This window comes from Fringilla coelebs (genome assembly GCF_963513975.1).
Source record: "Fringilla coelebs genome assembly, chromosome: 7".
Lineage (NCBI taxonomy): Eukaryota > Metazoa > Chordata > Aves > Passeriformes > Fringillidae > Fringilla > Fringilla coelebs.
Window position 1 is genome coordinate 28,364,726 of NC_140035.1, and position 288,358 is coordinate 28,653,083.

Genomic DNA, 288,358 nt, shown 5'->3' on the forward strand with positions numbered 1-288,358 from the left:
AGAGTTACTGAATCAGAGGAAAATCAGGCTGAATAAAACATTGACTCTTGCTGAAGTCTGTAGTGTTTACTGGCTGAGCTTATAAGGACAGATTTTTTTGTCCATAATATTTTGTAATCAGGATTCATAACTATGTACACCAAAAGTGTATAATGTGCTGCAATCGGCATTTTCAAGGTAATCACTATTCTTTATGGAATTTGTGGCCCGAGCTCTGACCATGTGCTCTGATGTGCTGTGTAAAATGTCTCAGAAGTGATTCTGTCATAATTCATTCTGCTATAGGGCAGAAGGATGGACTAGACTGATATGAGTAAATCAAAAGCCCACAGACCATGGGAACATCCTAAAGAAGAGATGGTGTCCCCATCAAAAACATCATACGTTTTTATGTGAGTTAGAAGCTGTATGCCATTGACTTTTGACAGACTAAGTCAGAAATTAGGCCATATTATTATTGTATTTTTAATGGCTATTTTAAATGAAAAAGATACATATGGTAACATTTAAATTCATAAACTTTGGTTGCCTAAATGCTAAATATTTATCACATGCCTTCTTACCAAGAAAAAGAGTACAACATTTTCCACAGATTTTTTTTCCTGAAGTACTGTCTGGTCCTTGGATTCTAAAAAGGGTTTGGAAAAAATGTTCTAGATGAACTCTCTCTATTTCTTCCAATACTTTCCAAACAAAACAACAAAAAGGTAAGATCTGAAAATACACAGTACAAACAGACTGAAGAAAGAACACGGTGTTCTAGCTGAGAATCTGATAGCTGAAGTTTTGGGTTCCAGCTAAGGTGCTGCTTTGGGAGTAACTCCAGATAAATGACTTCTCTCTTCATTTGCCCCTGGGCATGCACATAGCTAGGGATCCTGTCCATCTCCTACTGCTTTACCAGTGTAGAAAGGCAGTGTTTTGCCCAAGGAATTGAAGCTTCTTTATTGACCTATACTCTGCGTGTAAAATAATTATGATAAAAACACTCAATGCCAGAGTGCAGGCAAGTTTTATTTTATAATAGAGTCTCTCTGCTAAGGTAATAAAGCTTGCATTAATCTGTTGAATCAAGAAATAAGATCTTCCCTGATCAAAGGGTTTGGTGGAGCACATAGGAAAAGTGATGAAAGTAGAACAGCCATGATTTGCAATGCACCAGTGTGGTTCTTTGTGGACACATGAAAATATACTTTTTTTCTATAGTGCTGCTAGTAAATTTACAGTGGAAGCTACTTTTAATAATGTTCTTCATTCCATCTTTATACTCTCCATATTAGAAGTTATTTACTATTCCATGTGGTTTCAGGGGTGACTTAGTTACAGCCTCCCTGTACCTGAAGGGAGCCTACAAGAAACATGGAGAAAGACTTTACAAGAGTATGTAGCAATAGGACAAGGGGGAATAGCTTCAAACTGATAAGAGTGTAGGTTTAGATTAGATATTAGGGGAAGGATCTTTCCTGTGAGGGTGGTGAGGCCCTGGAACACATGGCCCAGAGAAACTGTGGCTGTCCCATCCTTGGAAATGTTCAAGGCCTGGTTGAATGAGGCTCTGAGCACCCTGGTCTAGTGAAAGGTGTCCCTCCCTGCCCATGGCAGGGCATTGAATGAGATGATCTTTAATGTCTCTTCCAATCTAAACTATTCTACAAAAAGCAGGACTACAGAGATGTCTTATAGCATTATTATGGCAGAATATTCCAACCTTTATGAAAAATTGCAATGATGAGGTCACACTTACAAAAAGGAAAAACAAATAAACAAAAACCTACAAAAGTAATTGAACCCTTCAATTACATTTTTCCCCTCATCATAAAAAAATCAACAGGGAAAGGTTAATCCCTTTGTAGCAATAGTGGCAGTGGAATCAGCTGCTACATTTGAAATGGCAATTGCGAAGGAATTAAGCCTTGTGGTTTAGAATACTGCAAATTATATTTGCAGCTCTTTTTTCAGTGAATTGAATAGATGCACTCAAGTACATTTATTATAAACAAGCAAAGAAAAAACCCTACCATCTGTCTATAAAACCAGAATTTAACCACAGAGTCTCACATGGAATTTAAAATTAAGCTTTTACAATTCAACGTAACAGCTTTATGTTTGACTGACTTCATTATTGCCAAATTTTGAGTTAGGATTTTTACTCTAAACAACTTTCTTGTGACATTTCTATGGCCTCCAATAATCTGATGGGAAAAAATAATGACCTAATTCTGTCTAATATTGTATCTGTTTTTTACATTCATTTTCATTCATTCATTATCAAATGAATGAAATATACATCTTGAATGAAAAAAATCACATCTTTTTCTATGCAGCTGTGCCATTTTATGTTCCAGATCTTAATATTCTTTCCAATACTCACTTAGATAAAATTCTGACTGGGTTCATTTGAAAGTTCTTATTTCTCAATCCATTCTTAACACTTTTAGGCTTGAAGTCATGGACTTGTCTATTGTTCAGGAATTTAGTGCTGCCCTTGGGTGTGATGAAAATGTATTTACAAAGCAGACAGCTGAAAGCAGAAGCCAAGCATCCAGAGAGTAGAAGAGAGTTAATATTTAGATTCAAAGTCAAAATAACAGCATTGTGCTCTCAGACATTCTCATACTTTTTTCCTTGCTGTCTGTTCCCAAACATGGGATCACCTGTCTGTCACATGGGATCCTGTGCCACTTGGATTGCACAGTGAACCCATTCCGTTTGCTAACTTGGCAAGAAACCACACACACTTTTACTGCGTGGGTGTTCTGTCATTTCAGTGAATACAATATCCTTTGCCATGCAGTTTGGTGGCTGCTAAAGCAGATGAAAAGTAAGAGATGGGACTGTTTGAGGAGAATTGGTAAGAGTTTGGACCTCACCTTTTTGATGGTAGTGGGATGTTGACTTGGCTAAAGCTGTAACATCAAACTGCCATTTTGTAGCTTTTATAGAACTGTTATATTTTAATTCTAAAATCTAGAAATGCCCCCACCAAAAGGACATGACATTTTTCTAATTTCATTCTAACATTTAAAAGTGTGGGGTATTGTGTGTGAGTCAATAAAATTGTTCAGTTCTAGTCCTCTGGTTCAAAGATTTGAGAAAATAGTGAGTTCTGGACACATTCCAATTGGGGACTGATAAATCTTTGCTTAATTGAGCGTCAACCATATGGTCCAGCTCAAAGGTCTGAGGAAAAATGTGCTGCTGTTGCTGCTTAATTTTTAAGCTTTACATTAGTGTGCTTGCTGCGGGAGAAACAGTATTTCTTTTTCTGCCACTTTCTATTCATGTGTCAACCTGGCACTTCTCAGAAAAAAACAGCCCTAATACATTAAATAAATATGAGCTTCAGAAAGCTTCTCCAAATCATGTACACTTTGAGGCAAATTAAGAGGTTTAACAAATGCACAGTAAGGGTGTTTTCCAAAATGCACCAAGTTGTAATCATGATAGTTTTAAAATAGTTACATTACCCTGGAGTATTTTGTTTTTCTCATTATGTCATACCTGCTTTTGGGGAAGTAATGTTACAGCTTTGTGTGAAAGCAGTAGCTTGATGTCTAAATAGCATTTGTTATTCGTAGGACTATTATGTGGAGATTTATGGGGTTTTTTTGCAGTAAGATATTCTAGAACTCCACTGAAGTTATTCAGGCACCTTTGATAATAGTAAAGTACCTGAATTAGCCAACAAGAGTAAGCTAAGTAACCTTTACTGCCTTTTTTCCCCTGCTACATTCAGCATTTTGCTAGGAAATTAATTCCACTCATGCTCATTGAGATGTGTTAATTTAGAATTAAGTGTGCTATTCAAATTTAATTAGAACAGTCTTTGCAGAATTTAGAGCCTTTTTTCCTATTCACTGGTAAAATGCAGGTGCAAATATCCACCTTGCAGAATACTCACCTTGCAGTAATCTGGTCACATAGTTGCCTAACTCACATCATCTCCAGTCTCTGCTGTTAAGTAATGGCATCTTTGTCTCCTGAACCAGAGCCCTTAGAGTGAGGTATGTTTTTGCTTGTATAGACTGCACTCCATAGCTGCAGGACTGCTCACAGAATACTGAAAGCAATCTCTGGAGTCGTGCTTTAAAAATCTGTGTTTATGATCTTTACCACACTCAGACTTCATTGAATCTGGGAGCTGGTGTTTCATACAAGATATAAGGCAGTGGAGAACAGCTCCTATAGGCTGCAAGTGGGTGATGCTGTGAGACTGCCTGCAGGCAAGCCCTTGCTCTGGAAATCTGGATATCTGTCAGTGTAGCACACAGGGGGAGTGTTATGTCCATACTTTCAACATGTAAACCCAAGTTTCATAATACACAGTCTTTATTATAAAGAAGTTTGTAAAATAGTATAAGCAAAGTCTCAAAAGTTGCCTTGTATAACAACTGTTGTAGTAAAACACAAAATTAAGGCTTACATCTATCAACCAAAACCAGCAGCAGGCTGTTGACATGGCAAAATTCTTTGTTCTGTGAATTGTACCACAGAATAAGGAAGACAGAAAACGTTTTGGTTTTTATATAAAGCAAAGTAGGCAAAGACACAACTGTAGAACATTTGTGCTGCCTACCTCAACTTAGTAATGTTGCTATAAAAACAAACCCACATTCCTCAGTGAGAGGAACACTTCTATGTGGTTTCCGTCCTCCTGGAATGACTGCCATGTGATTTTTGCTCTGAAATCACATACCAGCCCAAAAACATGTATGGAATTTAAATGGTTGCCTAATAGAGTGATGTGAGCTTAGCTGAAAACTGACAGGTATTCCTGATCCAGCTATGCCAGGATAAGAGTGACTTTGATGTGTTCCAACTGCACTCCAGATATCCTAAGCAGTGTGTCATCTGCTTATCAGAACATCTAAAACTGTGAGTGCTTGCAGAAATTTGTTTTGTCCATGCAGAAGTTTTTAGAGAACTTCTGCAGCCATATTCCAGACAGGTCTTATTCTACCTATTTTTCCTATCCTTTGAGGTCGTAATGTTTCAAGGATTCTGTTCTTGACTCTGCTCTTCTAAAGCATCTTCAGGACTTCATATTTAGTTTCCAGTATGGAGATGACATGAACAAGAGTTCACACTCAGCAGTATTGAGCAGTGTATACCACTTCTCTTTTCTGCAGCTAACACAGCCAGACAGAGATTTGGGTAGAAAACTCAGCAGTTGCCTGTACTGTTCATCACTCTGGGGTTCTAATTTGGGCCTAATTTTTTATACTCTCTTTTTATTTACTCTGTGAATCCAAATACTAGTTTGTTGTTCTTTTTTTAGTGGGAAGAATTAAAATATCGTTACTTCTTCTAATCTTCTTTACTACTGTCAATTCTCCTCTGTCATCATTCTCTTCTCCTGAGCAATTTGTGAATTTGAATGTGATTTCATGCAATGGTTTTGCTTGTTGATGTTTGGCTTAATTTGAGGTACACATCCAAATGTGTCCCTTTTCAGTTAAGGAGTTAAGTTTGTATTTGAATTTAGGTGCATGGTTAATCTAAAGCATAGTCATAGGATCTTAGAATGGCCTGGGTTGGAAAGAACTTAAGAGATCATCCAATCCAGCCCCCTGCCATGGACAGGGACAAGTTCCACCAGACAAGGTTGCTCAGATTTTGTGGCATGTTAATGTGTGCCATTGTGGCTTTAGTTTGAGCGCTTATTTTTAGGTATTGTTCACATTTCAAGGTGGTCAGGTAGCTTACACTTCATTAAATAAATAGAATAACGTACAGATATCTTCTTGTGGAATGAATGCTGCCATTATTGCAAACTGATAGTTTATCACTGCTGTTGTTTTCCACGTGATACCAAGGAAGAAATGCCACGTGGAAACTAACACTAAAGTTGTATAACACTTTGCAGTAAGAACAAGGTAAAAATATAAAAATCAAGCTCTTCCTTTCACTTTGAGCCTGAGCAGGGAGTGAGATTATATTTGTGCCTGTTAGGATTTTGTAATTATTTTGTAATTATGCTGGATATGGTATGGTGACACATCTACACAGAAATCTGGCTGAATGCTGGCTTTAAAGTCACCATCGTTTGTATATTTTACACCCACTGAATATCTTCTTTCTCTTGATATGACATATCTTCTCTCTCTTGATATGACAAAAATGTTTGGGAAGGTAAAGCCCTATTAATTTCCACCATTCTGAATTGAACTCTTAGCCAAAATAATTGTTTCAGCATCTGTACTTTAGATGACTCTGTGGATTCTTAAATATAAACTTAGTCTTTTCATAAATGGAAAAGGATAGAATGTGTAAGAAAGCTATTGTGGATGGAAATCATGTCAAGTGTCTGTTTTGAATGAGACTATAAGAAGGTTTAGCTGGATTAGGCACAGGCAAAAAGCTTCTTTGTTGATTCCTCAGGCTTTCAGAGTGGCTTTATTTTTCTGGCATTAATGTTTATTTGTTCTGTGGCAGGATGAATGTGGCTCAAGTGTTTGATAGTTCTCTCTCAGTTCATGATAAGTTGAGTTTCCATTGCTGATCATGGCTGTTAGTGAAATGTATAGTCATGTTACCCTGTCTTGATAAAGAGTATTGAAGCTCAAGCGTCTCCTGAAGAGAAGCCTCAATTTACAGTGAGAAGTAAATTATTTCTGCCTGAGCTGCAGGGGCATTTTCAAGCTCTGTTAATTCCACATTCAATCCTATGTGGGATGCAGAAGGAATTAATGTCACTAGGGTAACCTGCTGCTTAGTTGCCAAAGAAGTTGCTGCTTCCTTCCAATCATTTAAAGAGAACTCATTCGCAGGGTAGCTTGCTCACCTACTATCTGCTGTGTCTGCTTACCAAATGTGTTTACATGGTAGGTGTTGCTGGTGTGGTAAACTTTAAGATTCCTAAAGAGATCATTTGAAGATTTTAGTCAAATTATTGACTAAATGTGTAATTCAAATAACCATTGCCTAGAGGTGTAAACGAACACGAAGAGGGGCACCAGAAAAATATTCTGAGATTTGAGTCTTAGTGATATTAATGATGTAGCAGCTCTGCACCACCTGCTCGAGCCTTTTCTGCTCTCCCTTCACTGGGTAAAACCAAGAATTGTTCCACTACTGTCAGTACAGATCTTTACATTCTCTGGGGTTCTGATACAGATTTGCGATTCTCTTTTCAACCTCACTAATGTCTTGATGACTTCACAGTCTTTATGTCATTTCTCTCATGATGTTGGACTGTTTCCCCACAGACTCTATTTACTTGTTTCAGCAAGAATACTGTAAAGAAACAATGCAGTTATTTTCTTCAGTTATGGAAGATTTCTGATTTTACAGACACATGATCCATTGATATTACCTCACTAGAGCTTAGTGCAGGCTTTCTCTGCAGGTCTGACTGACACATTATAAGTCAAATAGCAAGATCATGAAAGTGTGTTTTACAAGTGACATTTCAGTATTATTTTTTGATGCAGTGTCTATGGGTCTAATGCTATATTACTTGCCTGAGGGTACAGTTCTAAAATTAAATCTCTGCAAGTGCCAACGGAAACTGACAATTGCTTTTATCATCATGACTTCAAATCCAATTCAGTGATATTTATGCACATTTCAGTAACTATTTGGAAGCATTAGGAACTGCACCAGATTTCATGTCTGTACTCAAGAACTATTCCAATAATTTCATAAATTGCTATTGGTAGGATATTGCTTTAATATTGGCAATTAATATACTTTTTATGGAAGGTTTAAATGTTTCTAAATCAAAACTCAGCCATGTGTTTCTTTCCTCTCTGTATTAATATTCCTCTCAGTCCAAGGCCAGAAGACCAACTCAGGTATGGGCTCAAAGGTACCCATGGGGGTTTTGCTGGACTGGGGACTGCAGATTTGAGCTCTAACCAGATTAGCCCAGATGGCTTGGTGCAGTGGGTTCCCTCCCTGTATTCCAGAGGAGAGGTGAGCTCTTGTGGAGCCCCTCGAGTCTCTGGCTGGATGAATGCCTGCCCTGGCACTGATAGTACCAGATGGCGACAGCTCTTGAGGGCCCATGGACCAGCTGAAGGTGGCAGGAGCAAACCCCAGGAATGCTTTCCCTCACAGTGCTCTCCCCTCTCTCTGCTCAGATTGTAGGGGAGTGTGGCCTCCCATGGGCTGGACAACTCCACAGTCACTCAGCGACTCTTTTATATCACAAAAAACCTGCTGGGGAGCTGCAGATGGTTTTCACTCTCATTAAGTCTTTTGTGCAGCACAAAAGAGGTGGGACAGGAGAGGGAATATGTCCTGCAGATTTTGGCACCTAGGGCGATTCTTTCAATTAATACTTTCACCCGCTGAACAGTAATCTGTCCAGAAATCTTGTGAAAGATTACATTTTCATCTCACCCAAATGTCTTTCTGGTTGATCCTTTAAGCCTTTTCATGTTTGGCTTTTTAATAGCCATGGCAAAGAAGCTTATATTTTGGACATTCAACTTGGCCCATTGCCTTGTAGAGAGCTGATTAGCTGAGAAAATATGAAATCTTTGTGTAATATAGAAGAGTGTTTCTTGTCTTTTAACACTTCTTGCTGTGGTATAGGCAAGTTACCCCTTCAAAGGGTGTGTTTTTCGTAGCCTGCTGCTGATCCCATGGTGGTAAATGGTGACCTTCAGTAATGATTCATCAAGTCCTTTTTGTTTCTAAATGATAATGAAATGAAAAAGAAGGCAGATGGGAAATACTGGAATATTGTTTTATTTTCTTTGTACATGGTTTGCCAAAAGGTTATATTTTGCTTTTTCTGTACTTGTCTCCTTAGTATTTGTGTGAAAGTAATTAATAGGGCTAAGTGAAATGTATATTTCTTTTTAATATGAACGTCTTATGAATTACATTAATTATATGTCCTCCTTTGTTAAGTTACCAATGTCTAAGGTTAGAGCAGCTGAAAATGTTGCAAGGGGTGCATCCTTATGTCAGTATGTCATAGCTTCTTGTCAGGATATTAAGGACATTAGAAATTTTGGATCTAATTTATCATTAGAGTAAAAGGTTTCTACAGTCAATAGCGTTTTGCATTTTCATTACTAAATAATTTTTGAGGCTGACCGAAAATTGTTTTTTCTTCAGTGAAACTTTTACCAAGGACATAACAAAACATTTTTTGGAAGCTTTCATATTCTAGTATTATTTCAGCTATTTTTATGTCCTCATCTCAAGGTGAGAGCAATTATAATTTTTCCAACTTTCACCCAATAGTAGCTTTGCCTCAAATGCATTGTAACTTAATTTTGAAAAGACATTTGTCAGTCTGGAAATGTATTGTCATGTGTTGTGCACTTCCCATCTCTGTTACAGAAGGTTAGAGAAGGCAGTAGGAGTTTCTGTTTTTTTCACATGAACTTTTTGGCAAAGGAGAGATAAGAAGGATCAGGGAGGTCTGGGTGAGAGCAATAGTTGTTGGAAATAGGAGAAAAGACATCTGTCTGCTCCAGAAAAGCAGGCTGGTTTCCTGTGGTTTTGAGTCTGTTGAAGGTAAACTACCCATTGACTCAGTGCACAGTTCTGAAAAGTTATCCTCTTGCTTGGTAGCACAGTGTGTGAGCCCCCATGAAGACTGAAGTAGCAATTCCTCTGTGGAATGTGTTTATTTTCTAGCGTGCACCCCGCTCTATTCAGGCACAGCCAGAGTTACATCTGAGGAAAACAGGAAAGAATCCTAACTCACCCCAAAGACATCGGAACTCTTAATAAATGACTGCATGTAGCATCACATATAATGTGAATATGTCTAGAAAGCATGCATAGAAATCAATGTTTGTAACCACTGGAAAGCAGTAGTGCTGAATTTCTACAAATACATTAGATTTTACTAGTGTGACCGCTGCCTTTATGTTGGGGGAAGTCAAGAGGATTCATATGAATTAATGTTTTTTCTTAGTGGCCAAGAACATTTTCAATATCTATTTTGAGGGAGAGAAGCATGAAAATTCAATGCATTGGATTTATGTACTTTTTAATTTGACAGATGAAAAGTCTTAACTTATGGAAAGTCTTCACTTATGTCATACAGTCAAAGGGCTTTAATAGCTTGCAAATCCACTGAGAATAATTCATTAGCTAAAAGTTTTCATCTTCTGGGTTTCTCATCTTAACATCAAAAAAGTCACGATAACCAAAAACAAAGCACAAATAATCATAAATGTTATGAAACTCTTGGCACTGCACATCTTTTTCTTTTTTTCCTATTTTCATCTTGTTTCAGAGAGTAAAATAAGTGTTACATTACTGGAGCCAAGCCAAGGTACTGCTGAAAAGACTGATGTGTCTACAATGTCCAAATAATCACTAACCTATATATGATCATCCAAATCTGATCCTTTAATGTAAATCCAATCTTCTACTGCAATTGTACATCACAGTAGTACACTCCTCAGTATAAGGAATGAGGGAAAATTTGTATAAGACTAATCAGTTGCACACTGATCATTTGTACATTAAGCTTTTTTAAACTACTTTGGACCAATATGCCAAAAGTTGTGCAAGTCACAGAAAATAAACAAACCAAGGTTTTAAAGCTTTAGGTAGGTGGAAGAGTGTCAATGACTTCTATAGCTTGACCTACTTTGGAATACAGCTGCATACACTCCTATCTGGAGCAGTTCCTCTGGTAGAGAAGGGCTGAAGAGCAAATTCCCTCCTCCTATTGAAGCCCAAGCCCACAGTGCCATGGGCTTTGGTACAGAAAGGGTTTGCAGCCCAGGGCTTTGAGAATGCACTGTATTTACTTTTTATTTTGACATGCATTAATTTAATATAGTTGCCATCTGGTTATTCTGAAGAAACTGTGTCTACAGAAACCCATGTAATTTCCAATATATATATGTTAAAAAACAGATGTGGACTACAAAGGAGCAATGACTGATATGCTCCTTGTTTGTGGGAAGATTTTCTCTTAATATGATTTAGAAAACAAAGCATGAGGTGTTGTCTCATAATAATAACCATAACCTTGATAGCGTAAGAATATGTCCATTTTTTCCTGCTACTGATATTACCGTGTTTTTGTTGGGCTGTGATTCTGCAGTGTTTCACATCTCTCTTCCTCTAGATTACTGTATTTTGTACATGTTAATGTACTTAAAGTTTTCATTTCATTGATGGGTTTTTTTGTAAGCACATTTTCCCATGAAAACAATCCTGAATTCATTGTGGAATGCAAAGCAGAAGTGAAATTGCCGAAAAAGTAGAGAATGTAGAGCTGTCGGCACTCAACTGCTTTGAAATAGACGGGTTATTGGCACGGAGGGGACGGTGAAGGCTGGCTCATACTCACGGCTGATGACACCGATAGCCGTCAGTGCAGATAACTGTGTGTGACTTAAAAAAACCCCGGCGTTTCACAGCACCACCTCAGTGGCGCTTGCTCGTCAATAGCGGTAACAATGTAGCAGCCGCAGGAGCCTTTCCCCCGCTCCGCACGGGGATAGCTGCTCACCCGCCCGCCCCCTTTCTCATTCCTGGGGGTGCGGATCGGGGTCTGGGCCGGGGTCCCTTGCAACGCGCTGGGCGCTGCACCCGGGGCCTGGGCGGCATCCCCGCATCCCCCTGCCTGGCGGGCGGCTTTGTTACCGGCTGCCCGCCCCCGGCGCCGCCCAGGCCCGCGGGGCTGCGGCCTCGGCCTCGGCCCCGGCCCGGCCGCCCCCACCCACGGCCGTGCCCGATCGCGGGGAAGATGCCGGAGCGGAGGCGGGGGCTGGCGGAGGGGCGGGGGGCGCGGCCCCGCCGCTGAGACGGCGCGGGGGCGGAGGGCGGCGCGGGCGCCCCTGCGCGGGAGGCGCTCGCCCCGCCGTGGGCGCGGAGGGGCCGCCGCCACCGGCGGGAGCCGCGTGCCGCAAGGACGGGGTGACTCCGGCCGCCGCCCGGCTCCGCAGCGGGAGCCGCCCTCGCCCGGAGCCCGCCGCGGGCGCGGAGCCGCAGTGCGCGCCTCGGCCAGGTGAGTGGGCGCCGGTGCCCGCGGGAGCCCCCGCGGGGCCGGGGACGCGGCGGGGCCGGCGCGGGGCTCTCCGCGGGCCGCGGCAGGTGCGGCCCCCGGCGCGGCACCCCCGGGGCTCCGCTCCTCGCCTCGGCGCCCGCCGCGGCGGCCCCGTCATGCGGGAGGCTCGGGCGCCGCGCTGCCGCGGAGCCCCGCAGGATTCCGCTCGGCTTAATTTAAATCGGTTTTGGCCATTAAATTATAACTGGTTTCCTGCCCGGGGAAGGCGTTCAGCACTTTGTGTTCAGCTGCGTTTATTTCCTCTGGGCTGTCCCCCTTCGCCGTTTAGTGTATTTATTTATTTATGTATAAGGCTGTTCTCCAGATTCTACATAGCACTGTCCGTGGTGGGGAAGAAAGATCACCGCAGTTTTTCAAGCATGTTGTTTTCAAAACTGGGGGTCTTAATGTGTTTTCTATTGCTGTATGTACGAAATACAGCGCAATGACTATATGTGTGTGGGGAAAATAGGTTTATATTCGTCTCCTCACTGTTCTGTGGATTGTTTGTTGATGTGGAGATCTTTTTCCTTTCTTAGTATGTTTTTGGGTTTTTTTCTCTTTAACCTTTTCGGTGCACATTACTACAAACCAGGATATTTGAGGAAAATAAAATTCTCTTTTGGCCTTTATGATGCCAGAATAAAGGAGAGTGTGGTATATGTAGTCAGTAATAGTGTTACATAATTTATTATCGCTTATTTTGTTCCTGGATGTATGTCAGGAACACGGAGAGAGTATTTATAACATTTTTTTTTTCTCCTTCTTTTTCTGGGGTGCTGTGTGACAGTCTTTGCACTACACTACATTGTGCTAGAATATTTGCAAGAGATTTGGCCCTGGATCACTCCTGTACCTGAAATACCATCAGGGGCCTTACCGTGCTTCACTTTGTTGATGTCCAGGGCTATTTCCTGTGTGCTCCAAAATTTCTTTTGTAGATTTTTTTTTTTTCTGCCCCAACACTTTTTTATTATTTTCTTTTTTAAAAAAAGTAAGTCAAACCTCTATAAATATTTCAGTAGTAGTTATTGACAGTGCTAAGGTACAGAAGGAAATCTGTGTCATGGATGAATTGAAAAAGCCTTCTTCCTATATGCAGGTGAGCTTTTTGGTCATGTCTTCGACATATTTAGAAAAAAATGTCTTTATGAGATGATAATGTATGGTTGCTGCATCAGGCCATAAGGCATGATGTCATTATTAGCATATGAAAGGAACAATCCTAATGGTGCCTTTCAATCAACACTGCTGTTCAGGCTCTAGATTTCCAAAAATGTGGTTGTTGCTTTTGTGTCAGCTGGAGCTACCACAATGGATGTTAGATGTTAGTCCGCCTGTGTGTATCTATCTTTCTGTCCTTATTTGTATCACCTTAAAATGGGCTCTGAGATTCCATGGAGCTCATATGGTTGACTGGAAACCACTTTTAAACTTCTGCTTGGTAGTAGTTTAACTTGACAGAATTGTAGTTGAAAAGCCTCCCTTCTGTCCATCTGTCTTTATAAAAACAGCCTTCTGGTGATGCCAGAGGAAAGTCGTGGTTTGTTAGCACTATGGATTTAGTTTGGCTTGGAGTGTTTGCCAGCCTCTGCAAGGACCCTCTGTCTTCCTTAAAGACCTATACTGCTTTCTTGCTGTTTGTTTTTGGAGTGAATTTAGCTAATGGTAATTTCTATTTGTTTTATGCTTCCAATATTTTTTCAAACCTGGTAGAATGCAGTGTTGCACCTTTAAGAAACTCTATGATAGTACAGTGGCTGCCAGCCAGAAACAATATACTGTTTTGTCAGATTTCCTGAGAAGAAATTGAATGAATTTTGTGTTTTCCCCTTTATAAGATTAAGTAGTAATGCCTAATGGAAAAGAAATTAACTTTTTCCTTTATGTGCCAACATGCTTTAAACTGCAGCTAAAGCTTCAATATGCTACAAAATAAGGGGGATTTCTATGTATGAGACTCAATCTGCAGATTAAATTCTTGAATAATTATGTGTAATTCCTGTTTTTTTTTTTTTTTTTTTAAGTCTTAACTTAGCATTTTGTTTGTTCAAAAACTCATTCAGTTGGACAGTGGCAGAATGCTTAGGATATTGCATTTACTGCATTGGCTAATGAAGCACCTGTTTGGGTAATGTTACTGAATCATTGAAAACGAGATATAAATAATGTGCTTAAAATTTAGTAGCATGTTGAAAATCCTTTCTTTGAGACTGTATCCAAAATACTGCCCTACCATAGCATGGAGGGCTCTGAGTGGCTGAGCCTGATTTTGTTTGATCCTGCTGTCATTATGCATGGCATGGTCATAACCTTTGTCTTCATGTTGTCCCTTGCTGATCAGAGGGGGAGAGGCTGCAGTGTAGCAACCACCAGAAGGAAGTGTACTAATATCATTACCAACAGATGGAACAGAATTGACTGTTTCATGTAGAAGTTCTCTAACGTAATAGGAAAGAAGATGTACTCCGGCAACCTTGTGAGCGTATGTTTAGCACTTTGAAGCTACTTGGTGGTATGTGAGGTGTTTCTCTAATGATATCAGAGCTCCTTGCCATTTGAGAGTGACATGATCTAATATTTTGATATTTGAGTTTAGTATCTGAGAAAAGTTCCTTGTAATTTCCATTGAAATTGAGCTAAATTGCATGGTTTATACAGACAATGATGCAGGGCATCTGTGATGTGCCTCCACAACAGCTTGTTTGTGGTCTGTTGGAATATCAGTGAGGAAAAGGCTGACAATTCCCATATCTTTGGCAATAGGATAGAAAATGATGCAGCTTTGTGTAGCATGGGTGTGTGTTCCAAGGACACATCTTTGTGGGAAGTAAGATATGATGCTAAAATACTGTAGTACTTATAGAAGAGTTCAAGTACCAGTTTTTGGTTTTATATTTTTACAGAAACATAGACATCAGTGCTTGAAATGTGTCTTAAAATTAGTTGCATACGTGAAGAAAGTAGTGCAGCAGTTGCATGCTGTCTTCTGAGTAGTTGTGTTAAATGACTGCAGTTGGATTGTGAATTCTTGTTGGAAGTACAAGCTCTGACTGTTGATTGGAGATGGTCACTCACATTACAGGTGGATGTGTGTCATTCACCCATTCCAGCACCTAGGAATCCTGTTACTTGGTTTGATAATAAAGTTGGTGTTAGGTTTCCAAGTTCTGCTGACAGGATGAACACATTTAGCTTTTGAAGCAAACGGGTAGTCACAGCCTTCATTTCACTCCGTGTTCTCTTAGTGAGCTGTTCCTTCTTCTCATGGTACCTGCTGGTGCTGGGAGAAAATGACAAGTGACCCAGGCTAAGTCTGGTTTGGATGTAGTCTGCGTTGGATTGTGCCACTGTTTGAATTTTGTTACATTTGCACAGTTTTGTGTTACAACTGTTACTTTCTTATGATTGTGGAGGACTAGAATGCTGTTAGCAGTTCTTTAATGAACAATAATACTTGTGTTTCATAATTTGTTTCATAAATTTGTCATAAAGTAGGCAGTTTTGAAAAAATAGGCAATAATTATGTTTGAAAGAAAGAGAGGTTTGAAAGAGGATCTTTTCTTTGAAGTGTACTTATCTATGTTTGTACATGGCACAGTTGTAGCTTCTGTGTGTGAAGCAGTAATAATGGAAATGAGTTTGAAATTGAAGCGCGAGTCCATCATCATTTGGCCAAAAGACCCAACTAGTACAGTCAAACCAAATCTAATAGCTCAAATTATTTGTACTTTAGAACTAAGGAAATACCCAGTAGTGGATGATTGATGGGTCATCTGAATTGTTTGCTTTTGGAGAAGTCATTCTGACATAATAAATCATTTGGGGCTTTGTTCATGGTATTAGCACTGGAAATGAAAAGAGTGCTCAAAATAAAGACTAGGATGTTGAAATAAAATTTAAAATAACTATTGTTGAGTTGGTGTTTCTTGATGTTGCAGCATGTGATCAGCAGACAAACTGGGGAGTTGTTCATACAGTGTTTTGGTTCAGATTTCTCAAAGTCTGTGCCTCCTTTTATTTGTGAAGTTGTATATACATACACATAATTTGATTTGTGGACTTTCAGTCATAAAGACTTTAATAGCATTGTCAATATCCCTATATACCTTGTATTGACCACCAGCAAAAGATATTAGGTAACAAAAATTAACATTTTGATAAGAAGCCCACCTAAATATTGTATGGAGGACAGTCAAATGTGTTTTAAGTGCTATGGTGGCCAGGATCCATTGGCTACGATCCACTTGAAAAATCAGATTAAAAGTTTTTGTGCTTGACAAATCCAATGGCATTAGTTTAAAAATTCCCTGAAGGCTAGTATTGTAATTAGATGATCCCAAAGCATACAGCAGTAAATTTCATTTTCTTCCAGGAATGACCAGCAGCATCTTTTAAAAAATTAAACATTGACTGATCCTTGTCAGATAGAGTAGCCACAGGAGGAAAGAAGAGTTTTCCAGGAATAAACGTGACACTGAAGCCGCAGCACCTCATGGTGAGTGGAGTGGATCAGCCGTAGCCTGGTGGGAAGTGGTATGGTCTGTAAGGATTCTGCTGAAAAAATGCTCAAAAGTGATAATTCACTAGGTGCCTCATATCAAGGGCATTAGATATTACATGCTGAGCAAAATAGTGTTAAAAAAATTACAAAACCAGCAACTCCCTTTGCATCCTGGTTGTCACAAAAGTCCACCTTACTCTCACAAGAGCATGTAAACTTCATAGTGCTAGGCTACAGCATTCTAGCTTCAGAAGTACTTGTTCAATGGTGTGTTTTCTTTAAGAGGCTTTTGTAAAAGGCCCCTCTGCTTGGCTGATCTTATTATTATCCTGTATGATTATTGATTTGAGTCTGTTTTGAGCTGGTAGTTTGATAAAAGAGATTTCTCCTGCTAAAAATATGGAGTACAGATTGTAAATATATCATCTCTAAAATGTAGCCATAACTACATAAACCCATATTTTATGTTTCTTGCTTCATTGCTCTAATAAAAATGTCTACATTGTCTTCACCAACATAAATATTAGAGTCATGGAAATAATTTCCTAAATATTTATACTGTAAGGGAAAATAAGAAAAATACAGCTGTCGTGCTCTCTGAGTCTTGCAGAACTTCCCCTGGGGAAGGTAAGGTAAGGTAAGGTAAGGCTGGTGCTGTACCTTCTGAACCTGAGTGCTGTCACAGGGTTGTGGCACTGTGCAGGTGTCAGAAGCTCCCCAGCCTGCCTTGGGCCAGTGTCAGCAGCCTTAACAGAGCACTGCTAAGGGAAAGCCATGGGCTAGGGACTATCCCAAAATGGATTAGGGACAAGGCAGGCCTATTCCATGAGACCAGGAGCATTTAGCATGTGCTGTCTCCTGCATGGCTTCAGCACCTGGCCTGTTTTCTTTCGGGTACAGGTATCGCCACAGAGATGCTGCTGCATGTGTGTGGATTAGATAAAGCTCCCATTGAATGCTCTTTATCTAGAGAAAAACAACAGGCCACTGTCACTCAGGGGAAAACAACACTTAAGGAAGTTTAGTGCATGTTGTTGTTTCATATCTGTGTGTCTGTATAAAAAAAAGAAATGCATATACACACACATTGTTTCATATAACAGCTGTCTTCATATGTTTTGAATAATGCCATGTTGAACAATGCCCAGACTTTCCCAAAATGCTGCTAGGATCTTGTAAGTGTGTGTACCCAAGTGTCGTAATTTGAGTAAATGTCACAGTTTTTTATTGCCTTACATGGTGTTTTTGTGTCAAATGCTCTCCTAATAATATCTCTGTGTGTACAAATGACATCACTTCTCTGTTTCATTTCCTAAAATGTGTTTAGACTTCCTTGTACTGAAATAACTTTCAGCAAAATACAACTTTGACCTAGCTCAATTTTATAAACAAGTCTTATTAACTTGAGTGTGTGCTGTGAACTTACTCTAAGCTTTGGTAATATGTTTTATGTTGGGCTGTTAAGTTGACAGGCTGATATTTTTAATTATGAAGCTATAGGTTAGTGTAGAGAGCTATCTGTATATTAAACAAAGACTTTGTTATCTGAAATATGCATTGATTAGCCACATGTGAAACGTTGTGTGTTGACTTAGTGTCTTACCTGGTTATGTGTCATTTGGAAAAGAAAAAGCAGGATTGAAGGATCAACGGATTTAAGCTTTCTACAGGATGTGCTTCACGACTTGTGGCTCTAAGTCAGCTGCAAGCAAACTGTGTCAAATAAATATTTTCATCTTAATTTGCAACCCTAAGATAAATTGATAAATGTTTAGTCATGTAAGTAACCCCATGAAAAATCAATATTGGAATCACTCCTTGTGGGTACAGAGCAGGTTGTGAAGCCTCTCCCTGCCCCTGCAGTCTGGAGAGCAGCAGAGCCAGGACAATTAGAAGCCAGGGAGTATCACAGCAGAGTCTGCTTGTGTGTCTTCCTGCTGCTGAGGATGGCTTGTCCTTTTGATCCTCCTCTATCCAAAATACGTTTGGAATGTAAATCTCATTTGTTGCCTCTTGGGAAACCAATAATGAAATCTTCTTTCAGACTGACGACTGAAGGCCAGTGTGGATTGTTGAAAGCTAGAAATTGTCTTTTAAGGGAGGAGAAATTAAGGGACAAAAAATGAGTCTTCTCAACTGAGTTCTGTGCTTAATGATTTGTATAAGAGAAAATGGTCTTGTATATAATAACATTGTTGTTGTTTTTCTTACTGTTTTAGACTTGCTGAGGTTTACTGAAAAAGGAGATGCTTGTATGCCTGGTTCCAACTAATCTAGATGGATATAATGCTTAATTGAGCTACTGTGATTTACACTTCTTAGACGAGGCCAAGTACAGCTTAAATTGTTAAATGGATTAACAGGATTTAATCTGCTTTGATTGATGTATCTGATCAGTTTTCCCTCATTCTGTGTAATGTGCTAAGCAACTACTTGAAAAATTTGGTAAAATGTAGTTTGCTGTAGAAAACCAGCAGAAGTATTGCATGATACATTCACATTTCCTGTATATGGGGAGAAGGTTTTCTCCTATGAATTTTCTACTTTCTAACTCATTGGGTATCTGTGTTACTTCTTGTGCTCTCTGATCTTTGTAAAATGTTAGATAGAATTCAGTGAAGACATTTTATCTCACTTAAATGTAAATAGATGTAGTAATATTTTTGTAGATCTTTACTTAAAAGTTCAGTTCTTCTTGTTGTTACTCACCTGAAATTAAAAACAGTCCGTGTGTGATCTCTTAGAGCATGAATGTTCCAAGATGTTGTTAGGTGCTGTAGCCATCTTTTCATCTGCAAGTGGTATTTCACTTATCTATAGTTTGTAGTAAGAAGCATGGCTAGAATTCTGAGGTGAATAGAATATAATCTGTTTTATGTTTAGCAGGAAGTGAATTTTAAGTTCTCAACTGATTGAAGTTTTTATCCATTATTTGCACATGGAAAAGTCCCAAGGAATAAAGAGCTAGAAGTGTTTAAAGCCCTGTTCCTCCTGGATTGCGCAGGAAAATGTTTTGTATAGGTTTTATAGTGGAAAGATTGAGTTGGACTGTGAAGTGTCCCATGGGTGTGTGGGTCTGGCACAATGCAGTTAGCAAAGCCCAGGATTAATGCTCAAAGAACTGGGGATAAAATGCCCTTGGTTGTAAGGATTCATCTGTAGAACAGTCTGCCAGGTCAGATCATTGAAATCTGAACTGCTGCAAATGCTTCCAGATTTTGAGTTTTGAGGAAGCCCTTTCATGACAAATGATGTCTCAATGTGAAAAGCTTCCTCTTGCTGCCCTTATCATAGAATGACAGAATGTTAAGGGGCTGGAATGGAATTTAAAGACAATCTAGTCCCAATCCCCAAATGTATCTCACTTCCAAAAAAGCATGTAGTAAAATAAACAGTGCTTTTGTTCCTTAAATGTGCCAACCTCCATTAAACCTGTTTAGGAATCCACTATTGCTTTTGATTTACAAATACTGTAATATTGGTCTTGGGGGTGACATAAAACCCAAAGCCAGAACCCATCTTCCTGTTGAAACTTAGGAGAGGAATGTAATTGATCCCCCCAAAATCAAGCTTCATAAGTATCATACCTTCCTTGAAATAGTGTTCTAGAAAAAGTTATGCCTGGCTTACCCTCCAATTTTGAGTGATAGTTCAACCAATATGGAACTGATTATTTTAAATTCAGCCTCCTTGCTGTAAGAGTCCAAGTGATTTTATGTAATATTACATTGTGAGATTCTTTTCCTCCTAATTATAGTTGGTGTGTGTTTAAGGTGGTATTTTAATTGGAAAACCACAGAACTCTAATCAATTTAACCACAGAACAGGAACAATTAGTGGTTTAAGACTATGTGTTCTGAAATGTCATGTACCCATTATCTTTTAAATTATTCTTTTGATTACTTTCTTTGAAGTTTTCCTATCTTATCATCTAATATGTCCCAAAGTGCTTTCTCTTCTGATTTCCTTCCTCTGCCACTCTCTCTCTCTGTTTTGTCTTCAGGCATCTCTGCAATTATCTTGTCATTCTCATCCCTCCTCAGACCTCCAGTAAGTTGGGATTTCTGCAGTTCTCTGCATACACATTCATACTCATGGCTTTTTTCATCCTTTTCTTGTCCTGTTTGGTTTAGTAAAGATGGGAGCTTGGTAAGTGGAGTTTTGATTACCCTTGCATAGCGTAATAGAAAAAAAAAGTTAATTAGAAAGAAATATTTGAGTTGTTGGGATCATGTCTGACGACAGCCATGCTGGCCAGCCATGGGACTGTCAAAATGTGAGCTAAAATGAGGGTTGTATTCGCAAAGCAGGGGATGTGATTAGAATTTAGCTCCATCTCCCTTTTTCCTGGTCTGTAGCAGATGCCTTGGGTCACCTTTTTCATCAGCAGCTGAACTCTGCTGGTGCGGTAACATTTTTTTAAGATACTGCATCTGAGAGACTGAAAGTCCTTGATGTCAGATTTTCTCCTGTTTGTCAGGAAAGGGTGGCACATGGGAGCTTTTGCTTTCACCTCCAGCAGCTTCTGTGCATTAGCAATGAGGAGGAACATTCACTTGAGATTTTTTACCTATCTTCCTTGAGGGAAGAGTGGGATGCTGCTTTCCAAAACAAGCAAATGGAGCAAGGACTGATCAGGATCTATCTGCAAACTCATTTGCTTCAGCTATGCTTATGGCTTTTTTTAGCAGTTGGAGTGAGTTTTACTGTTTTTTTATAGAACTTAGCCATAAAAGATTAAGGTTAGTACCAGGACTTTTTTTAGTCTCTTCAAAAAATTAAAAATACAGTGGTATGCCCACACATAGAATACTAATTTTAGTTAAGATTTTTTTAGGAAAATCATGAAATTGTTAGAGCCATTTCTGAGCTGAGAACACATTTGTAAATTTTTTAAAATGTTTTCTGCATATGGTTATTTTAAGCATGGTCTAGAATGGTCCACGACGCTTTATTAGGTTTTGGTAAGTAATTTTATCAGAAGCCAGGAGTGTGAGTAATAAGCAAATGTAAGTGATTTATATGTACTTTAGGCAGACATAAGTGTTGCAGAAATAGAAGCACCACTAACATGAAGCAACTGAATAATGAAAATATTTATTGGTTTCTTTTAGGACAATGATACTTTATTGCATCTTCCCTTTGAACTCTTTGACACAAACCAATGTGTTTGAAATAATTCTTGTGGCACTTAAGATGTCCAGAAACCTTTTGTATTCCCTTTTGCTTTGTTATCTTTGAGAATGATGATTTGCATCAGCACTTAGAAACTCTGCAGTCTAACTTCACTGTCATGATTGATCTCACTGAAATGTGTTCATGTCTCAAATTCTGCATTTTGATGCTTTTGGCTTTCCTATCTAATATTCTTTTTGGAATAATCTGCTCACAGCAGAGAATTTAAAAAGCAGCTGTACGAAGGTTCCCAGTCATTAACTTTTATCAGTGTTCTCTGTTCCTCTAGTGTGTCTGAGTTCATATGTTGCACTTGGACTGTGGTTGTCTCATTTGAGGCACAGAATTATAGGCTGTGCTCCTGACTTGCTGTTGTACTTGATAGGAATTTAGCATTGGGTAATGCTTAAAGAGCAGCAACAGAGTTGCAAAATAACATACTGGGTGTATAATTCATACCAAGAAGATCAGCCAGTAAATTTAGAGTAGTGTTTCTTTTGGGAGTCTGTGGAGGCAAACAAGCAGTTTCAAAGGAGATGAACCACTTCTGCAAAATCTCAATTTCATCGTAGACATTTGGTATAGCCTGGCGCTTAACACTGGGTTGCTCTGCGGTTATACTTGATTGTCAATCAACAGCTTTGCACTGGGAGATAGAAAAGTAGAAAGAATAGAAAGACGGGAATTTTGAAAAGGTAGTTTAACAAAATGGATTGGATCGTGAAGATTAAAGAATAGCACAACGAAGCATCATGCTTATCGAACAGGGGAGCAATTTAAGCAAGATTAATTTGTTGCCAGCCTTAACAAATCCATACATTTTCATTTGTTTCATTAAAAGCCTGGGGTGTAAGCTGACTTACTGTTTAACTACTTAGGAAGTGGAAACTGCAATTATGGATGGAAGGTTTGTCAGCTTTTCAGGTTCAAAAGGAGCCTCTCAGATAAGTATCTTGAAACTCTTTAAGTCAGAACAAATAAGACAATATATGCAATATTTTATAGTTATTGTATTTCCAGTTGCATGACTGTCACCTTGTTCTTCTCTGTGCAGTTTTTGTGAGGAAAATTAAATATCCTGATGTTTTGAAAAATTCCAAGGAAGATGAGTAACAGCTCACATGTAGAAGACACCCATGATGTTTTTCCTATTTGCATGCAGTAGCCCCTACTCTCCCTAGGGCTACAGGAATGTATTAAACTTTTCATAATGGCTGTGTTCAAAGCCAGTCCTTATTACAAGGGTGAGAGAAAGGACTTGGAGGAAAAAAGAAGAGATAGAATTTGACTGGAAGTAGTGCAACTATTGGTTCCCCAAAGTTACCTTTGAAAACAAACCCAAATTGTTTGCTGTTGTGGTGAGAACCTTTTATTCTGTCTATGCTTTGCTTTCAGCGTGGAGGTGAAATGATACTTGACTTTGGAAATACTGTTTTATGTCAATGCATCCATGCAGTAATTCTGTGTAAGGGAAGACTTCTCCTCCTAGAGGAAAGCTTAGGATAACTTAATCACATTTCAGCCTCCTGACAAGTTGCAGGTGGTGCTCTGGCTGCTCTTCCAGAGAGCAGTGACTCATCATGACCTACAGCACGGTTAAGGTGCAGGTTAACTCACATTGTGCTGAGTTCTAGATGAACTAAGACATACACTTGAGGTTTTTTTCCACAAAGTTTTCTGATCAGTTAAATGCACTCAGTGGTGATTCAATAAATGTTGTTCTTTTTTTTGACCAAAATGCCAAGCTTGTTAAAATGCTTCTGGATTCTTGAGGAGAGGTTTTTAAAATACTTTATATAATTTACTATAATTATTTTATGAGGTGTTTCAGAATAAAGAAAATTGTGAGATAGAACTTGGAGTGGGGGAAGAGGAAGAGAGGGACTGAGAGCAAAAGAATAAATAGCTACTATGCTTGAAAGGAAATATAAGTATGGATAATTTTGCAGTTTTGAATGTTACTAAAGACTGTTCACTTTACAGTACTTTTGTGACATGCAAAAATTTGCTGTAGATGTGGGTGATTTTTTTTTTGTATTTCAAATTATCTTCTCTGAAAAACTCTTGCTTTTTTTCTTCTTCACAGGATGCTTCTAGTAATTTGGTGTGAAACAAAGTTTGTGTCGCTGGCTATGATTGAACAAGGCATTTAGCCTTAGTAGGAGTATGGAAAAAGAATGTTGGAGTTCATCTAGAATGTGGTTGTAATGCATGTTTTTATGTTGCTTCTGTAGTGTGCACAGTACAAACCATACCTGTTTTTCAAAAATTCATTTCTTATTTTAACTTCTTAGGATTATCTGCTGCAGAGCCCAAGTTAATGTGATATTGTTGGCTCCAAGTCAGGATGATCGTGGTCATCTTTTTTTCAGGGAACACTTTAAGTACTATCAGATACATGTTTGTATTTAATATATATGTAGCATTTATGTTAATAATACTTTTCAGAACAAGAATTTGTGTAAGGGAATTTATGTAAGTTTTAAAATACAGTTCTGTTATAATTGATCTTCAGACATGTGAGAGGAACTGAAAAGCAAAAATTAAATTTCATGTCAGACACTGAGATGGTATTGCAGGGCTAATTTTGCACTCTCTCAGACTTTCTTCCTCATTTTCATATGGACCTTACAGGCAGAGGCTTAGTGCAGGACTGGAATTCTGCACAATATAATTTATTAGAAAGTGTGTTTATCACCCTTCAAGAGGTGGCTACTTCTGTGGTAGAAATGTGGGACTGAAAGTTTGGGTGTTACACAAACTCAGCTCAGAAGGAAAGAAGGTACTGTCCTTGTCTTGAAAAAAGTTGCCAAAGAATTGTTGGCCAAAATTGAACACTAAGCAATAAATTTGTGTTTTATAATGGAGAGTATTTAATACCTGAACTGTTTTGAAGGTGAAATCCCAAATCATCAAAGCATACTTGTCAGTCCAGTTTGGCAGAATGCTGAACTGCCTACTTAATTTCCATAGATGCTTAATCAGATGCCTGGGGGAGAGCTGCAGTTGCAGATGTTGAGAAGTTTAAGTCAGGCTCCTTCCTCTTTTGAAAATCAGCTCTATTTTTACAAAACAGAATCCCTCGATTATCTTTTAAAAGCAGGTTCTTGTGAGGATTTTTCCCCCTAGAGAAAAGGTTTAAAAAACAAAAAAAGACAGAATTTCCTTTTGAAATGGAAAAATATGAGTGTGGATGACATGAATACTTGAGCTTCCCATCTTTGAAATTACTTTTGAAAACAAGCACAGAGAAGTTTAAGGGTGTTATTGCTCAGAATATTCTTCTGTTATTTTCTTGTTGATTGCTGTAGATGCCTGTGTATTAAAATGCTAATTTTTTTTCCAGGTTAGCCTTTATTTATGATGTACAGTTTTTGCCTGACTCATTCCTTGTGTGATGGGCCTTACGTGAAATGCAAGTGGATGTTCTTTTTTGTGATTTTTATAGTGCTTGGGGTTTAATAGGATTACTGGGGCTTTAGCCTGAGGTCCTGCAAGTGAGTAAGGCAGTGTCAGCTTGGTGCCAGGCAGGTACAATGCTGACCACAGAGGCATTATGGTGAGCACTTGTGTGCTTAGGAACCAGCAGCAAAGTGTGGTCAGTAATGCTCAGGACCTGGCTCTTCCTAGGGGTGATATCCTCCGACAGTCTGTGTAGCAGAGAAAAGCAAAATAATCCTTTATTCCACTTCCTGCTCCCTAGCCAAAACACAAGCTGAAATGCAAACCAAAGATTGAACAGTGTGAGTGAAATAATCTGTTCCTACACTAGATCTGAACATTACCAGTCAGGTGGATCCCTGTTCATTTATGTTTGTTAAAAGTGTTCTGCAGATCATCTGGGAACTTTTGTCTAAGAAACATGGTTTGGGTATTAAAAGGAACCATTTTCTCCCTGTGATTCACAAGAATAAGTGAAGAAACAAGTTTGTAGATCAAAAGATGGAGACTCCAGAAAGAAGTGCTGTTCACTTCACAACCTTTATATAAGTTCTTCCAGAGATAAACTGAAGCCTTCTCTTTATGAACACATCATATGACGGGGATTCGCCCTCTGTCTTTCCCAGTAAACAGTTTCAAGGTTCAGCTGCATTACTGCTAGGAAATTGCAGAGTGTTTCAAGGTTGAATTGATGCAGCTTTAATTGTTGGCTGCTGGATCCTATTGCATTACTATCAGCAAGCTTGAAAATGTCTTGCTACCAGATCTGCTTCTCAGAGAGTAAGTGCCTATTTCTGGTAATCAAATGACCCACGAGTCTTCTCTTCATTTAGCTGACATGGACAGGGCTCCCTGAGACTTCAAAAATGGAAAAAAGTAGATAGTAGAGGAAAATAAATGGCATATAATGATTAGAAGCATAGGATGTGAAGCAAATAAGATGATATTTCTGAAACATGTCCCACTGCAGAGACAGAAACATTGAGAAAATCAAGAAGACCTTCAGGTCCTTTCCCAAGCCCTTGAAGTCTTCCATGTGAAATGGTGCCTGGCATGGATGGTGGCGGTGCCAATGTGGATCTCAGCCAAGCACTGCATTGCAATTTTCCATGATTGCCTTTGAAGCAAAGACCATAAAACAGGAAGGTGTTAATACAAACTTACAGCTTGGCTGAGACACTGGGAATGATGCTGCATGGAATTAGTACTTAGGATATTAATCCATGTATTTTGTTAAGAAAAACAGAAGAATTGTATGGTGTATAAAAATGTTTAAGTACTTTTTTCCATCCAACAGTACTGACTTCCCATATACATCTGTATCCAGTGTTGATTTAAGCTCTAATTTTGGGGCCATTTCTGTACAAATTTCCATTACATGCATTATGGATGCACAAAGTCTGCTTGCACAAAAAGAGCTGTAGTGTGTTGTAATCCTCTAAATTTAAGGATTTGTAAGGTAGCAGAGGAAGGACTAAGAATAGCTCTAGAAAAATAGTGATTGAAGGTTGCTACTACCAGAACCATTCATCCAGCCTGCAGCCCACTCTCTGTGTGCTCTGCAGCTGTGCCAGAAAACATGCTGTATGAACAATTTGGACAGTTGTGGCCTGTTCCTGTTTTTTGGCTCAGCTTCAGAGTGAATCAGGAGGTGTGCACATGCTTTCTGGCAAAATACCCTTTTCAGAAGTGCTGGGACAGGGCATGTCACCCAGTATTTATGTCTGGACAGACTTGCTGCACACATGCCAGTTCAGGGGACAGAGAGGAAATCCAGGATTTGGTCTTCCACTGGTACTGGAAGCATCTCAGGTGTCTTGCCTGGTCAGGAAGAGTGGGTGTACTGCATTTTCATCCTGAGTACAGATCAAAACTTTGTCTAGCCTTGCTAGATGAGATAATACTGAATCTCACCTCTGCAGGAGCTGTGTATTTAATGGGTGCATTCTCCAGCCTGTATCGTGTAGAGAGGCAGAACGATTGAACTGAATTCTGTCCTCAGGACCCAATTCTGTGGAAGTTGCTAGATCCTTCAGGATCAGGACCTCTGAATGAACTTTGTACAGTTTTCAGGTGTCATTTGTCTTTTTCACCATATCTTAAAATTTATATATTTACTGCATTCCTCTTGTCTTTCTGTCTACCAGCTTTCCTTGTATGTCCTTTTAGCTTTTCCCAGTAATTACTAGGTCTGATCCCACTGGTGTAGCATTTTTTTTTATTTGAAAAATATGCAACTTGGTTGATGATACCTGGAAGCAAGCCAGTAAAGGCTAAAGAATGAGTGGAAACAAAGTCTGCCCAAGTTTCCTCATTTGGAAATGAAATACCTGACTAGGATCTCATCGGTTTGAGTTTGTCTTTGTTTTTTCTTCGGATAGAAGCTGGATTTTGACTGTCAGGTTATATTGGTGAGGATGTCCATATAACACAGGCCTCTCCAATACCTGTTTTTCCTTGGCCTGTGGAGTTAATGGCGCACCATTTGATGGTGAAGTCCAACCATTAACCCAGCGCTGCCAAGCTCACCGCTAAACTGTGTCCCACTGTGTACCATCTTCTTAGCACCTTCAGGGATGGTGACTCAACCATTTCCCTGGGCAGAGGGTTTCTGTGTTTGACAACTCTTTTGGTGAAGAAATTTTTCCAAATATCCAATCTAAACCTCCCGTGGGGCACCTTGGGGGCATTTCTTCTTGCCTATTCCTTGTAACTTGGGAGAAGAGACTGACACCTATCTGACTACAACCTCCTTTCTGGAAGTTGTAAAGAGCAGTAAGGTACCCCTGAGCCTCCTTTTCTCCAGGATAAACTCCCTCAGCCACTCCTTATCAGATTTGTGCTCTTCACCAGCTCCAGTGACCTTCTCTGGACCTGCTCCAGCCTCTCAATGCCCTTCTGTAGGAAAAGCCTGGAACTGAGCAAAGGATTTGAGCCTCACCTATGCTAACTGTTTAAATAAATTCATACTGCCTTCACTCATGTTGGGTGTTTTGTCTTCATCTGTGTCATCCTAAGAAAACAAAAAACATGTTGCAGACCATTGAAAGGAAGAAAAAGCCTTACTGTTTTTTTCTGTGTGGTTCTGTGGTGTGAATAGTATGGCAGTGCAGCACTGTTGAAATTAGGAGTTGGTTGCTAATTAGTTAAATATGCCCTAAGCTAATTACAGTTCAAGTCCCAAAGTATGCATGTGTTTGGTGTAGAGCTGTTAGGGAGGGGAAGGTGAGTGTGTTGGGAAGAAGACAGGCCAGGGAGCTGCCAAGTTTCTCCCTTGCTCCTTAACAACCCCTATCACAGAGTGGAGGCAAACTGTTGGATGGGTGTCTTTGCCTCAGGGAGGGGAGTAGAGTACTGGAAGCAAACATTGTTAATAACATTAACTTTGTATTTTGTGCTGGTACTGTTTGTACATACTGTACAAAATTAGGGTCTCCATGTTTTTAGGAAACCCTAAAAGTACGATGAAATTTGATGCACATATAGCTCAATGAAGCTTTGTTAGCTGAAAACCAATTTTTGTTGGTTTTCAGTGTTTCTAAGTCTTGTGAATTTTCTCTTTTTACTTGTATATCTGTAGGAAAAATGGACATGCTTCAAAGTAGTGTAATAGCTAATTCAGCTCAGAGAATCTCTTACTGCTTTGTTTTCAGTGAAATGCAAATTGGCTTTCTGGTTGATGGTAATACCATAGACACATTGCAAATAGGAGATTATATAATAAAGACTGAGTATGTGTTATTTGATAGACTTAAAGCTTTGGTCCAGAAGGAATTCTGAATTAAACTATATAAGTTTTACAATGAAATGCAGGTGAATGTGAGATATAACTCAGGGTTAAGCTTCAGAAACATTTAACTTGGATTAAGAATTGAGTGATTTTAAAGGTTGAGAGAAAAAGTGTAACTTTGGTTAATGAACTGTTTAATCAACATGTCAGAGTTCCCTTTACTTTCTTCTGGAATCCTAGTTTGTCAGGTTTCTTTTCTTGTTTGGAGAAATTCAGGACCAGTGTCTAAGATTTGACAGAAGTTGTGGATAATTCATTGGTCTGATAAGAGCGTGCTGCAGGATTTGGCAATTGATTTAATTTCTTCTTGAAATTAGTATGTTGGGAGGTAACAGACTAATATGTTTGGTATTATTGTCAAGATAAACTAAAACTATGATGAGCTTTGAACTTTGGTATAAGAAGATACAGTTGTATTGAACTGAGGGAAGGTTCTCTTTTAAAACTCCCACTAAAACTACTTTTACTGCACAATTGGTCCTATTGGAGATTCTGAATCTGGGATTAATGATTATTGACATGGCTTAACTAAATAAAGGTCTTTTTGGGCCTGAAAATGGCAGAAAGAAATTGGTGAGGGTTTTTTTTTTTTCTGTGTGTGTGTTTTTGGTTTTTTTTGTAGGTGACGAATCACATTTAACTGTATGGTCCTAATTGCAGTCTGTAGTAAATTCATGTGAGAGTTTCACAGTAACAAGATCAGACAGTGAATCAATCAAAGATGTTCTTTTATTGGGTTTGGCTTTTGCTGGTGCCAGTGATGTGGCTTCTGATCCGTCAGAAGAGATGAGCTCTGCTTCTTTATCACTGAGATACCAGATAATTGTTTCTGTCAGGATCTCTTGATCTGTGTGCTTCCCATCATTGAATGAAAGTCTGTATTAACTCTCACTGCATGTTATGTTAATTTTTATTTGATGTTGGGTTTTGATTTTGTAGATGTCTGAAATTCTGTGGCATTGCTCTGATTTTTCAGCATTTTATGTCATTATTTGTTGAGGCTAATGGATAATGGTAGCCTTGCAAGTGCCACTTCAGAGCCTATGCAACATAAAGTGAATTAGAGCTTGACCCAGAATGATACCCTTTGTCCTGGGGATTTAAAATCATAGAATGGTCTGGATTGGAAGGCACCTTAAAGGCACCCCATTGCCATTGGCAGGGACTGCTTCCACTAGACCGGGTTGCTCAGAGCTGCTCCTACCTGGCTGTAAATACATCCAGGCATGGGGAGATCACAGCCTCCCCGGGCAACCTGTTCCAGTGCTGCACCACCCTCACAGTAAGGAAGTTCTCCCCTATATCTAAGCTAAATCCATCCTCCTTTGGCTTAAGGCTGCTGCCCTTGTCTGGTCACTACTCAGCCCCGTGAAAAGCCGCTCTCCAGCTCTCTTGCGGGCCCCCTTTAGGGACTGGAGGGCCTCCCCAGAGCCTTCTCTTCTCCAGACTGAAGAGCTCCAGCTCTCTCATCTTGTCTTTATACTTGTTTGTGGAGCTGAGAGTACTCTATCTGAATCCAAATTTTCTGACTGATGTTGTCTACCACTCTCTACCTTCCTGCCAGTTCAAATTTTAGGTTTAGTGATATATATCCTAATTTGGGTACCTACTGATCAATCTTTCTTTCTATATGTGGATGATTCCTGAATCATTTGCCATTAAAGTTTTGTTCTCTGTTCCAAGCAGGGAAATTTTAAGCCCACACTTCATTTTTCTGGAAGTCTGTGGATCATTTCATTCTTTCACGGCTGGTGTAAACCCTTCACTGTGCCACGCAGATCCTGCCCCACTGCAGTTCATGGGGCAGGGTCACCATAAACAGTCCCAGTTTCCTTGTTTGCTAGCATGAGGTGTTTCTTTTGTGGAGTACTGTTTGTATAGTGCTTTTAGTAGCATAAGTGCTTCTTGGTGTAAGACTTTATTCCTCTAATACTGGATAAGCTTCTAAGAGTTATTATTAATCCTTAAACAAAGAGGAAACTACAGGATTAAAAATTTTAAAATGTATGCCTGCATCCTTCTTGGAAATGAGTTTCATCTTGCCTGACAACAAGAATTATGTCTTCAAGTCCTTCTTAGCCTGGATTGTGCTGCGATTCTGTTAGGGATGCAGAAAAATAAGTTTTCCATAAATAAAATTTAGAAAAGGCATCGGGGGCTGGCTTTTGCAGTATCTGTGAGTAGCCTAGCACTTGTGTCTCTAGGGTGGCTTTATTTGTGAATCTTCACACATCCACTTCTGTGTAAAACTGGGCTGCACAACTGGCATTTAGTATTGCATGGCTGATGTATTAAATAAGGAAACAGTACTTCAGACTCTTATGTATAACAATATTTTGTTAAAGGGAGAAAAGACAAGAAAATAAGAAGATAGGTCCTAAGTCTGGAGAAATAGAAAGGTAGAAGGCAGGAGGGAGAAGGAGGGTATTAATGGATTCTACAAGTAATAACTTCTAAGGTTTTTATAAAAACAAGCATATTTTTTCAGCTTCTAAGATGCTCTTGGTCTTTTGGAAGCTTTCTGAACACTAGGGGAGCTGCTGAACAGCTCAAGATTTAAGAAGGCTTGGTACAGAGGTAAAGTTTCCACAATGCTAAGTTAGCCTTTCATCTGTATTTTTGACTGTCAGGTGAGAGCAGGATAGTTAGAGCCATTCCTCAGGCACACATAGGACTCTGCAGAGCTGTGCAGAAAATATGGCAAGTCCTACCCTGAATCAATATAACAGTTCCCACTGACTTTTAGAGAGCCCAATGCTTTCTAAAATGCAGGCTCTAGCAAACTAGACATTATTTTGAGATTTTTCTGTGCTGTTGGCCTGCCAGATGCTTTTTATTTTGATACTCATTTATCTGTTTAATTTTTTTTTTGTTTATATTCTTTGGGGCAGGAATTAATTCTCACTCTGTGAGATAGAGCACCTTGTTTGATTCCTGCTTGGGGATATTTCTTAGTGTCTTAATACATGAATATTCCCTGGACAAGAGGGTATTTTTTTTCCTAATTCCAATAAAGTTGGATAGGGCAATCTAAATCAAGCCTTACATGATGAAATCCAAGTTGGAAGCTTCTCAAAGATCATGCTTAGGGGGGTCCAGTCAATAATGATTTTGTTTGGTAAGAGATTTTTTGATAGTGCAGACTGTTTCATCCAAAACATCCAGGTTATCCAGGTTTTCACTTTTACCTGGTAGAGAACGTGGTTGGGTTTTTCTAAATTTAAAAATTCTTAGTATATTTTTTCCTAGAGTTGGCTCCCACTGCCCAGATGGCTGCCATCATACCTCTTTTACCACAAGGAATGTCAAAGTGAGGGATCTCCCACATGTTTTTTGTGGCTCCAGGCTAAGTGAAACCTTGTGTGCAGCCCCACACTTCTGTGATGTTTGTGCTACTTGCAGGGTGGGTGTAGGATAGCAAATTCTTCCAGGGAAGTGGTCACAGCCCTAAGCCCAGCAGAGTTCAAGAAGCATTTGGATGACGCCCTCAGGTACATGGTGGGATTCTTTGGGATGGTGCTGGGCAGGCCTAGGAGCTGGACTCAATGGGTGCCTTCCAATCCAGCACATTCTATGATTCTGTGAAATTTTGGCATTGCTTTGACATCAGAATAGAAATTAAAACTTGAGGCTTGGATTTTTTGCTACATTTTTAGGCTACATTTTTGGCTACAGCAAGTGAAGCTTAAGACATGCAAAGAGCAAAGTCCACCATGACAGCTCCATTTAAACAAGTTCACCTTCACAATCATGGAAAAATAATGAGATTATGTTATTGAAAAATCAACCTCCCCCCCCCAGCATTTCTAAAAGATTGATGAATTTAACCAGTGCTGAAAAAGCATCATGCACTTGTATAGTATGTGTATCATCTGCATTTTTTGTCCTTTCTAGTCTAGGCAGTTTAGGATGCCATAAGTGACGTTTCCATGTCAGTTGTTTGAGAGTGCTGGGATATTGTGGAAAGAATGTGAATGAAGAGCAGGGGTCATTTCTCAAACAAAACCTGACAGCTTCCTTGTGACCCCCATTGTTTGTGGATTTCATGCTGAGCAGTTCTAGTGATGAATTCTGACATGCACTAAACTATGGTGCATCCAGGCACTAGAAAAAGTCATTCACACAGAGGTAAAAGGTGAAGTACCAGGTGCTATCATGTAGTAACTGGCACAGCTCCTTGAAAAATCAGTTAAGCTGATCTTGTTTTATGCCAGCCTCAAGTATACTCTTAATGTAGCTAAGACATGTTCTTACAAATAAATATATATAATAATAATTTTCAAAGTGAATGGGAAGTTACTGCACTTTATACATATTAATCTACTTACCACTCTTCAAGATTACAGTTATCTCCATTGTTTTCTCATACAGTTTGATCATTAGTAATTGTGAATATCACACAAATTATATACATCTAATTTTAAATTATGAATCTTACTGGGTTGATATATGTGATGTTGGTGAGCGTAATGTTTTTTCTTTATAGGTCTGTATTTTTAATATATGAAGGAAAACAATCAGAATCATAGTAGTAGTGTTTCTGTTTCATGTTCTTAGAGGACTTAGTACTGTACCAGTGAGAGAAGCACAAAGAAAATACTACAGAAAATGAAGGGGATGAGTTATAAAATGTAGCATATAAAATAAAACAATAATATGAAGATAAAGGATTGTTACTAGATTGCAGTAGTATTAGCCTGCAACTATTGCTACCAGTTTGTCTTTCTTGTCAGCAGCGTTCTTCAGTTTTGCTTTTTAAATTGGAACATTTTATTTAGACATCTCTCATTCCAGCATATTTTTTTACTTGCATAGAAACAGATTATTGTTTTACTGTATCATATTTTTCTCCAACCATACATCTACAAGGGATATCTGTAATTTTGAGGATCTTTTTTCTTCCATAATGATGATCTGTCCATCTGTTTCCATGTGGGGTTCTTGTGCATTGCCATTGTTATAAATACCAGTGAATGCAGATACTGCAATGACTCACTGATGGTAAATGTCTAATCTTTAACTATCTCTGGAATATTACAGTGTTTCAGGCTTCATAAACACATCACATAGATGTTGTAATGTCTTCTCATGGAGGTCTTCCTCAAAGTAATTATTAGCATGTTGTAAAAATCGAACTGAGTGTGTTCTACAGAATGAAGAGTGATAAAAAGAGTTTTAATATCGTTTCCACTTTGCCAGTAGAACTTCCTGAAAAAAAACATGAGAAGAGTTAAGGAGCAGCTATCAAAAGTATTTATGTATGTCACTCATTGAAAATGGTTTTCCATTTAATCCTAGAAAAAATAGACATGATATATCAAATTTGATGAGTGTACTGGCAATTTAGTGTGATGGCAAATCCCTCCTCAAAAGGAAGAAATGATTTGTTCTCCACAATTGCTTTTAGGAACCTAAACCTTGAGATGAATGACATTAAGTTATATGAACAATTCTCCTGAGCACTATTAAATATTTTTGGAAGCTTAATTTTAACAAATTAGCTGTTACAAGCTTCTTCCTTCATCCTGGCACTAGTGTGTTTAATTTATATATAATATCTAGGAGTCTGTACCTGTGTCCAACTCAATTTGAACACATGCCATGAGTTTTTTTCTAAGTGCTGCATAAGGATTGTACAATTAAACATCATAAGTGCTTTAATAAACACGGATCCATGTAATGTTGGTGGATGAGCTTTGTTAGAGCAAGGGCCTCCACTGCAAATAGAGAGCATCTTAATTTTTTATTTAGTTGAGCTTTTGAGTTTGATATTTTAAAAAAATACAACTTCCATTTGTATAAGTGTCTATATAAAGATGTGTACATGTATGCACACACATCCTTTCCGTTTTCCAGCAGAAACTGAAAATCCCAAATCCAGGCACATCAGAATGGAGCTGCATGGCAGCTCTCCTTGCCTTGGTTACAGGGTGTACGTTTTTTAGGACTATTGAATCAGTGTTTAATATTTAAGTAGGAAACACGCATATTTTCATAACAGTTCTGCTCACATTGTTATGAGGCACCAGAGCACACTGTAGCCAGTAATTCACTGCAGGTTCCCTAATGCTGAATTTAGGAATGATTTACTCTGCACAGCAGCAGGAGCGGCGCAAGTTAGGAGCAGTGTAAGGGCGCTTTGTGCTCATTGCGTTACAAAGCAGCGCCAAAAACAGCTTCAGTGTCACGCTATTGTTTTTCCCATGCTCAGGAAATACCTTTCAGAAGTGTCAGTACGACGAGGAGGGAGTGAGGGGTGCCGGAGCCAAGCATTCCCTCCTGAAACCCGTGGTGCCCGCAGTTTTCAGCCCAGTTTAGGGGAAGGGAGAGCCTCCGGCAGCCCCAGGGCACAGGAGGAGGGAGAAGTCTGGGCTTCTACACTGAAGTACTGGGCTCTGAAAGGAATTAGCAAAACATCGCGTGAGGAAAGCTACTTGGAAGGAAATATGAATATATCTTTTTATGGAGCTTAAACACCCTTGGGATTTCCTATCCGTTCCGTGTCCTATCTGAAACCTCCTGAAATCAGCAGCTTCAATCTTTTATACTTTGGTTTGTTTGCTACTCATGACTTACATACTTCTGCTGGAAGCTTGTATAAATTTTTAAAAAATGTAAAACACCGCTTCATTTTATTCATGAGTCTACTAACCTGTTGTGAATACAAATTTCCTTGTGTGTTTGGGACTATTTCAGTGTCATAGTATGACCTGAGAGACATTCCTTTGTGGAATTCATTCAGATTACAGAGAGCTTACATCCATTGCAATCCAGGATGATTTAACTGGCTAATGTGAGCATAAACAGCTTTTATTGAACTGTGGCAATAGTGTTTTATTGTATAGTATTCTAGATTTGACAGCTTATGCAACATTTTGGTCTTAACCGTACAATGTAAAAAAAAGATAGTAATTGAGTTTAGCTCTTTGAAGGCAGGTTTTTTAGACAGCTTGCCATAGCAGTGATACATAGAGATGCAAACAATATGGTATGCATTAAATGAGGTACTGTAATTCTTACTCTAAGATGTTTATTATAAAAAGTCTAATGAAGGTGTTACCATACTGTGTTTGTTTTCTGTTCAAAGGCAATGCATGTATCTACTGACCCAGCAATGGGTGATGCTGTAAGTGACCTTAAGAAAAGATCAACTGTGTTGAAAACACGTGATGGAAGTTCTGATTTCCATGTGTGATCTGTGATGAATTAATGAATTGTTAGTGTTTTACTGTCTTCCTCTTTCTCCTGCCCTCTTTAAATACATTTAGGAAACTAGTGTTTCCCTAAAGTCAGATTCATTACTAAGGAAAGGACTAAGGCAAAAAAAACCCCAACACTTGAGATAAGAGCCAAATGACTGCTGTACATAGTGCTTCTCTCCTACCACCCACAGATACCTTGATGCAGGATAAAATTAAATTACTGTTGATTTTTTGCTGATTACATTCAGTTGTTCTCTTAGGTTATGGTTGTTGAGTTCATTACATTATGCATTTACCAGAAACAGAAAGGAGTTTTCTTAAATCCCAGCTACAATATAGCAGTATTTTGATTACATTGAAAAATTCTGTGGCAATTCACAATGAATATTTTGAGGAGGTTATAAAGCATTATTTCTTTTTAAGTAGTAATTTATCTGAGGTCAAACCAATTAATTTACTCCTTGAGAATACTATGTCTGCATAATTTTCTGGGTTTTTGGGTCCCTTTCTCAGAAGGATGGCAGGGGGTGGCTTTGATGGAGGGGTAAAGGAAAGCAGAAGGATGCTCAGCCCCTCTGGGGAGCTGCCTGACAGCTGTGCCAGGGCCCTGAGAGAGCAGTGCTGTGAAGGGTTCTCCGTCCCAGGTCTGTGGTGACAGAAAACAATCTGCCAGAGAGTGAAGCAGAGGAAAGGAAGGCAGAGACAGGCTGAGTGGGAGAGGCAGAGATGGCTGATAGTCCCCTTAGAGTTTAGTTTTTTGGCATAAATTGTACTAATCTTTTTTATTTGTGTTACTCCAAAAACATGGATGTGTTCAGAATGAAAGACACATTGCTTATGAAGCAATACAGTGCACTACAGATACTGACTACTGCTTTAATAAAGTCAGTGTAGCAATTGTTGGGGAAAAGCTGAAAAATATTTTGACACAAAAATAGACAATGTCAGCCACTTATAGTGGGGGGTTTGGCAGTCTTTCCAAATTAGGGAATTTGGACTACTCTTCCATTATTTTTGGCTAACTTTTCTGGCACTGGTTTATCAAAAACATTACAAATAATTTTCTGAAAGTGAATTCATTTGGAGAAATAAGATGGAATACTTTTCTTTGCATGGGAGCAGATCTTATATGTAAAAGACTGACCTGTGATAAAACAAGTCTTTACTTACTTCACTGTGTTCAGATGATCTATACTGAGTGCAGGAAGATCAAACTTACACATTTTATAGTGCATCAAAGGGCCTTAGGAACATGCACTTGATCACTGCAATAAATTTTGGTAACTAGAGCCATGGAAAAATGCTGTTCCTAAAAAGTGAATATAAAGAGTTGAGACTGTTATCTTTAGGAGGAGAAGGAAATCAAGGGAATGCTGAAAGCATGCCAGATTGTGAGTGTGTTTAGTGCCTGTAGTTGTAAACTCTAAAACTCATAATGCACTGTGAGATTAAGATTTTGGGCAAAATACTGATGTGGTCAGGCTAGACCCAGGTCCTTGACCAACAGAAGCTGGAATACCTGCCCCTTTTGTTTAAGCTTTTCTCACAAGAAGGGTAGCACAAGAAAGATTATTGTTAGATAAGAAAGTATTGTAAAAAGTGTAGGTTTCTCCTGATAAATAAATTGGGTTTTATCAAAAGCACCACAATATTTGAGAGCAGTCCAGTTTAAGTATTTAATTTAAAAAGAATTTTGGTACTGTTGTTATCTTAGAGAATCATTGCCGAAATAAACTTCAGTCTCTCTAATCAAATGCTAAGTTTCAAACTATTATGCTTCTACATCCTGCAGGGCACAGACGAATATTTTCCATGAGTCAAAAGAGAATGGTGAGAGTATGGGCAAGATTTGCGTGGTTTTTTTCCAACTACACCTTGGCAATCAAAACATGCATTTTCTTATGTTACAGTTTCTGGCTTGCAGATGTAAGATTAGATCAAGTGAAATCCACGCTGAGGATAAAAATTTCAGGAAAACAGAAAAACTGGTAGTAAAAAGCATTACAAAATGTTTTAGTAAAGGGATCTCTTTAGCTATGTGCAAGAAGACTTCTCCCTTTTTCCTTTGGTTTTCAGGACATGACTTATCTTTTGACACAGCTGGTTCTTACCATGCTGGCTATGGTAAACAGAACATGTTGGCTGTGTGTTCCAGGTTGGCATATTTGCTTCTTTTTGTTGATTTTTGTCTCCTTGGAGAAGACATCACCTTGTTTTGTTTAGTAACTCAATTAACTTGCTTGTGCATATAGCTCTAAAAAGTCATACTTGGAGTCTAGTGATTTTTTTCTTTCTTTTTTTGTTCCCTGACATGCTTCCTTTGTTAGACAATGAGTCACAAGCTGTCTCATCCTATTAATAGCTTATTAATTTTTAATTTCAAAGTCTCCTTTTGTAAATGTACTGTATTGAGTAAATCATTAGGAGTTCTCTGCTTCTCTAAATAATTATGCATTTCAAGGTAGTTCTATCAGTTTAATTCATTGATTATACACAGATTGTATGAATTAACAAACAACATGCTAATGAAATCCTCTGTTTATTGAAGGGTGGCAGTTCTTCTCTCAAGTAAAACATGGCTCTGGAAAACTGTTCTGGCAGTGTAGCTTTTTCATAATGTTTTGCCATTTGTTTTTTCAAATCCTAATTCCTAGTGGTAGGTATTAAAAATAAGTAATTGGAAACAAGATCAAAAAAAATGAATTCTGACAATATTTTTCAGGTTTTTTATAAATATTTTAAAAGTAATTTAAAATATTCACATAGTTCATGGCAATACAGTGCTAACATCTCTTAGGATCTCTTAGGTGTCAACTACAGAAGGTGTCAGGGATACTGTGAAAGAGAATTGAGGAGAGCTTTATATAGAAATTCTCAGTTGAATGTGTCAGGAGGGTTTAAACCATTTTCTTAGTGTATCATACTTCAAAAGGTGTTTCAGGGACGGTTAAGATGATGGTGACAAATTCTGATGAAGAACCTTGAAGCAAGTGGAGGAGGAAGAGCCCCAAATCTACAAGTAATGAAAAATATTCTTTAAAGTAACAGTCATTTCTGTGATTTTCTTACTGATTTTGTAGAATAACACTGGGACCAGAGATTTAGTCCTGGGCATCTCCTTATTTAAGAAGCTTTATTACCCATACTCCTCTGACCAGTTCATGCCTCTTCACTCTGCCTTTTCTATTCCCTAGTAAAACCTGAACTATGTGAACTTCAATTCTCTTAAAAATAAGTGCAACTATGATTATGTGAGGTTGATGTTAGCTGTAAAATAGATCTTGTATTTCTAGTATCTCACCTACTTCTAGTTTCATCTTTAGCAAAAAGAATGGCATGTTATGAAATGCAGGGTGTCTACACTGTGGTTTTGACTAATTGGAAATCATAATGCTTAAAAAACCCCACCAACCAAACACAAAAAGAAAAAAAATAAGCAACCCCCCAAAAAAGCTCTAAAAACACCCACAGAGCAACTGTTTAATGCCCATGAGAGAGTTGATTGTGTTAAGATGAATATTCCACTGTCAATCTGTTAATAATGGAAGAGTTTAGTCATAACTGAAGTCCAACTGTGGATTAATAATGGAATCACTGCATATTCTAGGTAAGAAGAAATGACCACCTTAGCTCTGGCTCTCATGCCTGTTATGAGCTTAGAGTTAGTGGTGCTTACAGGAAATGTCATCTTCACCTTGAAAATTTGAAGTGAGTAAAATCATATTTGCTACATGAAATGTGTTTCTGAGCTTGTTTCGTTTGAGGATTAAAACAAAGCGATATCTCCGTTTTGTTAGAGCTTTTTGTCATGAGAATGCTCTTTTATTTGCAAGACCTCAGGCACAATGCATATTAGGCTTTACCCTGGTGCTGGATAAGCCTTCCCACCTGCTGCTGCTCCCAAGCACTCCAGTGTGGAGGAGGGGTCCTGTTAGCTTCAGCAGGTATGGAGCTTGCCTTTAGCTGGTCAGCAGATGTTTGTGTGTGTGCTTGAGTTGACTCAGTAAGTGTTGGGGGGAAACATCCTCTGGCTGCACTGGAACTGCAGGAATGATGTTTCGCTGGCCACACTGTTTCTTGATAATGCTGAGTTGCATTTTACTGTGTGCTTCACCAAATATAACTGGAAGACATATTTGTGCCTTAGTACAGAAAAGTTTCCTCAGTCTGTATGTAGATTGTAAGAGCTCTTGTTATATGTAGATCTGTTTGGTTATTGCTCACTAAATATAGACAATATCCAAAATTATACTTTTTAGCATTAAGGAGTCATGTATTTTTCACTAGTTGCTTTTCTGGTCTCATATGCTTAAATCACTTTATTTCTGTTGCCTGGCTGTATGACACCCTGTGACACCCTCTGCAGCATTCTATAATCTCCACGAATTTCAGTGCCTGTTATATCATACATACTTAATTAAATCCTCCCAGTAGCCTGTAGGTAGCAGAAGGTACTGCCCCTGTGGCTTAAATTTCCAGTCGGCATGCCTGCTAAAAAAACAAACACGAACAAAGCAAGAAAAAACCCCCTCAGACATTTCTCAGTGTATCTATCATAGCTGCATGCTGGCTCAGATGTGGTGCCCATGGCATAACGCTTTTCCAAGGATGTGGTTAGAGCACAAAGCCCCCAGTACCTTTCAGCCCCTGGGGCCTGGAGACACCCTGCATTCCCTGTGCACACAAGAGAAGTGGAACTCTTAGAAGAGTGAAATGTAAGAATTGCAGGTTCTGATTAGCTCTGAAAGGCTGGTGCATGACATGGAAACTGTTTAATTTGCTGACCCTCATGGAAGTTCCCCGATGGATCTGTGGCAGTATTTTCTGATCTTTTAATTACCACATCTCTCCCCCTGCAGAATAGTCTGTCCAACCACTAAGTGTGCTATTAACACTTTTAACAGCCCATCGATTTGCTTTTGTGTGGCCGCTGCTCTCTGAGCATCCGTGGGCAGAGGAGGCAGAGCTGAACTCCAGCAGATCAGCACCAGCTCCCCTCGCCTTGATGGCCAGGGCCTCGGGAGAGATGAAGACAGTTCCAGACTGAGCACAGCTTGTCTTGACATACCCTGGCACGTGCAGCCTCTGGCTGCTCCTGGATGTAGTTCAGGACCTGAGAGGTTTGCTGCATCTCTGAGGTTCATAGCAGAGAAAGTAAATTTTAATATTTCATCTTGTGTGGTTTTGCCATCCTTCGGTTTTGAAACTTCTTATTGTTGTATGTGCCTGTCCTTTGTGTTTATTCTAAAATAAGTATTTGCCAGTTTGCATTGAAGTTTGGAGTGTTTTCCTAGGGTTTTCCCTTGCACCAGAAGTATCAGTGGCATATCTTAACTCTTGTATGCCACAAACATGCTGTGCCACTCTAGCTGTACCTTTGCTAGGTCTTCTGTTGCTGTTTGCTTCAGGAGCTGAAGCTCTGAATTAAGGTATTTAGGAAGACACACAATTACAGGGACGATCCAAATTTATACTGCCAATCCACTGCAGTACAGATGGGGGTTGATAACTGAGCACTTTTGGTGGTAATTATGTAGAAAATGCCAAGAAGTGAAGTAATAGGTTTAAGAAGTTATTTTTATGGAAAGCTGTTGGCATGAATGTATGCTCAGAGTTGGTCATGACTACATGCTCAGAGTTGGTCAGCTGCAGTGGCAGCCACTTTTACCTCCCTGTTAGGTTGGATAGAGTTGTAAAGTAGTTTTTCTTCTTATAAGAAATAGTAGAAATTAAGTTTGAGAATAGCATGTGCTATAATTGAAACACTTTTTTTTTTAAACAAGATGCAGCATCTGATGGGATGTCAGCAACAATGGTATATGTGTTCCTCTGTGGTCAAGGAGAAATGGAGTTGAAGTAATTGTGTGAAGGACTTCAAAAACATTCTGCTTTGTTTCCTACAGTCAGTACTAGTGGAAGATAACAAACTAGTGGCTCAATATTGTAACACTTGGATGAAACACTTTTGCCATGTGAATGCTGGCTGTTAATTTGAAGTTAACTAATACAGGCTATGTTACATTAGTATTAGAGGCTTGCTGAGCTGTTTCCAGCAGTTGCTGCTTTTCCAACTGCAGTTGGCATCACTGATGTGTACTGGGGGTATTCCAGTGAAGCCTTTGGAATGAATGGATGATCTGCTTTCTCAGGGCCCATAAAACTGCTGCCCTTCAACAGCAGACCTGTGTTGTCACCCAGACGTTGGTTGTGACCAATTAGCAAGAGTACCTAAATGCTGCCTTGTATGGTGTTTGATTTTTCTGAAGGGTTCACCTTCTGGGTTCAGCATTATTTTAAAATGTGTTTTTCTGTTGTAACACTGCTTTCTCTAAAAGCTGGTATTCTTTTGCAGTTCTAGCATGCTCCATGAGTTTTTGGTGTTGGCAACTGTGAAACTTGTTTGTGTGTTAATCCGAGGTTTGTGTTTGCATTACAGAGTGGTGGAGGTGTAGGATTGTTAGTGAAGTACAACATCCTCTGCTTTTTTGGGCTGCTGCTGCAGTTCAGGAAAAAGAGCTTAAAAGTGCTGGTATGAAAGCTGGTGGTAGTTGCCTAAACCTGAAATGTTTTGTTACCGACCTACTGGACTTACATCACAGCGATAAAACAATTTAATGGTAATAAACACTAATTTGTCTGTAATCGTATTGCCATGTAATTTATTTGGCCAACAATTTTAAAAAATCAAAGTCTCAAACTACGTAGAAATCCACCAGCTAGCCAGCAGTGGTGACAGGAGACTTCATTCATATCTTTTAAAATAATGACATTGTAATTTTGGCAAACTATCAAGTCCAGTCAGTATGTGGGTATTTGTTTTGAATGATTTCTCTTTAATTCTGCTTAGTAATAACCTACAACAGAGATTGGCAGTGGTAATTTGGCACAAGTGGAGGGCTGACACAGAGGCAGTGACATTATCTAACTAGGAAACTGCATTGCATCTTGTTTTTTGGGAAGGTGACCCTGTGAAGTCAACTCCCAAATGCAGGACAATGCAGGGACATTTCCATTAATGAGGAAAAAACCAACCAACCAGTATGTCTTTTTTACTTTTCCCCCCAATTTTCTTCATATTTTATTTTGTTTATGTTGTTGGGTTTTGATCATATTGTATATAGCTATTTTCAGTCTTTTTTTTGGACATAAAGTCCAGAAGGGAATATTGAGCAAACGGATCCTGGATGGCAGGGGAGGGAGGACAGTGTGTTTGAAGCCCAAAATGCATTTGTGAATAGTAAGGACACCAAAAATCACAAAAGATGTCAATTTCTTTTTTTTTTTTGATTCTGTAGTGAAAGGCTGATTGTTTCTGAAAAATTTGAAAAAATTGGGATTTCTGATTATTATAAGTACAATGCATCATAAGAAAAGCAAGGATAAATCTTGAGTGTTTACTAGGCCGAATGTGGAGAAGGGGGAAAGAAATATAATATTCTGGGTTTCCAATAAATTGTGTGAATTTTACTCTGAATTATCAGTTTTAAGTAGCTGTATGTCTATGCAAAGCTCAGATCCTAAATTGTCTTCATAAAGAGCAAGCCAAGAACATTTCATTGAAAATCATTACCATGTTATTGCACCTGTTTTACTGTTCCACCTGAAAAAATATTAAAATGGTAATAGGTATGTGATTTAAAACTTCATCCATAAAATGCTGGAAGTTACCTCCGCTGTAATGTGGTTTGGTTTTGCTTTTTAATTAGGAATATATCTGATGTGGATTAAATTACATTTTACAGTTGCACATTGAGAAATAGATTACATTCAAAATCAAACAGAATTAATTTTAAAATACAGATTTCAGAGTAATGCAAGATGGTACTAGGATGCAGGGTGCTATGATTTCTTTGTTTGCTTTTGTCACACAGCAATTAGCAAGTCTTTATTCAGCTCAATCAAAGCAAGTCCTTTGGTTTAAACACACCAAGGTCACTTTAAAAACATGAAGGCACAACACAACATGTAAAAATAAAAATAAATTCCCCAACATAAATAAGTGTAGGAAATTTAGGCCTCCAGATGAGATTGTCTGAAGTTCTGTTTATATATTTGGTGGTATGTGTGCTGGGATTTCTTGGCTGTATTTATAAACACTGATTTCAATCTTCTTCCTTTTCCTGGGGCTGTAGCACCTACGCCCTGGGGTGGATGTATATAGGATTGTGGCGTGTTCCTGAATGTGTACACCCTCCTCCAGAACTACTGCAGTCTTTATTAAAATCCTTTGTTCATCTGTAACATGACTTGATGTCAAAAATGAATGTTAAAATCCAGTCAGAAAATTTGATGCATTTGGCACATTTTTAGGCTTCCTTTCTTGGTGGGGGGCCAAAGTAATGAGGAGAACATATTTATTCTGAAAATGAAATATTAAGATGAAAAGATAAGGATTTAAGTAGTTACTTTAGGGTTTTTAGGTAAGTCTAGTGGCTACAAGTGCTGCTGGTTGCTGTTTGTTAACCAATGCAGGAGTCTTCTTACTAGTGGATTCTTTCTAAGCACACAAATTGCAGATGGGGACTGGGCTGCGAGAGACCTGTGCCTGCTGGGATATGGATGAGCAAACTTTGCTGCACATTCCTGCAAGCCTTATGGCAGAGGGTGGAGCTGTTCAGAATCTTTTATGCTGGGAATTTTTGTGGATTGATGAGGGCCAGTGATAGCAAAGTAAAAATGTGCAGTGAGAATCCTTTCAGCAATGGTCCATTTCTTCACAGGATGAAGATGAATGAAGATTGTACAGCCTGGAGAAATCCTGTGATACACGGCTCTATTTTTAGCTCTACTTATTAAAAACTCATGCATATTTAATAGGAAAAGTATTAATTCATAATAAGCCTCATCTTTATATAGCCCACTTTATATTGTTGTCTTTTCATTAATTGTTCATTTAACTTCTGAAAGATTTCTGCTTCATTTACTGCAGAAACTGAGGAAAGCAGCAAATGCAGCAGTAATCCTGCAAGGAGAAAAAATTACAGCACGTGCTCGTTGAACTAAATAATGAATTGTAAGGTGTACTCAGAAGGAGAGAGGCACGGCTGGTGATGGCTTTGTTGTCTCTAACTCCTCAGTGGTCTGTGCTCTAGCACAAACAATTTCTTCATCTCAAAAGCACAGACCAGACACAGCCAAGTGTGCCCTGGGATACATTTGCGAGTGATGAGGGCATGTTCCACTTACCCCAGGAGAATCTTTGTTGTCAAAGTGATGCTCCTTAGGACTCTTAACTGGTTTTCTCCTCTCTTGAGTGTGGTTACTGATTGTAAACTGGAAATCAACAAGCTTTTAAGTAGGGGAAGTTTTTTCAGTCCATCTCTCTCTTCCTTTCTAGTTGAGATTTAGTGTGTGTCTGGCTCTGAGGCTGTTCCCTGGCATAGCCTGAATTTCGTCGGAGCTCTTAGCTTTGAGGAGAGAGGGAATTTGTATGGCATAGAATATGTCAAAATGTCCTACTGATGTCTTGCTGCACCTCAAAAAATGCAGGCATCTTCTCCTAATAACCTGTTGGTGTAAATTAAGTAATCTGACTCACACAGCTGTGGAAGAGATTTTATCCAGAGCACAGTAACTATTTACCAATCTGACTTCTTTTTACTGAAATGATAAAGTGTTCTTTTTCTTGAACTATCCAGCTAAAATGTTTCCTTAAAATTATTTTAGTCTTAAAATAGCAAAGCAGTTGGTGTATAAGAGTTTTGACACAGTGTTTCAAGCATGAAGTTCTGACCTAAAACATACTTTGGAGGAAAATCTGAAGTAGGACATAAGACTGCAAGCTTCATTCCTTAAAACAAGTTATTAGACTTCAAAATGTTGTATGGTACTATTTTGTGGTTTGTAAATGACAAAACTGTTGCTGTTAAGCAACAGAACTGGTTTGGTTTAGAGCTGAAGTGTTTTGAGTATTAAAAGGGATTTATCCTGTAAGCAGAGAGGGTGTTATCATCAACACCTTCATATACAGCCCTGCTGACTTTCTGCCTGGATTTATTTAGGTTGAAGATCAGCATATATGTTTAATACAGACAAACAATTTGGATTTTTTTCCCTTATTCTGGGCTCTCTTTCTGTGGATTATAAGGAAATGATTTAAAGAAGGTAGAGCAGGTGTTTTTTGGAGGAGAAATCTTTAGGGCTTTCAATCTCTGCAGTTTCTGCAAAGATTGCATTCATAGCTATTTGATTCTCTGCAATATTTCTAACTTAATACACTGGACACCTTAAGTTGACCTTGAAAAGCTATAAATGAGAAACATAATATTGGCATGTTTTTGGTAGAGGCACCTCCTCCTTAAGGACATACTTGGAACAGTCAGCAGTCAAAAGCCATTGCTTTTGAGCTGGCATGACCATCAGTTCTTGTCCTCTCAGTGTCAGGGATGCCTTTGGTAGATGTTTGCTTAGTAGAGTTTCATTCATTCAAAAATGTAGACAAGCAAAAATGTTCTCATGTTTTAATTCAGCCAAAGAGTCTCCTCAAATCTTTATGGAAATGCAGGCTTTGTGGGAGGGGGGAAGATTATAAGTGGCAAAATGATCTAAATTGAAATAGCAAAAGGGTAAAAGGGGCAGAAGAATGGAAATTCACATTTATACAGACAGCATTTAAATTCACTCCAGCAAAATTTGTCAGTTCTTAAAAATAATTGTTTCCTGTTTTCCTCATCTACTGATTGTATCTACAGTTTATTTATAAGACTTAGGTACACAAAGCTTTTGGGTTGGTTTTGTTTTTAATTTTCCTTTGTTCTTTAAGGACACCAATTGAGTCTTGTTTAAACATCTTCCACCCCACATTATGATCAGTTTTACCAGGCTGGAACTTGAAAAAATGGAGACTCAAGGAAATTGCTTTGCCATGGACTGATGGGCACTCTTTTTTATTCTACTTTAGTATACCAACATGTTTCAGTTACAGAAGTCTCAAATTTGCAGTCAGTTGATGCATGTTTTGCACAAAGAAATGCCTTTTTTCAAGCTGATAATACCCCTTTGTGACAAAACTGAATAAATAGCATCAGGAATTGAAGCGGGTGCTGCTTTGAGAGAAACAGCATTCCTGTGTTCCCTGGAAATGTGAGGATCTCTGTGTGAGAGATGTACCTGCTCTGTGGTGGTTTGTTACCATTTCAGTGGGTGAAATCAATTTTATGTGGTAGAAAATTGAGCTCAAACAGGCTTGAAAATGGGAATGACTGTATTGGATTTGGACTTGCATGGGTGGAACAATGAATGTTCATTCATATTCATTGTATGTTCCAAGACTTCCATCAGCATAGAATGGATTTCCAGTTAAAAATGGATTTAAAATGAATGTATAGAAATGCTTGTTGCATATCTAAATATAAATGCACCAGGTTTTAATAGCTGCCAAATAAATGCTTAAATCAGGCTCTGATAAGTATCACTAAAATACAGCTGTCATTCAGGGATGTGACACTCATTGAATAGTTTCTGCTTGGGTACTGGTTGCAGAGACTTGGAATGAAACTGCAGAACTACTCTCATAGTAAGCAGTAAATAATTGTACTACTTCTTCTGTTAAATGCATTATTTTATAAATGGCTTTTTGACTTGTGGCTTTTTTGGCCTGGCAGATTTCCTTTCTTTTTTCAAAGGAATACATCTTTTCTGTCAAGCTTTTTGGCATTGTACTCTTTCTTCTGGTTCTGTGTTTATTTCCTTTCCTGAACAGGCAAATGCTAAGTTTTTATTTTCTGCAGAAGTTCTGTATTTTAGTCTTTACTGTCCTTGTGGAATAAGCCTTGGGAGAAAACTTACAATTGGATACCTCTGGGCTGTTGCTGCTGATGTTCTGCAGGTCCTAAAGACAGGAGGGATTTCAAGACAGTTGAACGGGTTACCCTTTTTTTTGGTCATTTATAGGTTCCTGCAGGCTTTCACATATGTAACTATGAGCATATATTATAGTTTGGTCACAGAATAATTGAATTCTAATTTTCTCATCCTCTGACAAAGTAGCTTCTCATAGAGAATAAAATCTGTCTTTCTAGGATGGACATTTGAAGGGCGCTGTGTTTTAGATGGATTGTGTGACCTGGAATCAGAAGTCTAAACTGAGAGCAGCTTCATCAGTACTTGAAAGGAAATTCTTGAATGTAACTATCAACAGCAACTAGCAGCAGACATAGTGGTGTCATGGACACTCAAGGTCAAAGCCTGGCAGTGGGGATTCTGGTTTTAAAGTTTCTGTAGAGTACCCTTGCATTGTGAATTATCCAAGGCCACAGTTCACAATATGCAGGGCTTAATGGCTACATGGCTGTACCTCGAGTCTCTGCCTCAGCTGTGAGCTCCACTCTGAGGAGTGGTGCTGCAGAAAAGATTGCTCAAATACACTTGGTTACAATAGTTGCCACACTAGGAGGAGGTTAAAGAGGACCTATAATACACGTGGGACATGGTCTGTCGGCTGTTAAATTGCCCTACAATCTCCAGTCAAATTTTGTTTCTTTTGTGAGTAGTCCGGAGGATAGGAGCCTATCTGGTATGTTTAAATTACATTTATGTGCAGTTCTTTTATTGCTACTTCAGTGAAAGACAGGAATGAATTTTAGGCAATTGACATCGTCCTGTATGTCTGCAGAGCAATACTAAGGTACATCTGCAGGCCAGATGGATCTCACAGCCTGGCAGCTGCAGCAGAAGGGATTAGATGAACCCTCTGTAACCCCTTCCTTACAATTCCAGACAGGTTATCCAGGCTCTCAGTGTTGAACTCCACAGTTCATGTGGCTGAGTTACCTTGAAATGTTTTAGGGCTTCTTACTTCACTTGAGCTGTGGGGACATTATTGTGGGGACATGGGACATTTGTCTTTCTTGACCACAAAGTACATCAGTAAGTACCCTCCAAAACTGGGATAATTGTAGAGTGCTGGACTGTGCATAGATGTATGGATCTGGACATGCATGTATGACTTTCACTCTTTTGACCAGAGGCCAGTGTGCTGTACACCAGTTTGCTCCATGCTGAAGCTTTTGCCTGGTAGTTAATGCAGTAAGTTATACTGAAAGCCCGGTGCCTGGTGGGCTACTGGGCAGGGTGTGTGTACCTGTCAGAAAAAGGCACAGCTCTTCAGACTTCTGGTCACGACATCAGGCTTGAGCAGGAACTTCTGTCTGCTGTAAGGAAGTTGCCATTGTTGGGTAGAAGATGGAAGCCCTACACCAGCAGCTAAGGTCACATGAGAGTGACATTTGTTTCCAGGTAGGAGTCGCTCTACAAATGAACTGTATGGAAATCTATTAAAATAGATACTCTCTTACATACTGAATGAATTGAGCCATTCTCAGGCCAAATAATGAATGGACTGTTTTCTTAAAGTGTATGTTTATGCTGAACTATATGTTTTTTTCCCTTAGGGTAGATTTTCAGCCAGTCCAAATTATATGGTGGTTTTGTAATCTGAGCTGATGTTTAACATCTGAGCTGAGTCACCAGGTTTGAGTCCAAAGCAGACTGGAGATGCATGCACACGTTCTTTCCTTTTTTCCTCCCTCTCCTGAACAGCAACATCCTTGTCAAATTACAGTGCAGTAATTTTTAGCTTTACTTTAAAACATGAGTCCAGTTTCCAGAAGTTGCTAGTTGTGATTTCCCAGCAGTGAGTTCAGAGGATGAGTTAGCAGACTGAAGGCAGAGTTCTCTCAGCACAGTTTACTCCCCACATGGCTCAGAGTAGGGCAACAAGGCAAAAGGACTTCCCAACAAAATTCTGTCCTCTTTTGCTTGAGTAACTGCAGCTTCCTCCACAGATCAAGAGAGAGAGTGGTTTGGGTCCTCTGAATGATTTTTTGGAGGACCTCTGCCTTTTCCCCTAAGGAGGCCAGCTCCCTGGCACAGCGTCAGGCGTGTCGTTCAGTCTGGCACCCATGCAGGGATCCTTTGAAGGGAAAAGTCAAAACATCTCTCTTGGGAGAAGATCTACAAAGTGCTGTGTCTTTCAAGATGCTTAAGTTGACCTTCTTGGCAATTTTCTTGATTAAAAAGGAAATCTGGTTGAAAGATCATGCACGTATAGGCTTGTTTCTGGAATCTGGGTAATTTATTGAGTTCTTTCATCATCGTTGCTTAAGGCTGAGCTGCTTCTAAGAGTGTCCAGTAGTTGTCCTATTATGATAGTCTGGGGGGCTTTGTTGAAGGAGGAAGTAAGCAGATCAGCAGAAAAATAATTTTTCAGATTTTTACTTGTCTCTGTGCTTCTGGAAAGAACAATTTACATTTCAAGACAGTTACTATCCAATTAATTTAAAGCTAAATTAAAGCAACTTTTAATTTTATTCCATTTACAAAGAGAGATATTAAGAACATTTAGTATTTCAGCTGTATCTAAGTCCTGTGTCAGCTGTGATGGTAGCTTCCAATAATTTTTAATATTTTTCAAGATCTCCCCAAATAAAAGTAATATCCAGAACTGGCTGTTCAGGGGAAAACAGTGAATACCAATTTACTGTCAAATATGTAAAATAGAAGAAATGGAGTGAAAAAAGAGAGATGTCTTCTTTCCCTTTTAATACTTCTGATATATCCTGAGTATCCTTGTAATTAAAAAGAAAAATGGGGTCAGAAGTATAATAATTTGATTTTTCCAGTTTATGACATCTCTCTTTTGATTTTTATCAGATCACAAACTCTCTAGGTTTTCAATGATCACTTTTTGCCCTGGGCTTTTTTGTATCATCTACGTGCATAAATAATTATTTAAAACATGCAGACCTAACGAGCACTCAGACATTCTAGCTAGCAATATTGAACAGTTAGGACTATATTTTAGCTGTAGGATCTCATTACTTTCTGCCTGCTGTTGATGCTCAGAACTGTGCAGTTATGTAATATGATGGTAGTTGTATTTTTGAAATACTGAATTTCATGATCTACTGGAATAAAATTAAATTTCTACAATGAGATACAAGTTTATTAATTAATGAACTAAATAATCTCAAAGACTTAGGATATAATCATGGTCATGTAAGTGAAAAGCTTTATTAGCCTCTCTTTGTTAATCAGTGGAGAAAAATAGAAATCCTAAAGAACTGATTTTTTCCTGGCTCTTGAATACTGTGACAGCTTTTATATTCATCTTTATCTTGGTGATAGAATAGGAAGCATCCAAATGTGTTGGCTTAACTTGGATCTGACAGAATGTTAGCTAATGGAGAAAAATCCTACGAATCAGTGAAATACCTTCTGAGAGAAATTCCATTATGTGGAATGCAGAAAACCTGATGAGTAGAAATTCTTGGAAATGTTCCAGCAGGAATAAAAAGAAAATGACATCTGGGCAGAAGGATGAAGCTTTTCTCTCATTTTTGTCTGCAGAGAAAAGGATGCCTCATGTCAGCTTTATCTGATTTTATTATTTTGTTGTATTTTTATTTTATTTTATTTTTTACTTTTCGTAGACCAAATCTGCTATCTGAATTAGTAGAATACGGGCCTGAAAGGAAGCTATTGAGTTAAAGAGCTATCCAGTTAATCCCTTTGTCTCAGGCCAAATCAGCTCCTGATGATCATGCTGAGTAAGTAGCTGGTGAGTTTTACTGGGAAGGGCCCATCTGTCCTGCTGGCAGAGGTGCACAGCAGCTCTAGAGGAGAGAAAAGCTCTTCAGTGCTGAAGCAGGGTAAGTGCAGAGTGGTGAAGCATATGAGTGAGTCATGGTTAACCATCACCCAGCTGCACAGGCAGGTTTTGCAGCCGACAGTGAATTCTGACTATTCTGCTTTTGCCAGAGTTTCTAGCAGCTTTGAAGGCAGTATGGGGACTGGAGTTCTACCTTATCCCAGAAAATATGCTGGTTTTGAGTTCTGTGCAGAGAATGATCTCCAAATTCTAAATTTATTCAAGAAGCATTTTCTCAGCCACTTTTAGCTCAGACAGATGGTCAGTGTGAACCTTATACTGTAGTGTTTATAAATCTTTGTACTGAACAAAGCAGTGTCACACAGTGTGTAATTGGAAAACCAGCATGTTTTCTGTTCTTTGTATTCTTTATGTGTTCTTCAGCCTGTATAATTATGGGGATTGCTTATCTCAGCATGGGAGAGGCATTTGAGAGATACACACCAACCATGATCTGAACGTGTCGAAAGGGAGAGCAATAGAGCTGGTGAAGGTCCTGTGAGGAGGGGCTGAGGGATCTGGGGGTGTTTAGCCTGGAGTAAAAGAGGCTCGGGGGAACCTTATGGCTCTCCACAACTTCGGGTGTCAGTCTGTTCTCCCAGGTAACAGGCAAAAGGACCAGAGGAAACGGCCTCAAGCTGCCCCTGGGGAGGTTTACATTGAATATTAGGGAAAATGTCTTCAGCAAAGGAGCTGTCAGACATTGACAGTGGTGATCCTGTGTTAGGCTAACGGTTGGGCTGGATGCTGGTAAAGGTCTTTTTCCGCCTAAGTGAGTGATCCCGTGAGTGGGGGACGTTTGGGTGTCAGTCAGGCAGGACAGTGTCTCCTGCCCGTGTGTCACACAGCTGCGGAGCCGCCGTGTGCGGAGCGCCGCCAAGGGCAGGGAGCCTCAGCGAGCAGCGGCGCGGGGACCGAAGGGCGCGGCGGGTTAATGAGCGCGGCCCCGGCAGCGCCCTGAGCCCCGGCCGTGTCCGCAGGGACCGGGGCCAGCCCTGCTCGGGGCCAGCCCTGCGGAGCTGCTTTACTCTGAGTGCTGTGGGAAGAGGCTGGGAGCAGCACCCGTCAGCCACATCAAAGAGCGCTACATAAACAAGAAATGAATCACTGCTAGGAGTAAGATAAACAGGGCAGCATGTGAACTCAGGTTGTTTTGCATGGTGGGGTAGGATTTTTTTTTGGTTATTCCTGTGCTGGAACTCTTGGACTTCCATTCATGGATATTTTTTTAACTGTTGAGTATTTGACTGTGTGAAATGGCCTGATGTTTCTTTTCAATCTCCTTTAGTGAAGAAGGCTGGGCAAGAGGAGTTTTCCTAGCTGTACGTTGTGTATTAAGTGGAACCATTTCCCAGTTCTAGTCTCTATACGATTAGTAATTGGGGGATGTATTTAGATAGAAATAATCCTGAACTTGGGCCACTTAGAGATTAAGAGGAAATCAGTTCTAGTTCTCTCTAAGCTTCTTGTCAAGTACTGAAGAAAATGCTGTGATACGGATAAGAAGCTTTGATACAGGTTTCACTTTTCAACTGAAATAGTTTGCTAAAGTTAGTATCTGCTGGTTTACTGAATGCCTGTATTTTCCTATGGTTTTAATTCAGGTTAAACATTTCAATTTGCCTTCATGAAACAATATGCTATGAAACACATGGCCAACTTGGTGTGATTCTCACTGACCTCACTGCTCTGACCACGTTCAGGCTGATGAGCTGAACTTCCATGGCAGGGCAGGTGCACACAGTTAATCCTGGGCATTGTCTTTACAGCATAGTCTGGGTGCAAATGCTGTTTCAGTGGTGCTTAGCAGGAACTGAAGGTGGGAGGATAATTCTTATTTTCAGTCTACGGTAGGATGTATGTGTTAATGTTCTGTTAGTTATTAGTGACAGACATCAGGAATTGTTAACCCAATGAACTAATTTCTTTTGTAGGCAGGAAGGCACTGTGTAAGGTTTTCATCTCTTTTCCCTGTTGGAAATAATTGAGGTAGTGGCTCTTTTTGCTCTTCTATCACTTCTTATGGATTGGGTTTCATGGCAATCATCTTTTCCCCTTTTACATATGAGTGTTATATATCTCTCTTTAAAAACATTCTTAATTAAAGTCACTGTGAGATACTGCATAGCAGAGTACTATCTGACATGAGGTTTCCTTTGAGGGCCCCTTTACAACCACTTTTAATGATTTAGAAGATGCTGTAAAAACTTACAAGTCCTGAATTGTTGGAGGGTTTGGGTTTTTTTTACCCACAATAGGAGCTCATTTACATGTGAGTTTAACTTGTTGGTTGCAAATTGATTTCAGTGGCTTTATGTGGTTTGTATCACACTTGGAATTATGAATGGGATCAAACCAGTTACCCAGCGTTTAGGTTCGTGGTTTCCTTTACTTTCAGAAGCTAATGTGTTTCACCAGAGTGACAGCCATTGGGACTTAGGAACATGGACTGTTTCCAAGGAGTTAATGTTTTTCTCGGGCTATTTTCATCTCTCAAACTGTGGCATAGTCCTGGCTAGTACAAGTTAATTCTCATGTGTCCTTAACCATAGATGAGTTTGTCCATCTGCCACATATAAATTTTCAATATGTTCCAACAAATGCCAGTTCTGCCCTAGGTACAGTGTAAGACTCTGCAGCTGAAGGAAATTTCTTCATCCCTTCTATTAAAACTTTGTCTTTAAACTGCACAAAACTTATTTTGCAGCGATTTTACTGCCATAAAACCACTGCATACGGTAGTTCAAAAAGACATAAATCTGTGTCTGTGGGACAGAAGACAAACTTCATAGTTCTCTGTCAGCCTTAGTTAATGCTGCCTGGTCTGGTGCTGAGGCTGTGGTTCCCAGGCAGGAGCACAACCTGCTTGCTGTGGTGGGCAGCCTCAGGAGCAAATTGGGACCTCCTGACTCAGGGACAGAACTCTCAGTGTGACATATAACACTTAAATGCAGTGTGTGCTGCCATATCACAGGGCTGATCCCTGTGTGTTTCACTGGCTTGTAGGGAAGGTGGTGGCTGTTTCTTACCCACCTTTCTGGTCTCAAAGCGCTCTGGGGTTTTCAGATCTAGCGAATAAAACTTTGCATAGAGAAATGAGATACTAACTTGCATGATTCTCATTAAAAATGGCCCTTTTTACCAAAGTTTCCCTTTTCTCTCTGACCCTTATGTCAGGGGCAGAATGTGCAGGAGCATGGCAGAGGAGGTAGTGAACCCTGCTGACGTTCAGCACCAGAAATAAAATGTGTATGCAGCCAAAATATTCCTCACATCAGGAAAGACTGTCATGTACTTTGTGAAGTAAATGTGGTTGTCTCTATCACTTCTGTATATATAGAATTATTCAACTGAATTTTTGTTTCCGTCCTTTTCTGCATTATTTAATGCTGAATCATATACAGTGTATGATATACTGCCCACAACTGGATAAGTTGAACTTTATTTTTCCCCTTCATTAGTTCTTAGTGTTTCAAAACATCTTCCATTTAAGAAAAGCTGAAAAACAGCAGAAATTTTTTTGTATGCTTGAAGAGTTAATATGCTGAAATATTATTGAAAAGAAAACTGAAGATGAGTTATGATTTATCGCAAGTTGTGAGTAATGTGAGGGCTTCTTTTCAAATGGCAGTAATTTAGATGTAGTAATGTAGACAGTAATGGATAATGAAACACAAGTGTACTGTGTGATGATATTGGCATGGCCCTTTCAGGGAAGACACTTCAGTGAAGTGTCTCCTCAGGGCTGGAGGAAAACAGTCAATGACAACTCCTTTGCTGAAGAAATTGCCTTGAAATTCTAAGGCCTCTGTTTTGTAATGGATGGAGAAGGACAACAAAAATTTGACTGCACAGATGAATGGACTAATTGGATATATATCTGTCATCTAAAGTACCTCAGTCAATGGTTTGGCATATTTTTGTGTGGCATAGAGGACCTCAGAAGCTAAGCTTTGTATCTTATAAGATGAAATCCTTACAAGATAATTTTATAGTAGCATAAACGTGGGATACGATATTTCTGCTGAAATATATCCAACCTTACGTCCAGTCTTCAACACTTAACTCATGCTGATCACACAGTGCATAGAGTATTGTTGAAACTACCATAAACATTGTGTACTGCTGGGATTTTTATGGTAGAAGGCAAGGTATTTTTAAGGTAGAAGTCTTTGCTCTTAAGGCTACTTCACTCTTAAGTCCACACTTACATTAGCTTTGTTACTGAGTCTGTTCTTCTTTCATAGATTGTCTTGGACGATTTGCTTTCTGCTCTTTTCTGGCTTATAAATGTTATTTCATGGTGTATGGCTAACTCTGAATTTTGTTGTAAGTGAATCATGGGGTTTTTTGTACACTCAGTTCTTTGCAATGGTAGAGCAATGAAGAAAAAGATTGTACTAGGTCTGTTTCAGGCTTCTGTGGGAACATTTTTGCACTAATACTTCTCCATTTAATAACTGACTGAGTCACCTCCTGTCTCACCTAAAACTGTCTTTTTTCCTTCGTTGTGATAGATCTCTGAACAACAACTTTTTTACGTGAGTTGACAGAAGTGGAGAGGAGATGGCCAGCTCAGCCCGAGAGCACCTGCTCTTCGTGCGCCGCCGCAACCCGCAGCTCCGCTACACCCTGAGCCCCGAGAACCTGCAGAGCTTGGCCTCTCAGGGCACCATGCCTGAGAACATGAACTTGCAGCGGGCCAACAGTGACACTGATTTAGTGACCTCGGATAGCAGGTCTAGTTTGACAGCCAGCATGTACGAATACACCTTGGGACAGTCTCAGAACCTCATCATTTTCTGGGATATTAAGGAAGAAGTAGATCCAACTGACTGGATAGGACTTTATCACATAGGTAAGTCAGAATTATGTTGTAATATTTTTGTTCTTCTTGCTGTTTTGTCACTTCATTTTTTCTTTTCTGATTTGTGTTCTGGCATGCTACAAAATTAATCTACAGATAAAGCTGAGGTACAACTGCAGAAAGTTGCCTTGGGTTCCTCTTTGCTTTTCTCCATGCAGTGAGCATGGAGAAGGCGTAATTCTAATTAATGTAGATCTGGTTCAACAGTGATCTTCTAGAAGATGAAATGTGTTATTCTTAAACAATAAATAGGCATACAATTTTCTGGTTCCACCTTTTCTGGTGGCTGGCTTACAGACTGGAAAATTTGAAGTATCACACCTATTATGTAACTTGATGTGCTTACAGTCCAGTGCTTATACATTATCTTGGACAAGTAACCTCTTATCGTTTGTGAAAAGCAACATTATCATTTGTAAAAAAGTCTTTGATTTTGTAGAACTGAAATAGCATCAGTTCTGAAGGAGCAAAAATGTCTGTTTACGAGGAATTCTTGTAGAAGGAAATCCTCTCCAGAGAGTCTTCTGTATGGGTTTCTTTGTGCTGTTCAGGCTATTTCATAGGAGGAGCTGGAACAAGCTCTAGGCTGCCATGCGAAGGCCTGTGGGTTGTGTGTGCATCAGCATATAATGTGACTCCAAAGGGGTGGATCAGGAGGTCAGTTGGTGCTGAGAGCACCAGTAACCTATCTGGGTTGTGATTTTCCTCTGTGGTTGTGTTCAGTCAAGGATGCAAACATCCCTGCTGCGTGTGTGGTTTGGAGCTGGCCAAAGGACAGCCTTTGTGTCCCTGCTAGGGAGGGAGCACAGCTGGTACCTGGAGCAGCGCATGGGCTTTAGTCACCTTCTCAAGAACCACTTCACATGCACTAAATTTAACCAGTGCACTGTTTCTAACCAGTGCTCACTAAGTGGGACTGATGGGTTCACTTGTTCCAAAATTGTGCTGCTTCTCTGGACCTAATAACTCATGTAGAGAGACTGGTCAGTTCAAACTGCCAGAAGCAGCTATAGCAGAAACTGATGGAGATAGTTCTGACCACTGAAGTTATATCTGGCTGGGACTAAGTGTAGTGCAATGAAACTGGCCTCAGTAAGATTTTTCAGAAACACTTGCCATGCCACCTTTGCCCAAGATGTTCCATCTCTGCATCACTTGATGTTACATTCTGTGTAGATGCTGTTTCTAGTTATCTTTTTTTAGTCTGGTATTTTTTTCCAACATTTCTGTAGTTCTACAAAGTGGGCATTATTAACTCGTGCTGTTGCAGTGCATACCTGGCTGTAAAAGCTGTATTGGAGTGCTGCATAAGCTGCAATCTCTCCTGGAACAAACTGTGGATATGCACTAACTTTTAAGTCACCTAAATAAAGTGTCTCCATAATAAACAGGAGTGGATCTTCCCAACAGCATTAGCAGCTGAAGTGTGATCTGTGCTGTAAAATGCACAGACTGCTAAATGAGCTGAAACATTCTAATTTAAATACATCGAGAGCTTCATCTGCATAGAGGTATAACAGTTTTTCTTTTTGTCTTTTTATGGTTCACAGCACTTCATTGATTGATATTCAATAAGCTAAAGTGCAGCATTTCTGTAAAATTCTTATTGGTTCTTATTCTAGGCTGAAAGTGATTTTTATCTTATTTTCATGATTAAAAATATATCTACGTTCAGTCTGTTGAGTCCCTAAAGCACAAAAAATCATTACATTAGCACAGGGTAAGAAACCAATAAGGAGCACCCAAATGTATGCCTTCTTGGGCCTAAACCTCCCATTATACAACCATGAGTATGTGAATGCCGTCTTGTTAATGGTGGAAGGTCCAGAAGCTTTTGTCTCCATTGCCATTTGAAATCCGTGGATGGTGGTGTGAGTTTTGATGGTGGTTTCATCATTCTGAATGATGAAATTGCACATTTTTTAACAACAGTGGTAAGGACGTACTCAGTCTGGTAAGCATGCCTATCTGTCTTTGATGTAAATGTTTTGCTCAACTCTTTCAAATGTTAAAAAACCCTTTTAATTTACATAACTTTTATAGCCACAGTTAAGGTAAGTTAAATTCTGCGGGTATAATCCAAGATTTTCCATCCTTTATGATAATAGCTGTGAAGTACCTCCAGTTTCCACTTATTCCTTTGTAAGCTGAGGACACTTCTTATTTTCTCAGGAGAGGCATGCTAGTTGGTGAAGATTTTTAAGAATAAAAGCTCTATTCTCAAACATGTTATTAAAATTTATTGTAGTTGCTTGAGGTTCTCCATCCTGGTCTTTGTTTAAAATGAAAATTATTTCATTTAAGTCTCCCCTTGGGCACGGGGTCCTGAAGGCACTGGGAATTGCGTGTGGTCACTAACACAAGGCAGCACTGGGGCTCTGCCAGCTTGCTGCTGTACCTCCAGTATTCCCACATGTCTTCTAGTAAAGCACCATTTTTTGAGGAGCTAGGAGCAGAAAAAGGCAAGTATTGTGCTTTTATTTTAAAACCCAAAAGCACAGTTCCCTGACTTTTTTTTTTAAATCTTCCTTGTACAATTAACTGTCATGCAATTTGGATCAGTGTTTCGAGAGGAAAAAGTGGTTGTTAATTCTGTGATGAGAAGGTTAGTATTCTAGAACTGAGCTCAGGAATTTGCACAGAGAGGTTTGGCAAAGGTCTGAAGCAATCCAGGTACATTTTCAGCTCAAGTTAAGTTTTGCAGAGTTACAGCCAGTATCAAAGGAATTTGAAATGGAACACTGGAAGCTGTCTTGCCTCTTCATTCATTAATTTTCTCAATTAGCATGTTCTCATTAGTTTTCTATAATGAGAAGGCAATTCTGTGCTTCTGAGTGTGGTTTTATTGCTCGGTTAGAGCTGCAGTGGCTCATGAGGAATCCCACCAAAGTTCGTAACAGAAGTTTCTTTATAAGAGGCTGAGCAGAACCCACTGCACACATTCACTCAGACATGGACTGATGCAGTTGGTAACAAGACTGTCAGTAATCACTGCCTCTGCTGTTAGTGCTTTGCAGGTGATTGATTGGCTTTCACTAGGGAATAGTAGATGGAGCTTTTCCAAGTACAGTACAACTTTCAGTGAAGTGTTTGGCCTGCTAAATAGTTATGAAAATAAATGTTACCTTTTTAAAATGAGAAAAGCCCAAGGGGAAAAACACAGAATCATCTTATTCTGAAGGAGTGATTTTTAGTTTATTTTTTCTTAAAGTGCATGTGAATATTTTTGGAGGACTTCTGGTTATTTTATTTTTAAAAAAGGAAGGAAGTCATAAATGAACAAATACTTTGTAGAAAAGACTGTGTTTTATGAGACATTAATTCACAGGATGCTCCTGTACAGAAACTATCAGTCTTTCATGTTTAAATGTAAGGAATTGAACCTAACTGAAAAATTCTACATAGCTAAATTCATGCTTGTTTTTTATAGACTTTCACATTTTAAAGAATGTTGTTAAATATATATGTGACTTTGTTCACTTGCCCCATACTTTTATCTTCCTCAGTTTCATCAATGTGCGTGTGAAAACATGGCCAGTTTTCTTGCTGAGGAACAGCTTTGTATGCATGTTCTTTTTCTTTCCCTGTGTATTCCTAAGGATTACCAGAAGAAAACTGTATGTGAGGGACATGGTGTATTCTGTGAAGGCAAACATCCTTTTTCCTGGCTATTTCTGGATTTGTACTGGCTGAACTTTTAAAAGTGTCAGTAGCACTTCTGGAACAGTCTTGTCCATCAAGTTTTGTTGAAGCAGCTTTCTGTCTGCAGAGGAGACGTGTGGGAGTGCAGCTAGCACAGCTGTGAAAGCACAGAGGGGTCCCACCGAGGCTGCAGGCAAGGCAGAAATGCTGTTTGCTCTCTTTGGGTAAATCAGGCAGCGCTGCATGAAACGTGAAATTGTCAAATCTGAAATGCAGGTTTAGCATTTTGGTTTCAGCTTTCAGCTCTGCCTAGAATGGACTTGTTTTTTCTTCAGGACTGGTAATGAGGATTGTCGCTTGAGAGTGACGAGCATGATGAAATTTGAAGAGGGGGCTTTTTAGTACAGATACTGGGCCTGTGCTTCCTTTGAGAAGTAGAGGTAAATTTTCAGTCTTTCTGTCCTAATAAGGAAGGAAGGAAGAAATCCTCTTCTCAAAAATTCTCAATTTTTAATTAGGGTTTAGACTGAAAACCACCATCTTTTGAAGTTGTAGAAGACTACAGAATTTAACACACATCCTCTTAGACCCACAAGGTTTTCTTGTTCAGTAACAATCCAGCTTTTGCTTTATTTTTTAAGAAAAGATTGTGGTTACAAGCAATATTTAATATGGTGGAGGTTGTTTTTTCCTCTATTTGTGAGGAATCTGCATCTTGCTATGACAAGAGTCGTCAAGCTCTGTAATCCTATGGCGAGTCAAGCTGTGCCAAATATTGGCCCTAGTTGGAATCAAAGAAGGTAAATGGATATTCAGTTTGAAGGAGCTATGAGATCCCAGTTTTCTTGCTACTGTGTTGTTACAGCAACAGGCTTCCAGGACTTCCTTGGAAAGTGAGGGCTGCTCAAAAAGATGAGCAGGTGGAGTCTCCACTGCTCATGGAATGCTGAGGGAAGTTGCATCTTGATAAGTGTTATGGGTTGTGATGAAGTCTCATATTAAAAAAACCAGGAAGTACAAAATAAAGAATAAAAAGTCAGCAGAGAGAAGCAAACCCTATTTCTGGTTAAAATAGATTATTTCCCATGGCCAAATTGCACAGGTTGGCCTATTTTTGTCCTAATTTACAGAGCCCTATTTATGAGCTGCATGCCCTCATTCTAGAGATCCTCAGCACATTCAAAATGCTGGCTGTCAAAGGTCATTGTATTTGTTTCCATTAGCTGCTTTACAGAACCTGCTTGGCTTTTTGTTGTACCTACATCATGGATCCAAAATAGAATTATAAAACCAAAGAAAAATAAAAAGAAACAAACTCGCCCCTGATGTGAAGTTATATAGGGCAATTTAGATAGGCTCTGGGTTTATACTAAGCTTCCTAGGGTAATGGAGTTTGGAGTCTCTCCTTTTCAGGTCAGACAGGATTAAAAAGAAAAAGCTTTTGCATAAACTGCCTTTAGTACGCTTAAAATAGAGGCTCACATTAGACAGAGAGATTATGAAATGTTAAAATACTTTATTCCTAGAAGATTTATTTAGTTTGCATTATAGAAAACATACAAAGTAATATCTTCAGTATCTTCCAGAAAATTCTGATTATTCACTTGATTTTTTCCCCTTCCTGTTCTGTTCTTTCCTTTTCTGTACTTTAAAACATGAAAAGTACTGTTCATGTCAGTTGACTAGTTGCTAGGCATAAAATCATTAATTTGTGGTTACTCCTCATTCTGGCTGCTGCTAAGGTCTGTAAACCACTGGTTTCAGTTTCTGTGTGGAAGAGTCTTTCCCCAGCTGGCTCCGTGAGAGTCTCTGGCTTTGACTTCCAGGACACTGGTACTGTGCTCTGTCATCAGCCATAATGCCAGAAAAAGCTGCCTTAATAATTTCATTTGCTGGTGATTTAGTGATATTTAGGGAAAGGCCACCTCTTGAGTGGGATAATGAAAAGTGGAGACAGTCTAATACAACAGCTGTATCCTAAAATGGGGTGAGGCTTCAGTGGTCTAAAAAAACCCCATATAATAAACCAAGGGTCTTCAGAAGCTTTCCCTCCAGGTACTGCATTCCAATTTTATTCTTTCAGTTCTTCCTAGGTCCTGGCCCACATACAAAGCTCTTTTTTCACCAACATGGAATTTCTCTTCTTCAGTTGTGAGCTGGTGAACTTTGTTCAAAAATCAGTATGGGCAGCATAATGCCATTTCTTTCCTGCAGAAAATTAGAAGATGTGGCTAGAAAGTGCTTTCTCTATGTATTTTTCATTGCATGCAGCAGATACCTGAAAAGATACTAGTTACATTAAAATATATACCTTTTTTTTGTTCTTGTAAGAAAATAATTAATTCCCTGCCAAAACTCTCAAAATCTAGGATCTTGCAGAATGATATATAAATTCAAGCTGTGACAGAAAAAGTCTTACCAGAACATCCAAACTTTTCAGTTAATTGTTTTTTTTTTTCAGTTTTTCATATGGCCCTGACCTGAAAACTAGACAAACGTAGCTGCAGGGAGGACATTTTCAGCTCTGTTGTCAGTATCTTTCCACTGCAAGAGGTTTTGGCATGACAACATTTATAATCCTTTGGATAGAAAGTGGTGTTCTCACAACCCTGCCTTTTTGAAGTGACTCTTCTAGCAGATGGGAAGATGGCAAATACAAACACTGGGTAATGAAAAACAATGTAGACCTCTGGATTTGTAATATTCCCTTTTACCATAAAACTGCCTTATGTCAGCTTGTATTTGAATTTGTTTGAAGGAGGTTGGATTTAATTTTTTTAAAAGACATTTCCAGTGCTGTTTTCTATCATTAAATCAGCGTGCTGTACAGTACTTTCAAAATAATTTGGAAAACCAGTTATTCCAAGTCAGTGATAACTGAATTGAAAAAGGAATTGCATAAATTCATCTATTGATTTTTTTTTTCATGTGAGAAATAGATTATGGATTAGTTTTGCATTATGCATAGTGTTAGAATTCCTCCTGTACATTTTTTATGAAGTCCTTGGCTCCTGTGTCTGTACAGATTTATCAATGACTGTAAGAATCTGAATTGAGATGTGTTATAAGCTGAGTGTTAAATGGGATATGTTAAGGATGTGACTGGTGTAGGTAAAGCCAGTGGGACGTGAAAAGATGAGACACAAACATACTAGGACTCTGAAACTAATGCAGATATATTTAATACAGTTTTTAATATAATCTGATATTGGATACACAGGTTCTTAAATTATAACTGGAGGAGATTAACCAAGGTGCCAATACTGATTTTGATAGGCCCCCTTCCCTAGCAAAGCTCATCAATTTATGCTGTTTGAAGGATGGAAAAGACACAGAGAATGGCCAGATCTGAAACTGCTCTGACGTGAAAAACTTTTCAGGTGGGTCAGAGTGGTACCGAATTCTTGTAGGATTTTCCATTTGGCATGAGGGAGGTTCTGGTTTGGGGTGAAGATGCCGGAGCTGTGCAGTTCCACTGACTGCCAGTGCTCACCCTGTGGGCACAGCAGGACCTGGGCACGGCTGCACTGGCAACGTTTCCTGTCTCCGTGCCCAGCAGCAGCCAGGACTCCATCGCCCTCACTGTAATGGGCTGCTGATTTTCAGGCAAGCAAACCCTGTGCTTCTGAGCTTTGTTTCAAGAGATCTGCCTCCTTTGTGCGGCAGTCATTCAGAGTTAGTGTCAAACTGTTCAGTCTTCCATCGTGTTTCAAGTCACTGATCACTAATGTGTCAGTAGTCCTAGAAAGTTCATAAAAATCAGTAGGTTCATTGCCCTTGTCATTCCTACCCTAACCTTGGGAAAAAATGAATCCTTTATATTCCAGTGTGTGGTAATGCAAGAAATGAACCTATAATTTCCATATAAGTAAGATAGTCATTCTGTATGTACTGTAGTAAGGCAAAGAGGAAAGAGACAGATGTCTATTCAGATATGGTATGAGCTCCATTAAATGCATGCTTCCTTGAGAACTTAAACTTCATATGTTGGTCAAAAAGGTAGTTCATGTGACTTAAGTCAGACTTGAGGATAATTTTCAAGAGGGGAGAACTGAAAGCTTGGACCTAATAAGTGTCATTTGTGAAGAGGACTAAGAACTGAATGCATTCCATGCCTTGCAGAATCAGGACCTTAATCAATGTTTTATCTTTGACGTAAAATGTGGAAGCACTTTCTTGTATCTGAAGCTAGTTAAGTCTAAATGGGTTTGACTTTACAAAATTAAATGTGTGTAGAAAAACATTAGTGCAGTAGTAGGCACATTTGGTTGTCACCGAGATAAATATCCAGTAATGACCTCATTAAAAAAGAAAAAAAACTATTTCTATTTTCACTGTTGTTTAATTTGTATCTAGAGTTTCATGCATGAAATAGTTCAGCAGATGGAAGCCTGCAGGGTGGGGGAAAATTCAGTTTGACAAATTTTTCAACATAGATGCATCTCTTAATTTTAATAGACTTCCAGAAAGACACTTGCTTCCCAGATACTGAATAAGGATGCAACAATCTACTGAAGTCAACAATGAGTAAGATTTTTAGGAGTTATTGATGAGGTGGTACTTACTGTGCAGGCAACAACACTTTTTCTGATGTATTCTTAAACTTGTAAATTTGAGCAATAGGGTGAAAAGTGCATTGTCCAGTTCCTTTGAAAACCCCAAACCAAACATACCCCTGCTATGTGTTCAGAAGTGAAATCCCAGCCATCCCAGCTGACATCAGTGCCACTGCCCCAAGGGATGTGAAGAGCTCTGAGTCAATCAGATCAGGAGGGGTTTGGGGTTTGGAAAGCAGTCCTTTTTACAGCATGTTGAACTGAGAGCGCTCCTTCTCTCCTGCTCCAGCAGTTAAATGCAAATCCCTGTGTTTCAGATCCAGGTAGGTGACTGCACTTGGTGCTGCTGGTTGCTGGCTCAGCAGCACCAAGCTGGCAGAGCATTTACTCTCCGAAGAATGCAAACAGCTCTGGGCCAGGTTAGCATCTCCGAGGGGCTGGGGGACAGCAGCAGGGGTTACCTGCAGGAGCGTAGGACCAGGAGTAGGAGGGACACTCTAGGCAGTAATTTGCCACTGGACCTGCTCAGTGCAGCAGTGACCTCAGCAGAGAGGCTGTGATGGGATGTCATTTGTAGGCTGCTATAAAAGGAGTGTGAATCTAATTGTGCTGGTTGCAGTTACATACTTATGTCTGGGTTTACGTGTATTTCTGGGAGTAGCTGAGTTGGTGAGCCTTTGTTTCTAGTTGCATTCAATTCTAGGTTCTGTTTGTTGCCTGATGAGTCCCAGGGAGTTAATGCTTTTTAAAAAATACTCTCTTGGAAATGGAGAAGGAATAATGGAAATATTATATGTAGGTGCTTTCAAGATAATTACACAACTTAATAAAACTTCCTTGCCTTCATTTGTCTACAGTTTTGTGTTCTTTTTGGATGTTGCAAGTTAACACCATGTGAGAAAGCACTTTTTATTTCAGAGATTTTATACTAAAAAGTTAAATAAGCAAAATTGTTATCTCCTTTCTTGACTTCTGATGATGCTTTTTGGCACTGGTTTAAAATGATACTGCTTCTGAAGAACTGCAAAATGACCTTTGTGTTTTTTCTGGCTTGGGTCTCATCCAGTTTAATCTGCACAGCTATTTAGTACTTATCATAAGCAGTGTTTGGCTTCATTTCTCTCATCTTCATGACATCAGCTTAAATATTTGAGATGAGAAATAACTATATTGACATTCTTTTTGTTGAAGAGGTAAATCTTAACTGTTGAAGTAGTTATCCATCTCACTACAGAACTACTAAAGCCTAAATGTGAGAAATATGATCTGGCAATGTATAGGGGGAAAAAAAATCATTCCTATTACTCTGAATATGACAGGATGGTGCTTAAGACAAGTTAGCAGTTTTCCTGGTTATTATTTGAAAACTCTGTTTATGCCATCAGTGCATTCCTCAGAAGTTAATTTATCTTGGAAATTCTAGATTGTCTTCAGCTGAAATAGATTGCAAAAACCATGAGTGATCTTCCAAACTCCTTTTCCCCCTTCTCCATCTGTATACTCCATGTCATGTGATGAAGAATAGATTATAAGATGCTGTTTTTTAGATAATGTCCTTTTGCTTAGGATTGCACTGCAGTTAAACGTAGTAAATCAATACTTTGTCATAAAATTCCATTTAAATTTCCAAAAGAAAACTGTCTTTGGTTTAGCTACAGTGTGAACTCTACCAGTTACTTTGTGGTGGCTTATTTGATACTCAAGAATATTTACTAGCGCCTTGAGACATTGATACATTGCTGGAAACCCCTGAAGGTAATGAGTGTGATGAGGTGATTCAGTGTTGTGTTACTCATGTCACTGAAAAGGCTCTCTTGGATATATGGTTTGACCATGGACTCTGTGCCTCTAGGAGTAAGCACCAGGGTCTGAAAACTCTCATGAGGCACACAGGCAGCACTGTTTTTAATTTAAGTATAGGGGAGATCCACTAAACTGTTTCAGGGAAGTTTTTTTTGTCTTTGCAGGGAGAAAACAAACCTAGGAGAACCACTTCCTGATTAGCCATAGTATGTTGCTTTTAAAGTGGGCGTAAGGAGAGTTACGAGGATGGGAAACAAACATTGCGTTTCACAGAAAATATTTCAGGTTTTTTTAGAACTCCTTCCTGCTCATTTCTTTAGAAATCTAAGGCTGACTTATCTTATTGTGTGTGTATATTGGATGAATTTCTTCCAGGATGTGTTGGCTCATTTCCTTGAGTACCTCTAAATTTTCTGAATTTTTTTCAGTCACAACAGATAGCTCAAAAAGCTTTAAGGAAATGAGTCAACCTCCTGAAATAAATTGCTTACTGAATAGAGGATACTGTGTTCAACATCACAGACGCCCTTGATAGTTCTGTGGATACTAATTAACAGATAGTCTCTGAAAATTTGTTATATCCAGGTTCTAAAAGGATTTGGGAGACAAATATCCACAGCGAGCACTTGAGCTTTCCTGTTAGGAATGTGGGGCATGCTTCTAGACTGACAGCTATTAGTGTGAGAGGTGCAGATGGGGAGGTGACAGGCAGGCTCTTTAATGAAAAATTAAGGATGTTGTTGAACTTAAGTGTAAATAAATAGGAGTAATGTAAAGGTGCTCAGTTGGGTTTTGCATAGGCAAAGTGCTTTGGTCCTTATTTTATTACTCAGAAGCAGTTTGCATTCTGGTTCCAGGAGCCCTTGCTGAGAGTGTCCTGAGTGTCCTGCAGGTGCCCAAAGCAGGTGAGGTTGTTCTGTGAGGAAAGGCCCAGTGACTGGCCACAATCCCTTTGGGTTGCAGGAGTCCCAGCAGGGAGTTTCCTTGCTTGGGGCTTTGCTGAGTCACTGCGCTGGCAACTGACTGCAGTCTTATATAGTTAGATTAAAAATAAGTAAGAGGACACCATTTTAGTAACATATCTTATACAGTAGGTAGGCACAGGATTCAGGATTTTCTTTGCTTCCCAAGGATTACTCAGCGACTCAGGGACAGAAATGAGAAAGCCAGCACCAAACACCATGATCTGGGATTTTCTGTCTGATGAGCCTAACTAAAAGTAAAACCAGATGGCCCTTAATATTTAACAAGTTCGATGTCTGGATCTGGATCTGAACTTTGAACTCTGAGGCAGCAAGTAATAAGCCAGCTTGGCCTGCTTTGGTGCATTACACACAAAGTCCCTGATGCAGGCTGTAAATACCACATCTCTAAATAGAGGTGACGTGCGTCTCCAGACAGGTGATGTGCACTGTCAGGCACTTGAGGGAAATCTGAATACATGCCCACCACAATAGACAGAAGAAAGCCTGGAACATCTGCGACGGAGTTGACCCTCTTGGTGTGTAGTGTCTCAAAACAGTGAGAGTTGCATAAAAGCAGGTCCAAAATACAAATCCAGCTGCCGTGGAAGGAGACAGAATGAGGTGTAGGGCTCTGTCTCTGGTTTTGTGGTTGTTGTCAGTGATTGTTGCCTGTAATTTGCTGTCGTGAACAATTAAATTGCTACATTTCTCTTGTTGGAGCATAAGTGTTGGCCGTGGGAGTTTGGTACTGTGATCTGTGAGCTTTTTGATAAAACCTTTAGGAGTGAAGTAGCAGTGTGTGCAGGCAAAAGGACAGTATAGTCATGGCTTATTAAAAAGTAAACAAAAGCATTGCATCAATAGAAGCATTCCTGCTGAAGAATCTGAAGAAATTATTGATTGATTTGGCAGGAATGCAGGAAAGAAAAACAATGCTTGATGCATGATTGTCTTGCAGGTCCAGCGTACCTACCTGTTTGCAGCTCCAGCTTGAACAAAGGAGATGGTATATCCCAAGTGTGATAGAGAAAATCATCAAAAATAGGTGGCTAAAACCATCAGGACAAATTCCTGGCTCATTGTGACAAAATAGGTTTGGTGGTCTCAGCAAAGAACCAATAAAAATCTTGTGCATGTCTGTCAAACAAGCCCCAGGCTGCAGTCCAAGGGAACCTGAACCAGGTCAGGGACAGTGCAAGAATGCAGGCACTGAGACAGCAGTGAACACATTCTATTTCCTCCATCTGTATACCTTGCAAAAATAGCATCTTTGAAAGTGTATGTGCAAATTTGGAATGTGCTATGCTCCTTATCTATTTCTGGATTATCCTGGGTCTGCTTAAAGATTAATTCAGTTTATAAGCACGCTATACTGTTTGGTGGACAGGACTGAGAAAATCATGATGTGATTCTGTAAAGTGAACTGGGTCAGACTTCAGTCATATGCTTATCCAAAGAACCTGTTCTCCTGGTGACTACAGTGTTTCCCTAATTGTGCTGTTAAATTCTGCAATGTCAGCGTGCTAGTGCCAGATCCCCAAATGGGACAGTCTGTGTTTGCAAGCAATCAGTGACACACAATATAAAATTAAGCAAAAATGTAAGAAACTGTAAGCTGTAGAAACCGCAGCTTGGCTGAGAAATTATGCCCTGGGGACTTGGTTCACAAATATTAGCAAGGTTTGCAGCTCACTCTACAAACCTGTGGCTAGTTAGGTGGGATATAACCAATCTGAATGGATTTTTTTGTTTGCAGTTCTTATATACTTTTATACCCGTAGATACCATTTTTGTTGTTTTGTATATTGCTTGCCCACTTCTTGGATTTACACTACCACATTGAATAGTTCTGACTGTGCTAACTGGAACAAAATATGTGTTTGGAAACACTTGTAGTATTTTACTTCAGGTGCAGCATTAGTAGGAAATGCTTAGACAAGATGTTTGCTTTGTATAGGTTTGTTGGACTTCATAATGAACTCAGATTCTTGGACCATTTATTCTTTTTGTTGGTCGCTTCTACATTTGGGTTAAATTACGGAGACACTGAAGCATGACAAAAGGATATTGTCAAAATATAAACATTTTTCTGTATTCCAAACCAGGAAGCTCTCTGACTTTCTAATAAATTCCCTAAGAAACCTATTACTGCCAAATGACAATAGGCTAGTTTGCATTCCCGCTTAAACAACTCATAATATTGAGGATAAATTTAAAAACAACAGCTGCTAAGGGAATATAAAATCCCACAAGATCCTTAAGAGACGTGTGCTGCAGAGACACAGAATAGAATGGTTTTTGACAAGTTTCAGAAACCAGAAGAATTTCTAAAAGACAGTGAGTAATTGCTTGAAACTGGCAAAGAAAATTTTTTTTCCCTAAAAAAAAAAAGTATTTTGGGGAATGGACTTGAGCACTGAAAGTGAAATGCTGGCTGATATTGTTACTGTCAAAAGGTTGGAACAGGCTAAGAAGAATTTTGATCAATGTCAGAAACTGTAAGCAGTAATCAAGTGCAATTGAAAGTGAAGCTGAGGAATCAAAAGGCAGTCCTTTCTCTCCTTTCAATGATGAGTCAGTTCTCTCCATCCAGTGTTGAAGGATGCCACATTGCTGAAAATTCAGAGATAACTGTACCATCATAATAGGTTCAGGGTTCAAACCATCAACCATTTGAGAATGCAAAACTGAAACTAACCTCCTGGATTCCTAGATGTCAGCTGTTGTGTGTAGGAAGACTCTTTTTTCTGTGGATCTGATCTGTTCTGTGGGTGTACTGCTTCTTGTTTTAGCCCTCGTTCCTAGCAATAAATAGCACTTTCACACAATCACATACCAAAAAAAGAAATAAGTCTAAGTAAACACCAAGTAAAACAACGACTGAAAATGCAAAAGTGATTGAGGGTTAAATGAACTGCACAGGACTCTTGGGGAGTGTGTTTGGCACACTTTGCTCTTTCCTGGTTCATTCCAGGAAAGGAAAGAGAACTGTGGGGAAAGCTGAAGGCGGGACTTAGTATCAAAAGCAAAATGAGAATATCCAACTAGCTGGCCATAAAAGCAGCTGGTGGATCACTGTGTGCAAAGGCTGGGTCAGCTTTTTGGGTGATGCTGGCTCTTTAATTCAAAATGGTTTGTGCTTGGAGTTTAACACCCTTGCTAATGATCAATTAATCTTTTTCTTTTAATATGTCTTACAGAACACTTTCAGTAATTCTGGTAGAAACTTTCACTGGCAAAAGCTACTTGTTAGAACTGCTGGGGGGTGTACATATGTGGGCAGTTAAAAACACTTAATTCGGATTTGTGGTTGCAGTCATTCTCCTTCATGGCCACGAGCGCAGCCAGCCATCTGGCAAGGGAGTGCCTCCTTCTCATCACACATCTGAGAGCTTCCCACAAATGAGATTTCAGCTCATTAGGATACTTTATGGCCTTGTGGGGATTTGAGAAGAAATACATACCTTTAATCTCTTGTACCTTCATCTGACTTGCATGTTTTTGTTCTGTTCTAGAAAAGAAATGTGTTTACTGAACTTAGCCTTTTGATTACATATATACATAAAAGATTTTTTGTGCAGTTTGTTCAGAAGTGTTATAAATACCTAATGAATTATTTGGGCCTGCAGCTCTTTCAATGAAAGTTGTGATATGATTAGAGGGTTAGAAGTGTGAGCCCTTGCTGAATGACACTGCTCTTGAGCTGATGGCTTTCTTTGTTTTGATAGGTAAAGATGATGAAGTTACTTTCTGGGTGTAGCTGCTTATGGTTGGTTGGTGTTCATCTGTATCTCTGAAGCGTCTGGAAGGTCTTGATGATCAAGATGTTGGATGTAGAGACATGACTGAGCTCATCCTTTGAGCTGTACCAATATTTTCTAGCATTTGTAAAATGTAAATATTTCTGCCAGTAATAGAACTGTTAGAATATGAATGGGAAAAGAGCATGTCAGGTGGATAATGCACCAGTGAATTCAGGTCAGTTTTTGTAGAAGGTAATTGCAGAAATTGAGGGATTTGTGTCACTTGAGTAAGCTAGAATGAGGTTTTCAAATTATTGATGTGATGAGTAACTAGTTCTGGCTTTTCACCAATTTTGAGGATCATCCGTCAGGTGAGTTTTTTGAATTGATAAATTTATTAACCTGAAGGCTGTGTAACCTAAATTATAGATGCTTACAACCTCACTTTTAGGACCAGAGGATGAAAAGGGTAAAAAAGCAAGATACTTGTCAAAAAGTGGTTGCAAAACTTATATGAATTTATAAAGTATTCACATGCCATTATTAAGTTGTAGGGCAGGGGAAACAGGATGGCTGCTAATAATTGGACGTGGAATGGCTCCTGTTAATTAGGACAAGAAGTTTTGTAGGTTATTAGATAAGTAGTAACAGGCTTGATACTTCCCTTAGCTACTTGTTAGGGAACCCGTCTTAACACTGGCTGGGTTTCAAATAATAATTTACCATTGCTACCGTAAACTCTGTATAAAACAGGGTACTTTCTTCGGCTGTATGAAAAGCTGGAGGAAAAAAAGGAAAAGGGAGCAGAAGGATGAGCAAAAAAGGAAAGCAGGAAACTAGACAGTGTTCTGTGCAAACCTACAGATCAATAACAGCAAATATGCTTGTAATAAATTTTACTCTGTTTCATGGGTAGCCAATGTGAGACATATTGCAAAATGCTGCCTGGAAATAAAGGTGAGTACTCAATCTGAATGTTTCAGTAATAGACAGTTGCCAAGTACTTGTTTCCTATCTGATTTTAAAATGTCATTAATATAAACAGAACAAATGACACTTGGCAATGGTTTCAAAATACAGATTTAAAATAACATGCATATGTTTTTGAAATCTCTTCTAGCCTGTTGTGCTTTTCCTACATGTACATTGCAGTCATATGTATGGTGTTTAAAGGGCAGATGTACATTTCATAATAATCCAAAATGGTGTTTAGTTTTTAGATTTGCAAATAACAAAAAAGTAAAAATAGAGCACAGTCATCAACTCTATTTGAAGCCCTCTCAGTTATGGCACTTGTGTTTGCTGACAGTTCCACAAGAAAAGCCTCTTTTTGAGGTATAAGTAATTTACAGAAGATCTACATGCGGAATGAAGTGCACTTAAGGTTAGTTTATGAGCTAGTAATGGCTGTCAGATGAGCCCATATTTTACTGAAATTAAACCCAGAAGAGACCATTACATCATTCAGTACAATCTACTATGTATTAAGGCCATTCAGTGTTGTCCAAATTTCTCCTCTCCTGAATATTCAGACTCTCAGGAGATGAAAATGTGACTATTGCCAGAGAGCAGCAGCAGACTGAATGGGAATAATGTTCTGATTGCAGAGCAGGAATTGCTCCAAGTACGTTTTGAGGCTGAGAATGAGGGAGGAGGGATGGCCATAACCATGTGGCCTTTCCTGAAGTCGTTTCCACTGTTTCCACTTAAGAAATGTTTGACCAGAAAAAAATGAGCACCAAGCAAAACTGCCAGTTTCTCTGGGACCTTTCTGCTCTGGGTGTCTGCATACAGGACCAGATGTTTGCTGGTTAATAAATAAACCGGCATGGAGGCCATAGAATAAATGACCCCTTACTTTTTCTGCTGCCTGTAGGATTACATGTGCTGTGTCTGAAGACAGCCACAGCACAGAAAGCTGTAAGTGCAGCTGTGCTAGTAGCAGAACTGTACTTTTGTTGGTAATGTTTATTTACCAACAGAATTTCCTGGGGCAGGGTAGGCTATGTAGACAAGAGCATGGCTTTGCTAGTATCACATCTTCCACAGCAGGAATATTTTGTTATATTTTTGAGTTTTTTCTGGCAAAGATTTGTGATGGGAATGTGGTCACAGATAAAAGTGCATGTCCTTTATCCTTGGAAGCTGCAATCCTCTTCTGTGTGCAGCTAAAGCAAGCTCAGCAGCTTGTGCGCTGCCAGCAAACAAGTGCTTATCTGACACCATATAAGGCTGTGGCTGAGGAGGAAAATTATGAAAAACATTCCACAATAAACTTAGACTGGCAGATTTAATATGGCACAGGAAAAGTTAGATACAGTTTTTGTTGTTTTTCCTTTTTTTTTTCTTTTTTAGTTTAGCTCTGGCAGCATTTAACCCCACAGTAACCTTTAAATGTTAATTAGGAAAAAATCGCTTGTGTTTCTAGATATTTAAACAGTCTTGTCCCAGAATAACAGGATTTTAGGATAATGGTGCACGCAGGGTTTGTTGTTGTGGAGTTTGGGTTTTTTGCCCTTGGACTTGCTACTGTTAAAAGCAAGAAAAACACCTTTAGGATACAGGATTGTGGGAGTGTCAGGTTGTGTTTGGAGACAGGATATAACCGTGAGGAGCGTACTGAGAAGGAATTATGGTTGTGAAGATGAGTTTATCTGAGTTTTAACAAGGTATGAGATGCAATGAAGTGCTTAAAAAAAAAAAAAGGAAATTATGCTACTGGAGAGAGACAGGCTTCTCTTTTCCTTAGTATGTTGCTTTCATCTTTGCTGTCCTGGTATCCTCTCATCTTTATAATACAATAGCTTGCTAAGTGATTGTAGTACCTTAGAGTATCAGCACAGTCCAACTTTGGTAGCCATTGGTGGCCTAAATCTGAATTTCCAAACTGTTCCCTGTCTGGAAGCCGCTGTTTTTGGCAGTCTTCATCTTCTGTAGACATCATTTCCCCTGAACCCTCAGCAGCTGAGATGGTTGTGAGTTGACAGGAGAGGTGGTGCAGCTTTTTCCTCAGCTGTGTGCTGCTTCTTTCAGTAAGAGGTTGAAACACCCCCCGTGCCCTATTTCCCCCCCCACATACAGCTAGCTGGACCTCAAGAATTAAATGGTAGGTGATTTATAAGTGTTTTGCAAAGATATTACTGGGAGTCTTTTGCAATATCATTCAGCCTCTAATAGTCTTTGTGTCTAAGGGTGTGCAGTACCATCTGTCAGAGTTTATTCAGTGTCATTCTCTAGCTTAAATTTTGCTGTAGCATTTATGACTTTCTTGTTGTAGCCAGTCTTTAGTAGTGCAGTGCAGGAACATCCAAGCATTGTGTCCCTGTGCTGTGCAGGATGTGGTTTCCAGGGGGGCCAGGTCAGCTGGAAGGTGGCTCATGATGCACAGGGCACTTGTGCTGTGGGTCTGGCACATGTTCGAAACCTGAACTGTAGGTGGGAATGAAATGCACATCATTTATGAAGGAGGATTAGTAAGATTTTCAGGAAAGATGTTAAGCTTGAGGTCATTTCCTTCCTCTTGTTATGCTTTTGAATTTCTGCCAGTAAGATGGGTGAAAGGGCTTATTTTTATCTTTGAATGCTTTGAATTTCAATGATGCCTTACTTTGAATACAGAGAAGTGGAATTCCACTTTATTCCTGCCATTGTACTGTCGTATGTCTGAAGAAATGACTTGTATTTTTTTTCAGTATCTTTGTGTCTTGCATTCTAGTTAACTAATCCTTTGAGCTGCTGCTGTGCCCTAAAATACCACATTGTGTGAGGATACATGGAGATGCTCTGATCCCCATGCTGAAGTGTTAGTGTACATAAAGAAGGAATCAAAGTGTAGCGGTATAATTCTTGGAAAAGAATGAAATGACCAGTGTCAGAATATAGGCTGTGTATGAAAATGAAAGCAAGGATTTTCCCACTCTGTTATGTTTCAATAGCAAAAAGGTTTCATAGTTCAGTGTTTGGATGGGTTGTATGGTATGGTGTCTGTGCTCGGCTTCTGCAGCTGAAGTAGGAGTGGAGTGTTGGAGAAGTTGCTGTTATTCCTGGCCATCCTGTCAGTCACAACTAGAAAAATTAATAATGGCTCTTGCTGCATAAAGCAATAGAGTGCAATAAAAGTCAGCAACATTTAATGTACATAGTGAGTCATGAGGGGCATAGGAGGGAATGCAAGTAGAGTCTTTCTTCTTCTTGACCACAGCTCAGGGGCAGTCAGTGGAGGTATGTGAACCTTAAATTTGATTGTGCAATAGGAAAAACTGCTGCTGTGCTTTGAGGAGCAAACACCTCTTTGTTTTCTCACCATGGGTCATGATTATAGATGATGATGATTCTTCACTGCGAATATAGCAGGACTGTGGCACCAAAAGGCTGAAATCTGTGTCCAGGCTGGAATTCAGAGTGTTGCCCAGCACCCTCTAGCAGTGCATGATTACCTTCAGGGAGAGCTGCAGCAGCAGCTTCTCTCCTGTGTGAGGCTGTAAGAGCATCTCTTGTACCTTTTTCTGCCTCTTTTCTGCTCTTGCTTTTCTCAGTTGAACACTTGTGTCTTGTATTTCTGTTACTTTCCAAGTTTTTTCCAAAGTCTCCCGAAGAGTAAAGAGAACTGTGATAGCAGGATCTTGTAGCTGCTTAGGGAACTTTAAAGATGGTCCAAGAATTTTGTTCTTAACTTTTTTGGGGTTGCTCTGTTGGGAGAGAGGGAGAAATGTTTCCAGCCATTTAGTACGCAGCGGTGTGTTAAGATTTCTCTTACAGTATTCCAGTTCTGGTGTTCTTTCGCCTTCTGTTCTTTGAAGATACAATTCCTAGAGGTGCTCATGCAAGCACAAAGCAATACATTAGCTTTCATCTCTTTGTTAGCAAAGAATCTATCTTAACTTCTTTGACTGGAAGTGTTTTTGAAAAATCTTCAAGCTGAGTAAGAACAGATACTCCTGTAAGAGGTGGAAGAGGGTTTTTTACTGGGTTTTTTGGTTTTTTTTAATCTGAGTATTACTAGGAAAACCAAGATTTGCTTTGAGAGTCTGAACCTACAGCTCCACAAGTGTGCAATTTCATGAAATGTGTGCTGTGAAAAATTTGATCACAGGCTACAGACCAGATTGCAGATTCCTTTAGGAACCCTTTTTGTTCTTGGGGTGGTGGGACTGCTTTGGCACAGTTTGGGTCCTTGCCACTGGCTGAGTGAATTTTAGGTCAGCTGCAGTTGTTCCACCAGGAGACCACTGAGGAGTTGGAGCATTTGGAGGAATAGAGGCTTGTCCAAGCTCCTGCCCTGAGGTGGCATTTACCACCCTGAAAGAGGAGAGGTAGTAATGGAAGCTCTCTGCCACCTGCTTGTCCTCCTGCCCAGGAGTGCCCTGTGCAGAGTTATCTTGGGGTTAAGGCAGCTCCATGCCAGCCAGACCTCATGGAGCAGTCCCCTCTTCCCTGAAATAACTGGATTTGTGGGGAAGTCATGTGGGAGAGCGAAATCCTGTGTAAACAAAAGCCAGCACTTCCAGCGAGCTCCTGCTGTGCTCGTTGCTGTGGCTGCCTTGCCGTCATTTCTAGGATTTCAGGATCCTCCTGTTTACATCAGCCCGCCCGTGCTGCGGGGCCGTGGCCATGCTGAGGAATCCTCCCATGGACAAGGCAAGGAAGGAAGTGGAGGGAGGATGGGGCTTCGGCATCCTGTACCCTTCGGAGGGGAGTGGCTGCAAATAGTGGAGCCTGAAGGACGTGATACCTTATGTGCTTTAGCACGGGCTGCTTGAACCCAGAGGAACCTTGAATAAAGGAGAAAAGGCAGACGGTGGCGTGGAACTGCTCAGAACTGCCGCGGAGCTGGAGAACATCCTTCTAAAAGCCTTTCCTTCAAGTGACAGGAGGAAGGGAGAGGACAGGCGTGCCTCGTGGAGCTGCGATTGTGCAGCAGTGCTAACACACAGCTAAAGCCTCCAAACTTGAGCTGCATGGGCTTCTGTAGACAGCACTGGTTGTGATTGAGAACAAGGATGCTGTTTTCAATATCCGTCCTCTAAAACGTTACTGGTTTTTATTCTTCAGTTTGTTAATTGGGCTCTGATGGAGGAATGCAGTTTAGGATCCACAGGCATCCTTTGGAATGGCCAGGTAAGGCTAGAAGGTACAACTAAGTGTTCATCTTTAATTTCAGCAATGGTGCTGTCTTTCATGAGAAATATTTCGTTCTACCAGGTAACCTGTGTTCACAGGCTGAGATGGCAAATTCTGAAAATCAGAGAAACAAGCTCTGGCTTAGTGGGTTAATACTTGTTTATGCGGTACTAACTGATGCCTAGTGTATTTTAAATTGGTTGACATAATGTGATTTATTATAGTGATTGCTTGCAGTGGAAACCCTTGAACCTGTTAATTTACTTATTGACTTTCTAGAAAAGGAGTGAGGCCTCAGGTGATAAAATTTATCTTCTCCTTCGGATGTGTCCTAGTTTCCAAGTGCTTTTAAGCATATTTTGGGTATAAGGAAGAAATTTATTTAGTTCATTATATCAGTAAACACAGTGTTGCTTTTTTATTAATAACCCATGGAATTTTATTTCTAATATTTCTAGAATTAAAATTATTAGAGGTTACCAAAGTGAAAATATTGCACCAGAGTTAGCATTGCAGACTTTCCCAGTCATTTGCCCAAAATCCACTGTACGTATTCTTTGGAATGTTCTTGTTAGTCTTATATTTTGGTGACAGTCTGTTTTACTGCTTGGAAGTCTGTGCTCACACTGAAAAGCAGAGTGCAATTGCTGGCATTGAGACAGAGATATTTGGAACTAATGCAGTAAAATGCATGCCAGTTAGTTTTTTGTTTTACATTGGAAATGCCATCCTAGAGATCTCCTGAGGTTGGCTCAAAATCAAGTTCAGAAATATTCTCCAATGCAGATTAACCACAAACCTGTTACTTTAAAAGACTAAGTGAAATGATGGAGTAAAATAGGTAGGGGAGGGACCCTTGTTGGTAGGATGTTTATGAGAGAAGCTGATGGCAGATCCACAGATCTCAGCCTTGGACAAAACTAGATGTAGCCTTGCTATTCTCCAGCCTTCCAGCACTGCTGATCCTCACTGTAAGAGAAGACCTGCCTAGGGAAATAAATGAGAGTGATGCTTTAAGAGCTTGGTACCAATAGTCCTCTTAATAACTGAATGCATTGCACACAGCATCCTCAGTGCCAAAAATGTATTGACATCAGCCTAAAATGTGAAAGAAGTCAGCCTTCTGACAATATGAACTTAATTTAAAATTTTAACTTGAAACTGAACAATAAACACTTCAAAAGATTTTGTGTAAAGCATCTTCCAGAAAGGGATGAAAAATCAGAGACTGGGATGTAAATCCCAAAGGAGGATAAGAGAATTATACAGGGATACAATGGTGTTACCAATGTGATTGATCTTTTCTGAGCTAAGCTGCATGGATTTTTCAAGAGCTGTGAGTTAGCCATATATGGTAGTGAAAGATGAAAATTGTTAAGTTGTATATAATTAAAGTTGACAACCAGAATCTATTAACATCACCTTTGCTCTGGTATGAGCATCTTGATAAATGTGTTAGAGATTGAATGCAGAAGTTTGAACCTCTTAGATTGCTATAGTGACCTTTGCTTATTGCACAGGAAAAAATTTAAATCAATTATGTTTCCACACCAGGAATTTGTGACTTCTATAATGTTTTGGCATATTGAAGAATAAAAATCATTTATGTTGATGGAAGCAACCCTTTAATCACAAAACCTAGCACTACTGTCGACAGAAACTGGGACCAGATGATGAGTGCTGGTTTGCCTGCTCTGTACACTGGGACTGTAAGGCTTGTTTCAGATAATCACTAGCACTTCCTCTTCATCTGTTTTATGAAAGACAGATTATATATCTGTTTGTTGCTTTAATCTATGCAAGATGACTCTGTGAGGTGATGGGTTTCACGTAGTTCGTCATTTTTTCCTAAGACAGAAATAATGAAAGATGTAAGACACAAAGAACAAAATGTGAACTCCTCAGAAGCCTCCTGACCCCCGATGTCAGCCACTGGCTTAGCACGGCTTCCAACACTCCGTAACATCCTTGTGCAAAATTGAGAGTAGCAGATGATAAAACATGATTGTGCAGTCAGACAGGCTGCAGAAATGGGCAAACAGGAGTCACCCCTGACACTGGATGGGCTCGGGGCTGACTCTCTGCAAATCAGTTTTGCAGAAAAAGACCTGGAGGTCCTGGAGGACAAGTTGAGGGAGAGCCAACAGTGTGCCAGTGCAGCTTTTCTTAATGCCAGGTTTGGCTGATTGTTTAGTAGTTAAATAAAGAAAGCACTGTTACTCAGAATGTTTTTGCTTTACAGTGATTTCAAGGAGCATTACTCAGAGTGAAGTTCCACACAGTGATACATTTGTTATTACCCACTTTTTGTTGTAAAACATTATCTCACATACTCTGATTTGTACAGGGGTTGCAGCTCTGAGGAGTTCTGTTCTGTAGTATTTTTTGTCTAAGAATTACTGAAGATAGAGAGAAAGTGTGCATCTTGCATTGTTTTTTTTTCTTTCAGAAGTTTAACCTCACTGGACAAGATACTGATGCAGTAAGACGGTATTTTGTTGCATATTTTATGTTCTGGGAAGGGATATTTATATCTACTCTTTGGCCCAGATTCTGGAACAGCCGCCAGTTTCACAAACAGCCACAATTATGTGCTAAAAGGAGAATGGAACTGCTTAGAATTGAAGTTCCCTATGGAATATATATATATATAGAGAGAGAGAGAGACTGTGTGTGCATGTATGTTTGGGAGAAGAGAAAAAATGAGGGAGTGATAATTCTGATGTTACTCTTTGTGCTCTTAAATGCTTCCTCTTTTTTTTGGTCAAAATTTTAATGATTATTGTGTACTTCAGTGTTTTCATGCCGTGCATTTTTTTCCTTCAGTTTTTAAAATACATGAACTGATGTTTGAAGTTATTTTTCCATATGCATTAGTAATGTTATTTTTCCCCTATGTGAATAGCATCATAAAAGTAAAAAAAACCCATCTGTTTCAGGAGAAAGTCAAAGCTGACCAAAATAAATTCTGTAATTTGAGTCGATTGCTGACAGGCAATGGTCTGTTAGCATTTTCCATCCCTCTGTCTCCACCACCTTCTGTTGCAATGGCAGCATGCCTGTGGGCAGAGTATCAATGATTTAGTCTTCATTGCTGCAGAGGAGTCCGTTCCTTCATGAAAGGGCTGAAAATCCAGGCGCTTCTGTAAATGTGGGATTTTATTAAGTAAAGTGAAAGAAAGCATTCTGCATTCTTGTAACTACCAGCTGGGAATTTGAGACTCAGTTCATGGAGGACCTTTTGTGAAACTTACTAATATCCCTGTAAAAATTGCCATTGACTTTGCTGTGTGACTGGTTTAAAAAAACAAGAACAGTTGCTTGTGCCTTATTGTTGGAAATCTTACCAATAAAGGTGTATTTCATTGCTTCAGGCTTTGTTCATTTGTTGAACAAGATAAGGATAAAAAAACTTATGGTTATAATATGCCAAATATCCATCCTTCTTAGAATCATGAATAGACTCTTCTCTAGTTGATTAAATACAGACATTCAGAACTGGAGCATGTTAGATGAGATGTTTACTGTCAGGAATGTGTCTTCATTTACCTAGATGAAATGAGAATGCTGAATAGCTTTAAACTCTCTGTTTCAGATAACTGTAATTTTTAAAGAATCTGCTCGCTTTTGGTAGTAATGTTTTAGATAACCAAGTTTATATGGTGGACCAGAACAGTCACTAATGTAGTGTTGCTGGAAGTTAAGCTCATGGCTTCCCAGTGTTCTGTGTGGAAGAAAATAGAGGGCCTTAAGATAGGAAGGCACAATAAAAAAAGTAAATAAATTCATCAACAGTTTAATCTTTTGGTTAGTGTGTCATTGCAAACCACATAGAGATTTTTTATAAGGCCTGTGGGATGATTTATAGGCTGTACATTCAGTGCTCCACTTGATACAGCTTTGGAAAAAAACCCCAACAAAACATGGGTGAGATGCAGCTTTGTTTACGCTGAAAATTTTTTACAGTAATGAAGAATTAATACGTGCAGTTTAAGAATTTACTGCCTGTGTGCCTTTCTGCTGCATTCAGTTTGTGTCCTATCATGGTGATTCTGTACGTGAAGTTAAGCCTGAGGGCATTACAAGCTTGAGGATCACAAGTGTTAGGAGAAACCTCCTGTCCCTTCTCCTTGTCATTGAGATAATTGTTAAATTCTCCTGGACTTGTCATGATTTTGAGGTGTTGAGTCATTAGCTTTCTAAAATTCTCACAGTTATCCATGGCTGGAGGCATAAAAATGCCAGTAGCTTGCCATGACCCCTTTTTGGTTCTCAGAGTTCTTCTAGGTTTTGGGCAGTGTGTAAGTCCTCTTGAGCAACCACAGAAGTCCAGTGTGTGGTAGTGTTCTGTATGTTGGTTTGGTGGGATGAGATGTACAGACTGCACTCATCATAATTCATGTACACTGAGATGAGCCATCAGAATGAAAGGGAGGAAGAGAAGCTTTAGTGTGAGTTCATATTTTTAAGGTAAATGTAAGAAAGTTGCATTGTTTATTATTGTTCATAAATAGTATATGGAGATCTAAAATGTAGATGACAGTTCTGTAGTCTTACGTGAGAGTTCATACCAAAGTACAAAGGAATGTACTTGAATGGACATGAGCTTCATTAACAATGCCACAGTAGACTAGGTTCTTAGTGAAGCCTTTTTAAATTTGTAGAATGCACTCAAATGTACAAAATAAAAGAATTCGGATGTTGTATTAAGCATCATAGGTGTAGTTCTTGTCTAGTCTAGTTAACAGCTGCTGAAATGCACTGGTAAAATGTCATAATACATACTTCCAAAGAACTTTCTGTACAAAAGAGTTAAGTTGGATTTATGTCAGCTTTGACCATGTCATCAGAACTAACCTATTTGTACTTTCAAACATTTCTTTCATTCATTTGGTGTTCTGGGTGTCTGAATACAGGCTGGAATATAAAATGGCCCTAAGACTTGTGTTTGTTAGGACAAAAATCTTAATTTGAGATGGGGTAAAACTGATATTGCTAAGCTGCTCTGCAGATACTATTTGCTTTGAATGTTTTCTCTGCATGTATTTTGCTGAATCTCTCCTTTCTAGCTCTGGCTTACTGACAGTTCTGCATTGTGGGCCTCTGACTGTATACCCCTAGTTACAATTCTGCATTTCCCAGCTAGGGAATGAGGGCTAGATTTTCACATCGCAGAGCAGGACCGGTGTATAACATGGTGTGGTAACTCTGGGATGCAGTTTCAATCAGCTATACACTTCCAATAGCCTCTCTGTTGGATTAGGGAAGTTTTGGAATTTAATACTGTACCTTGGCAGGTCACCTTTTACAGGAAGCCATATATTTAACTTGGCTGTGTGTCTGTCTGCTCACTCTGCATAAATTGATCTATCAAGTGTACAAGAGAAGCTATTTATCTTTTGCCAGTTAATTTGATTTCTTTATTTTTTTAATTTAATACAAGTAATTTTTTGTATCTGGGCCTCTTGAAACAGAAAGCCAAGAAAACTTCTGTTTTAAATACTGCTTGCTGAAATTATTTTTTATCTTCCCTCCTTCAGATGAGAACTCTCCAGCCAATTTCTGGGATTCCAAGAATCGGGGAGTGACTGGCACGCAAAAAGGACAAATTGTGTGGCGAATCGAACCGGGCCCCTACTTTATGGAATGTGAGTACCTCTTCATGCAGTGCATATTCCAAGGCAGGTCAACAGGGTGGCATTTGATACCCATTTCATCCGTCTGTCTGATGGATCAGGGGAATTGATTGTATTGCTGATACAATACAACCAATTGTATTGATTGTAGGGAGGAGCATTTTCCAGTGCATTTGCTGATATGATAAAAACGGAGTTGAGCTTAGATGTACATTTGTATTCTAGTGATGTTCTTAGACAGCATATTTCACTTTAAGGGAGGAAAGGGTTGCCTTGTGTGGTGTGATGTAGTATATACACATTGAAAGATTAAGTCCTTTCCCATAGAAGTTCCAAACTTCAGCTCACCAAATATTAAGTGTGTGTGAAGGAAAAGGTAGTAAGCTACTAGTGCTTGCTGATGTTTGTTACTGGGAAGGTTGGATTTGACTCTAGGAAGTGCCAATGTCCTGTTCAGTTGCATCAGAATTTCTCAGCTGAGGATTTGTTGAGCTGGAAAATCTGCTGGGCAGTTTGGAAATACTGAGAGTCTTTATGTGACTGAAATAAAAAGCCTTCAATTGAACTGTGTTGGTAGTCAAACTTCAAATTGAAGAGCTACACCCTCAGATAAGCAGGATTTAGAGGAAGCTGAGCTACTCTGCTGTGGGCTGGGTTTTTTAATTTGTTGGTTTTTTTTTCTTTTTGGTGAAGTTATGCTATCATACCATATGAAGCATATGATCCTAAAGAAACTGAGGTTCTAATCATAGGATGTTGTATCAGAGCTTGCTGGAAACTCTAATCTGCCAAGCATCAAAGTGGCAATCAGTCCCAGAAGAGCTCTGAGTTGCTCTGCCACCTGTTTAGCCTTACAGTAATGAATCCTCTTTCATAAGTTAAAAAAAAAATAAAAATACTCCCACTCCTTACTTCACTGCAGTGAAGTAGAACACTGCAGTGCTGCTTACTGTAGGTCTTGGCAGAAATTTTTATTCTAATTAACTGATAGAACAGTAATACATGTATTTTAAGAGGTGTTGTATACCCTCTACTAAAAATACATATTAAAGCTTCCTATTTCTAGAACTCATCATTGAATCTTGCCAAGTTGCCCTATGTGTTACACAGCATACTTCTCAAAAAAAAAAAAAAAAAAAAAAAAAAAAGAAAAAGGGCCTGAACAGGATAAAATTAAATTCCTTTTTAGGAGCTCATTACATTACAATGATTGAACTGAAGACAATGCACAAGAAAATAATAAAGATAATTAACTTCCCTGGTGCCAAAGACACTGGTATATTAAAGCAAATTAAAATATCCCTTGGTAGAGTTCATTGCCTCATCTTTCATGTACATGAACTCCATCGGTATTGCTGCCAATATGGGCAGTTTGACGTCAGGGATGTTTTTATCTTTTAGCTGTTCTGTGTTGCTCCATAGTGTATTGAGGTGAGGCTCTTGAAAAATATTTCCAGTTCATGTGGGTAACCCAAACTAATGCTTCAAGTTCTACTAGTTTAATCAGCTGCAGCTGACTTTGCACTTTGCAACTGACTGCACATCACAGTCATCTGAAAGGAGGTGCAGGATGTGTGTCCTTCAGTCATGGTGAGCTTCACTAACAAACAGCTCTGCTGCCATACAATGAACAAGAGACAAGCAATTGTGCAGCAGCTGAGAACTGTAAAAGGGAGTGTTTATGAGCATATGTTGGTATAGCACATGGTATGGTAGATAAATATGTCACCAGTGACACTGGTGTTTCTAGTGAGAGGTCAAAACTGCACTGAAATACTTTACCAAATTTCTGATTCCACTTTTTAAATGAGAAGTCTGCACAGATCTGTGACCACGTTTGCTCAGCGAGGCTTTTCCGTGTAACTTATAGGTGGTGAAGCAACACTGATGCAGCTACAGGCAGCTGCTCTTTTCCATTTCTTTTCTATTGCTCAGCTCAGTAAGTCACAACAGGGTCCAACGCAGCAGGTGGCTCCAGGCACCCTCCAGGTAAAACTGCGCTGTCTGTGCCGCAGCGCCAGGCCGGGTGTGGGAAGAGCCGTGCTGTGGGCTTCTTACCACGCCCTGCAGACCTGGCACTGCCCAGCCTGTGCCAAACTTAGCTCCCCTGTTAGCCTCCTCCTTCTGTTGTGGTGCAGATATGATTTGTCTCTCAGTCTAGCACTGCACGTGATGCCACTGTCATAGCAAGAGGGAGAGACAAATGAGGAGTCTAACATTTTCAGTAAACATGTGCCAGATTATTAAATTTAAGGTATTTCTTATACTTTAATCCACCATTGTTTTCCAGATCTGGGAAAGAGCTCTCCAGTTGTATATTTCTAATGTTTAGAAATATATTTGCTGAGAGGTAGAATATATGAGATACAGGTCATGGTACATGAGGTTTATCATATTTGCTCCTCACAGTAATGACATTCAGCAGACTGTTAGCAGTATCCCTGAATTTTTTAAGCAGCAGATGCATAAGGGGGGCAACATCTGGGGGACCAACATGAACCAAATGTATAAATGGATCAATCTAAAGTCAATTGGAGACTAGCCACAGCATAGGAATACTCATTGCATCCAATCTCCTCTCAGCTGGGATCAGTATTTGACCTGCTCAAGTGTGATTTTTATTGGAAGGTTTCAAGGACAAGGATGTTGTGGATGCTGTAGATAACTTGTTCTTGTGCTGCAGTATTGTTCCAGCTAAAAAGATTTCTGTGACATCCAATAAGAATGGCTATAGCTTAAATTTGGGGCTGTTGCCCCTTTTAAAATCTCTGATAGAACTGGAAAGAGTAGAGATAGTAACATTTGTCTTCCCTTTAACTCCTCTTCACCAGATTAAACAGAGCCAGCTCCTTTAGCTTCTCATATGTCACATTTTATCCATCCTAACCACCTTTGTTGCCCTCTGCTCTTCACTCTCCATTTTCTCCATGCTCTTGAACCTAGGGACCCAAAATTAGACACAGTATTCCTCACCAGTACCAAGTAGAGGGGAACAGTATTTAATTGCCACCTATATACTGTGATACCTACATGATTGCAGGTTCCCTGCTGTATACTGTGATACCTACATGATTGCAGGTTCCTGCTCTACCTTTACTCAAGGAGAGGAAGGGAATGTTTTCTGCAAGCCTGGGAAATATTGAACCTGTTCTGGCAATGAGAACTGATGATGCTCATTAACAGAGTTATGCTAAGTAACTACAATAATCCTTTAGGATTTACACTCAAAAGTGACCTAAAGTTGTCATGGATTTTTGGGAAGAAAAGGAATATAAGTTACTAATGTTGGATAATGAGTTGTGCTCATTCAGCATGCACTTAAACCAAAGGCTCTGGATGTGGATTTTCCCTGGCAGTGTCACAGCCTAGGGACATTATGTATCTGTTCACCAGTAACATCTCTGGAGGGTGAAGTGCTGAGAATTATAGCATTGCTAACGAGCCATATGCAAACAAATCTCATGCAGAAGGAGTATTTCCATTTTAATTGCATTAATGTTAGTCAGTGGGAGTCAGCTGGGTTAGGCCTTGGACTCCTTCTGCAAAGAGATTTGTATCTTTTAAGAAAAACATTTTATGCCTTAATTTGGGAAGCTGTTTTTCCATGAACATAATTATAAACTTATTTATAGTTTCACCAAGGTCTCTCAAATTTATGCGTATGTTTAAAGGTAGACTTGGATAAACATTTTTCTGAATTTCACATTACTGTGTGTCTGTAGTCTTGTAGCTCAGTGTTAAGATAATTTAATTTATTCATCTTAAAAAATCCCTCCCTAGGGATTCAATATCTCCTATTTTTCCAAGAAAGTAACATGTAAAGGCATAGTTTTCCATCTGCTCTATTCAGATCAAGCAACCTGCAGAAAAAAGGGAGGGGAGAGTTTCCTCTTCGTACCAAAAACAGACGTTAATTCCCCTCAAAGCATCCAAAATTAGCAAAACAAGGATGATCAAAGAAAACTCTATTTGCCTCGGACAAAAATCAACAGAAGAATTCTGTAGGCTCTGCCCTGGAAGGGAGAATCAAAGGAATCAACAGTGAAATAAAGAGAAATGAACTTAATGTATTCCAGAAAAACAAGCAGCCTCTGAGGGGATTGGCTGAGGAAAGGGAGGGAGGAAATATTATGCAGAGGAGAAGGAAAATATTTGCAAAATACCAAGTCCAACTCACCATCACAAACAGCCAGTGTCTTTAAGATGTCACCTTGAGACAGTGTGAGTGGCTCTGAACTGCAGAGCCAGCCAGTACAGAGGCAGGTGTTCCTCTTGATTTTCCCTGGGGAAGGAGCAAAAGTGCTTTGTAGGCATGAAAGGGAGCTCAGTCATTTTCGACATTCAAGAAGGTGAGTTTGAGGATCAATATGCCTGATATGCTGTTTCCTCACATAGCAGAGGTGGCTTTCAAACATCCTGCTCTGTGGCTTGCTAAAATGTGAGCAAAGGAAAACAATGACTCACTCACTGGATGGCTCCATCAGGTTTTTTTGGTGTGTAAACTACAGAAGGATTGCTAAACCCAGCTCTGCAATTTTCATCCTCCTGTAAAAGGAAACTAGTTCAAGGAGTATTATCCTAAACAGGTAGCAGTAGTGGGAAAGTGCAGCACAGCTTAATGCTTTTGCATTTAGTATGGTCATCTGGTATTTAGCATGGCATCAGGCTATTCAGGTTTCTAAGTACATTGGGCCTTTATTCTCTGGTGCAAGAGAGGTTTCAGTTGCCCCAGAAATTATTTCAGATGGCAAGTGTTTCTCTGGGTATAGCAGTCTGTGAGCTTTGGATGGAAGCAGAGTGGATGGTGATGGTATTCCGTATGGAGAACAGAGGTAACAGAAAGATGGAGTGAAATGATCCAGAGGAAGGCTGGTGATGGAAAAAACACGTGAGAAGAAGCCTGAGATTTATTTGGGACTAGCTGGTAACAGCTGCTGCTCATTCATAATCTGCAGCTTCCAAGTCAGGTTTCTGCAGTACAGAGAAGGACCGGTCATGATGGAGATGCCACGGCAGGGAGATCAGCATAGGACAGGCACTGCCATGCAGCAGGTAACTGGTGCTTATGCACTGCCATGTGCAGTGTGCCCAGAAGTGAAAAGCTGTACATATTCCAGTAGGCAAAGCAGGGGGGTGGTTACAGTTAGCACTATGGATGGCTCACTCTTGATTTTCTGCCATGGCCCTGCCTGGTTTATTAGCATGGGCTTAGGCTGAGAGCCTGCTCTGAGATTGTATTAGCCTTGTATTTATAACTTATAGTTTTGGTCCCATGAGTGCTAATTACTGTGTCCACAAGAAGCACCTTCATCTACTTTACCTGCCTTTGTTGTTATTCATACCATTTGATGTCACAGTCATTACTGTCATTAGAATACAAATACATTGATTTGCATATATTTTCTTTAGCAGTGCTATGGCTTTATGCTGTGAGCAATAATCCATAGTGGCAGCTGTTGGGGTTCATCCTGAGACAGCCAGTCTTGTCACATCAATCATTTCCAAATCCCCCCTGCGATGTTTGTGGTTAAATTACTTCTGGTGCCACATTGTGATACTTGGATGCAGTGACTGCACAGATGCAGTGTGTTTTGAACTAAAATCTCATTTGTGGCATTGAACCACGGAACAGTTTGAGTTGGAAGAGACCTTTAAGGTCTCTAGTCCAACCCCCCTGCAATGAGCAGGGGCATCTTTGATAGGTCAGGTTGCCCAGGTCCCCATCCAACCTGATTTTGAGTGCTTCCAGTGACTGGGCACCTACGACCTCTCTGGGCAACCTATGCCAGCATTTACCACCCTGACTGTGTAAAGTTTCATCCTTATGTCTAGTCTGCCTTTATTTTAGTTTAAAACCATTACTCACTGTCCCTGGTAAAAAATTTTTCCCCATCTTTTTGATAAGCTCCCTTCAAGCACTGAAAGCTGCAGTGAGTTCTCCTCAGAGCTTTTTCTTCTCCTGGCTGAGCAAACCCAACTCTCTCAGACTGTCTTCATAGGAGAGGTTCTCCATTCCTCCAGTCTCTTGTTGGCCTCCTCTGGACTCGCTCCACCAGGTCCCTGTCCCTCCTGTGCTGGCCCCAGAGCTGGATGCAGGGTTCCAGCTGGGATCTCAGAGCAGAGGGGCAGAATCCCCTGCCTTGCCCTGCTGCCCACGGGGCTTTGGATGCAGCCCAGGACAAGTTTGGCTTTCTGGGCTGGGAGTGCCCACTGCTGGGTCATGTCCAGCCTCAGTCAGCTCTCCACCAGCTGCCCCCAAGTCCTTATCAGGGCAGCTCTCGATCTGTTCATCCCCCATGAGTAAGAACATGAGTAATATATTCAGAAGACATGGTAATATATGTGTTTGCATTACACTGGTACCATGTTAAAAGTGAGGTTTTATGTGGAGTTCTTGGTATTCAGTTCCTATTTCCATGAAATTATAACTTTTGCAAAAATAGTGTATTAGGACTGAAATGCCTTACTTTGTAGCTAGCAAAGCAGACTCCCAGCTCTCTTTTTTTGTTAGAAGCTGATAGATATCTAAGGAAAAAAATACCAGTTTAATAATTGAACTTCATATACTTTTAGCTTTTAAGGGTTCCTTGTAACTAGAGGTATGAAGAGGGTTTATTTTTTGTAATGGTTTTGGCCATAATGGTCAGTGTTAATAAATGTTCTATGAATGTAGTTCATTACTTGTATCCAATCTTTATATTTTTACCATTTAAAATTTTACCAGTTAAATTCTGTAAAGGTCATGGTTTTCTCACATGGAATTGTTCTGAGCCTGGAACATTCGTCTGTGCAGTGCTCTGCAACCAGTGCCCTTTCAGTGGTCTGTCTGGGGACTCATGGTTATTGTCCCTACTCTATTTATAGACATATTCACTCAGTTAGAAATACTTCTATTATTCTTCTGCTGTTTTTTTATGTTGTCTTTTAACAGCTATTTTTGAGTATCAAAAATAACTGAAACAGGATCAAGTCTTGTATTTTTTACATTTGTGGTAGGCTTTGTTGACTTCCTTATGTGCATAATACCCCAGTGTTTTGTTTTAAAGGTTAGACTGTAGTTAAATACTTTGCCAAACTGGAGCATAATAGTCAGTGCTCCTAACTGTAAATAAGAATCTCTGATGACAGCAAAGTGAGCAGGGCTGATAGGGATACGGATGCTCTGTTACCTGAGCAAGCATTTGTCCACATTCCCTTTGAAGCAGGTTAGATGGAAAGACTGGTGGGACATAAGCATTTTCTGTTATTGATCCTACTTTAGCTAAAAAGCTTTCTGTAAGTCACTTTGTAGGAGGTCTGCCTAATGTTCCTGTAAAATAAATTCTGTGATATACCTGCTCAGAGGGATGGCAAGTTCCTGGGGGCTGCCAGCTTTGACCCTTGCATTCTGCTGCTGTGTTTGCTGCTGTCCACTAGGAAGTAATCAAAAATGCACATGCTGAAAGTGATGCAGAGAAGAGAATGCTAAATGTCCAAACAGAAATGTTGAGTTCATTGAACTGTCACACTACAGAAAAGTTCAACAGGCAGGACATGTATAGCACTGCTAAATTTCTGCAGTCGTCTGTCAGGTTCAGATGGGAAAAAATAGGATTTAAATCTGTTGCTTTTGCATGGATTGCATCTCCCTTTATAGCTTTGTAAAGCTTGAATGTGAGTGACTTCATTTGTTCTAGTTTTCTTAAATAACTTTTGCAGAACATGCTCTCTCTCATATTTTTCCAATGAGTTACTGTTCTGTCAGCTTTTTCCTCAGTGAATGTTGGAGGACATATGTTTCTGTCTGCAGAGCCATGGATTCAGCCCAAGTACCTTCTGGGCACTCAGCTGCAGTGGCCAGGAAGTTTCAGCTGCTGTGCAGGTTCCATACAGTGAACTGGGAGCACTGTTTGCTCTAGAGACTGTTGTAACCCAGCTTGGATTTGACTTCTTTTTGGAGATGTGTCTGCTTATCCCTTCTCAGTGGAGATGATTCCACCTCTAATATTGGTGTTTTGTTTGACTAGGGTCTGTCTGGAGCAAGCTGTTTTTACAGCAAACACACTTGCTTTCCTGCATTATCTGTCTCCTGGAAAGAATGCATTCTCCAAGGATTATGCTCATGTATTTATGTATTCTTAGTATCTTTAATAAAACATTCTTTTGATGAGCAAAGGTAAAGTATTAAAGGCAGTAAAAAAGTAGTTAGTGAGGAACTTTGGGGAATTAGTGTTGTTTTAAACCCAAGCTATTATTTAGTGTAAGCTGATCCCTTTATTATTGAAGAGGCAAAAGTATATGGTCCATAGAGGTAACAGCACTATAATTTCATGCAGGTGTTCTTTTGAAATTCAAATGTCAATGTTTGAGTCCCAGAAACTTTTATTGATTCCAACATTTTTGTGAAATGGAGCTATAAGTCTATGGTTAGGACATTTTAACAGAGATTAACTTTAAAAGAAGAGGAATATGGTTTCACAGAGTTTTCTGATTAATTAATATATATATCACTTTTTATATGGCCATGTGATAGCTTTGAAAGAATCATAAATTCCCCTAATTTAATTTTTGCCTTATTTTTAATTAAAGAAGGAATTTATTGTGGTCTGTATGTCTGCAGGAATGTCAATTATAAAAGGATGTGTGTAGTATCAAAAGTACATTAATTTTCCCATGAATTAAAATTCTTTTGTGTTCTGAAACATCCTATTTTCTTTAATGATACAGCAAATGGTCCTGTGGTCAGGTACAGATGAATCTCCTTTGCTGGGTTTACTGCTCTTAATGTTTTCATTAGGGATCCCATGCAAAGCAATCTCATTAACCTGTTAAGGAAGAATAAGTAGGAAAGAAGAAAGAGAAGTGCCACTTTCTCCCTGAAGGCAACACGTAAAAACGAGGTGGCAGGAGAAATGAAAGAAACTGGGAAACTCTGTAGATGACACATGCTAATGTGCATTTAGAGCATGGAATAGTTCAGAGGAAACCTGTGTGTTAATATGGTATTGAACTCATTTCTCAAAATACTGAAGTCCTATTTGCAGATAATTGAACTTGCTGCTGCTGAAGAAGTCTGTGTGTTTATGGGGCCTTAGAACACATCTCAGCACACCACCTGTAACTGTCAGAACAGCCACAGATACTTGTTTTCAATAGATCTAGAGGTCAGGAATCCATCAGTTATCAAGAAAAACCTCTTCTAATCAAGATTTTTTTTCTGATAGCACCACACAAGACATGTCAAAAAGTTACATCCTCAGCTGCTTTGAACTTACAGAGTTCCTCTGAGAATTCTTCTTCTGTTAACATTAACTGCAGTTTCTAGCGTTATTAGCCAAGAAAAAAACCACTTGGGTGTCTCTCACCCTATGAGGTGTTTGTATTGCTGCTGTGTATAAGATCCAGTCTTGCAAATCCATGTTCATTTTGCCAACATCTGCATGCATATGGTGGGTAGACCATTTTTCAGTTTTGTGCTGAATTTCAAGCACAGCTTCTCTTGTATTAATCCCACTGACACAGTGCTAACAGCTGATTTGCCATTTCTCTAAATGCATGTGTGAATGCAGTGCTGTATAAAGCCCAAACTGAATCAGTGCTGCTTCTGCTGGCAAGTGGGAGAAGAAGTCTCATTGCCATGTTTTTAAGTGCTCTGCTTTTTCTAATTATTTCTAACAATAAGTCCTGAAGTTTGGTATTTTGTTTGTTAGATTGTGTTTTTTAAAATTTAGTGTACCTGAAAGGGATTGTCAGATCCATTTCTTGAATCAAGCATTTTTCTATCACCAGCCATATACAGGTCTTGAAAAGTACTGTTTGCTCATCGAAGTCATTGAGAGAAAGAAATCTGAGGATGCAAAACTTGTAGTATTGCATTTCAGCCTTTAGATAAATGTACCTGTCAGTGTAGTGAGAGTATTTGTCCCCCATCACATTATGGATTGTCTGTGGATAGAACCAGCAGCTGGTAACCTTTCTGTTGCTAGATTTTGTTTGAAAGTGATGAATTGACAGAAGATAGTCACAACAGACTGGATAAACAGTAGCTCCAGAAACTCTCTGAAAAATTAAGCTTAAGTTGCAATAAAAGTAAGCAATGTAATAAAAGCAGACAATATAGCTGGAAATTGGAAGTCTTGGTTGCAATACTGCATTGTCTTAACCATGCTCTCATGAAGCCATAATATGTTCTCAGTGTGAATAAGAGATACTCAGACTTGAGTTCTTGTTACTTAGTATGTGCATTTTACAATGTGGAGAGCCCAGTACTTGGTATAAATCCTCCCAAATTTTGCAAGTGGTGAACCTCTCATTTTATGTGAGCTAGAAATTCTAGTGAGTCCTGGATATAAGCATTGTTGGTAGGTATGCAGAATTGCTCAGTTCAGGAGGAAACTAGCCCATAGTCCTGCCTGATGAATTTTAAGTCTCATAAACCTTTGTAGGTGATTAGAAATCCTGTCTGCATTTTGAATTTTGTTGTAAAGCTTGTGGTAAATAGAGCATGTTTTGTCTGTGTGTGTGAACTCATCTGTGAGGAGGAGGAGGAAGTGGGCTCAGCAGCTTCTCCACCTCCTGATTCCCTGGAGGCACTGTCAGCCAGACACTTTCCTTTGAAGGGTTGTTCTGAGGTGTCTCCTCTTTGTTCTAGGAGGAAGATAGTAAATAAATGTTGATATGTAACTGCAGCAAATTTTAAAATAAATAATCCTTTTTGGCTGAGCAGGCTTGCAGGGTGGGTTTCTGAGTAGGGGATAAGTGGGTACCTCAACCCTCAAGGAATCATGCCATATATGTCTCAAAATCTTATACCAAACTCTGGGGCTTTGTACTCCAGGACTACTGACATATTGTTTTGCCAAGCAGAGGAATTGAACTGCCAAGACTTTCATATACACATCCTCTGTCTGAACTGGCTGCTGTAATTCCTGCTTGCCTTTGGCCATTGCTGTCTGCCTGTGGCCATCTCTGTACCCAGAGGTAAAACCCTCACAGCCTTACACAGAAGAGTTATCCCAATGGAGAAGGAAAACAGACATTGTTCCAGATAGGGAAAATCCCAGAGGATCGAGGGCAGCCATAATTATAGTTGTTCTGCTTGGTTGGAAGAATGCAGAGGAACTGCAGGGGAGGTCAGGCTTCAGTTAAACATAATACTCTTTTGTTTGCAGCAAATGCAGTATAGCAAACAAAACTTTAATCAGTGGGACCAGAAACATGGTTCAGAGTTTACCTTTCCTGTGTTCTGATATATAAAGTGGTTCTAGCTTCCTTCAGATATGTGTCATGTTCTTCCAAAGTCCTACAAAATCATCCCAATGGCAAATGTCTCATACGCCTTTTTCAGAGCTGATGATATAGTAGCAGAAATACAAGTTGCAGAATTAGGTAAGTTATAATTTTTGTCTGTTAAGTAACAGAATGACCCAACACACAAGAAAGATATAAACAGCAGCTCTATTTTTAATTTCCTGTTAGAGTATTTCTGAAGATAGGTCACTGAACGCTGGACCCTTTTGTTGTGTCTCTTTTGCCTAGGGTCAGTCATGAAGTGTTTAATGTGGGTTTTGTTTTCTTTGCAGCTGAAATAAAGATCTGTTTTAAATACTACCATGGCGTTAGTGGAGCCCTCAGAGCTACTACTCCATGTATCACTGTGAAAAACCCTGCTGTGATGGTGAGTTTAGCCTCTTTGTTCATTGTATTTGTAGATGATTTATTGATGGGTTTTATAAAATGATTGTACTAATGACAGTGTTAACTGTCAGACCAACCTATCAATGTCTCCTGTTTTTACTATTGACAGCAATTATTTAAAAAAAAATGTGCTGCCTTACAAAACTATAAAAACTGGAAAGGGATTTTCATGGTTTTGTATTGCTCATAAAAAAAACCAGTAAAAAGTCACTGGGCTTAACTGAAATCTTTTATGCTAAGAATTTGACTTTGCCTGCATTCCCTTTTTTGCTACTTACAGTTTTCTGTAATTTAACACCATAATAGAAATTTTTCCCACTGATTATATAACTGAAACCACATCCAGACTCTCTGTTTCTTCCTATTTCTTAAATATTTCCCAATATTCAGTATGAAACGGTTGCAGAGATAACAGCTGTTAGTATGAATTAAACTGGACAAAACTCTGCTCTTGCAAAAATAACTGAACTCTTTGAATGTTCATATACCACTGAAATTTAGTAATTCCTTGATTATCAAGAAGTATTGTCTTACTGCATTTGTGGTATGAGGCTTGTTTAAGTTTTAGGGGAGTTTTTTTTGTTGTTTACGTAGCAGTGGAATAGCATTGTTAAGCAGTGGCAGAAAAGGCTTCCAAACTTGAACCGTGGTGCTTTTGCTGCAAGTGATTTATCTATCAGGTTAGTTTTTCAGCTAAGCTTCAGCAAGTTTCACAGTGCATTTGATTTGTTGATGTTAGCTGCCAAATATTTAAGATCACAACTGTCAGGGTGGTGTCCTGACAACTGCAGTGTTGAGGATGTGGTAAAGCAGAAATTACTCAGACTGCATAGCATTTATTCTGAACTTGTGCTTTTTCAGTGTTGTGTATTATATACACAACATGCTATGGTTATCTGACACTAAATGTGCTATACTAGACTTTGTATCTCAATATACCAAATGTGTGTGGGTTTTGTCTTAGAATTACAAACCTAGGTGCTTTAGCATCATTTAATTGTCAGATCTCACTATGAGTAACAGTTTCACAGATGCATACAAACTCGATACTTTAGAGGAGAAAATGTGTCATAGTTAATGAGCCTGCCAGCTACTGTTTTTAATCAATTTATAAACTAAATACAGTCTGATTTTGAGCAAGAGGAAAAATGCATCTCAAAATAACCCTTATAATGGGCTGCTTGCTGCACTATATCATTACTGAGAAGCAGAGTGATTATACTGAGTGGAAAAACCACTTGAACTTTTGTATTTTCTTGATCTTACCATGTTATCCACCCGTAGTTTTGAAATTCACTGAACAAAAGGACATCTGAACTTCTATCATCTAACTATGCATTTAATGACTTGGTAGTTACCTGGAGAGCTGTCTTTGAGAGTCATGGGAATTCTTGAAGGCTTATACCAGCTTTTGCTGTTTAAATTTCTTTCCTTGAAAGGTAATGCAGGGTCCTGGCAATTGCACAGAATTCACACCTGCTAGAAGGGGTAATTTTATATAAACATTTTTGTTTGCGTTAACAGTGCAGACTTCCAGAAATAGTGAGCTGTTAGTTTTCCTGATGAGAATGTTGTATGACAGTTCAGATGATACTTCCTAAAAATGTCATACTGGGTTAGTTATGTGTAAGTAAACCTGTTGTTAAACATTAAAACTTCACTGCATTTCCGTGGTTTGGGTGTTGAGCTGAAGCACTGTGCAGTAGAGATCACTGGGTTCTCTTGGTGCTGGTTCTGTTTTTTCTTAGAGAAATGCTGTTTGAAGAAGTGGTAAGAGAGTCATGGTGTGCTCACTCCCCTTTTTTATGGTGCAATAAATTCCTTGCTTACTGGATTTTTTCATACTGATGGTGTATCACACCAGGTATTTCAGTCCATCATATTTTTGGATAAGCAACTAACATTCTATTGTGTTACTTTGGCTCAGGGGAAATGGAAGGTCTGATGGAGCATTTAGAAACACTGTGTTACGCCAGATGACATGGCCTTTGTGCTGCAAAATTCTGTGTGTGTGCTGGGGTGAAATTTTTCAGTTGGGGCAGAAGAATTGAAACTGCTGTTTAGATCATAATGGAACAGGAAGAGGTTGTATAGAAAAGTCATGGAAGTGCCAGGGAACACTGCCACCATTCGTGTTACTGTAGCTGAATTGTCAGCAAATTCTGTTTTCTATAATGTGAAGTTAGCAATAAAAATGATATTATTTGAATGGAGTCCAACTTGTAGCAGAAAAACAGGTATAGAATGGGGAAGGCCTTTTTGTTGATGAGTAACTTTTTTAACAAGGAAAACAGTGTGTGCTGAAATAAGCCTGAAAGAGGAAAGTGGAATATACAGCATTTCTGTGGCATTGCCTGGACAGCATTGCTATCACAGTGGGATCACTCTCACTGCTTCCATGGTATCTGTCTGTAGACAAGGGGACACTGATCCAGCTGGAATTAACCCATTGCTTTTGATGCCTTCATAATTTTGCTACCACCTGTCAATACTTAGGCATCTGTATAAAATCACGGGCATAATAATGTCATGCTGGGTGAAAAAGGGATAGTTCTGAGTACTCTGGTGAGACCTGTCTTGGCCTGAGAGGTGGGAAGTGCCCATGAAGCCAGCAGTGAGGGAAGGGAATGGACTGGCTGGCGAGTGGCAGGGCTTGCTGGCACGGTGTGTCCCCTGACAAGACCACTGAGACCCATGGGGACGCCAGGCCCCAACATCATGGCTGTTTCTTCATCACTTTGTCTGGAGAAATCCACACGTTTGCTAATTCCAATGAAATTCCAATGTGCTTGCTGATCATTGTGGGCAGTATTTGAAATGATATTATTAAGTAGCTTAAAGCAGTATAAAAAGGAATGACTACATGTTCGATGAATGCAAAGCAGCTTCCCTGTGGCTACTGCATCTCCAGAGTCATTTATCCATCTGGTGACTTCAAACCACTGCTCAGCTGCTCAGGGCTGCCTCCCATTCTTCATCTACACTCACAGGTGTGCCCATTTTTATTCAGCTGATTTGCATCTTTCAATAGATCAGACCCTGTTCTATCACTGGTATTAATCCTCAGCTCTGTGTTTGGCTCAAACTTCTGTGTCACCTCTCCTGCCTGGGAGTGAGTGCAGTGCCTGCCCAGGGAACCATTTGTCTTCAAAGATCTCTCCATTGATGTCTCTGTGGTACACATTATTCGGCTGGATGCACATCTCCTCCGTCTTGAAAGACAAATCCTTCTGCTAGTTGAAAGAGACAGACATTAATACATGAAAAATTTTTATTCTGAAATAGTGCTTTACCTAATGAGGGATTTCAGTAGAAACCAAACCTCAAAAATCTGTGCAGCATAAGCTTTTAGACCACATTTATATTTAGATGTCTGATGCGCTTTTCTGTTTAAAAGGAGCTTTTGTTAATAGAGCTGAAAGCTTTTTTAGTCTCTCTTTGATCTCTTTGCTTTTTTTTTTGTTGCACACTAAATTATCTATTTGTGGAAAGTGACAAAAGTTACATATGCTATCACTGGACAGCTCAGTGCTTTCATGTGTATTACAAATCCATGCTGTTTGTTATTTTACAGAAAGGAAAGCTGTGAAAGATACAGGTTTTCTCTGATTAATATTGTCTGCATGTGTGTTAGCCTATACATGTTCTGTTTGGAAGATTTGGGCTACTGGTATATTAGCACTGTGTGACATAAATAACAGATATTTTGCTGTAAATGAATGCTGTGGCTGAGGCTGTCTGTGGTAACAAGGCAGTATTTGGTCAGATCCTTCCCCAGCATAGTACCTTAAAATTGTGTTGTCATCCTGAGGCATGTACAAAGCAGATGAAAACTTCTGTGGTATATTTCTTTTTTTTTCTCCTCTTCAGATGGGAGTAGAAGGCACAGATGAAGGTGCTTCTGGAGCTCAGCACTCTAGGAAGTTGGTCAGCTTTACCCTATCAGGTAAAAACCAATACTTCTGTGTCTTTTACAAATTATTGTTTAAAAAAAAAGTAAGTTTCTGCTCTAAATAACACCAGAGATGGAATGCTTTTCTTCATTAGCCTCTGTAGGAGCACACTCTAGTGGCTTGAAAGATGTCATTTCTTTAGAACTTCTGTTTGTTGAAAACCAGCCAGAATCATGGATCTCCAAGAGTGAAAGAAATGGATTTGATATATCCCAGCATGAAAAATTTAGGGAAATTTCCAGTTTGCACCAGGGACAGTTCCTCTCTGATTGAAGAGTGGAAAACATAACTTCTAACTAAAATGCAGTCTGGCTCCATCACTTTGAAAAAAGCAATAACTGAATGGTGGTTTAGAAAGGGAGGAAAATTTCACTTGTAACAGAGCTAAGCTGTCGCTACAGTGAAATAGCTGTAGGGGTGCAGTCTACCAGCTTCACTTGTTTTGATTAGCACTTTATTCCAGAGAAATCTTGTGTGAGACAGAAGCATATTCAGTTTGAGCAAAGGCAGATGAAATTCACTTCTGAATCCTGAAGAGCTGACAATAAAATGTGTAGAGATTGTAGAGGTAGAGCAGAAAAAATGCACTGCTTTTTGAAGTAGCCTTTCAGCAGTTACCTGAGATAGAGCTGATAGGTTTATCAGACCACATACTGGACTATACAAGTAATTGCTTTTTGAATTCTGAAAAACCTGTTTTGTTCAATAGACAGTTGTGATTCTGCCTGAGGAGTCCCATGAAGTAATTTTGACCGATCGGCTAGTGACATGTGTCCTGTAATGTTTTTGGGTTTGTCATTTACACGTGACTCTGTTTCATCGTTTTTCTGCTGTATGGCTCAATTCTGAATATTGGGTAGGATTCTTCTTTTTTTTTACCAAATCCACAGGCATGGCATTTAAGTATAAAGCAGTGAATTCTGCTGGACATATAAACTGTATGTGCCAGTTGCATTGCTGCATGCAGCATACTGCTGTACTTAATGGAAAAAGACAAGTCTTGTGCTTCAGCAAACCTACCGAGAAACAGAGAAATATTCTACAGTTAAGTTTAAAATCTAATATTATATAATAAAGTACCTCTTTATTTTTCTTGTTGCTGAAGCTTATACTGTCATTGAAGTCCTTAGTCGTGACAATATGCTCCTGAGGAAATTATTATTTATTGTTGTAATTCATGAGGGTGGCCGTACTGCGGCTTCCCTAGGAAAAAAAGAAGCCTTTTCAGAAGACTTTGCCTCCTTTTATGTGAGGTGGATGATCTGCTCTGTTGGGAGAAAATTGCATCATAGTCCAGAGCAGACTTGGCAAGTTGTATTTTTCAAAAACTGAACTTTTGGAAAGTGTCTTTTCACTGCGTTACCTCCCATACAGTTTTTTATCTCCTCTCCTCACCCAGAAACAAAGCAAGTACTGTGTGATTCATTTTGGGCTGTTTCTGTTGGGGTTTCTTTTTTTACTTTGTGTGGAAATACCTTAGATGCCTTACTGAGAAAAATATTTGTAGGTGAGCTACAAGTTGATGCTTTTTGTTTTACAAATAAGTGGAGGCTCAAATGTAAATGAGGATGTTGATACCTTTCTTCCTTATATTCTTTTGGGAAAACACTTGATTTCCTGCTGTACACTGGATCCAGTTAATGCGTGAGTACTTTTAAGTTGCTTTATTTAGTAATCTATGGTGAATTGATTTCCTGGGTAATATTTTAGGAATACACTACTTTGTGAACTAGCTTTAGTTTACTCAGTTCCTTTTTCCTTCCTTCTTGTTTTGCTTTTTAGATATTAGAGCAGCTGGACTTAAAAAAGGCATGTTCTTCAACCCTGATCCTTATCTAAAGATGTCCATTCAGCCAGGCAAGAAAAGTACATTTCCTACGTTTGCTCACCATGGCCAGGAAAGAAGGTCGACTATCATCAGTAACACAACTAATCCTGTTTGGCACAGAGAGGTAATGTATCCCTTTTGGGAGCTGTCTGCCAGCTGATGCAGCGTACCAGGCTTGCATTTTTCTCCTCATGCATTAGGCCTTACTCTCTGAAAGCTGTGAGCTTATTTTGTAGCTAGTTATTTAAAGTGACACAGAAATTTTAGTAATTTTAGGAACCCTGTTGGTGGATAGAAGCAGTTATCGTCTGCATATTAAAGCTGGGTATTTAAGCTGCTGGAAGTTCATTCCCTTCTCTGCTAAAAAAAAGCTGAACTCACTTTGCCACCCTGTAGATTTCTTCAACTGCAAAAATAAATAAATTAAAGTTGGATTATATGTTGTGAGAAGACTCTTTAAGAGAAGTTACACTACACAAACATTTATGCTCAGTAATTGCAACAACTGTTCATTTGGAAATGGTGTTTTTGTACTGCGTAGCAGGTGACAAATTTTCAGTTTTGTCAGGCTAAGGGATGCTCTTTGATGTAGCCCCTGCAACCTACACCTTGCAGGAAGGAAAACCCAGGAAGGTGTTAGAGCACCACTCAGCAAGGGGGGAAACTGATAGTCTGGCCAGTTTGCCAAATGTGCTTGTATTGGGTAAACTGTGCAGATCCCATGGAAGGAAATCAGTCCCACAGCTGTCACTGAATGCAAGAGAGCCATGTCTGTGCTTTTGAAGATAAATGTTTATGTGGCAAAGTGAAACTGCTGACAGACATCCATAGCCCTTTCAGGACTGCCAAGCCTGTACTGTGGTGAATGTCAATGTATTCTTTGGGAAGATGAAAATTGAGTAGGCTTTGGGAAATGTTTCCACAAATCATAAAGCAAACAAGCAGTAAAGCAGAACTGAGAAGGGCCAACATTAGCACTGCCCTAGGGTGCTTGGTTGTGGGAAAGACTGTAGATGTGAATAAAATCTTTTAAAAAAACAAAGTTCGGGTCTCTACACTGATTCTTCAGCTTTCAGACTGTCTGTCTGTCCATCTATCCAGTAGCTAGAAAGAAAATTTACTCTTTTTATCCTCCCCCCCCCCCGCCCCCCCGCTCCGCTTTTTTTCCTCCTCTAGTTCTCCTTGGCTTTGAAGCTTATTAGAAAAGAGATAATGTTCACTGGTGCACACATTGTATTAGTTTGCTTTAGCTGCTGGATCTTCCCTTTAGCAATGCTATGACAACAGCAGTTATGATCTCATTGCATATTCTGTCCTGGTGGTGCAGGATTGATCCTGTTATACACCAAATACTGTCTGCAAAGTTATTTGCAATATTATAGCAAACTGAGAGGGACACATTTTTAAGTTCTGTTTATCAGAGACACCCAGTTGTGACAGTTTCTCAGCATGAGGAAGGTATTTTATTCCTGACTCATTTTAATTAGTTTTTTTGAAGATGTTTATCTGATGCCTACAGCTGAACTGAAGAGCTGTTTCTCCTATTGCTCATTGTTCAATATATCTTTGGCTACCTAACCCCATGTGAATTACACATTGTGCACAGGTGGTTTGCTCAGAGGTCATAAAGGTGGCAGATAGTAAAAGAATAACCAGATGATCTTGTTTTTTCTGAGTAGGTTATGCTATACTTTGCTTGCTTATTTGGAATATTTTAAAATTTAGATACCAAACACAAATTTTGGGTTCCTAAGCTTGTTTTCCTAAGGGAATTTATCATCACACTTTAGGTATGTGCGTGTGTCTGCCAACATGCTTCCTTAACATTTGCCCTGTACCGCTTTTGAATCTTTTGGCTGTCGTTGGGCAGACTTGACAGAGCAGTACAGATCTAAAAGATTAAGTATTCATAAAATGCATGAAAATGAAAGCTGAAAAGAATAACTGTGTTAATGTTCCCATGTAGGGAAAGGTGGAAAAATTATTTTACCAGACATTAAGAAGTCTTCTGTAAAGTAGCACCATATTGTTTAAAGGCCTCAAGTGCAGGAAAAGGTTCTCTTGGAGTTTGCTGGGAAGATTTGTCAATGTTGGGGCAAAACTCCATAGAAAATTCTCCTTCTGTAGTAATGCTGCTCCTGAATGTACTGTATACACATTGCCCTTTTGACTTCCTGTCATGCATACAAAACATGAATGCCATGCATGCTTTCGGGAGGGAGATTCTTCTGAGCACAGCCTGGAGTGAGACAGTTCCTTGCTCCTGCGTGGACCTGACAGAGTACAGCCAGGATTCCTTCTCTTTTTGCTTTCCCCTATGCAGATGGAAGCAAGCAGTAGGATACAGGGCGTTCTACTCTCTGACATACACCCTGAAAGTGCTTTTATCCAGTGCAGTTTCTTACTGAGCAATTCTTTTCAAGGAACTGTGAAAGGGGATGAGGAACAGTAAAAAGCTAGTTACATATGCAAAAATTCTTTAATAAATGATGTTGACATTATTTTGCCATGTGGAAACTGCTGTCATCAGTCATTACTTTTGGAGTTCGCTGCACATTAGTAGTAATTAAGTACATTCTTTCTGAATAAAGGTGTATTGATATGGTGTCAAATATGTTCTTTCCTTCCAGAAATATTCTTTTGTTGCACTTCTAACAGATGTCCTGGAAATTGAGGTTAAAGACAAATTTGCCAAGAGTCGTCCGATCATCAAGCGCTTCCTTGGGAAGTTAACCATACCCGTTCAGAGACTTTTGGAGAGACATGCAATTGGGTAAATGAATACATTCTTAATGCTGGCTTGTTTTCAGCAGGAGGACTCAGCATCTAGGATACTGAGAGCAAAGAGCAGCCTTTCTAGCTTACTGGTACAGATCAGCAAATTTTTACTACATCTGTACTAAGAAATATATTGTAATTTTAATAGCTTTATTGTCTGACTGGAAAATGGCAATGTTTCTAGCCCTGTCCTGAATACATGTACCCATGTTTCTGTTGATGTGTGTCTTTTTCTTTCAGCTTAATTTCTTTACATAAAAAATGCTATTCACAAGAAACATTACCCTCTGGCTAGCTAGTCAAGAAGCAAGGCATTTTTGTAGTACTACATGGTTGTGTGCAAATCTTTAAGAACAAGCAGGTATAATTGACTGACTTCTTGTACAGCTGGTGTCTTTTTAATTGTCAGTTCACTAATCAGAGATGTAATATCCCTTCAGTGAATTGGCTAGAATTGCAAGGCTATGAGTCCTTATTTTCAGAGTGCTTCTAGTTCTACACAGTTAAAATTGTTGTTAGGAATAGCTCACTGGTGGGACTCAAAATTCACCTGTTGTACATGCCTTTTTTAAAGGCCCTGCCTCAAAGTTTGCTGAAGTTAGTGTCTCCATTGACTTTAAAAAGCCACAGGATTAGGCTCATAAGTAATCATGGTGAAATTAAATGCATATTTTCTGCTTTGAAGCTTAAGGGCAGTGTCATCACACTTATACAAACTGGCCTCCTTTTCCACAGATATTCCCCTCAAAGTAACAGGTAAGGGGAGAAAATCAAATTCAATTTGAAAACAGTTTTCAGCTTTACATTTTCAAAGTGGTGTCTACACTGGTAAGTAAAGGAAGAATAAAATTGTAAGAGTAGCTTAAAATTTTGATGATACCTTCTGACGCAGAATTTTTTTTTAAAGCTTGCCCATGTTTTGTAGTGGTATCCAAGAACAGTGCAGGTATATACACAATAGGACTTTTCTAGGAAGTGCCTCACATTGAGTTTCAACATACTGTGTTTGGGTGAACAAGCAGCTTTTTCTAATAAATTTGCACACCCCTATACAGTCACAAATAGCACCATGATCCAGGCTGGTTTTAAAACCTAGTGCAGGGTGTGTATTTCCTTGCTAATCACCAAAATGTTTTTGTGCTCTGGTATTCCTGGTGCTGTGGTTTGTGGAAATTACCAGTTTGCTGTGTTTGTCAGTTCTCACCTCTGTGTTTTCAAACCATTAATCTGGAAGACATTTCCTGTTTTCTTCTCTGATTTTCAGTTCTGTATATTTGGTATATCAAATCTTTTTAAGAAAGGAGAGGCAGTATAAGAAATATGTATTAAGAATATGGGTATTTGGTTGGTTTGTTGTACTGCTGTTAGAACTGACTTTAAACCTGTTTTGCTTCTTCTGTAGTATACCTGTCCATTTTCAGTTTTTGTGTAAAGACAGACAATATTTCACCAAAGGTTTTGCAAAGAAAAGTAGTGGTTAATGTAGATATGAAGTAGAAATGTACCAAATACCCAATTATAACTGCAAATGCTCTTGCTTTTTTTTTTTTTTTGGTCAAACAAGTATAACATTTTGGTGATGTCAAGGATGATACTTAAGGAATGAAAAGATGAACTCCAGAACTATCCACTTTTAAATAAATTCTGCCCCAGTTTTAGCTGTAGTCAGAGCTCACAAGTTTGTGTAATGAAATGGCCAGTGGCTTTTAATTTCCTGGAAAACATGATAAATGAGCATGAGAATCATCTAGAATGATTCAGCTGAATACAGAGAAGGACTTATGATGTGGCTTCCTCTATTCTTGAATGGTGTGGAGTAATATAAAACTTATGTAAAAACTGGAAAACTCAGATATCTGATGGTGACTTCTACTTGGAGTACAGAGTGAGGAGTCTGTGACACTGGTCCTGGAGACACTACTGCAGAGATTTGGTATCCTGTGGGCTATAGAGCAGTGTGGAGAGGGGAGGCTGCTTGTCCACCCAGGGCTGTTTTTTTCCCCTAAAAGTTAATGCAAACTGCTGCAGCTTATTTCAGTAATAACTGCATTTGTTTTATTTTGCAGTAGGGGTGCTCCCAGTAAAGGAGAGGTGTTTATACCAGTATAAATTTATTTGCATGAATAAAAATAATTTCCTGTGGAGGTCTTTAGTAGCTCACTCATCTTCCTTCAGCTGTCCCAGCTGTGCTGAGGGGAGCTGGGGCTGTGAATTCTGGCTGCGCCTAAATAAAAATGTGTACCTGGGAGCTGATCCGAAGTCTCAAGCTGATACAAGTGTCCAGTCTAGCCTGAGCCCCACTGAATTTAGTAACTCTTAAGAACAAATTTAAAGATAAATTCAAGCATTAATAGTTTTACTAAATCAGAGTGTAGAAGTGCTTTGTTGAATGTGAAAAATTATGAAGTAACTATTTGTGACTTTTGTAGATAGTAAAAACCACAAGGGGGCAGAAAGGTTTTGTTAATTATAAAACACTGTGTTGGGGAAAGCAGGAGATTAAGAAAAAGGGACCTTTGCAGTTTGATTTCTTTAGAACTTAAGATATTTAGACATGTATAAGAATTGGTGGGGCACAATCCGTATTTGGAATTGATCAAACAGAGGTTTTTTTTCGGCTGCTTTATCAGTTAACAAAAGATATTTTACACCATTGTTGGTGTTTGTACTTTTCCATGCAAACCGGAGTATGTGGCCGATTTTAAGACCATAATGGGGATGAAATACTGAAAACATAAAGCCAGAAAAAAATTTATAACCCTATATTTTTGATTTTGCAGAGACCAGGTTCTCAGTTATAATCTTGGCAGAAGGCTCCCTGCTGATCATGTTAGTGGATATCTCCAATTCAAAGTGGAAATCACATCTTCTGTTCACGAAGGTGAGAATTTGTCAATGATCTGGATCTCCAGATAGTTGTATGGAGAGAGTTTCTCTGCATTTCTGTGTCTAGGCTTTTCTGTTCTTGAGGAGACAATATACTTTCTCATTTTTGTATGGTTCCCCCTACTACAGATTTTTTCTGTTGGGACTCAAAATTTAGATATGGCAGGTACTGCCTTGGAGATGGCAGTTCCAGAACCACCAACACTTAGCGTATTGTTTTTGATTTTCTTGGATCTGCTTATGATTCTCATTGTATGCTTGGCAGTGCTCTGTCTTTTGAAAGCAAACTGGGAATCCTTTAAAGTCATACTGTACACCTCTTAATTCTTCTGTATCCTACAGAACAGTATATAGACTTATACAGAGAAAATTCTGTAACTGCTGTTCCAACTCTGTAGATGCCTCTGTTACTTTGACTGGAGTTTCTTCCCGTAGTTTTCTGATTGAAGTAAGCAAGTGTCTTCAAGGATGTGTATTTTTATATAATATAAGTAGAACTATGTGTTCTTGCTGCTCTGTGTTTCATGTTCAGTCTTTCTTGTCTCTGCAGATGCTTCACCAGAAACAGTTGGGACTTTGCTAGGAACCAACTCTGTAAATGGAGACTTGGGGAGCCCCTCTGATGATGAGGACATGCCAGCAGGACATCACGATACATCCACGGTGTGTTCCAATGGCCCAGTCTTTGAGGAATCTTCTGGAGACACAATCCTGAGACATTCTTTAAGGACTAGTAGGACTCTGGAGACAGACCAGGATGAGCTGACCTCTGGTGGTTCAAGATCATCCCCTCCCAGAGGTCGCCAGGACTCGCTAAATGATTATCTCGATGCAATAGAACACAATAACCATCCCAGGCCAGGGACATCTGCCTGTGGTGACCGTCCACGAGGAGCCTCCCCGAAACTGAGGAGTAGCTTCCCTACTGACACAAGACTTAATGCTATGCTTCACATTGACTCAGATGAAGAGGAGCACGAGCTGCATCAAGACCTGGGTTTTCCATCTTCTTTGGAAGATGATGGTGGCTTAGTAATGCATAATGGTGCTACCAGAAACGTTGAAAGAAATGAAGTAAGTTCCTCATCAGATCAGGTAATGCCGGGGCCTGCAGAGAGTGAAAGGGTTTCAGCCTCTGATGCTCCTTTGCCATCAGCTGATGACCAGCAAGATTCTCCCCCAGAACTTCCACCTCCAGAGGAAGGAGGCGAAAGCCTGCAGGGCTCTCAGGCCGAAGCCGCGGCAGAGCAGGCTGGCAGCGAGTCCGCTGCCCCTCCGGAGGCAGAGCAGCCTCCCGGCACTGCGGACCCGGGAGCTGCTGAAGCCGCAGGTGGGAGCAGAAGGGGCGTCAGCGAAACGGAGTCCATTGACCAAGGCTCGGAGCCTTCGCAGCTGTCGTCAGAGACGGAGCAGAGCGACCCCGCTCGCACCGAGAGCGTCAGCGAGGCCAGCACCCGGCCCGAGGGGGAGAGCGACGCCGAGGGCGCCGACAGCTCCTGCAACGAGAGCGCGACGGTGCGGCGCTCCTCCGTGGAGATGCGCTGCTCCTCCTGCGAGAGCGCCAGGTTCCCCGAGACTCCGGCCTTCTCTCCCCAGGAGGAGGAGGAGGAGGGAGCCTGTGCCCCCGAGGCAGCTGCGGCGGAGCCGGGTGCCGAAGCACAGGAGCCTGCGAGCGCTGCTGGTTCTCTGCCGGCGGTGCAGTTACCTCAGGAGGAGGCGCAGGAGGCTGAGGCAGGTGAACTGCAGGACCAAGAGGAAGCAGAAGAAATCTGGCAAAGAAGAAGAAGCCTGCAGGCAGCAGCTGCCCAGAGTCAGTCTCAGGATGAAGAAGTTGAGGGAGCGCAGGCAGCTTGTGAGGGTGCCACAGCACAGCTTGAAGGAGCTACTGGAGGTAACAACTGCAGGAGGCACTTTCTGAGTGACCTTACTGCGCCTGAAAACAAAGATCGTTAATTTCGCAATTTCCTTATCTTTCAAGATTTTTTTTTTGTTTGTTCCTTTGAATTTATTTCTTTCTCCAAGAGACTCTTGGGGATTTTTGATTTAATGAAAAATCCAAACCTGAAATATCCAAAATGTGTTTACTTCAAAATTGGATGTATTTAAATTCTTGCAAGAGTAGTGAGGAGGAGGAAAGAATTCCACAGTGCTACCCTGCTTACTAATGAAAATGGTCATGAGGACAAAACTCCTCCAAAAGTATGAAATGCAAAATAGAATTTATATTGCACTCTTTTATTTTGGATGTTTTATATTAGCATTAAAACATAAGGATAATCAAAAGAAAGGGGAAAGGAAAAATAATCATATATTGTCCACTTCAGGCTCTTTATTTTCCTTTTCCCAGTTCCTTCTCTGTACAGATGGAACCTAGCACACTGGAACCTTGGGAGGAGAGGAATGTGTTACCCAAGTTAACACTGTAAAACTGCTATTGATTTTAAAATTATTTTAATAGTTGAGAATTTTCTGTCTCACTAAAATCACTGAAAGTAGAAATATGTCCCTAATGAATTGTTTCCAAGCGACTTTAATAATGGAATCTGTTCCGTTTCTTCAGGGACTGAAGTATATCCAATCAAGTGGGTTTCCAAATGCATCTTTTTCATAACATACCAAGAGCTATATATAAGCAATAATTTCCTGCCTTCATAAACAGGTTGTTGACTGGAAATAATTTTGGTGTTTTTTTTCAAATACTGTCAATATTTTATAGCATTTTCTACACATTTGGGATGCTCTTTATTAGGTGTCAGGTTGCATCATGTTTTGCAGATCAGTTTGGCTGTAGCAAGGAAGGACAGTAGACAGTTCCACCTCCCTCTCTTAAGGTTTCTGGTGCCAGGTGGAGCTTTGTCCTGGGAAACGGCTCAGACACAGGTTGTTTCCATGCCCTGACTTTGGCTGCTTACAGATGGATGCAGCACATCCCAGAGGTGATGTTTCCAGGACCAGGACATCCCAGAGGAATCACTTGCCTAGAACTATCAGCATAACTTATTTTGACCCCAAGAAATATATATCCTGAAATATCATAGTCCTGCAGAAGCTTTAACACAGCTTGCTCAGTTTAAAGGTAACTCTAGGGCTTCCCCACATTGACTGAAAAAAGAAATTTGTGTGTGTTTTGATTCCAGGCTCCCCAGCCAATGGCCACCAGCCCTTGAGGTCCCTGCCTTCGGTGCGTCAGGACGTTAGCCGCTACCAGAGAGTGGACGAGGCTCTGCCACCAAGTGAGCTTCTCCATACTTTAATTGGGGCATAAGCTGCCTGTGGCTCATTACTGAGAGTTCATTACATTTCCTTTTTTGAATGTGAGAACTGAGAATGAACAGCTGAGGAGTTGGAAGTGAGGAGTGATGATGGTAGGGTCCGGTGTTGTTGCTGTGATAATTACACGTGGTGCACACAGACTTGCTGAGCGTCACTCTTGCAGAGACAGTGCTGCCTTTCCTGTGTGCACTGCACAGGGGCAGGGAGACAGGTGATGGTGCTTGTGAGGCGCTGTGAGCTGTCAAGCACTCTGAAATCTATGAATACTGCTTGTGTGGTAATGATTTACAAAGGAATATACAGCATCTTTCATATCTGCAGATTAACTTACAGGTGTCTGTGCTTTCCTTGCATTTTTTGAGGGAGAGTGAAGATTTTATATTAAAATAAACCTGGACATTAAGCAACAATTAATGAGCCTTAATGAACAAATGAATTGTAATTTCTCTAATGCATATAAAAAATGCATTGCTTTCAGTTACTGAACTTATTCATGTGCTTAAACTTTGAGAAGTGAAAATCTATTCAGAATTAATCTATTCAGTATGCAAAGAAAGGGCCCCCTCCCAAAAAAAAAAAAAAAAAGGCGCACAGCTGATAGGTAAACATTGCTTTAAGCTAAATATGAAAAAAAAAAAAGGAAATTCAGATCCACTGAAGTCTGTGGCAAAGCTCTGTTACTTTAAAGGAGTCAGGAATTGAGATATTTAGTGTAAAATGAACAGATCCTTATTTCCCAGTATGGTATGGGACTGTGTTTGCTCTGTAATTGGAGCAAGTAACTGGAAGGAGCCTGATAGCAGCACACAGATAGAACTGTGTGTGCAAAGCCAGGATGATGATATGGTTGTGCTCCCTTGCTGGTTCTGTTATAATCAGATTAATCTTGTATGCAGATCTTCGAGTTAATTAACTTCCACCCTATTATACCAGTTCTACATTTTACAAAACTGTGTCTGGGAGGCAGATATTTCAGAAATGCACAGAGATAGCTGGTCCAGTTCTGTGGTTTCAGAAGAAAACTATACACTACAATAACTACTTGGAAAAACTGCTGAAATATTAATGGAAAAAGCTTTGGCTGTGTAGTATTTTAACACTTCTGCCATTTGCTGGGTTTCTGTATAGTCATGCATGTCATGATGCATGTACACATCACCCCTTTACAGTCATAGCCCAATACAATCTCTGTGTAAATAAATAATTTGTTAGTATAAAGAAGGTCTACTAGTCATTGCCTAGATTCAGTTTTTTTTCCAAAGCTCTGCTTTCAGATGTGTGACAGGTATCATATTTTAATACTGAAAAATTAAGGAAAATATTAAGAATATGATTTTGAGCTCTAAACTGTAATTTCTTTTTAATTTAGGTTGTATTCAATTTGTTGTTTCACCAAAATTTGAAAGTAAGGAAAAAAAACATGTGTTTTTCTTTCAGTCTTGTGTTAGGTCAAGTTAAACAACAAGAGAAAGAATTTAAACATTTATTTCTGCCTATAATGTGTAACAGTATGCTCCAGTTCCTGCATTCCTAGGGAAAAAATTATTAAAGCTGGACCATGAAACCTTGATGAATGACAATTTTGCAATTCAGCAAGCTATTTGTAACACATTTGACTAACAGTGATTTGATGGAACAAAGCCTTATATAGGAACACAGCAGAAGACAGCCTTGTCCATCACAGCACTGATGCTGATGTTTTACTTTGGAAACCGTTGCCCAAGTGTTTAAACTTGTGTATTTTAAATTAAGTGCAGGAAAAAATTGTTTTCTTCTGCAAGAGCATGTTACAGAAATGGTGACTGTGTCAGAATTGGGCATAAACATGACAAGAAAAATCCCAACTTATTATACAGTGGTTTAGGGCTTGACAGTTAAGCAGGATAATGAATTCACAAATGTGAACTGTTTAAGGGATTTTTGGTTTGGTTTTTTTTTTTTTTGTTTTTTTTTCCCCAGTGAACAATTCTGTTCTTCCTGGAATACTTGGGTGTTCTATTTTGTTTACAAACTCTGGTTTAAAAACTTGAGTGTTTTTGTTTTGTCAGCAGATACTACTTTCACTTAGACTTGCAATATAGCTCGTCTCATGTGGACACCTGCTGAGCTCTCAAAGACTGTTTTTCAACTGATGTGCTAAATGGTTTGCACATTTTCTGTAGTTGCAGCTGTCTAAGAACCAGGCATGTCTGTTTCTGTATAGATGTGTGTTTTTTATATACATATGCATATGTCTATGTTGTAGTAGAAATTATTATTATAGAGACAATAGATGGGGTTATAAAAGTGACAGAGCTCAAGCAAATCAATCAATAAGCCCCAAGCCCTCCAGAGTTCACACTAATTTATTGCTCCTTAGACTGGGAGGCTCGAATTGACAGCCACGGACGGATTTTTTACGTGGACCACGTGAACAGGACAACAACATGGCAGCGCCCCACGGCTCCCCCAGCCCCGCAGATCCTGCAGAGGTCCAACTCCATACAGCAGATGGAGCAGCTCAATCGCCGGTAAGAGTCACCCTTGGTCCTTGTCACTTTCGTGTGCTTGCACAGCTGCATTCACCATTGCAAGGCTGAGCATGGAGACAAGCCACAGCTGCTCCCACTGCTGGCCTTAGGTGGTTATTTTTGTGGGGCTGTTGCTTTTAGTTCCAGGACTTTTGTGTTCCACCTGTGATCTTAAGCTATGTGACCAAAAATAATACATCTGATGCAGAAATCAGAGGTCAATATATATTAACCTCTTTGGCATAAAATATGGGCAGGCTCCCTCGGAGCCAGGATTGGGTCATAGTTACTATATGGTATATGTAAAGTCCAGTTTTCCAACCCTAGGTACCAGAGCATCCGAAGAACAATGACAAATGACAGGCCTGAAGAGCACACAAATGCTGTGGATGGAGCTGCAGAGGAAGCTGAATTTCACCATTCTAATTCAGGTTTAAAAAAAATTAATTTTTTACCCCTTCTCCAAAGAAGGGAGCACTTGTCTCATAGATGATTTAATGAGAATACATAAGGCAAACCCTATCTTCTTCTGAAAGCCTGTGTGAAAATGAAGCCATTTGTTTTCAATTCTGTCTAGTTTTGAAGGTTATGACTCAGCCTGCTCAATATGCTGAAGAGAAGATTGTGAGATTCAGAGCACTTTTCTGTCAGTACCAGACTGGTTTAGAGAGCAGGACACTTGCAGTGAAAAAAAATATAAAATTGCGTGATCTGGCTTACAAATATTTTGACTCTGCTAATGCAGTTTGAAATAGTAGAATGTAGAACTAGAAAGGGCTTCAGGCAGTCATTGACTACATCTCTAGATAAATTGGATGAGCTGTTCCTAGGCCGTGCTTGCCAAATGCTGTCTCATGAGTTCTTATATTCTCCACTTGAGGGACATTCTTTAACTTTTTTAGACAGTCTGCTCATTATTCTTCTAATAACCTGCCCTTGAATCCATTGCTTCCTAGTCTTTCCTTGTGGCTTCTGGGTTTAGGTCTCAGATTAGTTTTTGGCCTACTCAGGATTGTCTTGAGGTGGTCTTCAGCTTCTGAGGAATATTTCAGAAAATCAAATAAAGCTATGACTCTGCTGTACTGAAGAGGTTGTGGAAGTGTCTTTCATAAACCACTCCTTGTACATTACTGCAGAAGGTTTTGTTTTGGTTTTTTTTTATTTGTTTGTTTGGTTTTTCTCTTTAATAGTTTGACACTAACCAGTGTTCAGTCTTTGATCTGCTAAAATCAGGTCCTGGTCTTTGTGTGCAGAACTTTGGCACAAATGTCTGTTTTCATCTGGTCTTTGTGAGTTGATTATCCCTACCTGCACACAGGTCTTTGTACTTTTCTAATGTGCCCCTGTGGTTTTGATTCTTGTCCATTCTGCTGTCCAAGTACTGCAGAATCTCCTAACTGGAACAAGTTTTTCCTTTCCTATCCAGTCATTAGTAGAAATAATGAGTAGGAGCAGAGCCAGAGAGATCTTAGTAAAACATCTTGGTGGACTCTTACAGCATTATCCCATTCCTTCTGAGAACTCCTTCAGACCTCTGAAAGAGCCCCCAGTGTCTCAGTGATTGCTCCACCTTATTTCCTAACTGTTAGAGTGCATGTCACCTGATCTAAAGGCTTTGAAAACCTTAAATTTGCACCACGATCTTTAACCTGCTCTCTCTCACCTCAATTTTTTCACTCTTCTAATAGTCTGTCCAGTGTTAACTTTTGGAATGAAGATAGGAAGAAAGACCTTTTGTTTAGGATTCTGAACATCATTACTTTTTTTCTTTTCACTAAGCAGTTCTCTCCTTGGTCATCTTCCTACTAAAAATTTACTAAAATGTTGATAAAGCTTTTTATCCATCCAGTTCCTTGCACAGCTGTGTGGTGTCCTGTACTTTGGCTTTGTCTCTAGGTGCTCTTGATGTACTCTTTTAAAAGTCTCTCCTAAATTAATCTGATATGCAAGCAGTGTCACCCTTTTTTGAGTTTCAACTCATTGTAGAACTTGAGATTTACCCAAGTGTTCCCTTTTATTCCTTGTAGACTTCACTTCTGTGGTAGCTGTTTCCTTTTCTACCTTTGTGCACGTGCAGCCAGATGGTTTGTGCTGTACACAAGTTAAGCAAATTCAGGCCAAACCCTAACCAGCAAATTCAGCTGAATAAACTTCTCATAAACCAAATTCATAAGCCTCAAACTGCAATAAAAACCCCCTTGGTGACCCATTCTGGTTTCCAGATTGACCAGACTATGACAGAGGACTTACCTGCTGCATGTCACAGCATCTTCCAGGGTGTGAGAGTTGCCTGGTGTACACCCAAGTTTTGTACCAGTACAGAGTTCACATAGAACTTCAGTGAGTGTCTGCAAGACACTCCCAGCCCAAGTATTCAGGCACAGCTTCAGGGACCTTTGTGCCACACTGCCTTTGCCCTGTTCATGATGTGTTCCATGTGGAACAGCTTGATGTCTATTGTTTAAGTAGTGTTTCTAAAAACCCTCTTGTTTATTTATTTTACCAGTTTCCCTCACGCTTCCTCTAATGTGTTTATTTTATTTTCTCCCTTCCCTTTACTTAGAATTTTACCTTTGTTATTTTCCTTTTCTTTTGTTGATTCTTCTTACTTTTCCCTCAGTTTAGAGTCTCATTCACTACATTTCTCCTTGCTCTGCTTATGTGTTATGATCTTTTATATCTGTGATAGCTGTGGTCTACATGATTAATGTTCGATGGAGAAGTGTGCACATACTGCAATGTGTGAAAAAGAAAGAAACTGAAATGGAGATGGCAGCACACATTTTAGTGTAGTATCACTGAAGACCAAATCTGAACTTGCAGCATTTACATTAAAAATACGCTTCCAAATGTCTTCAAAGACCATTGGGGGCAACAGTGTTCACATTGTAGCAAACAATACTCAATATTTTTTCACTTCCTTCCTGGTACTGAAGAAAAATCAGGGCACTTGTGTAGTTGCTAGGAGAAGACACAAATGTTTATTGGAAGTTGAAACTTGAAAGGTACTTCCTTGACAACCTACTTCTTACTTACATAAGCTGCTTCAATACTGTATCAAGACTGGGACTGTGGTAGTGACAGATTTATTGTTTGTTTTTTAAGAAGGAATGAAATATTTATAATTGTACAATGACTTTTATAGCCATTAGTTAGCTTTTAAAAAATAACTTACCTGCATTCAGCTACAGTAAAGCAGTGCAGACATGCCCAGGGGACTTCATTGCATCTTATATAGAAGCACAAACTTGGTAACCCAAATAATGGAATGTGATTTTTTTTTTTTGATTGTTTACCAAAAGCCATGGGTAAATGTTACTAAACTAAGATTGTAATATTTTCAGAAACTTCAGTGTTATGTTAGAAGAAATTTGGGTACACTTTCGTGGACAATCCTCAGTAAACCTGAAATAGTTGTCTACTTAATGCTTTCCTTGCTTGTGTGATTCACATTGATATAGTTGTTTGCAGGGATGCTTTGGTAATAACTGCTGGAAATCTTTGACATTTACTTTGCTCTTAGATTTTCGAAGAGAGAATGTGCTGCCTCACTCTACCTCCAGATCCAGACTTACTTTATTGCTCCAGTCTCCCCCTGTGAAATTCCTTATCAGCCCAGAGTTCTTTACAGTGCTGCATTCTAACCCTGTGAGTATGGTGGCTACAGCTCAAAGGCTTTCAGAAATACGTGCTTATAAATGCAGCTGTTTTATGTACAAAAACACTGCTCAGTGTTTGATGGTAAGATACTGGTAGTAGATAGGGAGGCTAGATTCACTCATCATTATCCCCTGAAATTATTGGGCTGTCAGGGCCATCATAGCTCTGCATGATAGCAATTTTTATTTTCCACTTGATTCTTCATTGTTCTTATGATACAAAATTATTTGTTTATGGAAGCAATAGCTTTCTTACTGTGCTTTGCACAGGGTGAGACACAATTCTGGGAAAGACCTTGCTGCTTAATAGCCATATTTGTTTCCCCCAGATTGCCTGGTTTATATCAAAGTATATTAGAGGTCATGCTGAACAAAAAACCATATTAATATATATCTTTTCCTGTTTTGCCTGTTCTTCAGTGCTTCTTTTTTGCATAGATTCCCCGCCAGCGTTTCTTTGTGTAATGGGATTTATAGTGTAAGGAGAAGCTATTGGAGGAGTAACTTTCCTTCTGCAGGCCCACTTAAAATGAACAAGGTTGTCTTTAGTGGCCAGAGCAGTTTTCTCTTTGAAAAGCCTTTGCTGTTGTGTGTTTTTCAGAGTGCCTACCGCATGTTTACAAACAACACGTGTCTGAAGCACATGATCACCAAAGTCCGCCGCGACACCCACCACTTTGAGCGCTACCAGCACAACCGGGATCTGGTGGGCTTCCTCAACATGTTTGCCAACAAACAGCTGGAGCTGCCCAGGGGCTGGGAGATGAAACACGACCATCAGGGCAAGGTAACTCCACAGGGCTCAGAAGGCCTTGTGTTCATCAGTTTCTCAGGTCAAATGGATGTACTTGAGGTAAAAAGGGTGGTGTGGGACAGCTCTCGGGAGGATCCCTGTGGTGGTTGTGTTTTGCTTAGAGGGAAAGAGACGGTACAGAGTAGGTTTCCTTAAGAGGTATTAGAGATCTTAAATACTTGCAAATCTCACTGATTTTTTTAAGCAGGTATCAATTTTCAATTTCCTAGAAAAATGTTTTGATATTGCTTTTACAGTTGTGATGTAAGTTTTAATGTAACTTTAAGCTAGTGCATCCTCAGTAGCTGGGTCATTATATTTTGTGTAGAAAACAGGAGGGTTAAAAATAGGCAGTGATTAGCATGTGAGGAAGTGATAAGGTTTATCATTTTATTAGGATTACTGGCATATTTAGTTTCTTGTTTCTTACATTTATCACTCTGAATGTGGTTAGCTGTGAGAGTCCATATAAATAATGACCTTGATGCTTGGAAAGATTAGACAATTCTAAACTAAAGGGTAAAAATACTTGAGGGTTGTTTCCTAGATTTTTTTAACTCTGAAAAGCACTTTGTTTTTTTAATTGGACACACAATTAGCAATGTGAAATTCTGCAAACGTTGTTCTTTGTCTCACTGTTTTCTGTTTTAAGTCATTCTTGTTCTGTTAAGTTCTTCAGAGGCCAGTTTTCTCCTGAAGAATAGGGCAATTTTCAATTTTCTTTAATATGTGCTCCATGGAGAGAGTTAGACCTTTGGATTTCTGGGTTGGTATTTGGTAACGGCAATGCTACCACAATATTAATCAAGAAAAGGAAGCACTGAGTAAATTCCTACAGGGATTTCTTCACTTTGAATTAGTCTTAGTATTGCTCACTTTCATCATGTTGAATTGTCTGTGTCACAAGTGCCACTTGTGGGCAGTGGAAAAGCCTATTTAGCACTCAAGAGAGACCATGGCCAGTACATGGCAAGACCAATGCTTGGGGAGACCAAACTGAAACTGGACCTGCCTTTATTAAAGCATATCCTAAAGAGAAGCGAGTAGAACTTATCCATAACACAATATATAATTATGTTTCCTTTCCTTAACTACTCTTCCCTGCTGAGAAGAGGTTTTCCTTTACTTTTTCAAGTATATCACAGTGAGAGCTTGGTGCTCTTGCTCACGAGGCACAGCGATGGTTCTGGCCCTGGTGCAATGCTGGTGTTTCCATTCCCCTATGGCAGGGTGGTGCTGCTTGCCTGACCTCTTCATGGGCTGTCTTCCATGGCCAGCTGGGGACTGCCCACCTCTGAACTCCCTCCAGAGCTGCTCAGCAAAACCCAGCTCCTCTCTGGCTCCTCTATGTATCTTCCCTGCAGGAGATAATATCATGAAAGGTCTTGTGTGACTACAGTGTAGTTTCTAATGGGCTTTACAGATGATCCTTCATCAGTCACTGACCACAGGGAGGCAGAAAGCCATTGGAAATTGTGGCAGCAGGAAGCATTGTATAGGCTTAATAGGCCCCTGAGCTGAGCTGTGAGGTTCTGCCTTGCAGTGTCCATGTGCATACACACAGACATTGTACAGATAATGTATTTGTTCAGTGTGTGTAAGCACATGTCTGTATTTTAAAGCCAGATGCAAGTCTTTGTGCTTTTTTAATTAGATCTCTGCAAGATGTGCAAATACATAGGAATTTATTACAGCACATTTTTGGGTTTTCTCTCTACCATTAAAGAAATCATAGTAATTGATTACTGAAGTCTTCAATAGAAAGAAAAGGTATTTTAGCAAGCTTCATAGATATTTAGTGGAAAAATAACTAGGGCAACTATTCATGTTTAATGGGCTAAATATAGTTTTGGCACTACCTATTTTCTGTCAGTCTCTTCAAGCATTGTAGATTTATGGATTATAGCTAGGCAGGAGTTATGAGAGGAATTTTTTTGAAAGGAGATTGTGAACCACAGTGTATTTTGAGCTGTGTGCCAGTGTCCAGATTAGCCCAAAGCATTGAAGCTCCAATGGCAATCTTCACCAAAGCTTCAAAGTGCTAATTTATGCTTTGTTTTAAAGTAGGCTACTACGAGCTGGCCTGCAACTATATATATTTAATAAGATATGATTGTCTTTATCTTCATGTCTAAACTGAGTTGTTGTTTAAATAGGATGCTGTGGAACACTGCATGTAATAATAGAGTGGTACATTACCTCAGAATTGAGTGGTGCAGCTCCAGGGGGTACTACCTCCTTTATTCAATCAGGATTTTTTTAATAAGTGATTTACAGTATGGTGTTGACTTAATGAAATCAACCTGTGTTTTGCTGAAAGTGCTTTGTATCTTATTAAATGTACACAGACCAGATAAAACAGATAGAAGGACTTAAAAAAACCCAAACCAACCACTTGCTAGTAAAGTAGGTAGGTCTTTATCAATCAGGAGCAAAAATTTCAGAAAGAATGGCTGTGTTCCAGCAGTCTCTTCCAGTCATCTGCCAGGCCCCAAATATAAATTTCATTATGGTTTTCATTCTTTCTCACTAGTTTTGTATTCTCTAATATGTATATACTTGCACTGCAGGGTGGCATCGTTTGTCAAGGTAAACAAGTCCTGCATTAGGCTTAGATATAGCAATTAAAATTTCTTTTATTGACACTTTGACAAAACACTATACAGTGTTTGAACTGTGAAACAGTTTCTCTTGGATACCTGTGACTGTGTCAGATGGTCAGAACAGGGTTCTTACTGCTCAAGTGATGGGATTCCTTCCTTGTAGGCACAAGCTTCAGGTATATGATAGCTGTTGAGGCTGTAGGAGGCTTGGTGCTCTTTTCTGGAGCACTTTGAGGGTTCTGCAACTGTGGTGTCTCTCCATGTGCTTCTCCTTCCTTGGGAAATGGAAGTATGAACATTTTCTCCCACTGCAGTCCATAATGGCATTTAGTTGCTGTATAGCATGACACACTGGTTTGTCTGCCTACCTTCACAGCAGTAAGAAGAATTGCATTTGCTCTGGTTTGGCTTTCCCAATGATTCCATGAATACTAAAAACTGGTGTTGCTGCCAGAAAAGTGGTTCTGCTCTCCTCTCCTCTTATCCCTGGTGAGCTGACTGAGGTTAGAGGAGCCAGCAGGGAGAGGGACAAAAAGAGAGTAATTTTAGCCTGGACCAGAGCCCCTGATGGGTTCACTGCATGGCTATACAAACACTTGCGCCAGCAAGGCAGGAAGGGTACACAGGGGATGAAACAAGTGGTCAGGAGGGAGAAAGATGAGAATGTTGGTTCTGCTGACACCACAGGAATAAATTGTTTGTGGAACTGTGGTCAAAGTACCTCACTGGTAGCCAAACACAGAAATGGCTACCACAGTCCCTGACCACCACTCTGCTGGTCCAGATTTTTTGATTCCTTTAACCAGATGTCACTTTCCTGTAATTCTCCTGCTCAAAACTGAGATTTTTTTTTTTGCCACTTCCACATGTTTCCACTGTTGTGACAGAAAACACAGAGTGTGTTGAAATAGAACAACGCTGGTTTCCAAGTGCAACCCTGGTGCTACAAAAAGTTTAAATTTCAGGGCTTAGAAACCTTTTTGGTTCACATTGGGTAGACTTGTAGGAAGCTTTAATTTTCCAGGATACATGTCCCTGTGACCTTGTTTTCAGCAAATTGTTGACTGGCCAGTATGTGGTTGTTCTCATCAATTGCCTGATTTAATTTTTTTTGTTGACATCATCTTTGTGTTGTTGGTTGACCTTTCTTTTTGGCTTTCAGAGGTCTTTTTTTTTTTGTTTGGGAAGATGCTTTAGGGGGTTTTTTTTGCATTGTTTTGGTTTTTAGAAAAAAAGGTCAGTGAACTTAGAATAGTTGTAGCAGAAATACAGCAAAAATGCCTGCTGGTCTGTAATCATAGTTCATCGCTGGATGAAGCATACACTTGGCATACATACAGCCAATTGTGTTCATAATTATATGGTAAATACTTCACAAAAGGTAATGGGTTTGCCACTTAATGACACCTTTTTGGACACTTATAAGGGAATGAAAAGGAGAATTATACCAGGATTACTTTTATTAACTATTCAAGTCTTCTCTTCTTGACAGTCATAATAAAGCTTCCCACTTCTGATGCTTGTCAGACGAGAATTTCAAAGGACTTTATAGACACGAACAAAGTAAGGCATTAAACAATTCATCCCTTTGGGTGGGATGGAAAAGTGTTGTCCTCCTTCTGCAGAAGGGAAATGGTAGCCACAGTAACAGATTTTCCACAGCCCCACCTGATCAAATGAAACCTGGATCCTTAGTAGGTGTCAGCCTCAGATATGATGAATAAAAAAGGTGCTGATGAATCCTGTCCCCTGTGTCCTTTGCAGGCTTTCTTTGTGGACCACAACTCGCGCACCACAACGTTCATCGACCCGCGGCTGCCCTTGCAGAGCAGCAGGCCCACCAGCGCGCTGGTCCATCGGCAGCACTTGACTCGGCAGCGCAGCCACAGTGCTGGGGAGGTGAGTGGGGTCTGGGCCTCCTCCTCCTCGGGAGCACCACCATCCCCTTTCACAACATTCCATGTGGGGAGGAGCATGATCCTTCTGTAACAGTGCACCAGTCATCTGTAAGGATTTACTATTTTTTCCACCAGCCGTTGTTGCTTTCAACATGTATGAATTCAGAGGAAAAATGTCAAACATGAGTTTTTCTTATTTTGAATTCGCAGTAACCCCGCTTAACCACAGGAGAGCATCTGATTACAGATTACTGATTCCTGTATCCAGTCTTTCACTGAGAAAATTGCATTGTCTAGCATGGTGTCTGCCAAGTGTGTTCATACATAACTGTGCAAAATAAGAGGGGGGAAAAGATGCATGTGTGACTATACATCTAGTTCTGCAACTTCCCCATAAAGCATAAAAAAATCATGCCACATACAGCCTTATCAGACTGTTATATGCCTTTGAATCCATGTTTAATCTCTACTTTCTGATCAAAAGTACAGGGAAAACACTATTTTGTTATTATGTTGTTGTGCACCATTTTCACTGGCAATTCCCGTAGTGATGTTGTCACTTCCTTATACTTGTAACTTTGTGTATGTGCAGTGACTTGGACTTCAGTTGTACTTTATTTAAAAACCTCCATACTGTTGGCTGTAGGTTGTCATTTCAGGAAAGGGCTATTCCATGCCAGCAATTAAACATAATACAATTCAGAATAGCAAGATAAATGATCCAATTTATCCTTTTCTTAGCTCAGTCTTGTGGCAGATGTAAGTCTGCCAGGCTTCTGTTTCAGAGAAAACAGGAAACTTGTCTGCCACTTCTCTGACAGGGCTTCCACTGTGCTGCAGCAAGTGCCACAGCACTGGCCGCAGATCTTGTCACATCCTGTGTGAATGTGGTTTAGCCAGCTCCCTCCAGTGTCAGGAATATTTTGCAAATTATTGTAAATAGCATTTTCCATTGATTTGGTGATGTTGAGTATAAGGCAAGAAGCTATATACCTTCATATAGCTATTTAGATCTTGAATAGGCTAAAGCAAGTATTTCTGTTTGTTTGGTTTGTAGCAGAGCAGAATTTTTTTTTCTTGACTTTACCCAATATGCACCCAAATTATCTTTCTTTAAGCAGCACCCAGTAGCTCTGCACTTTTAACAGGTATTTGTGCCAACCATGCTCCTGAAGTTGTCAATGCTGCAAAACAAGTATAGTTTATCCAACAAGAAATGATCATATATATTTCATTATCTGTCAAAATTTCTCACTCCATCTAGATATGTGAAATTCCTCAAACCATGTTTCTATATGTAATTTTAGAAGTGTTTCCTTGATGTTGTTACAATCGTTACTTGAATTAATTCCAGGTATAAATCCAGATAGGAATCTCAAGCATAGCAATTCCATACAGTACTACCATATTAGTATTAATGATGCAATGATGTTCTTTTTACATATGTAAGACTGAACACCAGTTTTTCCCTGCACTTTAGGGCTTATGTATTGCATGTTGCATGTTTGCCTTTTTTTTCCTATTTTTAAGCTATTGCATAAAGGAACTGTACATTATTGCAAAAGATGAGTACTTAATGAAAAAAAAATCAAAATACTTTCTTTGGCTTTAACTTGCCATGAACTTTGATGTTTTGAAGCCACTGACCCAGTTTTTACAGAGATGTTCTAAAGCAAACATGAACCAGTGTAAGGAATGCCTTTTTAGCTAAGGCTGAACTGCAGTGTGAAGCTGGAGCTAATAATAATGGCATTCCTTTTCCAGCACATTGCCTAACAGGAAATAATTCTTCATTTTTCTGAAAGAATATTATGAGAGAGCAAAAAGGTCTTGGGAGATATCTTGGGACTTTTGCTGCTTTGTGATTTCAGAGATGGGATTCAAAAGCAACCTTTTATAATGATTTGATCTTTTGCAGTTAGATGTTTTAAAGATCTTTGAAGCTTGGGGGTGCAGTTCAAATGCTAGCCATTACATGTAGGCAGATAAATGGAGAAGTAAACAAAGAGGTCCAGCAGGATGAAAAAGAGGTTGACCAAATGTTTTATAGAGATAAAAACATACTGAATACTGAGAAATATCTGAAACCTCATGATGCAGTTAACTACAGCAGTTGCCCTGACATAACAAATGTCTCTAAGAACAATTTTATATTGTGGTTCTACCCTAAAAATTGTTCACATGCAATTTTTTTAAGTCCTGAAGGTTTTGTTCAGCCACAAACTTTTTTCCACTGCATTCATGTACAGAGGTAATAGAGGTGCTAATGAAGGAGCAGAATTTGATTTCCAGAATGTTTCATATAAATAAAGATGTCCATTAATTACAAAAGATAAAATTAAATTAGAAAATTTTAAAAGGTATCCCAGTTTTAATTTTGTGGTCTCTTTTCAGAATGGGACTGTTTTAAAAATAGCAGTAAATTTTGCATTAGTTTTGATTCTTTCTAATAATGGGCCCAGTATACTAAATAATGTTTTACTAGTACCTGTCCTCGCAGCACAACTGCTTCCTGTAGCAGTGGTTACTGGGGAGAGTGATCAAGCAAAGCCTTGATGCATGTGCTTGCTTCTAGGCCATATAAATTGTCACTTTTCTGTAGCTGAGTGCTTGTGCTGGCACAGAGACGCTCACTGTGGTTGCTTGCACGTTTTCAGGTCGGAGAGGACTCCCGCCATTCAGGACCCCCTGTTTTGCCAAGACCATCCAGCACATTTAACACAGTCAGCAGAGCTCAGTACCAGGATGTGGTTCCAGTGGGTATGTCAGCATCCAGCCTCTGCTCAGAGTTCTCCATCGCTGAGGGGTCACGGCAGTGTGCACTGCTGGGGTTTCCATGCACTTGGGATGGCTGGAAGTTGCCATTTTTTATGATCCTTCTGTCCATCAGCATTTCCCCACTGTTTAGTTGCAGGTTTCAGAGCTGGAAGTGTGAAGTCTGCAGAACCAAATAACTAATGTATTTTACCTTCCTAGCTCACATACTCTGTGTGCTCACAGGATGAACTGAAGCCAGGGAGTCAGATTGGGTCCTAATTGGACTCCATGTATTCCCAGTGATTTTTAACTTTTTTTCCTTCCCCCCACCACACCCCCCCCCCCCCCCCCAACTTCTGAGCATCTATTTTGGCAGGATTACAGAAAGTGTTAATCAGCTTGGAATTAGCCATTAGCTTAACTTCTGTTCTCAGTTACAAACACACAGAGTTACTGCCTTCTGTGCCACCACATACAGAATGTAGCTTGTTAAATCTAACAGCTGTCACATTGTGCTAAATCAAGATAAATTAATCCGATTAACTCTGACTGGCTCTTTGTACTGTGGCATGTTTACTTGAAAACCTCTGCCCATCTAAATCCTCGCCCTTGCCATGGACATGGTGTGCATGCTTCACAGGCTCAGCCACTAATGAGGATTTGATATGGGTGTTTCCAATGGCTGCTTAATGTTTGAGAATAGATGCAGTGAAAACCAAGGTCCCTGCAATTTTATGCTAACAATAAATATTCTGGTTTGACCTTAGCTAAGAGTGTGAGTGCTAAAATATAAGAGAAATTGCTAACAGAATTAGCTGTTAGTGGAAAGGATATGTCGCAATGAGATTTAGTTCATAGTCATAAGAAGTGTGTTCCTTAAAAGACAATAGAATTGGTAGCCTAACATACAAAAGTATCAACCCAATACTTCTAAACTTAGAACTGTGAAGGTGAAGTATGTCATTATTGTTGAAGACTCAAAAGAAATGTCATCCTTTGTTTTGTGATCTCCTTGTTTCAGCATGAGATTTTTGTTAATGTTTTCAGCTTACAATGACAAGATAGTTGCATTTCTGCGGCAGCCCAATATCTTTGAAATTCTACAAGAGCGCCAGCCAGATCTTACCAGGAATCATTCACTCAGGTAAGAAAATTAGTGAAGTTTGCTATTCCCATTTCAGTAAAAAATGCTAATTACGGTTAACTACTTTTATTAATTAACAGTGGAACATAACAGAATGTAGACTTCTGGTGACTTCAAACATATTCATAAAGCTGTGGGAAATTGTTGTTTATTGTATTTCTGTGTAACAGCCTACTATAACAAGGTTGAGGAGAACAGAGGTAATGTTTAATTATCAAATAAAGCTACATACAAGAAGATGTTTGGAACAACTGGCATCAGAGATTTGCTGATGTCTTCCTAATGTGCCAAGACAGCTGGATGGCACAGCAAATGTGCCCATTCATTCAGCTGGGAGCATGAGGCGGAATGGCATTTGGATTTGTCCTTATCTTTGCAAAGCACATTTACAGAAAGTCTGTCCTGACCTCATGACATCTGGAGGTAATCTTACATCAATCTGAATTTTTTATGTCTTTCCAAAATTTACAAAACGGGATGTCTACAGATTTTTGCACAGTGCAACAAGATCTGAGGAAGGATGATCATTGTTGTGCGGCTGTTGTAACTCCCTCGTATGTTTAGATCTGGAAATGGAAACACCAGCAACTTCGATAGTGGTGACCAGAACTGAAATGAATGTATCTGTTCTTCCTTGGACACTATGTTTTAAAACTTGGTTTGATTGTTGGCAGTGTCTCTCCTGTGCAGTGCTGTGTTCCAGAGGCCTACCCACACTGGCTGGCATGGCAGCCAGCACTGGTACTCATTTTTCTTCTGTTCTGTGTTACTTACTGATCCCTTTTCCTGTGTGTCCTGCAAGTTCCCAAAATTCAACAAGCTGCCCTGTTTTGCAGTTTTCCCATGTGTAGTAAAACAAGTTTTGTGATGTGACTTCTGTGTTAAAGATGTGGTTAACCTTCTAAAGAAATCCTAGCTGCCAAACCTGAAACAACACACTAGCAGAATACAAGCTCTCTAGAAAATACAGCAGAAATCTACAGTTCTCAGCATGCCAAAACACTTGTACCCATATCACTGCAGGCAAGATTTTCCCACCAGGCTTGGTTTGAAATCTTCTGGGAAGTAGCATACAAACAATTTCTGGTTGCTTGTAGTTTTATTGCTTCATATTCTTTTTCCCAGGGAGCTTGATTTTCTGCAGTCTGATAGCAATCAGTGTAATTTTCTTCATGTGTGTTGTGGGTTTTTTTAACAAATAAGAGTTCAAATTGCTCACGAGGCTTGTTGGTATTCCCCGATTCTGCTTCTAGTAGAATTTGCTTCATGATTACAGATTCATCATTTCCCACAAACTTGACTTTCTCAAGACAAGATGGGTTTCAGATTAGAAATGGACTATCAGGGGATTTTCTGTACCTCCTAATTTGCTTGAGATTATATGTCCTTCTGTAGATTTACTTTGGAAGGAGACTGAAGATATATGCCCTAACTGACTTCAGCAGAATGATTGGGGATTTTAATGAACATAATTTTATTTTGCATTGAATGTGATTGGTCAGAAAAACCATTATCTTAAGCTGAATGCTTCCATTCTAATTTTAGTATTTGAAGTTAGTAATTTAATTAATTAATTTGATTAAGGTAAATTTTCTTCCATTATTCCTCTCCTATATCCTTCTAAAGCTGATGCTTCAGTAACATTTTAATTTTCATAAATATCCCAGTTTTATTTTTTCTGGTTAGTGTTTTAAGACCCTGATTTAGCAAATTATTTGAATCCATGTCTATTTGACACATTGTGAGACTAAGCAACTCCATGGACATTGCTATAACACTTGATAAATTAAGACCTAACTAAAATCCTTCAGTATAAATTCTTTGTGTAGTTTTTTTTTTCTATAGTGTTTAGTACAACTGCCAGTAATCTCTTCCTTCGAGGACCTCGGTGCAGTTGAAGTGAAATTATAATGATATTAAATATTATTAATATTATTGTAATTATTATGTAGGTGAGGAGGAAAATCAGTATTTGGCCAGTGGAAGAGTACAAAGATAATTTGAAAAGATCTCTGACATTTACTGTCTAAAATAATTTCTTATTCCCTTAGAGAAAGAAGAGATAAGAAGTTGAGAGTCTATTAAAATATAAAGTGAAAGTTTACTACATGTAGAAAATTGCTGTTAAGAGGTGTCATGGTGGAGTGAGAACATTATACTTACCATATCTTTTATTAGGCATTTTGCCAAGCTTAAATCTTCCAAGTCACTGCAGGTAAATCTGTGAGGCTGCTAAGTAATGTAAAGGGCTTCAGGCAAAGGCACCTGTTATACATTAAGTATAATTTATATCTTAATGGAAGGTAAAAGTCATATATATAAAACAAAAATCACTGAAATCACAACTCTCACTGGTAACCCCAGGAAGTCACGGATTGCATTCATTTGGAAGGTTGCATATATTAGTTAACCGAGAAAATGACCTTCTGGTTTCTGGGGTTGCTGCCAAGCAAACACCTTCTCCAGCCTTGCCATTTGGGCACCAGTGCAAAGTGAAGTGTTCTCTGGAAGTGTCCAGGTGTCCCTGCCCTGCCGATTGCATGGAGTGTTTTTGACCTTCTTGTCAGTGTTAGCAATGTGACATGGGGTAGACAGACCTGTGAGCTGGGCTAATGCTGCTGTACTCACACAGAGGTCTTTTCTGTTTGTTTGGGGGTTTTCTCCTTTCGATTTGGGGCTAGGTTTAGGTTTTACATGGGTTTGATTCTTGTTTTCTTTTCCTCCAGAAGTGTAAAGCCAAATCAGAATTTATCTCTACTGTACTATCATACTGATAAAGAAAAAATATGAAGGATGTACTTGTATTTCAGAGTGCAAGGAAAGGCTCTGCAGAGAAAAATAATAAGAATCCAAGGAATTATATTTAGTACAGATCCTTAAATTATATCTGTTACCATGCTCAGAATTTGGGATGCATAGATTCCACAACAGTGACCAAACTGGGTCTAGGAGAAAGGATGTGTGCTTAGATGAAATAGAGGGGAGAAACACTGCATTTTTTTTACTGGAAGATATCCGAAGTGCAGTGTGGTATGAAAACACTGGCTTTAAAATCACAAGTATGCATTGTAATGTATGGCTGGCATTTGTCCAGAGATTCAAAAGAGACAATGAACTCTTTAAAGAGTTCACTTTTGCAGTAGGAATGTTCTCTTACAGGTTTCAGCCTCCTACTTAGAATTCAGAGATATGGGCTTGAGTGTGAATTTGAGGGATTGATTTTTTTTTACTCTTTGGGTGACTGCCTGCCCAAGAGCATGAGCACATGAGCATTGAAGAGATGAGGGCAACAGGAGCATCCTTCCTCAGAACAAAGTAGCTTTTTGGTTGTAGTATTTTACTGCTCACATGGACTTGATGTGGCAGGGAAAAAAAGTTGGGAAAACCATAACCCAGAGATTTCTGACATACTCTGTACTTGTTGCTGTGGTACACATTGATGCCTTATTTGCAAAAGGTATTTTGAAAGCCTTTTTTTGCTTGCACAGGGAGAAGATCCAGTTCATCCGGACAGAGGGAACACCAGGGCTGGTGCGTTTATCCAGTGATGCAGACCTTGTCATGTTACTCAGGTAGGCACTGCTGCTGCTCATGCACGTGTGGAACACCCTGTGGCAGCTGCTCAGTTGCTTTTAGGGAGCAGTGTGGGCTGATGGTGTCACCCAATCGTTTCCCCTTCACTCCCTGGATTTGCAGCTGGGAGAGCTACAGCTCAAGGCTCAGGTTTTATTTTCATCATGTTCAGTTCTAGATGGTAGCTGAAGGTCACACTTTTCATAGGATGATGGAATATGAAAGGCAAGTGCAAGAGCACTGTGCTTGTGATTTATATGGGTTTGCCCAGGCTACCTTTAATTGTCCTGTTGCATCCAGTCCTGATGCTTAGAAAGGTGGTATAGTTCAGACCTTTATTCAACAATGTGCTTTGTGCTACTTTTAGATTGCATCACTTTAGTTCTGGCTTTGGGAAGTGCCTGTTTGCAAAGGCACATACTTGAGGGGTATTTCTGTTACTTAATGTCTCTCTTGCCTCTTCACGGTGCTGTCAAGCATTGTTCCCTTTAGTAAAGGCAATATTCTTACAAACTTCAGAAAATGGAAGCTGATTCTTTACTACTTTTCATTTAAGCTATTAACTCAAAAAATCAGGCAGATTTTTTGCTAAAATTAAACCCTTTTATCTTGATACTGTGCTCTCATCCACTGTAAAAGTGCATCAAGAAGTTCACAGGTACCTTTAAAATTGAATCTAGTGAAACAGAATTGACAATAGTAGTTGTATTTTGAGGCCAGGTTGTATAATGATAATTCTTTCTGGTCCCTAAATCTCCAAATTATTACAGCTATTAAAAAAATCTTGTTTTAGGTCTATGTTTGGGCCTTTTTGAAATGTAGATTATTGTTCCTTAAAAAACTTTTTAAGATTTTTATGTGTAACTTGGAGGAAAACATCACATGGCCATGGCTGCAAAAAGAACTGTCAGAAAAGATCCGTTTTTAAAAAAGTCCATGTAAAAAAAAGTCTAGATATTTGTTTGGTGAACAGACTGAGTAAAAAACATTGTTTATTTGAACATTGTTTTCATTACATTGGATAGTATAAGATTGGCTTGCAGTTCTTTCTATAGCTCTGTCTTAGAAAATAATTTTTACATATTATTGCAGCAGTTTATTTGTGTCATGTTTCACATTCAAAATACCTTTTGATACCAGATCCATTCTGACATTAGATATTCTGTCCCTTTTTGGATTTGCTTGTGTCAAATTTGGGAAAAGACTGAAATTTAAATATATATATATGCATACCTTCACACACAGAAATGCAGTGATTAGGCTGCAAAATGTTTGTGTTTTTTCACTTTGAAAGTTGTGTGTCAATAATAGATGAAGCATGAAGTAACTGAGCTTGAACACGTTAAATGTGATACCTGGTTCAGCAGGAGTGTTATTCAACATAAAATGTTATGTTAACAAGCTTACCAGTCAAGACATTTAACAAGTTCAGATGTGATTCTTAATCCTGGAGGCTTAGAATGTTTCTGAGTAAGGTTATTGACCCCTTTGTAATGAGAACATTAAAAAAAACACACACAAAAAAAAAAAGAGGGGGGGCTCATGAATTTTCAAGGCTGATTAACTGTATTTTAACCTTGAGAGCAAATACCCAAATGCAATTACTGCTTTTCAGTACATTCAAAATCTGCTTGAGGAAATGGCAATAAAATATTTTGTAGCACTCAAAGTGTGCACAGTGAAAATAGGTAAGTGACTATCAAAGAAAGCAGATTAATAACTAGAGATTTATCCCTAGAAAGTGAAACCTGCCATTTATTCAAATAAACTTGTTCTTTCTTCTTTGTCCCTTTTTGCCAGCTTGTTTGAGGAGGAAATAATGTCATATGTGCCGCCACATGCCTTACTTCATCCTAGCTATTGCCAGTCCCCACGAGGCTCGCCGGTGTCTTCACCTCAGAACTCTCCAGGTAAGTTGCTCAGGCAAAGCTTCTGCAGGGGCTGCATGAAACCACTTATCATCCTTGATAAGAGAAAGATCTAGAACTATTTTTGAGCAAAGTCAACAAATAAAATTGTATTTGACTGTCAGACTTGAACCTTTGCCTTGGGCTCACAAGATGCTTTGCTGGGTGTTTTGCAACTTCAGGGGTTGTGATTTTGTTCTGACTTGTAAAAAAACATGCAGACTTGTTTCTCACTGGTGTGAAACAACTAAATAACTGCTCATGCCAGCATCCTAATGCCTGGAGATTTAAAGTATGGATCTAATACCTGTACATTAAAATGGCAATGTAATGGGGCTGTGGGGCAATGAGGGACAATTTTATGTTTTAAAGCCAGCTTGTTATACTTTAACATGAGTTCAAAACAGCATACTGCAGCTATCTGAATATTCATGTCAGAGTGGAAGGAGACTGATATTTCAGATTCTAACTGAGTTGCAGATTAGAGCTAAATTATTGCAAGTATGACAAGTTCCATTTGAAAGCCATGTTGATGGCTGTTGCTGTGCTTAGTTTCCTCATGATAACAGATAAATCAGAAGTGGCTTAAGAGGATTTCTACAAATTTGATAACAAAAATGTAGATAAATAGAGAACATTTAGGGTGTAAGCAACTCTAGGTAGTTCCAGACAGCAAGAAGTTTTTATCAGAAAAAGAACTGTGATTTTCATGGGCATTTCCCTGTCCACAATAACAAAAAGCTTTGCCTTTTCTTGGAATCAGATTAAATGCATTCATAAACATGTGGTCGCTTTTCCTGCTATTGGACAAAGGACCTCTGTAAGATCTCTCTGAAGAAACTATCTGAAGACTTTAATGATCTTATGCTTTCTGTGAAGCAGTGAAATACCATATTCACATTTATTAATACTTTCAATATGTATATGGTTTAGATACAACTGTTTCCCTTTATTGAAAAGAAGGGAATGATCTGCATGTATGCATCTTACTTCCAACTGCAAACCTGGCAGTCTTTTATAAAGAAAACCAGTTTTGGCTTCCAGAGTTAAGATTTCTTAATCACTGGTTTGTGCACCAAAGCATGCTGGGCATAGCTTCATTCCAGCAAAGTAATTCCAAAATACACTCAGTCCTTAACATCTGATATTCTCATTTACTCACAGTGGCAACAGATAGTAGAGAAGGAACAGTGATGGGTTTAGTCTCATTCTCCCTAAAATTGTAATCTCTCTTCTGGCTCATAGAAAAATATAGAGAGACCATTTAATTTCCCTGTCAGTCTGCAAGCATGCATGTTTGTGTTGGTGTACAAATGACTTTTTTGATGAGAAATTGTAAACAGCCCATGTTTCTATGGAGGCTCTGTTTTTTCTCATCAGCTAAGCTGGCTGTGCTGCACTGCACGAGGTGGGGTGTTAAGGATCCATTGTTCAGATCAGTCACAATCACTTGTACTTTCTGTTTTGGAAAAGATGAATAGTCATGAAGCTACTCTTTATATCTACTTCAGAATATAACCTCTTTGAAAATCAAGCATGATTATCACATCACTGGTGGGTTTTAGCTCTTCCATTAACATCTTTTGTTCCCAAGGCGGAAGTAATCACTATAATTGACCAGGAATTTCTTGGCATATGCATCTGATTTGCAGTGAAGACTTGTCATGTGCTGACAGAATATTATGATGCTGATCTCTGAACCAGGAAGTAATGTGTTATCAGATTCATGTTTTGTGGTATCTTTCAAAAATCCAGCTTCCTTGAGGGGTTAACATTAAATATATTTTTGTTGCCTTTTTCTAGTGACTGCATTTTTGTACATGGTTTGACCCAAAGGAAAACAAACGAGAGGGAAAAGGCCAATAGTTAAAAGGCTTGTTTACTGTTTCTGTAAGTTTTCAGATTTCAGCTGAGTGTACCTTTAGAAGCTCTTGGTGCTCTCAGTAAAAGAGGAAAACCACTATAGATGAATCAATGACCACGATCTGTGTTTTCAGAGGGATCCTTCATGTTCCTTTTGGAGCCCTGCAGATTCCATGATATTTACTATCCTCCCACACTTAACCTGAAGGCTGGAACAAGTGCCAAGTGTCTTTCTGGTCGGACAGGTCTTTTAAAGACCTGTTAAATGGCATTCAGTGTTGTTAGTGAGCTCACTGGCTCTCTGTGATCTCTGCAGAGATAGACTCTGCAGCTCCTTCCAGCCTCCACTTCCGCAGGATATGCTGTCGCCTTTTCTGTCAGAGCCATGGGCTTTGTGGCTGCTCTCCTTCCCCATCTCTGCCCGCAGGCTGAACGGATGCACCTCCTCTCTTTTGTTACCTCAAACATTACGTTCCCATGCGTTCCCCCACGGTAGCAATCAGTGTTCTCTATTGGCTTAGGTTCATCCAGGGAGCCAAAAGTAAGCTTGGGTGAGGAACTGAGTTAAAAGATGGAACTCTGCAGAAAAGTGCTGCTAAACTGTTCATTTGTGCTTTCAGTGCATTACAGGTGGCCACTAGTTCCAGAGAAGTAGTTGGCAATTTAAGTGTACTTTAGGGCATGAAAAATTTTAAACATCATCCAAATTTTTTGTGGGATGTCCACACAGCCACTTAGGGAAGGAGTTTAACTGCCTCCTTGGCACTCTGCCTCGCAATCGAATCGGTGGAAATAATTTATCCAGGGAGGCAGTGGAAGTCCTAATGATGGCCATTTTCAGAATTGATGAGATTAAACACCTAATTTGTATATACTGTACATGCAGTTCTATGGTATGCCTTTTTTTTTTTTTGGTGTACAAATCTCACCTCTTCTTGCGTTTAAGAAATTGACCCTCAAAACCAGTTTTTGAAAATTAAATTCACTTACACGACAACCATGTATGTTTCTGCAGCCACAGATTAGAAGTTCCACAAACTTAAATTTGGTAGACTTTTCATTCTTCCTGTATTTTTCTTCCTTGTTACTTCCCCAGGGAAAAATTCCACTAAGGAATTTCCAAATATTTTCCTTCTTCCTTTTGGTGTAGTCAACATGGGCAATGCAGAGTCCAGCCTATTTTTGCTTCATTTCTGAGTTGTTGTTTTCCTGATGATATTAAAAACAGAACTGAACATTTATTGTATGAACTATTATAAAGGTTAGGCTTAAAGTGTACTTGAAAAACAAGAAGTAAAGTCTTTCTAGTTGCTTGTGTTGTTTTTAAAATCCATTTTTGCATTGACCTGGATTTGCTCTTTTAAGATTTACTTTTGAAAGATGATACTATTGGAAGTGAGCAACCAAAAAGTCTTGGATGCAGAGCAGATTTGAAGATATGCAGCTTTTACTCTTTATAAAGGTGACTAAACCAAACACATGCCATGCATTCCTTTTGCTATGAAGGAGTCTTTCCAGTAGCAGATGGGACATCCATCAGTTGGTATCACACAGCTCATTCTGTGCCTGTTGCTCCCTGCAGGTACTCAGCGTGCCAACGCCCGAGCTCCAGCTCCATACAAAAGAGACTTTGAAGCCAAGCTGAGGAACTTCTACAGGAAGTTGGAGACTAAAGGATATGGACAAGGCCCAGGGAAATTGAAGTAGGTTGAAGCATCTCATGAAACTGGATTTCTTTTCAGGCAGCTTGCCTTGCCTCACGCATCTGCAAGCTTCTTCCCGTTAGAAGGAATGCAGATGTTACGGTTACCCAGGCATTTCTGGGAATATAAAAGCTATAATAAAAGACTTCATGCCAGCATGTGATTCATAGCAGAGGATACAGCAAGTTCTGAGCACCTCTGTGCTTCCTCCAACTATGTTTTTGTACAGACAATATTACCAATACGGTGCCAGAAAGAGCTTTGGGAAGAGGCCTGCAGAACAGGAGGCATCTGAATTCTTCCATTATGATATAAACAGTTATATTTTCTCATACCTTTTTCCACTGAAAAAAAATTAGACAGACATATGTCTTTTGTACATCATTGCCTGTCCTGATACTGCAGTCCTCTTTAGTAAAGAGGATTCATACATTAAATGTATGTACATAACATTAAATGTTATTAAACTCTAAGCATTGCCTTAAAAAACTGCTAATATTTTTATTTTAGAACTCTAAATGGTAGAGTACTTCGAGTGAAGTCTTCCCTTCTTCATTTATTAGCTAATCATGTGATTGTGCTGTTATATATAAGAAATGTCCTCACAGATATTTTCAAAATTTTGTAAATTACCAAGTCTTGTGCCAGTTATCAAACTCATAGACATGAGACACTAGAACATGATTTAATAATTTCCTCTATTATAAAAAAAGGGATTTTCTATTTTTTTAAAATTTCCTTCAGCCAGTCACTTCTCTTATTTTGCAGAAATCTGTGCAAAGCTCAGAATTCATTCATGTGAGTTTGTTACAAGTTTTGCAAAACTGAAATTGGATTAAAATGCTATTGTTTAGACAAGTCTTAAGAGGCAAAGGTTGAGCAATGTCTGCCTAGAATTTAATGAAATCATAAACAGTTAAAGCCTTATCTATGAAAGCTTTGTCCTGAATGCTTGGGCAAATAACTGGTGGGGAGCATTCGCTCCCTGTAATAATCTATTCCATTTCTTACACCCTTTTTTCCCTGTCCTTTCTTCCCTGACCTATTTGCCATCGCCCTGTAGAGTTTTAAGCTGTAGTTTGACACATGAATGGAAGTTTTCTCTGGGTTGCTTTCCCAGGCAACAGCGCTGACCTGTTCAAAGCAGGGCCCAGCACAGCTCCACTGCTGCCTGTGTCCTCTCTTTGCCCAGGTGCCTGCTCAGTTCCTGGCTCTCCCCTTGCATGTCCTTGGCAGGATGGCTCAGTGCAGTCACTGAGCTCTGCAGGGCCAGAGGGGCTTTGCAGGAGCTGGGGTGGGTTCAGCTGCCTTCCTGCAGGCAGCAGCAGCTGCTGTCTGATGGGCACACACAGAAGGCAGTATTTGAATATAGAGCAAGTGAAGTTTCAGGAAACTAATTAAACACGTTTTTTTGGCAGAGGAGAAAATGTTTAAGTAAGGAGGATTCTTTCACCTCTTATTTTAGATCTTTATGACACTTCCTCATTTTCACAATTTTTTCTTTCAGAAGGTACATTGCATTTTCACATGTGATGTTTCAGTGGGATTTTGTACAAATAATTGCCGTTCCTTCTGGACTTTTTGTACCATCACACACTCAAGGATAATGTAGGGATGTGTGTTTCTGGGTTTACCATGCTGTGATTTTCCATGTTTTTATATTTTTCTGTGTTAAGAGATTGATTTTTATGGAAAAGATGAGACTCTTTTTCACAGTTAAACTCAATTAGGGACCCAGCTTTACAAAAGACTTAATGAAAATGCCAGCTTTAGGACCTTTCTGCTTAAGGCTTTAATTTAAGGAAGAATCAAGGTAGACAAAACAAAACTACTCTTCTTTGTGCAAGGGACATTTTATTGAAACATAAAGGAGAGCTTTGGAGGAGAACAGGAACTTCCTGATTTGAATAAAATTATCCAGCAGAAACAGGTATCTCTGAAATCACCCTGGTTACTATCCTGCTGTGTAAATAGATGCATCAGATGTGGTTCATGTTCACAAATTGCTGTTTCAAAATAATTTTTCCCTTCAGATTAATCATCAGGAGAGATCACTTGTTAGAAGATGCCTTTAACCAGATCATGGGCTACTCAAGAAAAGACCTGCAGAGAAATAAACTCTATGTCACATTCGTTGGGGAAGAAGGGTGAGTAGAACAGGGAAGTATCTGTGGTCTGAGAACACAGTGTCTTGAAGCTCCTCTCTCACCAAATTATCTAGAGTGAAAAGAGGAAGGACTGTGGTCAGGAAATGCCAGATACACAAGCCTAGAACATACAGCTGTTCAAGATGGCTTCTTAAACATTTTGCAATGTAACATATTCTGCCTTTGCAGAAGTGATGTGAATTTTCCCAATAGCTGGTGTGTGTTTCAGAATGTTGCTGGGAAAGCAAATTAGAAACCAAACAACTTTCTTGTGTTATTCATATTTCTTTTCTCTCAGTGCTGTTGTGTCTCCAGGGCTTACCAAAAGACAGCTGCCATTTGTTGGAGGGAGCATGCTTTCAGAGTAGGCTATGGGATCATTCCTTAATTTAGCCCCTGTCTGAGGCACTGGGAGCAGAAAGCCCTCAGTACTACAGAAGGTGCTCACTGCCTCTTCAGGCCTACATCACAAATAAAAGCAACTGGGCTGTTGCCAGTTGTTAAAAAACCCCAAATATTCCCCACGCTTCAGAGTCACATTCAGAGAATGCTCAGTCTGTGTCTAATGAAAGTCGAGTGTGTTACAGGTTGTGAGATGTGCTTTGCAAAGCAAGATGGGGTTTGATTTCCTTTGCAAGTGAAACTGAAACAATGTACTATTTGCTGCTTTTGTCTCTTGATTTGTGCCCCCTTTGGCAGGCCTTAAAACCCACTTGTCTGTTGTTGAAACGGTTCATGTATATGTTTATAAACATTCAAACTTTTACTCCATGACACTCAGAAAACTGCAGCACAGCTCTTGGAATGCTGTAGTGTGGGCTATTGCCATGCAATGTGCGAGTCTTTAAAATGCAAAGTCGTAATAGAAACATCTCCTACAAGATTAGATAAAATTAATATGTCTTTGAAAACCTCTAAATCCTACTGTTTGTTTAAAGTTCACCCTGAAGCACTTAGTGTTAATAAAGATCCAGTGAAGTCTTAAAATAAAGAATGTTTACAGCTGAGAGCCAAGTGTGGACTTGTTCATATAAATAATATCACCATGCTGTCTGAGGAAAAACTCAGAACTGGAATGGCAAGGCGGGTGCACAATGAGATTATGCTGTATTGACAAAGGAGGGTGGGGATGCAGGAGCAAGGCCTGCTTTACACAGCCCCTACCAGCCTTTACTTTCACAGCTACTGCCTCAAATCAGATTTAAAAATGAAAGGGAAATTCTTTAAATCATACACGAGATAGAGATTGATCCAGATACACCATTTCCTTTCATCAGATGTCAGAATTTTGCATTTCACCACTCAGCAACATGAAGAGTGACCTGGAAATGGGGGTGACGCCTCCTGTCCCCATTATATCCAGCTTCACATGAGACTCTAGCCTTAATGGAAAAGAATCAGTTCATTAGGAGCAACGACAAATTAAAATGACGTCATTCCTTTATTTACACATCTGTATTTTTAATGAAGAAAGGATGTGTGCAAACAGTATTGTTTCATCAGGGATGGTGCAAGGATATGTATCACATCCAACTCCTCATTTGGCCAGGTGAAGAAAGACAGGTCAGGGTGGAGGAGAGGAGGAATACTGAAAGTTAATTGTTTCCTATTTGCACCTCCTTTTTTAAGAGCGTAAGTAGGAGTTTGCTTTTGCATTTCTTTTCCTCTTGGTAAAGAGATATAAGTCATAAAGTAATGGGTAAGGAAATACTTACATAATACAACATTCTAGTAACTATTGATTTATTAGTATATAAAATAGTAAGTGGGGCAACTCAGACATGGTTATTGCTGTTCAAGTGATTTCTGTCATAAGTCTCATAATGTGTATCTTCCCCAAATCTTCAGTTTCTATACTCATCAATTGTGAGGCTCATTTAATGGTTTTTATACACTCATTCATTTTGGTAATAAATTACAAAAAGTTATATAGAAAAAATATAGTTCCTTGTTTTTCCTGAGGTCTTTGAACTACTAGGAGAAGCTGCTTTGCATTTAAGTGGTAAATCTGAAGTATTAATGGTGCTTCCTAGGAGACATGAGTCATGTTGCCAACAACATATTACTCTCCTGAATATCCAAATGCCCCACAGTTGCAGCTGTTGTGTGGTTGCATACCTCTTGTATGAAGTTTTCTCACCCTTGTGCCAAGCCTTTAATTGTAGGATAAATCTGACTGGCAGTGCAGGACTCTCATGATTGATTTATTTAACATGACTCACAGTAACTGCATACAGAGGGAGCTGTATGAAGTGCCTGACAGTCAAGCACACAGTTTCCTTTCTATCTCAGGATTTCTTAGTGTGTCTGATTATCCCAGAAGTTTGCAAGAGTCTTGTCGATGACCCTCTACTTGATCCTGGTATTCGTGCCAAGATTAAGATCCAACAGTTGTCCATGGTATTGAACCATTTTTGATTTTTTTTTTTCTCTGATTTGTTGATGGAATCTACCCCTTCTTGCCAGGATAAGGATCTGTTTCAGTACTTCACTGCTGAAGCTTAACAGAAGTGAAATACTTCCAAGTGACTGAAGGGAAAATGTTTTTTATTCAGCTGAGGAAAGAGGGTTTTTCCTTAGCTTGATAATGGCACCTAGCCTTTACTTTCCTGACAGCTTCATCCTCAAAAACAACTCTTAGTTGTGGTTGTCTTCTGTAAAAGTTTATGAGCCAAAACATTTGTAGCAGGAGTTCTTTGTGAACGCTGACCTTCTCTATGGTAATTTTGTCTGTGCATTGTCTTAGTACTTGAGTCAAATATTAAATCTTTTATCTATAAAAGATGTATTTTTCTTTTTGTTAGGATTTTAATATTCTCTGTTCCCCACTGGAAAACTCCTAGTTTTCTGTTTTCCAGCTCTAATAGAGCATTAATATCATACCTAACTCATTTCACTGGTGACCTGCAGAGTAATGTCACAATTCAGTCTCCGTGCATTGTCAGCAATGAGTTTGTTTATCATTCAGGAAGAAGGGGTTATTTAGATTCATTAGTACTGGAATCTTGAAATAGGGAAAAAAAAGTAGAAAGCAACAAATAAAAAACCCAACAAAGGAAGTGCACTCTCCAAAAGACATTTAAATGCTCTCAACTTTGGAAGACAGACAAGAAAATTTAGACCAAGAAACATAAATCACTGAAGTAATCTCAGATTATATTGCTAGGGAAAACACAAATATTATCCCTCCAATTGTCTTATGGTTGCAATCTGCAAAGGCAAAATATGACCATTGTTTATTTTCATTGCTAATTTGTCAGATGCAGATAAGTCTGATTTTGGCTCTTTTCATGATTTTCTTCCTCCCCACCCTGGCCACCCCCAATTATTTGGTTATATTCCTGTGGCAGAGAGGTCACTGCAGCTGGAGCCAAAGTTTTTTTCTGAGTGCAGCCCACATGGAGAACTTCATTCCAGTTGTCCAAGCCATTCCATTTTAGAATAGTCCCTTGAGAGTTCCACATACTTTGGCATTAGGCAATCTGCATGGATACGGGTTTTGGTTAAAATCTTATGAAATTTTAATCAAAATATAGTGTAAGGAATGTAGATTCAAAGAAAAAGGTTTCTCACTTCATAGTAATGTCAGGTTTCTCTTTAAAGGTTGGACTACAGTGGACCATCAAGAGAGTTTTTTTTCCTGGTGTCCAGGGAGCTCTTCAATCCATATTATGGTTTGTTTGAATATTCAGCCAACGATACCTACACAGTACAAATAAGTCCCATGTCTGCTTTCGTAGACAATCACCATGAGTGGTAAGAATTCTTTTCTTTTGTTTTTCAGATACTTTTTCTGTTGTTCCCACTTGTAGAACAACTGCTCAAATCTGCTCAGACATGTAACACAGAATCTGATCTTTTTAACCAGCAGCAAAATAATTGCATTTCTTAGACTTCCCTGATTTTGGTTTCTCTTGTGGTTTTTAAATGATCTTATTTCTCACAAGGTCAGCAAAATTATGATTTGGAACATGTATCATGGGATTGTCTCACAACACAACTCTCTGCATTTCTTGTACATTAGTAGTCATTTCATGAAAGCAATATTAACCTCTTGTGTATTAGAAAAAAACACAAAAAAATAATAACACATTGACTTTCTGTCAGCTGAGGAGATGAAGGGAGGTTTCAGGCACGTATTACTGTATGTAATTTGTTTGAGTCTTCCTAAAGAGTACAGAGATCTCCTCAGTGGAAAAACCCCAACATACCTATTGGAAAGAAATCTCTGGTGATATCTTAATTAGGTAGGGGCAGACTGCTGGTCACACAGCTTTGAAAGAGTCTGTACATTCACCCATGCTTCTAAAATAGTTATTGAGGATTTTTGCATAATCCTATTTTTACAATTATAAGCCAGTTTAAATCACCCTCAGTTGATTTAAGCCATGGCATCACCATAAATCTGTAAAGCTGTGCTTGTGACTATTAACAGGGAATTCTGCTGTGTAAGTAGTTGGATTACATTAATAGTGGAATGACAGTTGCTCATCTCTGTAGGACAGACATGCCCTGAGTTCTTATTTTTTGAAGGCCAGTTATGAAGAATGAGTATCAGAGGGGAATCTCATTACTAATTTTACAAATGAAAAGAAAATTAACTGGTTGGTAGTTCAGTTAGTTGAAGCAACCTGCCTGTTGAACTCCAGTACTTCAGGTCTCTATTGGAAAGGCAGAACAGCCTGGCATTGAGGTGAGAGAAAACCCTTATGTGCTGTGCAGCTTCTGCCCAGGTTTTTTATTCATCCCTGGCTTCTGTAGTGCTGGACCAGAGATGTGGGGAGTGAAGGAGGCAAGACCCCTATCTCTTTCAGAGAGTGCTGGTTTTGTACAGCCCCAGGGGGAATTCAGAAAATGCAGCTGTGACAAGCAATTTATGCATGGAAAGGGGAAGGCTCTGCATGTCACATCCTCATCTTGCAAACATTGTACAAACAGGTATAATAAAGCCCTAGTTTTTTCCAAGAGAAATGTTAAGGATACATAAACAGAAAGTTCAAGAAACATTTACTTTGAAAACAAACACTAGACTTTAATCTAATTCTAGAATTGTGGAAGAGCTTTCACAATGAATCTTAATTCTCATGGGAATACTTGCAAAGACCCTCCTATTTCAAGGTTGCTGCCATTTGTTCTCAACCCTGGCAAACTTCCTCCTTACACACCCAAAAAAATGAAGATAATAAGGGAAGAAGGAGGTGAGAGAAGGAGATTTAGATCCTGTTGACTTAGGGCTGGAGAGAGGACTGCAATATATAAAAGACTTTGGCACTGTTTGTGAAAATATACAGAGAACTCCTTAACCACAGTCAGAAGAGGGAGCAAGGAGCTGTAAGTAGGAAAGACAGGCAGCATGAGCTGTCAGCCAGGGAAAGAGTAGAAGAACCTTTGGCCCCTCTATAACATGAAAACAAGTTAATCCTGTAGGGGTGTGAAATAAAAATAGACAGTGGCTATCATTTTGGGAGATAATGCATTTATGAAGTGGCTGCTGTGGCAGGGGCTGATTGGGTTAAATATGGATTTAATATTTTTGAGCAGTTGTAACTTAGGTATCTGAGGGATTTTCCACACCCTGCAGTCTTGCTTTTTTATTATTTTTTTTCCCTGTGCCTTACTGAGAATGTTAAAGAAACCCAAGAAATAAACAAAAACACCACAATTTAGACATAGCTGTCTGATTTAATAATGCTGTTTGGAAATACATGCCAGTTATGATGACAGAGCAGTGTACCAACCACAAAGTTTCAGTATCACGACTGTAACTCTTTCTCTTCCAGGTTCAGGTTTAGTGGTCGAATTCTTGGTCTTGCTCTGATACATCAGTATTTGCTGGATGCCTTTTTTACAAGACCTTTTTATAAAGCCCTCCTCCGAATGTGAGTAGAATTGTTCTGTCTCCCCTTTTGTTTGGTTCCTTCCCCATCAAAGATGCCATTTTGTGTATGGACTGTTTATGATGCTGTATTGACAAAGGAGACAGGCCATTATTTCTAATTTAGTAAACTGATTTCAGTCCATGAATTTTTTTAAAGATTTCCTTGTTTCCACTACCTCAGAATGTTGTTTGTGATCAGTATAAGAACCTCGTGTTTTGTTTTAGCCCTGTTACCAGCTTTCTTCTAAAAAATCTTAGACTTGAAGATGTACAATGCAGTGCTGTGGGCTTATTCCAGATATTAATAGAGTTCTTATTCTTTTGTCATGTAATGACTCACAGGATAGGATATGAATCACTTCATAACTTAGACTGCACCATGCATTCTCAGATGTGGACTGATTGTTGGCAATCTCCATTTTGAGGAGCTGTACTTTGATAGACTTCAGACTTAGTTTCCAGAACTACTGCTTCTGTTCTGGCTGAAACAATGAGAGCTGTGCTTGCTCAGCATGTCTGGAACCTAAGACCTAACGAGCTTAAGATGCTTTACTTTTTATTTGAAAGCTGATTTTGAGAAGTCTGGAAGCACTTTTTTTTCCTGTAAAACACTGCATGTTCTAGTAGTGGGGAGTAATTAATCCATTCCTACTGCACATAACATTTTTAAAACACCTGAATGCTAGCAGCATCATTTTAGTGAGAAGGATGAGGTAAGGGGAAGTATGGTACATATGTGGTAAGCTGGAAATCTAAGCAGTTCAACAAATGATGGAGATGAGGCAATGTAGCTACATAAACAAAAGGGACACTGCTTGCTTGTTTAAAAAATCTTAACATTTCTTTCATTATTTGAATCCTTTGTCTCTTCAATCTGTGTATTTTCATAATTCCGAAATGTGCTTCTCAGGAAACATGGGGCAGACTCACCATTAAGAAGCAATGTGTCTTCAAATTAAATTCTGGAGTTTTGTATATTTACAGAGTTATTTTGCATTATACAGTAACTGCTGTTACCAGGCAAATAAACAGAGATTTGAAGTTGTCCTCTCTATTAATGTTTCTCTTGGCTCCCATTCACAGTCTGTTTTGTCTGAGTTTAGTTACTGAGCACAGGCTGCTGCCATCATCTGTGTTTGTGTGTTTTCTTCTTTCTTCTGTCAGACTCTGTGACCTGAGTGACCTGGAATATCTGGATGAAGAGTTTCACCAGAGTTTGCAGTGGATGAAAGACAATGACATACATGATATCCTAGATCTCACATTTACTGTAAATGAAGAAGTTTTTGGGCAGGTGTGCAAGTTTCTTAATTTCCTTGGTGCATTCTTCTGCTAGATAAACATTTATTTGGACAGAAGAACGAGTGTCCCTCCATGCTGCCTTGAACTTGTATTTAAAAAGGTCCTGCTGGTGAAACCTATGTTGAAATCTGAGGAGGTATTAATATTTTTAACAGGTCAAACACGTTTTTCTGGTTAAGGAGATTTTCTGAAGAGCATCCGAAATATCAGACTTTAGGGTTGCTTTGCTAGAGGTAGTTTACCTGAATTTAATTGGAGCAAAGTTGCCATTCAAAGGTATTATTCAGAAAACTTCAATGCTTTAGTCACTGTAGAGATTGTTTCTTCTTCTCAACTTATTCTTAAATCTATTTATGAAGGTTCCTCAGACCAAATGGAATTTAAAATATTATTTTTAAAAAGAATTGTTTGTATATTCTCTTACTTCATATATTCCAGTTTGCTAGTCAGGCTTGGTTAGTGATTTTGAGGGATCACTTCAGCTTAAAAACTAAAATTATTACAATTCCTTCTTTTGTCTTTATAATAACTGTGTTGTCACTTGGTCATTTTTTTTCCTAAGATCACAGAACGGGAACTAAAACCAGGAGGTGCCAATATCCCAGTCACTGAAAAGAACAAGAAAGAATACATAGAGAGAATGGTGAAATGGAGAATTGAGAGAGGAGTTGTACAACAAACAGAAAGTCTAGTTCGTGGTTTCTATGAGGTAAAAAGCTCCAAAATTAAATTTACTTTCTTTCTCCTTCCAAAATATTTTTCTCCTTGTATACATTTCCAAAATATGGGGTCCCAAATATGATCAGAAGTGCTCTTGTAGATACTGGAAGAGGAAGGGAGAGTAAAAAAAATTTTTTTTAGTAATTATATAAAGACTATGGTTATGTATCTATTTTGCACTGGACAATACTCTCAATCACTGTATGATTAGCATTGAATCCTTGCTCTGTTTCTGCATTGGGTCTCTGAGACTTGTTTCTTTAAAGAGACAAAAACTGAATTCTGAATTACCTAAAATGACACCTGGTAAATACCTTAGTAGCAGACTTTATGGGGAGGCACGAATCGGTGCATAAAGAAATGCTGCTATGCATTTTATTTCCTTTCACAGGTGGTTGATGCAAGACTGGTGTCTGTATTTGATGCCAGAGAACTGGAGCTGGTTATAGCTGGAACAGCAGAAATTGACTTGAGTGATTGGAGAAATAATACGGAGTACAGAGGAGGTAACTTCAATTTTGACTAGTTCAGTGAGAGTGTCAAGGGCTCTGGATCTGCCTAGTTTTCAAGAAAGTAACAAACCATCACATGAGATGTATTTATAGTAACTTTTGAGCTTCTCTGGTTAAGTTAGCATTAGGAGAAGGTAGTTTTTCCATTTTAGTTTGCTTTGTTGCTTCTCCTTGCAGCTCTTCCCTGGCTGTTCTTGCTGAGGCAGCATGGCAGAACACTCTTCTCCATAGAAAGTGCCATGTTCAGTTGCACACAGGGAGGTACTCCCAGACCTGGGAGAGAAATGGAAATGGAAGCCATTCTTAGTTGGATATTCCCCTTTTTTTTACACACTCAAAGTTGACAGGAAATTAGAAGCAATCACAGTGGCTGCAGGCTGGTAGTTGAAATAATTTGAGAACAGCAGAAGACTTGGGAGCTGTGGGATATTGTGAGAGAGATGGTTGCAGCAGCATTTGTAGCTTTGGATAGATAAATAGCACAGTATTGGAATATTTCAAGAACTGGCATTCCTGTTAGTGACTGATTAATGGAAGAAAGGACTGCACAAGGCATATCAGTTCTTTTTGTCATAGTACATTCATTCTCTGCCTTTAGGATTTCTAAGCATTTTAGGAGTATTTCCCTCTCACCTTCTGCCTTTTGATGCATTTGAATAAAGAATATGGCATTATTGTGACTAGGGCCAAACCAGGAAAAGCTTACTAACTATTTCCTCAACCACTTTCATAGCACCTGAAAGTATAAAGGCTCTTGTTGTTTTAACAGGCTATCATGACAATCACATTGTAATTCGGTGGTTCTGGGCTGCTGTGGAAAGGTTCAACAATGAACAACGTCTAAGACTTTTACAGGTAAGAAATCAGCTGATCTGTGTAAAAATAATTAAAATTTGATGCTAAAATAGCCCCATCCTGGTTTAGGATACCCAGAAATTATGGTGGTGTTTGCTAGTGGGAGTAGCCTGACTCAGAGGTTAAATGTAACAATTTCAAGTGACAGAAGCTCACAGTTATTTTTATAGATTTCTAAGATTAGAAATACATTTAAGATACAATGGCTGATGTCAATAATCCTTTACTATTGTTTGATTAAGACATTAAGACTCCTAAAGATAGAAAAGGAAAACTGTGTTTGGTTATGTCACTAGGTAGAAATGTTAATAGTATTTATACAGCTTGGGAAGGAGAAAGCTTAGATGGAAGTTCAAGGCTTCAAATTAGAGAATAATGATGGAAACCTTAAAGTCAGTCCAATACCAATTTCACTAAACCTGCAGGTTCCAGTCACCCTGCTGCTGAAGAACAAAACAACTCAACAAAAGAATATGTATACATGTGGGTTTACTATTGAGTTAAATTTTTTAAGTTCAGGTTGCATCCATCCTGTCTTTAAAGAAACAGACAAACCTCCACTGCAAACCACACCATATTATTGATCTAATATGAAATCTGCTGTTTTTAACAATTCAGTTTTTATCTGATCACTGAATTATGAAGAATTATGAAGAATTTTCTTTTTTGAATCTGTTTAAGTATTTTTTAAAAGTCTGTAAAAAGGCAGTGTGGAACATCTCCTTTGATGGAGAGACAGAAATGTCTGCTTGTATGTTCCTGTCACATCTTTTAGTCAGAAGTTTTTGTAATATCTAGGTCATTACAAATTAAGTTGTCTCTGATCTGTCAAAAGCTACATTTGATCTGTTCAGGACAGGTTGTAAATAAAACTCCTCACCAGTCAGTATTTCAGCAACTGTCAGTGGGCATATCTAACCTTCAGAATTTTGTTCTTTTCTTACAGTAGTTAATTGTGGCTTATAAAGCAAAGGAAATCCATGTAGCTAGAAAGGCATAGCACAAAGCCACCAGATATTGCTATGTTTTGTATTAGTTCCTTTTTAATGCAGGAAACAGCAGCAAAAAACTCACTTAGGCTTAAGTCTGAGTAACTGGATACTGATAGTGTGTTATTCTACAATATTTATGCAGCAGAAAACCTTTGGAGGAAATTAATCTGCTAAGTTGCCTCTTCTAGATCCCAGCCAGGAAACAGTCTGTTTGCCCTTAGCCTCCATGTAAAGTAGCATTTATTGCTTGTGCCTCGCGAATTTCCTTGCTTTGCAAATGCTTTTCCAAAAGTGTCTGGGCTGTGGTGGGTGTGCTGCTATGTCCCCCCAGCCCCTGTGTGCAGGCCTGTCCTGATGGCTGTTTGTGCTGCCAGTTTGTCACAGGCACGTCCAGCATTCCCTACGAAGGCTTTGCCTCTCTCCGGGGCAGCAACGGGCCCAGGCGCTTCTGCGTGGAGAAGTGGGGGAAGATCACTGCTCTTCCAAGGTACAGCTCTGGGGGCTCTAATGCCAGGGGGGCTTCACAGGGCCACTCTCTGGGGTAACAGATCAGCTGTTGGACAAATATTAACAAGCTTTCACTGAATATACCTTCCCTCACATGCAAACTTCCTTCCCTGTTGATGCAGTGTCTGATGTTTTGGTTTGAACTCAGTTTTGTTCTCTTAAGCTGGACAAGGCAGTGTAACTGTGGCTGACATCCATATTGTAGTGTTTTTCTCATGGAAAATTATCTTAGAATGATAACTACGTCTGACTTTCTTTATTACATTTGATTAAATGTGCAAGTATTTACTTACTGAACATGCAGTTCACAAGTTAGGAGCAAAAATGAATATGAATTTAAATGAAGTAGCTCTTGTGACTATGTCTGACTGAAAGCTACTGTAATATTTCTTGTATCAGACACAGGCTTTATAGTATAGTTTAGTGATACAATTTTTATGCTGAGTCTGATGTCGAGTGTTAACAAATACTGAAGAGGCAAGTTGTGAGTGCAGAATAGGTGGGAGGGAGTGATTTCACTTGAGAAGCAGCAAGAGAGACAAGAGAAGGTGAGGATTTCAAAGAGAACAAGTAAGATCAATTGAAATAGGTGAAGAGGGTAAAGGAACAGTATCAGAGTCCAAGATATGAAAGCAAGAGTTGAGTTGTACAAGCCCTTGCAATTATATTGGGTAGGGCAGGTTTAGAGGAGTTGGATGAAAAAATTAAAAAAAAAAAAAAAACTTTCCAATTTTTGGAGCAGAAAAAAGAGTTCTCTTCAAAGGTCCATGGTAACAATGCCAGGACTAGACTAATAATGTGAATGATGAAAAAACCACCTTCAGCTTGTTTTAATCATTGACAGAAAATGACAGGTTAATTTCTTTACTGTGATGAGACTGATCGCTGGGATATTTTCTTTCACCCAGTTCTGTGATTCTGCAGCCTCTAGAATGGGTTATGAGTGGTTAGACACAGATTAGTATGTGGAGTGTGGGCAGCCTAACTCTGCTTAATTAGACCTCAGCTTTAGTATGCTGTGTACAACCTCTGGAGGTGTCTTTGGGCTGGGCTGATCCATGGAGGAAGCTCAGCCCTAATCATAAACCATTCCTCATAAACAAGATGCCTCAGGAATAACTTGCATTCAGTCTCATCTTAGACACAGGGTGGCTATCAGAGAGACTCAGAGTCTCTCTGACCAACAACCTGTAGGTTTTTCCTCCAGCACGAGGTCAGAGGCAGAAATGTCTCTTGGGTTGGCTGCAGCCATCAGAAGTGCATGGAGAAGGTCATGGACACAGAAGTGGTGCTGTGAAATCCACAGGCACAGCGGGTGGCCTTTTAACAGAGCCATCTTTCCTGTTTACAGCACAAATGAGAGCCAGGCAACTGAGGATTAAAGGAATCCAAATCCTGAAAATTGCTGTTTCATATCAAATGTCATCTGGGGACCTAGTAATATCTTGTAGCCCAATAAGTCTCCTTTATAGTTTGATAGTTTGATTATGATTGGCCTATGGACTAGTTTTGGTTCTGTTTAAAAAGTAAAAGCTGGGACTTTTTAAAAAATAATTTCTGACTTCACAATTCAAGGGAGTTTTTTTTTTTTTGTGAGTTTAAGTAAGAAAAGAAATTGCATGATTTTTTCCATATATTCTCTGAAGCTGAAATTCCTGGTGCTTGCAAGCAGAGCTTGGAAAAGGTCAGGACCTGCCAGAACAGGACGTTCAGAATTTCCTCTGGAAAGGTTATGCAGCACCCTGGTTGTGATAAATTGCAGAATAAAACTGCTTTCAAAAGTGCAATATGGAGAAACATGCTGAGGATCTTTGCTATCATAGGCTGTTCAACAAGTGTAGGGGAAATGCCAGCTCCTCACATTTAAGAGATTGTATCATTCATTGAAATTTCACTTACCTCACCTTCCCTTGGTTAGCAAACATTTCAATTTTGTCTCTCTGGATCGTTTTTACCATACAAATGTGAGAATTAAAATAAAAACAACTGTGCGTGACAAACACCTGCAGTCATCCTGAGCAAAAAGTTCCTGGTATTCACACATGGTAAACCTTGATCTCATGAAAAATGAAACCTCTTCCATGTTAGTGCTGAACTGGGTTAAGCCCCAAGCCAAAAGTGCTGTTTGCATTTTTACATGTGGAGTTCTTGGATGCAGTGCAACTTCAGCCTGGGTCTCAGCAGCCTCTGAGACTCCCTGTGCAAACAGCAAGTACTGCTGGCTTGGAGGTAACACATCAGTAACTACAACCTCGAGTAGCAGCTTTCAAGAGGTTTCCAAACAAGCCCAGCATGTGTAAACACATCGCTGGATCTGCTGGGAGTGCTGCCCTAGGACTCTGTGACTCTTACTGATTCTCTGATAAGTAAAGCTTTTATGTTAAGGCACCATCACTCACTCTTAGCAGTGCTGTACTTCACAAATTGCCCTCTTAGCAGGAGTGCCTGTGAAATTTGATAGTGCTCGGATGGCAAAAGTGAGGATTTAACAGGTCAGTGGACTTAATTTCTTCCTCTGTTTCTAAAAACATTACAGCAGTGCTGAAAACACATGAGAATACCCATCCCCATCTCTTCTTCCTGGTCTGAGACACAAAGGGCAGCTAGGATAGTCACCTAGGTATGTGACTGTGGCCCGAGCAGCTGTGAATGTAAACACAAAGGTTTTCACTAGATGTTTGCCTAGTTCCCACTGTTCTGACTGCTGTGTAATCAGCTCTGCTGAATCCAAACAGTGAGATTTCTGTGAGGCACAGGTCAGGTTGCCCAGCTTGCATTGCTGTCTTTGACACTAACTAGGTAGCATGTAAAATGCCCTGGAAAGGTTGATTATTATGTGTCTAGCTTAACTATTGCTACCCCAGTGCCACTTCTACTTCCTTCTTTTACACTATGTTGCAGATTAGACTAAACTAGGGGAAGGAACCAGTACTTTTTAATTCACTCCCATGCTGAGAAATTGGTTCCAGGTTTATTGTTGTACATTATTTATTCATTCGTGTGATGATTCACTTGGAAATTATATTCATGTCTGACTACTGCATTTTAATCCTAAATCACTCTCTTTTACCACGGTAATCAAAATGAAGGGGAGTTTAATTGGGAATCTGGGAACCTAGAGTTTAGGAGCCAAGATGGGTTTTTATGTTGTTATAAGATGTGAGCCCAGGAAGATGAACAGTCAGTGCCCATGTGGTTTGAAATGTTGGAATGGGAAGATACTACCCAGAAGGAAAAAACCACGTTTGTCTCAAGGACTTAGGAAGTTGTGTGCTGGGGTTGGAAAAGCTTGCATCACCTCAGAAGACAAAGGTCTTGTTTTTGTCTTTTTTAATTACTTGGTTTTCCACAGTAAGTGATTCCATTTTCAAAATTGCCCTCAAAATAAGATAAAACTCAGTTCTCTTAATAAATGTAAACAACATGCCAGTTTACTATTAAACCAGTTCGTAATGAATCCCTTGCTAATTATATACTGTGTCTTTTATAATTTGTGGTTTTACAGCCCACACAGCATGATCCATAGTTCTAATGAGTGGCTGTCAGCCCCATGGAGCAGAAGCATGTGGTTAGGCTCTTAATGCCTAAGACTCTTCAGCACTTAACATTGAATTCAAGGGATCACTGAGTTCCAGTTGCTGCTGGTCTTAAATCAGTCTCCTTCTTTATAAGAGACTATTTTCAATTTTTTAAGTACTCTGCAGGACATGGAACAATATAATCTGTATCACAGATATTATTTTATAAGATTTTTGGAAAGGCAAAGGAGGAGTAAAAAGAAAGCTTTCCTCCAGGAGCCTTAGAGAGATGCCTGGGTAGAAAAATTTTACCAGACCCCTGGAATATGGAGTGGGGAAATGCCATCTCTGCTACACAGCATGTACCAGCAGTGTTCTTCTAAGAGTACTGGATTTGGGGAGGGTGCTAAAGGCAATGTTTTTTTAAGTGATTGCATATTTGATGTTTGGACTGTATTTATAATAATGGTGTGACCTTGTGTGCTGTGTATACATATCTTCAGCCTGATATTTTTATGACCCTACAAGGCTGTACCTGAGTGGGTGCTTCAGCTTCAGTGAGTTCCAGTTTGTAATGGACTCTGAGTTTTTTTAACAAGCGAGATTAACCCACTTCACTCCATGTCCCATTCCCATAGCTGGGAGCTGAGAGGCACTCAAAGTGTAATTAATGAATTTGCTCCAGTGGAAGGCAGTACTTTCTGGCTCAGAGGAAGTCTGTACAAGTCTGTGGTAGACAGATGGATTTCTGGGACTGGGTAGGTTAAATGAGGAGTTCCATTTGCTGTGAGGAGGGAGCTTGTTCAGTCCTTCCATTAACATGTTACATATTTATGCATAATACAGATCATGCTGATGAAGGGCAGGGCATTGCAGAAGGAGTTTGGTTTTCAGCTGGATTGGATTTAAATAAATAACTCTGTGATGTATTTTATTGCAAAAGATTGAAGTATTTGTAAACGGAGACCTGCCAAAATTTGGAAATCAATCTAAAGTGAGGCTTTGTTACAAAGCTTTAGAGCAGAAGAGATGCCTCTTCCAGCTTCTCTTTGCATCATTTCAATTTCATCCTCAAGATCCCATCACATTAATAGCTACATTGTCTATTTCATTAGAGCAGGCTCATCCACCTCAGTGTTTTAGGAAGTACCATCCTTAGCATGCCCTGAGGTCAGGCAATGATATCCATGGTTCCACTATGAAGAGAAACCTTTGTGTTCTCCCCTTTCATTCCCTGAAGAGGATTTGAGAGACAGTTCCAAGTGTGTCAACAAACTTGAGGTAGATGGACTTCAAAAACAGAAATAAATTGCATGCCCTTCAGAAAGCAGGGCAACCTCTAGCAGCCAGGTTTGTGCATGGTTTTTTGTAATTCCAAAAGCTGCTGGCCTCTAGGGCAGATATGTCCATTGGGAATATCAGCACAAGCAGTATGCCTCAACAACACCATCCATATGCCAAGGAACTGTAGAAGGAAGAGCATCTGTAGAAGGAAGAGCAACTAATTTATCATTCTTTTACCACTGTAGGAGTGTTTCCTGTAGATCTGGAGATGTGTGGAAATATCTCATAATTACAAATACAATATTCAAGTATCATCCATACAGAAAAGAAAGGCTGCATCTCAGAAGACACATTTAAAGCCAAGATTTCAGACCAGACTGTTTGACTTGCACCATGCCAGACCATTCTTTTTTCTCATGCACATTTGATGGATAAAATTTATCCCATGCTTTTTGGACTGTCAGTATGTTTCTAAAGAGCTTCATAAATGCTTCTTTCTGGCTTATTTTAATGAGAAGAAAGTAGATTGAACCTTACTACCTGTTCAATTGGAAAACATCATTTGACAGAACAAAGTCTTCCAAAAGAATAATATCTGCCCATCTCTATTCAAGCACATACCAATCTGTGTGTTCTCTTTTGAACTTTTCAAATAATGCACTTCCTCACCTCCTCTCTCTTTTTCCCCTCAGGGCTCACACTTGTTTCAATCGTCTGGACCTTCCCCCTTACCCATCATTCTCTATGTTATATGAAAAACTGTTGACAGCAGTAGAAGAGACAAGTACTTTTGGACTTGAGTGATACACAAACCACAGTGCCCAGCTCATTGGACTTTTGTGGATCTGTCTTCTCAAGGAATGAATGAACTTTTGTATCGGATTTCCTAGAGGAAAATTGTTTCATGGTGCAATTCAAATGATGAGGTTCCACAAAGGAGCTTGTGAAGCAATTAAAAAGCATTGTGGTAGTGGCAGAATTCTCAACAGTGAAATTAGAGTGTGCCTGGTGTGCAGGGAAAGCCAAGTCTTGCAATCCATGGGTTTTTGGAATGGCTACACTTCTTAAGCTTATGTTCTGAGCAAACCAGAAATGTGATGCCGTGTTGTGTTCCATCTGGCTACTGCAAAACTCACATGTACCCAAGGACTGGATTTCATCAAAGTTGTTGAATCGAAAATTCAAGTTAAAATGTGAAATCATTCAGTCCCTTACCTACCCAGAAAATTATAAAAAAAGCATACAACTGAACTTTTATAATTTTTTTTTTTTTAAATTCATGAAGGTACATTACTTTATGCCATATGTTATAACAGCATATCCAACACTTGCTTTACCTAAGACTACGAGTGCCTGCATGGGGAACACCATAGAGCTCGAGTTCCTGAGGCAGAAGTGAGCTGGAAGGAAAATCAGCAACAAAGGATGTAATAACGGCTTGTGCATTGAGGAGGTTTGTGGAAATGTGTTTGCCAGTGGTGTGTATGACAAAATATGAGCTGTTACAATGAACTTAATAACCTAATAGGACTGATTTTATGCTTTATACTGCATGGAAACTATTTTAAGAAGAAACTAGCAATTTATCACAGCATATCAGGAAAAAAACCCTAACACGGTGACTTCTGTTTATTTTTATAGGTTCGTTATATTATGTTTCTTAGAGTGTAAACAGGAAACAAGCAAACAAAAGTGTTATTTCTGTTTTGTCACTTTCCATGCTTGAACAGACATTCTGCTAGTGTTTATTCTTTAAGCACTCTCCAGGGAAAAAAATGCCTTTTATTTTTATAAGAGTAAAAAAACTCCCGAAAATATTTTGCACTGAATGTACCAAAGTTGAAGGGACATTGTGATCTGACTGACAGCAAATTGCATCACTATCAAATATCTATAAAAATGCTTAGGAACCAGGCTTTCTTCACAGTGCCATGTCTATAGATATCAGGACTGTGCACATAAGTAATAATTTTATAATACTATATGTGATATTGTAATATGCATTTATTTTAAATGCATCTGGGTCATTTTTCATGCATTGGATAACTTAATGCAGTGGAATTTAATACAGATATTTCATATGCTCCCCACAACGTTTTATTTGTACAGCACTGTAAAACACTAGCTCATTTGGAAAACCATGAATAACTTCTTTAAGGTGAGCCACTGGTCATAATGCCACTGTCCTGTATCAGTGAACACCTACCAGATGTAAACTGTTCGTAGAGTCCAAGCTTGCATTTTCACTGATAAATAGTTTTCTTATCCAATGTTATTTGAAGCAGTTTCTATGGCATATCAAACACTGCATGGACACTGATTTCTTTATGCTTAATTTTGCTGAAATACACGAGGCTTGCTCGCTTCTATTTTTGGTACTTTTCCTCCAGATGGTCTTGTGGAACACTTGTGCAGCTGTGCCCCATTTCTCGCACAGCTGCTGTCACGCGCTGCATCCACCACATTTTCAAATGGCAGGAGTTGCACTTGGATTGGATACTGGATGACAAGAACACGAATCCAGCTCTGTGCCAGCCCTTTTGGTAGTGCTGCAGCACAGCAAGCCCTGTTCTGTGGGAAAAGTAGCTTTTGAAGTAACCTTCTTGCTTTGGAGGCTCTTGAAGGGGCGTCTGAGGGAGGTGTCCTGCTTGTTCTGGTGGGAGGGTTGTTCCAGCAGAGGCAAGCGTCCCTGGAGATGTCGTCAGCAGAGACTGCCAGTCACCCTCCGAGGCAGAAGGCAGCTGCAGCTGTGGTGGTGACTGAGAAAACCCTTCAGACTTACTGAGGAAATGTCACATGTGCAAAGGAAAAGCAAAATCAGGGCGAAAGCGTTCTTTTATTTCAAGAATAATTGAGCTTCTGCATGACATCTGGGACTCTCTTAAGTAACTTAGGTTTTCTTAGGCTACTTCTGGTTGGTATGAAGTAGCAAAGAAAAATCCAAACACATTGCCCTGTTTCTACACGTATATTTATCAGTCTTTGCTAAGATTGCATGTCACGGGTCCTAATGCACATCTCTCTTCAGAACATGAATGAGCAGTAGGCAAACTGACTTTTCAGCAGGTCACTCCAGCATGGCTCATGTTTCATGGGATCCATTCACTGAGTAGCTAAAATTCTGGCACTCAGAGCAGAATGCAACTTCAGATTGGTTGAAGGACTAGAGGATTTTCATTTTACAATACTGTGTTATCTGTGGTCTTAAAAAAGAGATTTCCCAGGTGGAAACTGTATCTACAAGTTTTGAACCAGATACTCTTTGGAATGAAAAGTTTAAATATTTGGCACAAAGTAAGTTTATACTAGTTTGCCTTTTAAGTTATGCTTTTGTACAAAACTAAAACAATAAATGCATCTTGTCAATTTTTATTTAAATATATCTACTGCACCCATTTGTTCTGTATTTATGCATGTAAAAATAATTGAAATCAGCCATGATAATCCAATATTCTGTGAAGATGCGACAGGGTCACGAGTGGGGCAGCTGTCAGTTAGAAAATAGATAAATGTTAAAAAAAAATCCACAATCTTTGTAGCACTAAAGCCAAGAGAGACTAAGAAGAAGTTGCTGCTTCCTCCTGTGCTGCCAACATCCCCTGGGGAACTCCAGAAAAGTGCTGTGTGAAGGTTGAGGTGTCAGCTGGCTACAGCTCCCCGTGCTGCCTCCAGCACTTGGCTCTTTGTGACGTGTAAGTGTAAGGGATGCTGCTGCTCTAAGGGATTAGCAAGGAGGGAGTAGAGGAGAGGAAGCCTGAGCTTAGTCAGATACCCACATCTCCTGGCAACTGCTTGGAATGTTCTGCCTTTGGAGAAGCCGTTCCCATTAAATGTGTCCCAAGGGAAAGCCAGCTTTCATGTCCTGCAGCTTGGCTGCAGCAGGCAACCACAATGCTATTGCTTATGACACAGTGTAGCAGAGATGAGGGTCCACACAGAGCAAGGCTGGGGAGCCTTTCCAAAGCTCTGGATCTCCTCGGAGCTTTTCCAGATGGTGCTAAGGAGCTTTGCATTTAGGCAGGAAAAAAGTTGACAGAAGAATCCCTTCAGCCAATGACAACTCATACTAACTTAACCTGCAGCATCTTCATCACAGAGGCTGGCAGGGGACATCCCTGCAGGAATTTAAGTGAGGTGCCCATGTTTCCTGCTCTTCATGTTTCCTGCTCTGCTGGGAAGTGGAGCCACACATCACCAGCCAGAAAGCAGCTCCCAGGTCACTGCAGCTTGGGCAGGCTGGCAGCAGAGTGGCCTCTGTGCCCAGCATGCCAGGGCAGGACCCCTCTCCCCAGGTCCTAGCATCCCAGCCCAGCAGAGGTGTGCTTTGCTCACCTGGCACTGCTGGCAGTGAGGTTATAGCCAGAACATTCCTAAATACACCACAAAAACTTGGAATCAATGGCAAGGTAGGGCAGGAAAGCCTTTCAATCCAGACCTTCTTCCCCACCCACTCCCTGCCTGCTGTTTTTCCTTGGTATTCATCAAATATTTGCCTCCTTTTTCTTTTAAGCGTCATTTTCATTGTCCTGTACTGACCTTACCATAAAAAATGCTAATATGGCTTAGAGAGTGAGTGGGGTGAGCTCTTGTGCGTTCCCAGGCAAGCCTGCTCACGGGCACCACATGAGCTCCACATGGCAGCAGTCAGCCCCGGGGCACGGGGGGGCGGGGAGTAGCTGTAATCTTCGGGGAACCGAAAATCTAGGCAGCAGTGCCCTGGCAGGACATCACACAAAGCTTCTGGTACGAGCTGGACTGGCAGAGCACCGGACTGGTAGTTTGCTCAGTTTAAAATTATAGGAAAGAGAAGAGGTTTGTGGTTTCTTATGTATTTTTAATCCTTTAAAAGAAGTTTTAAAAAAAGATTCCTTCTGAAGCATTTGCAATGGTATCATCTGGTTGTTAAATGTAATCTCAGCAGTATTAATTGCAGATGTTTACTGAGTTTCTGCAGTGGTAGCTGCAGAGTTTTATGGAGCTTCTTGAAGCAGGCTGTCTCTGGACTGAGGGAATCCCTGTTCACATCAGGGAAACTTCAGCAGCTGTTTGAATGGCCAGTGTAAGTTCACTTCCCATAGCATAAAGCAAGTTACTTCTTTCAGTGAATGAAACTTATCTGCATTAAATTATACTAATAGTGTTGTTTTTCCTGCCACTTTTTTTATGTGGAGGGTTCATATATTCCTGTTAGCACTAACAGGAATTGAGCAGAAGGTTGATCTCCAGTCAAGATTGCAGATGTAGCTTTCATCTACTGTTGCTTCCCCTTCTCATCCTTTTCTCTCTGGGCAAGCAATTGAACTCCAAAATTTCAGAAGAATTACTCAAAGCTGGCTTCTTAAACTGTTTGTGTTTTGGCTCAATTTTTATGTGCTATACAACAGAACTGCAGAAATGCTATGGGTTGACTGGCTCATCAGTTTAAGTAAAAAATTCTTTATGACTTTATCAGTGCAACGACAGAGGCTGCTGTCAGACTAGTTTAACGTTTTGCCTAAATATTTTGCAATAAAAAATTTTTGGAGGTTGAATATTAAATTACTTGTTTACTGGAAAACTAAATATACGTTAGGTAAATAGTAGAGGAAAAGAATAACTTTACTGTAAAGGCAGCATAACCCACTTCAGTTAGCAGTATGCAGAATTGCAATGCTGACCCTCCAAACACAGAATTTTCACAATGAAAGATGGTTTATATTTTGCATGTCTTCCAAATAGATCACGAACTTCATAGTGCTTCTGTTCAGCTTTAGACTGACTAATTTTGGCATTAGGCTACTACTATTTGGGATGTTCATTGCTATGAAATGTTTTTTACTTAAACATTTGCAGTATTTTTACTAAATATTTTCCTTTAGGATTTTACTTCATAGGTTTTGCTCAGAGCCATATTACTCTGTAGGTATTTTAAGGTAAATCAAGATTATTTGATAATTCTGTTTTGTATGACTGACCTTCTGGCCACTGTTTAGAACGGTTCCTCCTGATTTTTGGTAAAAGGATGACAGTCAAGGACTCCTGGAATAGTTACAATCCATTGAAGTGTCTGTATGTATTCTAAATGCATTTAAAAATACCTCCTGAGGACTATGTGAAATTGTTGCTACACTCATTGATTAGCCCCTTTCTAAGTCAATATTTCAAAATTTGAACTAATTTCCTTTCAGATTACATTGCAGAATAATTATGCTAAAATTTTAACTAGAGATGTATTCTGACAAATTTCTCAAAGCTATGATGGATGTGAAAGGGAGCCGAGCTGTGCTGCTCTCAATGCTTTTGCCTGTTAAAAAACTTCTAAATAATGAAACTTTATCTTTTGGGTTTCAGTTGTTCCTTGTTTTCAGAACTTTGAGAAGCTTCTCATTCAGCCCATGTTAGAAAAAGCCTTGCCTGCTTTGAGGCTTTTGTTAAGCACTCAGGAGGTATATTGTTCAACTAATTTAACATCCTTTTTTGCTGACATCAATTAGCTTTTAAGTGTATAGACCTACAGAACTCCTCAGGACTCTGGTCTCCCTTATTCTGGGCTGCCTTCCAAAGCCATCCATCCTGTCCCTTTTGATTGCACATAATCCTACAAACACCCAGAGACAATTGCTGACCACCTACACTGACTGGAGCTGTAGTATCACAGTAAGACTCTGGGTTTGGGTTTGCTTTCAAAAGCAGCTCCCTTAGTCCAGAGTCGACAGGATGACTGTTACTCTGACATCAAGACTGAGCTGTTCAATAAAAATAGTCATAAAAGTGCTTTTGAAAACAGTTGATTAGATATCCAAGGGTAAAATGTCTTTTGGTTTTGGTTTTGCAAAATTAATGAGGCAGGGGATTTTGCTTGCAGTGTTTTATATTGCCAGAATTTGTGGGCCCCATAGGCTGCCCCAGGCTGTTGGCCAGGTGGGTGCAGAGCCTTTGCAGTGAAGCAGGTGATGCTGATCCAGAAATCACAGCAGCAGGAGATCTGTTCCCATAGTGAGGACTGTGCCTTCCACAGCTGGAAGCTTTCTCATGCAGCCCTTGAGCTGAATTTTTCCCAAAAGCTCGTTGTATCTGTGATGCCTGTTACTTGCAATACAAGCAGCTCGTGACACACTCCACTGACTATTCAACATCTTTCATTTTAAACGAGGATTCCATTTTTCATAGTTAGAAATGCCCATCCAGCAGTATAAGGTCAATAAAAGAGGATTTTGCTGCGACAGCATATTTGATTGCCATGCTGACTGCAGTCAGTCGTTAGAGCTCACTAATTTTAAAGTAAATTACTTTATGAATAAGAAAATAAATCTCGGAAGCCTCATAAATAATTCTAAGCAGGAATGTAATTGTAGGTGCTGCAATGATAAGACAGGGCTGTTCCATGTAGCACACAAAATACAACTGTGGAGGAGGGCTGGAGTGAGCACAAGGCTGAGAGTAGGCACAGAAAAAAGGACTGCACTTTGAGGGTAGGGAGCAGGACAGTGAGCTGTGATGAGCCCTGGGATATAAAATAGGACACTTCCTGCTTGAAAATTAGGCTAAGATAATGCACCCAGGGAAAAAAACTTTATCCTGAAATACATTGGTGTTACTGCAACTGCAGGACATGCTTTAAGTGATTATTAGCTTTTGAAAATCTAAGTACACAATCAGAAAATTTACTTCTACATGGTTTGGCTTTTTTGTTTTGCTTGATTGGGACTGGGTTGGTTTTTTATTTGGGCTATTTTCAGGAAAACGAAGGCTTCTAAATAAAATAAGGGTGGTGTCTGGAAGTGGTCTTTTGTTTGTACAAGTAATGACTTTATTATTATCTGCATTTGGCAAGGGATACCACTTCTGATAAAAGGTTAAATCATCACAACCAATGGTGACTTTCCTTTTCAATGTGATGGGCCAAATCCCTAATGTTTAGATGTGTCAAAATGCAGATTTGGGGTTTTTTTTAGGATACTTGATAGTTGCATTACGGTTGTGTAAGAACCATGCATTTCCACAAAGACAAGGATTGATGTGGCATTTCCAAAGCTTACTTATAGTAATTAGAATTTTCTTAATGACCTAGGTAGTGTTACCCAAGCAGCTGCAAGTCTTGATTCCATTCACACTCTAATGACATTATCAAAAAAATACTGTGTAAGAGGGTGGGAGGGTTTCATGATGGGTTTCTGTACCTAAAAGTTGACCTGTTTTTTTTACCTGAAAGACAAGACTATTGAATGATTCAATATGAGAGTCAAAAGAAGAATTCCTTGTGAGTTTTCTTCTGCAACATGGTTACTGAGACGGTAGGAGTTTATATAAACTTGAAGTCCTAAAGGAGAAGACAACTCCCATGTTGAACCATACTGGTTCAATAGTTCCATTCAGCAGGACATTTTTCTGCAATGAGTCTGCAACACTCAGGAGACTGCTGTTTATTATCAGCATTGCAGGGAGGAGGAGAATTATGATAATATTAACTACATAAATCACATGTGGAGGATGCTTTTTCTTTGCACGCTGTTTTTCCTGGGAATGACGTAGCCTCGAGGGCATCCATGAATCCTGATCAGCAAGGCTGCTTTTTGAATAATTGACTGAACATTTCTACTTGTAAGGGGTGGTACAGTATGGTAAGGGAGATCTTTAGAGGAGAAGAAGGTAATGAGGGATGTGGTGTGGAATACTGCTCCCCCCAAGTCAGTTGATGTTCCTGCCCTTGCTAGGTTACAGTTTGGGTTATTCAGCATGTTTGAAAGTGTGTAGAGTTTTACAAGTTTTTGTAGTGGGGATGCAGGCATCCAGAATCTAACAGGATTATAGGTGCATCTTCCTCATTTTTGACAATTACTTGATATAATTTTATACCAAGTTCTTTGTTTTTAAAGAATTTCAGGCACTGGGAATATGGAGTGCATATTTATTTCTAAGCTTTAAGTAGAACACGGTGTATTTTTAAATCCTTTCCATACTTTTCAGTTAAGTGTTCACAAGACTGTATATCAAATACAATTCCAAGTTTTTCTATCTTTCTACAAGCCAGTTTAAGTTTCATCTGAATTTGGTACATGACTTTCACAAAACACTAAATGGGGAATACCTGCTTCAAGCATTAAGATGGTTTCCCTCCTTTTCCCTATTTACATTGCATTACATTTCAGGATTTTTTTTTCTTCGAGGCAGAGAGAAGAGAAAGAAAATGTGTTGAGTGTGTTACAGGGGCACACAATGTGTGTCATTGTGCCTGGCTTCTAGGAATGTACTATAATGTTTGACTGCTCACAGATTTACATAATTTGAATACAGGACTGTTGTGTTGTATTCCCTGTTACTCAAAAACATTTGGGGAAAAGAATTTTCTGTGTATAATTTTATTTTCATACTGATCTCTATTTTGTTTAAGACCATGTTTCATCATGAAATCACTTAATTAAAATAAATCTTCTTACAAAATCTACTTTGTAAAACATCTCTTTTATTGTGCCTCTGAACTGTGACATCCTTTTTGAAGTGAGTACCTTTAGATAATTCTGGTTTTGCAGCTTTTAAAACCTTTCGAGAAACCACAAGATACCCTTTCTGACATCTCCTTTGCTAAGTGGTTTCTGGTGGCCTGTGGAGTTTGGCATATTACAAATCATGGTTTTGGAAGTGGGGAAATTAAGAATTCTGCAGCCATATGCAACATAATTTGAAAAAGAGCTACCTATGAAAAAAAAAAACCCTTAGAACAAACAAAGCACCAGATATCACAGCAAACACATTGGAGAGGCCCAGGCTTTGTGGAAGAGCCTCTGCTTTTGAATGGAGCATCAGAGCTGGCAGCAAAATATTTCTCAGCAGCGGCTATAACACAGGAAAGCTCTCTTTTTCCCAGGGAGATATCTTCAGGGGGAAATGCATTCTGTTGTCTTTTATTAAAGTCAGTGGTCCCCACCAAATATTTCCTTCTACTTTTTGAAGAGATGGTAGGGGTTAGAGTGAGAGAAACTGGTCTTTAATCAGCTCTTAGGCAAGGGTTCTCCCCACCACAACACAACCCAAGGAGAATGGTTAAATGGCAACTTGCCACTTCTCCTGTGTGTTACACAAATTGTTTGAAGAATCTGATAGTGAAGGGATATTTCCATTTTTTAAAAACTTTTTCTAGAAGGTGATTTTGCATTCTCTTGCTGCTACTTGAGACGTGGTGCAAGCTACCCGAGTCATTAAAGGAGAGCTGCTGTGGGAAGAGGCGAGGCTTTGGGACTGGAGCCCTTTCAGAATCTGTTCTCTGTTGTCATTCTTGATGTCAGACTCATGAGGTATTTTCATCCGGGTCACTGATAACTGATGCCACGTAGTGCACAATCACTCACTTTCCCTGGGTGTAAACACTGCAGTTGGCCTGGAGCTCTGCTGGGTGACACTGAGGCAGCTGTGGAAGCAGTGCCTGGGGGGAATCCAGAGATTTCCCACTGCACTGAGCATTGCCTTCTGTGAGAACATGGTGCAGAGATTTTAGCACAGGAGAATCAGATTTTTTTTAAATGACCTATATTAAATACAAACAAGCTAGAGAAGGCTCAGACACTCTCAGCTTACAGCTGTCTTAATGGCGTGTGCTTGTCCCCACTCAGTGACACAGTTCCCTGCTGAGAAGAGTAGGCTGCCATCTCTTTAGACAGCATCAGCCTGTGACAGACCTGTGCTGAAACCAGCATTCCTTGAGGGAGCAGAGCTTTGTTCACAAGGCTGGCTGCCTAGAACACCTGTGCCTCTGATCACCGGGGGCTGTGCATGGCAGCTGTGCTAAGTGGCTGCTGATCACATGGAAATTATTTTGGTGAAAGCCTCCACAGGCTGAAGAGAGCCAGCTTTGTAATGGATCGATAATCAAGGTAAGCCAGAGAAGAAGTCGCTAAGAATGGAGTTATGAAGCTAACACCTTTAATTGCTGCTTTTTAATTATCCCACAGACCAGGTGTATGCATTAGGAATAATAATAGTTTGTGATCCTGTACTGTTGTGACCTTCAGCCTACCCATTCCCCCTCCTCCACCTTTGTTTGTCCTTCTCAGTTGCGGTGTATCTAAGTAAAATTCCAAAGTCCTCAGGGTGGAGTCCTGTCAATTATACCCTTCTCTAAGTGCCATTCATGTTTCCATGGCATTATAGAAACAGATAACCAAGAGTACAATAACATACATGTCATGAAGCATTTTTGGTATTTACTTGGTTTTCAAAACTTAAAGAGGGAGTAGAGCAAATCCTGAAGAGCATCAGTAAAGACAAAAAAGCAGCTAAGGAGACAAACATAAGCACTGTCATTTACTTCTTGGCACCACGTGCTATAATAACCTAAAACATCTTAATTGTGGGCATCATTTAAATTTACTCTGTGGCTCATTTGGTATGTTTGGAATGCTGCCTGCTTTTCATACTGCACAAAGAGCACTTCTCAACAAAACCAATCCTGTCCACATGTTGTATTTTTATTTGACAGATGTATTTGAAATCATGTTATAATCAAGGAAGGGTATGATCTGGAACCCTGCAGAGATGGTGGAACTCTGTGGGAGACAGTAAAGATTTTGGACTGCTTTTGTCAAAAATATCCACAGCTCAAAGTCCTAAAAAGCCAGATGGAAGTTGGAACAAGCAGGAGTTACATATTTTCAGTAGGTACCTCAGCGTGCCAGCTACATGGTGTGACATATTCTAGACTCTTCAAGAATACTTTCTGCTTTCTTATCTTCATTTATGTGACTTTCTTCTTAATGCAAGCCTTGCTGTGACTGCATGACTTAGGCACTGTAATAAACACAGCAATTACCCATTTCACTGGCAGTGCCATGGCACAAACAGAATTAACCCAGTAACTCTAATGGTGCACTGCTGAAATTAAATACACAGCTCTTGAACTCTTATGCTGCATTACTGCCTTCATGACAAATGTATTATAAAACGGATGTTTGCAAATTTCTTGCTCGTTGGATTGCTTCAGAGGAAATCAATTTGACAAACAAATTGCAACTATTTTACAACTCTTTCTGACTTCAACTTATTTCTGAACCATGCTTTAGGCTATTTTGAGTCTTTGAAACCACAGGTTGGAGTCTTTTAACTTTTATTTTTTCCTGTGGGCTTCTCACGAGGCTCTGAAGACCCTGTTTCCACTTGCATGCATGACTAAGAGATTGTCAAACATGCTCCGTGCGAGCCGTGGGCTTATAGCGGAGGACTGAAAGCGCTCTGTTCCCGGCAGCTCTCGGTGAGAGCTGGTTTACGGCTCGCTTTCTAACTGGACGGGGCCGGTGCTGCGGTCTCGGAGCCTTCGCGGCTGCGTCACTCGCACAGCGGCGGCGGGGCCCGCACGGCGCCTCTGTCCCCGCGGCTCCGGCTCTGTCCCCGCGGCCGCGGCTTTCCCCCGCCACGTCCCGCACCAGGACGGAGCGGAAGCGCTGCGGGCGCGGCTCACGTCCCCGGCTCCCCACCGCGGGGGATGAACGGGGCGGCGTCCTGCACCGGGACCTGCCCGCGCACCTGCTCCGCTGCTTCGGCCGTGCCCCGCTGCTCCAGCGCTCGGGGATGCAGCGGACACACCGAGAACCTTTCGCTGCGGGGTTTCGCTGCCACAGCAGCGGGACCGGGACGCGTCATCGGTGCCTTGTGGGCCAAAGCGCCGGCTCCGCGCACCCGGGGAAGTGCGGACAGGAGCGGCCGCCCCGCAGCGCCCCGAGCCCCGGCACCCCCGGCTCCCTCACGGCCGGACCGGGCCCGCAACGCGGGCGGCCGCACCTGCTGCTGGGGGCTGGGCAGCCGGCAGGGGGCGCTGCCCGCCAATCGCTGGGCCTCTGGGCGCCGTGGCTGGGCGCGGATTGGCTGGTCTGCCGGGTGGGCGGGGCCTGGTACTCGCGCTGCTGGATCGGCCGCTCGCCTCGGCTCGCGCCTTTCAAACGCTGAGAGGCGGCGAGAGGGCGGCGGCGGAGCCGTGTGGGACGGCGGGCGGCGGTGAGTGTGCCCGGCCGGGGAGAGCGGGGAATGTGCCCGGCCAGGGGGTGAGTGTGCCCGGCCGGGGGGCTGCTGTGCTGTGCTGCTCTGCTGGCTGGGCGCGGTGGAAGCGCCGCGCTGCCTCCCCGGCCGGTGCCGGGTCGTGTCGGCGGCAGCGCGGGGGTGCCCGTGAGGGGAGTCGGGGCTGTCCCGCGGGGGCCAGGCCGGGTCCCGGCGGCCGCTGCCACACTCCGTGGTGCTTCGCTGCCAGACATCTTCCCGGCCCGGACCAAGGACTCGACGTCTTTAGAAAAGGTTAAAGGAGCTGACTTTTTTTTCCGGTAAACTTCCCTAGTTTAGTGGGAAGCCTTTTTTCCCCCATGGCTGGTTGATCTCATTTTCCTGGGTGGGTTTCTGCCTGCTATAGGTATGTGTTGTTCTCTATTCTTGATGATACTGAGCTAAAAAAGGAGATGTGGTGTCTTGCCAGAGAAACAACGTTGAGGCAACGTGAGGCGGGAGTTGTTCTCCTTAATAATTGCTGTGTACGAATGATCATGTACAATGAAAGCTTATGTAATAAGGTCGATAATGGTAATAAATTTGATAATGGTAACCTCTCAATAGGTGAGGCCAGTTATCAAACACAAATGGTTTTCTGCTGAAGTACAGCAGGAAGAAGATACAGTTGAGGAGTTAGTTACCGAGTGAGCACAGCCCTAAGGAGGGTCATGTAAAATTTCAGACATCAAAATCATCCTCTTAAATGGTAAACTGTCATATAATGGGGAGAGAGGGAATGCTTGCTTATTACAGAGTGAGTCAACGACTTGTGTATTAGATTGTATTGTGACCTTCTCATAATTTCTTAAAGAAGCTATTTCCTGCATATCAGATGATACTTTGAAGATATTTTTAAACTCTGTAGTTTGTGTCTTTTTCCTGCTAAATTATGTACAATGAGTTGAATCCAAAATAGTTCTAATATGAATATCCATGTTCTATCCCACATGGGAATGTGAACAATGCTGGATGGGTACTGGTTTACATTTGGATCATAACTAGTTCGAGTGCTCCCCCAGAAGTGTCTGACAGTGCATTTCACTAATTTAATCTGCAAGTGTATTTTTGTGAGCTTGCTTTCTGTCTCTGAATTGCAATTTGCCTTTTTTTTTTTTTTCCACTAATAAAGGTAAACCTGCTCTTTAACATCAATTACTACTTCTGGTATCCTTCAGTAACCTTTTTCTGCCTTGCTTTTGCATTTCACCTGAAGAGATGCTTCAGGCCTGTAAATGTGAACACCAAACCCCAGTGTTTTTATTTGGTTTGGTTTTGTTGTTTTTTTTTTTTTCCACTGTAGTAGAAATGCTGTGGGTGGGTGTATCTTCATAATGTGCTGTTCTACTGGTTTATTAAGGTAATTTAATCAGGATTACTACATCATTTGATTCTAAATGATCTGAACTTGCAAAGAGGACCTTGTCCATTCATGCTTCTCTCTGACAATTAACTCAGCCTTAAAAAGGAAACTTGGAGGAGCTATGAGTAAGCCTTATAACAAATGAGAATATTCCCACTGGGAAAAGAACCCCACTTTGTCCTGTTGTTACCTATTCCTGCTGTGTTGCAGTTAACAAACAGGAAGGAGTTTTGGTAAATTCCCCCAGGAACAAATATGTGTTAAAAGTGTAAACTTAAAGGAAGTGTGGAACTTACCCAGAATCCAGAGAAGAGTTTCAGAAAGATTAAGAAAAGGTTCATCTCATTAATAGTTAAGTAGCTATTAGCATTTTTATTAGAACTAAAGCTTATCCCTAGTATCTTATGGATATGCTCCAGGGAGAACAAAACCCCCAACTTATCTGGAGTGTTTACATTATTCAATTAGCATGTCTTGATTGGTATTCCTTTCAGGTTTTATTTTTACAGTGATTAAATGTGTTGTTTTTAGGCTGCTGCTGAACAAAGTTCCGGCTATTCTAGTTTTATAGCCCTAAACTCACAATATCTGTATATTTTCCTGTGCTGTAGCTATGGAATTTCTAAAACTCTTAATTGTTTTGCTTCAGCAGGTGGCTGGTATAAGAGAGACACCTGCTGCTCCTGACCATGTCGAGGAGAAAGCTGGAGAATAAAAGCCTTTCTGGCTTGTTGGCCACATCTCTGCACACACCAATCAAGACAGATAACTTCTACAATTTTTATATGCTTGAATCAAAAGAGCTAGGAAGGTAAGATTATTCCTATTTATTTTATTTGAGCAGAGGAATTTCTGCTGCAAGAAAATTTTCTGTACAATGAAGCAAACCTTTATGGTAGTAAATGGAGAATGAAGTGTGCCCTCCTCCTTCCCCTTCTTTGCATCATAGTGGGTTCTTTAGGGACCAGGTAAAGGGACAGTGAGGCATAAGCTGCCAGCCTATTCCATGTCAGAGAGATCTGGAGGGTTTTCCTAAGCATGTAGATTTGGGATTATCTTCCTTTCCCTGCCATACAGAGTGCTGGGGCATGGCCTAAACAAGAGATGACATAGGGTGATACTGTAAGAAAAAGAATGAGGATTTTGAGTTGGCTGTTCCAGGTGTTTAGGTGAGTGTTCTGAAACCCAGAAAACAAAGACCTTTTCTCTCCCCTTCCCAGCCTCAGGCAGTTAGACTGATCTTCAAACAAGCTGCTGTTTCAGAGCAGTTTTGCAGCCTGCTTCCCTTGCTCTTGTTTGTAACAGTAAAGTAGGAAATAAAACAACAAAGCACCCAAACCCTTGGTGTTTATGACACTGTTTCAGACATACAAGTGAATGTGTGTTTTGGAATCACTGGGTTAATTCATACCTTGAGAATACTCAGTGAATTGGGTGTAAAGCCATGCAAGCATGATGCTGTGATCATGTTTCCAAGCTCCCCAAACAGAAGTGTGCCAGGTCAGTCTCACAGCTGTGCCTTGTGCTCCATAAGGATCCTTTACACCTGCAGCTCCTTTTGTCAGCAGAGATGCTCTTCTGCATGTGGTGTGTGAGCTCCTCAGCCTTCATTGTTCTCTTGGGGTTTTTTTTCTCTTTTTCTAGCATGTGCTTTTTATCTGGTACACTTTTATAGAAGTGCACATTGCAGCCCATAACTTTCTTCTTTTCTTAACTTTTGTCAGCTCTGCTTTTGAATTCTAAGCTCTACAGAAGCAGTTTATATGCAGCACCCTCTAAACTCAGGTATTGTTCCAACGCTGGATTTTCAGACTCTACATACTTGTGAGATGATATCTAAAGCAAACAAAAGTGTAGATTTTGTGTGAATTCCAGAACAGAGTTTTTAATTTTTTCTATGCATGCAAAACCAGGCATAACAAACTACGTGCCAAAATGCAAAGAAAACTGAAGCAGGACTCTCTTTTACAAACATATTTGTGATTTCTCCTAGCCTAACTACATGTGTATTTTTTATGTTTTTAAGTGTGTAAATGCTTTTTAAGTGATGTAAAATCCATCTTTTCTTTGTAACCTCTCTAAATGATTAATATGCTTTAATTTTCACTTGCAATTTTCTTTTTCCTGTTGAGATTATGTGGTAAATAATTCTCTTGTTCTCTGCCTAAGCTTCCCAAACGCCATTTCTTCCTCCCACACCCTTATCTGTTGGGTCCTTTGGTATTTAAGACACTGACTCACAAAGCTGGCAGGTTAGGTTCTATTTAGTGGGTTAAGTAGTTCTGTCCCTGGTGTGTGCATGGCTTGGCTTCTTTTGAAGTAGTTAAATTTCTGTGGTTTCTGAGCTGAGATATGAAAACATCCTGAAATCAGTTTTTCTTGTGGAGCTGGGCTGTGAGGGGGGATGGTTACTCAGGCAAGGAGTGGGGAACTGCTTCTCTTGCGTCAGTGCAGCGCTTCTGAGCTGACTTTTCTGTGTTCCTGGAGCAATTTCCACAGCTCTAAAAGACTTTTTGGTCTTATTTTTTGCCTAATTTTTTTCCTTAATTGGCACTCTACTAATAAACAAGTGGAAATGCTTACATCTCAAATCTGGAGGTATCACTGACCCTTCAGAGTTGTTAAACCCACAGGAACCAGAAGGAAAATGTGCCAGAACTACTGGGGAAGATCGTGCTGTTCTCATGAAACTGAACTGGTTCCCCTTTGTTAATTTTAGAGACACTTTGGTGGCTGGCAGGGCTGATGTGATGCTAAAAAGAGAATGTGAGCTGGAAGGGGAAGTGTTTCCAACTTGTGCATATTATGAAATTGAGCTCAGTTACTTCAAATGCTCTGCAATAATAAGCTGGCTTAACAATTGGGAAGGAACGTGGCTGTTTCAGGCTTACAAATAGTTGCTGAGGTAGAGAGTGTGCCTGCATCAAGAAAATCTACAACTAACTGATGTTGAAAGAAATGATGACAGAAGGCCTGTTTTGCTGAATTTTTTTTCAAGTTACAGCAGTATGATTCAAAGTCATCTTTAAATAGTTAATAATTTAGGCACATGTGTGCAGTTATTTGGAAATGAAAATGATTTTTTGCATGCAATGCTCATCCCTGTTTTGATTAAATACCAAAGTCTAGATTTTTTTTTTAATACTTTTTTTTTTTAAGAAATGTTCCTTTTAAGCACTGGGATTTTTGCACCAGAAAAAAAGGCAAAGCCTGCAAGGCAATGTGGTATTTTCTACTAAAGAATTTAATTTAGTTTAAAGAACACAGTTTAGGTAGCTCATTCTGAGCTGTTTCATTATGTTTGTCCTTAGTATGCTGCAGTAACAAAAAATACATGTGGACAGGCTTATTTTGAAGAGATAAACGTAGGTTGTGTACTTTGTACATAGCTTGATACTGTTTTTAGAACTTTACTCAGTTTATTGCAGCTGTTCACATTGTTTTTTTGTAAATAAGGTTTCTTTAAATAAACACATTTTTTGTAAATAAGGTTTCTCTTTACAATTTGAAAACACTTTGCATGCAACCAGGCATTTCTGGGAGTACAATATTAGTAACTATGAATTTTTTTTTTTATGTGTTTATAACTTGGCTTTAAAAACTGCAGTTTTTTCCTCCTAACTTTTTCAAAGATCAGCTTGGGGATTTAACTACAGTATGTGGTTTTCTTCTAAAAACATTTCTTCGCCAAAATATGTTTTTGTTTCCATACCTAAACAGTTGGCTAGGAAATAAAGCGACACACTTTGTCTAACTGTAATTGAGGAAGAGAATGCTAAGTGGTGGGTGCTTTTCTATTAAGATGTTTTGAAACATTTTGCAGATACCTGGGATTTTTGTTGCAGTACTGTATGGTTTGTGGAAGGAAATTCTCTTTATGACCAAATTTTTTTTCACTTAAAGCCTCCCGCCCCACCCATGCATTTAAATGTGCTTTATTTTTCCTGTTCATTCTCTGCATTTCATAAAGGTTTGCTTTTTTTTATTGTCCTGTAGGTGTTTTAATGAGGTTGAGGGTTTTTTAATATCTTGCCAACCTGAATAGAGCTCTGGGTAGTCTGGTAAGACCTCATGGCCAGCCTTGCTTTAAGCAGGAGGTTTTTAGGGACTTCTAGAAGTCCTTTCCAACCAAATTATTCTGTCCTGACCATGAGAATGTCCCTGTAACCTGATACTCTGATTTAATGTTTAGCTAGGCTGTATAAAGGGAATTTTCCTGGATCTCACCAGAGCTTCATCCAGCATAGTATCCTTCTACAGAGCCTGCAAGTGAATGTTCAGAAAACAGTGTAAGAGCAGGCCAGGCATGGCATTTCCCAATACATTTTTTGTTTGTTTGCCATTATTTGCTGGGTTTTCTTATTTCTAATGTTAATTTATGCACTTTTGATTTCCTGCATCTCAATGTTTTCCCTTTTATTTCGTAGAGGAAGATGTGCTGTGGTTAGAAAATGTGTAGCTAAATCCACAGGCCAAGAGTACGCAGCTAAATTTTTAAAGAAAAGGAGAAGAGGTCAAGACTGCAAAGCAGAGATTGTGCATGAAATTGCTGTCCTTGAATTAATGAAGTCCAATCCTCGCATAGTTAATCTGCATGAAGTCTATGAAACAGCAAATGAAATCATCTTAGTGTTGGAATAGTAAGTATGCCTTCATCACATGTTCCATGTTTGTAGGAAAACATCTTTCAATATATTAATTTTTTGCATGAGTTGCCTGAATACCCAGAAGAATTGCAACAGTACCCTGTATACATGATGCTAATCTTTCATTGTATATACTTTATACTTTTCCTTTAAGGATATTTCAGGCAGGCTGACTGGAAATAATATTCTTGGAATACTGTAGAAGGTCCTGAGTGCTTTGATGCAACTTAAATCACAAAAAAAAGTGTCACTGATTCCAAGTACACAGATTTCAAAGAGGTTGAGCACATTTTTGCCTGTGAACTTCAAGTTAGCACTTGACATTTTTTTGGTGACTGGAGACTTACAGTTACTCTGTTTGTTTTGAGCTCCTAATTTTAATGGTTTTGCTGTTTTAAAATTGACTTTTGGAACAGTTTCCTAAAAAACTCCCATATTTTTTACAGATGTTCCTAAAGCTTCTTATTAGCTCTGAAAATAAGTTTAATTTGGGAATTGAATTTGCATTGTATTCTATTTGTTGTATGTGTAAATTTTTGTGTGGAATGTAAGGAACAAAAATACAGCCTATGAAATGAATTCTTTCTAAGCTTTAAGTTTCACGTACAAAGTATTTGAAGTGCTGTTGATGGTGGCCTCTGTACACCATGATATAGTCTTTGGAAAATTTGAAGGCATTTTGCTAGATTCTATCTGTAAAAGCTTTTTTTTCCTTGGAACTAGATGACCCCCCACATATCATTTGTTCTAAGGCTTTTTTTTGCAAATCCTTTCCTGCAGAGCTTTCAGCTCTTTACCCATGGGGGTGCCCACCCATCCAGACCATAATGTAACTTGAGTACAGCAATACTGTGGGAGCCAGTGCTGAAAACCTTGTGAGAGTTGAAATCCATGGCATCTTCTGCCCTCCCTGTCATGTCCATGTTGCCATAAGGTCACCCAGGGGGGAGGCATTACTGGCACCTCCCATAATCTCAGCAGGTTTGTGACTGTGTTTCATGCATTTTGTCCATTATCTGACTCTTTACTAGACTCTCATTTTAGAGAGTTTGGTAAACTTAGCAATGAAGTTTAGGCTCAGTGATTTGTAGTTTTGAGGAAGCCCTTCATCCTTGAGAGAGTGACTTGAGGCACTCGGAGCAGGCTGAGTAATGATCTCAAACCCAGCCTGAAAGGAGGCAGCTGACACTGCAGCCAAGTGTAGGAATAACTCATAAACCACAGGAGCACAGATATTTCCATGCTGCTTTACACTGCTCTGAATTATTTATGAACTGGTCTCATGGAAGACATTTTAGATTTGACTTGAAAAGAAAGGCTTCTTTGATTAGGGACTGATGATAGAACTCAGCTTCTGGAAGGCATCTTCCTGCTTGCTTGAGGGGACCAGAGCATTATGAGGTCCAAGTGTTTTTTGCTGTCTCAACTGCTGTTTCAGGCTATAAGGAAAGAAAAAGCATCATCACGTTTTTTTCCCCTTTTCTAAGTGTTTATATTAAGTGTTTCAGTGTAAACGTGTAAAAAGAAAAATATTCCCAGCCTCTCTGGTATTACAGATATATGTTAGATAAATATGTGCTATTAAAAACATTTTTCCTTGCTTAAGTTTCAAAATGTAAACTTAATACAAGATATTCTTCAATGTGTTTCAGTGCTGCTGGAGGAGAAATATTTGACTTGTGTGTCCCAGATTTGGATGAAAGAATTAGTGAAAGGGATATTGTAAGGCTTATAAGGCAAATACTTGAAGGACTTTGCTGCTTGCATGAAAACAATATTGTTCATCTTGATTTAAAGGTGAGGCTGCAGCAGACTTTGTTTTTGCACTTTATCTTCAATTTATTCTGTTCATCAAAGTAATTTGTTAAATACATTTAAAAGATGAGGAGAAGGAGATTAAATTATATTAAAATGAGATTAAAAGGATAGAGATTAAATATTTTTAAATAACATTTAGCCATAAGTATTTCATAATAGAAGCTGAAGTGTCATTTAGTACATTGGGCTTCCTTTTTAGATTGTATTTTATTAATTAGGAATGCAATTTTTTCTATTCTAGCCTCAAAATATTTTGCTGAGCAGCATCAATCCTCTTGGTGATGTAAAAATAGTAGATTTTGGGATGTCCCGGAAGCTTGAGAATTCCAGTGAACTGCGGCAGATCATGGGAACCACGGAGTATCTTGGTATGGAAGGGCTGCTTCACAGCCTCTCATGTGGGCTTTCCAGGAAACAGGAACAGTTCATGGAGCACACTGAGCAACTTACAAGCTGATAAAGAGCACCACAGGACAAGGCAACATGCTTGAGCTGTTCTTTTTTAAGAGTAGTCAACAAATATTTGCACCAAAAAATCCTGAATTATATCAATAAGTGCAGCTCTCAATTTTATGCTGTAGTATTTACTGTGTTATGGGCTGTTAAATTGTTCTAATTAGACTTGAAATACAACATTAGCATGCACAAAGAAATGTTCTTTGAATTAATGTAACATCTTTAATGTTAATCAATATGATGATTTAATGAGATTAAAATATTTGGTGGAAAGGGAAAGATTGCTGTTAACACTTGTCCCTCTCTGAGGGACAAGTTTTCTTCATGGTTTGCCAACACTTAGTGTTAAGAGCACTTCATTTTGCAGTGAATAAATTGCTACCTAGCCTATGCTAACAGCCACTGATCCTAAAATTGGCTTGGTCATCTTGTGTTGCAGCTTTAACATGCTGAATGCTCTATACGTTCCCATTAAAAAGCTGTATAATTCAGAACTTCTTAGGAGAAAAATGTATGTGCATGCATCTGATTAGAACACATCTTGAAACTTGGATAAAGTTCAGGCCATGTAGTGCCACTTTGGTGTCAACCAAGTAAACATCCATGTCTAGGCAAATAGAAATAACTTTTTGCCACTTTGTGGCTTGGAAATAATAAATCTAATTATTGAAACTACATGTTGAGTCTCATAATAATGGTTGGAAAAAGAATGCCAGAAATGTAATGTATGAATCAAGGCCATTTGAATAAGATATTTATTGAAGCATTTTTCTTTTCCCATCTCTTAAGCTCCAGAAATCTTGAACTATGATCCTATTACCACAGCTACAGACATGTGGTAAGTTTGATCTTCATTTTACTGGGGTTTGGTGGGGCCCCTTAACAATCCAAGGGCCTGATGCAGTTTCATCTGGCATTGAAGAATCCCCTTCTGTTGTGGTGGGCTGGCTGAAAGAGGGAGGGGAGGGATGGCAGGGGATGAAGCCCTGAGGATATAACTCAGGGCTGACAGGAGTTTATGGATCTGTTGCACACGTAGTGGGAAATGCAGGTAGCTTCTGAGCCTGTGGAGGATAGGTGTTTGTTCTGAGGGACTAATAACAGTGGCTGGATAGCATACTTCAGGTATTACTTACTCCTGGGTGACATGCTTTGGGTATTAGCTACTCGAGGACACTTCCCTCCCCACTTTTACATCGTTAAAGAATTTTTTATACAAATTATAAGAAGGATGTAAACTTCCTACTTTTTATTTTAGAGAAATATCTGCAGAGTGAATCATAAAGAATGACAAGTACCTTGAACTGACCCACAGTTTTTTGTGGCGTTTTAATTTTATGTGCTATGTTAAAGACTAGCTTTGAAATGTTTCCTTTAAAACATAAAATCTTAAGCATCTTAAGTAATATTCACTCTTAAAAGTTGCTAGTTGCTCCTTTGAAATCCTCAACTTGTAGTAGTAACTAAATCTGTTAATTAATGTTTTTTTCATCACATATTATTTGCCTGCTTTTGGGGGAAGACATAAGAAAACCTGTATTGATGCTGTGCTCCATGACAAACCCAGTAGCTGCATGTTTCCACACTGTAATGGGTACTAAATTCTGATCTGTCAGATCACAAAAATGTTTTTATCATGCGTCAAGAAACCATCTTAAGATTTACAATAGATTGCATGATCTGTGGTACTCATGTTGATGTTCTTGGGAGAAACATCTCAGCTAGAAGAGATTGTAACACAACTCAGATGTCAAATGTACAGAGAGGTTGATTAAATCTTTGCTCTCTTATCCAGAACTGCAGTGAAAGATGGGTTTTATTTGCATGTAGATTAGCAAGTCTTCTTTTGCAGCTCTGTCATCCAGAATTGCCACATGTCCCAAGAGTGGGCTGTGTAAAAGTGGTATTTCCTCTTCCTAACAATCTCAGTAGGAAGAAAAGGGGCTATTGAAGGTAAAGAGTTTTCAAAAATCTCTTCACTGAGATATATACACACATATCTTTCCTTATGTGTGTACGTGCAGTCATGTTTGAATTACATAAAATTGAGGTGTAACATGTTGGCTGTAATTCTGAGAGTGGGATATGCCAGGATTTGCAGCACAGTAAATATGCAGGGTATATCATTTAGATTCTCCAGTAGGTTTATACATTCTGGTCTGTAGTAGATTTATACATTGTGTTCTTACCTCAGGAACATCGGTGTCATCTCATACATGCTGCTGACACAAGAATCTCCATTTGTGGGAGCTGATATTCAAGAAACTTACCTTAATATATCTCAAGTTAATGTGGATTATTCAGAAGAAACATTTTCATCAGTTTCACAGCCCGCAAAAGACTTCATTCAAAAACTTCTCATAAAAAATCCTGAGTAAGTAGCAAACTCCTTCAGGCAAGAATCCTAAATTTCCTAAATCCTAGAAAAAGTGAATGTTAATTTATGTGCTTAATGTCACTGATAAGATCAGTTGGATATTTCACAATGCACTGGTATTTTCGGCTGGATATTTTAAAGTGCAGGTTTATGCTTTTCCATAATGTGTGAGAAGAATTTTGGATTCAATGTCTGGCTAAAATTGTCAGATATTATTTTTATAGATAATGTTATTATTAGTGAAGCTTGTTCTTTGAGGGTTTTTTTTTTTTTGTTTGAGATGTCAGATGACAGATTATTATCAGATTTTATTAAAGTATGCTCTAGAAAGGCCACATTCTTTTCTATAATTATTGTAGTTTGGAAAGGCAATGCAACCTCGTTGCAGTGCTTTCTTGTTTCCTGACTCACCTTTATCTTTTTACTTAAATACCTCTCTTACCATATTTTTATACTTGGCAGTGTCTCACCTTGTTCAGTCTTCTAAAGGTTATCTCAATCCAGGCACACTCCCTTAACTCTGCATTCTTTGGGAGTTCAGACTCTAATCAAGACCTTGCAAAGAAGCTGAACTTTGAAAAGTGAGCTGGTCAGGTATTATTGATTGCAGTGCTGGATATGGTCACCTGTGGTGAGACAGTAATCCTTGTCATCTTCAGAGAGCCTCCAGCAGGCAGGAGTGAGCCTGCCTGGCTGAGAGAGGCTCTTGGACAGGAGGAGAGGATGGGAGGTGATTCCTGGGAAGTGGCTGCTCTGAGGCAATAAGGACTCCGTATAAAGTCACATCTGAAGAGTCCTTCCTGTCCTAACACCTCACATGCATGGTTTGTCACGATCTGAAATGATTCGCAAAACCCCAGTATCGTGAGGGAATCTTGTCTTTCATGTTTGTGGAGCAGCTAGAAAAAAGGAATCAGTGATGAAGAACCTGCTTTGATAACTCTTAGTGTGGACCTGTGGGATATTTAACATTCTGTCACAATTACTTCTCATTTTCTCCTGGGCATCTCAAGAGTCTTCATTATATACTCAATAAGGTGGCTTTTTTATATTCCCATTCCAGCTCTTGATGACTATCCCTCCTTGAATTCTAAGAAGACAAGTCTGTTCTCAGAGAGTCAACTCTGTAAAGTTACACTTTTCTGACTGAAAAATATTCCTGTGTTCTGGTGGTGTTAGGGACAAGTAGTGGGCTCTGCTGTCTTGGAGCCAGTTTTCTGGCAAGTTCTGTGGAAGTTAACAATGCAGAACACAATTAAAACTTGTAGTAGCACAGTACTAGGTTATCCAGAGGAGCAGTTTTCTAAGTCTGGTTTGTTTGGTAGGATCTACATTTTGAAAATGTTTATGCCAGATGAATCACAAGAGTAAAACACTAGAAAATGTCAGAGTTGATGACATCCTGTTAACTTGGCTATCCCTGAAAGCATAATGACTGAATATTCATGAGCCTCACTGTTTATGGTCTGTATAAAACATATTACTTTAAAAATACAAGCAAGTGCCCATTTATGTGTTGCATGTTGAAAACATTCCAAGGGACCACGTTCCATGTTCTGATGAAAGCTTACCAGCTTTAGGTTAAACAATCAACTAAATTTAGATGCATGTATTCAATACTTAACTCTATTTTGTAGCAGCTGAGGTAAGGGTGAAAACACACCAATATTGACTCTTCAATGTCAATTTTGCTCAGGATTTTGGCATCAGAACTATTTTAGTTTTTTAGTATTGGTGGAATTAACTCAAGCACACCTTTCCCTTTCTCCCTCCGAAGGGACAGGCCCACTGCAGCAGACTGTCTGTCCCATTCGTGGTTGCAGCAAGGGGAGTTCACACTCCTGTGCAGCCCTGAAGAGATCTGCTGCTCCTCTCAGCTGCCAGGACTCTCGGCCAAGTGCTCAGAAGAGTGGAGTGTAAAATCCAGCTGCAATGGGAGCTGCAGTGACAAGGAGGACAAGGAGAACATCCCAGAGGACAGCAGTACGCTCTCCAAACGCTTCCGCTTCGACGACTCGTTGCAGTATCCCCAGGACTTCATGACAGACTTTGTGTGCTAATGTAGAACATAGACTTTTCATGGAATGAATTCAGCATAATCTGTTCCAGTGGTGAAAAAAAGGTTCTGGCTTGCCAATTCGTGCAGCATTGGCATGCTGGAAATGCACTTTGATTCTTTTATGCTGGTGCCTCCTTTTCTGTCCATTGCTGGCAGTGGATTTAACTCCTGAGGAATTGGAGTCGTTGCGCCAATAAAATGAATTATTTTTTTTAAGAAGATATAATATTTTTGCACTTTTCAAGTTCTAGTCAAAAGATGGTACTAGAGTGAAGAAACTGAAACCTGCAAATGAGTTTAAGCATAGCCTTTGCCAAACATTGGTTGAACACATGCATGCTTTTAGGACTACCTTTTCTTTTAGTATGAGATTGGGAAGGGAAGCAGGGAAGCTGAATCTTGCTGGTTTACTGGAGTTGCTTGCTAACATTCTCACCACTTTGAATAGAGGCTAAATTTGGTGTGTTTTGGGACTATGATGCAGCTCTTGGGGCCATTTGGAAACCTGTTTTACCTCTAGGATCACTAGTGTAGTTCTGCCTTATGGATCTGGTCTATTTGGGCATTATCATGCATATTCTGTGTGGTTATGCTGTGTTGGATCTCTGCAACACTTAGCATAGAAAACAGGTAGATTGTCAGTCCTTGTGCTTATGGTCCTTGGCTTCTTACCATAAATTACATTGGAAGATGAGGTTCCTATGTTGATTTGAACATTTGAACTTGGTGGTTGGCTTTGATCAAACCTCTGAAATAGTATAATCTACCTGTATTTATTTTTCCTTATCTTAAAAAAAAAAACTCCAAAACAATCCCCCCCCAAAAAACCCCATACAAACAAGCCCCAAAACACAAAGCCTCTAGTTAAGAGTAACCTGAAAATAACCATTTTTGCCAGTGAAACAGCAATTAACAGTTTTTCTCTGTGCCCCTCTAATGTAGAAGTGTAACTTGCTGTTAATTAGTGTTGCCCATAATTACTCAGCTTCATGCCTGCTCTGAGAAATGGACTGCAGTGTGTTAGTATTTCAAGGCAAACTACCTAATAATGGTTTTAAGCCTTTAAAATTGGTTTGGTTAGTGGTATTTTTTAAAGTTCTGTGCCTTCCACTTTCACTTGTTTCTGGCTCTGAGGTAATAATGCCTGTGTCAAGTTTTGTCTTAAAGCAAATGCCAGTTGTGCCTTAACAACCTGAAAGTAATACTCATAAAATAAGCCCCTTAATCGTAACAGAGCCTGTGGGCCTTTTTGGGCAGTGACTTTATTAAAACTCTTACAGATAGTTTAAAAGTAAATGCCACTTCAAAATATTTCAAGATTTTCCACTCCCCAAAGCTTAAATTTAATTGTCTTTAAATTGGATTTGTTTTCTGTAATAAAATACCACAATCTGATAACCTTTTTCAAGTGTGCCTGTGGATTTGTCACTAGTTGGGCAGATTGGCATTTTGAAATATGACAGAGGTCAACCTGATGAGTGGTAAAAGGTTATGTTTTTCCTTTCTTCACACAAGGAAAGAGCAGGTTTTTCCCAAACAGATTTCAGTGTAAGGTGTCACCAAAATGCATGGGGGGATTCAGGACTGTTGTCTTGGTTTGGGGGGATGCTCATGTTGATGAGTGGAAAGCAGACTGAGGTGTAAGACATGTAAAACTTTTCAGCTTCTGTTTGTCAGAAGCAGTTCTCCAAGATTTAATTTCATGTGAAATAAAGTAACAGGTTTGTTCAGCAGAGACAAAGCTCTGATATCTGCGTGTGGGTGAGCCACATCAGGTCTCCTCTGTGGATTCTCATGGAGCTTTTTTCAGTGGTACTGATTGTATATATAATTGCAGAATTACTTTGCAGGAGGCAGCTGTTGGATTGTGCTCAGGTACTTTACACCCTTACTTTTCAAAGTCCTTGGCTTTTCCCAGTTGGAGTCTTACCTGAGTTTTGATTTTTTTTCCACCATCATGGACTCCAGTCTGAACTGGGTACGTTAAAACACAAATTATTCTATACATATGTAGAAGTTAAAGTTCACTTAAGATAAAGAAGAAAATGCCAAAAAGTAGTGTAAAAAAGGTAAAAAAGAATTTTTAAAAAATTGTTGTAATTTAAAATTCTGCTGCAGTATTTCTGAATTGAAATTACAACTGTTTTTTAGCATCTGGAAAATAAAACTGATAGCATATGCCAGCACTTTATGACAAAGCTATTATTCCTTAAGATTTTTATCATAGTATCTGATGTTTACATTTCTTACTACTTTAGCACCAACTTATCTTTAAATAATTGAAAAATAGTTTTATCCAAAGAATTTAAGTTTTGAAGACTTTATTATTTCATATATACTTAAAATATACCTTGAATTAGACTTTGTTTGGATAAGTGCATATTTTAAAATATTGTTGTGCAAATTAACTCCAGTTGAATGTAAATACATGCTCTGTAGGCAACTGTTAGTCTGTTTTGCTTCTTCTCATATTACTGGGACTTTCCAAGTGTGAATGAATGCTGAGTAACATTTTGAGATGACTGAAGTTATACTTCTATGCAGTTCATGACCTTTTTCTATTAAAAAAAAAAAAAAAGTTGCCATTTTTTCAAAACTTCCATGTTTTTTTTTATTCACAGAATCAGAGGCTGGTTGAGGTAGGGAGGGACCTCTGCAAGTCCATGCCCTCTGCTCCAGCCATCCCAGCTAGGCCTTGCTGGCCAGAACGATGTCCAGATGGCATTGGGTCTCCAAAGAAGGACACTCAGTCTCCCCGGGCCACCTCTGCAGTTCTCAGCCAGCCTCACAGTAACTCTATGTTCTTGTGCTCAGATGGAAGCTCATGTGTTCCAGTGTGTGCCATTCCCTCTTGTCCTGTCACTGGGCATCCCTGATGAGAGCCTGGCTTCCATCTTCTGTGCACCCCCACGTCAGATGATGGTATGTGTTGATAGGAGTCTCCCTGAGCATCCTTCTGGCTAAACAATCCCTGTGCCTCATCCTTTCCGTGTAAGAGAGGTGCTGCAGTCCCTGAATCCCTTTGTGGCCTTTAGCTGGCCTCCCAGCTATATATGTGTGTGTGTGTGTGTGTGTGTGTGTCTCACACTGGGCACTGCTCCTGTGAGCGAAAAGGGAAGGATCACCTCTGTCACCCTGCTGGTGCAGCCCATGCCATCAGCCTGCTCTGGACACACTGCTGGCTCCTGTTCAACTCCAGGAGCCCAGGGCCTTCTCTGCAAAGGGGTTTTTCCAACTGGATGGCTCCAGGATGTATCAGTGTATGGCACTCTTCCTCCACGGCCTGTTTCTCCAGGCTGCAGAGGTTCCTGTGGATGGCAGCAGGACCTGCAGGTGTATCAGCCACTCCCAGTTTATGTCACCTGCAGCCTTGCTGAGGGCATGCTCTGCCCATCATCATTAACCAGGATCTTCTGGGAGAGTGTCAGAGGTCTGGGCAGGCAGTGCCTGCTGCTCTCCCTTCAGCTCCTGGCAGTCATTTCACTGCAGAGGGTTGCTCAAGGCTGACTTCCCCTTGCTGAAACCGTGCTGACTACTACCAGTGAATCATGAACTTAGCAGCTCACTTCCTGGAACTGTTTTGTCTGGGGTTTATGTAGAAAATGTTGCTGTTCCTATTTGTAATGATCTAGTTATATCTTGCTGTACTTAATGAGGTGATACTTTTTATATTAAATTCTACTGCCCTTTCTGAATGGCTGTGTGAGACAACTTAAATGCAATCTTTGTTATACATATTAACTTCCTAGGGCATTAATGGTACATTTGTTTCATTTTTGAGTAGATGGCTGAAATAAAAAAAACAACAAACCCCAAAACAAGTGTGCTTTAGAAAGGGAATTGCACTCAAAAGAGAGGGTTAACTCCTGGTGGCCTGGGTAGCGTGTTTCTTCCAAAGGCACATTTCATTGACAAAGCTTTTCCATTGTTTGAAATGCACAAATGGGCTTTCTTTTTAGTGAAAGGAACAGTGTGTCCATGTGGCTGCTTTGGTGTTGCAGCATTAAATTCAGAAATGATCTGAATATTTACATTTCTTGCAGTGAGAGTTCTTACCAGGAATGATGCCTATTTTTAACATATCAGGAAAATGAACTATTCTGTTTAATGGTGGTTTGAGACAACTTGAAATTTCTGCTTTTTCAAAAATTTTAAAGGAGGGGATATCTTTGAGAAATGCATCACAGTGACTTTAAACTGAGAGTAGAGTTAGATAATGAGAAGAAATTCTTGACAGTGAGGGCCCTGAGGCACTGGAACCGGTTGCTCATCAAAGCTGTGAATGCCCCATCCCTAGAAGTGTTCAAGGCCAGGTTAGACAGGGCTCTGAGCAATCTAATCTAGTGGAAAGTGCCCCTGCCCATAGCAGAGGAACTGCATGATCTGCAAGGTCCCTCCCAACCCAAGCCATTATATGGTAATAACTGACCCTCTTCTTACCAGGACAGCTGGGCTTATGCTTTTGCCAAGTGAGGCAAGTTGAGTTTGAAAAAATATGTAAAATTGGGGCAGAACATGAGTGTGCTATTACTGTGTTTGTTTCAGAAACTGTTCATCTTGGGCATTGAGAACCTGGCAGCTGACAGGCTTGAAAATACTGCTTGATCCACTCAGCATTACAGAAATGAGCAAACTACAGAATGAATCAGAGTGTTGAAAGTCTACTGAATTTAGTGGTAATATTACAAGGCTGAATTGTCAAGTCATCTACCAGTCAGTAATGTGCTATGAGAGTAATAGGAAACTTTTTAATAATTAAAAGCAGGTACAGGAATGTTCTTATCTGGTATCCCATGTAGAGAATAAACAGCAAGGTAGGTATTATTATTGTTGTAAGAAGAAAGTTCTTCTGATAATGAAAAATACTACATGTATAAGCATTTCCTTTATAATGTTTCTCATACTGGCAATCTGTTTCTTTCTTCCTCTGAAGAGTACAAGCAGGTATGCTATTTCCACTTTCTTAATCAGACAATAAACCCCAAAAGGTCACATGCTAGCAAAAGGACTCCCATGCCTGGCAGTGTGTGCTGAACGTGCCACTGCTTGCTATGGGTGTAGTTCTGGTAGTTGAAAATAGCAGGGAGCATCCTTTGCATGGTTTCCAGCTGGACTGGTCCATATCATAGCCAGTACAGACCAGAGCTTGTGTGAATCTCCCTATGCTAGGTTGAGTATGGGGGTATTTCTCATTTTGAAATCAAAACCAGGCTTTGGTGCTGGCTAGGATTTAGAAAATGCACTGGGAATTGCAGGTGATGTTGAGCCTTCTGCAGCTGGACAAAGCAGAAATACCCTAGTGGTTCTTTGCCTGTGGGATTTTAATAAAGGGGCTTTTATGGTTAAAACTTGCTATCTAGACTCATACTGCTCTGTGTGCAGTTCACAAGATGGTTACAAGCCTGAATTGGAGCTCATTCATAGGCATTTTTCATCAGGTTAATGCTGTAAAATGTAGTGCTACCTTTCATATATGGCTGTGAAAACATCCAGAAACCTCATTTAAAATTCACAAACTATTCAACATGGCCAAAACTGTTTCAGATCGCACAGAAATTCAAACCTGGCCACAGCACAGTGTTAGAAGTCATACCAACTGTGCCAGTAGTTGATTTAGATGGTTCAAAGCATTGGATTCAGTGTAGGAAACACCCACTTGACTACCAATGAAACGGAATGAGACTTTAATTTATATTTTTTTGTATTGGGTAATTTTCCAGGAGTGTGGAGCAGGTCGTTTAAATCCTAAGTCACTGTGCACAAGATAGGCTGATACATGATGAGGCACCTGGAAAACCTTCGGTTGCTGCCGTGGGTTAGCCACCCAAGCCCATTCTATCTTGGTAGGAATCATTTTGCAAACACAGCTGAGTTCCTTTGCATGTTTAGCTGACGCACCTGCCCCCCACTTTGCCTGGAGACGAGCACCTGCACTCACTCATGGGTTATTAACTCGCAGTGGGTTATTTACAAAGGTGAGGAGGACACCTGCCTCGGCAGCAGCGAGTGGCACATGCTGCTCGGAGCCGTGTTCGCCATCCTTATTTGAAGCTGGCAGGCGCGGCAGGGGCTGAGGCTTTTTCTGCAGGTAGACAATCGCGGTGCGGTAGCGGCGGCACAGCTGCGGATACTCTGTGGAAGTTTAATTCCCCTCAGGTGTGCACAATTCCGTGCCCTCAGGTGTGAGGCGTTCTCGGCCGAGGCGCGTCCAGCGCGGGCTCAGCGCCCCAGCCGCGGCAAGGCAGCCGCTGACGGGCTCCCGGCGCTGGGCCAGGCACGGCGGCCAGGATTGGGCTCCCGCCGGTTTCCAGCGGCTGGGATGAGGCGGTGGAGCCCGGGAAGCGGCGGTGCTGAGCTGTGCCGTGTCCCGCTGCGGAGCGCCGGGAGTGGCCGAGCGCGGGGCCTCGGGACTGCCCTGAGGCGGCCCCAGCGCCCGGGGGCACCGGGATGCCGGAGCGAGCTTTTTGAGCTGAAAGGTGCGGTTTTAAAAATTTATTATCATTATATACTTTAAAATTTCTTAACCGAACTCCGTTTTGTGAGTTAACTTTCTGCTGTGCCGGTTTTACCGCTGCCAGCCCGGCCCTCGCTCGGTGTGAGCGGGGCCTGGCGCGGCGCAGAGGCCGCAGCGGCCGGTCCCGCTGAGGCGCGGGGCACTGGCACCCAACAATCAAACCGCGCTGTCTGTGCTGCGAACTCTGCCAAACACGGATTTGCAACCAACACAGTCCTCCTTAAAGCCGCGCGAATCTCCTTTAATTGGCTTAGCAGGGCAAATTTAAACAGATGCTTTTGTTTTGGGCTGCTGCGCCTGTAGTGTTTCCAGAGAAAGTGACTCTCTCCTACAGGCGCCCCTTTAGAAACCACAGAAATTAATTTGCGTACCAAGGCTTCAGCTTGGTGCAAAGTACAAAATATTATGTCATTGTCTTGGTTTCTGCTGGACTACAGTTCATTTTCCTCTGAGCAGCTGGCACGGTGCTGTGTTTTGGACTCAGTATGACAATTACATTGATAACACACCGATGTTTTGGTTGTTGCTAGGTAGTGCTTACACAAATCAAGGCCACTTGAGCTTTATATTTCAGTTTCATTATGTATGAGATGGATTACAAAGAGCACGTTCGAAGTTCAGAGTCACCTGATGGATTCAGGTGATTTTACCCACGTCAGCGGTAAAGCTGCTGATGAACCCGAGTCCATCAGATCACCTCGGGTGGGTTATGGGGCCGGGGCATTTGGGGTGTGAAGAGAATCCTGAGGGAACTCTGTGTTGGGAGAAAATAATGAGGTGCAGGGATGTAGTTACAGCCTGCAGAGCAAATGGTGCCGGGTTCTCCTCGGAGCTTTGCTGCTGCAGCAGGAGCGGCGGCTCCCTCCGTTGGCTGCGAGGGGAATTCCCACCAGGCATAAGGATGATGTTCTTTGCAGGGAATGATAAAACGGGAGAAGTCTGCCTGCAGAGGCAGTGGCCTCGGAGAGCTTCAAATCTCTGCTGGACAAGGCTCGGTGCAATCTCTTTCAAAAATTTTTAATGTGATTTTAAAAAATTCAAAAGGGCAAGACCTTCCAGTCAGTTTGCAAGAACAGTAAAGTGACATTGGGGAAGGTAAAAATAAACTGTACGAATTTAAACAAAAATCATTGGATAACTGGTGGATGGGATCATGATTTATTAAGCCCAGCCAATGATGCAATTCTTCCATTTGAACCTGTGATCAAACTTTAAGCTATGAGAGCCATTAAAACAAAATGTTGAAATAAACTGAACTTAGACCTTTGAATCTTGAAATATTGAACCAAGACTAATGAAGCATATTCAATCATACGATTGTTCTCACTTAAAATAGTAGCAACAATAGTACGATTAGTAAAAGGAAAAAGGTTTATATAACAGTTAATACGAATTAATGATAATATTGTTAATTTAATCTTAATTTATTCTGGTTTTAATGTCTGACTTTTGTGTATGTTTTATTGTGTATATAATATGTTAATACAGTAGCTTGTGTGTACAACCTGTAAATAAATATACTTGTGTGTACAACCTGTAAATAAATAAATATAAATATATATTGGCGGGGGGGGGGATGTTAAAAAATTTCTTGCTTAATCTTTCTTGAATGATCAAGAAAATTTGGAGGTCACAGATGTAAAGGAGTATGGTAGCGAGCAGTGTGGCTGGTTAGTAATGTAGGTATTTAGAGAGTAATATAGGTATTTAGTTAGTGATATGGGCATTACCTGGACATTTCAAAGCTGTTTTTACAAACACAGAAAGCCCTGTGTTTGTATGTGATGGCTTGGAGTTTATGTCCATGCCCATCTAGCCACTGTAAGCAACAGATAACAAGTAATTTCTCTAGTGTGGGCAGCATGCCAGGAGAATTAGACTGCTTGTTGTGCAGGCTTCTGAGCAGGCAGGGCAAACAGTGAATATCTCGTGGTTTTCTTGAATTAAATTTGAGCAATTGAATTAGCTGTGGAAGACTCGATATTCATTCCCAATACCCTAAACTAATCAAAGACCTGAAACCTGAGGGGTAGAGAACTTGAATATGCATTTACTTCTTCACAAGAAAACTTTAAAAAGCACTCATTGGCAAATTGTGTGAAGTAATGTTGCCTTTACAGCCTTTGTTGAATGATCATTTAAAATTTAGCAGATGTAGAGTTTGCAGTTTGGGAACTGTAAAATGCCATCCCCTCACTTCACAAATACCACTTCAGTAATCAACCCCTGCTGTTTCTTTGATGTATTTATGTTTCAGTTCAGCAAAGCACTTACATTCACCCTTGAAATGTAATTTTAGTCACTTGCTGTTCAGCAAAGTTCTGGTGCATGTGCCTGGTATTAAATATTTGGAATACAGGTGGGTGCCTCAGCTGAATTTGGATCGGAGCGATTTGAACTTTTGCTACAGTGAATTTTAATATCAGGCATAATTGCAGTAAATTTTTCAAGCAAAAAGTGAAATATTTGCTCTCTGAGAATATGATGCCTTTAAGATGAACACGTGTTATGCTATAATTTTGTGCTGGAGAATAAACAAATTACATTTCATCATGGGTAGTGTGTTAATATTATACTGGCATGAAACTCCTTCTAAGATTTAAACTGCAGGTTTACTGAGCATGGTAATTTGTCCCTATATGATCCTGAGTTGATATGTCATCTCAGTGATGTGACTGTGGAATACAACAGAGAACAGACTGGACAGAGAAGTGAACCCAGATGAAGTAGAATGGTGTAGGAAACTTCTGGCATGGGCTGTACAAACTTGTCAAAGCCTCTCACGTTTCTCCTCGTGCATTAGCAGTAACAAGACAACTTAAAAGCAAAGCAGAAGAATTGAGATGCCACGTTCCTCTAATCCAGGTGATTCACAATCCTGGTTTGCAAGAAAGACACTGGGAAAGATGTCCAAAATTGTGGGTTTACCATTGTCTTCTTCCAAAGACTTAAATGTTTTGTCATGCATTAACTTGTATTTTGAACCATTCCTAGAGAAGTTTGAGCCTGTCAGTGAAACAGCCAGCAAAGAACATTTGATTGAGAAGGCTTTAATGGAAAGGAATTCCAAATGGGGTTAAATGGAGTTCTTGACTATACTGAAACAGGAACCCATATTTTGTCATCTCTAGGTGATATTCAGACCACATTCTCAAAATTCAGACTATGAGAGGATCTCCTTTCATTAAATATTATGAAAAGAGAAAAAGGTGATTTTCTCTAATAGAACATCACCAACTATTGTAACCAAACAAAAAATCTCTTCTGCTTAATCTAAAGCATAGAGACTTCAAATGCTTTTGTTTATCCTCCTTAAGCAGCCATATTATCTTGTTTTAAAGGGATAAAGCTTTTGTCCCTTGTCAGCCACACACTATTTAATCCCTTCAAGCTGATTTTTACTCTTAATTAATGATGTGGGAGTGTTAATGCATTGGAGATGTTCCTACATATTTTTAACGCACTCTGGTCCTTAAGACAGCAGATGTATTATATCAATACCTCTGTCGTACCAGCTAAATCGATACCTTTGTTTTACCAGCTAAAATATATCTGAAGTAGGGATCAAAAGGTTGAAGACTTAGAGAATTTTGTCTAAACTTTCTACTTAAAATATAAAGCTACTGAATTGTTTAGCTCTTCAACAATTAAAAATGTTAGGGCTTATGTAAAAGAGATGAAGAAACTGAAGAAAGACAAATTTCAGGGATGTGATGAAAGATTTATCTATTTTTCCCAAAGCAGAAAATTATGTTCTAACATTAAGCATTGTGTTCAAAATTCTGTACTTCCATCTTTGAGCATAGATTTTAATCTGGTTTTGTCTCTTTTCTCAATGAAATACTTCTTAAATCCCCCAAACATAGCCATGTTGTGAAAACCCAGAAGCTTTTCCTAGAAAGCTTGGCTATAGATATCTAGCTACTATGGATACCTCAAAACTCCCACTGACCTGCAGAAATGCTCTTTCAGATTTTTCTACATATTCAGTAAATATGAATACATATCCCTGCATGTGCATTCCAATAAGTATTTATTCTCTAACTGCTACACTACCATAGTATAGAGTTCCTTCCTTGTTAATGTGAAACAGTTGGGTTTGCCTGTTTAAAAAGAGTAAGCTTGCCATGATGATTTCATCATTTCAGTTTTCAGGGTGTTTTGATGACTGACAGTGATAATGCAAGGTATTACTTCAGTAACACAGGACTGTTGCTTCAGTCTTTGAGATTCAGGCAATTACACAATCATTGCTTTCTTAGTAACCTAACAAAGCATGGAGAGTTCTGGACTGCTGCCAAAGAGAATTCCAAATTCCTTGTCTTCATTTTGGTATAAGCAAATTAACTGACCGTCCTAAACTTCCTCTTGCAAACTGCATTTTTCTCCAGCTCTTGGTAGAAGCAAGGTCACCAGAGATGAGGTACCAGAGCTAAAGGATGAGAGAGGGACTTTTTGTTTAGAGGAAATGGTACATGTTGGGTACAAGGGTCTGTTGTTTAGAACCTGTGGCACTGAATAAAAGAAGAAGTTAAATAAGTTTTCACATATTTAATTTAACAGGACTTGGTGCAGCCCATGTATGAGTATGCTGTTGAGAAAATTGCTGCTGTGGTTCCAGTGATGTTGAGGAATTGTATATTTGTACAACACATGAGTTTATTGAACCAATATACAATATCTATATTAACAGTATGCACTTTTGGTAATAATTCCAACTCTATTGCCCAGTAGTGTGGGAGTTTTAAAAGATGTTCCTGTTTTTATATGGGAAAGAAGAATATAGGGATTTGTTATAGGGTTATAAATAGCATTCTATTTTTATATGTTTTTTGCAAATTGCTTTTGTCAGTGAATTGGGAATAGAGAGAACTGCTGTCATCACATCTGTGTGATACTGGTGAGGTAGTAAGAAGTGTCAAATGGTGCTGGTAAATACTTTTTAAATGATGCAAAAAAAATTGAGAATACTTAATAAAAGTGATAGACTAAAGGACCTTGAATTTTTTGCTTTCAAAGGCAAGACCGAATAACTGTTGAATTACATTAATATGTACCCGTAGTGGGTGCAGTAATACTGAACTCCTTAATCCATCAACCAAATCTGTTCCACATCCACACTTGGAATTTAAAGTCAGAAATAAAATACGACTTAAGTATTGGGCTATTTACTGCTTGAAATCTTTTCATTAAAACCACATCTTTTTGTTGTCCTGTATGCAGGACAAAGCCTGCTTAGTTTTGGTTCAGTAGTTTAGGTGGCTTTCCTGTCTTTCTTGTGCAATCCCAGCCTATTCTAGCAAACACAAATAGTGGTCTGGGCTTGGGTGTTTGTCAGAAGCCAGATTCCATATTCTGTTAAACAGAATTAGTCCACAAATACTGTTACATGCTAAAACATGTCCTGCATTTATTCACTGGTACTGTCTGTCTGTTCATTGGATTTACCTCATTCAGGAACTCCTGTCAGAAGCCTTACAGATGATCCAGTTGCAGAAAATAACGTGGCATTTGTTACTGCAGGAAATCATATGAGCTGAAACCTGCTGAAATCTGAAAATTTCCACCTTTTGCATCTGCTGCTGAGTATGCAAATTGCCTCAAAGGTATCAGCAGTCTACTGAAAATGCTTTGCTGGAAGCCCCAGTTAATGCATCTGAGCTCATGTTCCTCTGTAGGGAATGCAAAGGAAAACTGTTGTTCATACAGGAGTTTCTGATGAAAGGCTGAAGGTTCAGGCTACTTGGCCTTTTTTGGAGCCAGTTTTCAGTTCTGATGGCTCAGATGCCTGAAGGAAAGTGCATAATTCAATACTTGACTAAAAGAGTTGATTAAATCAGCTCTTTTTCAGGTACATACTGCTGTTTTAAGAGTATAGAGAGAGTTTGTAGTATGTACCAAAAACATTGCTTCTGATGAAACAGTAAAAAAATTTCTGCTTAATCTTAGCTTACGTACTTAGGTTCTTTAAAAAAATCACTGATTCAGACAGAATCAGAGAAACATTGGTTGGGAGGGACCTCTGGAGTTCAGTTAATCTGACTCCTGTCAAAAAGCAGAAACTTTAGGCACCACTCCATTAGGTCAGGTACAGCTTTGTGTATCCAAATTTCAGAAATCTCCATGAACACAGATTTGCAGATTACCTCCAGAGGCTTCAGAGCTCCTAGGGAATAATTTTTTCGTGCTGTCCAAGCTGAATCTCCCAAGCAAAGATTTGTACCTGTTACTGGCTACAGTTAAATTCTGCCTTAATTTCCACTGCACCAAACTGAGCAAGTCCAGCTCTCCCAAACTCCTCTCATGCATGCTGTGCAGATTCTGATCCTCAGGGAATTACCAGCTACCTTGTGATTCTGGTAATCCTGTTATATAATTCTAATAATGATTGAAAAAAAATTGCCTTCATTCTGAAGATATTTGCTAATATCAAGGGATTTCTAGTAGGATATTGCATTTTTAATGTATTTGTAATTAATGTAAGTGGGCTTATTGAATTATTCAAAAAAAGGCAAGAAATTGAGATGTTTCCTGGGTGTTTCTGAATATTGTGTGTTTAATGATGCATTTTGATAAAATCATCTAATTCAGATAGTCAGTGCTACTCAATTACAAAGTATTTTTTTGGAATGTGCTATCACTGGCAGGGAAAAAAAAGGAAAACTCATCTTTTGTGCAGGGGAGTGTGGATGCCAGAATAGAAGTTCAGCAGTGTCAGGCTGATTTTGGCTAAACGAGCAGGCACCAGTTTCCAGAAGGTGGCACTGTCCTTCCACAAATGCAGGCTCTGAGGTTCATGGCTGAAAAGGATGCTCTTCTCCAGACTCTGTGAATGGTCCGTCTGCTTCTTAAAGCATAAAGCTAATTTGAGTCTGTTCAGGCTGACTTTTTTTGCATTTATATGACATTGGGTAATAAAATTGCTTTATTGGCTTAGTTTCTCATTGCAAATTTGAATAATCATACATTATTCCTTCATTATAAATATCTAATTCAAGCAAAGTGTGTTGATGAGGTTTGAATTACTTAGTGGTTTAATTTCCCCTTCCCATAGATTTTAAGAAAATCTTGGGTAAAGAAGTTTTTCTATCTTCCCACGGCAGAAAGCAGAAGGAACAGCAAAGGCAAGGGAAAAAAGGCAAACGTAAAAAAAAAAAAAAAAAAAAAATCCCAGGCTGCAATCTGTGATATATTAAAAGTTATATTTAGAAACTAGATTATTGATGGTCTTTTAACAGGGTACTCAGGCTATTTTTGCACACTTGATTTATGTGCTTTTCTTGATACTTTTTTCCCCCCACAATTGACACTGGCAGTGTCACTGACAAAATAAGTTACACTGATGTTTTGAATCCATGGGAATGATGCCATTCCCTTTTTTATTTCATGCCATAGTTGTAAATAGGAAACTATGTTGAAACATAAATTATTTTTTCCTTAGCTTTTTCTCATGTGAAAGAAAAAGAACAAGCAGGAAGAATCCCATTTATAAAACTGGCAACACAGCTTTGATTTTCTTTACCAGTTGCAATTATTCCATTTGCTGTTGATAAATATACTTAGAAAGGGAACAAAACTCACTTTTCTCTCGACAATGTGTATTTATACAATTGTGCATTAAGAACTGTTTTATAAACCAAATTATGAACTGTGCTGGCATGCTGACATCTTGATTGTCTGTGTATAGATTAAATTTCTGCAGTTTGGTGTGATCTGGGAGGTAGGATGCACAGGGTGAATGTGTTTCCTGCACAAAGGAAGGCTGTGATTATTGCAGCAGGGAGCTGCACCCCATCTCGATCCCTTAGATCAGCACACAGGTCTGGCGGTGTCACCAGATGGGAAGGATTTGTGTGACACGAGCAGGGCATTAAACCAAAGCTGAATGCATATTGCAAATGTGCATCAGACATTTAGAGCTTCTGGGCTCAAACTGAACTTGGAATTTACTATTAAATTCTCTGAACTGAAGCTGAGAAGGAGTTGTGGGTCCAATGTGCTTTGTCCCCCTGTGAGGAGTTTGTTTCTGGGACACCTTTGGCAGCCCTGGCTCTGTATAGCAGTGCAGCCTCTATCTTTAGGCGCCCTTGTCCCCAGCTGCTGCTTGATGATGTGGTTCTGCCTGCTCTCGGGGCCTTCCTTGACAGGGTGGGTCTCCTTTTGGGATGGGCTCTGGAAACTGCTCCTGCTGGAATTCCTTTGGACACATCTTCGTGCTCTGATGCCCATGGTAGTTGTCACTGTCAGCAGTTCTTGTGAGCCCTCAGTAGGGCTCACAATTGTCCTTTTAAGTCTCTGTGGAGTTGTTCATGATGGGTACAGTTGTGTGTTTTGTTTTCATTCTAGAGGTGTGTTCCTGGCTGTGTGCCTTCAGGGGCAGGCACCAGGCACAGCAGAGGGACATTGGGGTCAGCTGGCATTTCTGGTTATCTCTATTTCTGTCGCATCTCTGGCCATCCCAGCACCACCAGGGTCTGGGGAATGCACACTGCTTTAGGTGGGAGAGGAGATGCCTCGGCAGAACCTGTGTTCCCAGGCTTGGGGAATGGAGCAGGGCATTGGTATTAATCAGCCCCCATTTCCTTGCCAGAACTTTGCCCTGATAGAACATATTCAAGGGAAATATGGGTTGGATTTTAGGAAAATATTTTTTTCAGAAAGGGTGATAAAGTTCTGGAATGGTCTGCCCAGGGAGGTGGTGGAGTCACCATCCCTGGATGTGTTTAAAAAAAGCCTGGATGTGGCACTCAGTGCCATGGTTTAGTTGAGGTGTCAGGGAACGGCTTGGACTCGATGATCTTGAAGGTCTCTTCCAACCTGGTCATTCTGTGAATTCTGTGAATTTTGTATTGCAATGTGACGGGTTTGGTTCAGTTCACAATGTCCTGGCATGGAACTGAACTAGAATAAATTCAGTCATGGTTCAAATTCAAGCCCATACTGGAACTGAGTAGAAACATTTGTTTGGTTTGATTTCTTCATTGTAAATTTGTATAATTTCCTACATTTCAGTGTGTCTTTGCTCCCTAACCCCTTACTTGGTGAGCAAGATTAAAAACTGTAGTGATGATTAGGCTATAAATGGGTCATAAGGCAAATTAAATGCCAGAACCTGATGTTCAGACAACTGTATTTCTTTAAAGGCCTTTTCAAAACCTTTTTGGCATTTGTATTAACTGAGATAACTTTCATCTTACACAGTAGCTTTTCTAATAATTGACATTATTTTAATTTGAGAAATTAATTTGGAAAGCACTAGAAAGAATTTGGCAAGCACTCCATATCTTAATGTATATTTTGTCATCTGTACAGTGTACAAATACAGGAAGCCCAGTGTTTATTCAGCAGTGTATCTTGACAGCTCTTATTCAGGTGCTGTTGTGAAAAGAAAAAAAATACAATTTCTTGTCTTCTTAAAACAAGTAGAATTTTGTTTTGAGAACAAAATGTGTATTTAGTTAGGGAATACCTTTCTAAGATCACATTGCTGGTTAGTGTTAGTACTGAAGTCAGTGTTGCCTGGGTACAACTGCTGTATTAATACCCCTATCTTGTGTGTATATTTCTATATTTTACATAGAAGGAAGGATATTCTTTGCATTGAATTCTGATACTTGATTACTGGTTAAAATGTGTCACTTTGTTTTCATAAAAGTACACTAAAAAAATCCATCAAAATGTATGAATTGTTCATGTTGCTTAATTGCACAATGCAGTTAATAGCCAGTGTAAATTGATGTTGCTCCAGCAGAATGATGGGAGTTGTGCTCCCTGATCAATTGACCCTGTTTTGAAATTATTTTCAGAAATAATAGTTCATGTTTTGAATAATTTCCTACAAGCTGCCTAACTACTTCTCTGGTGAACTGTGGCAATAAGCAAGGACAGTAAATTGTAAACCTGATAATGGTTGAGTAAAGCAGAATGTGAAATAGAGATTCATTTTTATTGAGACTTCCTGCAGTGCTGTGTGGTGATTCACTTGCAAAGACAATAATAATTTTTATCTGGAATAATTTCTTTTCCAGAACAGACATCTGCTGACAGCAGTAACAGCAGACAAGATACTGGAAAAACTGAGGAAGAGTGAGGAATGTATTTCTGGAAATAATTCTCAAGGGACTTAATAAATACTTAGAGAAAAAGCATCTGGTTTTCTCCAGATTTTTTTTTTTAATTGAATTAGGAACTTCTTGAGGTTTTTTCAAAGGCCAAAGGACCTTAGTTGGTATGAAAGTATTTAATATGGATCTTGTTAAGCAATGCAGCCTTTGCTGTAAGGAGAGGAGCTGGGTTTGGGTCTCCATACACAGACTTGACAATGTGCAGTGACTGCACTGCAAAGTCATACAGAAACAAGAGCAGAAATGGAAACCAAAATGCTAGTTCAGTCCCAGAGAAACATCCCTACAGTGCAAAGAACAGGACAAGAAATCTTGTGAGGGAAAAAAATCTTAAAGGTGTTGATTTTGTTTGGTTGGTTTTTTTTAATCGTGGAAAACTATTGTGTTGAGGTTGTGCCTGGTTGCTCTACTCAATTTCCTTAATGTTTGCTATTGCTGGGAAGGTATTAATAATAATTTTTTATGTACTGGAGGGGGTAAGCTGTTGAAGAGAGAATTCTTGTTCATCCTCATTAGTTTATATGTTACAGAGACTGTAAATAAAGTTTTACATCTTTAAACTGATCTTCAGTAAATACAGCATCTTGCAGGGGGTAGGACACAAGAATTATTGCTGAGGATAAACCTTTTTTAAATCTAACTTTAAATGGTCTTTTAGGTAAATTGTTCAGATGTTTTTCTTAATTATATATTCTTAGGCAGTATTGGAAAGAATAAAATGGAAACAGTAAAAGGACATGGGTATTTCCTGTGTCCAGGAATCAAGTTGTGTATGCTGTTTTGTTTGAAGATATGTGCCATTGATGTTTTACATTTGGGTTTGTAAAAGAAAAAAAAGCCTCTCAAACCCCTCTTGGGCTACTGGTGAATGAGGGACTTTGTACTGGTATCATAGTGAGAAGGAACTATTTAATACAGAGAAATAAAAGTAATATAGTAAAAAATAAGAAATACAAGAAAACATAATCACTCCTAAGACCAGACATTCAACTTCTTAGGTTTTAAAATTTTTTGCAGGCACCAGAGGATTTTCTGGGACAGGATAATAGACAGACTGAGGACACTGTCACCTTGGTGTGAGGAAAGCTGGCTAAGCGGAATCGAGTGACTCTGGGAGCACTTGTTGAGCTTGATGCTCATGCTGAGGATGTTCTTGCGTCTCTGGTAAGCAAAAAAGGCAAAGATGAGAGTGACTTTGAATGGTTAAGTCAGCTTAGGTGCTGCTGGGAGGTGAGTGATACCTCTCAATCCTATTAGAAGGTAATTTCTGTTCACAGTTTTTCAATTTCTGCTTGCTTTCTCACACAGGGAATGGTTACACTACAGTGAGAATTTCTGCTGATAAGAGAATACCTGGAACAATCATTTTATGGATTGCTAACTAGAATGGCCAGTAGCCAGATGTAAACAGTTTTTAATTAAAATTACTTGCTTCATCTCTGCTGAGTCTCAGTGCATTTGCTGAATTTGCAGGGAAGGTTACAGACAGAATTTGTTGACTCAAAGACTGTATTTTGGTTTTGTGATGCTGCAGGATAAAGAATGCTATTGGGATGACAATTTCAGTTAAAGATTTTAATTTACTTATAATGCACAAATAAAGTAATATTGACAGTACTTACTGGAAAAATATGAGTGCTTCCACTGGATAGTGGTAGGATACAATGTGTTACATAAATCAGGACAAGGTCTCTTGTAATACAAAAGACATTTTATGTGAAATATAAAATAGTAAAATAATAAAGTAGGGGTCATGCATTAACCGTAACTACAATTATTGGTCATGATTACTTCTGTTTACCTTTTAGAAAGTCCATTGACTTCCTCAATAGATAGACAAGACAGTTTTACTCTGCAATACTGTGAGTAGGATCTTATTTTAGGTAATGTTCAGTTTAAAAAGCAGTGGTTTTGTTTGATAGTGTATTATCTATTGATTGGTAATTTTTTCTTTATTTGGGTTGCATTGAAAGGAGTGTCTCAGCAGTCATGCAGTTGTTTCCAACAGCATTATGCCAAAAAAAAAAGTGTTTTTTTTGTTTTTCTTTAAATGGGTCATAACCATGGAGTTTTATGATATATAAGTATGTATGAAAAAAAGAGTTAAATTTCATTAAAGGGATTGGTCTATCAGTGTAATTTAACACCAAAATAATGGTGAAATTACTGGTGGGATACGTATGCAAAAAACCAATAGTACAGATCAGTTCATGTAAGATACCTGTCAAGGTGCAGAGCCTGATTTTCAGCTGTGAATTTTTATAAGAAGGCATGGAAGCAACATTCTCTTCAGATAGCAACAAAGTTTACATCCTCTCAGAGTGTTGCACAAAATTAGGGCTTTCTTGAAATGTCCTTGGAGATTTCTGGTAGTCCCATCCAGCCCACAGGATATTTTTTGGTATGCATATCTTTGGTGCCTTGAAGAAGTGTGCTTTTTTTTGATGCTGTTTCTAATTTGAAACATCTGGAGCTGGCAGTTGAGCAGTAAATCTGCTCTGGGTACCAAGGTCACTGTGGCCCTTGAAAGCTGAGTCATGGCAGGCTTCTTACTTGGCATGCCTTTATCTGAGAAGGTCTTTTGTTACTCAGCTAAAAGATTGGTAACTGCATGCTTGGGGGACTTCTCAATTTGGGAACAACTACTAATATTGTAATGCCTACTGTTAGAAAATTATTTTAAAAGGTAGACTTTCAAGAGCTGCAACTTACACCAATATGAGAGGGGATTAATTAACTGAGGCCGGTACTTGTCAAGTTCTGCTTCAGCTGGTCCTGGGGACATCGTAGCTTAGTTTGATGTTTGCTTTTGGAATGATGAAGAACATTTTAAGTACATGTTACATCCAATATTCTCCTCAGAAAAATATCCATATAAAAGAGTGAAATCCTCAACACTAGAAAACAGATCCTTGGGTGCGAAAAGCTGTTAATATTTTCTTTTATTTTGTGTACATACATTTTATGACACAGTGATCTCTTTAAAGGGTTTTTGTTTCCCTTGTAGACAATTTTCTTCACTGTTACTATTTCCTGTATCTCACACAGAGCTATTTAAAATTGAATGTTGTATACTGGTCTTCTTCCTTTATTTGGATGAAAATGTAACTGAATAGGCTTTGGTGTGCTGGTCCTCTTTGTAGTTTTTGTTCTTTAAAAATTTCCATTAGAATAAGGTGCTTTCTTTCTATTTGTTGAAGTTACTTAAGAAAAAAATTGCATAGGAAAATAATCTGTGAATGACATAAATGTTTGTAAAATGTCTCTAAAATGATCTTGTAACATAATCAGCAATTTATTCTATTCTGACGTTGACTTATGCAGCAAAAAACTGCAATGAGCAGAACAATTTAATGGTGGCCTTGAGGGTGAGAAAACTTGTTGGTATGAGATTGCTTTGGAGCTGGGAATGCAGGACATCAGCTTGACTGGAATACACTTATTCCATCAGGAATTGTAGCTTACCTAGCAGCCTTTACATCCAGTTACAGGCAAGTGATATGTACAGTGATTTTGTTCTTCTGTTCTGTTCTGTTTAATAATCTAAATGTCATTAATTTTTCTTCTAATAGAGATGTATTTTAAATTATGTTTTAGTAAAATTAGTAAGTGGAACTGAAACTGTGTTGTTGTAGGCTTTTGAGTTTATTCCACTCCTGTGGTATTTTCTTTTCTTCTTCTACTGCAGGGTAGTTTTTGCTATGTAGTACATGGATTCCTTTGGTTAATTTTCTTCTCTAAAGCAACACTAGTTCCAGAAGAGCAGATGGTCAATCACTGCAGATATTGTGTTATTGCTCAATCCCTGGAAGTGTCCAAGGCAGGTTGGATGGGGCCCTGAGAAATGTGGGGCCATGGCAGGGGGGTGGAACTGGATGATCTTCAAGGTTCTTTTCAATCCAGGCCATTCCATGATTCTGTGATTTGTGCCTATAACTCTGAGTGAAATAAACAGAAATTCATAATACAGAAAAATTTTGACATGGCAGATAATTTTTATCTGTAAGAACTTTTGGGTGTCAAGATTACTCTGACTTTTGAATGTTTTTGAACACCAACCCATGCCACTGAATTCATCTGAAGAACTTAATGTCTACTTATATTGAAAAGCAGGTCCAAGTTAATGAAAATTGCTAAAAATTAAGAGACAAGAAAATCAGTCTGTCATTTGAGAATAGATTTTGGATATTATTCCTATTTTCCCTTTTCCTTCAATGCACTTACTTTGGAACTAGAAATGCTACAGATATAGGGCATTGACTGTACTTCTGGAAGCAAAACTACTTGTTGAAATTAGAGGATGTATGCTGGCATTCTGATTGTATATGTAATTTTTTTCAAGTAATTACTGTATTAATAATTCAATCACTCAGGCTAAACGGTCGACAAATGTTAATGAATTCAAGACTTGTACAGTTCATCCTCCATTTCACTTTTACACAGCTTTGATCAAAATTCTTTTTGAACTAATGGAAAGATGATTAGCATTTTAAAACTAAATAGTGATAGCTTTTAATTTTGAAAGATGAGATAGAATCTACCTCAAATTGATGGTACATATTATGCCTGTAGTTATGAGTTTATGGCTGGATATTAGGACTACAGGAACTGTATAAAATGCAACTCAAACTTTTTGTAACAACAAATTTTTTCAAAAGCAGAATTAGTGAGCAATCCAAGGATAATTTGCAAACATACCCAGTGACTGCTTATGCATTCCTGTCAATGAAGAAGGATTTTATAGATGATGAAAGCTGTGTGTGTTGGGCTGATATTAGAGAACTAGTCTTTAATTATTCAAATACTAAGTCTGAAGTGGGATATGCTGAAAATAATATGTGACTGAAACTTTGAAGTAGGGAAAGAAATAATGCAGGTTTTAGCTGAGTTTTACCCAAATGCTAAATTCCTATTTCTAGACTGTGCTTATTAACATGCAGGTTTCCTGTGTTCAGTTTACAGTCTGCAATTGCTGGTAGCAGCTTATGTTGAAAACGTAACCTGGCTCCATCTCTCTTGGGTCTCTCTTTGGGCACTGACAAGTGACTGATCCATGCAGAAATTTGGGAGCTCAGCAGTTCTTCCAGTACATCTGACCCACTGCTGAACACTGTTATGTGCTATGAGAATCTCTTTCTCTCCCTGCTGATGCTACTGCCTCATCTGACAGATATTCAGGTTTCCAATCCCTATTGCTTCTCCAGACCTATGGTGTTACTCAATTTCCCCTTATCTGTGTTTATCAAATTACTCAAAATCCTTGTAACTTTACAATGTTCACACTTTATTGATATCATGCTGTGCTGGTGGATTATAAATGTATTTCCTGAATCTCTCAATGCCTTTTACCTGTGAAAGCTTTCTTCTCTTGTGGGTAGGCTGCACAGTATCCCTTTCAGATGTTTTTTTGGACCTTTCTAAAAGGGGGAAGAAAGGCATCCTCCTTCAGCTGGTGATGGGTCATTCCCAAGTATAATCTCCGATCAATAACAGAGAAGGTTACTGCCATTTCTCCACCAAAACATCCTCTCCTAAACTTAGGCTTTCTTCCACAATATCCATTTTCATTAGTGAAAAATTCCCTTTGTTTTTACTTGAAAATATTCACTTATGCATGCAGCTGTATTAAAGCTGTTCAAAATTTCAGAGGGATATTATTATTTTGAATTAATATAAAACTAAATGTGATTAAACTTTCTAGCAAGTAAGAACTCTTATTCTAAATACATTCTTTCAAAGAGGAAAATTGGTTTTTGTAAACAAAGAACTTTAGTATTCAGCCATCTCCTCTTAAATTGCACTGAATATGTGCCTGCTATGATTTCATACTGATGTGCTTTTTTGTAATGACAGAAGGGAATAAATTGCCTTAAGAAGCACTTTAAGGTAAACATTTGAAGAGCTTATATTTCAATTTTGAAAGTTTGTATTTTTCCCTTTGGTAATGCAAGAAGATGGCCTCTGCTGATGGCTCCTTAGGGAGCTATCAAACAAACAAATGAATAAAGAACATGGAAAAAGCCAATAGTTTGCATATAATCAAACTCGGAGACCCTCAGTTTATTACAACACTGGAAAAGTGCATTCAGTTTGGCAGTGCTGGAAGGTTGATGACTAATGAAAGTGTAAATTACAGGAGGACCTGGAGGGGGCACAATTAGCTAAAAAATGAAAGTAGTGAATATCCAATGTTCTCATAGTTAAGAGAAATAGATATGTTTTTTCTCCCCTTGTTTTGAATCAAGTGAGTATTATTGAAGCCTTCACTCTGGTGCTTAAGCAATTGTTGCAGACACACAGATCTGTTTAGTTCCCTGGAAAGTGTTTTGAAGCAGAACTGTTGCAATTTGGATCTAGGTATAAGGTTTTAACACAGATCACAGAAAGTACTCTAGTTGTGAATCTTTATTGAAAAAAAAAAAGTCAGATTACTAAAAACCAGAATTGAAGTATTTGCTTAGACATTTTTCATCCACTGGCAGGATAGTGGAAGTACTCTTAGCTCCCCAGCCAGCCTTACCAAGAAAGCACACTGTGAGAGACAGGCTATCCCTGTCTGTACTCACTCCTGATCCAGGAGCAGTTCTCTACATACACTTCCTCACACACCTGCTCAGCTTTGGATTCACACTCAGACAAAGACAGGAATGTTTGCACCAAAGTAAGAGACACTTGTAGAGCCGCACGTCACAGCTCACTTGTCCTGGGCTCCTTTTGGCCGGCAGCTGAGCCTCCAGGCTGCTGGGCCGAAGGCTCATCCTCCAGAGGTGGCGGTGCCGGGAGCGAGGGTCTGGAGCCAAAGTAATTCACCAGCCTCTGCCTCGTCGCCGCGACTTCTTCTTGAAAAGAGTTTATTGTGCGGCTGCCAACTTTGCACTTGAATCAAAGCAAGAGATTGAACCTTTCAGCTGAGCGGTTTAACTGTGCAGTTCAGCCACATTCCAACCCCCTCTCTCCTCAGGCTGCATTCGGGTATCGCTGACGATAGCAATCGTGCCCTGGTCAGCCTAGTGCACAGCCCTCCCAGCTATCGGTGACAGTGTCCTTGGGGCTGAGTGTCCCCACCTGAAGCTGCTGCTTCAAATGTTTTATATACTTTACTTAGAAATACTGCCATTTTATGGCCAAGACCCCTTTTGTATCTTGAAACTTTGCTCTAAATCGTCACAGTTCAAGTTAGGTAACACCACTTTCTCACTCTTAGTCCATCTTCTAAGATATCACTGTGCCACATGATCCTATTTTTTTGTACTTTAATCTGTTGCACAGTGACCTTAAATGCTTAACCTTGACAGTCACCAGGTGTATATTTAATACAGAACATTATTAGCAAGGCAGAGATCTTATTTGTGCAAAGCTACCAACAACTAATATGCAGAACCTTTTACTGTTCCTCATCAGGGAACTTGGTTAACTTGATTCTTACTAGCCATAGGATTAGGGCTAATAGATCAGCTGATCTTGATCAACTGAGCCGCTCAGTTGTGGGCTTTTTTACATGTCAACACTATGGCATGAAACACCAGAAGCAGGGAGGAGTAAAATATTAGAAATGAGCTTTAATTAGGCAGATTTATATGTTAAACTGGACATGTGAAGCAATAATCTGGTTAAATTTTGTCTTTTCATGTATGTTGTTCATCCCTCCTGAGAATGATAGAGCTACTCATTGTTTTGTGCTTTGATTATTGCACCCTATATATTTTTTTCTCTGCTGTAATGAGTTGTTGGAAAAATGCTTCTAAATGAAACAGGTTTGTATTCAAAAGCCAGACAATAAATTACCCTGAGAATTGCTTAGGTGCAGATTTCTTAGCCACTAATGCACATAAATTGTTACTTCAGAATAAGTCATGTTCTAGCCTTAGACAATCATTCCTGGCTGATGCTTGGAAATCTTAGTGAGAGAAGTTGTTTATATTCTAGCTTTAAATTTCAGATGAGGGTGGCTAACACTTACAATGAAGGTCCTCAGCCGTGTCATCTCCAGCGTGTAGTACTCCTCCATTGTCAGCTCATCAAAGTGCTTGGGAAGGGATAAAAAGTCACAGGTGTGACGTTTGGTGTGTTCCTCCCTGCAGTATAAACCCAGAATAAGAACAGATATTAAACCCATAGAAGTTTCATTCAGGAGAGGAAGAGATCTGTACAGGCAAGTCTCTTCAGTACTTGTGCTGTCTATCAGCAGAAATAATATCATACAGAAAAGATGCAATAGATTTTAGTGGATCTCAGATAAACCTGAACAATTTCACAGTTACTGGGCAAGATAAGCTCCCAGTTTTGTGCACTGTCATAGTGGAAATCAACAGGGACATTAACTAGTTGTAAAATTACTAAAGAAATTTGGAGAGATACTTCTCAACAGCCTTGTTACATCTGTGCTTACCAAGGGTCATCATTTGGTTCCCAGCCCACCAGTTCTAACAAGCAGAAGAAACATTTTGCCACATCTAGTTCGCTTGCACTTGGACAGTGGATGAAGCCAGCCTTTGCCATCTGCAGGGGACAGTTCAGAAGTTTAGAGCCTTATCCCACACATACTGCTCATATTTACTCATATTTCCTGACACTTTGGAGTCATATCTAGTCAAGACACCAAAAATAAAGTTTGTTTCAGTAATCAAACACTTTCTCAGGTAACTCTAGCAGTATGACTTACCTGAGATTCAGGCTGGCAGTGTCATGAATGTGCCAGTAGAAGTGAGGTGGATTTTTTATTTAAATAATTTCTACTTCTGAATTTGAAGTAGTGATTATTCCACTATATCCTTCCTGCTGGATCTGTACTTGTTTAATGTAGGCTGCTTTCTCATGAATAGAAGTTTGCAATTAGAAAGACTATGTAATACAAGAAATTAATTTTTAAATGACAGAGGAGAAAAAAAGTGAACACTGTGGACTAAACACAGAAAAACCAGTCAATCCCAACTTCAGTATTCCTGGGCAGGGAACAGAGGAAAGCTAGTATTTAACTTTTCATCTTCAGGCTTAGTGGATTCCTCTTGAACCAGAATATACTTAACAATAGCTTCACATTCAGGCATTGCATATATAAATTAAGGCAGAAGCAAAACAACCATTTTCAGACTTACATTCTCTGGAGTGCACTTGCAGTTTTCCTGGAAGGGCCACTTGGTGAAGGTTTTTAAACGGTTCTCATACTCATACATCTCCTTATAGTCTGTTAAGAGCTTGGAAGCTGAGCTGAGCTCTTGCAGCAGTGTCTCCATCTATGAAGCCTACAGTCAGTGTAAGGCTGAGCTTCCCTCCTGCTCTCACATTTAAGGCTTTGCTAATTGGTGACACATTGCATCTGGAGAGCAGGGGAAGGCTTAACACAGCCTTAGTCCCTTCCTAACACAGGTAAGTTTATGGGCAGGACAGTCAAGGGAAATGAAGCTGCTGGAATTTCTTCCCCTTGTGTGTGCCCTTGTTACACAGGACACAGAAATTTTTAACTGAAAACTTCTTAACTTTGCCTTTTTGACTGAAAGCATCTATGGTAATTGCAGATATTACAGTTGAAATGTCAAAAACTGCAAGTTAAAAACTCTAGTTACAAATACAGAAACTTTGCTTATAAAGTTTAAAAAAATACTATCCTGATTGCAAGCAAAGATGTTGAATTGACATTGCTATTTGAATCCTTCAGTGTTTCTTGAATTTCATATTCACAGATTAATTCTTAGGATTGTCTTTGCAAATAGTGTTGCATTTCTTTAAAGAGAAGGTTGTTATTTTATAATAGTATAATTATTCTGTTTTCTTTTAAAATATTATAGAGCATAGCCAGATGCTGGATGATAATATTTTAGAGGTATATCTGTAGGGGTTTACAGTACTGAAGCATTAAGCTGTCATTTTATAAACTGTCTCCTATTTTGGTACAGAGTCCAGTTAAATTCAGTAAAAGTTTAAACACCAGTGTCTTCAAGACTGCTGCATGCAGCAGCTTTCTAAGCCAAGATCTTAACACCTCTGAAAGATGTTGCATTGAGACTTGAAAATTTAAATATTCTCTGAAATACAGATAGAGTTAGTGCAGAAAATAATCTAGCCCACTATTCTGTCCAGATGTGGTGACAGAAATGAGACTGAAGAACATTTGTATAGGACTTCCAATGTCAGCTCTTAGGGTGTTGGTTTTGCCTAGATTTACAAATCTACATAATTGATTCCTCTGGGACTGTACTGATGTCTGTTGTATATGCAGGAATACTGTCCTTAAAATTTATATTTAGATACTTAGAGTATCTGAGTATAGGATACTTTAAAAATGAAAATAGGATACTTTAATTCATTTTTTTTTCTTTTTCCTGATAGTACCACTGGTGCAGGAATTTATCATTCATAACCTGGGCCCTCCAAGCACTGATATTAATAGTTTCTCCTGGTGATGACTCCAAGGCAGCCTTTCTTAAGTTTGCTGATGATCAGGTATTTTAATATCTTTTTTTAGAGTAGTTGATGTTTGTGTGTGCATGTGTGTGCAGGTGTGAGTGTATTTGTATGAAGCAAGGAACTTCTTTTAACTAAAAGTTGAAATGCCAAACCAAACCCAAAACCTCTTTTTAACTGGCCAAAAACTTGGTAAAATTTTTAGATCTTATGCTTCTCTTTAACATAAGGCACTAATTCATGCATATGGATTGTATTGAGGAATGAATAATTTGTCTGTTGTTTAAAAGAAACTGTTAAATATTTTAGCATATTTTATCATCTTGTGATGTCATGATCTATTTAACTAATTAGTTTGTGTCATTTCACATGGAAAATGCAAAAATGGAACAAAAACATAGTATTTTAAATGTTTCTTTAAGACTGTAAGCAGTCTTATCTGAAAATTCTATTTTTTTCAAAAATGCATTATGTGTAATGTACTATTTAATCAAAAACACCACAGTAATATGGAACCTTGGGGTCCTGGGTGTTATTTATGCATCAGAATTGAAATAGGGATTTTTTTTTTTGCTTTTTTTTATGGCATTTAAAACAAAAAATTTCCAACAGCTCAAATCAGTTCTTATGTAGAAAAGTACTGCTAGAATACTAGAAAGTAAGATTATGCATGTACTAACACATCCTAAGATGTATTTCTTGCATTTCCTGCCTATAATTCTGTCAGAATTCCATGCTTTTGAGAATGACAGGTACATTTCAAGTCTAACTGTAAAGGTGTCCTGTCCTGCATCTTATAGTAGGTTGTCTACATCCTTCAAGAGAATACTGTTTGCAGAAGTGTTCTGAAACTGTCAGAATTTCATAGGTCCAGATTAAATGGATGGGTAGTTGGAGCTTTTCATTGGAAGATACATAAGAGGTGGCATGACATGAAAGAAAATTTTTAAATTGTATTTTAAACTATACAGTACATTAATGTCCACTATCTGATCCTTTTACAATAAGTGCAGAAAACCTGTGAGTAATGTTGCAACTTTGTAAAGTGTGTCTATGATCTGGGAGAAGAGAGGCTCAGAAATGAAATAATTGTCTTCCACTGCAAGGAAAGTAGTTTCAATTATTGCCAATAGTGGAGCGCATTTATTTTTTATTTTCTTGCTTGTCTCATACTTCCTCAATTGAAACTTGTTGCTGTGGCATTAATACAGCTCTCTAGGTGGTTTTTTTTAAAGGTAAGACTGGGAACATATCCACTTTTAATAATTGGATGTGTGTTTGCAATCACATTTTACATTATTTTGCATTATTTTTCCATAATTAATGTGGACTATCTAAATGAGATTGTGTATTTAACTAGATGGTCTCAAATGAAAACCAAATCAAACATTTCTACCTGATCTCTCTGTGTAAAGGCCAGAAAGCAAACTTGGTAAGGATTAAAAAAAAGCTAAAATATTGTATGAACAATATTTTATAACACAGTGGTGTTAAAAAATATATAGGTGCATGGTGTCATCCATACAGTTGTACCTAATGTATGTTAATTAATTCTACATGAATAAGTAGCCATAAAAAATTGCTTTGAGGTTTTAAGAAACTCTGGAAATGATGCTCATGACCATTTAAAGACCTCCTGCTGAAGGCCTTTGGTTGCCAAGAAAGTTTCCCCGACTCACAAAGTGTGTGAGCAAGAAGAAGCTGGGCTCTGAGTGGCTCAGCTCTGCTGTGCAGGGTAGGAGAAAAGAAACAAACTGTTCCTGAAGGGTGTAAAATATCCTACTGCCATCCCTGATGGCTGGCTGTGATTTATTCAGTGCCAGGGACAAGAGCAGCCCCTGGCAGAGTGAAACCAGCCGGGATGCAGCAGAGGAACTCTGGCAGAGGGCGTTTCCTTCCCTGTCTGCAGAGGTGGGTGTTGGCCATAGCAGCCTCGGGAATTTGTCAGCAATGCATGGCACTTCTTCATGTTTCAGCTTCCTAAGCAGCCCAGCATGGCCAAAGTCTGTTCAAGTTATGGATGGGCAGGAACGGGGGTGTTCCTGTCACTGTCAGCCTGCAGCGATTTTGGTTATTAATGTGGTTAAACAGGCAAATTCAAGCAATAATGTGATTAACAGGCAAGCAGCTTAAGCAACTTCACAGAGGTGTTTCTTTCCTGAAAGAGAGTGGGGGGTAGGGGGTTGTGAGGGCGATGTCCTCCTATTACATGACCAGAGGTTCTGAACAAATTACAGATAGAGTTCCTAGCAGGGAGGGAACCTTTTTTTGCCCTGAAAGATAATGATTTGTATGTTGTAAACATTTATTTATACTTTTTTTGACTGGTTTGCTTTATCCCAGTTCTCAGTGCATCACCCACTCTTCCCTTCCTGTAAGTAATTTTCTTTTATCACTCATATTTTTTTCTTTTTATGCACGTAAGAGGAGTCCAGCTTCTCCCAACCTCAAGAATTTAGGCATGTTTGATTTTCTAAAAAAATAAATAAAATTATGAACACAGCTATGGCCTTGTGATAGCATACATTTACTTTAGAAAGATGTTGAACAAGTAGAGATATTTTTAGAAAAGTTTTCCATAAACTTGTATCCAGGGAGTTTCTGCTGCATTACTATGGAAATTTTTGGTGCTATTACTCTTCAAAAGCAGCAATGGCTGGGTGACTTGAGGGACGATTATTAACAAGTATTTGAAGGGCTGGAGATGAAATGGTTCAAGCATGAACTAGCTGAAGTAATTAACAGCTTTTAAACTTTCCAGTGAGAATTCTGGCTGCCTTCCAAGTGAATTACAGTGATGCTGATAGGGCTGCCCAGGGAAATGCTGGGCTGCTGCTCAGATCACTGTCCTGTTCTCCTGCAGGAGCTGCCAGCTGGTGCTCCTCACTGTGACTGGGGAATGCAATTACCAGAGGCACTGACACTGGGATTGGCTCTGTGAGTGTTCTGAAGATGTTATTTTCCTTGGAAATCATTACTAATGTCAATTATGTACTTTATCCAAGGGGTGTTTATTTTGCTTCTCCTGAAGGAGATGTGTGTCAGAACAACAGAATTACTAGCAGCTTTTTTTTAATAGATGTATCTTTACTGAAACTGATGTGTCTGTTTACTCAGTCACTGTTTGCTTGGTGGCTTAATCTCATCTTCTCTCAGGCCTTGTTTCAGTGACTTCTAAGAAAGGGACATTATGTAAACACCACCCAATTACTGCCATCTAAATTGACTCTGTGTGAGTCAGCACTCAGGGGACAGTAAGTGAGAAACACAGCCCAGTGAAGTTAAAAGCATTTTAAAATAGGCATAGGAGAAATAGTTCATTGTATTTACTGGAGGCAGAAAGGCCACAATAATCAGCTTAATTCATCAGACAGGAGTTGTGTCAGTCATCAGCATAACACCTTGGTGAGGAGCTGCAGCCCCTTGCACTTGGTATCTCATTTTAACAGAATTTTCATCAGCTCTCAGAATTTTTCAGGAATTGTATCTTTGTATCATTTATGTCTTAGTTAACACACTTTATTCATCACTCTAGGAAAGCCAGTAGTGGTATTGAAGTACAGCTTGTGGCCTCTGTGGGCTGGTTGGCAGCTTCTGCATCTTTTTTTTGCTCCAGAGGTATTTGTTCCCCACCTTCTCTCAGTACTGAAGCTGTACTGAATATACACCGACACTTGCACAGAATCCCTTCCCAGAGATCTTTGGAATGACCACAAATGCTGCTATTACCAAGGATCAGTCAGGAACACAGCTGCTATTTGATGACATTCTTACACAGGTATGATGCAAAGCCACACAGCACCTTACCCTAATTTTTTACTGTACATCGATGTTAGTGTGTTCACATTCCCTCCGGAGTTTTCACTGTACTTTACTGTGTTGTATCTCTATTCCAGTGAAACTACTTTTCCACTCAAGAATGTTTTAAGGCTTTTTTTGAGGCGGTTCTATCTTTTCTGTCTTCCCAAGGAAACATTTTGTGACTGTGTGGTCAGTTAATAGATCTCCTACTTCTTCCAGCTTTTAACAGTTTTCAACCCTTGGCCAGTTCTAGTCCAGTGTGTAAGCCAGGTACAGTAGTGCCACCACAGTTCAGGAGAAAAAAAAGACATATCTGTAGGCAACAGGATTTTGTTAGTTCTAAGTTAGTAACTTTTATGCAGTAATAGAGGGAATTCTGCTGCTATAGGAAGGCACTTGCAGCAATGCCACAGTGAGTGAAACAAGAATAGTGAGGGGGGTTTATAGGTCGTAAACTCATAGACATGCTCTGGGCAGACCATGTTTCTGAAGGATGGGAGTGAGAATTTGCCAGGATGGGCAGCTTTCTCCAGAAGAGGCTATGGACCTTTGCCCTGAGCAGTCCAATGACTACAGGATCAGCCAGACAATCACAGTAACTTTCCATGGAATCCCCCAATCCACTATTTTGTTTTCAGTATTGCTCCTATCTGACTGCCTTATACATAAATGTAGGACAGAGCATTTATGTTGGTTTTTAATTGTTTAAGCAATTGTTAAGCAAAGTGTTTTGACACCTTCCTCTTCAGAATTTCTTTTAGGGGCTTGTAGTGATGTCCGCTGAACTGAAAGGAATACTAAAACACAAAAGTAATCAAACCTTAAGAAACTCAACAAAAATATCTGCTCCTTGAATATTTTTTTTTATTTTCTGAAGGCTCCTTATGTATAAGGAACATACATAAAATGAACACAACACTGTTGACAATGAACAAAACAGCATTTGATAATTTCCAGCTTTATAAAATTTTTTAAAAATGATTTAGTTATAACAAAAAAAAACAATAGCTCAGCAAGTTATCTTATTGGACCATTATCACATTTTAAACCATAGACTCAGTTGTTAATGGGGAGAGGAAAGAAAAAAATAATAAAAAAAAAATCACACTGCATCTAGCAACTACAACATTTTCTAAGCATAATCACAGCGGATTGAGTGCAATGTGATTTACATCAGAATTCACATGGGATGTCACACAGTGACAGCATTGTAAAATATACAAGTAACATTTATGCCCTCCAACAAATACAAGTTAAATGAGACTCTGGATTCAAGCCAAATGGAATGTTGAAGCCAAGTAGAAATGTAGTGGAATTCAGATTGTCTGTAACATGACTCAAAAGTGTACATTAGAATCATCTGGAATTCAATACTGGTGGAAACATAGAGAAGTCACAGCTGTTACACTGCTCTGTTACACTTGCAATAAATACTAGAAAATAAAAGTAAACAATCTATATTCCATGAAAAATACAGTACCTACCTTCAATGACCATGTTTTTCCCTTGTCTGAAGATGGTCTTGGAAGGAAGTTAACTATTTTCCTACAGAGGCAGTGTATTGAGCTATAACCACATTCCAACTAATACAACAGCAAATATACTACTGGAAATACAGAAATCTTCATTTGAAAAGAACTAAGAGAAATAAATCTTTAAAAAAATCATTTGACAAAACATCAGCTGTATAATGACCCCCTTGTATTTCAGAATTAACAGGAGAGAAAAAACTTAAGTCAGTCAGTTTAATACAAAAGAAACAGAGATTGTTTAAACTCAGATCTTCAGAAGGTATCCAGGAAGTTTTGTCTCATTGACTTAACATGGGCACTATGCAAAAATGTCATCCAGGAGTTTTACACTGCAGAAATTCAGCATTCTGAAGCTAACAACAGTGTGTTTGCTAATTAGGGTTCTACACTAAATATGTTTAAAGAGGAAAAAAGAAAACCTGAGTTCAGAACATGGAATGGCCGCGTGCCTGAACTCTGGGCTTTTGGCTTCTTCACTGAAGAAACTGCACCCTTCTTTGAAATGGACCCTTAATACTGTTTCCTGATACTGCATTAGGAAGAAATACTGGCAACCAACTGATACCTTTAAAACACATGAGCTGCTCTCCGTAAAAGCTAAACTGACCAATGAAGCTTCCAAAGTAAAGGGCCACAGGAAACACGGGAACTTGAAATGGAATGCAGAGACCCACTGGCTCTCATTAAAGGCGTTAGGATGAAGTGTTTTTAGCAGCTACACTGGCACCAAGCAGACCGGAACTTTAAAACTTACGGCACACAGTCAAAGTACAGCTTTTACCTGGCATACACAGTAGAGAGACAAACTGGATGTTTGAAAAAAAGCTACCACCATGCTTAGGACTGATACTACAGAATCAACTTGCACTCCCCACAAACTCACAATTTATTTTTTTTTTTTAAGAAGATGGGTACAAGAAGAACTAACTCATGTCTGGCAATAAATGCCTGTCAGCACAATCTGATCTAGGACAGCTGGTCCCAGCAAGTTAAGGCCCAAATTTTCAGTCTATTCTTCTAAATGACATATACCATGGTTCTACGACATCTGCTTTTTAATAATCTAATTTAAATACCAAAATTGTAAAAAAATATCATAGAAATGAACTCCTTTATACTGGAAGTAGAAATCTTCTTACATATTCTTTACTGCCAGAAATGGCTGGTGTCACAATGTCTGATATCAAGGCATTGTAGGAACAGATTTGATGCGCTGTTACAGTATCGTAAATACCCTACCAGTACAACATACAGAGAGCATAATTTAACCCTTGTGTCCAGCTTCAGCAACTAGCATCTTGCACCTTGGTTTAACATGAAGAGGAGAAAACAGTCCAAAAGAATCATTTTTAAAAATGGAGAAATTCCCACATGGATTCTCTTGTTAAAAGAGTTTGCACAAATTCACAGCCACAATTCTTCAGTAGTTTATGCTGCAAGTGGCACACAATACATATTTAGCATCTGCTAGAAAGAACCAGAAACAGCTCAAGAACTCCAAGGTCAGGGATTTCCCCAAGCTAACACTAATTCTACTGCATTTTGCATTTTCCTACTAATATAAAGGAACAAACATCAAATAAATCTCAGCTGGGGAAAAACATCATCAGACTGACCCTTGACAGAAGTTACACTTTGCAGAGTACATGGCAACAGCCTGCCTTCTTACACAGGAGCTTTGCAATGATGGAGTGCAGCTTAACATAGCTTGTAAGATTTTAAACAGTGTATAGGCTTGGGGCTTCTTTTTAAAAATTTAAGCCAGCACAGTGGTTTCCAGCCATGTCCTGCTGTAAGACTGAATACTTGAAGTCACCACTATGGAGAAAAATCAGCACAGGATTAATACATATATATCCAGAGGTACACACACACAAGTATATGTGTGCACATCTGTCTATATCTATACAGATCTGTACATACATAGAGCTGTGAGCTACTCAAGACTCAATGTGGCACTAAAAGTTTCCTTGGGTTCCTTGCACAGGTGTGAGTTTCAGCTGCAACATCTGGGTTCTGTCCAAGTGCACTAATGGAATGGTATTTTCCCAAATGAGATCTTGTCCTGTACTTTTTATTTCTTAAGCAAGCAGTGCTCCCTATACAGCACCCTGACCTTGGCCCTTATTTCTCAGATTTAGGGTTTCCTAAACGTCGCTCACTCAAGTTTAGGAGTTGTGTTGGGTAAACTCATCTGATGGGATTAAAGAAAAGCAGAAGCTACTCTAGGCAGAAAGGAATCTCCCGTCCTTGTGTAAGCAGTGCAAGCACCACGTGTCCTCTGAGCAGTGTGCACACAGCCACACAGTGCAGACTCAAAGCCAGACAGCAACAGATTGGAACCACAGTGATTACCAGCATCAGGTCAAAACTGGATATCAAGCACTATTTTGTCTTCATAGAGGGCAATCACCAGCATGATGGCAAATCCAAGAAGCAGGCCTAGATTCTGAAGAATAAACTGCCCCACAGGACAGTAACCATGCTCTTCATTATCTCCATCTCCATGAAGCATTTCTGGAAGCTAAAAGACACAAAGCAATTTAGAAAGTTATTTCACCTTTATTCCATTTACACATGGACAAGTTTACAAGATGATATTGTCAAGGACAGACACTCCAGGGTTCAGATATAAAACCAATACACTAAGACACAGCTTAAACTCTACTGAACAACTACATCCAATAAAAACATGATCACGTAATGTATTTACAAAACAAACTAAAAATGCCTTTCCTTGAACTTTCACTGAAGTATCCATGTAATTCAACATTAAGTTACTCAAGATAGGGTGCAGCCCAATATTCTTCAAGTTCTGCTCTTTAAATTTTAAAAGAATTCAAGTCATGTTCAAATAAACATATGACTACGATTAACCTAGCCATTCATTTGTCATTTGAGACGCTTACACATACTCACATACACATCCCTTTTAAGTATGGGGTGGTAAAAGGAATGGATAGAAAACCAAACCTCTGTGAACCCCTGCTCACAGCCAGGGAGGAATCAAAATCTACTCTTATTGTCTGCCAGGTAAAGAGATCTTTGAGAAGGAGGCTGCAAACACCAAGACAAAACTGGTTCAGTTTCAAGTGTCTCTTGCAGAAGCTTTCCTGCTGTTGCTGAGTCAGGCCATGGGACTTTGACTATTTGGTTACTACTATGATGGATGGGGAAAGAAAAAGGGATGAAGGAATGAAAGTACTGCCTTCCTTTCCTTTATCCATGACATCTTCAGTCAAAGGATAGGAAATAAGTATCAGACACAGAGCTTACAAGGAAGTGCTATTTCAGGCATTATAGGCTACTAGAGAACACCTGAAGTTGCAAGAAGGATCACTCTACCCAGACATTCTATTTAACAATTTAGCAGGCCCTGAAAAGGACTTACCTATTTATAGATTAGAGTGACTTTATAACAACACAATAGTTACAAATTAAAGTCTCCATAATGAAGTGGAGAGCTTGACAAAGTACCCCAAAAGTGAAAAACGATCTCATCACCTTTGGGTTGGTAAAGACAAGAAGTGAGAAAATTGCCTTATTTAAATGAAGCTCTGAAGCAGCTTAGACGAGAGAAATCAGGACTGAATATGGGCTGGTAACATGTACACAGCAGCACTGCTGCCTGAAGGGTCTGATCTACGGTGCACACACACTTAGGATAATGCACCTGTGTGTTCTTGAAGCAGCAACATTTTTTCCACCAGGTAATTTTTTTCAAAGCTACTCACCACAACAGCTCTGGATTACCAGCCACTCACAGTAAAAGTTCAGACTCAACTTTCCAGAACCAAATATATGACGGTGAAGTCTCAGTGAAGGCTAAACCTGACCAGCAGACTGGAGTGCAGCCGCCAGAGAAGCCCCATGTTCCCGCCCAGCAGGCCCAAAGCCCAGCCCCCGCGCAGGCAGCCGTACCATGTCGACCAGGGCCACGTAGAGGAACATGCCGGCGGTGACGGCGAAGATCCAGAGGGTGATGTTGTTGGCGTACTGCCCCACGGCCGTGCCGATCAGCATGCCGATGTAGGCCATCATGGCCGACAGCAGGTTGTACACGATGGCCTGCTTCACCGTCATCCCTGCCTTCAGCAGCACCGCAAAGTCACCTGTGGGGACGGCACGGGCTGTGCGTCAGCGCGCTCCCAGCAAGCCAGAAACGCCCGCACCAGAGAGTGCTGCTGCTGCAGGGGCTCACGGGCAGCCTGAGCCACAGGAACTGACCACCTCGGAAGAACTTGGGCACTGCCATCCCTTGAGTAACATAGGATTGAAAGGTGCCTGTTCATCCTGCTGATTGTCACAAGGGTAGCAGTGATTAACTGTGAAGGGTGAATGGAGGAGTCTAGGTCTGCTCTTCCCACAGAGAACACACCCCTGTGCACACACTCATCTTTCTCAGAAGTTCTCCATGGCACATAAAACCAGTTAGGCTTAGTTAGGATCAGTACCTGTGAAAATTCCTCTTAGCTATTCTTTGTGAATGTAACTCTTCCTAGTTATGCAAATCCAAGAAGAGGATAATAAGGCATTTGTCCCCACAGAAGATGACAATGAATTTGAGCACTAGGAAGAATTACATTCACAAAGAATGACTTCACATCCACCCTGAATCAGTTTTCTGGGTAAAGGCATGCCAGGGTAATGTGTTTTATTCTGAATTCAGGACAGCTCTGCTAAATTAGGTGCTAAAAGTAGATATTCTATAAAAATCTAGACTTCAGTCTTGTAATCAGCTCTAATAGTTTTACTTCATTTAAAAAAAAAAAGTCAAAGAATAGGTATAAACTACTCACCCCTTATTACAAGGTTCATTTCATCATGCTATGCTGTCAACTTCTAAGCACTGTAATATACATTGCAATTCTTTATACACTGCAGCAGCTTCACTTAACTAATGATTGTGTAGCACAGGTCAAACCACAAACACCTGCTCTATTATTTCCCCCCTATACCCATGATTTACCTATAGCTCAGGAGCTGCATATATAAAATGCTTTCCCTCATCATCTCTAAGGTTTTAGAAGTGCTTGTTTTACCTCAGTTTTGATCATTCAGACCCAGCAGCTCTTCAAGTGAGCAAGCTGTGAGTACAGACATAGGTCAATCTAGCACAACTTCACATCAAAAAAACCCAGAAAATTCCTCCTTCTCTGGCTGCTCTTTTTAAACTCTCAGAGTGCAGTAAATTTTCATGCAAAAAACATGTAAAAACATGCATGTAAAACATGGAAAAACCTTTAAAAACAACATGCTTCATCATGGTTAGCTACCTCCAGAAGAAATGCTACAATTAGTGGGGGGAGAATCAATGGCACTGCCAACAGTGCCTGCAGGCTTTACCCTAAATGGCCACACCTGCTGAACTTGGCCACAACTGGAACAAAGCCTCTTCTGAAGATCCCCACATGGAATTTTACTGATGTAAACCTGTGTTTACTTACGTGACTTAACTTTGTGTAAGAAAATGCCACACAGAGTAGTGTGAAACTCTATAAAACGCAGAGCTATGTAAAATGTATGCTCCTAAGAATATTTTTAAAACATGCTCAAAAAGTTTTACAGAAGTGCTGTAACTAGACACTACCAACATAATCTTGTAGCAGTACCTACTCTGAAGCAATATTTCTCCCTCATCCTCTGAAGTTCTGGTCACCTCTGCAGCTTCTGCACTGCATTGAGCTTATCACAGTATTACAACAGTTTGTAGATAAGGATTTTGTACAGATGGAGCACAGTTTCTACACTTACTTACCTAATTCATGGGGAAGCTCGTGACAAAATACTGCTATAGATGTACTAATTCCCCCTGTCAGTCCAGCACTAAAAGCTGCTCCTAGGAAAAAAAAAAGAAAAAAAAAATTAAAATTATATTTCACTATTTCAGGTCAGAAAATCAGTAGACTTTGCAGAGCTGACACCCTTCTGTTAGAATGCACACTAATATTTTTCATTATGTCTGTGTCCTGTCTGTATACAAATGGGAAATACTGGAAGCACCCTGGATGTGTATTACCACTGCAGGCTTTATTACTCATTTATCTGAAAGACAAACCTGGAGAGGAGAACACAGCTGGCCAAAAATGAGACATAAAGGCAACAAGCTAATAAATAACACCACTTTTAGGAACTCTCCAGTACATGAAGGCAGTAGGGAATGTACATGAGCAAGAGTCTGGCTCTCTCCTTTCCAGCTTGGAAATCCAAACTAATATTTAACCCATAACCTCTCCAGCTCCTTTCTACTTATTTTCAGAGAACATATCAGCAATATTAGTAAGCCAGACCTGGAAAATAAAAAGGGTAAAAACACTGCCAGAAATATCCTTCAGTACTTTTGTATAAGCTAATTGAATTCAATCAACTTTAACGTCATACCTTAAATAATTCTGAGATGAGAAAAATGGTATTAAATTTCTGTACTGTAGCAGAGAAAAGCATAAAAATAGCCTGCAGTGAGCAGTCTAAACAGGCAGCATAAAGCAGAAAGAGAAGACACAATCTGAAGACAGAGGGGGAATTTAACTTTCCTCTGGATTCCTCATAGCTTGATACATTAAAAAAGATGAGCATGCTTTTCTAAAATCTACAGTTTACCACAAATTCAGCTGTTTGGGCTTGACCCAGAAATATTCAGAAATGGAGTTTCAATACTGTGAAGTTCTCAACAGAAGGCGTGACAAATGTTTTTGGCCTTAAAAGCCATTGACTAAATGTCATACCTGTTTTATGTGAAAATGAAGCAACAAGTTAATTTTTAAGGAGTTTAGTTTCTTTAGAAGTTGTCAGAAGGAAGTGGAGAAACTGTGGTAGATTCCACTGTTAACTAGAGACCCTGACAAATGCTTGTCCCCCATCCTTCAAAGTGGGTGTGTTCCTTCTGCCATTAGTTCAGAACCCTGGTACCCTTACTCTTAAGCAGCCACCTTAGTAAAGAACTCAAAAGTGCACTTCAGTCTTCTCACCATCATCCTGACTTGTATATCCAAATTAATATACTTTACAATTCAAATCACATTTAGAGCATTGTGTGACTCCAAGTTGGTTTAATAAATCTAACAAAATCTGTTTGGTACTTCCATTTTTACTGCACTTGGCTAGAAGTAAATTTCTATCGACCGTGAGCTGAAATAATATTTTGCTTAAATTAAATTATCCTAAGTAATACTTTTAAAATATTATTTCTGTAACCTGACTCACAGTGCATTTTTATTTTCAAGTACTGTGTAATTCTATGTATTAACAATAATATAAACAGTATTACTATTATTGTTAGTAAATATTATTCTAAATAAGGCTGAAAAGCATTTATTTATAATTCTAAGGCAACTGAGATCTGAACAAGAAAGGTGGGTTACTGTGCTCCATAAATCCCAAGGTTTGTCTGCAGTCTCTCCTTGGCAGAGACTGTGATTGTCACTGCTACTGATACACTAATTCTAGTGCAAACAGCACAGAATATTAACAAAATGGAAACTATTACAATTGACAGTCTTTTTATTTCTGCTCTGCAGGAGACTGAACAATGGCAGTAACCACAGGTGCTAACTGAAAGCCTTACCTGTGATTACTGATAAGTCAAATATTAGCAGAGTTACTAAAGGTAAGGAGAAACTGTTGAGAAATACTCAGTGCTTTTGCTTACCGATTGCTAAGCCATCACTAAAGTTGTGAATGCCATCTCCCATAATTACCATCCAAGCAATATTAGCTATCCCAGTATCTTTCAGGTCTTTTCCAGAATGACAGTGGCCATGGGAATGATGGGAATGTTTGTGATGCCAGTGGTGACTGTGTTTTCTAGCTATCATTTTATCTTCGCCATGGCTGTCATACTCGGAATCGTGCAGCTCGTGCTCTTGGGCGCCGTGGGAGACGTCGTTGTGAGAGTGGCGGAGGTTGTTGTCCTCTTCTACAGGCAGGTAGTTTTTGGCAGGGGGCTCCAGCTGCCCGTCCAAGTCAGTCAGTTCAGTTTCATTCAGTCGATCTTCAGACAAAACAGAGTCATCTGCTCCTGCATCCAATCAGTTGGGAGAGACACCGAGTTAATTCCTGTTTAACCAGCAACCACTGCACCCCTGACCTAAGGGTTAACTGCTCTGGGAAAGCAAAACATGCATTTGAACACATCCCAGTCTAGCAACTTTGTTGTCAGCATTCAATCCAATAACTTAGTCTGTAATTGAGACTTTTTTCCACAAATCTGCATGTACAACATAAAAAAGTCTCCACTGCAAGGCAGCAGCACTGCGTCCACAGCACTCAAAGCCAGTTTTAGCCCAGCCTATGCTCATTGCCTGTAATTTTGCTACTGACAGAGTTTATGGTTCAACACTGGCAATGGAGAGTTGCCAGAATGATGATAATGTCTTAGAGCTGTAGATGGGATCTGAATGGTTTAGGAAACCCTACCTGGCTCTGTCTGCACATGCCCATGAAGGTCACAGCTCAGCGTCCACTGTCATGCAGACATTTCAAATATATGTTCAAACCCCTGCACTGCTAGAAACTTTCCATGATCTGTGTCTGTGCCCAAAATCCCATCTGAGATTGTTTGCGTGGAGAAGGCTGCAGTCCTTACCCTCTCTTCTACAAACCAATCAAATGAAATAAACCTAACTTATGCAAATACAAATTTGCATAGGTTTTTCATCAACAAATTAATTCTGCAGCCATGCAGGCAACAGAATCAGGCCTTTGCCCTTCTCTCCCCCTGTGAGACAGGGGATAGAGCATTTATTCTGGGTACACACAGAATGAGCATCCACAGGCTGTCATGAAGGAGCAGTGTGCAAAAGTTGTTTTTGATACTTGAGGAGTATTCAGGATACTTGGTTGCATTTATGGAAAGAAACAGATTTTGTTTATCTGTAACTGGTCAGATGCTGGGATCTTCAAAGCGAAAGATATCCCCATTCATTGTGTGGGTGTTCCTTTTTGATCTAATTTTTGCTAGGGCTGAGCTAGTCAGTAACAGCTTAACCGAAACACCCTGAAAACAAACAAACAAGCAAGCAAACAAACAAACAAACTCCCAAAGACCCACAGCCACCCAAAACATGACTGCTTCAGAAGTCTGAGAATCATCTCTATGGCATATTAGGAAATGTTCAGAGTGCTCTCAGATCTAAAGAAAACAAAATAAAAAAGATTTAATAGGGAAAAGCCTGTTAAGTCTTATTAAAATGATTTGCATAATAGGAGCAAAACTGTACAAGAGGTTACATGCTACACACACCATGCCCCAGTAACCTGCTCCTACTCTGAATCTCCCGCTCAGAGAGTTCTGACAGTAACTGCCTACCTGCAAGGGGTTTCAGCTGAAGCCAGTCAGCATCTGGTCTGTTATTTAATTTGTGATCAGAAAGTTTCCTTCCAATTGGTGATTCTTCAGTCTGGGGTTTTTTGCACCATTTCTGCTTACTCTGCAACAGGAAACAGGTAACATCTGGTTTGTGACAGGACATTGATGGAAATAACAGGAACCAAAACGCTGCCCAAAAATCTCTTCTAAATAGACCAAGTTACTCTCTCCTACCATGTATGACAGAAATATGTTACTTCAGAACATTGATCTTTATAAGGCTCAGCAACAATCCCAATTCAAGTGGGAGGTAGCTACTTACCGTGAAATCTCACTCCCCAACACTTACACAGAGATATATTTCACTTCAGTAAGAGGGGATATTCTGACAAAGATTGCTCTTATAGCTCAGCAATGCAGCTATTAGATTTGTTCAAGAAAGCAAACTTGCAGCAAGAATAGCTCCTCTAATTTGTTCAACTTAATTTTTTTGTTTTATATTCCTGTAACTTCCTTGTACTTCCCTTTAAGAAAGCAGCAAGCTTTTCTCTATCTGCAGCCCAAAGAGCAGATCCCAAGGACTTGTCAAAGCAGCCTAGGTGTTTTAATTATTTAATTAATCACAAAGAAGATGTGCACAATGTAACAGTTTTCATCCTTTTATCAGAAGATCTAAGAAATGCCTCCTCCAACACAGAAAATCTTTTTGCTGCCTGTCCAGCTCAGACAGCAAGTCTGACATGAAAACAGAGAAGCTGAAAAGTTTTCGCTGTCATTTTGGGAGAAGCAAGTTGGAATTTCACCAAAATAATTTTCTCCTCAAAGCTGAATAACAAAGGCAAAGGCTAAAACTGAATTTCCATCCACACTCAACACTCCCCAGGGTACTTGCTCTCCTTTTATACCCCTACCATAAATACAGAGTGCTCCCAGCACTAAAAATCCAATCTTTTTTTAAGAAACAAGTTAAAATTTTACTGGCAATTTACAGAAAGCAGGTCTGAAAATTTAAGCAGTTTTCTGAAGTGGAAAACCTGGATACCTCTGTTTCGCTGGCATTGTTAGGCAAGAGCATACTGCTAAATGTCTTGTCAATTATCTGACAATTGCTGGCTCTATAACCAGATCTTTCTTACATGATGTTTTCTCCTGTTTTTGCAAAAAAGCCCAGGAAGCTTTAGATGCAGCTTCCTCCATCAGATTTCTACACTGTTTTCCCAAGTTCTCTGGTTGAGAAAAGCAACTTCTTTAGGAAAGGGACCCCTCACATAACCAGACAGAATACAGAGCAGCAGCACTTGTTCACAGAGCAAACACAATTCCTCAGCACTCACAAGGTAGCTTCAGGGAACACATTTTTAAACAGCAAACAATTTCAGCACCTACCTTTTGTTTATTGTAATGTTTGTACATTCTTATACAATGCTCAATGATGAAGAGAACATAAATGCCTCCAAGAGCCAAGAGCCCTTTGAGCACGGGGTCATTTTCCTCCAGGAAGCCCTCGGAGTGCACTGCGTGCGCGTGGCCGTGCCGGTGCGAGTGCCTGTGCTCGTGCACGTGGCCTTGGCCATGGTGGTGGCTGTGGTTGTGGCCTCCATGGGACTGGTGGGAGAGACAACAGTGACACCACTGGGGCAACCACGACACTGAAGTGGCACTGGGCCAGAAGAAACAACAGAAACCCACACCTTTTTTTGGTTTTTCTTCACACTAACACATTTTGCCACCTAAGTTTTTCAATAGATTATTCATTACCCTAATCAGTAAAAAAATTCCTCTGAGAAATTTTTTTTTGAGGGGGTAGAGAATGTAGCTTCAGCTTTTCTCTCACGATGCTGAAAATGAGACTAACACTCAGAAATATCACAAGGAATTGCCACCATTCTTACACTCCCATCAGCAACCAAGCCTTATGACTTTTTTAACTGTTACAGTCAATTACAGCCTAAATTCTGATCTGAAATATGAACTTTAAAAACCCCTAAAACCACAACCAAAAATGTGTATTTGAATTATACAAAGAAAACATGTAAATAATATTAGTCTTTGTGCTAAACAACTGAGGTAACAGAATTTTAGAAAACACTTCCCCTTTTAAGAATTACAGTACACCATCACGAATTAAAAGCTGCTCACCTTCTTTGGGCAATTGCTTGATTCAGTGCATGAGAGGTTACTTTCTTCCTCAAATATAGCAACCAGGCAGGTTAATCCCCAGGAAATACTTTTAAGTACTGATACCCAGCTACCAGTAAACAAGAGACAGCAATATTGCTAATTTTAAAATACTCTTGTTGGGCTCCCAAGTGTTTTACAATAGTGTGACATCAGTTCAACAATGAACATGCAATTACTTTCCCCCACCTTTGTTTAGAGAAACACATTTCCTTCCTTTCTGTCAGCTGAAAGTCTCCGAAAGTGTTGGTGTCCCTCACAACCAAGTGAATCTACAGGTGCATCAGTGAACCTTTCTTTATTGACAGTAGCAAACAATTCCTCAAAAATTCTAGACTCATTTACAATTAAGAATAAAAGGTGAGGAGACCATACTTACATGTGGCAAGAGATGGAGCAGTGCATCTCCACTCATTGTTCCTACAGCCAGAGCTACCAAGAAAGTTAGAAGAAATTTGAAGCACCATTGGTTAATGATGGGAACCAAGATCACACCTAGCAAGGAAAGCAGGCTAATGACGGTGATAGAGATGATACCACAAAACCAGGCTGTGGGAAGAAATGAACACAGAGAGGTTATCAGAACAACACCTGGAAAACTTTTAAGCCTGATTAATGACTTTCAACTATCTCTTAAGAAGGTGACTTTCCTTTAACCTAAGATGTGTGATTGTTCATTGAAAAGGTGCTGAAAAATTTAAAGGCAGTACTGAAGTCCACAGCAAACCAGAACTACACAGGCTTATTCACAACACAGTATAATATAGTGAGACAATTAGCTAGAAAGAGCCCAGCAATTCTTCCTGATTGTTAGTTCCAGGCTTAGCTTTGCAGCCCTTCATGAAACTAAAACCAGAAGGTTTCATAGTGGGACAAAACCATCTCTGCTGCTTAACTTACAAGGGTTCTACAAGCACTAATGTGTATGTAACAGTTGTTTTTAATATGGTTCTGATGTAAAATTTTCCTGGATTCTGTATTTCTCCCCGTTTGGAGTCACATGTTTAGTTTGGCACTATTTATTTCACCTTTGCTTTGGAACATACACCTTTATTCATGAGAGGACTCAACCTTTGGCAGCAACTTGCTACCACCAAATAGCAGCATTTAGTTTTTCTGAGAATCTTTACTGTTGCCATTAGAAGAAGAAGTGATAATGGGATGTGGTACACCCCACATATTCCTGTTAATGAGTGAAGATGTGAAAATTTCTATATGACATTGAAAAGAAGGAATTGCAGAAGAAACAGATCCTATGAACAAGGAAACATGGCTCTTTCAGTCAGCATCTCACTCTAAGAAAGTATTTTCTTTAAGTTTTAGTACAAAGGCTTTGATTTTCTTCCACAGGGGTTTCCCTAGCTCCTATTTTAATCAAAAATGTATGTCTACCATATTTTGCCAACTTTAAGATAAGTTACAGCTCCTGACTCAGAATCCCTAATATTTCCACATTTCAGAGTACAATCTGACATTCCTTGCATCTCTGAGGGTCCACAAGTAGGGGAAAACATCCTGGAAAATGGGGCAGGGTATGTGTGAGAGGAAAAGAAAAGAGGAACAAGTATGTTGTAGCTGTTCAGTGTCAACATGAGGGTGAAACACCCCAAGAATTCTGTCTGTACCAAAGCCACTATGGAGCAGATTTATACGACTTTGCCAACACAAGTTGTGGCTGCTGCCGGCTCGGGTCTGGTTCAACACGAAAGCTCACAACATCTGCTGCTTTAAATTTTATTTTGGGATATTCATTCTTACTCAGTCTGTGGCTGCCATTCCACAACACTGTATAAAAGGAAGCAATCCAGCTGAAATGCAAGGGGTACAAGACCACGTCCACTAGGAGAAAATGACAGGAAAAAGCTTTAGCCGGTATGAGGTGTGCACTGACAGACAAGAGTACTGAGACCATAGGAAAAGTGAGTTGCTGGTAAGGCAAAGTCTGCTGTCAGATGAGGAACTGAAAAACTGAGGTTGGAAAACAGGAATACAAAAGTGGGTCTAAAGTTGAAGCAGGACCATGATGACCAAAATACTGCCACAGGTCCCCAGACTGACCCCCAGAGCACTTCAGCCACGTACCCTGGACCGAGAGGCTGTGCTGAAAACCCAGCATACATGGAGCCGTCGCTCAGTGCTCAATCAAGCACGCATGCACAAGCAGCCCAAATAAAAATGAGACACAGCCTTTGGGCAGGACACTGCTCCAAGGTGGGCACACAAGGTGGGTGTTCAGTGCCAGGGCAGATGATCAACAGCCTTACATGGAGAAAAATGGAAAGGCTCAAGTTTCATCTATCACAGCAGGTTTGGCAGATACAGCTCTGAGGGGCTGGAATACTCCTGTGGATGATACAGGACCTAAACACGGCATCATGATTAAGATAAGGCACATGGGATTAGACCACGGAATCTGTGCCCCTCTTGGAGCGAGCCCCAGGGAGCACTGGCATCTGCACAGGCAGAATTACAGCTTGTACTGATCTGAGACACTTCTCATCAACAGCTCTAAGCCATCTCCAGCTTCAAACTGAATGCTCCCTGTTTACTTGTGTGACTTCTACTGGCTCCATTCATTAGCAGGGTGTGCCTTTCCTTTTCAGTTGTTTAGGGGCCTGAGTGGTGACAATGCCCCCTCTTCCAGCAGGTACACTATGAAAGCTCAGTACTAAGGATAAGCCCTTGAAAATCCTCCATTAGCAGATGTCACAGAACTATCTGTAAGTTACAGGAAGAAAACCCAACAAGGCTTCATAAGTTTTTGGCAATCAGTTAATAAAATTATCTTGCTTTAGAAAACCACAGTTAGCAGAGGTAATGGAAACCTCACAGGCTGGTATCAATGAACAGAAGCAACACTGGCCTGTTAAGATTGATTGAAAGCTTTAACTAAAACTAAAGTAAACCACAGAAAGCTCATGTTTAAAAGTGACTGTATCCTCCTAATTTTGGTGAATACTTCTATGTAAAAATGTTTATATTAGCTTAGCTTTCTTTAAATTAGCTTAGCTTTCATTTCAGTACAGTCCTACAACCTATAGGGTGAGTTCCTCTGTGACTAACATTTGCCCTATACCTCCCACAATCCCCACATTCCAATAAGGACTTGTTATTTTTTGATTCACTTCCTTACATAAGAAGGAACAATTATTATTATAGCAACTGATATTTTGCTGTAATTAACACAAGAGAATACAGGAAATTGTTATGAAGAATGATTTATCATTATCTAATCAAGCTGACTTGTTCTGCAGGTTACTGTTTGAGAGCCAAATCAATAAGTTAGAACCCAAATTTCAACAGCTAACTGGCAAAGGTGCTATTTATACTCAAGGTATCAGATGCCATAAAACATGTTAAATGTTCACAATAAGCTTCACTAATTTTGCAGATTAAGTCTCTTGAAACGTTAAAGGTCTTCAAGCTGAGTTATTAATGAATTCCCTTTCTCATTACAGAAAAATAAAACGCAATATTTTAAAAAGAAGCACTCATCTGTAAAAGCTTCCTAATTAAAGTGGTCCAAAGCATGTGCAACATGACAGTTTTGTATAGGGTTTCAGCATTTTAATTGGCAGAAAATGCTTAGAGTTGCTCTAGCAATGCTCTTGGTAATCAGGCAGGGGTCAGCTCTTACTACACTGAGACCACAGCACAAAGTAATTTGCTGTTGTACAAAACACCCACTGTATCTGCTCTACAGCAATCTCTGAGCAGCTAACAAGACAGCAGATGTGTCACTAGAGGAGATTTATCTATAAGAAGTTAATTATTTTAATGACTCTGCAATTGTTAAGAAAGATCACCAGCAATGCATTCTTCCCATTAGTTATTAACATCTATAAGAATGCAGTTATTTCAAGCTTTATTTCCAATGATGCTAATATGCACCTATGTACTAATCAATCTTCACATTACCAATACTTTCATTTTTAAAATACAGACATTATATCTAAGATTTTTTAGATTTTAAATATTTTAATGCAACTAAACATCAACAATTCCATTACAATTTGTGAAAGATATCAGTGGCAAACATGTATTTGAAAAGTACATTCAGTTATGAACAGTGGATTCTACCCTTAAAGTAACTGCTTTAACAGTAGTAAAACTATTTTAACTTAAAATTATGGTGATGAGATAAGAAGTCTACTGGGTTTTACTCAAGGTACACACAAAAAAAATTAAAACTGGCAACAGAAGATTTTGATGGGACACTTCTCCTGTGCTTAGAGAGAAATAGGTAGGAAACGGAAGTATCAGAAATGACAATTTAAATGCTCTTCTACTTGCTTATGCCTGTTTTTTAAGCTCACCAGAAATTAATGCATGTCAATCCTAGAGACCTGTATCACTGCTAAAATATAAAAATAGTAAAACCTAAAATCTTATTTTCCAGTGAATGAACTATGATGATAGTGTTGTTCTCTATTCCTGAATTAACAGGTCCAGCTCAAATTTATTAAGAAGTGCCAAAGTAACCCTGCAACTTTCCAACTTTGAGATAAGCATATGGACCACCTCAGTCCCACTAAGAAAAAAAGACACCTACCTGATGCACCTGTTTTATCTTTATTCTCAGCTGATGCATTTTTATTTTTTGCCAGATCTTCCAACTCATCATAATGTACAATACAAAGCCTTCTCTCAATCTGGTAGAGCAAAGCAGGACAGATGTACACAAAGAGCTCAGGAGATATTAGGGAGCTGGCTTCCAGACCATAGTACCGTAGCAGCTGTGTAGCATTTAAGCACTGCAAGCAAATTGTACAAACAAATCAAATATAAAAGCATCTATTTTCATGTATGGAAAATGCAGGATATTATTTGAGAACACAAACAAAGCAGAAACTTTGGTCCAAATGTTCCACCAGTGCTAAAACATGTCTTAAATTGATCTAAGTGGTTGAGAGAAACAGTAAAAACATCTGCACCGCACACTCGAGTCTCCCGACACCTGCATAACTTTTGATAAACGTCACTGAAAAGCAGTTTCCATATTCTTTACACAGTGCAGGCAATGAAAAAAAAGCAACAGGTGAGGAGTGGAAAAATGTAAATCCAAAATAGGTTTTTCAACACTTCTGCTTACCTACCAACCTTCTGTGTTTTGAGTTTCATACTTTAATACTGCTTGAAACCTTGAACTCAGCACTCCCTCCATCCTTCTAGTTTAAAATTATGACTTTACAAGGTCCTGCATCTGTAGTTAACTGTAAGGGGAAGGGATTTATGGTGCTGGCAGAACCAATGGATGCTGAAGGACAAAACAGAAGAGCTTCCACCAAGCACAGCGCTACTGAAGCTGCACCTGCAATTGCTTCTTAATCTCTCAGGACAAAGATGTCAGAAGTGTGCTGAAAAGATGCAGGTATTTTAGGAAAGAGTGTCTGGGCAGTTTTCAAAAATGTTAGTGATCTCAGATTCAGAAAGAAGCCCAAAAAAAGGTGTGTGTGGTGGCAGTATTCTAGAATACTGGGAAGGGAAAAACCTCCCCTATAAGCAGGGTATCTCGGAAAGCTTTACAGATCAAACTCATACGCTGTATTGCAGTATGATCCCAAACACGCCTGTTATTTGTGGTATGCACCTTCAGTAATTATGTGACTGCACTGAAAGTCAACTTACCAGCTCTCCATTGCATACCCACCTCTTCACGCTTGTGCTCATCTTCACTGTGATCCTTGTGACCACGTGCTGCAGGAAGTGCGTGTTTCCTCACGCTGATCTGCTTGTGCGAGGCCTCTCGCTTGCTGGTGTGGCGGTGCCCGCTGGCAGCGCCCACGCTGCTGTCCTGGTGGCCGTGGCCGGCAGAGCGGTCACCGCCGTGCTCGTGGTGGTGCACGTGCAAGTGAGAGGCATCGTGGACGCGGTCGTGTTTGTGAACGCGGTTGTGCTCGTACTGATCGCCGGCATCGTGCTCCGGGGCGTAATCCCACGTAGCGTCTCCCGACGTCTCGCTGATCTTCTTCTGCTTCTTCTTCTGTTTGCGCTGTTTCCGTTCCGGCTGCTCCTGCGTGGTGTTGGTCTCCGTGGCAGGCTCGTGGCTCTGCTCCGCGGGCTCGCCGTGACCGACGGCGTCGTTGCGCGAGTGGCGCGTGCCGTTGTGCTCGTGCCGGTGCGCGCGCGGGTGGTGGTGGTGGTGCCGGCGGCTCTGGTTGTGAACGTGTTTGCCCTCCTCCTTCACCGAGGGCACCGCCGTGTCTCTCTCGGTGTCACATTTGTGATTTCTCCTTGCAGACACACCAGCCGTGGTCTGGTTTTCTGAATCTGAGTGGCTGTGAGCATGGTTATGAGGATGAAAATGCTTTCCTTCCTGTACTTCCAAAGCATACAAGTGAGAAACATGATCGTGGCCAATATCATCATGATTTATCATCACTACTTTTACCTCTCCCAAACCAAGGCTTATTAACAGTTTTTCCAGGCCAAAAAAAGATAATCTTCCATTTTCACCATAGCGATCAAAAATCTTTTCAATGTAGTATTTTTGTTCATTTTCTGCTTCCAACGTTGAAAATTTACTGGGCATAGATTCTGTTCCTCCGTTCTGGAAGTATGATTCATTTGAGATCTGATAGTCATTATGGTCGTGCACACGATCCTTTTTGGGACCATTGTTGTGTCCATCTCCATGGCAATGATTGCACTGATGAAAAATAAATGTCAGCAAACAAATGATGCAAAATTTTGTGTGCATGTGTACCTTCATCTCTGTTTCCTACAAGAAACACAAAGGGATGCATTTAGCTGCAAAGTAATCTCAATGTCAATTTATATTGCCTATCAGTTTGGTACTTTTGCCAACTGAATCACTCACAAAGCTTTTTAGATATTGGCAATAAAAGAATTGCAATTGCAGTACTTGTATTGCAGAAATTGTATTAATGTACTTTTCTCATCCAACAGTGAGACAGACTGTGTATTTCAGAGATGTGGTTTTACAAACTGTGCTGACAGGAGGTGATGATAAGAAAAAGATTAACAACATTTACAGTCAGTCATATCAGAATATTTTTGTGCATATTTCAGAGGCATATATACTTATGATAACCTGTAATATTGAAAATCTTGATAAAACACAAGCTACAAAAGAATGTAAATTATTTAAAAATAACAATGCTGTATTTTTCTCTTCACAGGGGTGACAGGCAGGTAATACAGCTGAAAACCCACATACCATTTGCTCTCTTTTTGTGCTGCTGAAGTGCCTCCACTAACACAAGCTGTACAATTCCCTGTTTTGAAATTACCCATTATCAATGTACAAATAAGTTGCCATTAACTAACTTCAATGTATTGCTTCTATGTTCATATTTTTAGTACTTTTCACTTACACTGGTTTACTGACTTCAAAGATCTATGTGGACAGCCATTTAAAGTAGGGTTATATGGAAAACATCTGCTTATGCAACTCAAAAAATACTGTTAATGCTGACAACTGTTGAGCTGAAAGTAGTTAATGCTGATTTTTAGAAATTATATCGAGACAATGTGGTTTTCAATTTAGTGCTACATGTAAAAAACTTACAATTCAACACCAGGTAATGAAGGAGACACTGCAGAAGCTTATCTTGTGTTCAGAATTGAAACAAGTCACCATTTTACACTGCAGCAAATGCAGGAATGTAAGGGGACAGGACACAGGCCAGCTGTGCTTTAAGCTCTTACCACTGCCAGTGGTTTTAGTTCCTGATGTGCACCTTGACTCGAGCTGCCACTGGCCCTACATTCCCAGACATGAGTGACCTGCATCCTAAAGTGCCACTGACTCTCACATGAGACAGGAGAAATTTGGTTGTCGTTCCCAAGCCCCCCACAGCTGCTCACTAAAATGTGCTTTCTGAAAGCGGCCAGGAAAGTGCTCTGCAGCAAACAACAAACATTTGAAGTCCATCTTACTTTCTCAAAATATCTATTGGAAACTCCTATACTTGTAACAAGTCGGCAGAGAAAAGGAAGGAGCTGCCTTCTAAGGACTTTATATGGCAAATAAATGTATCAACACAGAAGGCTGGGGAAAAACCTTTCTCTTGTTAATCTTTACAAATCCAAAATATGAAAATTCCTTTTTTCACTGGAGCGTCAAAAACTTACACATTTTTTTAAAAAAGCAAAATTCTCTTTTGCAATGCTGTCCCATTTAAAAACATAAGCCCAAAAAAATATCTGGGCTTATGTTTTTAAATGTAAAATGTAGGCATCTGCATCAAAATTGATTCCATGGATGTCAGATAGGTCAATGGCTACTCATTGTACATTAGTGGCTTATTTTTATAAACAGCTGGTCAATTATCAGTCTGGAATAACCATTGTTTATCTCTAGTTCAATCCCCTACATTCCAGTTACTGATTTCAGGGCTGTGATAAACTTTTTTAAGTAGTTCAGTATGGTAAGTTCATCCCCAAAATTTACTAAAATATTGTTTTCACATATTAATATATATATAAAGTAATCCTACTTTTGTAGGTATGAAATCTTTTCTCCCCCTTTGCCACATAATGGTAATATAATCAGAACAAGCAAAGTTAAATTATTCTCATTTAAACAAGCATGATCCAGACTAAAATATCTCTACCAGGAAATTCATGACTAAAGCATGCTCATAATCCTTTTCACAACCTCATGATCTTTTCCATGTGACTGTCTCATACAATACTACTAATACATTACTTGGAAACTTTAGTCATGCATCCCTAATTGTGGTGTTTAGCTTTGAATGGTACCTTTTCTCCATGCCCTAGTGGTTAAAATAGTTTGTAACCTATGACTGTGATTCGTTGCTGAAAAACAAGAGCTGAGCAGTCTCAGACCAGTTCCAAAATCAATTACTTCTCTGTTTTCAGAGTAAAACAGTAATAACCCTAGCACAGTATTTTTGATCTTCTATTGTATAATATTCTGTATCTTCCATTGCAAATCTTATTACGGAACAGATACTTAAACAAATGTACCCATAATAAAAAGTTCCCAAAAGAACAACCAGAAAGAATTCTTTCTTTCTTTTTGAACGAGCTTCATTATTCTCTAGGCAACTGTAAATACCTGTCATGTTTAACCTGTCAGGCAGTACTCATGTGTATAATACTGGAAAGCTGAAGTCCAAGTTCTTACACTTCAGTGGCACAAAACTGTGTATAGCTGACCCCATTATAGGAACATTAAGACTCTCAAATCCCCCAAGAGAACAGGCAAGGGGAGCCTGAGGACAAGGCTACACCAAAGTTGAAAAAGATTCTGCCTATTACTGCTGTCAGCCTTTGCCCAATTCTGCTCACTGTTTGATTCCCTGCTGCCTGCCCTCCACAGCTCCGAGCTGTGCCTCAGTGAGAAATACAGCACCCCTAAAGGGCAGGGCTGAACTAACAGCACCTGCTGCACCTCCCTGAGCTGCAGGGAGAAGCAGAGTGCTTCTGACACCTCAGGCGGTGGGACAACCCTCCCCAAGCCAAGCTCCACAATCAGAACATGTACATTTGCAGGGGGGCAAAGATCAAGTGTGCCCCAGCAGAGAGCAGAGGGCATTTCAGAAAGGCACACGATGCTGCCCAGGGCACCCATCCCCTCCCCACACAGCAGTGCAAGAGATCATCCCCAGCAAATGGAGAACCAACTGAACTTACACACACACAGAGGCTTCAGAGGACAGCACCTGGGCAGTGGAAAAGCACAGCTGCCTTCTCTCCATGGAAAACAGCACATCTCTGTGCAAACCACTGTCTGCCTAGGGTGTTTCAGCTACTTAAGCAAAGGCACCTGTGATCAGAGTTAGGTTTGGTTTTGTTTCTTTTAAAAATCTTTCTTTCATTCAATGTCCCTTGGATTTCTGAAATTTATCCACAGTGCTTACTATCTATTTCAACTGTTCTTTTTATATAGCACTTTATGCCTTAAAGCCTGGAATATAATTTGTGAGGACGTCTTTGTTTATTTATCACTGACTGTTTCACTGAGACCAGAAAACTAGTTTAAGAGTTAGGCTTTACTTTGAAACAACAAACTTGGATTCAAATAATGTAGTCATGCAAAATTCAAACTCAAATGAAAGCCACATCTGTTATTCCAGCACTTGCAGCCCACGCAGGACAGCATTTTTTCTGTGTACAATGCTGACAAGAATATTTTAAGTGCCAGCTTTCTTCCCCCAACCCTTTTTGTTGTGTACTTCCAACAATTTTAATAACCTGAAATATTTGTAATATAAATGCACTGATTTCTTCCCTTCCCACGCTCCTTCCCAAGTAATTTCAGTTTCACTCCCTTGTTGTTCAACTTTCTTATCCTTGTTTTCTCTCAAGAATGTTCTGCTCATCTACAAAAACTGTCTTTGACTCTTCTAAGTTACTCAGCTTGAATGCCACAGAGAGTAAAGTGCCTTAGCAAGATTTCATAGGCACCTACGAGTTCCACACCAAACACACGCTCCAGCTAAGGCAAGAGAGAACCCAGAGAGACAAGAGGTGCTAAAAATAAGGACAAAGCAATATTCTTACCAAACTAAGGCATTCTCACTGTGAGGCAGGGCAAGTTCAGCACTTGTGTAATTAATTTCTATTAGGAGTTTCTCTGAGGAACAGCTCAATGAGAAATGCCAATTTCTTAAAAAATATTACTTGAAATAATTATTTCTAAACTACACAAAGACAGTTTTTCTTACAAGTTCTAGAAATTTAACTGCTTTTCTATAGTGCAGGTATTCACTCCAATGTATGTGCAGGAGAGATGTATGCAGCTTCCCTCCCATCCGGAACTGTGCAATACTTCATAAAAATATTCAGTTAAAAAAAAAAAAGGCTGGAATCTGAAAATCCAAATGAACCCACTCTACATTTTTTAAATTTCACATTTTTAACAAATACTAGAATATAAAATCCTATTAATCGAGCACACATTTTTAAGGTAAGTTTAAAAAAAAAAAGAATGAAAAATTAATATATTGTTGTTACTGAAATACATTTTAAGAAAGCCATAAGCACATTTTAACTAAATAGTAACAATCTGGTTTTGTTTTATCAGTCTTAAGCCGACAGTAGCTTCTGCTAAGGGAAACAGGAAAATATGCTACGGATCAATTAAGTTAAAATTAACCATTTCTAACTTCAGTTCTCACCCATCTCCTGTACTTTCTTCCTTCTTCAATTTCAGTGAAACAGGTTTGTGGATTTCAGTGAAACAGGTTTGTGGATTTCAGTGAACCTCATTCATTTGAAAACCTATAGCCCGGTAGGAGGGGCACTTTGTAAGAACAGACCATTAACTAACTGATCCAAGCCCTATTTGCCAAGTTAATACCAGATAAGACTTACAGAGCACAGAAAGCATTTATGCATAACTGAACACACCATGAATACTTCCTAAAAATCTGAACTGTGAAGTATTTGAAAAGCCAAGTCCCGAGCATAATAAAATGATCTTGAACTAATACAGTAGCAATCTACCAGCTCAGTTATCCAGAAAGGGGCATTTATTCTGAACATAAAAAAACTGGAGAGCCTTCTTCAAAGGGTCAGTTATTTGTAAGAAGTTGCTGAGCACGGGATCTTTCTCAGAGCTCAAGATAATATAGAAACTTCAGAATACTTGGAAGTTCTGTAAGTACTAGTTCTGCTCACCAAGAATTAATTTGCAGTCTTTCATATATAAACTGGATGTAGTCCATGAAACACCTATTAATGCATAGAATTTATAACAGAGCCAATTTGCTTTTGTGCCAGTATTCTGTATTGAATATACTGTTCCATTAGATCCTATTAAGATACCAACCAGCACTTGTAAGATTGAAATACTTGAAAAGATAAACCAGTTACAGCTGCATTTTAATATTCATTTTTCTTCTGAAAGTAAGCAAATGGTTTTGGATGCAACCAAAGCTGAAGTTCAACAAATATTTTAAGATGGTGTTGCACTTAAAGCAGCAGTGCTGCCCTCCCCCACTGCTTCACTCTCTCATTCCCATGCCCACAAAACCATTTTTGGACACCAGCACATTTGTTTGCTGATCTGTTCACTGTGCAGCTGTACAACTAGATTCTGCTGAAAAAAAAGCCTAGAAAAAGGAAAAAAAGCGATTATTTTCATGACAGATTACCTTTCCTATCTGGCTCACTGTACAGCTGCACAAACACTACAGTCCACACAAAGAAAAGAGCCACGCAGCTTGAGGTGGGAGCACCAGTCACTGATCTGGTTGATCTGCAGTCTAACAGAACATTCTGATAGAGCACAAATAAAACAACTGGCTACCTCAAAATGCACTCAAATAACATTGTAACTTATTTCTTATTGAAAGCCATTTGAAAATAACTTCTCCAACATTCCCTTCAGAACAGAATATAACAATATTTCTAATAAAGTATTAAAACCAGTTGCAGTACATTTTATTCTTGTAACTTGCACCACTATCCTTGCATCACATTGTAGTACTTGTGGCATGTGAGAAAACATAAAAGGCACATCTTTCATGAGTGTTTATTACCTACATCTTTATAATAAGCTTTCTTCATCACTGCTACAATCAAAAAAGGAATTATGCATGCCTACTCCTAAGCCAGTGACTTACCTCACTTGAAAAAAACCAGAAAAATAAATTTAGAAAAGCTGTCAGTTATGGAAGTCCACTCAAACATGAGACTAAAGCAAACTTTTACATGTGCTATGCCAAATTAGTGCCCGATTGTGAAGGCCATTCCTAGAACAAAGAGGTTTCAAATTATATACATATATTAAATAAGGGATTTAGTTAATGAACCAACATGACAGACTTTTCTAAGCCACTCAAATTCTTCTGAGCAAAGTTATTCAGTCAAGAGAACAAACCAGGAGAACTGATACTCTTAGGCAGCAGGCAGCTGCTGCAACCACTGATGTCTTGAGTTGTTGAGCTCCCAAACGTGTCTTTGTTCAGTCATTGTGGGAGACAAAGGAGTTTGTGAAGGTGTCTTGGCAGATTCAGAAGAAACACTTATTGGCAGATTCAGAAGAAACACTGAACCGGTCTGACACAGGAATAAAACAGCAGTACATATTTCAGCAGGCAAATCCACGAATGAAATACACAGCTGAACCAGTTAGTGTCATTTTCACCACATTCCAGGTGAGACCTCAACAGAATTCATGGCATTTCCCTGCCATCATTTATTTTAACCAAGATTATTCTGAAGGATCTACCTGGCTACTCATTACAGGTTTGTGTGGTGATGGAGGCAACCATTCAAACTGACACAAATACTGACTGGCTTTAAAAATCACCACCAACAATAAACCTTTCTTAGCAAGGTATTAGCTCAGAGGGGACACAAGTTTAAAGTGAAATAATGAAAATACAGGATTCAATACCCAATATTACTCTTACTTCAAGATTAGAGACAGAAGAGGGGCAAGGAAGCACAATATTACTCGTCATATGTGAGGCAGAAATATTAAGGGTCTGGCATTGCTTATTGTCAAGGGAAGTAAAACTGAAGCAAATGGTAACTGCATGTCCAGAATAAAAACCTGCAGAGCACGTGAAGCACCATTTTGATATTTCACTCCTATTCAATCACTGCTTGATTGAATACAAGGAACTCCTGTATGACACTTTTCATAGGATATGGGCAAAACTCAGCAAAAAATGTGAGGTTTTTCCACTGTAGATATACATTCCTTTTAGGTGTAGAACAATGTACTCCTCTAGGTGTTTCACTGGGAGAATATTTTGTTTATAAAATATAATTAATCCTTTGTCTTTGCTGATTTACTGTTAACAATCAAGCTAATGGAGAAAATTCCAGTAAATTAGTTTATTTATAGGATCTCTCATGATTTTCCACAAATAAGTGGCAAGTTGTCTTTCTCAACTTTATTTCTGTTTTAAGAACACAACAACAGTACAATACAAGGCAAAGTATCATCCTCAAAGACTAGGAAAGTATTTTAAATCACCCAGTATAACTGCAATTAATTTGAATCATAAAGCTTGATACAAGGGAAACAGCAATAATTTGCTATACTTGCTGCATTGTTATTAAAGCATCTCATCTTCATCTGTTCTTTTAGGAGTCAGCATAACCCCTCACATTCCTCTCCCTACTACTAAACATACATAGTTAGCAAAAGCCAGTGTAAGATATTTTTGCCTAAAGCCACCAAAAATGAACTTCTGTGACTCTGTATAACACTCTGCAAGACACAGATGCATAAATTTAGACTACACACTTTACAGAACCCAATCTCTTATCTGCACTACAAAGACAGCAACTCAGTAAAAAAAACAACTAGTTATGGGCATACTACAATGAAAAGCAAAATTTTGCATATACATCCTGCTGCAGCTACTGAGTATTTATTTACTGAATGTATGGTCTGGGAGCAAGTGGATCCTCTTAATATAATGCAATGCCTCTGCTGGACAATTGCCTCAAAGCACAGTACAGAACAGCAAGGATGGAAATCTATCCTTTTTATGCATTATAGCAGACATCAAATAAATACGAATATTTTATATTTAGCATAAAAACCTAGTATTGCAAGGCAACCATGCTATTTTGAAACTGAGATACTGTCTTCTAGAGACAGATGTTCAGGTCAGCACCAAAAAAAAAAGCTTCTATATTCCGCAAAGAGCACCAGACAATATGTATCACCTGTATGATACCGTTTGCATTTCATGGAATCAAAGTGCTTATCAGGGTAGTGGAGCCCTGGTGGAAAGAGGCGTTCCTTGACAGGAATGGTTACAGGAATTGCAGAGCTCTGGGAAGTAATGCAACCATCATGTGCAACACAGAGTGCAATCTGCCACTTGGCAGTGAAGCAGCTTTTCTGGACTGCTCTGTACAAGATCTGAATGAAGCTGCACTGAGAAGGGGGGCTCGCTGCTCCCCCTTGCAGGAACACTCACTTGGGACATTACTAGTTATTCTGCAAGAGGAACTGAACTCAACTGCCAGTTGTACAAATGACATATGGCTATCATGAAGAATCCTAGATGGAAATCAGTGCTACTCAATCCTATTTAAAATGCAAATCAATATTAACAAAGATATTGCTCAAAAAAATCCATAAAAATAATCATGCTGACAATGTCTACTGACACTGCCTTGAGGATTACATACACTTTTCCTTTGTTTTTCTTTGCTGCTCCAACCTCAGTATAGTTGCATGCTATTATCAGCAATTAGCTTGCTTAAAGGGTAACTATTTATAGATATCAAATCACCAGGTGCAAATAATTTATCATTTACAGTTATCTTTGAGAATTCAAGGTATTATTTTTGTCCATTAATAATCATTACCCTAAGCAGCTACTTATCAATGTAGTGCAAATCATGTAATCTAGAGATCTGCATCTTTATGTATAAATTGTATGACAGCCCCTGCCTGGAATTCATGTTGGATTACAGTGGTCTTTACTCGGAGCTGTGATTGGTAACTATTTCTAAAGCATTTATAACCTACATGCAGAAACACTGCACAAAGTCTGTTTGTTGTATTTACAATTTTATGCAAATTCTGCATGAAACTTTTTTCACACGTTCTTACTCTGAAGAGCATTTTATCTCACAAATGCATTTTATCTTATCTAACCAACCACAATGTAGATTGATGACTTGCAGACATGATCATTTAGCAGCTTCCACTATTACAAAGACTTTCTCCCAAAGCTAGATTGGTTCAGCTACCTTGGTGACTTAGAACTGTGTCTTTATCACTTAAGATATTATTCAGACTTATTCACACTTATTCAGAACTGCTTATCACTTAAGCACCAAATTGAATGCTTATACAATTTCCTGTGCCTCTTAACAGTCCATAAACTCTCTCTGGAGTTTTAAGTTCTCTGTTAATATTCCACATGTAGTACACATGTGCTACTTTGTTTAATACTGACTTGTGACTGTCAACACAGAAGAAAAAGAAGGGCAGGTTTCTCTCACAGACTTCATGAGGCTACAGAGTAAGTGACAGCCAGAGAATGAAGCTCCTGGTCACTGAGAGAGAAAGGACAACAGCTGAGTCATTCCCCCTCTGCAGCAATGGAAAAGGCAGCCAGGAAATGGAAAGAGAGATGAGGCAGCACAATGTGAGAGGAGAACATTTCCAGTCTAATGAATCATATCCCCCAGCATGGGTACAAGACCCTACATGTAATTCCCACATCCCCTTCTCAGAAGCTTTTCAGACTGACATCAGTAAACCATCATCTTCCAAGTCTTTTATGCTGCTTTCCAGCTTTCTGGGTATTAAAACCTGTAGAGACTTTGCACTATCACAAGAGGTAATGAAAGTGACTTAAAACAATTATTCTTTAACTTCTTCACTCCTCTGATTTTTATTGCATCCAAAAAGCCTGGAGCAATGGCACTGACTCAGTACTAAAAGACCGTGAATAGGGGGACTGACAGCACATACCTTTCTCTCCTTTAGGAGGTTACACCTTGGCAGAACATGGTTTCCAGCATTTCAATCAGTTTTTTAAATTTAGAAAAAAAAAGGTTTTATTAGCGTTGCCTAAGTGGTACACATTTCCTTACCAGACCTTATTAGGTGTATTTCAAGTAATATCTCAGCTGTAATTAAAGAATGATGTAAGAGCAGCCTTAATTCTTTCTGCATTAAGTGTTACTTCAGGCCTTTATCAGTAAGATAAAATTATATTAAGATAACTTCAGTAGCCCACCCCTAAAGATAATACTTTTCAGATGATAAAATTGTTTTAAATAATTGCTGTCTAAATTAAGTTGGACTCCCACAGTAAACCAGGAAGTTACACAGATTTTCTTCACATTAGAATAGAAATTGCTTCCCAAAGGCATACATTCTCAGTATTCAAGGAACTCACCCTGCACCTGAAGCTCAATCCTGTGAAAAAATACCTGCCCAAGGAACAGAACTGCCATTAAACTTTCCTTCTCTGAAACTTCTACTGACATTTTTAAATGTGTTACAAAAAATCAAGATAATTTGACAATTCTGAAAACGTCCTAAAAAAGAATATGCTGTGAAATACCAAGAGTTCTGACATTGCTGATCATCAAACTCAGAAGAAAATGGAACGAGGTTTTCTCATTCTGCTATTATTTTCACTGCTGACACATGCAGTTATGTCTGTCCATCAGTTTGTACAGATGCCACCATCCTTCCACCAAGTTTCACTACAGTAAAGGAACAAATTGTAACTTACAGAAAAACTTTAATGGAGTTTGGCTTTTAAGTAGCTTTTGTAATTTTAATCAGCAATTCCATCTGATGAAAACACATAAATGTTCTCAAATTGATTTACTTCATCACTGATTTATCAAGTGCCTATCACACATTCAAAACAAACTTCTACGTCTGTAAAAACTGTGACAGAGACAGGAATAAGTCTTTACAATAGGCACAGTCATGATCAAACAACATTGAAACTGGACAGCAACGGCAAACAACTATAAACACGCTTCCTTTAGGACTATATACAAGCTTGAAGTCTGTGTGATCTGGGCACGACTTAAAAAGTCCCTTCAGACTTGAATCAGCCACTGCTTTGCAGGATATGTATTAAGAATAGAAAGTAAATTACAGGTGCTTGACTTACTTAGTGAAGAGCAGGAAGGAAACCTATGCCATGCTGGATATATTAATTTTGCCATACATACATACATACATACATATATGTATATATATATATTTATCTCACTGTCAAAGTAACGATGGTCAGCATGTGCTTTTTCATGTCAAGTAAACTTTCTAGAACATGTCTGAATTGCCCTGCTGATCCAATTTAATTAAATTATTTTCTTGCAATGGAAAAAACATTCATTAAGACAAAGCCTGTGAGCATATTTGAACAACTTTAAACCACAGCTCTGCTGTAATTTTATGACTGACTGGATATATGCTGCAAACTTAATACCCGGGTTTTATGTAAGCCAACCTGGAAAGCACAAAGACCTACACAGGTATTAATTGAAACAAAGCTCATCTTTAAAAATTTTTTTATGTAGCCAGAATCTCCAGTCATACTGCCTATTCCAGATAGGTAACAGTGTATAATAACCCCCTCTGCACCCACCCATGGACACAAACATAATGCCAATATGGAACTGTCACCATTAATCTCATCAAACACACACAATTAATTCACAGTCTGTCCATCTATCTAGATCCTATTCTTCTTTAGAAATAGATTGCATGGCCACATACTTTTTTAGTCTAAAGTATGAGTTGAAAGCAGTCTAAAATAAAAATGCTGCACGACACCACCACTAATTTTACTTTAACCATTAATTCAGCACAAGAATTTAGCTGGTAAAGTATAGTGACACTGGTCAATGTTCTTGGGACCTCAGTGTTTTTTCCAGTTCTTGTCTTACATTACCATGCCAGACTATTAGCCTATAGAGTAACCATTAGTCCCTCACTTTGGAGTTGCATAACATGCCTCAGTCCAAATTCCTACTTCCCTGCACATCTAAAGCAAAGCACATTATTCAGCAGAGGAAATCAGAGTGCATTCTCTGTTAAAGTCCAATTAAAAACCCTTCATATGATACCTTTTTAATATAGAAAGTTTTCTATTTTTATGTCATTGTGTCAGTTACTACTACCCAAAGGGATACAAGAACATACCCACTGGAACATGCCAGGAATTACTTTTGTTAACTAGATGACAACTGCTTCGGCTCCTCTGAAAACTAACCAGGTCTTCCAGTGTGCATTTCTCAGTTCTGTATCAGGCTCGAGGTTATCACAGGCTCCCTTGGTGTTATGGTACAAGATCCTACCTTAATAAAAAAAAACACATTATGATTGCTACTTACACACATACAGTGTTAGGAGTGCTAGAAACCAGAAGTATTTCTACTCAAGCAACTCTTGTTCAGAGTTTGAACAACTAGAAGGCATGAACACTTCTACAAAGAGGGCCCAAAAACGACAAAGATAGCTACAGATTTTAAAGAGCAATTTTATTCCACAGTTTCGACATTAAGTGTATATTTCCAAAGAACGCAGCATAAGCAGCAGAGATGGTTGAGAACAGGAAATCAACGTTTTTTGTTCATCATTTCTGTGTCAGCGACAAAGCCTCCTGACCCTTCTGCCCTTACCCTTATTTAAGGCTACGTGCAGGTTACAGCCCCTGATTTTTCCGCAAGTGTTAGCGCTAAATCCCAACCGTAAGCCCTGCAAGATTTAATGGCCTGGCTCGTTCATCATCCACCGTCCCGCTGCTGCCCCCAAATACCGCCAAGTCCTGCGGGGGTCCGCACGGCCCTCGCACGGCGCTGCCGCCCCGCACACCCGCAGCGCCCGGGCGGGCAGGGCCGGCTCCTTCCACCCGCACCCGCGGCCTCCACGTGGCCGCATCGAGAGCGAGCGAGCTCGGCAGGGCCGGGGCGCGCCCAAAGCCGCACTCCCGGCAGGAAGGCTGCCGGAGGGAAGCGGGAGAGCGGGCACGGGGCAGCTCGGTGCGGCTCGAACGCGCCGGGACACGGGGCCCACCGCACCCCCCGACCCCCGCCGCCCCCCTTTCTCTCTCCGCCCGAGCAGCCCAGGCAGCCGCAGCGCCGCCGCCACGTCCCGGGCCCCCCGTTCCAGGCGCGGGGGCGGGGAGGATTTACCTGCCGCATGGTCGCCTCACGAGCAGAGGAAGAAAGGGGGTGGGGGGGATGCGCCAGGGCCGCGGCGGCGCCTCGTGCTCCGCCGCCTCGGGGGGAGCCCGGGCGCGGCCCCCCCGCCCGCCGCCCCCCGGCCCCCCGCGCGCACCCCGCGGCCTCGCGCCCCGCCGCCACGTGATGAGGCGGCCGCGCCGCCGCGCGCCCCTCTCGCCGCTCCGCATCGCGGGCGAGCCGCTGTCCGCTACCGCCGCTCGGTCCCCGCTGCGGCTCCTCGCCCGCACCGCCGCCCCCCCGCCCCGGCGCGGCCCGGGCCGGCCGCCACCCGCTCCGCGGCGCCGGGCGGCTGTGGGGGAGGGCATGTAAACAAATGGGGTTTTATAGCTACCTCACTCGAGTGCCGTGTGCATCTCCCTCTCCGCTCGGTACCAAACCGCCGCGGCGCCTCCTCCTCCTCCTCCTGCCGCTCCGCCGGCGCTATTCACAGACCCGGCTACGCCGCGCTCGCCCTGCACACGCGGCCCCGCAGCCCGCGCTGCCCAATGCGCAGCCATTTCCTCCAGCGCTACGAAAGTGGCGTAGCGGCCCTGCCCGCCCGCCCCTCGCTGCGGCGGCTCCGCGCACGGCCCGGCCATGGCCGCGGGGCCCGGGCAGCGTCGGAGGCAGCCCCGCGGGCCCGGGGCAGCGCGGCCGCCGGCCCTGTCCCTGCCGAGGGAGCCCGGCCTGGGCTGCTCGTGGGGAGCCGGGCCCGCGGGGCCGGGACCGAGCTGCCGCCTCTGCGGCCGCCTGGGGAGAGGGTCCGTCAGCAACAACTGGGTATTCGTACCTTCCTATCGGGGTACCTTTCGAGGCCGAGGTGGGCGCTAAGCCCCGTTTATTTAACTCCAGAAACTCCTGCCGGGCTCGCTCATGCCACCAAAGCCTGCGCAGGCAATGAACGTGTCCCCATGGCGAGGTGGAGCCCCTGGTCACGACACACTCCATTCCTAAACAACAACTACGGAGCTAAATAAAGCCCCCCAACCAAACCTTAGGTAAATCAAAACCCTCGCTAGCTCAACGCCGAGGATCAGGGGACATTTTGGTTTATCTCGTAAGACCTACAATATAGTGGAGTCTTTCACAACAAATCATAGTTTAAAATAGACCAGCATGTTTTGTAATGGTTATTTGTAGAAAGCATGTTCAAAGGCTGAAGCACAGTTATAGGAACGCTTCAGATAAGTTTTAGGCTGTTTCATTTTTCTCTTGGAGATATTGGCATACAATTTTCATGACAATTTCTTCCAAAAAATAACTAGTGTTTCCATTGCAGGCTTCAATCTGGAAGAAGCCTGCAATGTATCTAGGATGTATCTAGAAGCAAACCGACCTTCCCTCTATTTGTTAAGGATGCACACATTTTGCTTTTAGATTCTTATATTACTGAATGGAACTAACCTAATTATTTCTAAAAATGTTCCTTTGTTAAACTGGATGATTCACACTAGCACTACCTTAAGTCGGGCCTGGCAGAGACAGAGCCCTGTCCTATCCTATCCTAGTCACATCTGAAGTCCAGGGCATACCCCATGGTTATCCCCTCCAAAAACCTCCAAAGTTACATGATTTTTCTTTGGTGACATGAAAAGGATTACTTCTGCTGGTTTAGCAGCCAAAAGGAAGCTGTTACCTGTAAGAGTCCAGAAACCCCATCAGCATTAAACTGAAGTCATGGTACAAGAGAAAACCAGAGTAAACTTCTCTAGATATGATAAATGCCCATTCTAATGCAGCTGCTGTACAAAGACATGTAGACCTCTGAAATGACCTAAGAGCGCATCAGCTGTGTGCATTACACGACACCAATTTTTTGGTATGTGATGCTGAATCTTTTCTGAAATTTTCTGACTAGTCTCTTATTTACCCATCAGGTTCGTGTCTCAGTGACAGAATTTATAATGTCATATCTCCTCCAACTTCTTTTTCTCTCTTTAGTATTTATTTTTTGGAAAAAAACCAAAAACATAATCCCTCCCTCATTTTTTTGCTATATGTCCACCACAGCATATAAACCATACTAGTCCAAAGTCAGTAGTTCACATCAAGTTTTTGGGACTGTTTAAAGTGATTATGAGGTAGTATACCAAACCAGATCCTTTTGTATGTTGATTTGAATGATTTTTACCTTGAAGCAGGACCCTTATCTCTCAGAATTTTAGCACAGCAAATAAAATTCAGATCTGATTATGACAATGGTTATTAGACATTTATCACAGGGCCTCTATTGATGATTAGTCATGAGTGATTTGTATTGCTGTTTGCTCTAGAAATAGATCCACTGAGTGGAAAAAGAAATTTTACAATTAAGTTTTCTTTTTCCATCAGAGTTTATTCAGGGAATTGTACTCAGTAATAAATAGAGCATATGGGGTTTGTTAGCTTTTCTGAGTAAAATTCAAGTAATGTAAAATCTCCTTTAAAAAAATCAAGAACTCAATAAAATAAAATAAAACAAAACAAAACAAAATAGTGATGCTACACAGTGACTTTCCAGAAACTCACCTAGCCAAGGTGTACCAATAAGTAGATCTCTGTTAGTGGGTTCTCCTCCCCTCCAGCTGTTACCCACTCTAACATGTATCTGTTCATTTGAAATCCAGAAGGGGCCATTAGCAGGCCTGCCAGCACTCTGCTAACATTTCCTGCTAACAAATGAGTCTCATTTGTAGTTTGAGTTAGGTTAGAACCTTCCCAGTCAGTCTGCTGGTGGCTTTCTCCGGATAGATTGAAAAGCCTACTTGTATCTAGAATATTTTTCCTGTAGTTGTACATTGTAACTTTTATTTAGGCATCTTCTCAGTAATTTTAACCATACATTTTAGTGCAAGAACTGTACTAAAGTATTTGAGGAAAAGAAAGTAGGACTTTCTATAACATATGTTCAGAAACCCAAACCCAAAATTATTAGATCAGACATTTACCATGAAAAAAAGCTGAGTGTGTTTCACTGTGAAGCCTGTGGAACAACTTTCTGTGCTGCAGGGAAGCTGGAACAGCAGAGCAGGGCAGCTAGCACTGCAAGAGTGCTGAGAGCTTGAGAAAGCACAAATGTATGCAACAAACCCAGACTGACTTTTCAAGCTTCAAAAGGAATATGTTACCATACTTTTAGAACAGAACTGGCTTGGGTTTTTTTTCCCTCTCCTCTCACAGGGCACTTCCTTGCTGAGTAGGACTGCAGAGCACACGGTCATATTTTGGGCTGAGGAAGGGAATTTTATATATATACATACACACACAGATCTCACACACTGATTTCCTGTCCCCCCTTGCAACAACCCAATTGCAGGTGAGGGGGTAGAAGGTTGACATGTACATGTATACAAAAGAAGTTGTTTGTTTAGAAAAATTATTTTAAAAAACCCCAAAAAACAACCCCAAAAACCCCCACCAAACCCCAAAGCTACTCTTTAATTCTGCACACAGATTTACTTCTCATAGCCTGATAGTGCCTCTGACTGTAAACAGAAGAGTCTTGTGAGTATTCTTAGGAGAACTGGAACAGTAATACTGAAAAATATTTTAACTGGGAGAAATTAATGTAGAAAGCTGGTGGTTGAAGGTGTACACAAATCTTGTTATATAAGCGGGAGAGAAATGTCACTACTTGTTGCCAAAATGAACTTGTTGGCAAATTCAGCTGTTTTTTTGGTTGAAGAGCTCGACTTAATTTTCTTACTTTTGAAGTACTGATGTCTCATGAAAAAGCCAAGGTAATGGCTTGAAACATCAACTTCCTCCTTTTATTTTAAATCATCTTGTCCAAGATTTAATGAGAAATTAAGGCATTTGAATGTTAACGTAGCTGGGTTTGTAGCACGTTACACGTATATTTTCTTTCCTGCTCTTTAAAACATTTTTTTCTAGCTTCTGTCCCTGCCTTTCATTCATAATGGGAGCCTGAAACAAAGTGAAATGCCATTTCTTCACCAATGCCATTGGTGACAATGACCAACAAGTATTGTTCAGTTTGCTAGAGAAATTTGGTGGCAGAAATAACCTTGAGGAGAAAATGGCTAACAGGGCACAGGGGTTGTCAATGCAGACTTGCCAAGCAGAAGGATTTTACCCAGTTCCTCAGGAGTGGAAGAGCTTTGCTGCAGGAAGCTTGCTCACAAAAGTACACTGACAAGAGCTCTGAAGTGAAATACCAGGGAATCATACAGAAATCATCATTTCCTACTCTGTGTCTTAAATACGACCTGCTGCCAGTTGTCTCTTCTGCTCTGAATGTACTGGTGTATTTTCTGTCTAACCACCTCTGGTTAGTTGTGTTTACAGATTTACCTGTACTTTCACTGCTTGGCAGTTTGAGCTGTGCTCATCTCCAGGTACTGAGGTTGGTGCTGAAGCAGCAGAGACTTTGCTTATGGCAAGGACAGAAGGGAAGTGTTTAGCATCAGGGGGAACTTCAACAAGCAGGTAGTGATTCTGTGATTAAAGCTTGTGCTTGGAAATAGGAAGTGATGTCCTCTGGGGGATTTCACTGCCTCAGGACTCTTGGTTTGTTTGCAGTGAATTTAAAGCCCAAGTTTATTTTACTCCATGGCCATATATATAAAAATGGGACTTTTAGTAGAAACTATCTATGCTTTTTTTTTTCCCACCCTCCTGCCAAACTGGGTGCTTTCTCTGAAGCTTTCGCTTGGCAGGTTCCTTTAATTAGCTCTAATTGGTTTCAACTGTGTGAATTCCAGTGGTAAATCAAAGTAGATCTGGCTAGTTTTGCATGAGCTAGTAAGTATAATTTGAAAGTTACTTTAGTTGTAAGATGGGGAAGAAAAGGGAAATCCATCTTAGCTTTTTTGTTTTTTCTAGAAACCATTCTTATCCTCCTTTCTCTTTCAACGTGTAGATACCGCTCTGTTCAGACATAATAAACATATGTGGGCATTTGTATAGGTTTTGAAGCAAAAGTATCAAAATCAATGATACCATCTGCATAATTTTAAATACAATATCAGTGTAAGTACCAATGGGAAGTGAGTTCAAACAGAAATCTAGGAATTTTTTATTTGTTATTTTTTAACATGCCAAAACAAGATATAGGTTTTAAAGGTCTTTGTTTTAGAAGTTTTTGAATTGGTCTCTTTGTGGGGAAGGGCTGGGTGTTTTTTGTTTTGTTTTTAAACATGGGCTGACCTCTTTAGAAAAAATATAAACCCTTTTTCATTGGCTCTAGACTTAAGGTTACATAAACATTAAAGGACATAAGCAAAAGGGTGTAATGCTGCAGGAGCAACTGAAGTCTTTGGTGCACTCAAAGGTTTGTCTGCAATTTGGGAAACAGCCAATATGACCTTTGGCTAATTTTGCAAGGCTAGCAAACACTGGTATACTTATCCACAGGAAAGCTTGCTAGCAAACTTGACTTTGTTAAATGACTCTCCCTTTGTTTGGTTTTTATTTGTTTTAAACATAACTGTCTAGTCCTGCTCTCTAAAGCAGGCAAAAGCCCTTTCATTGGATCTGAGACAGGCAGGATTTGCTGCTTGCAGGTCTGGGATAAAATTTGACGTGGAGGATATTAGAAAGTGTGTCACAGCCTTCTTCCTCTCTTGCTGGCTCAGGTTTATTTATTTTTCTCCCTTCCTGCCTGCTGCTGAAAACACCTGTTTGCTTGTGGCATCTTGTCTGTAGGCAGGGTTGTGGGGAGATACCATCTTCATTCCAAAGGAAGTGGTGGGTGGGAAAGGCCAGTCAGCTGCTTCCTGCAGCACGAGTGGGGTGAGATTGCAGAGCACAAAGAATTTCTGGCCATGTTCACACAAGACCTCTGTATCAATAAATATGGATATTATCTGTTGGAGCCAGGCAGGGTTCAAAACATTAAACAAAGCTGTGCTAGCTGCCTGGGTGGGGTAGAAATTCCTCTAAAGGCTTTCACTTATAAAAGCAAATGACTGATTCCAAAACTGACTCACCTGACCAAAGAGAAAATATTGGCTTTAATGTAATCTCTTTACAAGCTGAGGAATTTGTTTTACACCCTCTTTTCAAACAGAATGGAAAAAAGTTAATGAGACTGGCCCTCACATTATTTGATGAAATCAACGAGGAGCTTAAAATAAGAAATCAAAGGTCAGCATCTTTTTATTGTCAGTCCCTGTCAAATTTTAACCACTAATTTGGTGAATTGGCATTTTTTATATATGACCTAGACTTAGCTGAGTAATGGTAGCATAGTTCTTCTAAAGCTGGATTTTAGTAGGGCAGCTGGGGTAAAGTTCCCCATTTCTTTCATCTCTGTTACGCATGGGAGTGGAAATGACAAATTTTGAACTCCTGCAATTCTGCCATTATCAGCAGGAAGAATCAGGAAGCCAAGACATCCTTAACTGCTGGCTGTCTGTTTGGGGCACCTCTGGGACATTGCTCCTCTGTGAAATTTTGGCAGTGGAAAGGGAAGCCAATATGAACTTGAATGGATGTCATACAGCCTTATCCCATCTTTAGCACAGATCCAAAACCTCAGAGACACCTACAAAGAACAGGTGGGACAAGTACATGCAGTGGCAGGGAAAACAAAGATATTTTTTTCAGAAATAAAGCAAATTATGAAATGGGTGTTTTGTTTGCTTTTCTTTAAAGAAACTGTACCAGTAACAAAATCTAAAATCAAGAGAAAGGCTCTCAAAATCAAAAATATCAAAGGCTGGCCTACAGTTTAGGAAAAGAATTAACTTAAGGTCAGCTGTGTTTATCCTTCCATGTCTGGTAATTCAGAACTGGGAACTGAAGGGACCAGGAGGCTGCTGGCCTTTAGGGCACTGTTAAAACTACATGACCTTTGATTTGACATGCTGGTATGCGCCCAAACTTTGAAAATTTCCCCCATTGTTTACATTTGTAATTTTTACACCTGTATTTCACAATTTCTAGAGAAAATAAATAAAGAGGCAGCAGGAAGAGTGTGAATGATGTTAGGGAACACCCCAATTTCCAAACCTTTAAGTACAACCATTTGACAGTGCTTTTAGGCATTGCAGCTTTATTTTCCATGTTGCTACCCTGATCCTTTGCACAGTTGGATGATAATTTTTTGGGTTTAATGATGCAAGAAGGAGTGTGATTTTAAGCATAAAGAGCTATGAAGAAGGGAGTAAACTTTAGCTGATACATAAGAAGATGAATCATGGAGACACCTAAGTATGGTCTAAATGACAAAAAATGTGAAAACCAGATGAGTATCATTGGAATTACAGAGAGAGACAGACCATGGGGATGTGGGACAGTAGAACTGGGAAGAGAACAGGGAGATGGAGAGGTCTGTTACTTAACTATTTCTGATCTGCATGTCTTAGCAACCTCACTTGATACCTACTTCTGCAAACCAGCAGACTCCTCTGAGAGCAAGTACAGCAGCAGCAGGATAGACTCTCACAGTGGTGAATACTTCCTGTTATTGCTTAGAAGGGAAGAGAAGTTTTGAAGCATTTTCTCAAGCATGGGACTAAGGAGACTGCTCGTGACAGAGGGGATGTGGTCATGTGTCTTTGCTGACTCATCAGGTGATGCATTTGCCATGTTTTAGAGCACTGAGAGCCCTGAGGAGACTCAAGGGTGGCCATGCCAATAAGGAAGCAGGGAGAAAATAAAGCATTTCTGCAATGATTAGGCTGGACTAACTTTGCTGAGGTGTTGGACTGACATCCAGTCTGTCTATCCATGGATATGTCATGCTAGAAAATGAACTCACAAACTCAGGGAAAGAAAAATCACTCAGAGACAAAACTCAATACCAGTTTTGTCAACAGTGAAATTGAAAAGAAAGAAAGAAAGAAAAAGTTACATTTAAAAATGCTTGATTTAACTCACACTGTTAGTGTCTTTCTACTCCTCTCAGATAACCTTGCCTTGTATTTCTTACCCCTCTCTTCATAAATACAAATGAAAAATCATTCCCATATACACAAAGGGTAAAGTCTTAATGATCTTCTGTAGTAGCTCTAATGAAATTATTGTGCACTTCTCCAAGAAAAACACGAATGCATGCCTTTTCTTGGTTAAGGAGAGCATCCCAATAATGTTCAAATAAAATGTTGAACAGCAAATGCAGTTTGTTCTTTGTAACAGATTCACATTATTGAATGTATACCAAAATGCACCACAAGCATGCAGTTCATGCAAGGCTAAAAATTAATTGAAAAAACCCCCCAAATACTACTGCCTTTTGGACAGATGGGGCAAAATTAAAGGACTTGTGAGTGAACTGATATTTATTTCTTCGTTTAATCATGGTGGCTTTCTTTAAACGTGTGAAGAGTGTATGTGTGTGATTCTGAAGAGTTTTTCCCTCCTGCTGAGGTTTGTTAGTTACCTCTCAGAAGAAAAAAAATGACCCATGAATGTGCTTCCCCTGTTCATCCATTAAAGTGAGTGGGTGGTGGCTCTCACTGAAAGCAATCTCACAGCAGCATTTGCTACATCCAGTACCTTAAAACAGTTCATAGAGTCATAACCTTACTTTGAACAGCATTTACTTCAGAGAATCACCATTCTCTATTTTTTGTAGGCAGTTTAGTATAAATCTTTGTAGCTGTGTAAGCATTATAATGTCATTTACATTTTCTAATTAGTTTTCTGTTAATTGTTAGATATATGAGAGAAATCCACTGGATTAATTGCAAGTGCAGTCTGAAGTTTGAAAGTTTATAATCTGTCAGATTTTCAGCTTACTAAAATTCTGAGAATAAGGCTCCAAAGCACGACATAATATCCTTTGGCAAATCAATACACGTAATGGAAAGAAGGAATTGGCACACAGGAGCTTCAAGGCATTGCTTCTTAAAGATAAACGGAAACTAAAACTAAAGTCAATACTTACTAATGATTTGCAAGGAAGCTTGAAATGAGAATATTTTTGTTAAGCCAGGTACTTGAAGAGAGACTGCTTGGGGCTCTCCAGCTCACATGAACCTAAGTTGGGCTGGCTCATTGCCAGATTCTAGGAAATTCTCAACCCAAAGCCACCTGACAGAGTTTTACTTAAGTTTATTTCAGATGACAGAAAAGCACTGATTTTGGACAGTGTGATTCTGGGATAACATTATTTATATCACAGGATGTGTCAAATTCATAGCATAAGAATGACCAGAATTTGTTCCTGGTTTTCCAAGGGGCTTTGGTTTTAAGGTATGTGCTTTTCTTACTCTAAGAGAAGTATACAAATTTTGGCCCCATTGTCTCAGAAGACATTAACAATATCACAGCTATCACTAATTAGATGAAAAATAGACTGGGTATGCAGGTTCTAAAAACGTGAATCAGAAAATGAGCTGCCAGTGCCTGGAAGTTCTGCAGGCATCCCCTTCTTGAAAGCAGCATGCACACACTACAGATCAGATCAGATCAGGCCACTTACACGATGTTGAGTGCCAGCTCCATCGTTCAGGACAGCAGTGGCTGATTCTTGTCATTTCTCTCTTTCTCCTCTTCCTCCTGTACAGGAGGGAGAGACTGCATGGCCTTCAGTCATTTCCCTAAACAGGAAGAGTGGCTGTCTATGCAGTTTCTTTTTTAAACTACTGTATTTTTAAGGAGCTCTTTGAAGAGGGTTTTGTTATTTATTATTATACTGGAATTGAACCTTGAGCTAGTAAAAACAATATTATGGCAGTGCTCTAGTTATAAAACCAGAGCTGCTGTTTTCACAAGAGGACACTTCAAATTGCTGCACAAAACCTTTGACTGTTGAGCACTGAGAGCTTTGCAGTGTACAAGCTCCAGTTACTGTGAACAGCCAAGCAGCAATAGATGGTTTTTCAGAGGTTATTGCTGGTAGTTTAACTGTAATTTAAAACATAGAAAAAAGGGATTTTTTTAGGGGAGGGTTTGGTGGATCAATATTACTGCAATGCTTTCCATTTTTTAATGCCACTTGTGTTGTACAGCAAAACAGCACAGAAACTGCATTTGTTTCAAAAATCAGTGATCTCCTGAGGCCAAAGGACAGAGTCCTTTGTTAAGGACTGTGTAAGTCCACTCTTTGTTTTCAAATAACCTGATCAGCAGTCACTGAGAAAGCTGAGTGAGGAGGAAAGAACAGGACTTCAAGAGTTTGGCAGAGGCAGATGGAATTGCCCCCAGACATCTCTGTCTATTCATTGCACCATAACACTTGTGTTTTCTGACATATCCCAGAGCCTTCTGTCTTGGTATGGCTCGTGTTTTGCCCTTTGGCTGGAGCCACCAGTGAAGTCACCCATCCACCTTGGATTGTAGGTTATAATGCTGTCTAAAGACAACACACAGCTCTGCTCTCTTGTCCTCAGAAAATCTGCTTTCCTGAAGTGTGACAGATACAGTGAGAATTGCCACAGAAAGCTTTTCAGAGATGATAGAATCATAAAATCGTCAAGGTCAGAAGTCTTTGAGATCATCCAGTCCAACCATCCATCTTGTACTACCACTAACCATGAGATGATTCTTCATAAGGCAGTTTGTATTTTCAAGCATCTGCAAAAGCAACCAACCTCCTTACTTACACGACTTCCTAACATGACTTAAGTGTACAGCCTCACCTGGGTGGAGGCCCCAATGGGACATTCTGGCTTCCAGTTGTAGGAAACCAAGCCAGCAGTTCTGGGGGCAGTTTCTTCTGGGGGCAGTATTTCCATGTCTTTTCCAACAGTGTATTCTTCAAAAGAACATAATCTACCTGTCAGTCAGTCTCACCTGAGTGCCTGGAAAGATCATGGAACAGATTCTCCTGGGAACTATGCTAAGGCATATGGAAAATAAGGAGAGTGATGACAGCCTGAGGGCATGGCTTCACAAAGGGCAAGTCATGCCTGATGAATGTGGTGGCCTGCTGGCATGGGCTTAGTTGGTGATGGATGAGAGAAGAGCAACTGACATCATCTGCCTGGAGCTGTGCAAAGCACTTGACACTGTCCCTCACAGTGACATCCTTGTCCCTGAAGTGGGAAGACATGGATTTGGTGGATGGATACTTGGTGGGTAATGGATTTGGCTTAGATGGTCACACTCAGAGCCAACAGCTCAATGTCCCAGTGGAGACCAGAGATGAGTGATGTTCCTGAGGGGCTGATGCTGGCATTGGCACTTTCTAACATCAGTGACACAGACAGTGGGGTTGAAAGCACTCTCAGCAAATTTACCAATAGCACCGAGCTGTGTGGGGTGCTTGGCATGTTGGAGGGAAGGGATGCCATCCAGAGGGACCTGGACAGGCTGGAGAACTTCATGAGGCTCAGCAAGGCCAATTGGAAGGTTGTTTGAAGGACAGGAAACAGTACCTAAACTAGTGCTGGTGGTTTCTCTGTAGCAGTGCTTGCCAAGGTGGAATTTTTTATAACTGAACAGTAACAGGTACAGAGGGATGAATGCGAAAAATCTGCTGCTGATAAGGGCTCAAATGTGAGACTTCAAGTAACTCTTTCTCCTCACTGCCCAGTCACTCTTCTCACTGCATGCCCTTGAAGTCTCTCACCACTGACTGCTGTCACACAGTGTCTCTCTCAGCCAGCCAACCCTGGTGACACAGAGGACATGCTATATGTCCTGAGATACTGATGAGGAATGATCTGCCCAGAATTAAGTTTTATCCTTCAACTGCCATGCAGGGAGAGACCTTGAGGACACATTCCTATTTGACATTTGCATAGTGAGCCTACACCGGAACAGATTTTCACAGCACTGCTGAAGTTAATGTCTTAATAAAAGCAACTTCTCCTCAAAGGACTTCGTTTGCTTTAGCCTGACCTTATTTTCAGGGGATTAAAATTTAGCAATAATATTTTTATGGTCTTGAACTCTCTTCTGTTTTTGGAAAAAATCATGTTGTTAAGTTCAGAAAAGAGGCAGAATTTTTTTTTCTTTAGTTTCACTTTGTCACGTTCTAGGAGGAGCAAAACCACACACCAGAAGCCTCCCAGAAAACAAAAAAGCTGCCAGATAGAGCTTTTTTAGAGAACTTAATTCCACACTGGTTTAAAAAAAAAATATATATAGAAAGTGATGTACACGATTTTGATAACTATAGCTCTACTACTTTGTTGAGATGTTTGAAGCTATGATTTAGTACAATTTAGTCATAAGTACTGCAAAGCATCCACAAACTACAGGGAAGGAATGATTACTGAAATGCCTAAAAAGCAATAGAGCCATATGTGAGTGACAAGGTTTTAGTCTTTACCCACACACTCCAAACATGTCCATTATCTTTGGCAGAAAGACAAAGCTGTTCGGAAAAATTGACACTGGTGTTCAGTAGGGAACAGGGAGTCCTGTGGAGACAATGGGATGTAAGACTTTCCTCTCTCCGCCCCCCATTGTGCTTGTGGCTGGTGAAGTTCCAAGAGGAAAAAAAGATTTCTAAAGGTTTCTATCACCCTGAAACAACCATTTTCAGTAGACACCTAATGAACCCAAATGAAGTCCACTTGGTTTAATTTTTTTCCCTGAAAATGACGATCAAACAAGTTTACAAAGGAGCACTGTACTTACCCTTTATCAGGCTCTGATTCAAGAGTTTAAAGCATTTTGCTGGCTTACACTGGCAAGGAAGTATTTACCTCACTCAGTTGCTTAGTAGCTCCTGTCAAATCAATAGGAATGTAAATGTGCTATTAGTGAGTGCTTTAGTCTTGCTGAATCATGTCCTTTGCATGTTGCTGTCATTACTGAAAAATGTGGTTGCGACCATGCACCAAATTTGTTATGGAAGGCAGAACCTGCCATGACATCAGGCTGGTGTGTGAGTGGTGGGGTAGGAGAAGGGGGATAATGAATATTTTCAGCTGTGAGACTACTAAGGGTTTAGATATTTAGCAAATTCTGCCTTTTCCAGAGAAATCCTAGATGTTAGAATCCAGGCATTTTGAAAGTTATTTCTTTAGGTACACTGCATACACATTAGAAAAAAAACAACAAAACCCCCAAAAAACCAAAAGAGTACTTTGATTTCTGCCAGGTATATGACACCATAACAACCACCAAAACAACATAAGAAATCTGTTTTTTAAGGAAAGGCTTCATACACACTCAATTCAGTATGGACTAAGATGACAGTGTTTCCTTCTCTATTTGGTGGCAGCATTTAGGACCCTCTGGTAGAGAAATATTATCCTAAATATTACATGGCTGAATGAGAAATGTATACCAAGAAGCTGATGAAAATCAATATGCTCGCTTCAGTCAGCTCTGAAATAAACTTCAACATTAGTTTTGGTTCTCAAGGTTCAGTTTCAATAGAGATTTTTTTTGGATGAAAATGGCAGAGAAAAATATAGAAGATAAGCCTAACATCTACAATGAAGCAGCAATGCTCAGCTATCATTAAGAGTCATGGCTTGCTTTCTTTCACATAGAAATTTTTGCACAGGAAGAAAGCTTCCCTTCCCTCTCACTCCTTCATGAAAATTGTTTAAGTTTTTAGTTCCTTGAAGCCATTACAGAAAATTTCTGATTTTGTTGTAAGCAGCAAGGTGTTTGTGTTTGATTGCATCCTACTGCCAGAAGCTGTTGCAGAAAAGTCTGCAGCATTGCTATTCCAGAAATTATGTACTGTCTGCCTTGCTGCATTGCCTCTTTACTTATGTTCATATGGTATAATCCTACATATATCATATGTTCACATATATATCCCCCTCTCTCTCCCTCTAGTCTATATCTGTGTATCTGTCTTCATAGATATGCCCAAATCAAAAAACATTTAATACAGAGATGGAATCGGGGTGAGTAATCTTGCAGAGGAATGAAGCAAGCATCTTGCTATGAAGAAAATAAAATATTTACTGAGGTCAGAGGTGGAAGTTTACTAGATTAAGGCAGCACAAGGAATAGGAAACTAGCTGTGCCCTGAGGATGGTTTTGTAGCTGAAGCAAGGGAAGATATGCTCAGAGTGCAGTTAGCTCAGCCAAACCTAATTAGGTACAAGCACTCAGCCTGTTCATAGACTCTGTCTCCAATGATTGACACTTCTCTTATGATCAGGATGGTTTTTATTAGAAGGCTGGGGGTTTACCAGCTCATTTTAATGGTCAGTAAGTTGAAAGTAAAAGACAGGCTCATGATTTACCTGGTGTAAATCTGGAAAATAGATGTATTGTGCTTTGTGTTGTCAAGCATAAATTACCATGTTCTTTCCAGAGTGTGAGCTCTCTTGTGGGAGTAACTGGTTTGTTTTAGGATTCCTCATGTTAGATAAAATTAATGATGATATTTTCTTCTATTTCCTTATTCAGAACATTTATTTGTACAATCAGCTCTAAGCTTAGAGTTTTCTAGGTGAATTTTTGAACACAGAATGAAATACAGGAATAAGGAAAAACCCTTTCAGGCAGTAAAGCTGCATTTTTAATCCCAGCAGTGATCTGTCATTCTCTGTTAAAGAGAAGATGCTGGATGTATTTTTAGACCAGCTTAATTCCAGTATCTGCATGAGGTTTCTCCTTGCAGTAACAGGAGTTGTGCTTTGCTGTGGAGAGTTGACACCTCATCTGTGCAGAGGCAAGGTGCTTTCTCTTTTGTGAGAGAGGACAGTTTAAGGTAAGCCAATAATTATGCCAAAGCTATATGGAATGAGTAGTATTAGGTCTACAATAAGAGGATATGGACTTTTAGAACAGCATTGCAGGGAACACCTGCAAAGTCCTTCATCTCAGAAGTCAGCCAGAGATTTGCTTCTTTTGAACTATAGTTTTTCTTCTATTACCTCCTCTGGTTACTGAAGACTTTTATTCACGTGCAGATTTACTGGAGGTGAAGTGTGAAAGCAGGCTAATTTAACTCTCCCCTTAGTCCTGCCTCTTGCTGTTTTCCTCAGAGTTAGCAACCAGTGATAAGAAATCAGAGAAGGGTATGGGAGTGCATACCAATAGAGATAACAGTGAACAAATTGTTGAGGAGGTGGTAAGCATCTTTTATGCAGATGGAATTATAATAATGTTTTTTCTTGGCCAAGGCAAGACAGATACTGTCATAAAAAGCCATAGGTTTTGAAATTCTGCTAATCTAATTGCTCTTTTGAGCCCCATCTGTTTATCCTGATGGGTACACTTTTAAAAGTCAGAATAAAAGAAAGGCACAAAGTGAACAACCAATGTTCCTAAGCAGATGCACTGCCTTGCCCTTAATTCTCTCCTGAGAGGATCGAATGGATAACTCCACCAGCTACCCCACATCTGAACTAGAATTGGGTTCTGATTAATTTGAGGTACTGCTCTAGAGAAACGCTTGGTGGGGGTGGGAGGTGTAAGTGTGGGTGTCTGTTAACTGCAAACCTCAGTTTTGGGATGCATTTCAAATATAGCTGAAGACTGGACAGCAGGAGTCCTCACATTGAAAAATACAGTTAAGATGTACAGCATGGGTCTGCTTCACAGAGGGTTTTAAAATGTAGCTCAAGATCATCTCAGGGTAATTAAAATCAAAGGGTCAGGATCAGTTTCAAACAAAATTAAAGAGGTAGAAAACGCTCATAATTATATGTTCAGTGCTTTAATAGAATAAAATAAAAGGTTTGACCTGAAATGGAAAATGGAAACTAATCTGCATTATACACATGTCACTTGAGTCAGGTGCCTAAAGGAATTGGCAGTGTCAGAAAGCCTTCTGCTCCCTTCCCCTTTGCGCAGGTGGATGGTCAATGCACTGAAGTAGTATTTTAGGGAAAATTCAAAACCCATTGCTGGCCTGGAAGAATGCCTGAAAGGAAGCATTTGAGAACATTAAAGTATCTCTTCTGACATACTTAACCAATTTTCCGAGGGACACAGGTTATGAGAGATTTTTTTTATCCTTGGTTTCAGCAATTTCCAGGCTGTATAGTACTGTCTGTGAAACTCTTGGAAAGCAGTTCTAACTATTTGTCATTCACAAGCCACTCTTCCCACATTCAGGCTTTTGAGTAGATTAAGATTCCAGATCCAGTTTTCCCTCACTGGTACACCTCTGGGGAAAAGTCTGAGAAGTTCCTTTAGCAATAGAGAATCACCTCAGCAGTGACAGACTCTCTCAGTCTTAAAATTCAAGTGTGACATACATGGAGATCCCCATGGTGTGAGATGATCTGGCCAGTGATACTTTTGTGCTTCCTAGGACTCTTCAGGTCCTGGATAGAGTCTTTTTTGAGAGAATAAATGCTTTGGCATATTGGTCCCATTCTCAGTGGAAGCCTTCAGACTTCTCACATGCAGTTATTGCAGATTTGTGCAGTTGTACAAGGGTTTTCATGCAGGATTGGCTTTTATCTGGAAATCTGTGGTATTTTACTGCAGCTTACATGCAGGAAGTTGAGGTTCCCTATATGTGTCACATTTATTATATACAAAGAAAGGGGTGTCCTTGCAAAGTCATAGCTGTGAGCAGACAGGCCCTTCAACCTGCATAAAAGCTCAGAGATGTTGTCTTTTCACCTTAATCAGAATGGAAAACTGAGCATTAACTGACAGGGACATAAAGGAAAAATATTCTTCTAGAGCTCTCTTTCAATGATGTCTAAAGGATCATGTTCTGAACATAACTTTTTTAATTTAACATTAACTGTATTAAAAATGATGACATAAAAAAAGAATGGTACACTGTCATTCCTGGTGCAACTCAAACCCTATGCAGAGGGACTAAACGTGACTGAAAACCAGTGATGAGAAATGCAAAATCTGGAAGCCATTTAATGTATTTGGTATTCAAAAAATTTAATGCCTTTGGTTTTTAATAGTTTTCTTGTATGGACCTAAAAGCCCACTTAGTGTTTCAGTTAGACACAATTACCAATATAATTTCTACTGGTCTGAGGAACAAGGCTTGTAAATGAATGCAAATAATTAGACTATGCTTGCAAGAATTAAGATAAGCATTGCTATGCCTGAGATTGGAGTTTGAAATTAGAAGCACAAGAAAATCCCAGTAAGTTACACACCAGGAGAAATGCACAACTGGAAACACAATACAGAGTTTTTGACAGTCAGTTTCACTCTGTCTCTCTGCCAGTAAATCATAATTTCCTTTAGAAGGAAGGAGTATGACTCATGGCTTTACATTGAAAGAATTGAATAGCCAGTACTTCTTTAACACCTGGAATGAGATATTAGTGTCGAAATGGGAGCTTCACAGCGTTAGTTAGAGGGAATAATGAGAATATATCAAATGATGTGAGAGAACATAATAATCTGAAATACCAAAAAACCCCCAAACCAACCAACCCAATACAGCTCTTCCCCTGCCCCACCACCTCCCTCAAATATGTCTCTTGGACCAAGTAAGAAATCGTAAGGGCAATGGATATAAGAAAAAGTTTGATAGAGTGAAAGGTTAAGCAGTAGTTAAAACCTTAAGAAATCTGAACAGGCAAGACACTTCTTAAAATTTATCAGCATTGATTATTTTGTAGTATTCATTCAGTCCCAAATGACTTCAGAATTCCTCTCCACTTCCACTGAGCACTCCTTTATGCTTTCAATGTTCATTTCATTTAGGCCTATCCAGGAGCGGCCATCACCTGCCTGGATAGTAATCAGATTATGCTAATGGTGCTCCAGAAGCCCAGGTAAAGTTTTAACCTGCTGTGATGTAAAACACCCTTTCTTTTCGAGCAGCTCAAGACCCAGTCTGATGCTGTTTTCACAAAGCTTCTCATGCAACCTGATACTTCATGTGCATATGCAACCTGCCAGTCTGATTTAATTGCATAACTCAGTTTACCTGCACTTTATCCAAGATCAGACCTTACATGAAACCAAATGCTGCATTTTGTAGAAGTGCATTTGGGAAGACTATCTCTTCTGTTCCCTGAACCCTTCCCCTCCAAAAGTTGTTTTTGGGGGACACTGATATTGCTACCCCTAGGTTTGGTATCTGACTTGAGGTGGCAGCCCTTACCTTTGCTTGATTTTAGCTACAGATGATGCGTCACTGGCAAATTAAATTTTTTAATTATACAACATGTTTCTTAATCCAAAAAAGAAGAAAAAATCACTTATATGCACACTTAAAAACATTCCTTGCTTCATCAGAACGTAATCAATTTATAATAAACCTTTTTAAATGTAGGGATTTGATGAATCCATTTGGACAACTATGTAACCTTCTGCTCCACCACTTTCACATTACTGCTAATCTGTTTAATGTCTAAACCAGCCCTAGAGAACAGTTCAAGAGGAAGTGATGTAGTTTGCTTGTTTCTTTTGGAGCTGCTCCTGAGCACATGCCATTAACACTCTGCACATGAATGATGGGAAAATAGTCATGGTGTGTCATTAAAGGCTGGTGATGAACACACTGACAGCATGTTTATCTCATTCATTGCTGCTCAAACACAGTACAGCTGATCCAGCTATATTCTTTTATTCCATACATGCCTACTCTTTTTTTATTTGCAATCATCCAGCAGGTCTTTACTTATCAAACTCCCTGTTTGCAAAGCAAATGGCACATACTGGGAGCCAGCCTTGTGCTGTTCATCCAGCTGCTAAGTGCATTTAGAGTGCACCATGCTTTCATCTCATAAAGCTCTGCTTAGAGCTTTAGCACCCAGCCCTCCCAAGTGAAGACGCTGCAGAAGTTACAGCACTTCTGAATTTGTACAAGTCATGGTCCCACATAGCATTATTACATCTGATAGCATGTTTCCCCACTCAAGATCCAATTTCCTGGAAGAGTATTTTATGCCCACAACAAATTTTAATCTTAAAGTACGAGTCTGAATTTCCATGTTTATTGCTTCTCTTTACAAACTGAAGGATTACTTCCCTCTCTTTACTCTCTCTGATAATTCACAATCTATGGGACAGGACAAGCTAATAGATTTCTTTTAACTCCAAATTTATAAAGTAAGCCGATTTTTAATCCTTGGGTTTACACCTATGTCCTTAGAGTTAAGGATTTTGGAGCAAACTCAAATACTCATTCTGCATCTGCAACTTTCTTAAGAATTCTGTAGAAGTTCTTTATGTTTCACCATTTCATTGTCTGGTAACATACTGTCTGCTCAGCAAGGATAACAGAAAGAAATAAGATATCCCACTATACTTACTGCCTGTCCTGCAGATGGGCTCTGTCTTCACAGGGAGGGAAAAGAGACTAGAGATTTTAAATGTAAAGCATTCCCTAAGCCTCTCCATCCACAGCAGTGCCACAGAAGACTACTGGGACAATATTTTATGGAGAAGGAGGTCTAAAACACGTGGAGGATGTTTACATGATATTGCTGCCAGGAACTGACCATGAAACAGGGCACTTTTGGGAAAAAGCTTATAATGAAAACTACGTAAAATTCCCACCTCTGACTGCCAGTAGTGGCTTAGTGGATTCCCCTGAGATGATTTACAAACAAAGGGCACCTAACTGTGCAAAGGACATGGTTATGTAATTCTGAGGCAATTTCTATGCTACAGAAATCAGAAATAAGATTATAGTAGTAATAAATTATTTCCTTTTTTTTTTTCCCCTTGTGTCAGACAATAGAACATCAACTATCAAAGAATTAGGAGAGGTAATTTCTTTCCTGTTGCTTTTACGTCAGTTTTGACAGGAACTAATTACAGGTAGTTTGCTCAGACATGATACTAATATTCTTTGTATATTTGCTGGAAAAACTGCACATTTAACTAAATAGAATTAGTATTATAAACAGAATTAGTGTGATAAACATATCTGAGATACTAAATATCCATCAAATATCTGCCTGTCTAAACAAGCTGTTTCAATGCTGCAAGCTAAGTTTAGACACATGCATTTCGCTGTGTTAAATATGAACATTATTCAAACCAGGGCAAATGATCTGTAGATTAGAATTATTTGTACAGGTAAATGAAACAAATTAAATGCTCCCTATTACAAACCCATATTTGAGTACTAAGTATTTAATCATTCAGCTGGGGTAGAGTTACATACCTATTAGAGAAAATGCTAGAGATCTGATGCAACTGTTTGTGAAGACTTATTGCATTTCTCCTGGGCAAAGATTATAGATCAGCATTAACTCTCAAGACCTAATTTAGATGATCGATGTTACCTTTCATATTTGCAATAGTGCATTCTCTGTATAATATAATGCTTTGCCATATGACAAGAAATTATATTTCTTGTAAGAAAAGAAATGTGTGGAAAGATTTTTAAATTGTGTGAAAAGCCAATGTGAACATAGCTACATAGAGAATACTTTAGTATATCCCAATAAATAAAAAATCATCATGATTACAGAGCAGTTAGAAGAACTGCTCAAAGATTATCTCTCAAGTAGATTTCTAGGACAGAAAACAACAGCAAGGAGCTTACTAAAAATTCACATTTAAATATGAACTGTCTTCTAGATGCTGGACTTTCATTACAAGGTTAAGGCTCATACAGAGACCTGTGAGTGTTCTATCTAAATAATTCTCAAAGGTATTACTAAATAGTCAGAAACCTTTCTTTTCTTGCACAAATAAAAAACAAACAAACAAAAAGCCCAAACAAAAAATCCCCCACACCTATCAAGTTTGGAAACAGAATGTTCTGAATACAAATACTCTGTCAAACCCACAGGACTTCAAACACAATCTAATTGCAAAAATTGACTGATTGAACTAAGAAATAGTTAAGGGATACGAATTCAGATATCTGCTATAAATGAAATGTAATTTTCTTTTTAGGCGATGCAATAAGCAGAAAGAATAACACTGCTACAGGACATACAGGAGACTTTAATTTATGTACAAACCCTGAGTTAATGAGTGACACACATTTTAATGCAGATAGATTTCAAAGAGTGTTAGATAGGACCAATGAATAGATATTTGCTGATAAGAATGAAACAGATGTGAGTGCAGGGCAAGTAAAAATAGACACATCTTTTGTTAAAGAGACACCTAAAGCAGCCAAAGTAATTTGAGAAAACATCACTAATGAGGGTGGATTCCAGTGAAGAAATGCCCAAATTGCCTCTCACATAATAAACATAAGCAGTGGCCTGATTTTATACTTTTTTAGATCTCCCTTGACACAGCCCTTTTTCTGAAATACACCACAAACCAGACTCGAGATACAAATATATTTCAGAATGCTCAGGAAGAAAAACAGGAGCTATGCAAGGAATCCTTTACAGTAAAAGCAAAACTGTTACTTAAGGCCTGAATACTGAAGACACACAGTACTTTTGCTGTAATCCCAGTCATTTTCAATGCCTTGACTTGTTGAATATTTCCTTACATTGCTGTCACTCGCCCTTGTAACTCAGCTTGAATTTACTAGCTGAGTTCTGTACAGGCTGTTTAACAGAACCCTACATGCCCTAAAAGTACAGTCCTGAAAGCCATTTTTTTACTCTCTGGAGGATGGTCAGAGAACCTCCAGATTCTACATGCTTTCACACAAGAAGTAGCAAGAAAATTAATTTGTTTTCATAAAGTTAAGATTTGGGACATTTAGGATTTGACACATAACATGTCACTGAAAGAATGAGAGCTTCAAACAGAGCTATCCATTAAGGAAATTAATGCCAAAGCAAATTTTTTTGTAATAACTTCAGATTTGCTTGGGAAGCAAGGGGAGTGATGGCTAGAATCTGCCATGGGACATCCCTTCTTGGAGAACAGAGGGTTCTCATGTGTTTTCAGAATGAATGCATTTAAAAACTCTAAGGTTCTTTGGTGATCAATAAAATCCAAACCTCCTAGATTTTTTAGATTAAGTAGGTAGGCTTGGGCCAAGGAGAGTGGGAGAGCTAGCAGACAGCACCATGAAGCTTATTCTGTGCCATTATTAAACCAATGAACCAATGCCTGTGCTGGCTGTAGAGATTTCAACTACTGGCTTGAAGTTTCTTTTCTTGGAATCAAGATCAAAGCTCTGATTATATAGTGGCATTTACAATTTAATGCCTTTTTTTTTTTTCCAAAGGAGGCCTGTTACTGTTTGTGATGTTCATCCTGCCAAAATCCAGTTTGGGCTGTTGAACACTCCCTATCCAGAGCAATCTGGTTTTGTTGCTGCCTGTTTTATTGGAAAGAAGATCATGCTGCAGGGTATGCATTTAATAGTTAATATGCTTATTATCAAGTGCTGCTTTTGCCATCCTCTGCATTTCACAACCAGGTAGGCTGGTGTTGATGGATCACAAAATTGTAAGTGTTCTCTGTTTTTTCATGTGGATGCCATCTTCACCAGGTGAAGAAGTGAGATTGAGCAAGAGCCCAAGCCGTTAGGACAGTCTCCCACCAAAGTCATTATCAATGGCCACCTAAAGCCACACAGTGACTTTAACTCAGTCTGATTAAAATCTGGACTATTTTCTGAGGGCAAAGTCATCTCCACAGAGCCTATACCTGGAGCTGCTTCACTCAGCAGCATTGCATATGAATTTGGCTAATTAGCATTGAAGGAAGGTAACTGAGGACCTCATTGCATATACAGGAGTCAAAGCTGATGCCCAATCATCTGAAATCTGTGGCTTCAGCACATTCTCAGAGAGGGGAGAATGCCACCTCCTCTCATCCAGCAGTTCTGTGGTTTGAGCTGGCTGTCAGTAGCTGTCCCTGTAACAGCCAATTTTTTGACAGAGAAGCTGCCAATGGGCAAGGCTATTGATGATTTGGAGGAAATGCATTTTCTGAATTGTGTAGGTGTTAATTCCAATATATTTGTCTCCCTCTCCATACCAGACACTCTTTCCCACTGTAGTGCAAAGCCTATTTCACTCCTATTCAGAAAGCAGCAACATGAATATCAAAACTCCATGCTAGCACTGTATTTGAAACCTAGGCTTTTGTGAGCAGGGAAACAATTCACTTAAATATGGAAATGTTTGCTTTCCTGTTTGGAATTCCCCCAAGCATGTACCTATTACAACCACTTACCTATTTTACCAGTGAGCAGCTAAAGGGTGATAGTACATAACAAATATTTAGTAACCAAGGATGCATCTTTTTGCTTTACTCAGAACTCTGGATGAGGGCATGCAATTCCCAGTGAGTCTGGAAGTCAACAGGAACCCAAGAGCTGAGCTTAGCCTCCCTTTTGGCAAGAAAAGCACCACCTGGTGAAGCACTTTGAAAGGCTGCAAGAAGTAAACTGGTTTGCAAACACGTAATGAAGCCCTTTGTTCTCACAAAGAGAAAGGTGGAGATACTTCCCTGCAGTGACACCAATCAGAGAGTGCCTGAGGATGGCATGAGGGGCAGGATAAAAGGAAGGGATGGTGTTCATGGTACAATGCCCAGCTCCATGTGCTTCCTGCACTGTTCCTAGCCAGGTTCTCAGGTACTGAAAAATGATTTGTTTGAAGGTCACCCATTCTTCTGTGTTTAAACAAAGTTTTTGGTAAAGTGTTAGTCATTCACAGAAGAATTAAACCATCAGAACTGTAGTTTCATGCCAAGAAATCATAATATGGTTACACTCTGGGCCCAAGTCCAAAGTGAAAGTAGTTTGTAAAGCCTAGTTAAAATACTTGTATAGTTTAAGAATTTTTAATGCTCTCTTCCATCCTTAAAATCTACACCCATGTATACGCACAGTTTGAGCATTATCTGTTTACATGCTCTTTAATCAGCTGAATTAAAAAGCATTCCTGCAAATTGCATGAGTTCATAGGAAGTTTATGGAGGTCACTAGATTTAGTGGCACTGTATATAACTCCATCTTGTCCTTTTCTGAAGGAATGTATTCCTGACAATGTTTCCAACTTTTGAGTTAGGAAAAAAGGGACAAGGGAAACAAACATTTGGGACAAAGCAATCAATGGTCCTAAATTGGAAAAGCCTTCACTTGAAGATGAGGCAGTGTGACGATTTGCTGCCTTATCTACATTACATACTGGAGCATAGTGCAGAGGTCCTGAGGGCAGTACTGGAGCTGAAGACAGAGCAGCTGAGCAAATGTGGCTCTGTAGGACTGGTCTAGTAGCTGTTCCTCACTGCCTTTGGCTGTGGCTGGATGTAGGGGACAGAGAGGTACAGGCAGTGGATTTGAGTTGAGGCTACTCTGGTTACAGATTGGGAAGAGTTAGGTAATTTCTGGTAAAAAGTGAAAATATCTCCCAGTGGAAAAGACATTTTCTTCTACTCACTTAGAAGCCTTTTGTTACTCCCCCCCAGCTGTTTCCCCCAAGTTTATGATTATCATCTTTATTACATGGAGTATGTCTTTTCTTACAGTCAGCCCCAATATCTGTCGATAAGAAGGTCTTTCCTCTCATCCTAAACCAGCTGGAGCTAAATCAGTGTCATGGTCCAAGAGAGGCAGTTTCAGAGGCAGTAGAAGAACCTTGTTGGATATAGAAAATTATGCTGACAGTTCTGCAGAAATGTAACTTCTTTAGGCTCTCAATCTCCTTCTAGCATGTCCAAAACAGAAAGAAGATAGAATAAGTACTAGCTGTGCTACAGACTGGATGGAGCTCTAGGAAGCTTGTCTGCAGTTTCCAAAATTATCCTATGCTTTTGGAAAGGACTGTTTTGGAAAAAGTTTCAAAGCAAGAAAATACATCCAGCTTTTAAAGCTACTGATCAGTTTATATGTTTTAGGCTTTCACCAGTACAGACTAGAAAACTTGTGATAAAAGCAGTCTCCTGATTAACCTTTGCTATTCTCTTTAGCTCCTAAGTTGAAGTCGGCTGAAGTGTCCTTAATCTTTGCTACATGGGCCTCTAAAGCCCTCTGTACCTTTCAGTGGATCCAAAACCACACATTTGGGATTGTAAGCAAGAAACAAAGAAAGAAGGAAAGCCATTAATCTAGGAAAAAAGTTAAAGTTTTAACTATGGCTCCTCCCAACAACTGATTAAAGGCTAACACAGCAGCTTGGCTGGAAAGACTGCTTCTCTCCTGAGCCTCAAGGTTAGCAAACACTGTAAATGCTCTGGGGGAGTGGCAGCAGAAAAAAGGTGGAAAATTAATCTTAGCATGGACTTTTTTGAGATGGGCCCAAACAAAATCTGAGTAACTCTTCAGCTATGAGATATGCTGATCTTAGTTATGTATTGGAGCTCTTCAGCTCATGACCATTGCTAGGTGAGAGGTTTTTGTGGAATGTTTAAACACAAAAACTGATGTAATATGGCATATGGATGTGTTTGCCAGACAGAAAACAAGTGATGGCCACACACAAATATAAGCATGATTTCTTTTGATGCTGGAAGCTTTACCATTCAAAACAGTTGCCCTGAATGATGGGTGGAAGATAAGCATTCAGCTTAGAACTGGGTACCATTAACTGTGTGGAAAGTACCTGCAAGTTGCACCCAAGTGCTGTGGGAAAATATGGGGGTATTGCATTAACTCTCTGCATCTGTGATCGTAAGTGGGAAAACTACTAGCTTATGGTGATGTTGGACTGAAACAAAGTAAAGTAAGAATACAGAAATAGCCTCACTAACATTCAGTTGCTGTCACATGTACCAGCATCATCTGGATTTAATAACAACAGATTAGCAGGATCATTAAAAAACCCAAACAAACAAACAAAACTGAAACAAAACCGAAACAAAAAACCCAACTCAAAAACTCCAAACCACTCCCCCAAAATTACAAAGAATAAAGCTATTTTCATTGGAGAGTCTAGAAGAAGCTGTGAGTGGCTATACTGCCAGGTTTACTCAATATATATTATGTATAATTATCAAGCGACATATATATGAATATGAACTCATTTACGAGAAGCTATTAGGAAAGCTAACGATAGAATACTTTGAATTGTGATGCTAAGTGTCCAAGCTAACTGTAGGTCCATATAAAGCTACTGAAAACCTACAGCTAATTACAGGCCATCAACAAAGCTGAGAGCGAGCCAGCATCACTAAGGAAAAAAAAAAAAAAAAGGAAACCAACCCTAAAAAACTCCACCATAGAAAAACACTTAGGAATGGCAGAATAAGTTATGACGTAAGAGGCATCAATACAACAGCACCAGCGCCATACAGTAACTCCAAAATAGAGGCTGGATACTGAGCACAAGGGAAACCTTTCCCCCACACCAGCCAGAAAAGCAAGCTAATGATGTGAGTTAATGACGTGACTGAGGTGTTCAAACACTGACTAACCACGGTTATCCCTTCTCTGCAGTACCAATGATACACCCTGACTGCCAAGCGGAGTGCAAAAACCCCATCCCAACTCAAAACCTCAACCTTCAGCAGGCCTAGACGGAAGAATGGCACAAGAGGAGATATTCTGGTGCTGAATATGGAAAGCTGCCCCCTGCCAAGTTCACTGTAGCTTGAGAAGAACTTAAGCAGGGAGATGGGCCCAAGGCTGGAGGTGCCACTCTCTGCATTGATCCTTCTGACTCTTTTCAAGAGCTGCAGCAGATGAGGGGTAGGGGACAAGAGGAACTTCAAGGAGTCAGGAAGATGTAATGCTGGCAATAAATTATTGAGTTCTGTTTTAAACATCACTGCTTCCTGTCATTGCAGTTACAACTACATTCAAGTCAAAATGTGTCTTTAATTGAAAGTACTGGAAAACAACATGTTGGGCTGGGCCTTCTGTGAAAGTCCATTTGTTCCAACCAGATTGCAGTAGGCATTGAGCATCTGAGCTTTACTGGACTTAATCTCAGCCTTAACATTTGCTATAGAGGTTCAAGGGAGAATTTGTGCATGTTATTGAGAGTAAAGTTAAGTGGATTTCAGAGATAAACTTTCCAGAAATCAACACTAATTATGTTGCTTTGGTAGTAAGAGATCAAAAAAGTCATTACCAGATTAAACATACTTTTCATTTTTTGGAGGCTTTGCTAGATCACATGGCTCAGGTAGTTAATTTAAAAATTAGTCCTCAGAGTTTCCCAATTTGCTGTACAGATAATGAGCAATTCTAAACACAGTTGGTCATTACACTTTTGTAAACTATTTGATCTCTTAACTTTTCTTGATAAAACATTATCTGTGAAACAGAGAAATTAACCAAATATTATGGATCATTTTACTACTTAGAACAACAAAAAACCCCCAAAAGTCTTATGATCCATCACTACTGAAGTTTGAAAATTCAGTTCCTTGAATTAAATTCTTCTGCCTGACACTTAAAATTACTTGTGGTTTTCAACCCATATCTATAAAGTATTGCTACTCATAAAACAAATCAAATAGATACAGAAAGAGATAAGAGCAAAAATTAAAAGCAAAGTCTGGTTACCAATGCCATTTCCAGTGGAGAGATGAGGTTCAAGAAGGCATGATTAATTACTGGTATTAAGAGCTGGATTATAACTACAGAGGTTTTAAATAGAGCCAAGCATGTTTGGCTTAATTAATAATGGGAACAGCTGGGAATATGGACAGAAAGGCTGAAGGAATGGTAATGGCTACTGGCACTTGACATGACTAAGTGACAAAACAGGATGTGATTGTTGTTGTTTCCTTGCTTCAAGTCCTTTGGAGTCAAAAAGCTAGAAGGCATTTTAAAGTTTATTTCTTTCCAAGCTCATACCTTATTCATCCTGACGTTCTAAACTCACACGTCACTTGCTAAAATTCTTTACCATCTAGAGGATGACAAATGCTTTATGGGTTTGATATAAAAATTGCCCCTTCATGGCATGGCAGCAGCAGGGAGATGGGCCTGGAATTCGGTTTGCAGCAATAACAATGCCAACACGATTGAGAGCCCCAGACCCAGCTGGGGTTGGTTGTATGCTTGTCACGAGATTAGCAGTGAATGCATTTTAAACTGCTGACAGTGGAACCCCAGGCTATTTCTTTTTCTTCGTGCAGCGTTTTTTAACCTCAGTTAATATTCTAAAGAAGTAACATGGTCCAGGTTTATTTATGTCTATAATCTGTTCCATCAATCTGTTAAATCATACATTTACATTTTGAGTAAAGGCCCAATTACTAAACTTTATTCACCTCTTTCAGTGCAACTTTAGCAAGAATTACTGCTGATGGTACCTCATGATATTTTAAAATACACTGCGTTAGGTTTCACACCACAGTAAGATTCAATCTGCTGTTACTGAAGATCTACAATATTTATTGCAGCTTGACCGTGAAAATTCCTGTTTATTAAATCTTTTAACCTGTAGTTCAGTAGCTCATTTCCCCACATTTCTGTGTGCTTACCATTAGGTCAGCCATAGAGTGTTCTCAGAAGTGGACAAATGCTTTGGAAGGCTCACAGGGATGCAGTGCTGTCGCGTAACAATGCACATAAACACAGAGGATTAAAGGCAGTGATACAGGCTTGCAGCCAGCTTTGCCCTACAACAGGGGCAGACAGTCCCTGCAGGATCTGCAGAAGGCATTTTACTTGCACACATAGATTTACAGAGCTTTACATAGGAGGTACTCAGTGAAGTAAACAAGATTATTTATCTGCATAAAATAAAGCATGCATGGAACTCTTCAAAGCCTATGGACTCATGTTTCTGCCCACCTGTTCCCCAACTAAATGTGTTGGATTTTCACTACCCAGTCCCTTGCACATGCCATTTCTCCAAAGGCCCCAAATTTATAACGTGGAGTGTAAAATGTGTGTATGTGCCTTGTTCACTGCAGAGAGAAGCAGTGAAATGAACTTCATCTAGTTAGGATTTTTCAGCTTAAGAGATGACTTTCAGTTCTCCCTGTACGCCTCTTCTGACCATAAAACTCATACTGTATCTCAGGAAGCTTCAGAGCCTCTTCTTGAGGTGCTGCCACAATATGTCCCATGTTTCAGTAAAAAAACCACCAGAATTTATTTCTCTAGTGCTCTAAGACTTTCAGTTCTCATTTGAGTTTTACATTGAAGAGTCAATAAAATGATTTGTCAATCCAGTTTCCTTGATACTATCCAGTACCTCTAAATGGAAGCACATTTCTTCCAAGACCCAGTATGTTTTTTTTTCCACAGAGATTCTGTCTAAGCTGCATTACCTGACTACGTGGCCAGATAAAAAGTGTCAATGTAGATATTACTGTGAGTCATTTGGCAGACAGCTATTTGTAAAAGATTGTAATTTTGCTGTGTGCTGAAACCACAGTTCAGCCAGTCTGTGAACAAAGACTTGCTTTCTCATATTTCAGATTTTCAACTTGCAGCCTGATGCCCAACACATTAATTAAGGGTTGATTGTCTTTAATCTTCATATTGCAAAGGTTTTATGGTCTTGCTTTGTATAGAGCATAGTATTTAGAGAAAGAGTGAGCTGATCTCAGCTGGCTTGTCTGGAGGCTAATGATGTAAATATACATCTCTGGAGAGGAGCTTGTTCTCCTCAGTTATATTGACACAATCAAAAGCCAGTTGTATGCAGCAGTGTTCAGATCAGGCCACTATCTAGTGCTGAATATTTTGGTTTGGACCGAGCAAAACTAACGTGAGATAGGATAATCTGCATGTGCCTTGTATTAAAAAAGCAACCTAAAAACCAAGCTCATAAAAAACCCCAAGCCCCCCAAACTCTGACAAGAAAAAGCCCTACACATATGACATCCTGCCATGTTATAAATTCTCAGCTGCAAGATTAAAAGAAGATCAGATAATGAGAGAATTGATACTAAGGAAACTTGACTAATTATTTGTGACCACAAAGGAATTCTACTGGGAAGGGGAGAGAGGGCAAGCAAGACCAGATGAAAAGGAATTTGACTGACAAGGGTGGAAAATGAAGGAACAATTCAAGATTTCACACATGCCAACACATCACTTTCAACTGCTGTGTATTTTGTAGTTATTTCAGGCTCTGATTAGGACTTTTGCTCCTTCAGTGGGTCACTGGTAAGATTCCTTTCACTGCTCTGTTTAGTCTTGTAGACTCTAATATGAACCTGGAGTGGTGCTTTGCTTTTACCATCATCAAGTCACAAGTGTGCTCTCTCATTTTTCTGTTGTGTTTTGCTCTCTGTCCTTCCCTTTACCATCGGTGCCACCCCTGAAGATCTTGATTCCCTTTCTTTTGCAGAAATCTGTTTTCTCGCTGAGCTGTGACCATGTTGTTACATCTTTTGTGAGCTTCATGTCAGCAGATCACCACTAGCTGAAGTAATAGCAAGGTTCAAGTCACCTGTAGGTCAAGGAGGTCAAATACTTCTCCATGTCCATTTCCATTACTTCACTGGAACAGAAGGAGCCCCAAGACCTTCAAGGTAATTTCCTGCTCTTCATGAAATTCCTGGAATGTTGTCTGGGTGCAACTCCCATACTCTCTTTTGTACGGGCCAAATTTTGTCTTCATTCTCCACTGTCCTTGATTTATTGCCCTAAAACTTGTAAACTGGGAGATTATTGACTCCAGACTTCTAATTTCCTTACACCAACATTTAAACTGAACATCTGTGGCTCAGTTGTAATGTTAATAAATATTTGAATACAGGAAATGGGATGCTGTAGTGCTAGAGATAATGTGTATGTTCACTCAGTTCTTACAATAAACACCTCTTCCATATCTCTTTTCCTCCCCACTGCATCTGCCATGATAGATGACCCCTCAAAGCTTTGCTCTCCTACAGAGAAACTGGAAAGAGAAAGGGGAACTAACTGCTTCATCTATCAAGATTCCCTCTGGCCCAAATCTGTGTACACTCCCACAGGGGATTTTCAGTGGAAGCACATTTTGTGCTGCAGAACATGTGCTAGTTTACATCCTGTTTTCATTTCTGCAGAAAATTCACTTGCTAAACAGTAATGGGGAGAGTTTTTGTAATCTCTTGATGGGTCAGGCTGTATAAGAAGCCATGTTATCTGAGGAACACAAAAAACTGGAGGCTTCAAATGGGCACAAAGTGTGCTGGCCCTCTTGAGACTCACTGTTACCATGCATAGAGTGCTGTGCAGACCAGCAGGATTACCTCTGGAGACTTCATTAGGAAAAACAATTATTGATTAACCCGCACAGGAATGTATACCCAGTACAGTACTTCCAGCTGATTCCTGCCTCTGTGCTATCACTTCTAAAACACAAAGAGATTATACCTTATTGATGTCTAATTATTCACCATCTCCACTACCTTGGCACCATTGGGTGCACCATTTCCAGCAGCACCAATCAATAGCAATATCACATTTCAGAGTGTCTGGTACTCTATATTTCTTTCACCTCTATATTCAGCTCACTCATTTGATAAATTCTGTGGCCTGGTAGATAAATAGCTTCCTTTACTAATGTTAAGAGTTTTTGCTACTTTTATCTTGTCATCACTAAAAGTCCAGCCAAGAATATGCTGAAAACTTGCTTTTTCCTAAGTCTTCATTAATTAAAAAAAAAAAAAAAAAAAAAAAAAGAGAGAGAGGCTGGGAGGATAATTGCTTATTTTAAGCCAGTAGCAACTCTATAAGGTTATGCAATTGTCAATGAAAATCTAGTTTGACCTACATACACTTTATTAATGATGATGAACCAAAATGAAGGAAAGAAAATCTTATTATTACTATTTCACAAGATTAATAATATTTGATATGAAGTTACAGAGAAACAGATACAGAGTTTTATACTATTTTCCAGTGTGTACTAAACACTCTTCAAAAGCATCCTGCATTTCAGATGTTAAGATGTAAACCCTCCAAGAATAAAATCTCATTTGTTCCTCTCAAATGACTAGTCTCATAACAGGTGAGTGAACACAACAGATAAAGCCTAATCTGAAATAGTTAATACCAAATCTTCTGTATCAAAATGTATTAATGTGCTTGCTCATCGCTCCTCTCTCACAAGGCACATAAATGTTTATCATCTGGGCTTGAACATTCCATGCCCAGTACATGGCTGAGTTTGGACTTTTATTTTTAAGAGTGTGGGTGAGTATGTGTGTAAAGCTCTGCCAGTTCTAGCTATTTACCAAGAATTATGGCAACAATTTTCTATGTCTCACAGAACAGACTGTATGTACAAAACAAAATGAGAGAATGAGAGGAACACATGTCAAGGAGGGATCCTGTGCTGTTTCAAGAGAAGAAAGAAAGTGCATCCAAGTTTGGCCAAGTTAAAAGCTTTTGATAGAAGCTCATAAATGCTATTTGGACCTTCCTGCCCCAGCATCTAAGTATCTGGCTGTGGTATAGGTTTACACTTGCTGATTGTGCCTAGCCTCCTTAGAGTTCCTAGCACTTATTGGCTCTATTGACAGCTCTTCAAACTAGAAAGTGAAAGAGATGGACATTCCTGGTGGAGCTAATTTTGGACCAGGGCAGACACTGAATGCAGGAACAGCCTATCCATTTTTCCTAAATTCTTGAATATAATTTTTCTATGATAGCTGGACTTGATCTTAAAGGTCCTTTCCAACCTGAACAATTCATAACATTGTGTGACATTCAGGAAGAGGAGGAAAAAGATTTTTTGTTTTAAAGCAGAAGGTTTATTTTGAAGAGGAATCAAGTGAAATGAAAGTCAAGGTACTTGACTTATAATTTTGGGAGCAACCTATGTACTAGCTAGGTCCCATGCAAAACTGTGTAGAAAATGAGTCTGCAAGTTCTCCTGCTGCTATTTTTTTTGGTAGAAAATCTTATTTCCATTATGTTAATGACTTAAAATATATATGAGAGACCTCTACACTTCATTAAGAAGAATGTAAAATGAAATGCAACCCCAGCATCCTTCTCACTCTGCAGGCTAACAAAGAGAGAACAGCACAATGGGTTGTACAGTTCTTATCTTCTAAATCTTACCCTAATATCAACAACATGCAAATGAGTGCCTACTTTTAAGGTTAAACATAGTAATTCAATCTATCCTATCCTGAGTCAATACTGGAACTGTGAGCCTCATAGCATCTTGAAGCTTGTTGTTCTTCCCTAGCACCTCTATTACCGTGCCTTTTCTGACTTTTGGCCTTCCACAACTTACCAAAGTCATTGCGGGTCTTTCATTTCCATACAGTTTGAAAATGGCAGTTATACAAATAAAGCTGGCTCTTCATTTACTGTTCTGCCCCCATCAAATCCCATTAAACAGGGGGAAACTAAAGAGTTTATTCATCACAGGATCCCAGTTTTAAATCAAGAATTAGGAGTTGTGGTATTCCTTTGTTGTATGCCCATTGTTGGCACAGCTAGTGGTGGATTTGGTGTGGCATGTTACTGACTCTAGCCCCGACCTCCTTGTGTCCCCCAGTGTGCACACAGCAGTTATCCTACCTTTTGAGCAGCAGGGAAAAGCTCAGACTGCATCTCACCTAGGCAGGAGGAAAGGCAAGGCTGCCTGAACTGCACTGCTTTGTTTGCACACCGTTGGGTTTTTCCCTGGCTGTATTGAACCTTGTTTTGTTTTAGCCATTGTTCAGGTCTTGGCTGTACAGGACTTATGTTCTAGATCTCTATTTTTTCCTGTAATTTATTGGCCTTATCAGTAAAGATGGTTCCCTGTGGAACAGCTATATTTAGTTGATTTTGGATTCAGTTTTAGTCTCATAGTGACAGCTGTGCCCTCAAAAGCAGCTTGTAAACAGTTCCATGGAAAGGCATAAAGCACTCCAGGGGCTCACCAGAAGAGGAAATAGGGCCACAAGTGTAGGACAGATAAGATCCCTAAGGGGATAAAAATAAAGTTTAACTACAGAGACCAATCACTTCAAATGAAATTGTGATAATAGGTAACATGAAGGTAGGCAAGGGGTTTTGGGGACCCACACAGATGAGCTTTGGGTGACATGTATTAAAGAAGAAAGTGTGGTGCAGACAGCCTATAAGAAAGCCAGGTCTATTGCTTCATGCAGAAGAAGAAAAGTGAGATTTCCACTTTGTTAAATAGTAGTAGAACAGTTAGGAGAGAAGAACAGCTCTTTAGTGAGCTGTTACAAAAAGCTGGTTTAAAAATTACTCCATTATCAGCATAGAACAATCCTGTTGGAAGGAGAGAAGCCATATTCTTGCCCTCAGATTCACATCCTTAGCTACTCCTACCCTACTTTCCCTACTTTCCCATGTTTCTTGGGAGAAGCCTTGCAGCTTTTCTCAAACCTCGTCAGGATGAGCCTGGGCAACACCAAACATATCCACGGGCAACTTCTCTAGCACTCACTATAGGAACTCTCTTCCCTGCTCATACAATGGCTCCCATAAAAATTCAGGAAACTTCACTAAATTTAAAAGCTCTCCCACCAAATTGGTTAAAAGTGTCCAATCTCTCCAAAACTAAAAACATTGGTTATTTTAGGTCCTTGTATTTGCATTCCAATGAAGCTTGCAAAGGCTGAAGCAAATTATGTACCTTCTGCACACCTGTTATTAACACCAAAAGTATTTGACTGGTGGTTCTTTCCTCCCAGTCTCTCTGATTTCCCCTACAAAGAATTGAAAGCATGCCTCATGACAGAAAATCCAAAAACATTTGCTACCTTCTTTGCAGAAGCTGTTTTACCTGGATTCATTTTACACTTCTGATAACACTGTACTATGATTTCTCTGAACTATCACCATTAAGAAATGTTCCAGTAAGAACAAGAGTATTGTTCAAACATTTTCTGTCTTAATTTCCACAAATTTCTCAGAAGAAAAACCCAATCCCCCAAAAGAGTAATGCTTCAATCTCTTATGAGGTTGGAATATGCACCTAGACAGATGGAAAGAGGGTATGTGAGAGCTGCACTTGCATTGAAGGCACAGGTATATAATTAAAGCAACCTGAATCATCAAACTTTGGTTTATTTCAAGTAATTTGGTGATCTGTTGTTTTATTGGTTGTCACAGAGTTCATCCTGATTTTCAGCAAGGAATGGCATCAAGCAGAGAGGAAGACTTTTCCAGAGCTGCTGTGTGGCCACCCATCCTTAGCTTTTTGCACTGGTCATTGGCCAATCTGCATTTCGACAGGGCACTTGGTCACCTTGACCTATTGAAAAATGCACTTGAGGCTGATGTGATTTGGTTCAGGAAGATTTACAGAACTCAGCATGGTCAGCATGGTCTCAGGCAAAGTTTGGGGATTTCACAAAAGAAGGGGAGGAAGCCTAAGGTATGGTAAGCTATGGTACCTGACCCAGGTATGCAAACAGTTACTGTCCTATGTAACCCAAAATTTTGGACATTTCTCTGTAGCTGGTTTATTCTGGCTTGCATAATTATAAATACACAACACATTTAGATGGTGCAGAGCTAAAAAAAAATATCAAATTAGATCTTGTTTCCTTCTCTATTGCTTTCCAGTGAGTTTGTTCCATTTTGCAGCATGACAAAACCCCCAGCATCCCAGTGCTTTAGCTCTGCACACTGCTATGGCTCATCAGATGTTCCCAGCACTGCCGGTGCTCTGTGGCTTCCTATCCCCACTAAAGGGACAGTCACTTTCAGTGTGGATGGCCATAGGCTGTACAGCCCCTGTTTGCTCAGCATTCACTGGAGGCAATGTAATTCATTTGTACAATACCTGGCACCAGTTTCAATGACAACTTTTCACCTGAGACATGTCTGTGTCTATCAAATGTTCTCAAATGGAGAAAAATATCTTACTGGAAAAAAAAAAGTAGTTCTCAGAAAGATGTTATAAAAACATACATGTAAGGACTGTAGACAGCTTGTACAAGATCTTTAATTTCACTTATCAAATGGTTTACCTGTGCTTGAGAATACTCAGGACACAGGCAAGTCTGGCAAATGCTAACTTTAGCCTCTTCTTACAGAAGCATTTTGTCATATTGTTTATAAATATTCTGTTCTTCTTTCTTTCTTTCCTCATTTCCAATGAAAGTTTTTATCAAACAAATGTAAGCCACATCTGAGAGGTTGTTTTGTTTTGCCATACATAAGACCTTGAGATTAATTGCTTAATGCTTTGTATGGGTAAAAGTAAACCACAGAAACCTGGCAAAAATATTTGAGTCACTAATTCTCTTTTCCAAGCTATGTATTAATGGCAAGTAGCCCCCAAATTAGCACAGATTAAAAAGAAATCATAAACCATACTAACATTTAGGGAAGCAAACTGACATTTCTGTTGCATAATGAATAAAAACCACCGCAGCTCCAGCTGAACTGTGCTGAAGCTGAGTGTGAATAAGAAATGTTCATCAATGGAAACATCCAAGGAACACAGACCACAGTGTTCCAAAGGCAGTTCCAAAGAGTTTGAGAGATTAAAAAGTTACTAGCATGGTGTGGCTCTGATCCCATAAAACACACTAGCTACATCACACCCATGGAATTTTATGGTTAGCTGAAGGGAAAGTGAGTAAAGAAAGTTTGCAGGGTTAAACTTCTATCTTGATAAAGAGAAAGGGTTGTAGCAGCTTTATACAAGAAGCGTCCAAGTAAAGGATGGAAGAAATCTGTAGAATTTTTTCAAAATTTAAATGTTTGTCTTGTGTATGACAGAAGTTTTACAAAGAATACAATTAGTTTTTCTCAGTTTTCCTAGGCCTTTCAGTGCAATCACTCAGCTTCATTTTAAGTCAGTTCTAAGAGCATAAGCAAACTCTGTCCCCTAAATAAGATTGTCACCGAAGCCCTGATTATTTCTGGCTTATTGAGAATTTAATGGGCATGGCCAGAATTCATACTTTGGATTTGATTATTTTTAGTCCTTGTGGCACCATATCCCCCTCTCCTGTTACCCGGGAGACAGCTATCCATTGTTTTCTTTTGAAGAAAAACCAAAGCTGTGCAAAGCTATACAAAGCTATGCCTCCTGGAGCTGTGTATTCCACACCTGATAACACCCACTTCTGTCTTGTTCTTCAAACATGCCATTCCTGTACAAAATAGGTTTACCTCCCTCCATTACCCCAAATATTTCCTGCCTTCTTTCCCCAGATTTTGAGGCTAGAAACATGTCATCCCAGTCATCCACTGCTATCCTACAGATCTTCCTTTGCCTTACAGAGGCTCAGTGAGCAGCAGCATCAACAGCAGGCATTGCTCTGTTCTAGCAGCCTTTCCTGATTTCATGCACCTTCCTAATGGTGCTTTTCCTTCTGCCATCCAGGAAATTCTCTTAGCTGAAAACCACTGCTGTATTTAATCTCATTTCTTTAAGGATTAAACAGGGTACAAAAATCCATCAGAGGATGCACTCAGCCTTCTCTGTTAACCATACTGCTGTTTCCTGATCTTTCAGACTCTTACCTGCTGTGATTGTGGCCAGTTGCGTAGCTAGATAAGAATATCATCTTTATAGAAGTATCCAGATCATCTTCTAGAATCATTTGGGTTGGAAAATACATTTAAGATTGAATTCAATCACAAAGCTAATGCTGCCAAGTCCACCAGAAATGATGGGATGAGCAAATATGCTTTTCCAGGTGCTCTCTAGAGTGCAGCTGGTGGTGACGATGGTGAAGATAAGGATTACAATTTTTGCTGTGCTTCTCTTCTAGTAAAACAGACATTTCCTCATGGACCTCCCCAAACTCCCTGCTGTATTGTTCCCACCTGCTATGCCACTAGAACTGACTGGAATGTGGTTGGACAGTAATTGGAAGTGTTCAAACTGACTGTTAAGCTTCCTGTGTGATCTTCCACCATCACAGAAAGTGATCCTCTCCCCTGAAGGCCTTACAGACAAGGAGTACAAAACACCCAACTCCCAGGTTTCCCACTGCCCTTCCTGCCTCAGAGTGTAGGCTGATTCAGGCTGATGATTCACAGATGCATCTATTTTCAGCATGGCTTCTTGGCCTTTCAGGTCATGGCACTACTTTTGCTTGCAGGGACCTTGCTTGTGTGAAGATACCTGCCTGATGTCTGCTCCCAGCAGTATTTCAGCAGCTGCCTCATGTGCACTGCTTTGCTCCAGAGCAGGATTATCTCTGCATTCAGCAACACACTGCACTTATCTGAGACAGACATTATCTTCTCATTTGAGTGCAGCCCATTCACATTACAGACCGCATGCTCTCTACAGCACATATCCTGGTGGGAGGTCTCCTATCAGCTCTCTGAGCTTGTTTGCTCAGTTTGATGAGCTGCTAATTCTGTTTGATCTGGAGAATAGGCCCAGCAACAAGATACACACAGTGCCCCCAGCACCAAGTCAAGACAGAGGACACTCAACAGAAGCTTTTGAAGGAAGTGAAAGATCTTGGCCGACTTCCACTGTCCAGTCTCATGACAAGAAGTGCTCCAGACAGTGATCTGACTTCAGGCATACAGAGCCTTTTAAAGAGGCTTTGTTAAGTGTAAAATCCTCAGGACATCTTGGTAGAGATCAGTAGATAGTGATGCTAGTTATGGATGGCTCCAAATCAATTCTCTGAACACCACTGCGTCTTAAAGGCAATTAGTACAGAAAATAAGCTGAGAAGAGGTTATTTAGAGAGATCTATGTGTTTCTCAACACTAGGACCACCACAGCTGCCAGGCAAAAATAATGTGAGTAAAAACCCAGTAATCCTGAAATAAGCAGTGTCTAGGCAGACATTAGACAGCTGGATGAGTATGGAATACTCCTGAGCCACACCTGCCCTCGGAACTGACCAGCAGATTTGCCTGGTTAATGAAGACCTATACAAAGCAACCTATACAAAACCCCTATACTCAACCTGCTGGGCTCTGTCTATAATGCATATTTTGAAGATGTTGTCTGTATAAAGTTATGGTATTATTCAATCACACTATGAGCAATGCTATCAGCATCCCATAAAATACTTCATATATTGCAAGTTGATAATTAAAAACTATTAACTTTTTTTGATGCTCAGTCCTACAAGAGAAATCTGACCTTGATCTTCTGTTTACAGTACAAACCCATTACATTAAATTTGCAAAAAAAGAACAGTACAGATCCCATGGAAGTCATTGGCCTGAACTAGCCAAGTATGAAGTCTTCTAGTGGAACCCTGAAAGGAGGATTATGGTACTAGCACACACCTATTAGAAGGATAATTATGCTGAAGAAATTAAACAACCTACACATGATGCCTCAAGCCGTTGTAGAGTTTTCTTGCAGTGTGCTTTAGAAGGCCATTGGCTGCATCTGCTTTTTTTCCAGATGCAGGGAAATACCTTCCTTTGAGACTGTGCCAATCTAAACTACAGAGGTAATCGTAGACCATAATGGCTTAAAATTTAGACCAGCTTCAAGATGAGAGCACCGAGGTCATGTTCAGGCTAGAACTGTAACCCTGGCTGTTCCAAGTCCAAGGACAGCCTACAACCAGAATCAGTTCTTATATAACATTGTAAAACATTTCTGGGAGTTTCCCTCTTAATCTTTTAGCAAGAAATTCTTCTTATCCCACACTAATGGGGTATGACTGGGCAGCACAGGAGAGCTGAGCCAACTGACAGTGCTTAACAAGGGCAGAGCTCTAGCTTTTCATCAAGAAAAAGCTTTTAAATAACAAATCCTCTTCTGCTGCAGCTGGCAAGCTGAGCCTGAAATGTACCTCCCCAGCTCTCCTTCTACAGCACTCTACATGTAACATTACAGAGAAAATAAAAATTAGAGCAACTTCAAAGGGTTGTTTTGTTTGTTTGGTTTTTTTTTTTTTTTTTTTTAAATTAAGACACCAACTGTAGCTGTTTTAATCATCAGGAACCAATACCAACAAAGGCTTTATTCTTGCTGGAGATATGCAATAAGGAAACATAGCACTAAGATTTTCAAGTTGTCCCTTTTCCTATAAAGATTAGAGTAAAAATGTCAGTTTAAACCAAACAAAACCACCCCTTCCTCCTTCCCAACCTCCACACCACAAAACCCAATCCTTCTGAGAGAGAAACAAAAGCCAGAAGTCCCTGGAGCCTGTCTGTTGTTTCTGGAGGTGGGTCAGCTGGACACTGCCTTAGTTCTGTTTCTAGTTAACTGATATTTTTAGGCTATTCCCACTTTGTGTCCCACTATTTGCTGAAAAGAACACAAAGCTGCAGTAATATCTTATTATCTAAGAGTCCTAAAGCCCCTCAAACCCTGAGAGAAAACATGAACAGATTGAGTTCTGTTCTATACTGTCATTTTGACAAACTAACATTTATGGTTTATACATTATTAATACATAGCAAAAAATCCCAATTCTTTACATGTTCTCCTTATATCTAATAGTTTTGCACTTGACTCAAGGACCAGTCCCCTTAAGTAACACCTGCTTGCTCATAGGAAAACGACTTCAAAATCCAGAGAGACCAAGGGCCCAAACCCATCATTACAGCCAAGTGCAGTTTGTAATACTGTGGGTAGTTCTATTACACCACTGGTGAGGTTTGGCACAACTGGGCCTTCCAAGACAAGGGCAGACAATGAATCAAAGTAGATCCTCTGTAACAAGCTTAAAATTTTACCAGCAAAAAGCAAATCATTGGCCTTGAAGCGCAGCTCCTGCAGTCCCAGAGCACACAGCCCATGCTCAGCCTCAGCACACTGCACAATTTTCCTCAGCTGTTGCTCAAAAAGCAGAGCAGTGCAAACACACTTACCTGGCTATCCGTGGGCTACAGAGGTCCTGGCACAGGATGGATCCCCTTTATACTGCAGGCCTTCCACTGCTCCCTCGTCCCAATGTTCAAGTAAAGGAGAACTGTTTATGCTACTGCACTGATAAAAATCACCTCAGAGGGGCCCAGAGCTGCCCTCATGGCTCATAAATTATATAGTTTTACTCTGCTTGGCACAGGCTTGAACCCTGTTATAATTTAGGTTAAAAGACAACACAAAGTTTCTGCCTTTTCAGAGCCCTTCGGCAGTTCTGCTGCAAACCACAGGGTCTGGTCAGGCCTCTACAGGTGTTCTTAATTAGGGGAGAATCCACGGAAGGTACAAGCCTTAAAGATATATGGCTCTTAAGCACAACCCTTCAAAACTCAGCCATATCACACCATCATCTTCACTGAGTTATGCTTACAAAGAGCACAGATAAAATGGTGTTTAATCAGAACTGCTGCTTTCCTTTGCAAGCAAAAGATAATGAAATAGCTATCCTGCAGTATGAAAGCATTGAATTATCTCATCCTAATGTGAGTGCATGGTTGAATCACCTTACTGTCTTTGCCTTGCTTTAACACTTGGATTTAAAAAAGTATTTCTGTCCTTAGAGGTAAGAGTTGTGTATAAAAAAACAGCATGGATACTTCTTGCAGAATGTGATTATTTTTGGGAGCAAATCACCTGGTCTCTTATTCACATTTTCAAGAGAAGACTGAATGACTTTAAAAAGCAAAGACTTCAGAGACACAGCATGAAACCATGCATGGAAATAAATACACAGCTGTGGCGTGGATGATCATTAATGATGCACAGCCTGCGAGGAGGTATGGGAGTAACATTCTTCATTTTGAAAGAGTCAGAGAAAAAAAGGCACTAGAAATTATGCCCCACAGTGCCCTGAAATATATTAGACCCTTTCTTAATGCTGGATAAAATGAGACAGGCTTACAAAAGCATTGTCACTGTCATACCCCAAAGGATTCTCCAGAACAAGAGCCCTGGCTTTCCAAGCACCAAATTTCCAGAGCAATCTGTCAAGGAATTTATCATATAAAGCAGCTAGAAGGTCTGGGACCATAGGCATTTGTCTTTTCAAAGGTCATAAAATACTGTCAGTGAAGCATTTTCCTGCTCCCTAAATTATGAACAGCAGACCTGTTCTATGGCTGAGTTGGCTGGAGCTTGATTTTTTGTTTGTTGAGGGAGTGAGGATCATTTATGGCACATGGAAATTCCCTACCAGGTTCTCTGCAGTGGGTCTGTGCCCCTGGGGTTCTGGCTGCAAACCACTCTGAAGGTGTTGCAACATTTCAGGACTCTTCAGATCACCAGCTCCAGAAGAATTTCAGGAAGATGTCAGGATTAAGGGAGCCAGGTTAGGATTCCACCTGTGCAAAAGCAACATAAGCCAGTTATAAAAGGCTCTAGGCTTGTGCTACCATATTTTGAGCGCTGTTGTAGTACCTGGGGCATCTCTGAAAGTTCAGGGATAACATTAGGCCTCTGTTTTTCTTCAGCATTGGACTGTGCCATCTAAATAAAATTTTGAGAGTCACAAAGGAAGAGTGTTCATGCTCCTTTAGAACCTAATTTAGCTGTTATTCTGAACCATGTCCTATAACTGTCCCCACTCTGTTAATGTTTATAGAAAGCCTAGGAACATTAGCTTTTGCCTTTGGGCTTCTCATCAAGATGTCTAAACCATGTAAATAACTTCGTAGGATCAACAACTGAGCTGTGAGGAAATTTGGACCACCTGATAAGGTCCCAAAATAAAGTTATGCAATTTCTGTAGTGGATTCAGCAGACCTAAACATGAAATACATTAGGCAAAGTCTTCCCAGAATCTCTAGGTTAGATTTTGATTGTATTTATCTTAGCTAATTTACAGATGACTTTAAGAAGGGTGGTTTTAATGTCTCTGTACTCCCACACATCCATGACTATTTTCAGAACTACCCAGGATGAATTTGCATTGATTACAGTGCCCAAACAAGAGCCTGCCTTGATACTAATGAAGAGCAGCTGGTTTTCAGGACCTTGACTACACATTGCTACAGCAGCAGCCTGAACTGCAGCTGCCCTGCAGCAAATGCAGGAAGGGATGTTTTGATTTCCTGATTCTGGCCAGTGGATGTTGTAAACCAGAATATATGGGATGTACAGTGAGCAGCATGCCCCTCAAACTGTGCTGGAATAGGCAGGTTTCAGCAGCAGATACTCAGGCTTGCCTACAGGATGCGTTTGGCCATGATTGTACAGCCCCAACGTGGGTCCAGGGAAGGTGAGAAAGAATCAGTGCAATCCCTGTTGGTGTCCCATAATAGCAATACGGTAACATAATGATATTTTTATTCGGTAGCTGCTGTTTCTGAGGGCTTCTAAATGCTTGCTGAACATTCTTCCCCATCTTTTATTCCAGAAACCCTCAGCATTCCCAGCCTCCAGTTTAACAGAATCTATCTCCACAGAATTCAGAAGTCCCCTGGATGGGCTTGCTGGTCTAGTGTTGGTCAGCATCCCCAGCTGAGTTAGGAACCTTCATTTGGTGGTGGAGCTGCTTACCAGTGCTCTTCTGGAAGTGTATTTTCATTCTGGATGTCTAGAAAGTCCTCAGCATCACCTCAGAAATGTGCCAAATCGACATTAATTTTCAAAAAGTTCAAATATGAGAAGCAATTATGTCAAATAAGATTCTTGGCTGAGAGAAGCTGATGTTATCATTTAAAAAAAGATCTGGCAAAGCCACAGTGTTAATGATATGAAAAGTAAATAAGCACAGGAGATAATGCAAAGATGCTGAGTTGGGGAGGAAATTATTTCTAATATGAAGTAAGTCTCTCTTTTATAATACTCACTCCACCAAAATGGGTGCATTTAAATTGCTGTTATGTGCCCTTATTCATTGCTGTTTACAGAATATTTAAATGCAGAGTTCATTTAATTCTGGCTAGGTCAGTAATTGTGGTAATGAACAAGGTCGACCATTTGCTTTAAGAGGAATAAATGCTCATTTAAAAAAATAAAATTACTTTCTTTTTGTGATTTCATACAGGCATAAAAAAAAATCATGACCCTGTGCAGGCTCAAGTGAAAAGTTAGATTCCATGAAAGCTTAAATTAAAGTCACGACAGTTCCTTGTGCACCACAAAATCTGTCACTGCTATGAAACAAGACCCTATTTAATATCCACACATGTCATTTCTCGGCAATAAAAGTTTCAGATGAAAAAACGAATTATTATTTGATTAACTGGTAAAATGTGGTGGTATAATAATACCAGATAATTAGATAATTTCCTTTTCCCACTGGTAAATTCTTGATAAAGTTACTTTAGTACCAATTGTCTACAAATAGTTTTGATTAGGGCCTCCATATTTTCAGTCAGTGGTTCCACTTTGAATTGCTGTACAATGAATAAATATGGTTTAAAACTTGTAGTGAGAATGTCACACATATAAACAATTGTTTAATTCACAAAATAGATGATGAAGCTGGCTAGGTGTGTCATAGTCCAGCTTTTAAAAGTTGTTAACTTGCTTGTCTTGCCTTTACAAACAGAGAAATGCTTGATTTATTTTTAAAATAAATATCTTAATCATATTTTGTAATATAACCCAAAGTTAAAGAATTCTTTAAATCTGCTAGCTTATAATATCCTACAATCCAATTACATCCATTTCAAAGGGTTTGATTGAAAGCTTTGAAACTAATGCCAATCAGTTTCTTCATTATTTCTCAATAAATCACAACGTGATCAGTGGGTTCTGTGAGACACTTCTGTGTCTCCTGCATCCTCTGCAGAGACTGCATTGGAAGCCAGGTAGATGTCTAATCTGGGGCACGGCATGACAAGTTAATGCAGAAAAGAAAACCACAGAAATGAAACTCAACTGGTGTATGAAAAAGGTGGGAGTGGATTTAGGAGTGTAGTTTTTGTAACAGAACTCCCATTTCAGGGCAGTGGTGCCAGTGTGCTCACTGACTAACCTGAACACTGGCAGAGAATCTGACAGCTCTGCCTGGCCATGGGGAATGAGAGAAAGTCCTCCCAAAACTGTTCTTCAGATTTCTCACTGAAGAAGTGGTATGTTTATTTCTGTGGGAGTATGCTATATTTAAAATTTATAAAGTAATAATTTAAAAGTAATAAAGTTCTTTCAGTTTTGTAAAAGAGAAGAAAACCATTCAAATTCGGGCTTTGTCCAGTAAGGCAGGAGATCTCTTTTCTGGTTTTAGCAGTGAGACATACTTTAAAGGTGCACAAGTAAACCAGCAAATTATTTATTGCCTGTGCCAATTTCTCAGCTATAAAATAAGTTTAGTAGTGCAGGCAGAGCAGCAAAATGGCACATGATAGGTATCTATTTCATGGTGATGGTGAAGAGAAACAGGAAACAAAATGAACTGTGATATCCAAGTAAAGACTGAAAGAATGTCACTGGGGACACTACAATGGAAAAGGACAAGCAATTGGAGAAAAGAATATGAAGGAAGAGAAATATAAAGTAAAAAGCAACAAGAAGCAGGTGGGAAACAGCCTGGTACTTTGATACAGATACTAATTTACAGTAAAGGTAAGTATGAAGTCTTATTAAATACACAGATATAATGCAAAAGAATACTCTTACAAAACTTGCTTTGCCCAGATGCCTGTGCTCCTGAGTTCCCTAAAATGTAGTTAAAGTACATCTCCATTTAAAGGCCAGAAGGGCTCTCCTAGTCTGACTTCTCTTCCATATATACTGTGAGCATCACATCCAGCATTTACTGTGTGGTGCACAGTAACTGTGCAGAAGGAAATACCTGCCATTTTTTAAGAATCTACAGTTCTCCCATATTCTCTGCACCTTCTTCAAATATCCAAAGCTTCAATTTATTGAAGGCACTAAGTATAGTTTCTTCTTTCATGTGGGCAGAGATCAGTCAATGTGTGCTTAGAAGAGTTGCCAAGAACTAAACTGACTTTGCTATAGTTTTCAGTTTAGGCTCAAATCCTTTGTAGCTGTTATTTTCTTCATTTAACACAAGCATTCAGTGATAACCTGTGAATCCAATTACAACGTCTTACTCAGAGGTTTTCGGTTTTCTTAATTTCTTTATAAACAACAAAAATGTTCCCTTAAAAATCTAAAATGCCTTTGATTTTATGAATTCATTTGAAGAGATGCCATCATTCCACTTACTACCCTTGTGTTAAATTAGTACTTTTCAATTCATAGACTTCACCAATGAGCCTCAAGGACTTTGTTCCTTCCCTGCACATAATAGGACTTCCTACCTTCCTTTCTATCCTAAATAGACAAGTGAAATCATTGCCAGTGTTTAGGCTCTAGGCAGTTTTTGGCCTCCAGTTTTGTTCTCACAGTTCTTTCTCCCCCCAGTGCAGAGGCAGTGATTATGCCTGTGGTGATGTGACGTGCTGGTGCCTGTGTGTGCAGGAACCTCTCCTTGCCAGGGAGGCTCTGCCTGGGCACCAAGCACAGGAGTGTTGATCGCACTGTGAGCTGAGGCTGAGCCCAGTACCACAGGGCAGTGTTCTTCCTCCTGCACAAACACCTGAAATACAGGCATTCCCATCATCCATGGGTTTTTATCACTATTTAACCCTAGGCTTCTTAAAATTGGAAGAAGGGAATTCACGAGCGGGTGACAGTATTGTGTCCTCAGTTTCATTTTGGGCATAGAACCAAGTTCTGAGGTTTGAAAATGAGCCTTCTTCCCTCAAGTTTGCTTCCTGTTGATCTTACTCCTTTTGCGACTTCAGCTGCTGAAGCCAGCATAGTTTACTTCCTACAGTCTTCTTGGAATGATGATATTGTCCCCCAAAAATTAATTAATATTGGTTAAAATTATAGAAGCCAATGGATTGCTTATTACCAGACATTCAACTTTTGACATGTTTGCATTTACACCAGTCTCTGATATTCTGACTTACAATATTATAGTTCATTTGGAGTTAAGAATTGTTTATTTATTGAATCCTACTCCTGTTTGATGGATCATAATAAAGGGAAAAATACTCATCTGCATTTAGAAATACAAGTATATAACTCTTCTGCTTATGTTCCAGTGGGGATGGTGAGGAACACTCAGGACTGAAATGATCAAATAGAAGGCCTCAAATCCCAAGAATTTACTAGATTTTTATTTATAAAATCTTAGAAGCTAAGAGGGGATCTAAATGCTCCACTGACTTCCAGGGGCATGCATTAAGTGTTTAGCAAATATTCCATTCAGAGATCACTTTCTTGTGTAAAAGGAATTCTTTTGTTTGAGATTTTTCAGCTATTAGGTGAATCTTTATTATATGCCCTTCTCTAGTGCCTGAAACTGTTGTTGGAACTTGCATTCATTCTCATATTCAAAATGATGTAATGAGAAAGCTAACGTGCTTAGTTTTTTTAAGGAACTAACATGGGAAGTCTTGGAACACAAATTTTGGTAATTAACATGTTTGCTGACAGAAGCTATTTGTGTGTTGATGGCAAGCTGTTTCTGTACTGTATTTTATGTGCAGATGAAACTGCATGTAGGTACCTTCAGAGCTGAAACATGCCTGATATGGAGCACCTTTCCTATCTTTTGGTAAAGTGCCTGAAGGGCAGGATTGAAGAGAAATTGCTTGGGTATGGATACCGACCTTGAAGGGTAAACTACAAGGATAATTTATACCCTCTTTTAGGACACTGTGTTGTGAGTCGTTTCTATTGCAGGGTAATGTGATGGAGCACAATGCTGCTGCTGAAGCTGAGATATCCCTTAGGTGTCTATTGAATCCATTAGGCTCTGAAAATTGCATCTCACTGATTATTGACTTACTCTGCAACAGTTGTGTGTGTGTGTGAAGCTTTCGCTATCAAAAAGCTTTGCCGATTCCACATTAGAAAGTAATTTTCCATATGGCTTACTGGGAATTTAGGCACATAAACAGATACTCAGCAGTGATAATTAATGTAGTTTATTGAACAGCTTTCAGATTAGGGACATAATTTTCAGAGCTTTGTCAGTTTGTGTCTGAACATAGTGTTTATGTGCCTGGGAATTTGACTTTTCCTCTTGTATTTTATTTTCCTTTGTTCTCCATTTGGATGATAAAAGGTAAATGCAAAGGTAGGATTGTGCTGATGCAGTGAAAACATACTTCATTGCAGTTTATGGACAGAACCTCTGCAAGAAATTATGTTTATGTGATCATCTCATCTTGCCGCAGATGTTTTAGATTAAACTGCTTCCTACACAGTCTGCACAAAGTACATGAGCAGATACTGTAATATGTTGCCTGGAAAATTGGTATGGAGTAGGAGCTGATGTGAAATTACAACGAGCAGTTTAAGTGCAGACGTGGCCATATCC

General features: G+C 39.6%; 4 protein-coding genes across 11 annotated transcripts; 2 read left to right on the forward strand and 2 right to left on the reverse strand.

Moving 5' to 3' along the window:
• Positions 1-11,798: 11,798 nt before the first annotated feature.
• On the forward strand, positions 11,799-156,402 carry HECW2 (HECT, C2 and WW domain containing E3 ubiquitin protein ligase 2). 3 transcript variants are annotated; one of them, XM_084209761.1, is made up of 29 exons: positions 11,799-11,938; positions 56,256-56,596; positions 82,975-83,082; positions 94,632-94,726; positions 98,617-98,692; positions 100,482-100,651; positions 103,158-103,300; positions 106,086-106,186; positions 106,742-108,082; positions 109,329-109,424; positions 111,824-111,974; positions 112,302-112,405; positions 115,498-115,622; positions 116,235-116,420; positions 120,794-120,928; positions 123,585-123,687; positions 124,732-124,828; positions 128,317-128,400; positions 130,202-130,311; positions 133,754-133,874; positions 135,908-136,021; positions 139,625-139,777; positions 141,802-141,900; positions 143,064-143,193; positions 143,764-143,910; positions 144,313-144,427; positions 145,203-145,288; positions 146,655-146,767; positions 152,282-156,402. In XM_084209761.1, the coding sequence occupies exons 2-29, from the start codon at positions 56,305-56,307 to the stop codon at positions 152,391-152,393; spliced, it is 4,707 nt and encodes a 1,568-aa protein (XP_084065887.1). In that variant the 5' UTR covers positions 11,799-11,938; positions 56,256-56,304; the 3' UTR covers positions 152,394-156,402. The 3 variants fall into 3 exon arrangements, with proteins under 3 accessions (XP_084065887.1, XP_084065889.1, XP_084065888.1); XM_084209763.1 differs by lacking the exons at positions 11,799-11,938; positions 56,256-56,596 and adding exons at positions 77,136-77,431; positions 79,884-79,924; XM_084209762.1 differs by lacking the exons at positions 11,799-11,938; positions 56,256-56,596 and adding an exon at positions 77,136-77,431.
• An 8,101-nt stretch (positions 156,403-164,503) lies between these two features.
• STK17B (serine/threonine kinase 17b) lies at positions 164,504-179,603 on the forward strand. Of its 2 annotated transcripts, none has more exons than XM_084209021.1 (8): positions 164,504-164,549; positions 166,604-166,762; positions 170,379-170,591; positions 172,250-172,394; positions 172,657-172,783; positions 173,661-173,709; positions 175,066-175,245; positions 177,026-179,603. In XM_084209021.1, exons 2-8 carry the CDS (start codon positions 166,641-166,643, stop codon positions 177,306-177,308), a joined length of 1,119 nt encoding a protein of 372 aa, XP_084065147.1. In that variant the 5' UTR covers positions 164,504-164,549; positions 166,604-166,640; the 3' UTR covers positions 177,309-179,603. The 2 variants fall into 2 exon arrangements, with proteins under 2 accessions (XP_084065147.1, XP_084065146.1); XM_084209020.1 differs by having other exon boundaries at positions 164,506-164,549; positions 166,601-166,762.
• A 21,029-nt stretch (positions 179,604-200,632) lies between these two features.
• LOC311155952 (baculoviral IAP repeat-containing protein 5.1-like) lies at positions 200,633-203,256 on the reverse strand (the record flags this gene model as incomplete). The annotated part of the gene is given in 6 exon segments (XM_084209474.1): positions 200,633-200,821; positions 201,906-202,020; positions 202,335-202,444; positions 203,041-203,178; positions 203,180-203,241; positions 203,244-203,256. Coding segments are annotated over 6 exon segments (627 nt in total).
• A 5,763-nt stretch (positions 203,257-209,019) lies between these two features.
• Positions 209,020-259,872, reverse strand: SLC39A10 (solute carrier family 39 member 10). 5 transcript variants are annotated; one of them, XM_084209471.1, is made up of 11 exons: positions 241,131-241,212; positions 239,827-239,911; positions 226,815-227,885; positions 225,717-225,918; positions 221,544-221,713; positions 220,373-220,591; positions 218,987-219,107; positions 217,328-217,696; positions 215,438-215,518; positions 213,601-213,791; positions 209,020-212,203 (listed from the first exon to the last, which is right to left on the reverse strand). In XM_084209471.1, exons 3-11 carry the CDS (start codon positions 227,874-227,876, stop codon positions 212,045-212,047), a joined length of 2,574 nt encoding a protein of 857 aa, XP_084065597.1. In that variant the 5' UTR covers positions 227,877-227,885; positions 239,827-239,911; positions 241,131-241,212; the 3' UTR covers positions 209,020-212,044. The 5 variants fall into 5 exon arrangements, with proteins under 5 accessions (XP_084065597.1, XP_084065595.1, XP_084065596.1 ...); XM_084209469.1 differs by having other exon boundaries at positions 239,757-239,911; XM_084209470.1 differs by lacking the exons at positions 239,827-239,911; positions 241,131-241,212 and adding an exon at positions 259,783-259,872.
• Between the last annotated feature and the right edge of the window lie 28,486 nt (positions 259,873-288,358).

Bases quoted from the DNA above. Each gene is read 5' to 3' on its own strand.
- HECW2 (XM_084209761.1), top strand. From the start codon at position 56,305: ATGGCCAGCTCAGCCCGAGAGCACCTGCTCTTCGTGCGCCGCCGCAAC. The intron at 98,693-100,481 runs GTAAAAACCAAT...TTTGCTTTTTAG, and splicing joins GGTCAGCTTTACCCTATCAG to ATATTAGAGCAGCTGGACTT. The intron at 139,778-141,801 runs GTAAGAATTCTT...TTTCTCTTCCAG, and splicing joins GTAGACAATCACCATGAGTG to GTTCAGGTTTAGTGGTCGAA.
- SLC39A10 (XM_084209469.1), bottom strand. The intron at 220,592-221,543 runs GTAAGTATGGTC...CTCTCCCACCAG, and splicing joins TGCTCCATCTCTTGCCACAT to TCCCATGGAGGCCACAACCA. The intron at 217,697-218,986 runs GTAGGCAGTTAC...GATTGGATGCAG, and splicing joins TCAGCTGAAACCCCTTGCAG to GAGCAGATGACTCTGTTTTG.
- STK17B (XM_084209021.1), top strand. From the start codon at position 166,641: ATGTCGAGGAGAAAGCTGGAGAATAAAAGCCTTTCTGGCTTGTTGGCC. The intron at 170,592-172,249 runs GTAAGTATGCCT...AATGTGTTTCAG, and splicing joins ATCATCTTAGTGTTGGAATA to TGCTGCTGGAGGAGAAATAT. The intron at 175,246-177,025 runs GTAAGTAGCAAA...CTCCCTCCGAAG, and splicing joins CTTCTCATAAAAAATCCTGA to GGACAGGCCCACTGCAGCAG.